Genomic DNA, 288,358 nt, shown 5'->3' on the forward strand with positions numbered 1-288,358 from the left:
GTTCACATGAATTTTTAGACTTCAGCAGAATTCCTAGAACAATGGAAGAGTTCCGAAGCATTTTTAAACTTCAGCAGAATTCCGAGAACAATGGAAGAGTTTCGAAGCATTTTTAAACTTCAGCGGAATTCCGAGAACAATGGAAGAGTTCCGAAGCATTTTTAAACGTCAGCAGAATTCCGAGAACAATGGAAGAGTTCCGAAGCATTTTTAAACTTCAGCGGAATTCCGAAAACAATGAAAGAGTTGCGAAGCATTATTAAACGCCAGCGGAATTCCGAGAACAATGGAAGAGTTCTGAAGCATTTTTAAGCGTCAGCGGAATTTTGAAAACAATGGAAGATTTCCGAAGCATTTTTAAACGTCAGCAGAATTCTGAGAACAATGGAAGAGTTCTGAAGCATTTTTAAACTTCAGCAGAATTCCGAGAACAATGGAAGGGTTCCGAAGCATTTTTACACTTCAGCGGAATTTGGAGAACAATGGAAGAGTTCCGAAGCATTTTTAAAAGTCAGAGGAATTCCGAGAACAATGGAAGAGTTGTGAAGCATTTTTAAATGTCAGCGGAATTCCGAGAACAATGGAAGAGTTCCGAAGCATTTTTAAACGTCAGCAGAATTCGGAGAACAATGGAAAAGTTCTGAAGCATTTTTAAACGTCAGCGGAATTTTGAAAACAATGGAAGATTTCCGAAGCATTTTTAAACGTCAGCGGAATTCTGAGAACAATGGAAGAGTTCTGAAGCATTTTTAAACTTCAGCAGAATTCCGAGAACAATGGAAGAGTTCCGAAGCATTTTTAAACTTCAGCGGAATTCCGAGAACAATGTAAGAGATTTTAAGCATTTTTAAATTTCAGCGGAATTCCGAGAACAATAGAAGAGTTCCGAAGCATTTTTAAAATTCACACGAATTCCGAGAATAATGTAAGAGTTCACATGAATTTTTAGACTTCAGCAGAATTCCTAGAACAATGGAAGAGTTCCGAAGCATTTTTAAACTTCAGCAGAATTCCGATAACAATGGAGGAGTTCCGAAGCATTTTTAAACGTCAGCAGAATTCGGAGAACAATGGAAAAGTTCTGAAGCATTTTTAAACGTCAGCGGAATTTTGAAAACAATGGAAGATTTCCGAAGCATTTTTAAACGTCAGCGGAATTCTGAGAACAATGGAAGAGTTCTGAAGCATTTTTAAACTTCAGCAGAATTCCGACAACAATGGAAGAGTTCCGAAGCATTTTTAAACTTCAGCGGAATTCCGAGAACAATGTAAGAGATTTTAAGCATTTTTAAATTTCAGCGGAATTCTGAGAACAATAGAAGAGTTCCGAAGCATTTTTAAAATTCACACGAATTCCGAGAATAATGGAAGAGTTCACATGAATTTTTAGACTTCAGCAGAATTCTTAGAACAATGGAAGAGTTCCGAAGCATTTTTAAACTTCAGCAGAATTCCGATAACAATGGAGGAGTTCCGAAGCATTTTTAAACGTCAGCGGAATTCCGAGAACAATGGAAGAGTACCGAAGCATTTTAAAACGTCATCGGAATTCCGAGAACAATGGAAGAGTTCCGAACCATTTTTAAACTTCAGCGGAATTACGAGAACAATGGAAGAGTTCCGAAGCATTTTTAAACATGAGCAGAATTACGAGAACAATGGAAGAGATTTTAAGCATTTTTAAACTTCAGCGGAATTCCGAGAACAATAGAAGATTTCCGAAGCATTTTTAAACTTCACCCGAATTCCGAGAGCAATGGAAGAGTTTCGAAGCATTTTTAAACTTCAACGGAATTCCGAGAACAATGGAAGAGTTCTGAAGCATTTTTAAGCATCAGCGGAATTTTGAAAACAATGGAAGATTTCCGAAGCATTTTTAAACGTCAGCGGAATTCTGAGAACAATGGAAGAGTTCTGAAGCATTTTAAAACTTCAGCAGAATTCCGAGAACAATGGAAGGGTTCCGAAGCATTTTTAAACTTCAGCGGAATTTGGAGAACAATGGAAGAGTTCCGAAGCATTTTTAAAAGTCAGCGGAATTCCGAGAACAATGGAAGAGTTGTGAAGCATTTTTAAACGTTAGCGGAATTCCGAGAACAATGGAAGAGTTCCGAAGCTTTTTTAAACTTCAGCGGAATTACGAGAACAATGGAAGAGTTCCGAAGCATTTTTAAACATGAGCAGAATTACGAGAACAATGGAAGAGATTTTAAGCATTTTTAAACTTCAGCGGAATTCCGAGAACAATAGAAGAGTTCCGAAGCATTTTTAAACTTCACCCGAATTCCGAGAGCAATGGAAGTGTTCCAAAGCATTTTAAAAGTTCAGCAGAATTCCGAGAACAATTGAAGAGTTCCGAAGCATTTTTAAACGTCAGCGGAATGCCGAGAACAATGCAAGATTTCCGAAGCATTTTTATATGTCAGCGGAATTCCGAGAACAATGGAAGAGTACCGAAGCATTTTTAAACGTCAGCGGTATTCCGAGAACAATGGAAGAGTACCGAAGCATTTTTAAACATCAGCGGAATTCTGAGAACAATGGAAGAGTTCTGAAGCATTTTTAAACTTCAGCAGAATTCCGAGAACAATGGAAGAGTTCCGAAGCATTTTTAAACTTCAGCGGAATTCCGAGAACAATGTAAGAGATTTTAAGCATTTTTAAACTTCAGCGGAATTCCGAGAACAATAGAAGAGTTACGAAGCATTTTTAAAATTCACACGGATTCCGAGAATAATGGAAGAGTTCAGATGAATTTTTAGACTTCAGCAGAATTCCTAGAACAATGGAAGAGTTCCGAAGCATTTTTAAACTTCAGCGGAATTCCGATAACAATGGAAGAGTTCCGAAGCATTTTTAAACGTCAGCGGAATTCCGAGAACAATGGAAGAGTACCGAAGCATTTTAAAACGTCATCGGAATTCCGATAACAATGGAAGAGTTCCGAAGCATTTTTAAACGTCAGCGGAATTCCGAGAACAATGAAAGAGTTGCGAAGCATTATTAAACGTCAGCGGAATTCCGAGAACAATGGAAGAGTTCTGAAGCATTTTTAAACGTCAGCAGAATTCCGAGAACAATGGAAGAGTTCCGAAGCATTTTTAAACTTCAGCGGAATTCCGAAAACAATGAAAGAGTTGCGAAGCATTATTAAACGCCAGCGGAATTCCGAGTACAATGGAAGAGTTCTGAAGCATTTTTAAGCGTCAGCGGAATTTTGAAAACAATGGAAGATTTCCGAAGCATTTTTAAACGTCAGCAGAATTCTGAGAACAATGGAAGAGTTCCGAAGCATTTCTAAACTTCAGCAGAATTCTGAGAACAATGGAAGGGTTCCGAAGCATTTTTACACTTCAGCGGAATTTGGAGAACAATGCAAGATTTCCGAAGCATTTTTATATGTCAGCGGAATTCCGAGAACAATGGAAGAGTTGCGAAGCATTATTAAACGTCAGCGGAATTCCGAGAGCAATGGAAGAGTTCTGAAGCATTTTTAAACTTCAGCAGAATTCCGAGAACAATGAAAGAGTTTCGAAGCATTTTTAAACTTCAGCAGAATTCCGAGAACAATTGAAGAGTTCCGAAGCATTTTTAAACGTCAGCGGAATGCCTAGAACAATGCAAGATTTCAGAAGCATTTTTATATGTCAGCGGAATTCCGAGAACAATGGAAGAGTACCGAAGCATTTTTAAACGTCAGCGGAATTCCGAGAACAAAGGAAGAGTACCGAAGCATTTTTAAACGTCAGCGGAATTCTGAGAACAATGGAAGAGTTCTGAAGCATTTTTAAACTTCAGCAGAATTCCGAGAACAATGGAAGAGTTCCGAAGCATTTTTAAACTTCAGCGGAATTCCGAGAACAATGGAAGGGTTCCGAAGCATTTTTACACTTCAGCGGAATTTGGAGAACAATGGAAGAGTTGTGAAGCATTTTTAAATGTCAGCGGAATTCCGAGAACAATGGAAGAGTTCCGAAGCATTTTTAAACGTCAGCAGAATTCGGAGAACAATGGAAAAGTTCTGAAGCATTTTTAAACGTCAGCGGAATTTTGAAAACAATGGAAGATTTCCGAAGCATTTTTAAACGTCAGCGGAATTCTGAGAACAATGGAAGAGTTCTGAAGCATTTTTAAACTTCAGCAGAATTCCGAGAACAATGGAAGAGTTCCGAAGCATTTTTAAACTTCAGCGGAATTCCGAGAACAATGTAAGAGATTTTAAGCATTTTTAAATTTCAGCGGAATTCCGAGAACAATAGAAGAGTTCCGAAGCATTTTTAAACTTCAGCGGAATTTGGAGAACAATGGAAGAGTTCCGAAGCATTTTTAAAAGTCAGAGGAATTCCGAGAACAATGGAAGAGTTGTGAAGCATTTTTAAATGTCAGCGGAATTCCGAGAACAATGGAAGAGTTCCGAAGCATTTTTAAACGTCAGCAGAATTCGGAGAACAATGGAAAAGTTCTGAAGCATTTTTAAACGTCAGCGGAATTTTGAAAACAATGGAAGATTTCCGAAGCATTTTTAAACGTCAGCGGAATTCTGAGAACAATGGAAGAGTTCTGAAGCATTTTTAAACTTCAGCAGAATTCCGAGAACAATGGAAGAGTTCCGAAGCATTTTTAAACTTCAGCGGAATTCCGAGAACAATGTAAGAGATTTTAAGCATTTTTAAATTTCAGCGGAATTCCGAGAACAATAGAAGAGTTCCGAAGCATTTTTAAAATTCACACGAATTCCGAGAATAATGTAAGAGTTCACATGAATTTTTAGACTTCAGCAGAATTCCTAGAACAATGGAAGAGTTCCGAAGCATTTTTAAACTTCAGCAGAATTCCGATAACAATGGAGGAGTTCCGAAGCATTTTTAAACGTCAGCAGAATTCGGAGAACAATGGAAAAGTTCTGAAGCATTTTTAAACGTCAGCGGAATTTTGAAAACAATGGAAGATTTCCGAAGCATTTTTAAACGTCAGCGGACTTCTGAGAACAATGGAAGAGTTCTGAAGCATTTTTAAACTTCAGCAGAATTCCGAGAACAATGGAAGAGTTCCGAAGCATTTTTAAACTTCAGCGGAATTCCGAGAACAGTGTAAGAGATTTTAAGCATTTTTAAATTTCAGCGGAATTCCGAGAACAATAGAAGAGTTCCGAAGCATTTTTAAAATTCACACGAATTCCGAGAATAATGGAAGAGTTCACATGAATTTTTAGACATCAGCAGAATTCTTAGAACAATGGAAGAGTTCCGAAGCATTTTTAAACTTCAGCAGAATTCCGATAACAATGGAGGAGTTCCGAAGCATTTTTAAACGTCAGCGGAATTCCGAGAACAATGGAAGAGTACCGAAGCATTTTAAAACGTCATCGGAATTCCGAGAACAATGGAAGAGTTCCGAACCATTTTTAAACTTCAGCGGAATTACGAGAACAATGGAAGAGTTCCGAAGCATTTTTAAACATGAGCAGAATTACGAGAACAATGGAAGAGATTTTAAGCATTTTTAAACTTCAGCGGAATTCCGAGAACAATAGAAGATTTCCGAAGCATTTTTAAACTTCACCCGAATTCCGAGAGCAATGGAAGAGTTTCGAAGCATTTTTAAACTTCAACGGAATTCCGAGAACAATGGAAGAGTTCCGAAGCATTTTTAAACGTCAGCGGAATTCCAAGAACAATGAAAGAGTTGCAAAGCATTATTAAATGTCAGCGGAATTCCGAGAACAATGGAAGAGTTCTGAAGCATTTTTAAGCGTCAGCGGAATTTTGAAAACAATGGAAGATTTCCGAAGCATTTTTAAACGTCAGCGGAATTCTGAGAACAATGGAAGAGTTCTGAAGCATTTTAAAACTTCAGCAGAATTCCGAGAACAATGGAAGGATTCCGAAGCATTTTTAAACTTCAGCGGAATTTGGAGAACAATGGAAGAGTTCCGAAGCATTTTTAAAAGTCAGCGGAATTCCGAGAACAATGGAAGAGTTGTGAAGCATTTTTAAACGTCAGCGGAATTCCGAGAACAATGGAAGAGTTCCGAAGCTTTTTTAAACTTCAGCGGAATTACGAGAACAATGGAAGAGTTCCGAAGCTTTTTTAAACTTCAACGGAATTCCGAGAACAATGGAAGAGTTGCGAAGCATTATTAAACGTCAGCGGAATTCCGAGAGCAATGGAAGAGTTCTGAAGCATTTTTAAACTTCAGCAGAATTCCGAGAACAATGAAAGAGTTTCAAAGCATTTTTAAACTTCAGCAGAATTCCGAGAACAATGGAAGAGTTTCGAAGCATTTTTAAACTTCAACAGAATTCCGAGAACAATGGAAGAGTTCCGAAGCATTTTTAAACGTCAGCGGAATTCCGAGAACAATGAAAGAGTTGCGAAGCATTAATAAACGTCAGCGGAATTCCGAGAACAATGGAAGAGTTCTGAAGCATTTTTAAACTTCAGCAGAATTCCGAGAACAATGGAAGAGTTTCGAAGCATTTTTAAACTTCAGCGGAATTCCGAGAACAATGGAAGAGTTCCGAAGCATTTTTAAACGTCAGCAGAATTCCGAGAACAATGGAAGAGTTCCGAAGCATTTTTAAACTTCAGCGGAATTCCGAAAACAATGAAAGAGTTGCGAAGCATTATTAAACGCCAGCGGAATTCCGAGAACAATGGAAGAGTTCTGAAGCATTTTTAAGCGTCAGCGGAATTTTGAAAACAATGGAAGATTTCCGAAGCATTTTTAAACGTCAGCAGAATTCTGAGAACAATGGAAGAGTTCCGAAGCATTTTTAAACTTCAGCAGAATTCCGAGAACAATGGAAGGGTTCCGAAGCATTTTTACACTTCAGCGGAATTTGGAGAACAATGGAAGAGTTCCGAAGCATTTTTAAAAGTCAGAGGAATTACGAGAACAATGGAAGAGTTGTGAAGCATTTTTAAATGTCAGCGGAATTCCGAGAACAATGGAAGAGTTCCGAAGCATTTTTAAACGTCAGCAGAATTCGGAGAACAATGGAAAAGTTCTGAAGCATTTTTAAACGTCAGCGGAATTTTGAAAACAATGGAAGATTTCCGAAGCATTTTTAAACGTCAGCGGAATTCTGAGAACAATGGAAGAGTTCTGAAGCATTTTTAAACTTCAGCAGAATTCCGAGAACAATGGAAGAGTTCCGAAGCATTTTTAAACTTCAGCGGAATTCCGAGAACAATGTAAGAGATTTTAAGCATTTTTAAATTTCAGCGGAATTCCGAGAACAATAGAAGAGTTCCGAAGCATTTTTAAAATTCACACGAATTCCGAGAATAATGTAAGAGTTCACATGAATTTTTAGACTTCAGCAGAATTCCTAGAACAATGGAAGAGTACCGAAGCATTTTTAAACTTCAGCAGAATTCCGAGAACAATGGAAGAGTTTCGAAGCATTTTTAAACTTCAGCGGAATTCCGAGAACAATGGAAGAGTTCCGAAGCATTTTTAAACGTCAGCAGAATTCCGAGAACAATGGAAGAGTTCCGAAGCATTTTTAAACTTCAGCGGAATTCCGAAAACAATGAAAGAGTTGCGAAGCATTATTAAACGCCAGCGGAATTCCGAGAACAATGGAAGAGTTCTGAAGCATTTTTAAGCGTCAGCGGAATTTTGAAAACAATGGAAGATTTCCGAAGCATTTTTAAACGTCAGCAGAATTCTGAGAACAATGGAAGAGTTCTGAAGCATTTTTAAACTTCAGCAGAATTCCGAGAACAATGGAAGGGTTCCGAAGCATTTTTACACTTCAGCGGAATTTGGAGAACAATGGAAGAGTTCCGAAGCATTTTTAAAAGTCAGAGGAATTCCGAGAACAATGGAAGAGTTGTGAAGCATTTTTAAATGTCAGCGGAATTCCGAGAACAATGGAAGAGTTCCGAAGCATTTTTAAACGTCAGCAGAATTCGGAGAACAATGGAAAAGTTCTGAAGCATTTTTAAACGTCAGCGGAATTTTGAAAACAATGGAAGATTTCCGAAGCATTTTTAAACGTCAGCGGAATTCTGAGAACAATGGAAGAGTTCTGAAGCATTTTTAAACTTCAGCAGAATTCCGAGAACAATGGAAGAGTTCCGAAGCATTTTTAAACTTCAGCGGAATTCCGAGAACAATGTAAGAGATTTTAAGCATTTTTAAATTTCAGCGGAATTCCGAGAACAATAGAAGAGTTCCGAAGCATTTTTAAAATTCACACGAATTCCGAGAATAATGTAAGAGTTCACATGAATTTTTAGACTTCAGCAGAATTCCTAGAACAATGGAAGAGTTCCGAAGCATTTTTAAACTTCAGCAGAATTCCGATAACAATGGAGGAGTTCCGAAGCATTTTTAAACGTCAGCAGAATTCGGAGAACAATGGAAAAGTTCTGAAGCATTTTTAAACGTCAGCGGAATTTTGAAAACAATGGAAGATTTCCGAAGCATTTTTAAACGTCAGCGGAATTCTGAGAACAATGGAAGAGTTCTGAAGCATTTTTAAACTTCAGCAGAATTCCGACAACAATGGAAGAGTTCCGAAGCATTTTTAAACTTCAGCGGAATTCCGAGAACAATGTAAGAGATTTTAAGCATTTTTAAATTTCAGCGGAATTCCGAGAACAATAGAAGAGTTCCGAAGCATTTTTAAAATTCACACGAATTCCGAGAATAATGGAAGAGTTCACATGAATTTTTAGACTTCAGCAGAATTCTTAGAACAATGGAAGAGTTCCGAAGCATTTTTAAACTTCAGCAGAATTCCGATAACAATGGAGGAGTTCCGAAGCATTTTTAAACGTCAGCGGAATTCCGAGAACAATGGAAGAGTACCGAAGCATTTTAAAACGTCATCGGAATTCCGAGAACAATGGAAGAGTTCCGAACCATTTTTAAACTTCAGCGGAATTACGAGAACAATGGAAGAGTTCCGAAGCATTTTTAAACATGAGCAGAATTACGAGAACAATGGAAGAGATTTTAAGCATTTTTAAACTTCAGCGGAATTCCGAGAACAATAGAAGATTTCCGAAGCATTTTTAAACTTCACCCGAATTCCGAGAGCAATGGAAGAGTTTCGAAGCATTTTTAAACTTCAACGGAATTCCGAGAACAATGGAAGAGTTCCGAAGCATTTTTAAACGTCAGCGGAATTCCAAGAACAATGAAAGAGTTGAAAAGCATTATTAAACGTCAGCGGAATTCCGAGAACAATGGAAGAGTTCTGAAGCATTTTTAAGCATCAGCGGAATTTTGAAAACAATGGAAGATTTCCGAAGCATTTTTAAACGTCAGCGGAATTCTGAGAACAATGGAAGAGTTCTGAAGCATTTTAAAACTTCAGCAGAATTCCGAGAACAATGGAAGGGTTCCGAAGCATTTTTAAACTTCAGCGGAATTTGGAGAACAATGGAAGAGTTCCGAAGCATTTTTAAAAGTCAGCGGAATTCCGAGAACAATGGAAGAGTTGTGAAGCATTTTTAAACATGAGCAGAATTACGAGAACAATGGAAGAGATTTTAAGCATTTTTAAACTTCAGCGGAATTCCGAGAACAATAGAAGAGTTCCGAAGCATTTTTAAACTTCACCCGAATTCCGAGAGCAATGGAAGTGTTCCAAAGCATTTTAAAAGTTCAGCAGAATTCCGAGAACAATTGAAGAGTTCCGAAGCATTTTTAAACGTCAGCGGAATGCCGAGAACAATGCAAGATTTCCGAAGCATTTTTATATGTCAGCGGAATTCCGAGAACAATGGAAGAGTTGCGAAGCATTATTAAACGTCAGCGGAATTCCGAGAGCAATGGAAGAGTTCTGAAGCATTTTTAAACTTCAGCAGAATTCCGAGAACAATGAAAGAGTTTCGAAGCATTTTTAAACTTCAGCAGAATTCCGAGAACAATGGAAGAGTTTCGAAGCATTTTTAAACTTCAACGGAATTCTGAGAACAATGGAAGAGTTCCGAAGCATTTTTAAACGTCAGCGGAATTCCGAGAACAATTGAAGAGTTCCGAAGCATTTTTAAACGTCAGCGGAATGCCGAGAACAATGCAAGATTTCAGAAGCATTTTTATATGTCAGCGGAATTCCGAGAACAATGGAAGAGTACCGAAGCATTTTTAAACGTCAGCGGAATTCCGAGAACAATGGAAGAGTTCTGAAGCATTTTTAAACTTCAGCAGAATTCCGAGAAAAATGGAAGAGTTCCGAAGCATTTTTAAACTTCAGCGGAATTCCGAGAACAATGTAAGAGATTTTAAGCATTTTTAAACTTCAGCGGAATTCCGAGAACAATAGAAGAGTTCCGAAGCATTTTTGAAATTCACACGAATTCCGAGAATAATGAAAGAGTTCAGATGAATTTTTAGACTTCAGCAGCATTCCTAGAACAATGGAAGAGTTCCGAAGCATTTTTAAACTTCAGCGGAATTCCGATAACAATGGAAGAGTTCCGAAGCATTTTTAAACGTCAGCGGAATTCCGAGAACAATGGAAGAGTACCGAAGCATTTTAAAACGTCATCGGAATTCCGAGAACAATGGAAGAGTTCCGAACCATTTTTAAACTTCAGCGGAATTATGAGAACAATGGAAGAGTTCCGAAGCATTTTTAAACATGAGCAGAATTACGAGAACAATGGAAGAGATTTTAAGCATTTTTAAACTTCAGCGGAATTCCGAGAACAATAGAAGATTTCCGAAGCATTTTTAAACTTCACCCGAATTCCGAGAGCAATGGAAGAGTTCCAAAGCATTTTAAAAGTTCAGCAGAATTCCGAGAACAATTGAAGAGTTCCGAAGCATTTTTAAATGTCAGCGGAATGCCGAGAACAATGCAAGATTTCCGAAGCATTTTTATATGTCAGCGGAATTCCGAGAACAATGGAAGAGTTGCGAAGCATTATTAAACGTCAGCGGAATTCCGAGAGCAATGGAAGAGTTCTGAAGCATTTTTAAACTTCAGCAGAATTCCGAGAACAATGAAAGAGTTTCGAAGCATTTTTAAACTTCAGCAGAATTCCGAGAACAATGGAAGAGTTTCGAAGCATTTTTAAACTTCAACGGAATTCTGAGAACAATGGAAGAGTTCCGAAGCATTTTTAAACGTCAGCGGAATTCCGAGAACAATTGAAGAGTTCCGAAGCATTTTTAAACGTCAGCGGAATGCCGAGAACAATGCAAGATTTCAGAAGCATTTTTATATGTCAGCGGAATTCCGAGAACAATGGAAGAGTACCGAAGCATTTTTAAACGTCAGCGGAATTCCGAGAACAATGGAAGAGTACCGAAGCATTTTTAAACGTCAGCGGAATTCTGCGAACAATGGAAGAGTTCTGAAGCATTTTTAAACATGAGCAGAATTACGAGAACAATGGAAGAGATTTTAAGCATTTTTAAACTTTAGCGGAATTCCGAGAACAATAGAAGAGTTCCGAAGCATTATTAAACGCCAGCGGAATTCCGAGTACAATGGAAGAGTTCTGAAGCATTTTTAAGCGTCAGCGGAATTTTGAAAACAATGGAAGATTTCCGAAGCATTTTTAAACGTCAGCAGAATTCTGAGAACAATGGAAGAGTTCCGAAGCATTTCTAAACTTCAGCAGAATTCTGAGAACAATGGAAGGGTTCCGAAGCATTTTTACACTTCAGCGGAATTTGGAGAACAATGCAAGATTTCCGAAGCATTTTTATATGTCAGCGGAATTCCGAGAACAATGGAAGAGTTGCGAAGCATTATTAAACGTCAGCGGAATTCCGAGAGCAATGGAAGAGTTCTGAAGCATTTTTAAACTTCAGCAGAATTCCGAGAACAATGAAAGAGTTTCGAAGCATTTTTAAACTTCAGCAGAATTCCGAGAACAATTGAAGAGTTCCGAAGCATTTTTAAACGTCAGCGGAATGCCTAGAACAATGCAAGATTTCAGAAGCATTTTTATATGTCAGCGGAATTCCGAGAACAATGGAAGAGTACCGAAGCATTTTTAAACGTCAGCGGAATTCCGAGAACAAAGGAAGAGTACCGAAGCATTTTTAAACGTCAGCGGAATTCTGAGAACAATGGAAGAGTTCTGAAGCATTTTTAAACTTCAGCAGAATTCCGAGAACAATGGAAGAGTTCCGAAGCATTTTTAAACTTCAGCGGAATTCCGAGAACAATGGAAGGGTTCCGAAGCATTTTTACACTTCAGCGGAATTTGGAGAACAATGGAAGAGTTGTGAAGCATTTTTAAATGTCAGCGGAATTCCGAGAACAATGGAAGAGTTCCGAAGCATTTTTAAACGTCAGCAGAATTCGGAGAACAATGGAAAAGTTCTGAAGCATTTTTAAACGTCAGCGGAATTTTGAAAACAATGGAAGATTTCCGAAGCATTTTTAAACGTCAGCGGAATTCTGAGAACAATGGAAGAGTTCTGAAGCATTTTTAAACTTCAGCAGAATTCCGAGAACAATGGAAGAGTTCCGAAGCATTTTTAAACTTCAGCGGAATTCCGAGAACAATGTAAGAGATTTTAAGCATTTTTAAATTTCAGCGGAATTCCGAGAACAATAGAAGAGTTCCGAAGCATTTTTAAACTTCAGCGGAATTTGGAGAACAATGGAAGAGTTCCGAAGCATTTTTAAAAGTCAGAGGAATTCCGAGAACAATGGAAGAGTTGTGAAGCATTTTTAAATGTCAGCGGAATTCCGAGAACAATGGAAGAGTTCCGAAGCATTTTTAAACGTCAGCAGAATTCGGAGAACAATGGAAAAGTTCTGAAGCATTTTTAAACGTCAGCGGAATTTTGAAAACAATGGAAGATTTCCGAAGCATTTTTAAACGTCAGCGGAATTCTGAGAACAATGGAAGAGTTCTGAAGCATTTTTAAACTTCAGCAGAATTCCGAGAACAATGGAAGAGTTCCGAAGCATTTTTAAACTTCAGCGGAATTCCGAGAACAATGTAAGAGATTTTAAGCATTTTTAAATTTCAGCGGAATTCCGAGAACAATAGAAGAGTTCCGAAGCATTTTTAAAATTCACACGAATTCCGAGAATAATGTAAGAGTTCACATGAATTTTTAGACTTCAGCAGAATTCCTAGAACAATGGAAGAGTTCCGAAGCATTTTTAAACTTCAGCAGAATTCCGATAACAATGGAGGAGTTCCGAAGCATTTTTAAACGTCAGCAGAATTCGGAGAACAATGGAAAAGTTCTGAAGCATTTTTAAACGTCAGCGGAATTTTGAAAACAATGGAAGATTTCCGAAGCATTTTTAAACGTCAGCGGACTTCTGAGAACAATGGAAGAGTTCTGAAGCATTTTTAAACTTCAGCAGAATTCCGAGAACAATGGAAGAGTTCCGAAGCATTTTTAAACTTCAGCGGAATTCCGAGAACAATGTAAGAGATTTTAAGCATTTTTAAATTTCAGCGGAATTCCGAGAACAATAGAAGAGTTCCGAAGCATTTTTAAAATTCACACGAATTCCGAGAATAATGGAAGAGTTCACATGAATTTTTAGACATCAGCAGAATTCTTAGAACAATGGAAGAGTTCCGAAGCATTTTTAAACTTCAGCAGAATTCCGATAACAATGGAGGAGTTCCGAAGCATTTTTAAACGTCAGCGGAATTCCGAGAACAATGGAAGAGTACCGAAGCATTTTAAAACGTCATCGGAATTCCGAGAACAATGGAAGAGTTCCGAACCATTTTTAAACTTCAGCGGAATTACGAGAACAATGGAAGAGTTCCGAAGCATTTTTAAACATGAGCAGAATTACGAGAACAATGGAAGAGATTTTAAGCATTTTTAAACTTCAGCGGAATTCCGAGAACAATAGAAGATTTCCGAAGCATTTTTAAACTTCACCCGAATTCCGAGAGCAATGGAAGAGTTTCGAAGCATTTTTAAACTTCAACGGAATTCCGAGAACAATGGAAGAGTTCCGAAGCATTTTTAAACGTCAGCGGAATTCCAAGAACAATGAAAGAGTTGCAAAGCATTATTAAATGTCAGCGGAATTCCGAGAACAATGGAAGAGTTCTGAAGCATTTTTAAGCGTCAGCGGAATTTTGAAAACAATGGAAGATTTCCGAAGCATTTTTAAACGTCAGCGGAATTCTGAGAACAATGGAAGAGTTCTGAAGCATTTTAAAACTTCAGCAGAATTCCGAGAACAATGGAAGGATTCCGAAGCATTTTTAAACTTCAGCGGAATTTGGAGAACAATGGAAGAGTTCCGAAGCATTTTTAAAAGTCAGCGGAATTCCGAGAACAATGGAAGAGTTGTGAAGCATTTTTAAACGTCAGCGGAATTCCGAGAACAATGGAAGAGTTCCGAAGCTTTTTTAAACTTCAGCGGAATTACGAGAACAATGGAAGAGTTCCGAAGCTTTTTTAAACTTCAACGGAATTCCGAGAACAATGGAAGAGTTGCGAAGCATTATTAAACGTCAGCGGAATTCCGAGAGCAATGGAAGAGTTCTGAAGCATTTTTAAACTTCAGCAGAATTCCGAGAACAATGAAAGAGTTTCAAAGCATTTTTAAACTTCAGCAGAATTCCGAGAACAATGGAAGAGTTTCGAAGCATTTTTAAACTTCAACAGAATTCCGAGAACAATGGAAGAGTTCCGAAGCATTTTTAAACGTCAGCGGAATTCCGAGAACAATGAAAGAGTTGCGAAGCATTAATAAACGTCAGCGGAATTCCGAGAACAATGGAAGAGTTCTGAAGCATTTTTAAACTTCAGCAGAATTCCGAGAACAATGGAAGAGTTTCGAAGCATTTTTAAACTTCAGCGGAATTCCGAGAACAATGGAAGAGTTCCGAAGCATTTTTAAACGTCAGCAGAATTCCGAGAACAATGGAAGAGTTCCGAAGCATTTTTAAACTTCAGCGGAATTCCGAAAACAATGAAAGAGTTGCGAAGCATTATTAAACGCCAGCGGAATTCCGAGAACAATGGAAGAGTTCTGAAGCATTTTTAAGCGTCAGCGGAATTTTGAAAACAATGGAAGATTTCCGAAGCATTTTTAAACGTCAGCAGAATTCTGAGAACAATGGAAGAGTTCCGAAGCATTTTTAAACTTCAGCAGAATTCCGAGAACAATGGAAGGGTTCCGAAGCATTTTTACACTTCAGCGGAATTTGGAGAACAATGGAAGAGTTCCGAAGCATTTTTAAAAGTCAGAGGAATTACGAGAACAATGGAAGAGTTGTGAAGCATTTTTAAATGTCAGCGGAATTCCGAGAACAATGGAAGAGTTCCGAAGCATTTTTAAACGTCAGCAGAATTCGGAGAACAATGGAAAAGTTCTGAAGCATTTTTAAACGTCAGCGGAATTTTGAAAACAATGGAAGATTTCCGAAGCATTTTTAAACGTCAGCGGAATTCTGAGAACAATGGAAGAGTTCTGAAGCATTTTTAAACTTCAGCAGAATTCCGAGAACAATGGAAGAGTTCCGAAGCATTTTTAAACTTCAGCGGAATTCCGAGAACAATGTAAGAGATTTTAAGCATTTTTAAATTTCAGCGGAATTCCGAGAACAATAGAAGAGTTCCGAAGCATTTTTAAAATTCACACGAATTCCGAGAATAATGTAAGAGTTCACATGAATTTTTAGACTTCAGCAGAATTCCTAGAACAATGGAAGAGTTCCGAAGCATTTTTAAACTTCAGCAGAATTCCGAGAACAATGGAAGAGTTTCGAAGCATTTTTAAACTTCAGCGGAATTCCGAGAACAATGGAAGAGTTCCGAAGCATTTTTAAACGTCAGCAGAATTCCGAGAACAATGGAAGAGTTCCGAAGCATTTTTAAACTTCAGCGGAATTCCGAAAACAATGAAAGAGTTGCGAAGCATTATTAAACGCCAGCGGAATTCCGAGAACAATGGAAGAGTTCTGAAGCATTTTTAAGCGTCAGCGGAATTTTGAAAACAATGGAAGATTTCCGAAGCATTTTTAAACGTCAGCAGAATTCTGAGAACAATGGAAGAGTTCTGAAGCATTTTTAAACTTCAGCAGAATTCCGAGAACAATGGAAGGGTTCCGAAGCATTTTTACACTTCAGCGGAATTTGGAGAACAATGGAAGAGTTCCGAAGCATTTTTAAAAGTCAGAGGAATTCCGAGAACAATGGAAGAGTTGTGAAGCATTTTTAAATGTCAGCGGAATTCCGAGAACAATGGAAGAGTTCCGAAGCATTTTTAAACGTCAGCAGAATTCGGAGAACAATGGAAAAGTTCTGAAGCATTTTTAAACGTCAGCGGAATTTTGAAAACAATGGAAGATTTCCGAAGCATTTTTAAACGTCAGCGGAATTCTGAGAACAATGGAAGAGTTCTGAAGCATTTTTAAACTTCAGCAGAATTCCGAGAACAATGGAAGAGTTCCGAAGCATTTTTAAACTTCAGCGGAATTCCGAGAACAATGTAAGAGATTTTAAGCATTTTTAAATTTCAGCGGAATTCCGAGAACAATAGAAGAGTTCCGAAGCATTTTTAAAATTCACACGAATTCCGAGAATAATGTAAGAGTTCACATGAATTTTTAGACTTCAGCAGAATTCCTAGAACAATGGAAGAGTTCCGAAGCATTTTTAAACTTCAGCAGAATTCCGATAACAATGGAGGAGTTCCGAAGCATTTTTAAACGTCAGCAGAATTCGGAGAACAATGGAAAAGTTCTGAAGCATTTTTAAACGTCAGCGGAATTTTGAAAACAATGGAAGATTTCCGAAGCATTTTTAAACGTCAGCGGAATTCTGAGAACAATGGAAGAGTTCTGAAGCATTTTTAAACTTCAGCAGAATTCCGACAACAATGGAAGAGTTCCGAAGCATTTTTAAACTTCAGCGGAATTCCGAGAACAATGTAAGAGATTTTAAGCATTTTTAAATTTCAGCGGAATTCCGAGAACAATAGAAGAGTTCCGAAGCATTTTTAAAATTCACACGAATTCCGAGAATAATGGAAGAGTTCACATGAATTTTTAGACTTCAGCAGAATTCTTAGAACAATGGAAGAGTTCCGAAGCATTTTTAAACTTCAGCAGAATTCCGATAACAATGGAGGAGTTCCGAAGCATTTTTAAACGTCAGCGGAATTCCGAGAACAATGGAAGAGTACCGAAGCATTTTAAAACGTCATCGGAATTCCGAGAACAATGGAAGAGTTCCGAACCATTTTTAAACTTCAGCGGAATTACGAGAACAATGGAAGAGTTCCGAAGCATTTTTAAACATGAGCAGAATTACGAGAACAATGGAAGAGATTTTAAGCATTTTTAAACTTCAGCGGAATTCCGAGAACAATAGAAGATTTCCGAAGCATTTTTAAACTTCACCCGAATTCCGAGAGCAATGGAAGAGTTTCGAAGCATTTTTAAACTTCAACGGAATTCCGAGAACAATGGAAGAGTTCCGAAGCATTTTTAAACGTCAGCGGAATTCCAAGAACAATGAAAGAGTTGAAAAGCATTATTAAACGTCAGCGGAATTCCGAGAACAATGGAAGAGTTCTGAAGCATTTTTAAGCATCAGCGGAATTTTGAAAACAATGGAAGATTTCCGAAGCATTTTTAAACGTCAGCGGAATTCTGAGAACAATGGAAGAGTTCTGAAGCATTTTAAAACTTCAGCAGAATTCCGAGAACAATGGAAGGGTTCCGAAGCATTTTTAAACTTCAGCGGAATTTGGAGAACAATGGAAGAGTTCCGAAGCATTTTTAAAAGTCAGCGGAATTCCGAGAACAATGGAAGAGTTGTGAAGCATTTTTAAACATGAGCAGAATTACGAGAACAATGGAAGAGATTTTAAGCATTTTTAAACTTCAGCGGAATTCCGAGAACAATAGAAGAGTTCCGAAGCATTTTTAAACTTCACCCGAATTCCGAGAGCAATGGAAGTGTTCCAAAGCATTTTAAAAGTTCAGCAGAATTCCGAGAACAATTGAAGAGTTCCGAAGCATTTTTAAACGTCAGCGGAATGCCGAGAACAATGCAAGATTTCCGAAGCATTTTTATATGTCAGCGGAATTCCGAGAACAATGGAAGAGTTGCGAAGCATTATTAAACGTCAGCGGAATTCCAAGAGCAATGGAAGAGTTCTGAAGCATTTTTAAACTTCAGCAGAATTCCGAGAACAATGAAAGAGTTTCGAAGCATTTTTAAACTTCAGCAGAATTCCGAGAACAATGGAAGAGTTTCGAAGCATTTTTAAACTTCAACGGAATTCTGAGAACAATGGAAGAGTTCCGAAGCATTTTTAAACGTCAGCGGAATTCCGAGAACAATTGAAGAGTTCCGAAGCATTTTTAAACGTCAGCGGAATGCCGAGAACAATGCAAGATTTCAGAAGCATTTTTATATGTCAGCGGAATTCCGAGAACAATGGAAGAGTACCGAAGCATTTTTAAACGTCAGCGGAATTCCGAGAACAATGGAAGAGTTCTGAAGCATTTTTAAACTTCAGCAGAATTCCGAGAAAAATGGAAGAGTTCCGAAGCATTTTTAAACTTCAGCGGAATTCCGAGAACAATGTAAGAGATTTTAAGCATTTTTAAACTTCAGCGGAATTCCGAGAACAATAGAAGAGTTCCGAAGCATTTTTGAAATTCACACGAATTCCGAGAATAATGAAAGAGTTCAGATGAATTTTTAGACTTCAGCAGCATTCCTAGAACAATGGAAGAGTTCCGAAGCATTTTTAAACTTCAGCGGAATTCCGATAACAATGGAAGAGTTCCGAAGCATTTTTAAACGTCAGCGGAATTCCGAGAACAATGGAAGAGTACCGAAGCATTTTAAAACGTCATCGGAATTCCGAGAACAATGGAAGAGTTCCGAACCATTTTTAAACTTCAGCGGAATTATGAGAACAATGGAAGAGTTCCGAAGCATTTTTAAACATGAGCAGAATTACGAGAACAATGGAAGAGATTTTAAGCATTTTTAAACTTCAGCGGAATTCCGAGAACAATAGAAGATTTCCGAAGCATTTTTAAACTTCACCCGAATTCCGAGAGCAATGGAAGAGTTCCAAAGCATTTTAAAAGTTCAGCAGAATTCCGAGAACAATTGAAGAGTTCCGAAGCATTTTTAAATGTCAGCGGAATGCCGAGAACAATGCAAGATTTCCGAAGCATTTTTATATGTCAGCGGAATTCCGAGAACAATGGAAGAGTTGCGAAGCATTATTAAACGTCAGCGGAATTCCGAGAGCAATGGAAGAGTTCTGAAGCATTTTTAAACTTCAGCAGAATTCCGAGAACAATGAAAGAGTTTCGAAGCATTTTTAAACTTCAGCAGAATTCCGAGAACAATGGAAGAGTTTCGAAGCATTTTTAAACTTCAACGGAATTCTGAGAACAATGGAAGAGTTCCGAAGCATTTTTAAACGTCAGCGGAATTCCGAGAACAATTGAAGAGTTCCGAAGCATTTTTAAACGTCAGCGGAATGCCGAGAACAATGCAAGATTTCAGAAGCATTTTTATATGTCAGCGGAATTCCGAGAACAATGGAAGAGTACCGAAGCATTTTTAAACGTCAGCGGAATTCCGAGAACAATGGAAGAGTACCGAAGCATTTTTAAACGTCAGCGGAATTCTGCGAACAATGGAAGAGTTCTGAAGCATTTTTAAACATGAGCAGAATTACGAGAACAATGGAAGAGATTTTAAGCATTTTTAAACTTTAGCGGAATTCCGAGAACAATAGAAGAGTTCCGAAGCATTTTTAAACTTCACCCGAATTCCGAGAGCAATGGAAGAGTTCCAAAGCATTTTAAAAGTTCAGCAGAATTCCGAGAACAATTGAAGAGTTCCGAAGCATTTTTAAATGTCAGCGGAAAGCCGAGAACAATGCAAGATTTCCGAAGCATTTTTATATGTCAGCGGAATTCCGAGAACAATGGAAGAGTACCGAAGCTTTTTTAAACTTCAGCAGAATTCCCAGAACAATGGAAGAGTACCGAAGCATTTTTAAACGTCAGCAGAATTCTGAGAAAAATGGAAGAGTTCTGAAGCATTTTTAAACTTCAGCAGAATTCCGAGAAAAATGGAAGAGTTCCGAAGATTTTTAAACTTCAGCGGAATTACGAGAACAATGGAAGAGTTCCGAAGCTTTTTTAAACTTCAACGGAATTCCGAGAACAATGGAAGAGTTGCGAAGCATTATTAAACGTCAGCGGAATTCCGAGAGCAATGGAAGAGTTCTGAAGCATTTTTAAACTTCAGCAGAATTCCGAGAACAATGAAAGAGTTTCAAAGCATTTTTAAACTTCAGCAGAATTCCGAGAACAATGGAAGAGTTTCGAAGCATTTTTAAACTTCAACAGAATTCCGAGAACAATGGAAGAGTTCCGAAGCATTTTTAAACGTCAGCGGAATTCCGAGAACAATGAAAGAGTTGCGAAGCATTAATAAACGTCAGCGGAATTCCGAGAACAATGGAAGAGTTCTGAAGCATTTTTAAACTTCAGCAGAATTCCGAGAACAATGGAAGAGTTTCGAAGCATTTTTAAACTTCAGCGGAATTCCGAGAACAATGGAAGAGTTCCGAAGCATTTTTAAACGTCAGCAGAATTCCGAGAACAATGGAAGAGTTCCGAAGCATTTTTAAACTTCAGCGGAATTCCGAAAACAATGAAAGAGTTGCGAAGCATTATTAAACGCCAGCGGAATTCCGAGAACAATGGAAGAGTTCTGAAGCATTTTTAAGCGTCAGCGGAATTTTGAAAACAATGGAAGATTTCCGAAGCATTTTTAAACGTCAGCAGAATTCTGAGAACAATGGAAGAGTTCCGAAGCATTTTTAAACTTCAGCAGAATTCCGAGAACAATGGAAGGGTTCCGAAGCATTTTTACACTTCAGCGGAATTTGGAGAACAATGGAAGAGTTCCGAAGCATTTTTAAAAGTCAGAGGAATTACGAGAACAATGGAAGAGTTGTGAAGCATTTTTAAATGTCAGCGGAATTCCGAGAACAATGGAAGAGTTCCGAAGCATTTTTAAACGTCAGCAGAATTCGGAGAACAATGGAAAAGTTCTGAAGCATTTTTAAACGTCAGCGGAATTTTGAAAACAATGGAAGATTTCCGAAGCATTTTTAAACGTCAGCGGAATTCTGAGAACAATGGAAGAGTTCTGAAGCATTTTTAAACTTCAGCAGAATTCCGAGAACAATGGAAGAGTTCCGAAGCATTTTTAAACTTCAGCGGAATTCCGAGAAAAATGTAAGAGATTTTAAGCATTTTTAAATTTCAGCGGAATTCCGAGAACAATAGAAGAGTTCCGAAGCATTTTTAAAATTCACACGAATTCCGAGAATAATGTAAGAGTTCACATGAATTTTTAGACTTCAGCAGAATTCCTAGAACAATGGAAGAGTTCCGAAGCATTTTTAAACTTCAGCAGAATTCCGAGAACAATGGAAGAGTTTCGAAGCATTTTTAAACTTCAGCGGAATTCCGAGAACAATGGAAGAGTTCCGAAGCATTTTTAAACGTCAGCAGAATTCCGAGAACAATGGAAGAGTTCCGAAGCATTTTTAAACTTCAGCGGAATTCCGAAAACAATGAAAGAGTTGCGAAGCATTATTAAACGCCAGCGGAATTCCGAGAACAATGGAAGAGTTCTGAAGCATTTTTAAGCGTCAGCGGAATTTTGAAAACAATGGAAGATTTCCGAAGCATTTTTAAACGTCAGCAGAATTCTGAGAACAATGGAAGAGTTCTGAAGCATTTTTAAACTTCAGCAGAATTCCGAGAACAATGGAAGGGTTCCGAAGCATTTTTACACTTCAGCGGAATTTGGAGAACAATGGAAGAGTTCCGAAGCATTTTTAAAAGTCAGAGGAATTCCGAGAACAATGGAAGAGTTGTGAAGCATTTTTAAATGTCAGCGGAATTCCGAGAACAATGGAAGAGTTCCGAAGCATTTTTAAACGTCAGCAGAATTCGGAGAACAATGGAAAAGTTCTGAAGCATTTTTAAACGTCAGCGGAATTTTGAAAACAATGGAAGATTTCCGAAGCATTTTTAAACGTCAGCGGAATTCTGAGAACAATGGAAGAGTTCTGAAGCATTTTTAAACTTCAGCAGAATTCCGAGAACAATGGAAGAGTTCCGAAGCATTTTTAAACTTCAGCGGAATTCCGAGAACAATGTAAGAGATTTTAAGCATTTTTAAATTTCAGCGGAATTCCGAGAACAATAGAAGAGTTCCGAAGCATTTTTAAAATTCACACGAATTCCGAGAATAATGTAAGAGTTCACATGAATTTTTAGACTTCAGCAGAATTCCTAGAACAATGGAAGAGTTCCGAAGCATTTTTAAACTTCAGCAGAATTCCGATAACAATGGAGGAGTTCCGAAGCATTTTTAAACGTCAGCAGAATTCGGAGAACAATGGAAAAGTTCTGAAGCATTTTTAAACGTCAGCGGAATTTTGAAAACAATGGAAGATTTCCGAAGCATTTTTAAACGTCAGCGGAATTCTGAGAACAATGGAAGAGTTCTGAAGCATTTTTAAACTTCAGCAGAATTCCGACAACAATGGAAGAGTTCCGAAGCATTTTTAAACTTCAGCGGAATTCCGAGAACAATGTAAGAGATTTTAAGCATTTTTAAATTTCAGCGGAATTCCGAGAACAATAGAAGAGTTCCGAAGCATTTTTAAAATTCACACGAATTCCGAGAATAATGGAAGAGTTCACTTGAATTTTTAGACTTCAGCAGAATTCTTAGAACAATGGAAGAGTTCCGAAGCATTTTTAAACTTCAGCAGAATTCCGATAACAATGGAGGAGTTCCGAAGCATTTTTAAACGTCAGCGGAATTCCGAGAACAATGGAAGAGTACCGAAGCATTTTAAAACGTCATCGGAATTCCGAGAACAATGGAAGAGTTCCGAACCATTTTTAAACTTCAGCGGAATTACGAGAACAATGGAAGAGTTCCGAAGCATTTTTAAACATGAGCAGAATTACGAGAACAATGGAAGAGATTTTAAGCATTTTTAAACTTCAGCGGAATTCCGAGAACAATAGAAGATTTCCGAAGCATTTTTAAACTTCACCCGAATTCCGAGAGCAATGGAAGAGTTTCGAAGCATTTTTAAACTTCAACGGAATTCCGAGAACAATGGAAGAGTTCCGAAGCATTTTTAAACGTCAGCGGAATTCCAAGAACAATGAAAGAGTTGAAAAGCATTATTAAACGTCAGCGGAATTCCGAGAACAATGGAAGAGTTCTGAAGCATTTTTAAGCATCAGCGGAATTTTGAAAACAATGGAAGATTTCCGAAGCATTTTTAAACGTCAGCGGAATTCTGAGAACAATGGAAGAGTTCTGAAGCATTTTAAAACTTCAGCAGAATTCCGAGAACAATGGAACGGTTCCGAAGCATTTTTAAACTTCAGCGGAATTTGGAGAACAATGGAAGAGTTCCGAAGCATTTTTAAAAGTCAGCGGAATTCCGAGAACAATGGAAGAGTTGTGAAGCATTTTTAAACATGAGCAGAATTACGAGAACAATGGAAGAGATTTTAAGCATTTTTAAACTTCAGCGGAATTCCGAGAACAATAGAAGAGTTCCGAAGCATTTTTAAACTTCACCCGAATTCCGAGAGCAATGGAAGTGTTCCAAAGCATTTTAAAAGTTCAGCAGAATTCCGAGAACAATTGAAGAGTTCCGAAGCATTTTTAAACGTCAGCGGAATGCCGAGAACAATGCAAGATTTCCGAAGCATTTTTATATGTCAGCGGAATTCCGAGAACAATGGAAGAGTTGCGAAGCATTATTAAACGTCAGCGGAATTCCGAGAGCAATGGAAGAGTTCTGAAGCATTTTTAAACTTCAGCAGAATTCCGAGAACAATGAAAGAGTTTCGAAGCATTTTTAAACTTCAGCAGAATTCCGAGAACAATGGAAGAGTTTCGAAGCATTTTTAAACTTCAACGGAATTCTGAGAACAATGGAAGAGTTCCGAAGCATTTTTAAACGTCAGCGGAATTCCGAGAACAATTGAAGAGTTCCGAAGCATTTTTAAACGTCAGCGGAATGCCGAGAACAATGCAAGATTTCAGAAGCATTTTTATATGTCAGCGGAATTCCGAGAACAATGGAAGAGTACCGAAGCATTTTTAAACGTCAGCGGAATTCCGAGAACAATGGAAGAGTTCTGAAGCATTTTTAAACTTCAGCAGAATTCCGAGAAAAATGGAAGAGTTCCGAAGCATTTTTAAACTTCAGCGGAATTCCGAGAACAATGTAAGAGATTTTAAGCATTTTTAAACTTCAGCGGAATTCCGAGAACAATAGAAGAGTTCCGAAGCATTTTTGAAATTCACACGAATTCCGAGAATAATGAAAGAGTTCAGATGAATTTTTAGACTTCAGCAGCATTCCTAGAACAATGGAAGAGTTCCGAAGCATTTTTAAACTTCAGCGGAATTCCGATAACAATGGAAGAGTTCCGAAGCATTTTTAAACGTCAGCGGAATTCCGAGAACAATGGAAGAGTACCGAAGCATTTTAAAACGTCATCGGAATTCCGAGAACAATGGAAGAGTTCCGAACCATTTTTAAACTTCAGCGGAATTACGAGAACAATGGAAGAGTTCCGAAGCATTTTTAAACATGAGCAGAATTACGAGAACAATGGAAAAGATTTTAAGCATTTTTAAACTTCAGCGGAATTCCGAGAACAATAGAAGAGTTCCGAAGCATTTTTAAACTTCACCCGAATTCCGAGAGCAATGGAAGAGTTCCAAAGCATTTTAAAAGTTCAGCAGAATTCCGAGAACAATTGAAGAGTTCCGAAGCATTTTTAAATGTCAGCGGAATGCCGAGAACAATGCAAGATTTCCGAAGCATTTTTATATGTCAGCGGAATTCCGAGAACAATGGAAGAGTACCGAAGCATTTTTAAACTTCAGCAGAATTCCCAGAACAATGGAAGAGTACCGAAGCATTTTTAAACGTCAGCAGAATTCTGAGAACAATGGAAGAGTTCTGAAGCATTTTTAAACTTCAGCAGAATTCCGAGAAAAATGGAAGAGTTCCGAAGCATTTTTAAACTTCAGCGGAATTCCGAGAACAATGTAAGAGATTTTAAGCATTTTTAAACTTCAGCGGAATTCCGAGAACAATAGAAGAGTTCCGAAGCATTTTTAAAATTCACACGAATTCCGAGAATAATGAAAGAGTTCAGATGAATTTTTAGACTTCAGCAGCATTCCTAGAACAATGGAAGAGTTCCGAAGCATTTTTAAACTTCAGCGGAATTCCGATAACAATGGAAGAGTTCCGAAGCATTTTTAAACGTCAGCGGAATTCCGAGAACAATGGAAGAGTACCGAAGCATTTTAAAACGTCATCGGAATTCCGAGAACAATGGAAGAGTTCCGAACCATTTTTAAACTTCAGCGGAATTACGAGAACAATGGAAGAGTTCCGAAGCATTTTTAAACATGAGCAGAATTACGAGAACAATGGAAGAGATTTTAAGCATTTTTAAACTTCAGCGGAATTCCGAGAACAATAGAAGATTTCCGAAGCATTTTTAAACTTCACCCGAATTCCGAGAGCAATGGAAGAGTTCCAAAGCATTTTAAAAGTTCAGCAGAATTCCGAGAACAATTGAAGAGTTCCGAAGCATTTTTAAATGTCAGCGGAATGCCGAGAACAATGCTAGATTTCCGAAGCATTTTTATATGTCAGCGGAATTCCGAGAACAATGGAAGAGTTGCGAAGCATTATTAAACGTCAGCGGAATTCCGAGAGCAATGGAAGAGTTCTGAAGCATTTTTAAACTTCAGCAGAATTCCGAGAACAATGAAAGAGTTTCGAAGCATTTTTAAACTTCAGCAGAATTCCGAGAACAATGGAAGAGTTTCGAAGCATTTTTAAACTTCAACGGAATTCTGAGAACAATGGAAGAGTTCCGAAGCATTTTTAAACGTCAGCGGAATTCCGAGAACAATTGAAGAGTTCCGAAGCATTTTTAAACGTCAGCGGAATGCCGAGAACAATGCAAGATTTCAGAAGCATTTTTATATGTCAGCGGAATTCCGAGAACAATGGAAGAGTACCGAAGCATTTTTAAACGTCAGCAGAATTCTGAGAAAAATGGAAGAGTTCTGAAGCATTTTTAAACTTCAGCAGAATTCCGAGAAAAATGGAAGAGTTCCGAAGCATTTTTAAACTTCAGCGGAATTCCGAGAACAATGTAAGAGATTTTAAGCATTTTTAAACTTCAGCGGAATTCCGAGAACAATGAAAGAGTTGCGAAGCATTATTAAACGCCAGCGGAATTCCGAGAACAATGGAAGAGTTCTGAAGCATTTTTAAGCGTCAGCGGAATTTTGAAAACAATGGAAGATTTCCGAAGCATTTTTAAACGTCAGCAGAATTCTGAGAACAATGGAAGAGTTCCGAAGCATTTTTAAACTTCAGCAGAATTCCGAGAACAATGGAAGGGTTCCGAAGCATTTTTAAACTTCAGCGGAATTTGGAGAACAATGGAAGAGTTCCGAAGCATTTTTAAAAGTCAGAGGAATTCCGAGAACAATGGAAGAGTTGTGAAGCATTTTTAAATGTCAGCGGAATTCCTAGAACAATGGAAGAGTTCCGAAGCATTTTTAAACGTCAGCGGAATTCTGAGAACAATGGAAGAGATTTTAAGCATTTTTAAATTTCAGCGGAATTCCGAGAACAATAGAAGAGTTCCGAAGCATTTTTAAAATTCACACGAATTCCGAGAATAATGTAAGAGTTCACATGAATTTTTAGACTTCAGCAGAATTCCTAGAACAATGGAAGAGTTCCGAAGCATTTTTAAACTTCAGCAGAATTCCGATAACAATGGAGGAGTTCCGAAGCATTTTTAAACGTCAGCAGAATTCGGAGAACAATGGAAAAGTTCTGAAGCATTTTTAAACGTCAGCGGAATTTTGAAAACAATGGAAGATTTCCGAAGCATTTTTAAACGTCAGCGGAATTCTGAGAACAATGGAAGAGTTCTGAAGCATTTTTAAACTTCAGCAGAATTCCGAGAACAATGGAAGAGTTCCGAAGCATTTTTAAACTTCAGCGGAATTCCGAGAACAATGTAAGAGATTTTAAGCATTTTTAAATTTCAGCGGAATTCCGAGAACAATAGAAGAGTTCCGAAGCATTTTTAAAATTCACACGAATTCCGAGAATAATGGAAGAGTTCACATGAATTTTTAGACTTCAGCAGAATTCTTAGAACAATGGAAGAGTTCCGAAGCATTTTTAAACTTCAGCAGAATTCCGATAACAATGGAGGAGTTCCGAAGCATTTTTAAACATGAGCAGAATTACGAGAACAATGGAAAAGATTTTAAGCATTTTTAAACTTCAGCGGAATTCCGAGAACAATAGAAGATTTCCGAAGCATTTTTAAACTTCACCCGAATTCCGAGAGCAATGGAAGAGTTCCAAAGCATTTTAAAAGTTCAGCAGAATTCCGAGAACAATTGAAGAGTTCGAAGCATTTTTAAATGTCAGCGGAATGCCGAGAACAATGCTAGATTTCCGAAGCATTTTTATATGTCAGCGGAATTCCGAGAACAATGGAAGAGTTGCGAAGCATTATTAAATGTCAGCGGAATTCCGAGAGCAATGGAAGAGTTCTGAAGCATTTTTAAACTTCAGCAGAATTCCGAGAAAAATGGAAGAGTTCCGAAGCATTTTTAAACTTCAGCGGAATTCCGAGAACAATGTAAGAGATTTTAAGCATTTTTAAACTTCAGCGGAATTCCGAGAACAATAGAAGAGTTCCGAAGCATTTTTAAAATTCACACGAATTCCGAGAATAATGAAAGAGTTCAGATGAATTTTTAGACTTCAGCAGCATTCCTAGAACAATGGAAGAGTTCCGAAGCATTTTTATATGTCAGCGGAATTCCGATAACAATGGAAGAGTTCCGAAGCATTTTTAAACGTCAGCGGAATTCCGAGAACAATGGAAGAGTACCGAAGCATTTTAAAACGTCATCGGAATTCCGAGAACAATGGAAGAGTTCCGAACCATTTTTAAACTTCAGCGGAATTACGAGAACAATGGAAGAGTTCCGAAGCATTTTTAAACATGAGCAGAATTACGAGAACAATGGAAAAGATTTTAAGCATTTTTAAACTTCAGCGGAATTCCGAGAACAATAGAAGAGTTCCGAAGCATTTTTAAACTTCACCCGAATTCCGAGAGCAATGGAAGAGTTCCAAAGCATTTTAAAAGTTCAGCAGAATTCCGAGAACAATTGAAGAGTTCCGAAGCATTTTTAAATGTCAGCGGAATGCCGAGAACAATGCAAGATTTCCGAAGCATTTTTATATGTCAGCGGAATTCCGAGAACAATGGAAGAGTACCGAAGCATTTTTAAACTTCAGCAGAATTCCCAGAACAATGGAAGAGTACCGAAGCATTTTTAAACGTCAGCAGAATTCTGAGAACAATGGAAGAGTTCTGAAGCATTTTTAAACTTCAGCAGAATTCCGAGAAAAATGGAAGAGTTCCGAAGCATTTTTAAACTTCAGCGGAATTCCGAGAACAATGTAAGAGATTTTAAGCATTTTTAAACTTCAGCGGAATTCCGAGAACAATAGAAGAGTTCCGAAGCATTTTTGAAATTCACACGAATTCCGAGAATAATGAAAGAGTTCAGATGAATTTTTAGACTTCAGCAGCATTCCTAGAACAATGGAAGAGTTCCGAAGCATTTTTAAACTTCAGCGGAATTCCGATAACAATGGAAGAGTTCCGAAGCATTTTTAAACGTCAGCGGAATTCCGAGAACAATGGAAGAGTACCGAAGCATTTTAAAACGTCATCGGAATTCCGAGAACAATGGAAGAGTTCCGAACCATTTTTAAACTTCAGCGGAATTATGAGAACAATGGAAGAGTTCCGAAGCATTTTTAAACATGAGCAGAATTACGAGAACAATGGAAGAGATTTTAAGCATTTTTAAACTTCAGCGGAATTCCGAGAACAATAGAAGATTTCCGAAGCATTTTTAAACTTCACCCGAATTCCGAGAGCAATGGAAGAGTTCCAAAGCATTTTAAAAGTTCAGCAGAATTCCGAGAACAATTGAAGAGTTCCGAAGCATTTTTAAATGTCAGCGGAATGCCGAGAACAATGCAAGATTTCCGAAGCATTTTTATATGTCAGCGGAATTCCGAGAACAATGGAAGAGTTGCGAAGCATTATTAAACGTCAGCGGAATTCCGAGAGCAATGGAAGAGTTCTGAAGCATTTTTAAACTTCAGCAGAATTCCGAGAACAATGAAAGAGTTTCGAAGCATTTTTAAACTTCAGCAGAATTCCGAGAACAATGGAAGAGTTTCGAAGCATTTTTAAACTTCAACGGAATTCTGAGAACAATGGAAGAGTTCCGAAGCATTTTTAAACGTCAGCGGAATTCCGAGAACAATTGAAGAGTTCCGAAGCATTTTTAAACGTCAGCGGAATGCCGAGAACAATGCAAGATTTCAGAAGCATTTTTATATGTCAGCGGAATTCCGAGAACAATGGAAGAGTACCGAAGCATTTTTAAACGTCAGCGGAATTCCGAGAACAATGGAAGAGTACCGAAGCATTTTTAAACGTCAGCGGAATTCTGCGAACAATGGAAGAGTTCTGAAGCATTTTTAAACATGAGCAGAATTACGAGAACAATGGAAGAGATTTTAAGCATTTTTAAACTTTAGCGGAATTCCGAGAACAATAGAAGAGTTCCGAAGCATTTTTAAACTTCACCCGAATTCCGAGAGCAATGGAAGAGTTCCAAAGCATTTTAAAAGTTCAGCAGAATTCCGAGAACAATTGAAGAGTTCCGAAGCATTTTTAAATGTCAGCGGAAAGCCGAGAACAATGCAAGATTTCCGAAGCATTTTTATATGTCAGCGGAATTCCGAGAACAATGGAAGAGTACCGAAGCTTTTTTAAACTTCAGCAGAATTCCCAGAACAATGGAAGAGTACCGAAGCATTTTTAAACGTCAGCAGAATTCTGAGAAAAATGGAAGAGTTCTGAAGCATTTTTAAACTTCAGCAGAATTCCGAGAAAAATGGAAGAGTTCCGAAGCATTTTTAAACTTCAGCGGAATTCCGAGAACAATGTAAGAGATTTTAAGCATTTTTAAACTTCAGCGGAATTCCGAGAACAATAGAAGAGTTAAGAAGCATTTTTAAAATTCACACGAATTCCGAGAATAATGAAAGAGTTCAGATGAATTTTTAGACTTCAGCAGAATTCCTAGAACAATGGAAGAGTTCCGAAGCATTTTTAAACTTCAGCGGAATTCCGATAACAATGGAAGAGTTCCGAAGCATTTTTAAACGTCAGCGGAATTCCGAGAACAATGGAAGAGTACCGAAGCATTTTTAAACTTCAGAAGAATTCCCAGAACAATTGAAGAGTACCGAAGCATTTTTAAACGTCAGCAGAATTCTGAGAACAATGGAAGAGTTCTGAAACATTTTTAAACTTCAGCGGAATTCCGAGAACAATGTAAGAGATTTTAAACATTTTTAAACTTCAGCGGAATTCCGAGAACAATAGAAGAGTTCCGAAGCATTTTTAAAATTCACACGAATTCCGAGAATAATGAAAGAGTTCAGATGAATTTTTAGACTTCAGCAGCATTCCTAGAACAATGGAAGAGTTCCGAAGCATTTTTAAACTTCAGCGGAATTCCGATAACAATGGAAGAGTTCCGAAGCATTTTTAAACGTCAGCGGAATTCCGAGAACAATGGAAGAGTTCCGAACCATTTTTAAACTTCAGCGGAATTACGAGAACAATGGAAGAGTTCCGAAGCATTTTTAAACATGAGCAGAATTACGAGAACAATGGAAGAGATTTTAAGCATTTTTAAACTTCAGCGGAATTCCGAGAACAATAGGAGATTTCCGAAGCATTTTTAAACTTCACCCGAATTCCGAGAGCAATGGAAGAGTTCCAAAGCATTTTAAAAGTTCAGCAGAATTCCGAGAACAATTGAAGAGTTCCGAAGCATTTTTAAATGTCAGCGGAATGCCGAGAACAATGCTAGATTTCCGAAGCATTTTTATATGTCAGCGGAATTCCGAGAACAATGGAAGAGTTGCGAAGCATTATTAAACGTCAGCGGAATTCCGAGAACAATGGAAGAGTTCTGAAGCATTTTTAAACTTCAGCAGAATTCCGAGAACAATGGAAGAGTTTCGAAGCATTTTTAAACTTCAACGGAATTCCGAGAACAATGGAAGAGTTACGAAGCATTTTTAAACGTCAGCAGAATTCCGAGAACAATGGAAGAGTTCCGAAGCATTTTTAAACTTCAGCGGAATTCCGAGAACAATGAAAGAGTTGCGAAGCATTATTAAACGCCAGCGGAATTCCGAGAACAATGGAAGAGTTCTGAAGCATTTTTAAGCGTCAGCGGAATTTTGAAAACAATGGAAGATTTCCGAAGCATTTTTAAACGTCAGCAGAATTCTGAGAACAATGGAAGAGTTCCGAAGCATTTTTAAACGTCAGCGGAATTCCGAGAACAATGGAAGAGTTCCGAACCATTTTTAAACTTCAGCGGAATTACGAGAACAATGGAAGAGTTCCGAAGCATTTTTAAACATGAGCAGAATTACGAGAACAATGGAAGAGATTTTAAGCATTTTTAAACTTCAGCGGAATTCCGAGAACAATAGAAGATTTCCGAAGCATTTTTAAACTTCACCCGAATTCCGAGAGCAATGGAAGAGTTCCAAAGCATTTTAAAAGTTCAGCAGAATTCCGAGAACAATTGAAGAGTTCGAAGCATTTTTAAATGTCAGCGGAATGCCGAGAACAATGCTAGATTTCCGAAGCATTTTTATATGTCAGCGGAATTCCGAGAACAATGGAAGAGTTGCGAAGCATTATTAAATGTCAGCGGAATTCCGAGAGCAATGGAAGAGTTCTGAAGCATTTTTAAACTTCAGCAGAATTCCGAGAAAAATGGAAGAGTTCCGAAGCATTTTTAAACTTCAGCGGAATTCCGAGAACAATGTAAGAGATTTTAAGCATTTTTAAACTTCAGCGGAATTCCGAGAACAATAGAAGAGTTCCGAAGCATTTTTAAAATTCACACGAATTCCGAGAATAATGAAAGAGTTCAGATGAATTTTTAGACTTCAGCAGCATTCCTAGAACAATGGAAGAGTTCCGAAGCATTTTTATATGTCAGCGGAATTCCGATAACAATGGAAGAGTTCCGAAGCATTTTTAAACGTCAGCGGAATTCCGAGAACAATGGAAGAGTACCGAAGCATTTTAAAACGTCATCGGAATTCCGAGAACAATGGAAGAGTTCCGAACCATTTTTAAACTTCAGCGGAATTACGAGAACAATGGAAGAGTTCCGAAGCATTTTTAAACATGAGCAGAATTACGAGAACAATGGAAAAGATTTTAAGCATTTTTAAACTTCAGCGGAATTCCGAGAACAATAGAAGAGTTCCGAAGCATTTTTAAACTTCACCCGAATTCCGAGAGCAATGGAAGAGTTCCAAAGCATTTTAAAAGTTCAGCAGAATTCCGAGAACAATTGAAGAGTTCCGAAGCATTTTTAAATGTCAGCGGAATGCCGAGAACAATGCAAGATTTCCGAAGCATTTTTATATGTCAGCGGAATTCCGAGAACAATGGAAGAGTACCGAAGCATTTTTAAACTTCAGCAGAATTCCCAGAACAATGGAAGAGTACCGAAGCATTTTTAAACGTCAGCAGAATTCTGAGAACAATGGAAGAGTTCTGAAGCATTTTTAAACTTCAGCAGAATTCCGAGAAAAATGGAAGAGTTCCGAAGCATTTTTAAACTTCAGCGGAATTCCGAGAACAATGTAAGAGATTTTAAGCATTTTTAAACTTCAGCGGAATTCCGAGAACAATAGAAGAGTTCCGAAGCATTTTTGAAATTCACACGAATTCCGAGAATAATGAAAGAGTTCAGATGAATTTTTAGACTTCAGCAGCATTCCTAGAACAATGGAAGAGTTCCGAAGCATTTTTAAACTTCAGCGGAATTCCGATAACAATGGAAGAGTTCCGAAGCATTTTTAAACGTCAGCGGAATTCCGAGAACAATGGAAGAGTACCGAAGCATTTTAAAACGTCATCGGAATTCCGAGAACAATGGAAGAGTTCCGAACCATTTTTAAACTTCAGCGGAATTATGAGAACAATGGAAGAGTTCCGAAGCATTTTTAAACATGAGCAGAATTACGAGAACAATGGAAGAGATTTTAAGCATTTTTAAACTTCAGCGGAATTCCGAGAACAATAGAAGATTTCCGAAGCATTTTTAAACTTCACCCGAATTCCGAGAGCAATGGAAGAGTTCCAAAGCATTTTAAAAGTTCAGCAGAATTCCGAGAACAATTGAAGAGTTCCGAAGCATTTTTAAATGTCAGCGGAATGCCGAGAACAATGCAAGATTTCCGAAGCATTTTTATATGTCAGCGGAATTCCGAGAACAATGGAAGAGTTCCGAAGCATTTTTAAACGTCAGCGGAATTCCGAGAACAATGGAAGAGTACCGAAGCATTTTAAAACGTCATCGGAATTCCGAGAACAATAGAAGATTTCCGAAGCATTTTTAAACTTCACCCGAATTCCGAGAGCAATGGAAGAGTTCCAAAGCATTTTAAAAGTTCAGCAGAATTCCGAGAACAATTGAAGAGTTCCGAAGCATTTTTAAATGTCAGCGGAATGCCGAGAACAATGCAAGATTTCCGAAGCATTTTTATATGTCAGCGGAATTCCGAGAACAATGGAAGAGTTGCGAAGCATTATTAAACGTCAGCGGAATTCCGAGAGCAATGGAAGAGTTCTGAAGCATTTTTAAACTTCAGCAGAATTCCGAGAACAATGAAAGAGTTTCGAAGCATTTTTAAACTTCAGCAGAATTCCGAGAACAATGGAAGAGTTTCGAAGCATTTTTAAACTTCAACGGAATTCTGAGAACAATGGAAGAGTTCCGAAGCATTTTTAAACGTCAGCGGAATTCCGAGAACAATTGAAGAGTTCCGAAGCATTTTTAAACGTCAGCGGAATGCCGAGAACAATGCAAGATTTCAGAAGCATTTTTATATGTCAGCGGAATTCCGAGAACAATGGAAGAGTACCGAAGCATTTTTAAACGTCAGCGGAATTCCGAGAACAATGGAAGAGTACCGAAGCATTTTTAAACGTCAGCGGAATTCTGCGAACAATGGAAGAGTTCTGAAGCATTTTTAAACATGAGCAGAATTACGAGAACAATGGAAGAGATTTTAAGCATTTTTAAACTTTAGCGGAATTCCGAGAACAATAGAAGAGTTCCGAAGCATTTTTAAACTTCACCCGAATTCCGAGAGCAATGGAAGAGTTCCAAAGCATTTTAAAAGTTCAGCAGAATTCCGAGAACAATTGAAGAGTTCCGAAGCATTTTTAAATGTCAGCGGAAAGCCGAGAACAATGCAAGATTTCCGAAGCATTTTTATATGTCAGCGGAATTCCGAGAACAATGGAAGAGTACCGAAGCTTTTTTAAACTTCAGCAGAATTCCCAGAACAATGGAAGAGTACCGAAGCATTTTTAAACGTCAGCAGAATTCTGAGAAAAATGGAAGAGTTCTGAAGCATTTTTAAACTTCAGCAGAATTCCGAGAAAAATGGAAGAGTTCCGAAGCATTTTTAAACTTCAGCGGAATTCCGAGAACAATGTAAGAGATTTTAAGCATTTTTAAACTTCAGCGGAATTCCGAGAACAATAGAAGAGTTAAGAAGCATTTTTAAAATTCACACGAATTCCGAGAATAATGAAAGAGTTCAGATGAATTTTTAGACTTCAGCAGAATTCCTAGAACAATGGAAGAGTTCCGAAGCATTTTTAAACTTCAGCGGAATTCCGATAACAATGGAAGAGTTCCGAAGCATTTTTAAACGTCAGCGGAATTCCGAGAACAATGGAAGAGTACCGAAGCATTTTTAAACTTCAGAAGAATTCCCAGAACAATTGAAGAGTACCGAAGCATTTTTAAACGTCAGCAGAATTCTGAGAACAATGGAAGAGTTCTGAAACATTTTTAAACTTCAGCGGAATTCCGAGAACAATGTAAGAGATTTTAAACATTTTTAAACTTCAGCGGAATTCCGAGAACAATAGAAGAGTTCCGAAGCATTTTTAAAATTCACACGAATTCCGAGAATAATGAAAGAGTTCAGATGAATTTTTAGACTTCAGCAGCATTCCTAGAACAATGGAAGAGTTCCGAAGCATTTTTAAACTTCAGCGGAATTCCGATAACAATGGAAGAGTTCCGAAGCATTTTTAAACGTCAGCGGAATTCCGAGAACAATGGAAGAGTTCCGAACCATTTTTAAACTTCAGCGGAATTACGAGAACAATGGAAGAGTTCCGAAGCATTTTTAAACATGAGCAGAATTACGAGAACAATGGAAGAGATTTTAAGCATTTTTAAACTTCAGCGGAATTCCGAGAACAATAGGAGATTTCCGAAGCATTTTTAAACTTCACCCGAATTCCGAGAGCAATGGAAGAGTTCCAAAGCATTTTAAAAGTTCAGCAGAATTCCGAGAACAATTGAAGAGTTCCGAAGCATTTTTAAATGTCAGCGGAATGCCGAGAACAATGCTAGATTTCCGAAGCATTTTTATATGTCAGCGGAATTCCGAGAACAATGGAAGAGTTGCGAAGCATTATTAAACGTCAGCGGAATTCCGAGAACAATGGAAGAGTTCTGAAGCATTTTTAAACTTCAGCAGAATTCCGAGAACAATGGAAGAGTTTCGAAGCATTTTTAAACTTCAACGGAATTCCGAGAACAATGGAAGAGTTACGAAGCATTTTTAAACGTCAGCAGAATTCCGAGAACAATGGAAGAGTTCCGAAGCATTTTTAAACTTCAGCGGAATTCCGAGAACAATGAAAGAGTTGCGAAGCATTATTAAACGCCAGCGGAATTCCGAGAACAATGGAAGAGTTCTGAAGCATTTTTAAGCGTCAGCGGAATTTTGAAAACAATGGAAGATTTCCGAAGCATTTTTAAACGTCAGCAGAATTCTGAGAACAATGGAAGAGTTCCGAAGCATTTTTAAACGTCAGCGGAATTCCGAGAACAATGGAAGAGTTCCGAACCATTTTTAAACTTCAGCGGAATTACGAGAACAATGGAAGAGTTCCGAAGCATTTTTAAACATGAGCAGAATTACGAGAACAATGGAAGAGATTTTAAGCATTTTTAAACTTCAGCGGAATTCCGAGAACAATAGAAGATTTCCGAAGCATTTTTAAACTTCACCCGAATTCCGAGAGCAATGGAAGAGTTCCAAAGCATTTTAAAAGTTCAGCAGAATTCCGAGAACAATTGAAGAGTTCGAAGCATTTTTAAATGTCAGCGGAATGCCGAGAACAATGCTAGATTTCCGAAGCATTTTTATATGTCAGCGGAATTCCGAGAACAATGGAAGAGTTGCGAAGCATTATTAAATGTCAGCGGAATTCCGAGAGCAATGGAAGAGTTCTGAAGCATTTTTAAACTTCAGCAGAATTCCGAGAAAAATGGAAGAGTTCCGAAGCATTTTTAAACTTCAGCGGAATTCCGAGAACAATGTAAGAGATTTTAAGCATTTTTAAACTTCAGCGGAATTCCGAGAACAATAGAAGAGTTCCGAAGCATTTTTAAAATTCACACGAATTCCGAGAATAATGAAAGAGTTCAGATGAATTTTTAGACTTCAGCAGCATTCCTAGAACAATGGAAGAGTTCCGAAGCATTTTTATATGTCAGCGGAATTCCGATAACAATGGAAGAGTTCCGAAGCATTTTTAAACGTCAGCGGAATTCCGAGAACAATGGAAGAGTACCGAAGCATTTTAAAACGTCATCGGAATTCCGAGAACAATGGAAGAGTTCCGAACCATTTTTAAACTTCAGCGGAATTACGAGAACAATGGAAGAGTTCCGAAGCATTTTTAAACATGAGCAGAATTACGAGAACAATGGAAAAGATTTTAAGCATTTTTAAACTTCAGCGGAATTCCGAGAACAATAGAAGAGTTCCGAAGCATTTTTAAACTTCACCCGAATTCCGAGAGCAATGGAAGAGTTCCAAAGCATTTTAAAAGTTCAGCAGAATTCCGAGAACAATTGAAGAGTTCCGAAGCATTTTTAAATGTCAGCGGAATGCCGAGAACAATGCAAGATTTCCGAAGCATTTTTATATGTCAGCGGAATTCCGAGAACAATGGAAGAGTACCGAAGCATTTTTAAACTTCAGCAGAATTCCCAGAACAATGGAAGAGTACCGAAGCATTTTTAAACGTCAGCAGAATTCTGAGAACAATGGAAGAGTTCTGAAGCATTTTTAAACTTCAGCAGAATTCCGAGAAAAATGGAAGAGTTCCGAAGCATTTTTAAACTTCAGCGGAATTCCGAGAACAATGTAAGAGATTTTAAGCATTTTTAAACTTCAGCGGAATTCCGAGAACAATAGAAGAGTTCCGAAGCATTTTTAAAATTCACACGAATTCCGAGAATAATGAAAGAGTTCAGATGAATTTTTAGACTTCAGCAGCATTCCTAGAACAATGGAAGAGTTCCGAAGCATTTTTAAACTTCAGCGGAATTCCGATAACAATGGAAGAGTTCCGAAGCATTTTTAAACGTCAGCGGAATTCCGAGAACAATGGAAGAGTACCGAAGAATTTTAAAACGTCATCGGAATTCCGAGAACAATGGAAGAGTTCCGAACCATTTTTAAACTTCAGCGGAATTACGAGAACAATGGAAGAGTTCCGAAGCATTTTTAAACATGAGCAGAATTACGAGAACAATGGAAGAGATTTTAAGCATTTTTAAACTTCAGCGGAATTCCGAGAACAATAGAAGATTTCCGAAGCATTTTTAAACTTCACCCGAATTCCGAGAGCAATGGAAGAGTTCCAAAGCATTTTAAAAGTTCAGCAGAATTCCGAGAACAATTGAAGAGTTCCGAAGCATTTTTAAATGTCAGCGGAATGCCGAGAACAATGCTAGATTTCCGAAGCATTTTTATATGTCAGCGGAATTCCGAGAACAATGGAAGAGTTGCGAAGCATTATTAAACGTCAGCGGAATTCCGAGAGCAATGGAAGAGTTCTGAAGCATTTTTAAACTTCAGCAGAATTCCGAGAACAATGAAAGAGTTTCGAAGCATTTTTAAACTTCAGCAGAATTCCGAGAACAATGGAAGAGTTTCGAAGCATTTTTAAACTTCAACGGAATTCTGAGAACAATGGAAGAGTTCCGAAGCATTTTTAAACGTCAGCGGAATTCCGAGAACAATTGAAGAGTTCCGAAGCATTTTTAAACGTCAGCGGAATGCCGAGAACAATGCAAGATTTCAGAAGCATTTTTATATGTCAGCGGAATTCCGAGAACAATGGAAGAGTACCGAAGCATTTTTAAACGTCAGCAGAATTCTGAGAAAAATGGAAGAGTTCTGAAGCATTTTTAAACTTCAGCAGAATTCCGAGAAAAATGGAAGAGTTCCGAAGCATTTTTAAACTTCAGCGGAATTCCGAGAACAATGTAAGAGATTTTAAGCATTTTTAAACTTCAGCGGAATTCCGAGAACAATAGAAGAGTTCCGAAGCATTTTTAAAATTCACACGAATTCCGAGAATAATGAAAGAGTTCAGATGAATTTTTAGACTTCAGCAGAATTCCTAGAACAATGGAAGAGTTCCGAAGCATTTTTAAACTTCAGCGGAATTCCGATAACAATGGAAGAGTTCCGAAGCATTTTTAAACGTCAGCGGAATTCCGAGAACAATGGAAGAGTACCGAAGCATTTTAAAACGTCATCGGAATTCCGAGAACAATGGAAGAGTTCCGAACCATTTTTAAACTTCAGCGGAATTATGAGAACAATGGAAGAGTTCCGAAGCATTTTTAAACATGAGCAGAATTACGAGAACAATGGAAGAGATTTTAAGCATTTTTAAACTTCAGCGGAATTCCGAGAACAATAGAAGATTTCCGAAGCATTTTTAAACTTCACCCGAATTCCGAGAGCAATGGAAGAGTTCCAAAGCATTTTAAAAGTTCAGCAGAATTCCGAGAACAATTGAAGAGTTCCGAAGCATTTTTAAATGTCAGCGGAATGCCGAGAACAATGCAAGATTTCCGAAGCATTTTTATATGTCAGCGGAATTCCGAGAACAATGGAAGAGTTGCGAAGCATTATTAAACGTCAGCGGAATTCCGAGAGCAATGGAAGAGTTCTGAAGAATTTTTAAACTTCAGCAGAATTCCGAGAACAATGAAAGAGTTTCGAAGCATTTTTAAACTTCAGCAGAATTCCGAGAACAATGGAAGAGTTTCGAAGCATTTTTAAACTTCAACGGAATTCTGAGAACAATGGAAGAGTTCCGAAGCATTTTTAAACGTCAGCGGAATTCCGAGAACAATTGAAGAGTTCCGAAGCATTTTTAAACGTCAGCGGAATGCCGAGAACAATGTAAGATTTCAGAAGCATTTTTATATGTCAGCGGAATTCCGAGAACAATGGAAGAGTACCGAAGCATTTTTAAACGTCAGCGGAATTCCGAGAACAATGGAAGAGTACCGAAGCATTTTTAAACGTCAGCGGAATTCTGAGAACAATGGAAGAGTTCTGAAGCATTTTTAAATGTCAGCGGAATGCCGAGAACAATGCAAGATTTCCGAAGCATTTTTATATGTCAGCGGAATACCGAGAACAATGGAAGAGTACCGAAGCATTTTTAAACATCAGCGGAATTCTGAGAACAATGGAAGAGTTCTGAAGCATTTTTAAACTTCAGCAGAATTCCGAGAACAATGGAAGAGTTCCGAAGCATTTTTAAACTTCAGCGGAATTCCGAGAACAATGTAAGAGATTTTAAGCATTTTTAAACTTCAGCGGAATTCCGAGAACAAAAGAAGAGTTACGAAGCATTTTTAAAATTCACACGAATTCCGAGAATAATGGAAGAGTTCAGATGAATTTTTAGACTTCAGCAGAATTCCTAGAACAATGGAAGAGTTCCGAAGCATTTTTAAACTTCAGCGGAATTCCGATAACAATGGAAGAGTTCCGAAGCATTTTTAAACGTCAGCGGAATTCCGAGAACAATGGAAGAGTACCGAAGCATTTTAAAACGTCATCGGAATTCCGAGAACAATGGAAGAGTTCCGAACCATTTTTAAACTTCAGCGGAATTACGAGAACAATGGAAGAGTTCCGAAGCATTTTTAAACATGAGCAGAATTACGAGAACAATGGAAGAGATTTTAAGCATTTTTAAACTTCAGCGGAATTCCGAGAACAATAGAAGAGTTCCGAAGCATTTTTAAACTTCACCCGAATTCCGAGAGCAATGGAAGAGTTCCAAAGCATTTTAAAAGTTCAGCAGAATTCCGAGAACAATTGAAGAGTTCCGAAGCATTTTTAAATGTCAGCGGAATGCCGAGAACAATGCAAGATTTCCGAAGCATTTTTATATGTCAGCAGAATTCCGAGAACAATGGAAGAGTACCGAAGCTTTTTTAAACTTCAGCAGAATTCCCAGAACAATGGAAGAGTACCGAAGCATTTTTAAACGTCAGCAGAATTCTGAGAAAAATGGAAGAGTTCTGAAGCATTTTTAAACTTCAGCAGAATTCCGAGAAAAATGGAAGAGTTCCGAAGCATTTTTAAACTTCAGCGGAATTCCGATAACAATGGAAGAGTACCGAAGCATTTTAAACGTCAGCGGAATGCCGAGAACAATGCAAGATTTCAGAAGCATTTTTATATGTCAGCGGAATTCCGAGAACAATGGAAGAGTACTGAAGCATTTTTAAACGTCAGCGGAATTCCGAGAACAATGGAAGAGTACCGAAGCATTTTTAAACGTCAGCAGAATTCTGAGAACAATGGAAGAGTTCTGAAGCATTTTTAAACTTCAGCAGAATTCCGAGAACAATGGAAGAGTTCCGAAGCATTTTTAAACTTCAGCGGAATTCCGAGAACAATGTAAGAGATTTTAAGCATTTTTAAACTTCAGCGGAATTCCGAGAACAATAGAAGAGTACCGAAGCATTTTTAAACTTCAACGGAATTCCGAGAACAATGGAAGAGTTGCGAAGCATTATTAAACGTCAGCGGAATTCCGAGAGCAATGGAAGAGTTCTGAAGCATTTTTAAACTTCAGCAGAATTCCGAGAACAATGAAAGAGTTTCAAAGCATTTTTAAACTTCAGCAGAATTCCGAGAACAATGGAAGAGTTTCGAAGCATTTTTAAACTTCAACGGAATTCCGAGAACAATGGAAGAGTTCCGAAGCATTTTTAAACGTCAGCGGAATTCCGAGAACAATGAAAGAGTTGCGAAGCATTATTAAACGTCAGCGGAATTCCGAGAACAATGGAAGAGTTCTGAAGCATTTTAAAACTTCAGCAGAATTCCGAGAACAATGGAAGAGTTTCGAAGCATTTTTAAACTTCAACGGAATTCCGAGAACAATGGAAGAGTTCCGAAGCATTTTTAAACGTCAGCAGAATTCCGAGAACAATGGAAGAGTTCCGAAGCATTTTTAAACTTCAGCGGAATTCCGAGAACAATGAAAGAGTTGCGAAGCATTATTAAACGCCAGCGGAATTCCGAGAACAATGGAAGAGTTCTGAAGCATTTTTAAGCGTCAGCGGAATTTTGAAAACAATGGAAGATTTCCGAAGCATTTTTAAACGTCAGCAGAATTCTGAGAACAATGGAAGAGTTCCGAAGCATTTTTAAACTTCAGCAGAATTCCGAGAACAATGGAAGGGTTCCGAAGCATTTTTAAACTTCAGCGGAATTTGGAGAACAATGGAAGAGTTCCGAAGCATTTTTAAAAGTCAGAGGAATTCCGAGAACAATGGAAGAGTTGTGAAGCATTTTTAAATGTCAGCGGAATTCCTAGAACAATGGAAGAGTTCCGAAGCATTTTTAAACGTCAGCGGAATTCTGAGAACAATGTAAGAGATTTTAAGCATTTTTAAACTTCAGCGGAATTCCGAGAACAATAGAAGAGTTAAGAAGCATTTTTAAAATTCACACGAATTCCGAGAATAATGAAAGAGTTCAGATGAATTTTTAGACTTCAGCAGAATTCCTAGAACAATGGAAGAGTTCCGAAGCATTTTTAAACTTCAGCGGAATTCCGATAACAATGGAAGAGTTCCGAAGCATTTTTAAACGTCAGCGGAATTCCGAGAACAATGGAAGAGTACCGAAGCATTTTTAAACTTCAGAAGAATTCCCAGAACAATTGAAGAGTACCGAAGCATTTTTAAACGTCAGCAGAATTCTGAGAACAATGGAAGAGTTCTGAAACATTTTTAAACTTCAGCGGAATTCCGAGAACAATGTAAGAGATTTTAAACATTTTTAAACTTCAGCGGAATTCCGAGAACAATAGAAGAGTTCCGAAGCATTTTTAAAATTCACACGAATTCCGAGAATAATGAAAGAGTTCAGATGAATTTTTAGACTTCAGCAGCATTCCTAGAACAATGGAAGAGTTCCGAAGCATTTTTAAACTTCAGCGGAATTCCGATAACAATGGAAGAGTTCCGAAGCATTTTTAAACGTCAGCGGAATTCCGAGAACAATGGAAGAGTTCCGAACCATTTTTAAACTTCAGCGGAATTACGAGAACAATGGAAGAGTTCCGAAGCATTTTTAAACATGAGCAGAATTACGAGAACAATGGAAGAGATTTTAAGCATTTTTAAACTTCAGCGGAATTCCGAGAACAATAGGAGATTTCCGAAGCATTTTTAAACTTCACCCGAATTCCGAGAGCAATGGAAGAGTTCCAAAGCATTTTAAAAGTTCAGCAGAATTCCGAGAACAATGGAAGAGTTTCGAAGCATTTTTAAAACTTCAACGGAATTCCGAGAACAATGGAAGAGTTACGAAGCATTTTTAAACGTCAGCAGAATTCCGAGAACAATGGAAGAGTTCCGAAGCATTTTTAAACTTCAGCGGAATTCCGAGAACAATGAAAGAGTTGCGAAGCATTATTAAACGCCAGCGGAATTCCGAGAACAATGGAAGAGTTCTGAAGCATTTTTAAGCGTCAGCGGAATTTTGAAAACAATGGAAGATTTCCGAAGCATTTTTAAACGTCAGCAGAATTCTGAGAACAATGGAAGAGTTCCGAAGCATTTTTAAACGTCAGCGGAATTCCGAGAACAATGGAAGAGTTCCGAACCATTTTTAAACTTCAGCGGAATTACGAGAACAATGGAAGAGTTCCGAAGCATTTTTAAACATGAGCAGAATTACGAGAACAATGGAAGAGATTTTAAGCATTTTTAAACTTCAGCGGAATTCCGAGAACAATAGAAGATTTCCGAAGCATTTTTAAACTTCACCCGAATTCCGAGAGCAATGGAAGAGTTCCAAAGCATTTTAAAAGTTCAGCAGAATTCCGAGAACAATTGAAGAGTTCGAAGCATTTTTAAATGTCAGCGGAATGCCGAGAACAATGCTAGATTTCCGAAGCATTTTTATATGTCAGCGGAATTCCGAGAACAATGGAAGAGTTGCGAAGCATTATTAAATGTCAGCGGAATTCCGAGAGCAATGGAAGAGTTCTGAAGCATTTTTAAACTTCAGCAGAATTCCGAGAAAAATGGAAGAGTTCCGAAGCATTTTTAAACTTCAGCGGAATTCCGAGAACAATGTAAGAGATTTTAAGCATTTTTAAACTTCAGCGGAATTCCGAGAACAATAGAAGAGTTCCGAAGCATTTTTAAAATTCACACGAATTCCGAGAATAATGAAAGAGTTCAGATGAATTTTTAGACTTCAGCAGCATTCCTAGAACAATGGAAGAGTTCCGAAGCATTTTTATATGTCAGCGGAATTCCGATAACAATGGAAGAGTTCCGAAGCATTTTTAAACGTCAGCGGAATTCCGAGAACAATGGAAGAGTACCGAAGCATTTTAAAACGTCATCGGAATTCCGAGAACAATGGAAGAGTTCCGAACCATTTTTAAACTTCAGCGGAATTACGAGAACAATGGAAGAGTTCCGAAGCATTTTTAAACATGAGCAGAATTACGAGAACAATGGAAAAGATTTTAAGCATTTTTAAACTTCAGCGGAATTCCGAGAACAATAGAAGAGTTCCGAAGCATTTTTAAACTTCACCCGAATTCCGAGAGCAATGGAAGAGTTCCAAAGCATTTTAAAAGTTCAGCAGAATTCCGAGAACAATTGAAGAGTTCCGAAGCATTTTTAAATGTCAGCGGAATGCCGAGAACAATGCAAGATTTCCGAAGCATTTTTATATGTCAGCGGAATTCCGAGAACAATGGAAGAGTACCGAAGCATTTTTAAACTTCAGCAGAATTCCCAGAACAATGGAAGAGTACCGAAGCATTTTTAAACGTCAGCAGAATTCTGAGAACAATGGAAGAGTTCTGAAGCATTTTTAAACTTCAGCAGAATTCCGAGAAAAATGGAAGAGTTCCGAAGCATTTTTAAACTTCAGCGGAATTCCGAGAACAATGTAAGAGATTTTAAGCATTTTTAAACTTCAGCGGAATTCCGAGAACAATAGAAGAGTTCCGAAGCATTTTTAAAATTCACACGAATTCCGAGAATAATGAAAGAGTTCAGATGAATTTTTAGACTTCAGCAGCATTCCTAGAACAATGGAAGAGTTCCGAAGCATTTTTAAACTTCAGCGGAATTCCGATAACAATGGAAGAGTTCCGAAGCATTTTTAAACGTCAGCGGAATTCCGAGAACAATGGAAGAGTACCGAAGCATTTTAAAACGTCATCGGAATTCCGAGAACAATGGAAGAGTTCCGAACCATTTTTAAACTTCAGCGGAATTACGAGAACAATGGAAGAGTTCCGAAGCATTTTTAAACATGAGCAGAATTACGAGAACAATGGAAGAGATTTTAAGCATTTTTAAACTTCAGCGGAATTCCGAGAACAATAGAAGATTTCCGAAGCATTTTTAAACTTCACCCGAATTCCGAGAGCAATGGAAGAGTTCCAAAGCATTTTAAAAGTTCAGCAGAATTCCGAGAACAATTGAAGAGTTCCGAAGCATTTTTAAATGTCAGCGGAATGCCGAGAACAATGCTAGATTTCCGAAGCATTTTTATATGTCAGCGGAATTCCGAGAACAATGGAAGAGTTGCGAAGCATTATTAAACGTCAGCGGAATTCCGAGAGCAATGGAAGAGTTCTGAAGCATTTTTAAACTTCAGCAGAATTCCGAGAACAATGAAAGAGTTTCGAAGCATTTTTAAACTTCAGCAGAATTCCGAGAACAATGGAAGAGTTTCGAAGCATTTTTAAACTTCAACGGAATTCTGAGAACAATGGAAGAGTTCCGAAGCATTTTTAAACGTCAGCGGAATTCCGAGAACAATTGAAGAGTTCCGAAGCATTTTTAAACGTCAGCGGAATGCCGAGAACAATGCAAGATTTCAGAAGCATTTTTATATGTCAGCGGAATTCCGAGAACAATGGAAGAGTACCGAAGCATTTTTAAACGTCAGCAGAATTCTGAGAAAAATGGAAGAGTTCTGAAGCATTTTTAAACTTCAGCAGAATTCCGAGAAAAATGGAAGAGTTCCGAAGCATTTTTAAACTTCAGCGGAATTCCGAGAACAATGTAAGAGATTTTAAGCATTTTTAAACTTCAGCGGAATTCCGAGAACAATAGAAGAGTTCCGAAGCATTTTTAAAATTCACACGAATTCCGAGAATAATGAAAGAGTTCAGATGAATTTTTAGACTTCAGCAGAATTCCTAGAACAATGGAAGAGTTCCGAAGCATTTTTAAACTTCAGCGGAATTCCGATAACAATGGAAGAGTTCCGAAGCATTTTTAAACGTCAGCGGAATTCCGAGAACAATGGAAGAGTACCGAAGCATTTTAAAACGTCATCGGAATTCCGAGAACAATGGAAGAGTTCCGAACCATTTTTAAACTTCAGCGGAATTATGAGAACAATGGAAGAGTTCCGAAGCATTTTTAAACATGAGCAGAATTACGAGAACAATGGAAGAGATTTTAAGCATTTTTAAACTTCAGCGGAATTCCGAGAACAATAGAAGATTTCCGAAGCATTTTTAAACTTCACCCGAATTCCGAGAGCAATGGAAGAGTTCCAAAGCATTTTAAAAGTTCAGCAGAATTCCGAGAACAATTGAAGAGTTCCGAAGCATTTTTAAATGTCAGCGGAATGCCGAGAACAATGCAAGATTTCCGAAGCATTTTTATATGTCAGCGGAATTCCGAGAACAATGGAAGAGTTGCGAAGCATTATTAAACGTCAGCGGAATTCCGAGAGCAATGGAAGAGTTCTGAAGAATTTTTAAACTTCAGCAGAATTCCGAGAACAATGAAAGAGTTTCGAAGCATTTTTAAACTTCAGCAGAATTCCGAGAACAATGGAAGAGTTTCGAAGCATTTTTAAACTTCAACGGAATTCTGAGAACAATGGAAGAGTTCCGAAGCATTTTTAAACGTCAGCGGAATTCCGAGAACAATTGAAGAGTTCCGAAGCATTTTTAAACGTCAGCGGAATGCCGAGAACAATGTAAGATTTCAGAAGCATTTTTATATGTCAGCGGAATTCCGAGAACAATGGAAGAGTACCGAAGCATTTTTAAACGTCAGCGGAATTCCGAGAACAATGGAAGAGTACCGAAGCATTTTTAAACGTCAGCGGAATTCTGAGAACAATGGAAGAGTTCTGAAGCATTTTTAAATGTCAGCGGAATGCCGAGAACAATGCAAGATTTCCGAAGCATTTTTATATGTCAGCGGAATACCGAGAACAATGGAAGAGTACCGAAGCATTTTTAAACATCAGCGGAATTCTGAGAACAATGGAAGAGTTCTGAAGCATTTTTAAACTTCAGCAGAATACCGAGAACAATGGAAGAGTTCCGAAGCATTTTTAAACTTCAGCGGAATTCCGAGAACAATGTAAGAGATTTTAAGCATTTTTAAACTTCAGCGGAATTCCGAGAACAAAAGAAGAGTTACGAAGCATTTTTAAAATTCACACGAATTCCGAGAATAATGGAAGAGTTCAGATGAATTTTTAGACTTCAGCAGAATTCCTAGAACAATGGAAGAGTTCCGAAGCATTTTTAAACTTCAGCGGAATTCCGATAACAATGGAAGAGTTCCGAAGCATTTTTAAACGTCAGCGGAATTCCGAGAACAATGGAAGAGTACCGAAGCATTTTAAAACGTCATCGGAATTCCGAGAACAATGGAAGAGTTCCGAACCATTTTTAAACTTCAGCGGAATTACGAGAACAATGGAAGAGTTCCGAAGCATTTTTAAACATGAGCAGAATTACGAGAACAATGGAAGAGATTTTAAGCATTTTTAAACTTCAGCGGAATTCCGAGAACAATAGAAGAGTTCCGAAGCATTTTTAAACTTCACCCGAATTCCGAGAGCAATGGAAGAGTTCCAAAGCATTTTAAAAGTTCAGCAGAATTCCGAGAACAATTGAAGAGTTCCGAAGCATTTTTAAATGTCAGCGGAATGCCGAGAACAATGCAAGATTTCCGAAGCATTTTTATATGTCAGCAGAATTCCGAGAACAATGGAAGAGTACCGAAGCTTTTTTAAACTTCAGCAGAATTCCCAGAACAATGGAAGAGTACCGAAGCATTTTTAAACGTCAGCAGAATTCTGAGAAAAATGGAAGAGTTCTGAAGCATTTTTAAACTTCAGCAGAATTCCGAGAAAAATGGAAGAGTTCCGAAGCATTTTTAAACTTCAGCGGAATTCCGATAACAATGGAAGAGTACCGAAGCATTTTAAACGTCAGCGGAATGCCGAGAACAATGCAAGATTTCAGAAGCATTTTTATATGTCAGCGGAATTCCGAGAACAATGGAAGAGTACTGAAGCATTTTTAAACGTCAGCGGAATTCCGAGAACAATGGAAGAGTACCGAAGCATTTTTAAACGTCAGCAGAATTCTGAGAACAATGGAAGAGTTCTGAAGCATTTTTAAACTTCAGCAGAATTCCGAGAACAATGGAAGAGTTCCGAAGCATTTTTAAACTTCAGCGGAATTCCGAGAACAATGTAAGAGATTTTAAGCATTTTTAAACTTCAGCGGAATTCCGAGAACAATAGAAGAGTACCGAAGCATTTTTAAACTTCAACGGAATTCCGAGAACAATGGAAGAGTTGCGAAGCATTATTAAACGTCAGCGGAATTCCGAGAGCAATGGAAGAGTTCTGAAGCATTTTTAAACTTCAGCAGAATTCCGAGAACAATGAAAGAGTTTCAAAGCATTTTTAAACTTCAGCAGAATTCCGAGAACAATGGAAGAGTTTCGAAGCATTTTTAAACTTCAACGGAATTCCGAGAACAATGGAAGAGTTCCGAAGCATTTTTAAACGTCAGCGGAATTCCGAGAACAATGAAAGAGTTGCGAAGCATTATTAAACGTCAGCGGAATTCCGAGAACAATGGAAGAGTTCTGAAGCATTTTAAAACTTCAGCAGAATTCCGAGAACAATGGAAGAGTTTCGAAGCATTTTTAAACTTCAACGGAATTCCGAGAACAATGGAAGAGTTCCGAAGCATTTTTAAACGTCAGCAGAATTCCGAGAACAATGGAAGAGTTCCGAAGCATTTTTAAACTTCAGCGGAATTCCGAGAACAATGAAAGAGTTGCGAAGCATTATTAAACGCCAGCGGAATTCCGAGAACAATGGAAGAGTTCTGAAGCATTTTTAAGCGTCAGCGGAATTTTGAAAACAATGGAAGATTTCCGAAGCATTTTTAAACGTCAGCAGAATTCTGAGAACAATGGAAGAGTTCCGAAGCATTTTTAAACTTCAGCAGAATTCCGAGAACAATGGAAGGGTTCCGAAGCATTTTTAAACTTCAGCGGAATTTGGAGAACAATGGAAGAGTTCCGAAGCATTTTTAAAAGTCAGAGGAATTCCGAGAACAATGGAAGAGTTGTGAAGCATTTTTAAATGTCAGCGGAATTCCTAGAACAATGGAAGAGTTCCGAAGCATTTTTAAACGTCAGCGGAATTCTGAGAACAATGGAAGAGATTTTAAGCATTTTTAAATTTCAGCGGAATTCCGAGAACAATAGAAGAGTTCCGAAGCATTTTTAAAATTCACACGAATTCCGAGAATAATGTAAGAGTTCACATGAATTTTTAGACTTCAGCAGAATTCCTAGAACAATGGAAGAGTTCCGAAGCATTTTTAAACTTCAGCAGAATTCCGATAACAATGGAGGAGTTCCGAAGCATTTTTAAACGTCAGCAGAATTCGGAGAACAATGGAAAAGTTCTGAAGCATTTTTAAACGTCAGCGGAATTTTGAAAACAATGGAAGATTTCCGAAGCATTTTTAAACGTCAGCGGAATTCTGAGAACAATGGAAGAGTTCTGAAGCATTTTTAAACTTCAGCAGAATTCCGAGAACAATGGAAGAGTTCCGAAGCATTTTTAAACTTCAGCGGAATTCCGAGAACAATGTAAGAGATTTTAAGCATTTTTAAATTTCAGCGGAATTCCGAGAACAATAGAAGAGTTCCGAAGCATTTTTAAAATTCACACGAATTCCGAGAATAATGGAAGAGTTCACATGAATTTTTAGACTTCAGCAGAATTCTTAGAACAATGGAAGAGTTCCGAAGCATTTTTAAACTTCAGCAGAATTCCGATAACAATGGAGGAGTTCCGAAGCATTTTTAAACATGAGCAGAATTACGAGAACAATGGAAAAGATTTTAAGCATTTTTAAACTTCAGCGGAATTCCGAGAACAATAGAAGATTTCCGAAGCATTTTTAAACTTCACCCGAATTCCGAGAGCAATGGAAGAGTTCCAAAGCATTTTAAAAGTTCAGCAGAATTCCGAGAACAATTGAAGAGTTCGAAGCATTTTTAAATGTCAGCGGAATGCCGAGAACAATGCTAGATTTCCGAAGCATTTTTATATGTCAGCGGAATTCCGAGAACAATGGAAGAGTTGCGAAGCATTATTAAATGTCAGCGGAATTCCGAGAGCAATGGAAGAGTTCTGAAGCATTTTTAAACTTCAGCAGAATTCCGAGAAAAATGGAAGAGTTCCGAAGCATTTTTAAACTTCAGCGGAATTCCGAGAACAATGTAAGAGATTTTAAGCATTTTTAAACTTCAGCGGAATTCCGAGAACAATAGAAGAGTTCCGAAGCATTTTTAAAATTCACACGAATTCCGAGAATAATGAAAGAGTTCAGATGAATTTTTAGACTTCAGCAGCATTCCTAGAACAATGGAAGAGTTCCGAAGCATTTTTATATGTCAGCGGAATTCCGATAACAATGGAAGAGTTCCGAAGCATTTTTAAACGTCAGCGGAATTCCGAGAACAATGGAAGAGTACCGAAGCATTTTAAAACGTCATCGGAATTCCGAGAACAATGGAAGAGTTCCGAACCATTTTTAAACTTCAGCGGAATTACGAGAACAATGGAAGAGTTCCGAAGCATTTTTAAACATGAGCAGAATTACGAGAACAATGGAAAAGATTTTAAGCATTTTTAAACTTCAGCGGAATTCCGAGAACAATAGAAGAGTTCCGAAGCATTTTTAAACTTCACCCGAATTCCGAGAGCAATGGAAGAGTTCCAAAGCATTTTAAAAGTTCAGCAGAATTCCGAGAACAATTGAAGAGTTCCGAAGCATTTTTAAATGTCAGCGGAATGCCGAGAACAATGCAAGATTTCCGAAGCATTTTTATATGTCAGCGGAATTCCGAGAACAATGGAAGAGTACCGAAGCATTTTTAAACTTCAGCAGAATTCCCAGAACAATGGAAGAGTACCGAAGCATTTTTAAACGTCAGCAGAATTCTGAGAACAATGGAAGAGTTCTGAAGCATTTTTAAACTTCAGCAGAATTCCGAGAAAAATGGAAGAGTTCCGAAGCATTTTTAAACTTCAGCGGAATTCCGAGAACAATGTAAGAGATTTTAAGCATTTTTAAACTTCAGCGGAATTCCGAGAACAATAGAAGAGTTCCGAAGCATTTTTAAAATTCACACGAATTCCGAGAATAATGAAAGAGTTCAGATGAATTTTTAGACTTCAGCAGCATTCCTAGAACAATGGAAGAGTTCCGAAGCATTTTTAAACTTCAGCGGAATTCCGATAACAATGGAAGAGTTCCGAAGCATTTTTAAACGTCAGCGGAATTCCGAGAACAATGGAAGAGTACCGAAGCATTTTAAAACGTCATCGGAATTCCGAGAACAATGGAAGAGTTCCGAACCATTTTTAAACTTCAGCGGAATTACGAGAACAATGGAAGAGTTCCGAAGCATTTTTAAACATGAGCAGAATTACGAGAACAATGGAAGAGATTTTAAGCATTTTTAAACTTCAGCGGAATTCCGAGAACAATAGAAGATTTCCGAAGCATTTTTAAACTTCACCCGAATTCCGAGAGCAATGGAAGAGTTCCAAAGCATTTTAAAAGTTCAGCAGAATTCCGAGAACAATTGAAGAGTTCCGAAGCATTTTTAAATGTCAGCGGAATGCCGAGAACAATGCTAGATTTCCGAAGCATTTTTATATGTCAGCGGAATTCCGAGAACAATGGAAGAGTTGCGAAGCATTATTAAACGTCAGCGGAATTCCGAGAGCAATGGAAGAGTTCTGAAGCATTTTTAAACTTCAGCAGAATTCCGAGAACAATGAAAGAGTTTCGAAGCATTTTTAAACTTCAGCAGAATTCCGAGAACAATGGAAGAGTTTCGAAGCATTTTTAAACTTCAACGGAATTCTGAGAACAATGGAAGAGTTCCGAAGCATTTTTAAACGTCAGCGGAATTCCGAGAACAATTGAAGAGTTCCGAAGCATTTTTAAACGTCAGCGGAATGCCGAGAACAATGCAAGATTTCAGAAGCATTTTTATATGTCAGCGGAATTCCGAGAACAATGGAAGAGTACCGAAGCATTTTTAAACGTCAGCAGAATTCTGAGAAAAATGGAAGAGTTCTGAAGCATTTTTAAACTTCAGCAGAATTCCGAGAAAAATGGAAGAGTTCCGAAGCATTTTTAAACTTCAGCGGAATTCCGAGAACAATGTAAGAGATTTTAAGCATTTTTAAACTTCAGCGGAATTCCGAGAACAATAGAAGAGTTCCGAAGCATTTTTAAAATTCACACGAATTCCGAGAATAATGAAAGAGTTCAGATGAATTTTTAGACTTCAGCAGAATTCCTAGAACAATGGAAGAGTTCCGAAGCATTTTTAAACTTCAGCGGAATTCCGATAACAATGGAAGAGTTCCGAAGCATTTTTAAACGTCAGCGGAATTCCGAGAACAATGGAAGAGTACCGAAGCATTTTAAAACGTCATCGGAATTCCGAGAACAATGGAAGAGTTCCGAACCATTTTTAAACTTCAGCGGAATTATGAGAACAATGGAAGAGTTCCGAAGCATTTTTAAACATGAGCAGAATTACGAGAACAATGGAAGAGATTTTAAGCATTTTTAAACTTCAGCGGAATTCCGAGAACAATAGAAGATTTCCGAAGCATTTTTAAACTTCACCCGAATTCCGAGAGCAATGGAAGAGTTCCAAAGCATTTTAAAAGTTCAGCAGAATTCCGAGAACAATTGAAGAGTTCCGAAGCATTTTTAAATGTCAGCGGAATGCCGAGAACAATGCAAGATTTCCGAAGCATTTTTATATGTCAGCGGAATTCCGAGAACAATGGAAGAGTTGCGAAGCATTATTAAACGTCAGCGGAATTCCGAGAGCAATGGAAGAGTTCTGAAGAATTTTTAAACTTCAGCAGAATTCCGAGAACAATGAAAGAGTTTCGAAGCATTTTTAAACTTCAGCAGAATTCCGAGAACAATGGAAGAGTTTCGAAGCATTTTTAAACTTCAACGGAATTCTGAGAACAATGGAAGAGTTCCGAAGCATTTTTAAACGTCAGCGGAATTCCGAGAACAATTGAAGAGTTCCGAAGCATTTTTAAACGTCAGCGGAATGCCGAGAACAATGTAAGATTTCAGAAGCATTTTTATATGTCAGCGGAATTCCGAGAACAATGGAAGAGTACCGAAGCATTTTTAAACGTCAGCGGAATTCCGAGAACAATGGAAGAGTACCGAAGCATTTTTAAACGTCAGCGGAATTCTGAGAACAATGGAAGAGTTCTGAAGCATTTTTAAATGTCAGCGGAATGCCGAGAACAATGCAAGATTTCCGAAGCATTTTTATATGTCAGCGGAATACCGAGAACAATGGAAGAGTACCGAAGCATTTTTAAACATCAGCGGAATTCTGAGAACAATGGAAGAGTTCTGAAGCATTTTTAAACTTCAGCAGAATTCCGAGAACAATGGAAGAGTTCCGAAGCATTTTTAAACTTCAGCGGAATTCCGAGAACAATGTAAGAGATTTTAAGCATTTTTAAACTTCAGCGGAATTCCGAGAACAAAAGAAGAGTTACGAAGCATTTTTAAAATTCACACGAATTCCGAGAATAATGGAAGAGTTCAGATGAATTTTTAGACTTCAGCAGAATTCCTAGAACAATGGAAGAGTTCCGAAGCATTTTTAAACTTCAGCGGAATTCCGATAACAATGGAAGAGTTCCGAAGCATTTTTAAACGTCAGCGGAATTCCGAGAACAATGGAAGAGTACCGAAGCATTTTAAAACGTCATCGGAATTCCGAGAACAATGGAAGAGTTCCGAACCATTTTTAAACTTCAGCGGAATTACGAGAACAATGGAAGAGTTCCGAAGCATTTTTAAACATGAGCAGAATTACGAGAACAATGGAAGAGATTTTAAGCATTTTTAAACTTCAGCGGAATTCCGAGAACAATAGAAGAGTTCCGAAGCATTTTTAAACTTCACCCGAATTCCGAGAGCAATGGAAGAGTTCCAAAGCATTTTAAAAGTTCAGCAGAATTCCGAGAACAATTGAAGAGTTCCGAAGCATTTTTAAATGTCAGCGGAATGCCGAGAACAATGCAAGATTTCCGAAGCATTTTTATATGTCAGCAGAATTCCGAGAACAATGGAAGAGTACCGAAGCTTTTTTAAACTTCAGCAGAATTCCCAGAACAATGGAAGAGTACCGAAGCATTTTTAAACGTCAGCAGAATTCTGAGAAAAATGGAAGAGTTCTGAAGCATTTTTAAACTTCAGCAGAATTCCGAGAAAAATGGAAGAGTTCCGAAGCATTTTTAAACTTCAGCGGAATTCCGATAACAATGGAAGAGTACCGAAGCATTTTAAACGTCAGCGGAATGCCGAGAACAATGCAAGATTTCAGAAGCATTTTTATATGTCAGCGGAATTCCGAGAACAATGGAAGAGTACTGAAGCATTTTTAAACGTCAGCGGAATTCCGAGAACAATGGAAGAGTACCGAAGCATTTTTAAACGTCAGCAGAATTCTGAGAACAATGGAAGAGTTCTGAAGCATTTTTAAACTTCAGCAGAATTCCGAGAACAATGGAAGAGTTCCGAAGCATTTTTAAACTTCAGCGGAATTCCGAGAACAATGTAAGAGATTTTAAGCATTTTTAAACTTCAGCGGAATTCCGAGAACAATAGAAGAGTACCGAAGCATTTTTAAACTTCAACGGAATTCCGAGAACAATGGAAGAGTTGCGAAGCATTATTAAACGTCAGCGGAATTCCGAGAGCAATGGAAGAGTTCTGAAGCATTTTTAAACTTCAGCAGAATTCCGAGAACAATGAAAGAGTTTCAAAGCATTTTTAAACTTCAGCAGAATTCCGAGAACAATGGAAGAGTTTCGAAGCATTTTTAAACTTCAACGGAATTCCGAGAACAATGGAAGAGTTCCGAAGCATTTTTAAACGTCAGCGGAATTCCGAGAACAATGAAAGAGTTGCGAAGCATTATTAAACGTCAGCGGAATTCCGAGAACAATGGAAGAGTTCTGAAGCATTTTAAAACTTCAGCAGAATTCCGAGAACAATGGAAGAGTTTCGAAGCATTTTTAAACTTCAACGGAATTCCGAGAACAATGGAAGAGTTCCGAAGCATTTTTAAACGTCAGCAGAATTCCGAGAACAATGGAAGAGTTCCGAAGCATTTTTAAACTTCAGCGGAATTCCGAGAACAATGAAAGAGTTGCGAAGCATTATTAAACGCCAGCGGAATTCCGAGAACAATGGAAGAGTTCTGAAGCATTTTTAAGCGTCAGCGGAATTTTGAAAACAATGGAAGATTTCCGAAGCATTTTTAAACGTCAGCAGAATTCTGAGAACAATGGAAGAGTTCCGAAGCATTTTTAAACTTCAGCAGAATTCCGAGAACAATGGAAGGGTTCCGAAGCATTTTTAAACTTCAGCGGAATTTGGAGAACAATGGAAGAGTTCCGAAGCATTTTTAAAAGTCAGAGGAATTCCGAGAACAATGGAAGAGTTGTGAAGCATTTTTAAATGTCAGCGGAATTCCTAGAACAATGGAAGAGTTCCGAAGCATTTTTAAACGTCAGCGGAATTCTGAGAACAATGGAAGAGATTTTAAGCATTTTTAAATTTCAGCGGAATTCCGAGAACAATAGAAGAGTTCCGAAGCATTTTTAAAATTCACACGAATTCCGAGAATAATGTAAGAGTTCACATGAATTTTTAGACTTCAGCAGAATTCCTAGAACAATGGAAGAGTTCCGAAGCATTTTTAAACTTCAGCAGAATTCCGATAACAATGGAGGAGTTCCGAAGCATTTTTAAACGTCAGCAGAATTCGGAGAACAATGGAAAAGTTCTGAAGCATTTTTAAACGTCAGCGGAATTTTGAAAACAATGGAAGATTTCCGAAGCATTTTTAAACGTCAGCGGAATTCTGAGAACAATGGAAGAGTTCTGAAGCATTTTTAAACTTCAGCAGAATTCCGAGAACAATGGAAGAGTTCCGAAGCATTTTTAAACTTCAGCGGAATTCCGAGAACAATGTAAGAGATTTTAAGCATTTTTAAATTTCAGCGGAATTCCGAGAACAATAGAAGAGTTCCGAAGCATTTTTAAAATTCACACGAATTCCGAGAATAATGGAAGAGTTCACATGAATTTTTAGACTTCAGCAGAATTCTTAGAACAATGGAAGAGTTCCGAAGCATTTTTAAACTTCAGCAGAATTCCGATAACAATGGAGGAGTTCCGAAGCATTTTTAAACATGAGCAGAATTACGAGAACAATGGAAAAGATTTTAAGCATTTTTAAACTTCAGCGGAATTCCGAGAACAATAGAAGAGTTCCGAAGCATTTTTAAACTTCACCCGAATTCCGAGAGCAATGGAAGAGTTCCAAAGCATTTTAAAAGTTCAGCAGAATTCCGAGAACAATTGAAGAGTTCCGAAGCATTTTTAAATGTCAGCGGAATGCCGAGAACAATGCAAGATTTCCGAAGCATTTTTATATGTCAGCGGAATTCCGAGAACAATGGAAGAGTACCGAAGCATTTTTAAACTTCAGCAGAATTCCCAGAACAATGGAAGAGTACCGAAGCATTTTTAAACGTCAGCAGAATTCTGAGAACAATGGAAGAGTTCTGAAGCATTTTTAAACTTCAGCAGAATTCCGAGAAAAATGGAAGAGTTCCGAAGCATTTTTAAACTTCAGCGGAATTCCGAGAACAATGTAAGAGATTTTAAGCATTTTTAAACTTCAGCGGAATTCCGAGAACAATAGAAGAGTTCCGAAGCATTTTTAAAATTCACACGAATTCCGAGAATAATGAAAGAGTTCAGATGAATTTTTAGACTTCAGCAGCATTCCTAGAACAATGGAAGAGTTCCGAAGCATTTTTAAACTTCAGCGGAATTCCGATAACAATGGAAGAGTTCCGAAGCATTTTTAAACGTCAGCGGAATTCCGAGAACAATGGAAGAGTACCGAAGCATTTTAAAACGTCATCGGAATTCCGAGAACAATGGAAGAGTTCCGAACCATTTTTAAACTTCAGCGGAATTACGAGAACAATGGAAGAGTTCCGAAGCATTTTTAAACATGAGCAGAATTACGAGAACAATGGAAGAGATTTTAAGCATTTTTAAACTTCAGCGGAATTCCGAGAACAATAGAAGATTTCCGAAGCATTTTTAAACTTCACCCGAATTCCGAGAGCAATGGAAGAGTTCCAAAGCATTTTAAAAGTTCAGCAGAATTCCGAGAACAATTGAAGAGTTCCGAAGCATTTTTAAATGTCAGCGGAAAGCCGAGAACAATGCAAGATTTCCGAAGCATTTTTATATGTCAGCGGAATTCCGAGAACAATGGAAGAGTACCGAAGCTTTTTTAAACTTCAGCAGAATTCCCAGAACAATGGAAGAGTACCGAAGCATTTTTAAACGTCAGCAGAATTCTGAGAAAAATGGAAGAGTTCTGAAGCATTTTTAAACTTCAGCAGAATTCCGAGAAAAATGGAAGAGTTCCGAAGCATTTTTAAACTTCAGCGGAATTCCGAGAACAATGTAAGAGATTTTAAGCATTTTTAAACTTCAGCGGAATTCCGAGAACAATAGAAGAGTTCCGAAGCATTTTTAAAAGTCAGAGGAATTCCGAGAACAATGGAAGAGTTGTGAAGCATTTTTAAATGTCAGCGGAATTCCTAGAACAATGGAAGAGTTCCGAAGCATTTTTAAACGTCAGCAGAATTCGGAGAACAATGGAAAAGTTCTGAAGCATTTTTAAACGTCAGCGGAATTTTGAAAACAATGGAAGATTTCCGAAGCATTTTTAAACGTCAGCGGAATTCTGAGAACAATGGAAGAGTTCTGAAGCATTTTTAAACTTCAGCAGAATTCCGAGAACAATGGAAGAGTTCCGAAGCATTTTTAAACTTCAGCGGAATTCCGAGAACAATGTAAGAGATTTTAAGCATTTTTAAATTTCAGCGGAATTCCGAGAACAATAGAAGAGTTCCGAAGCATTTTTAAAATTCACACGAATTCCGAGAATAATGTAAGAGTTCACATGAATTTTTAGACTTCAGCAGAATTCCTAGAACAATGGAAGAGTTCCGAAGCATTTTTAAACTTCAGCAGAATTCCGATAACAATGGAGGAGTTCCGAAGCATTTTTAAACGTCAGCAGAATTCGGAGAACAATGGAAAAGTTCTGAAGCATTTTTAAACGTCAGCGGAATTTTGAAAACAATGGAAGATTTCCGAAGCATTTTTAAACGTCAGCGGAATTCTGAGAACAATGGAAGAGTTCTGAAGCATTTTTAAACTTCAGCAGAATTCCGAGAACAATGGAAGAGTTCCGAAGCATTTTTAAACTTCAGCGGAATTCCGAGAACAATGTAAGAGATTTTAAGCATTTTTAAATTTCAGCGGAATTCCGAGAACAATAGAAGAGTTCCGAAGCATTTTTAAAATTCACACGAATTCCGAGAATAATGGAAGAGTTCACATGAATTTTTAGACTTCAGCAGAATTCTTAGAACAATGGAAGAGTTCCGAAGCATTTTTAAACTTCAGCAGAATTCCGATAACAATGGAGGAGTTCCGAAGCATTTTTAAACATGAGCAGAATTACGAGAACAATGGAAAAGATTTTAAGCATTTTTAAACTTCAGCGGAATTCCGAGAACAATAGAAGAGTTCCGAAGCATTTTTAAACTTCACCCGAATTCCGAGAGCAATGGAAGAGTTCCAAAGCATTTTAAAAGTTCAGCAGAATTCCGAGAACAATTGAAGAGTTCCGAAGCATTTTTAAATGTCAGCGGAATGCCGAGAACAATGCAAGATTTCCGAAGCATTTTTATATGTCAGCGGAATTCCGAGAACAATGGAAGAGTACCGAAGCATTTTTAAACTTCAGCAGAATTCCCAGAACAATGGAAGAGTACCGAAGCATTTTTAAACGTCAGCAGAATTCTGAGAACAATGGAAGAGTTCTGAAGCATTTTTAAACTTCAGCAGAATTCCGAGAAAAATGGAAGAGTTCCGAAGCATTTTTAAACTTCAGCGGAATTCCGAGAACAATGTAAGAGATTTTAAGCATTTTTAAACTTCAGCGGAATTCCGAGAACAATAGAAGAGTTACGAAGCATTTTTAAAATTCACACGAATTCCGAGAATAATGAAAGAGTTCAGATGAATTTTTAGACTTCAGCAGCATTCCTAGAACAATGGAAGAGTTCCGAAGCATTTTTAAACTTCAGCGGAATTCCGATAACAATGGAAGAGTTCCGAAGCATTTTTAAACGTCAGCGGAATTCCGAGAACAATGGAAGAGTACCGAAGCATTTTAAAACGTCATCGGAATTCCGAGAACAATGGAAGAGTTCCGAACCATTTTTAAACTTCAGCGGAATTACGAGAACAATGGAAGAGTTCCGAAGCATTTTTAAACATGAGCAGAATTACGAGAACAATGGAAGAGATTTTAAGCATTTTTAAACTTCAGCGGAATTCCGAGAACAATAGAAGATTTCCGAAGCATTTTTAAACTTCACCCGAATTCCGAGAGCAATGGAAGAGTTCCAAAGCATTTTAAAAGTTCAGCAGAATTCCGAGAACAATTGAAGAGTTCCGAAGCATTTTTAAATGTCAGCGGAATGCCGAGAACAATGCTAGATTTCCGAAGCATTTTTATATGTCAGCGGAATTCCGAGAACAATGGAAGAGTTGCGAAGCATTATTAAACGTCAGCGGAATTCCGAGAGCAATGGAAGAGTTCTGAAGCATTTTTAAACTTCAGCAGAATTCCGAGAAAAATGGAAGAGTTCCGAAGCATTTTTAAACGTCAGCGGAATTCTGAGAACAATGGAAGAGTTCTGAAGCATTTTTAAACATGAGCAGAATTACGAGAACAATGGAAGAGATTTTAAGCATTTTTAAACTTTAGCGGAATTCCGAGAACAATAGAAGAGTTCCGAAGCATTTTTAAACTTCACCCGAATTCCGAGAGCAATGGAAGAGTTCCAAAGCATTTTAAAAGTTCAGCAGAATTCCGAGAACAATTGAAGAGTTCCGAAGCATTTTTAAATGTCAGCGGAAAGCCGAGAACAATGCAAGATTTCCGAAGCATTTTTATATGTCAGCGGAATTCCGAGAACAATGGAAGAGTACCGAAGCTTTTTTAAACTTCAGCAGAATTCCCAGAACAATGGAAGAGTACCGAAGCATTTTTAAACGTCAGCAGAATTCTGAGAAAAATGGAAGAGTTCTGAAGCATTTTTAAACTTCAGCAGAATTCCGAGAAAAATGGAAGAGTTCCGAAGCATTTTTAAACTTCAGCGGAATTCCGAGAACAATGTAAGAGATTTTAAGCATTTTTAAACTTCAGCGGAATTCCGAGAACAATAGAAGAGTTCCGAAGCATTTTTAAAAGTCAGAGGAATTCCGAGAACAATGGAAGAGTTGTGAAGCATTTTTAAATGTCAGCGGAATTCCTAGAACAATGGAAGAGTTCCGAAGCATTTTTAAACGTCAGCAGAATTCGGAGAACAATGGAAAAGTTCTGAAGCATTTTTAAACGTCAGCGGAATTTTGAAAACAATGGAAGATTTCCGAAGCATTTTTAAACGTCAGCGGAATTCTGAGAACAATGGAAGAGTTCTGAAGCATTTTTAAACTTCAGCAGAATTCCGAGAACAATGGAAGAGTTCCGAAGCATTTTTAAACTTCAGCGGAATTCCGAGAACAATGTAAGAGATTTTAAGCATTTTTAAATTTCAGCGGAATTCCGAGAACAATAGAAGAGTTCCGAAGCATTTTTAAAATTCACACGAATTCCGAGAATAATGTAAGAGTTCACATGAATTTTTAGACTTCAGCAGAATTCCTAGAACAATGGAAGAGTTCCGAAGCATTTTTAAACTTCAGCAGAATTCCGATAACAATGGAGGAGTTCCGAAGCATTTTTAAACGTCAGCAGAATTCGGAGAACAATGGAAAAGTTCTGAAGCATTTTTAAACGTCAGCGGAATTTTGAAAACAATGGAAGATTTCCGAAGCATTTTTAAACGTCAGCGGAATTCTGAGAACAATGGAAGAGTTCTGAAGCATTTTTAAACTTCAGCAGAATTCCGAGAACAATGGAAGAGTTCCGAAGCATTTTTAAACTTCAGCGGAATTCCGAGAACAATGTAAGAGATTTTAAGCATTTTTAAATTTCAGCGGAATTCTGAGAACAATAGAAGAGTTCCGAAGCATTTTTAAAATTCACACGAATTCCGAGAATAATGGAAGAGTTCACATGAATTTTTAGACTTCAGCAGAATTCTTAGAACAATGGAAGAGTTCCGAAGCATTTTTAAACTTCAGCAGAATTCCGATAACAATGGAGGAGTTCCGAAGCATTTTTAAACATGAGCAGAATTACGCGAACAATGGAAAAGATTTTAAGCATTTTTAAACTTCAGCGGAATTCCGAGAACAATAGAAGAGTTCCGAAGCATTTTTAAACTTCACCCGAATTCCGAGAGCAATGGAAGAGTTCCAAAGCATTTTAAAAGTTCAGCAGAATTCCGAGAACAATTGAAGAGTTCCGAAGCATTTTTAAATGTCAGCGGAATGCCGAGAACAATGCAAGATTTCCGAAGCATTTTTATATGTCAGCGGAATTCCGAGAACAATGGAAGAGTACCGAAGCATTTTTAAACTTCAGCAGAATTCCCAGAACAATGGAAGAGTACCGAAGCATTTTTAAACGTCAGCAGAATTCTGAGAACAATGGAAGAGTTCTGAAGCATTTTTAAACTTCAGCAGAATTCCGAGAAAAATGGAAGAGTTCCGAAGCATTTTTAAACTTCAGCGGAATTCCGAGAACAATGTAAGAGATTTTAAGCATTTTTAAACTTCAGCGGAATTCCGAGAACAATAGAAGAGTTCCGAAGCATTTTTAAAATTCACACGAATTCCGAGAATAATGAAAGAGTTCAGATGAATTTTTAGACTTCAGCAGCATTCCTAGAACAATGGAAGAGTTCCGAAGCATTTTTAAACTTCAGCGGAATTCCGATAACAATGGAAGAGTTCCGAAGCATTTTTAAACGTCAGCGGAATTCCGAGAACAATGGAAGAGTACCGAAGCATTTTAAAACGTCATCGGAATTCCGAGAACAATGGAAGAGTTCCGAACCATTTTTAAACTTCAGCGGAATTACGAGAACAATGGAAGAGTTCCGAAGCATTTTTAAACATGAGCAGAATTACGAGAACAATGGAAGAGATTTTAAGCATTTTTAAACTTCAGCGGAATTCCGAGAACAATAGAAGATTTCCGAAGCATTTTTAAACTTCACCCGAATTCCGAGAGCAATGGAAGAGTTCCAAAGCATTTTAAAAGTTCAGCAGAATTCCGAGAACAATTGAAGAGTTCCGAAGCATTTTTAAATGTCAGCGGAATGCCGAGAACAATGCTAGATTTCCGAAGCATTTTTATATGTCAGCGGAATTCCGAGAACAATGGAAGAGTTGCGAAGCATTATTAAACGTCAGCGGAATTCCGAGAGCAATGGAAGAGTTCTGAAGCATTTTTAAACTTCAGCAGAATTCCGAGAAAAATGGAAGAGTTCCGAAGCATTTTTAAACGTCAGCGGAATTCTGAGAACAATGGAAGAGTTCTGAAGCATTTTTAAACATGAGCAGAATTACGAGAACAATGGAAGAGATTTTAAGCATTTTTAAACTTTAGCGGAATTCCGAGAACAATAGAAGAGTTCCGAAGCATTTTTAAACTTCACCCGAATTCCGAGAGCAATGGAAGAGTTCCAAAGCATTTTAAAAGTTCAGCAGAATTCCGAGAACAATTGAAGAGTTCCGAAGCATTTTTAAATGTCAGCGGAATGCCGAGAACAATGCAAGATTTCCGAAGCATTTTTATATGTCAGCGGAATTCCAAGAACAATGGAAGAGTACCGAAGCATTTTTAAACTTCAGCAGAATTCCCAGAACAATGGAAGAGTACCGAAGCATTTTTAAACGTCAGCAGAATTCTGAGAACAATGGAAGAGTTCTGAAACATTTTTAAACTTCAGCGGAATTCCGAGAACAATGTAAGAGATTTTAAGCATTTTTAAACTTCAGCGGAATTCCGAGAACAATAGAAGAGTTCCGAAGCATTTTTAAAATTCACACGAATTCCGAGAATAATGAAAGAGTTCAGATGAATTTTTAGACTTCAGCAGCATTCCTAGAACAATGGAAGAGTTCCGAAGCATTTTTAAACTTCAGCGGAATTCCGATAACAATGGAAGAGTTCCGAAGCATTTTTAAACGTCAGCGGAATTCCGAGAACAATGGAAGAGTTCCGAACCATTTTTAAACTTCAGCGGAATTACGAGAACAATGGAAGAGTTCCGAAGCATTTTTAAACATGAGCAGAATTACGAGAACAATGGAAGAGATTTTAAGCATTTTTAAACTTCAGCGGAATTCCGAGAACAATAGAAGATTTCCGAAGCATTTTTAAACTTCACCCGAATTCCGAGAGCAATGGAAGAGTTCCAAAGCATTTTAAAAGTTCAGCAGAATTCCGAGAACAATTGAAGAGTTCCGAAGCATTTTTAAATGTCAGCGGAATGCCGAGAACAATGCTAGATTTCCGAAGCATTTTTATATGTCAGCGGAATTCCGAGAACAATGGAAGAGTTGCGAAGCATTATTAAACGTCAGCGGAATTCCGAGAACAATGGAAGAGTTCTGAAGCATTTTTAAACTTCAGCAGAATTCCGAGAACAATGGAAGAGTTTCGAAGCATTTTTAAACTTCAACGGAATTCCGAGAACAATGGAAGAGTTACGAAGCATTTTTAAACGTCAGCAGAATTCCGAGAACAATGGAAGAGTTCCGAAGCATTTTTAAACTTCAGCGGAATTCCGAGAACAATGAAAGAGTTGCGAAGCATTATTAAACGCCAGCGGAATTCCGAGAACAATGGAAGAGTTCCGAAGCATTTTTAAACGTCAGCGGAATTCCGAGAACAATGGAAGAGTTCCGAACCATTTTTAAACTTCAGCAGAATTCCGAGAACAATGGAAGAGTTTCGAAGCATTTTTGAACTTCAACGGAATTCCGAGAACAATGGAAGAGTTACGAAGCATTTTTAAACGTCAGCAGAATTCCGAGAACAATGGAAGAGTTCCGAAGCATTTTTAAGCGTCAGCGGAATTTTGAAAACAATGGAAGATTTCCGAAGCATTTTTAAACGTCAGCGGAATTCTGAGAACAATGGAAGAGTTCCGAAGCATTTTTAAACGTCAGCGGAATTCCGAGAACAATGGAAGAGTTCCGAACCATTTTTAAACTTCAGCGGAATTACGAGAACAATGGAAGAGTTCCGAAGCATTTTTAAACATGAGCAGAATTACGAGAACAATGGAAGAGATTTTAAGCATTTTTAAACTTCAGCGGAATTCCGAGAACAATAGAAGATTTCCGAAGCATTTTTAAACTTCACCCGAATTCCGAGAGCAATGGAAGAGTTCCAAAGCATTTTAAAAGTTCAGCAGAATTACGAGAACAATTGAAGAGTTCGAAGCATTTTTAAATGTCAGCGGAATGCCGAGAACAATGCTAGATTTCCGAAGCATTTTTATATGTCAGCGGAATTCCGAGAACAATGGAAGAGTTGCGAAGCATTATTAAATGTCAGCGGAATTCCGAGAGCAATGGAAGAGTTCTGAAGCATTTTTAAACTTCAGCAGAATTCCGAGAAAAATGGAAGAGTTCCGAAGCATTTTTAAACTTCAGCGGAATTCCGAGAACAATGTAAGAGATTTTAAGCATTTTTAAACTTCAGCGGAATTCCGAGAACAATAGAAGAGTTCCGAAGCATTTTTAAAATTCACACGAATTCCGAGAATAATGAAAGAGTTCAGATGAATTTTTAGACTTCAGCAGCATTCCTAGAACAATGGAAGAGTTCCGAAGCATTTTTAAACTTCAGCGGAATTCCGAGAACAATGGAAGGGTTCCGAAGCATTTTTAAACTTCAGCAGAATTCCGAGAACAATGGAAGGGTTCCGAAGCATTTTTAAACTTCAGCGGAATTTGGAGAACAATGGAAGAGTTCCGAAGCATTTTTAAAAGTCAGAGGAATTCCGAGAACAATGGAAAAGTTCTGAAGCATTTTTAAACGTCAGCGGAATTTTGAAAACAATGGAAGATTTCCGAAGCATTTTTAAACGTCAGCGGAATTCTGAGAACAATGGAAGAGTTCTGAAGCATTTTTAAACTTCAGCAGAATTCCGAGAACAATGGAAGAGTTCCGAAGCATTTTTAAACTTCAGCGGAATTCCGAGAACAATGTAAGAGATTTTAAGCATTTTTAAATTTCAGCGGAATTCCGAGAACAATAGAAGAGTTCCGAAGCATTTTTAAAATTCACACGAATTCCGAGAATAATGTAAGAGTTCACATGAATTTTTAGACTTCAGCAGAATTCCTAGAACAATGGAAGAGTTCCGAAGCATTTTTAAACTTCAGCAGAATTCCGATAACAATGGAGGAGTTCCGAAGCATTTTTAAACGTCAGCAGAATTCGGAGAACAATGGAAAAGTTCTGAAGCATTTTTAAACGTCAGCGGAATTTTGAAAACAATGGAAGATTTCCGAAGCATTTTTAAACGTCAGCGGAATTCTGAGAACAATGGAAGAGTTCTGAAGCATTTTTAAACTTCAGCAGAATTCCGAGAACAATGGAAGAGTTCCGAAGCATTTTTAAACTTCAGCGGAATTCCGAGAACAATGTAAGAGATTTTAAGCATTTTTAAATTTCAGCGGAATTCCGAGAACAATAGAAGAGTTCCGAAGCATTTTTAAAATTCACACGAATTCCGAGAATAATGGAAGAGTTCACATGAATTTTTAGACTTCAGCAGAATTCTTAGAACAATGGAAGAGTTCCGAAGCATTTTTAAACTTCAGCAGAATTCCGATAACAATGGAGGAGTTCCGAAGCATTTTTAAACATGAGCAGAATTACGAGAACAATGGAAAAGATTTTAAGCATTTTTAAACTTCAGCGGAATTCCGAGAACAATAGAAGAGTTCCGAAGCATTTTTAAACTTCACCCGAATTCCGAGAGCAATGGAAGAGTTCCAAAGCATTTTAAAAGTTCAGCAGAATTCCGAGAACAATTGAAGAGTTCCGAAGCATTTTTAAATGTCAGCGGAATGCCGAGAACAATGCAAGATTTCCGAAGCATTTTTATATGTCAGCGGAATTCCGAGAACAATGGAAGAGTACCGAAGCATTTTTAAACTTCAGCAGAATTCCCAGAACAATGGAAGAGTACCGAAGCATTTTTAAACGTCAGCAGAATTCTGAGAACAATGGAAGAGTTCTGAAGCATTTTTAAACTTCAGCAGAATTCCGAGAAAAATGGAAGAGTTCCGAAGCATTTTTAAACTTCAGCGGAATTCCGAGAACAATGTAAGAGATTTTAAGCATTTTTAAACTTCAGCGGAATTCCGAGAACAATGGAAGAGTTCCGAAGCATTTTTAAACGTCAGCGGAATTCCGAGAACAATGGAAGAGTACCAAAGCATTTTAAAACGTCATCGGAATTCCGAGAACAATGGAAGAGTACCGAAGCATTTTTAAACTTCAGCAGAATTCCCAGAACAATGGAAGAGTACCGAAGCATTTTTAAACGTCAGCAGAATTCTGAGAACAATGGAAGAGTTCTGAAGCATTTTTAAACTTCAGCAGAATTCCGAGAAAAATGGAAGAGTTCCGAAGCATTTTTAAACTTCAGCGGAATTCCGAGAACAATGTAAGAGATTTTAAGCATTTTTAAACTTCAGCGGAATTCCGAGAACAATAGAAGAGTTCCGAAGCATTTTTAAAATTCACACGAATTCCGAGAATAATGAAAGAGTTCAGATGAATTTTTAGACTTCAGCAGCATTCCTAGAACAATGGAAGAGTTCCGAAGCATTTTTAAACTTCAGCGGAATTCCGATAACAATGGAAGAGTTCCGAAGCATTTTTAAACATGAGCAGAATTACGAGAACAATGGAAGAGATTTTAAGCATTTTTAAACTTCAGCGGAATTCCGAGAACAATAGAAGATTTCCGAAGCATTTTTAAACTTCACCCGAATTCCGAGAGCAATGGAAGAGTTCCAAAGCATTTTAAAAGTTCAGCAGAATTCCGAGAACAATTGAAGAGTTCCGAAGCATTTTTAAATGTCAGCGGAATGCCGAGAACAATGCTAGATTTCCGAAGCATTTTTATATGTCAGCGGAATTCCGAGAACAATGGAAGAGTTGCGAAGCATTATTAAACGTCAGCGGAATTCCGAGAGCAATGGAAGAGTTCTGAAGCATTTTTAAACTTCAGCAGAATTCCGAGAAAAATGGAAGAGTTCCGAAGCATTTTTAAACGTCAGCGGAATTCTGAGAACAATGGAAGAGTTCTGAAGCATTTTTAAACATGAGCAGAATTACGAGAACAATGGAAGAGATTTTAAGCATTTTTAAACTTTAGCGGAATTCCGAGAACAATAGAAGAGTTCCGAAGCATTTTTAAACTTCACCCGAATTCCGAGAGCAATGGAAGAGTTCCAAAGCATTTTAAAAGTTCAGCAGAATTCCGAGAACAATTGAAGAGTTCCGAAGCATTTTTAAATGTCAGCGGAAAGCCGAGAACAATGCAAGATTTCCGAAGCATTTTTATATGTCAGCGGAATTCCGAGAACAATGGAAGAGTACCGAAGCTTTTTTAAACTTCAGCAGAATTCCCAGAACAATGGAAGAGTACCGAAGCATTTTTAAACGTCAGCAGAATTCTGAGAAAAATGGAAGAGTTCTGAAGCATTTTTAAACTTCAGCAGAATTCCGAGAAAAATGGAAGAGTTCCGAAGCATTTTTAAACTTCAGCGGAATTCCGAGAACAATGTAAGAGATTTTAAGCATTTTTAAACTTCAGCGGAATTCCGAGAACAATAGAAGAGTTCCGAAGCATTTTTAAAATTCACACGAATTCCGAGAATAATGAAAGAGTTCAGATGAATTTTTAGACTTCAGCAGAATTCCTAGAACAATGGAAGAGTTCCGAAGCATTTTTAAACTTCAGCGGAATTCCGATAACAATGGAAGAGTTCCGAAGCATTTTTAAACGTCAGCGGAATTCCGAGAACAATGGAAGAGTACCGAAGCATTTTAAAACGTCATCGGAATTCCGATAACAATGGAAGAGTTCCGAACCATTTTTAAACTTCAGCGGAATTACGAGAACAATGGAAGAGTTCCGAAGCATTTTTAAACATGAGCAGAATTACGAGAACAATGGAAAAGATTTTAAGCATTTTTAAACTTCAGCGGAATTCCGAGAACAATAGAAGAGTTCCGAAGCATTTTTAAACTTCACCCGAATTCCGAGAGCAATGGAAGAGTTCCAAAGCATTTTAAAAGTTCAGCAGAATTCCGAGAACAATTGAAGAGTTCCGAAGCATTTTTAAATGTCAGCGGAATGCCGAGAACAATGCAAGATTTCCGAAGCATTTTTATATGTCAGCGGAATTCCGAGAACAATGGAAGAGTACCGAAGCATTTTTAAACTTCAGCAGAATTCCCAGAACAATGGAAGAGTACCGAAGCATTTTTAAACGTCAGCAGAATTCTGAGAACAATGGAAGAGTTCTGAAACATTTTTAAACTTCAGCGGAATTCCGAGAACAATGTAAGAGATTTTAAGCATTTTTAAACTTCAGCGGAATTCCGAGAACAATAGAAGAGTTCCGAAGCATTTTTAAAATTCACACGAATTCCGAGAATAATGTAAGAGTTCACATGAATTTTTAGACTTCAGCAGAATTCCTAGAACAATGGAAGAGTTCCGAAGCATTTTTAAACTTCAGCAGAATTCCGATAACAATGGAGGAGTTCCGAAGCATTTTTAAACGTCAGCAGAATTCGGAGAACAATGGAAAAGTTCTGAAGCATTTTTAAACGTCAGCGGAATTTTGAAAACAATGGAAGATTTCCGAAGCATTTTTAAACGTCAGCGGAATTCTGAGAACAATGGAAGAGTTCTGAAGCATTTTTAAACTTCAGCGGAATTCCGAGAACAATGTAAGAGATTTTAAGCATTTTTAAATTTCAGCGGAATTCCGAGAACAATAGAAGAGTTCCGAAGCATTTTTAAAATTCACACGAATTCCGAGAATAATGGAAGAGTTCACATGAATTTTTAGACTTCAGCAGAATTCTTAGAACAATGGAAGAGTTCCGAAGCATTTTTAAACTTCAGCAGAATTCCGATAACAATGGAGGAGTTCCGAAGCATTTTTAAACATGAGCAGAATTACGAGAACAATGGAAAAGATTTTAAGCATTTTTAAACTTCAGCGGAATTCCGAGAACAATAGAAGAGTTCCGAAGCATTTTTAAACTTCACCCGAATTCCGAGAGCAATGGAAGAGTTCCAAAGCATTTTAAAAGTTCAGCAGAATTCCGAGAACAATTGAAGAGTTCCGAAGCATTTTTAAATGTCAGCGGAATGCCGAGAACCATGCAAGATTTCCGAAGCATTTTTATATGTCAGCGGAATTCCGAGAACAATGGAAGAGTACCGAAGCATTTTTAAACTTCAGCAGAATTCCCAGAACAATGGAAGAGTACCGAAGCATTTTTAAACGTCAGCAGAATTCTGAGAACAATGGAAGAGTTCTGAAGCATTTTTAAACTTCAGCAGAATTCCGAGAAAAATGGAAGAGTTCCGAAGCATTTTTAAACTTCAGCGGAATTCCGAGAACAATGTAAGAGATTTTAAGCATTTTTAAACTTCAGCGGAATTCCGAGAACAATAGAAGAGTTCCGAAGCATTTTTAAAATTCACACGAATTCCGAGAATAATGAAAGAGTTCAGATGAATTTTTAGACTTCAGCAGCATTCCTAGAACAATGGAAGAGTTCCGAAGCATTTTTAAACTTCAGCGGAATTCCGATAACAATGGAAGAGTTCCGAAGCATTTTTAAACATGAGCAGAATTACGAGAACAATGGAAGAGATTTTAAGCATTTTTAAACTTCAGCGGAATTCCGAGAACAATAGAAGATTTCCGAAGCATTTTTAAACTTCACCCGAATTCCGAGAGCAATGGAAGAGTTCCAAAGCATTTTAAAAGTTCAGCAGAATTCCGAGAACAATTGAAGAGTTCCGAAGCATTTTTAAATGTCAGCGGAATGCCGAGAACAATGCTAGATTTCCGAAGCATTTTTATATGTCAGCGGAATTCCGAGAACAATGGAAGAGTTGCGAAGCATTATTAAACGTCAGCGGAATTCCGAGAGCAATGGAAGAGTTCTGAAGCATTTTTAAACTTCAGCAGAATTCCGAGAAAAATGGAAGAGTTCCGAAGCATTTTTAAACGTCAGCGGAATTCTGAGAACAATGGAAGAGTTCTGAAGCATTTTTAAACATGAGCAGAATTACGAGAACAATGGAAGAGATTTTAAGCATTTTTAAACTTTAGCGGAATTCCGAGAACAATAGAAGAGTTCCGAAGCATTTTTAAACTTCACCCGAATTCCGAGAGCAATGGAAGAGTTCCAAAGCATTTTAAAAGTTCAGCAGAATTCCGAGAACAATTGAAGAGTTCCGAAGCATTTTTAAATGTCAGCGGAAAGCCGAGAACAATGCAAGATTTCCGAAGCATTTTTATATGTCAGCGGAATTCCGAGAACAATGGAAGAGTACCGAAGCTTTTTTAAACTTCAGCAGAATTCCCAGAACAATGGAAGAGTACCGAAGCATTTTTAAACGTCAGCAGAATTCTGAGAAAAATGGAAGAGTTCTGAAGCATTTTTAAACTTCAGCAGAATTCCGAGAAAAATGGAAGAGTTCCGAAGCATTTTTAAACTTCAGCGGAATTCCGAGAACAATGTAAGAGATTTTAAGCATTTTTAAACTTCAGCGGAATTCCGAGAACAATAGAAGAGTTCCGAAGCATTTTTAAAATTCACACGAATTCCGAGAATAATGAAAGAGTTCAGATGAATTTTTAGACTTCAGCAGAATTCCTAGAACAATGGAAGAGTTCCGAAGCATTTTTAAACTTCAGCGGAATTCCGATAACAATGGAAGAGTTCCGAAGCATTTTTAAACGTCAGCGGAATTCCGAGAACAATGGAAGAGTACCGAAGCATTTTAAAACGTCATCGGAATTCCGATAACAATGGAAGAGTTCCGAACCATTTTTAAACTTCAGCGGAATTACGAGAACAATGGAAGAGTTCCGAAGCATTTTTAAACATGAGCAGAATTACGAGAACAATGGAAAAGATTTTAAGCATTTTTAAACTTCAGCGGAATTCCGAGAACAATAGAAGAGTTCCGAAGCATTTTTAAACTTCACCCGAATTCCGAGAGCAATGGAAGAGTTCCAAAGCATTTTAAAAGTTCAGCAGAATTCCGAGAACAATTGAAGAGTTCCGAAGCATTTTTAAATGTCAGCGGAATGCCGAGAACAATGCAAGATTTCCGAAGCATTTTTATATGTCAGCGGAATTCCGAGAACAATGGAAGAGTACCGAAGCATTTTTAAACTTCAGCAGAATTCCCAGAACAATGGAAGAGTACCGAAGCATTTTTAAACGTCAGCAGAATTCTGAGAACAATGGAAGAGTTCTGAAACATTTTTAAACTTCAGCGGAATTCCGAGAACAATGTAAGAGATTTTAAGCATTTTTAAACTTCAGCGGAATTCCGAGAACAATAGAAGAGTTCCGAAGCATTTTTAAAATTCACACGAATTCCGAGAATAATGAAAGAGTTCAGATGAATTTTTAGACTTCAGCAGCATTCCTAGAACAATGGAAGAGTTCCGAAGCATTTTTAAACTTCAGCGGAATTCCGATAACAATGGAAGAGTTCCGAAGCATTTTTAAACGTCAGCGGAATTCCGAGAACAATGGAAGAGTTCCGAACCATTTTTAAACTTCAGCGGAATTACGAGAACAATGGAAGAGTTCCAAAGCATTTTTAAACATGAGCAGAATTACGAGAACAATGGAAGAGATTTTAAGCATTTTTAAACTTCAGCGGAATTCCGAGAACAATAGAAGATTTCCGAAGCATTTTTAAACTTCACCCGAATTCCGAGAGCAATGGAAGAGTTCCAAAGCATTTTAAAAGTTCAGCAGAATTCCGAGAACAATTGAAGAGTTCCGAAGCATTTTTAAATGTCAGCGGAATGCCAAGAACAATGCTAGATTTCCGAAGCATTTTTATATGTCAGCGGAATTCTGAGAACAATGGAAGAGTTGCGAAGCATTATTAAACGTCAGCGGAATTCCGAGAACAATGGAAGAGTTCTGAAGCATTTTTAAACTTCAGCAGAATTCCGAGAACAATGGAAGAGTTTCGAAGCATTTTTAAACTTCAACGGAATTCCGAGAACAATGGAAGAGTTACGAAGCATTTTTAAACGTCAGCAGAATTCCGAGAACAATGGAAGAGTTCCGAAGCATTTTTAAACTTCAGCGGAATTCCGAGAACAATGAAAGAGTTGCGAAGCATTATTAAACGCCAGCGGAATTCCGAGAACAATGGAAGAGTTCTGAAGCATTTTTAAGCGTCAGCGGAATTTTGAAAACAATGGAAGATTTCCGAAGCATTTTTAAACGTCAGCAGAATTCTGAGAACAATGGAAGAGTTCCGAAGCATTTTTAAACGTCAGCGGAATTCCGAGAACAATGGAAGAGTTCCGAACCATTTTTAAACTTCAGCGGAATTACGAGAACAATGGAAGAGTTCCGAAGCATTTTTAAACATGAGCAGAATTACGAGAACAATGGAAGAGATTTTAAGCATTTTTAAACTTCAGCGGAATTCCGAGAACAATAGAAGATTTCCGAAGCATTTTTAAACTTCACCCGAATTCCGAGAGCAATGGAAGAGTTCCAAAGCATTTTAAAAGTTCAGCAGAATTCCGAGAACAATTGAAGAGTTCGAAGCATTTTTAAATGTCAGCGGAATGCCGAGAACAATGCTAGATTTCCGAAGCATTTTTATATGTCAGCGGAATTCCGAGAATAATGGAAGAGTTGCGAAGCATTATTAAATGTCAGCGGAATTCCGAGAGCAATGGAAGAGTTCTGAAGCATTTTTAAACTTCAGCAGAATTCCGAGAAAAATGGAAGAGTTCCGAAGCATTTTTAAACTTCAGCGGAATTCCGAGAACAATGTAAGAGATTTTAAGCATTTTTAAACTTCAGCGGAATTCCGAGAACAATAGAAGAGTTCCGAAGCATTTTTAAAATTCACACGAATTCCGAGAATAATGAAAGAGTTCAGATGAATTTTTAGACTTCAGCAGCATTCCTAGAACAATGGAAGAGTTCCGAAGCATTTTTATATGTCAGCGGAATTCCGATAACAATGGAAGAGTTCCGAAGCATTTTTAAACGTCAGCGGAATTCCGAGAACAATGGAAGAGTACCAAAGCATTTTAAAACGTCATCGGAATTCCGAGAACAATGGAAGAGTTCCGAACCATTTTTAAACTTCAGCGGAATTACGAGAACAATGGAAGAGTTCCGAAGCATTTTTAAACATGAGCAGAATTACGAGAACAATGGAAAAGATTTTAAGCATTTTTAAACTTCAGCGGAATTCCGAGAACAATAGAAGAGTTCCGAAGCATTTTTAAACTTCACCCGAATTCCGAGAGCAATGGAAGAGTTCCAAAGCATTTTAAAAGTTCAGCAGAATTCCGAGAACAATTGAAGAGTTCCGAAGCATTTTTAAATGTCAGCGGAATGCCGAGAACAATGCTAGATTTCCGAAGCATTTTTATATGTCAGCGGAATTCCGAGAACAATGGAAGAGTTGCGAAGCATTATTAAACGTCAGCGGAATTCCGAGAGCAATGGAAGAGTTCTGAAGCATTTTTAAACTTCAGCAGAATTCCGAGAACAATGAAAGAGTTTCGAAGCATTTTTAAACTTCAGCAGAATTCCGAGAACAATGGAAGAGTTTCGAAGCATTTTTAAACTTCAACGGAATTCTGAGAACAATGGAAGAGTTCCGAAGCATTTTTAAACGTCAGCGGAATTCCGAGAACAATTGAAGAGTTCCGAAGCATTTTTAAACGTCAGCGGAATGCCGAGAACAATGCAAGATTTCAGAAGCATTTTTATATGTCAGCGGAATTCCGAGAACAATGGAAGAGTACCGAAGCATTTTTAAACGTCAGCAGAATTCTGAGAAAAATGGAAGAGTTCTGAAGCATTTTTAAACTTCAGCAGAATTCCGAGAAAAATGGAAGAGTTCCGAAGCATTTTTAAACTTCAGCGGAATTCCGAGAACAATGTAAGAGATTTTAAGCATTTTTAAACTTCAGCGGAATTCCGAGAACAATAGAAGAGTTCCGAAGCATTTTTAAAATTCACACGAATTCCGAGAATAATGAAAGAGTTCAGATGAATTTTTAGACTTCAGCAGAATTCCTAGAACAATGGAAGAGTTCCGAAGCATTTTTAAACTTCAGCGGAATTCCGATAACAATGGAAGAGTTCCGAAGCATTTTTAAACGTCAGCGGAATTCCGAGAACAATGGAAGAGTACCGAAGCATTTTAAAACGTCATCGGAATTCCGAGAACAATGGAAGAGTTCCGAACCATTTTTAAACTTCAGCGGAATTATGAGAACAATGGAAGAGTTCCGAAGCATTTTTAAACATCAGCAGAATTACGAGAACAATGGAAGAGATTTTAAGCATTTTTAAACTTCAGCGGAATTCCGAGAACAATAGAAGATTTCCGAAGCATTATTAAACTTCACCCAAATTCCGAGAGCAATGGAAGAGTTCCAAAGCATTTTAAAAGTTCAGCAGAATTCCGAGAACAATTGAAGAGTTCCGAAGCATTTTTAAATGTCAGCGGAATGCCGAGAACAATGCAAGATTTCCGAAGCATTTTTATATGTCAGCGGAATTCCGAGAACAATGGAAGAGTTGCGAAGCATTATTAAACGTCAGCGGAATTCCGAGAGCAATGGAAGAGTTCTGAAGCATTTTTAAACTTCAGCAGAATTCCGAGAACAATGAAAGAGTTTCGAAGCATTTTTAAACTTCAGCAGAATTCCGAGAACAATGGAAGAGTTTCGAAGCATTTTTAAACTTCAACGGAATTCTGAGAACAATGGAAGAGTTCCGAAGCATTTTTAAACGTCAGCGGAATTCCGAGAACAATTGAAGAGTTCCGAAGCATTTTTAAACGTCAGCGGAATGCCGAGAACAATGTAAGATTTCAGAAGCATTTTTATATGTCAGCGGAATTCCGAGAACAATGGAAGAGTACCGAAGCATTTTTAAACGTCAGCGGAATTCCGAGAACAATGGAAGAGTACCGAAGCATTTTTAAACGTCAGCGGAATTCTGAGAACAATGGAAGAGTTCTGAAGCATTTTTAAACTTCAGCAGAATTCCGAGAACAATGGAAGAGTTCCGAAGCATTTTTAAACTTCAGCGGAATTCCGAGAACAATGTAAGAGATTTTAAGCATTTTTAAACTTCAGCGGAATTCCGAGAACAATAGAAGAGTTACGAAGCATTTTTAAAATTCACAAGAATTCCGAGAATAATGGAAGAGTTCAGATGAATTTTTAGACTTCAGCAGAATTCCTAGAACAATGGAAGAGTTCCGAAGCATTTTTAAACTTCAGCGGAATTCCGAGAACAATGAAAGAGTTTCAAAGCATTTTTAAATGTCAGCGGAATGCCGAGAACAATGCAAGATTTCCGAAGCATTTTTATATGTCAGCGGAATTCCGAGAACAATGGAAGAGTACCGAAGCATTTTTAAACATCAGCGGAATTCTGAGAACAATGGAAGAGTTCTGAAGCATTTTTAAACTTCAGCAGAATTCCGAGAACAATGGAAGAGTTCCGAAGCATTTTTAAACTTCAGCGGAATTCCGAGAACAATGTAAGAGATTTTAAGCATTTTTAAACTTCAGCGGAATTCCGAGAACAATAGAAGAGTTACGAAGCATTTTTAAAATTCACACGAATTCCGAGAATAATGGAAGAGTTCAGATGAATTTTTAGACTTCAGCAGAATTCCTAGAACAATGGAAGAGTTCCGAAGCATTTTTAAACTTCAGCGGAATTCCGATAACAATGGAAGAGTTCCGAAGCATTTTTAAACGTCAGCGGAATTCCGAGAACAATGGAAGAGTACCGAAGCATTTTAAAACGTCATCGGAATTCCGAGAACAATGGAAGAGTTCCGAACCATTTTTAAACTTCAGCGGAATTACGAGAACAATGGAAGAGTTCCGAAGCATTTTTAAACATGAGCAGAATTACGAGAACAATGGAAGAGATTTTAAGCATTTTTAAACTTCAGCGGAATTCCGAGAACAATAGAAGAGTTCCGAAGCATTTTTAAACTTCACCCGAATTCCGAGAGCAATGGAAGAGTTCCAAAGCATTTTAAAAGTTCAGCAGAATTCCGAGAACAATTGAAGAGTTCCGAAGCATTTTTAAATGTCAGCGGAATGCCGAGAACAATGCAAGATTTCCGAAGCATTTTTATATGTCAGCGGAATTCCGAGAACAATGGAAGAGTACCGAAGCTTTTTTAAACTTCAGCAGAATTCCCAGAACGATGGAAGAGTACCGAAGCATTTTTAAACGTCAGCAGAATTCTGAGAAAAATGGAAGAGTTCTGAAGCATTTTTAAACTTCAGCAGAATTCCGAGAAAAATGGAAGAGTTCCGAAGCATTTTTAAACTTCAGCGGAATTCCGATAACAATGGAAGAGTACCGAAGCATTTTTAAACGTCAGCGGAATGCCGAGAACAATGCAAGATTTCAGAAGCATTTTTATATGTCAGCGGAATTCCGAGAACAATGGAAGAGTACCGAAGCATTTTTAAACGTCAGCGGAATTCCGAGAACAATGGAAGAGTACCGAAGCATTTTTAAACGTCAGCAGAATTCTGAGAACAATGGAAGAGTTCTGAAGCATTTTTAAACTTCAGCAGAATTCCGAGAACAATGGAAGAGTTCCGAAGCATTTTTAAACTTCAGCGGAATTCCGAGAACAATAGAAGAGTACCGAAGCATTTTTAAACTTCAACGGAATTCCGAGAACAATGGAAGAGTTGCGAAGCATTATTAAACGTCAGCGGAATTCCGAGAGCAATGGAAGAGTTCTGAAGCATTTTTAAACTTCAGCAGAATTCCGAGAACAATGAAAGAGTTTCAAAGCATTTTTAAACTTCAGCAGAATTCCGAGAACAATGGAAGAGTTTCGAAGCATTTTTAAACTTCAACGGAATTCCGAGAACAATGGAAGAGTTCCGAAGCATTTTTAAACGTCAGCGGAATTCCGAGAACAATGAAAGAGTTGCGAAGCATTATTAAACGTCAGCGGAATTCCGAGAACAATGGAAGAGTTCTGAAGCATTTTTAAACTTCAGCAGAATTCCGAGAGCAATGGAAGAGTTTCGAAGCATTTTTAAACTTCAACGGAATTCTGAGAACAATGGAAGAGTTCCGAAGCATTTTTAAACGTCAGCGGAATTCCGAGAACAATTGAAGAGTTCCGAAGCATTTTTAAACGTCAGCGGAATGCCGAGAACAATGCAAGATTTCAGAAGCATTTTTATATGTCAGCGGAATTCCGAGAACAATGGAAGAGTACCGAAGCATTTTTAAACGTCAGCAGAATTCTGAGAAAAATGGAAGAGTTCTGAAGCATTTTTAAACTTCAGCAGAATTCCGAGAAAAATGGAAGAGTTCCGAAGCATTTTTAAACTTCAGCGGAATTCCGAGAACAATGTAAGAGATTTTAAGCATTTTTAAACTTCAGCGGAATTCCGAGAACAATAGAAGAGTTCCGAAGCATTTTTAAAATTCACACGAATTCCGAGAATAATGAAAGAGTTCAGATGAATTTTTAGACTTCAGCAGAATTCCTAGAACAATGGAAGAGTTCCGAAGCATTTTTAAACTTCAGCGGAATTTCGATAACAATGGAAGAGTTCCGAAGCATTTTTAAACGTCAGCGGAATTCCGAGAACAATGGAAGAGTACCGAAGCATTTTAAAACGTCATCGGAATTCCGAGAACAATGGAAGAGTTCCGAACCATTTTTAAACTTCAGCGGAATTATGAGAACAATGGAAGAGTTCCGAAGCATTTTTAAACATGAGCAGAATTACGAGAACAATGGAAGAGATTTTAAGCATTTTTAAACTTCAGCGGAATTCCGAGAACAATAGAAGATTTCCGAAGCATTTTTAAACTTCACCCGAATTCCGAGAGCAATGGAAGAGTTCCAAAGCATTTTAAAAGTTCAGCAGAATTCCGAGAACAATTGAAGAGTTCCGAAGCATTTTTAAATGTCAGCGGAATGCCGAGAACAATGCAAGATTTCCGAAGCATTTTTATATGTCAGCGGAATTCCGAGAACAATGGAAGAGTTGCGAAGCATTATTAAACGTCAGCGGAATTCCGAGAGCAATGGAAGAGTTCTGAAGCATTTTTAAACTTCAGCAGAATTCCGAGAACAATGAAAGAGTTTCGAAGCATTTTTAAACTTCAGCAGAATTCCGAGAACAATGGAAGAGTTTCGAAGCATTTTTAAACTTCAACGGAATTCTGAGAACAATGGAAGAGTTCCGAAGCATTTTTAAACGTCAGCGGAATTCCGAGAACAATTGAAGAGTTCCGAAGCATTTTTAAACGTCAGCGGAATGCCGAGAACAATGTAAGATTTCAGAAGCATTTTTATATGTCAGCGGAATTCCGAGAACAATGGAAGAGTACCGAAGCATTTTTAAACGTCAGCGGAATTCCGAGAACAATGGAAGAGTACCGAAGCATTTTTAAACGTCAGCGGAATTCTGAGAACAATGGAAGAGTTCTGAAGCATTTTTAAACTTCAGCAGAATTCCGAGAACAATGGAAGAGTTCCGAAGCATTTTTAAACTTCAGCGGAATTCCGAGAACAATGTAAGAGATTTTAAGCATTTTTAAACTTCAGCGGAATTCCGAGAACAATAGAAGAGTTACGAAGCATTTTTAAAATTCACAAGAATTCCGAGAATAATGGAAGAGTTCAGATGAATTTTTAGACTTCAGCAGAATTCCTAGAACAATGGAAGAGTTCCGAAGCATTTTTAAACTTCAGCGGAATTCCGAGAACAATGAAAGAGTTTCAAAGCATTTTTAAATGTCAGCGGAATGCCGAGAACAATGCAAGATTTCCGAAGCATTTTTATATGTCAGCGGAATTCCGAGAACAATGGAAGAGTTTCGAAGCATTTTTAAACTTCAACGGAATTCCGAGAACAATGGAAGAGTTCCGAAGCATTTTTAAACGTCAGCGGAATTCCGAGAACAATGAAAGAGTTGCGAAGCATTATTAAACGTCAGCGGAATTCCGAGAACAATGGAAGAGTTCTGAAGCATTTTTAAACTTCAGCAGAATTCCGAGAACAATGGAAGAGTTTCGAAGCATTTTTAAACTTCAACGGAATTCTGAGAACAATGGAAGAGTTCCGAAGCATTTTTAAACGTCAGCGGAATTCCGAGAACAATTGAAGAGTTCCGAAGCATTTTTAAACGTCAGCGGAATGCCGAGAACAATGCAAGATTTCAGAAGCATTTTTATATGTCAGCGGAATTCCGAGAACAATGGAAGAGTACCGAAGCATTTTTAAACGTCAGCAGAATTCTGAGAAAAATGGAAGAGTTCTGAAGCATTTTTAAACTTCAGCAGAATTCCGAGAAAAATGGAAGAGTTCCGAAGCATTTTTAAACTTCAGCGGAATTCCGAGAACAATGTAAGAGATTTTAAGCATTTTTAAACTTCAGCGGAATTCCGAGAACAATAGAAGAGTTCCGAAGCATTTTTAAAATTCACACGAATTCTGAGAATAATGAAAGAGTTCAGATGAATTTTTAGACTTCAGCAGAATTCCTAGAACAATGGAAGAGTTCCGAAGCATTTTTAAACTTCAGCGGAATTCCGAGAACAATAGAAGAGTTACGAAGCATTTTTAAAATTCACAAGAATTCCGAGAATAATGGAAGAGTTCAGATGAATTTTTAGACTTCAGCAGAATTCCTAGAACAATGGAAGAGTTCCGAAGCATTTTTAAACTTCAGCGGAATTCCGAGAACAATGAAAGAGTTTCAAAGCATTTTTAAATGTCAGCGGAATGCCGAGAACAATGCAAGATTTCCGAAGCATTTTTATATGTCAGCGGAATTCCGAGAACAATGGAAGAGTACCGAAGCATTTTTAAACATCAGCGGAATTCTGAGAACAATGGAAGAGTTCTGAAGCATTTTTAAACTTCAGCAGAATTCCGAGAACAATGGAAGAGTTCCGAAGCATTTTTAAACTTCAGCGGAATTCCGAGAACAATGTAAGAGATTTTAAGCATTTTTAAACTTCAGCGGAATTCCGAGAACAATAGAAGAGTTACGAAGCATTTTTAAAATTCACACGAATTCCGAGAATAATGGAAGAGTTCAGATGAATTTTTAGACTTCAGCAGAATTCCTAGAACAATGGAAGAGTTCCGAAGCATTTTTAAACTTCAGCGGAATTCCGATAACAATGGAAGAGTTCCGAAGCATTTTTAAACGTCAGCGGAATTCCGAGAACAATGGAAGAGTACCGAAGCATTTTAAAACGTCATCGGAATTCCGAGAACAATGGAAGAGTTCCGAACCATTTTTAAACTTCAGCGGAATTACGAGAACAATGGAAGAGTTCCGAAGCATTTTTAAACATGAGCAGAATTACGAGAACATTGGAAGAGATTTTAAGCATTTTTAAACTTCAGCGGAATTCCGAGAACAATAGAAGAGTTCCGAAGCATTTTTAAACTTCACCCGAATTCCGAGAGCAATGGAAGAGTTTCGAAGCATTTTTAAATGTCAGCGGAATGCCGAGAACAATGCAAGATTTCCGAAGCATTTTTATATGTCAGCGGAATTCCGAGAACAATGGAAGAGTACCGAAGCTTTTTTAAACTTCAGCAGAATTCCCAGAACAATGGAAGAGTACCGAAGCATTTTTAAACGTCAGCAGAATTCTGAGAAAAATGGAAGAGTTCTGAAGCATTTTTAAACTTCAGCAGAATTCCGAGAAAAATGGAAGAGTTCCGAAGCATTTTTAAACTTCAGCGGAATTCCGATAACAATGGAAGAGTACCGAAGCATTTTTAAACGTCAGCGGAATGCCGAGAACAATGCAAGATTTCAGAAGCATTTTTATATGTCAGCGGAATTCCGAGAACAATGGAAGAGTACCGAAGCATTTTTAAACGTCAGCGGAATTCCGAGAACAATGGAAGAGTACCGAAGCATTTTTAAACGTCAGCAGAATTCTGAGAACAATGGAAGAGTTCTGAAGCATTTTTAAACTTCAGCAGAATTCCGAGAACAATGGAAGAGTTCCGAAGCATTTTTAAACTTCAGCGGAATTCCGAGAACAATGTAAGAGATTTTAAGCATTTTTAAACTTCAGCGGAATTCCGAGAACAATAGAAGAGTACCGAAGCATTATTAAACGTCAGCGGAATTCCGAGAGCAATGGAAGAGTTCCGAAGCATTTTTAAACGTCAGCGGAATTCCGAGAACAATGAAAGAGTTGCGAAGCATTATTAAACGTCAGCGGAATTCCGAGAACAATGGAAGAGTTCTGAAGCATTTTTAAACTTCAGCAGAATTCCGAGAACAATGGAAGAGTTTCGAAGCATTTTTAAACTTCAACGGAATTCCGAGAACAATGGAAGAGTTCCGAAGCATTTTTAAACGTCAGCAGAATTCCGAGAACAATGGAAGAGTTCCGAAGCATTTTTAAACTTCAGCGGAATTCCGAGAACAATGAAAGAGTTGCGAAGCATTATTAAACGCCAGCGGAATTCCGAGAACAATGGAAGAGTTCTGAAGCATTTTTAAGCGTCAGCGGAATTTTGAATACAATGGAAGATTTCCGAAGCATTTTTAAACGTCAGCAGAATTCTGAGAACAATGGAAGAGTTCCGAAGCATTTTTAAACTTCAGCAGAATTCCGAGAACAATGGAAGGGTTCCGAAGCATTTTTAAACTTCAGCGGAATTTGGAGAACAATGGAAGAGTTCCAAAGCATTTTTAAAAGTCAGAGGAATTCCGAGAACAATGGAAGAGTTGTGAAGCATTTTTAAATGTCAGCGGAATTCCTAGAACAATGGAAGAGTTCCGAAGCATTTTTAAACGTCAGCAGAATTCGGAGAACAATGGAAAAGTTCTGAAGCATTTTTAAACGTCAGCGGAATTTTGAAAACAATGGAAGATTTCCGAAGCATTTTTAAACGTCAGCGGAATTCTGAGAACAATGGAAGAGTTCTGAAGCATTTTTAAACTTCAGCAGAATTCCGAGAACAATGGAAGAGTTCCGAAGCATTTTTAAACTTCAGCGGAATTCCGAGAACAATGTAAGAGATTTTAAGCATTTTTAAATTTCAGCGGAATTCCGAGAACAATAGAAGAGTTCCGAAGCATTTTTAAAATTCACACGAATTCCGAGAATAATGTAAGAGTTCACATGAATTTTTAGACTTCAGAAGAATTCCTAGAACAATGGAAGAGTTCCGAAGCATTTTTAAAATTCACACGAATTCCGAGAATAATGGAAGAGTTCACATGAATTTTTAGACTTCAGCAGAATTCTTAGAACAATGGAAGAGTTCCGAAGCATTTTTAAACTTCAGCAGAATTCCGATAACAATGGAGGAGTTCCGAAGCATTTTTAAACATGAGCAGAATTACGAGAACAATGGAAAAGATTTTAAGCATTTTTAAACTTCAGCGGAATTCCGAGAACAATAGAAGAGTTCCGAAGCATTTTTAAACTTCACCCGAATTCCGAGAGCAATGGAAGAGTTCCAAAGCATTTTAAAAGTTCTGCAGAATTCCGAGAACAATTGAAGAGTTCCGAAGCATTTTTAAATGTCAGCGGAATGCCGAGAACAATGCAAGATTTCCGAAGCATTTTTATATGTCAGCGGAATTCCGAGAACAATGGAAGAGTACCGAAGCATTTTTAAACTTCAGCAGAATTCCCAGAACAATGGAAGAGTACCGAAGCATTTTTAAACGTCAGCAGAATTCTGAGAACAATGGAAGAGTTCTGAAGCATTTTTAAACTTCAGCAGAATTCCGAGAAAAATGGAAGAGTTCCGAAGCATTTTTAAACTTCAGCGGAATTCCGAGAACAATGTAAGAGATTTTAAGCATTTTTAAACTTCAGCGGAATTCCGAGAACAATAGAAGAGTTCCGAAGCATTTTTAAAATTCACACGAATTCCGAGAATAATGAAAGAGTTCAGATGAATTTTTAGACTTCAGCAGCATTCCTAGAACAATGGAAGAGTTCCGAAGCATTTTTAAACTTCAGCGGAATTCCGATAACAATGGAAGAGTTCCGAAGCATTTTTAAACGTCAGCGGAATTCCGAGAACAATGGAAGAGTACCGAAGCATTTTAAAACGTCATCGGAATTCCGAGAACAATGGAAGAGTTCCGAACCATTTTTAAACTTCAGCGGAATTACGAGAACAATGGAAGAGTTCCGAAGCATTTTTAAACATGAGCAGAATTACGAGAACAATGGAAGAGATTTTAAGCATTTTTAAACTTCAGCAGAATTCCGAGAACAATGGAAGAGTTCCGAAGCATTTTTAAACTTCAGCGGAATTCCGAGAACAATGTAAGAGATTTTAAGCATTTTTAAACTTCAGCGGAATTCCGAGAACAATAGAAGAGTTACGAAGCATTTTTAAAATTCACAAGAATTCCGAGAATAATGGAAGAGTTCAGATGAATTTTTAGACTTCAGCAGAATTCCTAGAACAATGGAAGAGTTCCGAAGCATTTTTAAACTTCAGCGGAATTCCGAGAACAATGAAAGAGTTTCAAAGCATTTTTAAATGTCAGCGGAATGCCGAGAACAATGCAAGATTTCCGAAGCATTTTTATATGTCAGCGGAATTCCGAGAACAATGGAAGAGTACCGAAGCATTTTTAAACATCAGCGGAATTCCGAGAACAATGGAAGAGTTGCGAAGCATTATTAAACGTCAGCGGAATTCCGAGAGCAATGGAAGAGTTCTGAAGCATTTTTAAACTTCAGCAGAATTCCGAGAACAATGAAAGAGTTTCGAAGCATTTTTAAACTTCAGCAGAATTCCGAGAACAATGGAAGAGTTTCGAAGCATTTTTAAACTTCAACGGAATTCTGAGAACAATGGAAGAGTTCCGAAGCATTTTTAAACGTCAGCGGAATTCCGAGTACAATTGAAGAGTTCCGAAGCATTTTTAAACGTCAGCGGAATGCCGAGAACAATGTAAGATTTCAGAAGCATTTTTATATGTCAGCGGAATTCCGAGAACAATGGAAGAGTACCGAAGCATTTTTAAACGTCAGCGGAATTCCGAGAACAATGGAAGAGTACCGAAGCATTTTTAAACGTCAGCGGAATTCTGAGAACAATGGAAGAGTTCTGAAGCATTTTTAAACTTCAGCAGAATTCCGAGAACAATGGAAGAGTTCCGAAGCATTTTTAAACTTCAGCGGAATTCCGAGAACAATGTAAGAGATTTTAAGCATTTTTAAACTTCAGCGGAATTCCGAGAACAATAGAAGAGTTACGAAGCATTTTTAAAATTCACAAGAATTCCGAGAATAATGGAAGAGTTCAGATGAATTTTTAGACTTCAGCAGAATTCCTAGAACAATGGAAGAGTTCCGAAGCATTTTTAAACTTCAGCGGAATTCCGAGAACAATGAAAGAGTTTCAAAGCATTTTTAAATGTCAGCGGAATGCCGAGAACAATGCAAGATTTCCGAAGCATTTTTATATGTCAGCGGAATTCCGAGAACAATGGAAGAGTACCGAAGCATTTTTAAACATCAGCGGAATTCTGAGAACAATGGAAGAGTTCTGAAGCATTTTTAAACTTCAGCAGAATTCCGAGAACAATGGAAGAGTTCCGAAGCATTTTTAAACTTCAGCGGAATTCCGAGAACAATGTAAGAGATTTTAAGCATTTTTAAACTTCAGCGGAATTCCGAGAACAATAGAAGAGTTACGAAGCATTTTTAAAATTCACACGAATTCCGAGAATAATGGAAGAGTTCAGATGAATTTTTAGACTTCAGCAGAATTCCTAGAACAATGGAAGAGTTCCGAAGCATTTTTAAACTTCAGCGGAATTCCGATAACAATGGAAGAGTTCCGAAGCATTTTTAAACGTCAGCGGAATTCCGAGAACAATGGAAGAGTACCGAAGCATTTTAAAACGTCATCGGAATTACGAGAACAATGGAAGAGTTCCGAACCATTTTTAAACTTCAGCGGAATTACGAGAACAATGGAAGAGTTCCGAAGCATTTTTAAACATGAGCAGAATTACGAGAACAATGGAAGAGATTTTAAGCATTTTTAAACTTCAGCGGAATTCCGAGAACAATAGAAGAGTTCCGAAGCATTTTTAAACTTCACCCGAATTCCGAGAGCAATGGAAGAGTTCCAAAGCATTTTAAAAGTTCAGCAGAATTCCGAGAACAATTGAAGAGTTCCGAAGCATTTTTAAATGTCAGCGGAATGCCGAGAACAATGCAAGATTTCCGAAGCATTTTTATATGTCAGCGGAATTCCGAGAACAATGGAAGAGTACCGAAGCTTTTTTAAACTTCAGCAGAATTCCCAGAACAATGGAAGAGTACCGAAGCATTTTTAAACGTCAGCAGAATTCTGAGAAAAATGGAAGAGTTCTGAAGCATTTTTAAACTTCAGCAGAATTCCGAGAAAAATGGAAGAGTTCCGAAGCATTTTTAAACTTCAGCGGAATTCCGATAACAATGGAAGAGTACCGAAGCATTTTTAAACGTCAGCGGAATGCCGAGAACAATGCAAGATTTCAGAAGCATTTTTATATGTCAGCGGAATTCCGAGAACAATGGAAGAGTACCGAAGCATTTTTAAACGTCAGCGGAATTCCGAGAACAATGGAAGAGTACCGAAGCATTTTTAAACGTCAGCAGAATTCTGAGAACAATGGAAGAGTTCTGAAGCATTTTTAAACTTCAGCAGAATTCCGAGAACAATGGAAGAGTTCCGAAGCATTTTTAAACTTCAGCGGAATTCCGAGAACAATGTAAGAGATTTTAAGCATTTTTAAACTTCAGCGGAATTCCGAGAACAATAGAAGAGTACCGAAGCATTTTTAAACTTCAACGGAATTCCGAGAACAATGGAAGAGTTGCGAAGCATTATTAAACGTCAGCGGAATTCCGAGAGCAATGGAAGAGTTCTGAAGCATTTTTAAACTTCAGCAGAATTCCGAGAACAATGAAAGAGTTTCAAAGCATTTTTAAACTTCAGCAGAATTCCGAGAACAATGGAAGAGTTTCGAAGCATTTTTAAACTTCAACGGAATTCCGAGAACAATGGAAGAGTTCCGAAGCATTTTTAAACGTCAGCGGAATTCCGAGAACAATGAAAGAGTTGCGAAGCATTATTAAACGTCAGCGGAATTCCGAGAACAATGGAAGAGTTCTGAAGCATTTTTAAACTTCAGCAGAATTCCGAGAACAATGGAAGAGTTTCGAAGCATTTTTAAACTTCAACGGAATTCCGAGAACAATGGAAGAGTTCCGAAGCATTTTTAAACGTCAGCAGAATTCCGAGAACAATGGAAGAGTTCCGAAGCATTTTTAAACTTCAGCGGAATTCCGAGAACAATGAAAGAGTTGCGAAGCATTATTAAACGCCAGCGGAATTCCGAGAACAATGGAAGAGTTCTGAAGCATTTTTAAGCGTCAGCGGAATTTTGAAAACAATGGAAGATTTCCGAAGCATTTTTAAACGTCAGCAGAATTCTGAGAACAATGGAAGAGTTCCGAAGCATTTTTAAACTTCAGCAGAATTCCGAGAACAATGGAAGGGTTCCGAAGCATTTTTAAACTTCAGCGGAATTTGGAGAACAATGGAAGAGTTCCAAAGCATTTTTAAAAGTCAGAGGAATTCCGAGAACAATGGAAGAGTTGTGAAGAATTTTTAAATGTCAGCGGAATTCCTAGAACAATGGAAGAGTTCCGAAGCATTTTTAAACGTCAGCAGAATTCGGAGAACAATGGAAAAGTTCTGAAGCATTTTTAAACGTCAGCGGAATTTTGAAAACAATGGAAGATTTCCGAAGCATTTTTAAACGTCAGCGGAATTCTGAGAACAATGGAAGAGTTCTGAAGCATTTTTAAACTTCAGCAGAATTCCGAGAACAATGGAAGAGTTCCGAAGCATTTTTAAACTTCAGCGGAATTCCGAGAACAATGTAAGAGATTTTAAGCATTTTTAAATTTCAGCGGAATTCCGAGAACAATAGAAGAGTTCCGAAGCATTTTTAAAATTCACACGAATTCCGAGAATAATGTAAGAGTTCACATGAATTTTTAGACTTCAGCAGAATTCCTAGAACAATGGAAGAGTTCCGAAGCATTTTTAAAATTCACACGAATTCCGAGAATAATGGAAGAGTTCACATGAATTTTTAGACTTCAGCAGAATTCTTAGAACAATGGAAGAGTTCCGAAGCATTTTTAAACTTCAGCAGAATTCCGATAACAATGGAGGAGTTCCGAAGCATTTTTAAACATGAGCAGAATTACGAGAACAATGGAAAAGATTTTAAGCATTTTTAAACTTCAGCGGAATTCCGAGAACAATAGAAGAGTTCCGAAGCATTTTTAAACTTCACCCGAATTCCGAGAGCAATGGAAGAGTTCCAAAGCATTTTAAAAGTTCTGCAGAATTCCGAGAACAATTGAAGAGTTCCGAAGCATTTTTAAATGTCAGCGGAATGCCGAGAACAATGCAAGATTTCCGAAGCATTTTTATATGTCAGCGGAATTCCGAGAACAATGGAAGAGTACCGAAGCATTTTTAAACTTCAGCAGAATTCCCAGAACAATGGAAGAGTACCGAAGCATTTTTAAACGTCAGCAGAATTCTGAGAACAATGGAAGAGTTCTGAAGCATTTTTAAACTTCAGCAGAATTCCGAGAAAAATGGAAGAGTTCCGAAGCATTTTTAAACTTCAGCGGAATTCCGAGAACAATGTAAGAGATTTTAAGCATTTTTAAACTTCAGCGGAATTCCGAGAACAATAGAAGAGTTCCGAAGCATTTTTAAAATTCACACGAATTCCGAGAATAATGAAAGAGTTCAGATGAATTTTTAGACTTCAGCAGCATTCCTAGAACAATGGAAGAGTTCCGAAGCATTTTTAAACTTCAGCGGAATTCCGATAACAATGGAAGAGTTCCGAAGCATTTTTAAACGTCAGCGGAATTCCGAGAACAATGGAAGAGTACCGAAGCATTTTAAAACGTCATCGGAATTCCGAGAACAATGGAAGAGTTCCGAACCATTTTTAAACTTCAGCGGAATTACGAGAACAATGGAAGAGTTCCGAAGCATTTTTAAACATGAGCAGAATTACGAGAACAATGGAAGAGATTTTAAGCATTTTTAAACTTCAGCAGAATTCCGAGAACAATGGAAGAGTTCCGAAGCATTTTTAAACTTCAGCGGAATTCCGAGAACAATAGAAGAGTTACGAAGCATTTTTAAAATTCACAAGAATTCCGAGAATAATGGAAGAGTTCAGATGAATTTTTAGACTTCAGCAGAATTCCTAGAACAATGGAAGAGTTCCGAAGCATTTTTAAACTTCAGCGGAATTCCGAGAACAATGAAAGAGTTTCAAAGCATTTTTAAATGTCAGCGGAATGCCGAGAACAATGCAAGATTTCCGAAGCATTTTTATATGTCAGCGGAATTCCGAGAACAATGGAAGAGTACCGAAGCATTTTTAAACATCAGCGGAATTCTGAGAACAATGGAAGAGTTCTGAAGCATTTTTAAACTTCAGCAGAATTCCGAGAACAATGGAAGAGTTCCGAAGCATTTTTAAACTTCAGCGGAATTCCGAGAACAATGTAAGAGATTTTAAGCATTTTTAAACTTCAGCGGAATTCCGAGAACAATAGAAGAGTTACGAAGCATTTTTAAAATTCACACGAATTCCGAGAATAATGGAAGAGTTCAGATGAATTTTTAGACTTCAGCAGAATTCCTAGAACAATGGAAGAGTTCCGAAGCATTTTTAAACTTCAGCGGAATTCCGATAACAATGGAAGAGTTCCGAAGCATTTTTAAACATCAGCGGAATTCCGAGAACAATGGAAGAGTACCGAAGCATTTTAAAACGTCATCGGAATTCCGAGAACAATGGAAGAGTTCCGAACCATTTTTAAACTTCAGCGGAATTACGAGAACAATGGAAGAGTTCCGAAGCATTTTTAAACATGAGCAGAATTACGAGAACAATGGAAGAGATTTTAAGCATTTTTAAACTTCAGCGGAATTCCGAGAACAATAGAAGAGTTCCGAAGCATTTTTAAACTTCACCCGAATTCCGAGAGCAATGGAAGAGTTCCAAAGCATTTTAAAAGTTCAGCAGAATTCCGAGAACAATTGAAGAGTTCCGAAGCATTTTTAAATGTCAGCGGAATGCCGAGAACAATGCAAGATTTCCGAAGCATTTTTATATGTCAGCGGAATTCCGAGAACAATGGAAGAGTACCGAAGCTTTTTTAAACTTCAGCAGAATTCCCAGAACAATGGAAGAGTACCGAAGCATTTTTAAACGTCAGCAGAATTCTGAGAAAAATGGAAGAGTTCTGAAGCATTTTTAAACTTCAGCAGAATTCCGAGAAAAATGGAAGAGTTCCGAAGCATTTTTAAACTTCAGCGGAATTCCGATAACAATGGAAGAGTACCGAAGCATTTTTAAACGTCAGCGGAATGCCGAGAACAATGCAAGATTTCAGAAGCATTTTTATATGTCAGCGGAATTCCGAGAACAATGGAAGAGTACCGAAGCATTTTTAAACGTCAGCGGAATTCCGAGAACAATGGAAGAGTACCGAAGCATTTTTAAACGTCAGCAGAATTCTGAGAACAATGGAAGAGTTCTGAAGCATTTTTAAACTTCAGCAGAATTCCGAGAACAATGGAAGAGTTCCGAAGCATTTTTAAACTTCAGCGGAATTCCGAGAACAATGTAAGAGATTTTAAGCATTTTTAAACTTCAGCGGAATTCCGAGAACAATAGAAGAGTACCGAAGCATTTTTAAACTTCAACGGAATTCCGAGAACAATGGAAGAGTTGCGAAGCATTATTAAACGTCAGCGGAATTCCGAGAGCAATGGAAGAGTTCTGAAGCATTTTTAAACTTCAGCAGAATTCCGAGAACAATGAAAGAGTTTCAAAGCATTTTTAAACTTCAGCAGAATTCCGAGAACAATGGAAGAGTTTCGAAGCATTTTTAAACTTCAACGGAATTCCGAGAACAATGGAAGAGTTCCGAAGCATTTTTAAACGTCAGCGGAATTCCGAGAACAATGAAAGAGTTGCGAAGCATTATTAAACGTCAGCGGAATTCCGAGAACAATGGAAGAGTTCTGAAGCATTTTTAAACTTCAGCAGAATTCCGAGAACAATGGAAGAGTTTCGAAGCATTTTTAAACTTCAACGGAATTCCGAGAACAATGGAAGAGTTCCGAAGCATTTTTAAACGTCAGCAGAATTCCGAGAACAATGGAAGAGTTCCGAAGCATTTTTAAACTTCAGCGGAATTCCGAGAACAATGAAAGAGTTGCGAAGCATTATTAAACGCCAGCGGAATTCCGAGAACAATGGAAGAGTTCTGAAGCATTTTTAAGCGTCAGCGGAATTTTGAAAACAATGGAAGATTTCCGAAGCATTTTTAAACGTCAGCAGAATTCTGAGAACAATGGAAGAGTTCCGAAGCATTTTTAAACTTCAGCAGAATTCCGAGAACAATGGAAGGGTTCCGAAGCATTTTTAAACTTCAGCGGAATTTGGAGAACAATGGAAGAGTTCCAAAGCATTTTTAAAAGTCAGAGGAATTCCGAGAACAATGGAAGAGTTGTGAAGCATTTTTAAATGTCAGCGGAATTCCTAGAACAATGGAAGAGTTCCGAAGCATTTTTAAACGTCAGCAGAATTCGGAGAACAATGGAAAAGTTCTGAAGCATTTTTAAACGTCAGCGGAATTTTGAAAACAATGGAAGATTTCCGAAGCATTTTTAAACGTCAGCGGAATTCTGAGAACAATGGAAGAGTTCTGAAGCATTTTTAAACTTCAGCAGAATTCCGAGAACAATGGAAGAGTTCCGAAGCATTTTTAAACTTCAGCGGAATTCCGAGAACAATGTAAGAGATTTTAAGCATTTTTAAATTTCAGCGGAATTCCGAGAACAATAGAAGAGTTCCGAAGCATTTTTAAAATTCACACGAATTCCGAGAATAATGTAAGAGTTCACATGAATTTTTAGACTTCAGCAGAATTCCTAGAACAATGGAAGAGTTCCGAAGCATTTTTAAAATTCACACGAATTCCGAGAATAATGGAAGAGTTCACATGAATTTTTAGACTTCAGCAGAATTCTTAGAACAATGGAAGAGTTCCGAAGCATTTTTAAACTTCAGCAGAATTCCGATAACAATGGAGGAGTTCCGAAGCATTTTTAAACATGAGCAGAATTACGAGAACAATGGAAAAGATTTTAAGCATTTTTAAACTTCAGCGGAATTCCGAGAACAATAGAAGAGTTCCGAAGCATTTTTAAACTTCACCCGAATTCCGAGAGCAATGGAAGAGTTCCAAAGCATTTTAAAAGTTCTGCAGAATTCCGAGAACAATTGAAGAGTTCCGAAGCATTTTTAAATGTCAGCGGAATGCCGAGAACAATGCAAGATTTCCGAAGCATTTTTATATGTCAGCGGAATTCCGAGAACAATGGAAGAGTACCGAAGCATTTTTAAACTTCAGCAGAATTCCCAGAACAATGGAAGAGTACCGAAGCATTTTTAAACGTCAGCAGAATTCTGAGAACAATGGAAGAGTTCTGAAGCATTTTTAAACTTCAGCAGAATTCCGAGAAAAATGGAAGAGTTCCGAAGCATTTTTAAACTTCAGCGGAATTCCGAGAACAATGTAAGAGATTTTAAGCATTTTTAAACTTCAGCGGAATTCCGAGAACAATAGAAGAGTTACGAAGCATTTTTAAAATTCACAAGAATTCCGAGAATAATGGAAGAGTTCAGATGAATTTTTAGACTTCAGCAGAATTCCTAGAACAATGGAAGAGTTCCGAAGCATTTTTAAACTTCAGCGGAATTCCGAGAACAATGAAAGAGTTTCAAAGCATTTTTAAATGTCAGCGGAATGCCGAGAACAATGCAAGATTTCCGAAGCATTTTTATATGTCAGCGGAATTCCGAGAACAATGGAAGAGTACCGAAGCATTTTTAAACATCAGCGGAATTCTGAGAACAATGGAAGAGTTCTGAAGCATTTTTAAACTTCAGCAGAATTCCGAGAACAATGGAAGAGTTCCGAAGCATTTTTAAACTTCAGCGGAATTCCGAGAACAATGTAAGAGATTTTAAGCATTTTTAAACTTCAGCGGAATTCCGAGAACAATAGAAGAGTTACGAAGCATTTTTAAAATTCACACGAATTCCGAGAATAATGGAAGAGTTCAGATGAATTTTTAGACTTCAGCAGAATTCCTAGAACAATGGAAGAGTTCCGAAGCATTTTTAAACTTCAGCGGAATTCCGATAACAATGGAAGAGTTCCGAAGCATTTTTAAACGTCAGCGGAATTCCGAGAACAATGGAAGAGTACCGAAGCATTTTAAAACGTCATCGGAATTCCGAGAACAATGGAAGAGTTCCGAACCATTTTTAAACTTCAGCGGAATTACGAGAACAATGGAAGAGTTCCGAAGCATTTTTAAACATGAGCAGAATTACGAGAACAATGGAAGAGATTTTAAGCATTTTTAAACTTCAGCGGAATTCCGAGAACAATAGAAGAGTTCCGAAGCATTTTTAAACTTCACCCGAATTCCGAGAGCAATGGAAGAGTTCCAAAGCATTTTAAAAGTTCAGCAGAATTCCGAGAACAATTGAAGAGTTCCGAAGCATTTTTAAATGTCAGCGGAATGCCGAGAACAATGCAAGATTTCCGAAGCATTTTTATATGTCAGCGGAATTCCGAGAACAATGGAAGAGTACCGAAGCTTTTTTAAACTTCAGCAGAATTCCCAGAACAATGGAAGAGTACCGAAGCATTTTTAAACGTCAGCAGAATTCTGAGAAAAATGGAAGAGTTCTGAAGCATTTTTAAACTTCAGCAGAATTCCGAGAAAAATGGAAGAGTTCCGAAGCATTTTTAAACTTCAGCAGAATTCCGAGAACAATGGAAGAGTTCCGAAGCATTTTTAAACTTCAGCGGAATTCCGAGAACAATGTAAGAGATTTTAAGCATTTTTAAATTTCAGCGGAATTCCGAGAACAATAGAAGAGTTCCGAAGCATTTTTAAAATTCACACGAATTCCGAGAATAATGTAAGAGTTCACATGAATTTTTAGACTTCAGCAGAATTCCTAGAACAATGGAAGAGTTCCGAAGCATTTTTAAAATTCACACGAATTCCGAGAATAATGGAAGAGTTCACATGAATTTTTAGACTTCAGCAGAATTCTTAGAACAATGGAAGAGTTCCGAAGCATTTTTAAACTTCAGCAGAATTCCGATAACAATGGAGGAGTTCCGAAGCATTTTTAAACATGAGCAGAATTACGAGAACAATGGAAAAGATTTTAAGCATTTTTAAACTTCAGCGGAATTCCGAGAACAATAGAAGAGTTCCGAAGCATTTTTAAACTTCACCCGAATTCCGAGAGCAATGGAAGAGTTCCAAAGCATTTTAAAAGTTCTGCAGAATTCCGAGAACAATTGAAGAGTTCCGAAGCATTTTTAAATGTCAGCGGAATGCCGAGAACAATGCAAGATTTCCGAAGCATTTTTATATGTCAGCGGAATTCCGAGAACAATGGAAGAGTACCGAAGCATTTTTAAACTTCAGCAGAATTCCCAGAACAATGGAAGAGTACCGAAGCATTTTTAAACGTCAGCAGAATTCTGAGAACAATGGAAGAGTTCTGAAGCATTTTTAAACTTCAGCAGAATTCCGAGAAAAATGGAAGAGTTCCGAAGCATTTTTAAACTTCAGCGGAATTCCGAGAACAATGTAAGAGATTTTAAGCATTTTTAAACTTCAGCGGAATTCCGAGAACAATAGAAGAGTTACGAAGCATTTTTAAAATTCACAAGAATTCCGAGAATAATGGAAGAGTTCAGATGAATTTTTAGACTTCAGCAGAATTCCTAGAACAATGGAAGAGTTCCGAAGCATTTTTAAACTTCAGCGGAATTCCGAGAACAATGAAAGAGTTTCAAAGCATTTTTAAATGTCAGCGGAATGCCGAGAACAATGCAAGATTTCCGAAGCATTTTTATATGTCAGCGGAATTCCGAGAACAATGGAAGAGTACCGAAGCATTTTTAAACATCAGCGGAATTCTGAGAACAATGGAAGAGTTCTGAAGCATTTTTAAACTTCAGCAGAATTCCGAGAACAATGGAAGAGTTCCGAAGCATTTTTAAACTTCAGCGGAATTCCGAGAACAATGTAAGAGATTTTAAGCATTTTTAAACTTCAGCGGAATTCCGAGAACAATAGAAGAGTTACGAAGCATTTTTAAAATTCACACGAATTCCGAGAATAATGGAAGAGTTCAGATGAATTTTTAGACTTCAGCAGAATTCCTAGAACAATGGAAGAGTTCCGAAGCATTTTTAAACTTCAGCGGAATTCCGATAACAATGGAAGAGTTCCGAAGCATTTTTAAACGTCAGCGGAATTCCGAGAACAATGGAAGAGTACCGAAGCATTTTAAAACGTCATCGGAATTCCGAGAACAATGGAAGAGTTCCGAACCATTTTTAAACTTCAGCGGAATTACGAGAACAATGGAAGAGTTCCGAAGCATTTTTAAACATGAGCAGAATTACGAGAACAATGGAAGAGATTTTAAGCATTTTTAAACTTCAGCGGAATTCCGAGAACAATAGAAGAGTTCCGAAGCATTTTTAAACTTCACCCGAATTCCGAGAGCAATGGAAGAGTTCCAAAGCATTTTAAAAGTTCAGCAGAATTCCGAGAACAATTGAAGAGTTCCGAAGCATTTTTAAATGTCAGCGGAATGCCGAGAACAATGCAAGATTTCCGAAGCATTTTTATATGTCAGCGGAATTCCGAGAACAATGGAAGAGTACCGAAGCTTTTTTAAACTTCAGCAGAATTCCCAGAACAATGGAAGAGTACCGAAGCATTTTTAAACGTCAGCAGAATTCTGAGAAAAATGGAAGAGTTCTGAAGCATTTTTAAACTTCAGCAGAATTCCGAGAAAAATGGAAGAGTTCCGAAGCATTTTTAAACTTCAGCGGAATTCCGATAACAATGGAAGAGTACCGAAGCATTTTTAAACGTCAGCGGAATGCCGAGAACAATGCAAGATTTCAGAAGCATTTTTATATGTCAGCGGAATTCCGAGAACAATGGAAGAGTACCGAAGCATTTTTAAACGTCAGCGGAATTCCGAGAACAATGGAAGAGTACCGAAGCATTTTTAAACGTCAGCAGAATTCTGAGAACAATGGAAGAGTTCTGAAGCATTTTTAAACTTCAGCAGAATTCCGAGAACAATGGAAGAGTTCCGAAGCATTTTTAAACTTCAGCGGAATTCCGAGAACAATGTAAGAGATTTTAAGCATTTTTAAACTTCAGCGGAATTCCGAGAACAATAGAAGAGTACCGAAGCATTTTTAAACTTCAACGGAATTCCGAGAACAATGGAAGAGTTGCGAAGCATTATTAAACGTCAGCGGAATTCCGAGAGCAATGGAAGAGTTCTGAAGCATTTTTAAACTTCAGCAGAATTCCGAGAACAATGAAAGAGTTTCAAAGCATTTTTAAACTTCAGCAGAATTCCGAGAACAATGGAAGAGTTTCGAAGCATTTTTAAACTTCAACGGAATTCCGAGAACAATGGAAGAGTTCCGAAGCATTTTTAAACGTCAGCGGAATTCCGAGAACAATGAAAGAGTTGCGAAGCATTATTAAACGTCAGCGGAATTCCGAGAACAATGGAAGAGTTCTGAAGCATTTTTAAACTTCAGCAGAATTCCGAGAACAATGGAAGAGTTTCGAAGCATTTTTAAACTTCAACGGAATTCCGAGAACAATGGAAGAGTTCCGAAGCATTTTTAAACGTCAGCAGAATTCCGAGAACAATGGAAGAGTTCCGAAGCATTTTTAAACTTCAGCGGAATTCCGAGAACAATGAAAGAGTTGCGAAGCATTATTAAACGCCAGCGGAATTCCGAGAACAATGGAAGAGTTCTGAAGCATTTTTAAGCGTCAGCGGAATTTTGAAAACAATGGAAGATTTCCGAAGCATTTTTAAACGTCAGCAGAATTCTGAGAACAATGGAAGAGTTCCGAAGCATTTTTAAACTTCAGCAGAATTCCGAGAACAATGGAAGGGTTCCGAAGCATTTTTAAACTTCAGCGGAATTTGGAGAACAATGGAAGAGTTCCAAAGCATTTTTAAAAGTCAGAGGAATTCCGAGAACAATGGAAGAGTTGTGAAGCATTTTTAAATGTCAGCGGAATTCCTAGAACAATGGAAGAGTTCCGAAGCATTTTTAAACGTCAGCAGAATTCGGAGAACAATGGAAAAGTTCTGAAGCATTTTTAAACGTCAGCGGAATTTTGAAAACAATGGAAGATTTCCGAAGCATTTTTAAACGTCAGCGGAATTCTGAGAACAATGGAAGAGTTCTGAAGCATTTTTAAACTTCAGCAGAATTCCGAGAACAATGGAAGAGTTCCGAAGCATTTTTAAACTTCAGCGGAATTCCGAGAACAATGTAAGAGATTTTAAGCATTTTTAAATTTCAGCGGAATTCCGAGAACAATAGAAGAGTTCCGAAGCATTTTTAAAATTCACACGAATTCCGAGAATAATGTAAGAGTTCACATGAATTTTTAGACTTCAGCAGAATTCCTAGAACAATGGAAGAGTTCCGAAGCATTTTTAAAATTCACACGAATTCCGAGAATAATGGAAGAGTTCACATGAATTTTTAGACTTCAGCAGAATTCTTAGAACAATGGAAGAGTTCCGAAGCATTTTTAAACTTCAGCAGAATTCCGATAACAATGGAGGAGTTCCGAAGCATTTTTAAACATGAGCAGAATTACGAGAACAATGGAAAAGATTTTAAGCATTTTTAAACTTCAGCGGAATTCCGAGAACAATAGAAGAGTTCCGAAGCATTTTTAAACTTCACCCGAATTCCGAGAGCAATGGAAGAGTTCCAAAGCATTTTAAAAGTTCTGCAGAATTCCGAGAACAATTGAAGAGTTCCGAAGCATTTTTAAATGTCAGCGGAATGCCGAGAACAATGCAAGATTTCCGAAGCATTTTTATATGTCAGCGGAATTCCGAGAACAATGGAAGAGTACCGAAGCATTTTTAAACTTCAGCAGAATTCCCAGAACAATGGAAGAGTACCGAAGCATTTTTAAACGTCAGCAGAATTCTGAGAACAATGGAAGAGTTCTGAAGCATTTTTAAACTTCAGCAGAATTCCGAGAAAAATGGAAGAGTTCCGAAGCATTTTTAAACTTCAGCGGAATTCCGAGAACAATGTAAGAGATTTTAAGCATTTTTAAACTTCAGCGGAATTCCGAGAACAATAGAAGAGTTCCGAAGCATTTTTAAAATTCACACGAATTCCGAGAATAATGAAAGAGTTCAGATGAATTTTTAGACTTCAGCAGCATTCCTAGAACAATGGAAGAGTTCCGAAGCATTTTTAAACTTCAGCGGAATTCCGATAACAATGGAAGAGTTCCGAAGCATTTTTAAACGTCAGCGGAATTCCGAGAACAATGGAAGAGTACCGAAGCATTTTAAAACGTCATCGGAATTCCGAGAACAATGGAAGAGTTCCGAACCATTTTTAAACTTCAGCGGAATTACGAGAACAATGGAAGAGTTCCGAAGCATTTTTAAACATGAGCAGAATTACGAGAACAATGGAAGAGATTTTAAGCATTTTTAAACTTCAGCAGAATTCCGAGAACAATGGAAGAGTTCCGAAGCATTTTTAAACTTCAGCGGAATTCCGAGAACAATGTAAGAGATTTTAAGCATTTTTAAACTTCAGCGGAATTCCGAGAACAATAGAAGAGTTACGAAGCATTTTTAAAATTCACAAGAATTCCGAGAATAATGGAAGAGTTCAGATGAATTTTTAGACTTCAGCAGAATTCCTAGAACAATGGAAGAGTTCCGAAGCATTTTTAAACTTCAGCGGAATTCCGAGAACAATGAAAGAGTTTCAAAGCATTTTTAAATGTCAGCGGAATGCCGAGAACAATGCAAGATTTCCGAAGCATTTTTATATGTCAGCGGAATTCCGAGAACAATGGAAGAGTACCGAAGCATTTTTAAACATCAGCGGAATTCTGAGAACAATGGAAGAGTTCTGAAGCATTTTTAAACTTCAGCAGAATTCCGAGAACAATGGAAGAGTTCCGAAGCATTTTTAAACTTCAGCGGAATTCCGAGAACAATGTAAGAGATTTTAAGCATTTTTAAACTTCAGCGGAATTCCGAGAACAATAGAAGAGTTACGAAGCATTTTTAAAATTCACACGAATTCCGAGAATAATGGAAGAGTTCAGATGAATTTTTAGACTTCAGCAGAATTCCTAGAACAATGGAAGAGTTCCGAAGCATTTTTAAACTTCAGCGGAATTCCGATAACAATGGAAGAGTTCCGAAGCATTTTTAAACGTCAGCGGAATTCCGAGAACAATGGAAGAGTACCGAAGCATTTTAAAACGTCATCGGAATTCCGAGAACAATGGAAGAGTTCCGAACCATTTTTAAACTTCAGCGGAATTACGAGAACAATGGAAGAGTTCCGAAGCATTTTTAAACATGAGCAGAATTACGAGAACAATGGAAGAGATTTTAAGCATTTTTAAACTTCAGCGGAATTCCGAGAACAATAGAAGAGTTCCGAAGCATTTTTAAACTTCACCCGAATTCCGAGAGCAATGGAAGAGTTCCAAAGCATTTTAAAAGTTCAGCAGAATTCCGAGAACAATTGAAGAGTTCCGAAGCATTTTTAAATGTCAGCGGAATGCCGAGAACAATGCAAGATTTCCGAAGCATTTTTATATGTCAGCGGAATTCCGAGAACAATGGAAGAGTACCGAAGCTTTTTTAAACTATAGCAGAATTCCCAGAACAATGGAAGAGTACCGAAGCATTTTTAAACGTCAGCAGAATTCTGAGAAAAATGGAAGAGTTCTGAAGCATTTTTAAACTTCAGCAGAATTCCGAGAAAAATGGAAGAGTTCCGAAGCATTTTTAAACTTCAGCGGAATTCCGATAACAATGGAAGAGTACCGAAGCATTTTTAAACGTCAGCGGAATGCCGAGAACAATGCAAGATTTCAGAAGCATTTTTATATGTCAGCGGAATTCCGAGAACAATGGAAGAGTACCGAAGCATTTTTAAACGTCAGCGGAATTCCGAGAACAATGGAAGAGTACCGAAGCATTTTTAAACGTCAGCAGAATTCTGAGAACAATGGAAGAGTTCTGAAGCATTTTTAAACTTCAGCAGAATTCCGAGAACAATGGAAGAGTTCCGAAGCATTTTTAAACTTCAGCGGAATTCCGAGAACAATGTAAGAGATTTTAAGCATTTTTAAACTTCAGCGGAATTCCGAGAACAATAGAAGAGTACCGAAGCATTTTTAAACTTCAACGGAATTCCGAGAACAATGGAAGAGTTGCGAAGCATTATTAAACGTCAGCGGAATTCCGAGAGCAATGGAAGAGTTCTGAAGCATTTTTAAACTTCAGCAGAATTCCGAGAACAATGAAAGAGTTTCAAAGCATTTTTAAACTTCAGCAGAATTCCGAGAACAATGGAAGAGTTTCGAAGCATTTTTAAACTTCAACGGAATTCCGAGAACAATGGAAGAGTTCCGAAGCATTTTTAAATGTCAGCGGAATTCCGAGAACAATGAAAGAGTTGCGAAGCATTATTAAACGTCAGCGGAATTCCGAGAACAATGGAAGAGTTCTGAAGCATTTTTAAACTTCAGCAGAATTCCGAGAACAATGGAAGAGTTTCGAAGCATTTTTAAACTTCAACGGAATTCCGAGAACAATGGAAGAGTTCCGAAGCATTTTTAAACGTCAGCAGAATTCCGAGAACAATGGAAGAGTTCCGAAGCATTTTTAAACTTCAGCGGAATTCCGAGAACAATGAAAGAGTTGCGAAGCATTATTAAACGCCAGTGGAATTCCGAGAACAATGGAAGAGTTCTGAAGCATTTTTAAGCGTCAGCGGAATTTTGAAAACAATGGAAGATTTCCGAAGCATTTTTAAACGTCAGCAGAATTCTGAGAACAATGGAAGAGTTCCGAAGCATTTTTAAACTTCAGCAGAATTCCGAGAACAATGGAAGGGTTCCGAAGCATTTTTAAACTTCAGCGGAATTTGGAGAACAATGGAAGAGTTCCAAAGCATTTTTAAAAGTCAGAGGAATTCCGAGAACAATGGAAGAGTTGTGAAGCATTTTTAAATGTCAGCGGAATTCCTAGAACAATGGAAGAGTTCCGAAGCATTTTTAAACGTCAGCAGAATTCGGAGAACAATGGAAAAGTTCTGAAGCATTTTTAAACGTCAGCGGAATTTTGAAAACAATGGAAGATTTCCGAAGCATTTTTAAACGTCAGCGGAATTCTGAGAACAATGGAAGAGTTCTGAAGCATTTTTAAACTTCAGCAGAATTCCGAGAACAATGGAAGAGTTCCGAAGCATTTTTAAACTTCAGCGGAATTCCGAGAACAATGTAAGAGATTTTAAGCATTTTTAAATTTCAGCGGAATTCCGAGAACAATAGAAGAGTTCCGAAGCATTTTTAAAATTCACACGAATTCCGAGAATAATGTAAGAGTTCACATGAATTTTTAGACTTCAGCAGAATTCCTAGAACAATGGAAGAGTTCCGAAGCATTTTTAAAATTCACACGAATTCCGAGAATAATGGAAGAGTTCACATGAATTTTTAGACTTCAGCAGAATTCTTAGAACAATGGAAGAGTTCCGAAGCATTTTTAAACTTGAGCAGAATTCCGATAACAATGGAGGAGTTCCGAAGCATTTTTAAACATGAGCAGAATTACAAGAACAATGGAAAAGATTTTAAGCATTTTTAAACTTCAGCGGAATTCCGAGAACAATAGAAGAGTTCCGAAGCATTTTTAAACTTCACCCGAATTCCGAGAGCAATGGAAGAGTTCCAAAGCATTTTAAAAGTTCTGCAGAATTCCGAGAACAATTGAAGAGTTCCGAAGCATTTTTAAATGTCAGCGGAATGCCGAGAACAATGCAAGATTTCCGAAGCATTTTTATATGTCAGCGGAATTCCGAGAACAATGGAAGAGTACCGAAGCATTTTTAAACTTCAGCAGAATTCCCAGAACAATGGAAGAGTACCGAAGCATTTTTAAACGTCAGCAGAATTCTGAGAACAATGGAAGAGTTCTGAAGCATTTTTAAACTTCAGCAGAATTCCGAGAAAAATGGAAGAGTTCCGAAGCATTTTTAAACTTCAGCGGAATTCCGAGAACAATGTAAGAGATTTTAAGCATTTTTAAACTTCAGCGGAATTCCGAGAACAATAGAAGAGTTCCGAAGCATTTTTAAAATTCACACGAATTCCGAGAATAATGAAAGAGTTCAGATGAATTTTTAGACTTCAGCAGCATTCCTAGAACAATGGAAGAGTTCCGAAGCATTTTTAAACTTCAGCGGAATTCCGATAACAATGGAAGAGTTCCGAAGCATTTTTAAACGTCAGCGGAATTCCGAGAACAATGGAAGAGTACCGAAGCATTTTAAAACGTCATCGGAATTCCGAGAACAATGGAAGAGTTCCGAACCATTTTTAAACTTCAGCGGAATTACGAGAACAATGGAAGAGTTCCGAAGCATTTTTAAACATGAGCAGAATTACGAGAACAATGGAAGAGATTTTAAGCATTTTTAAACTTCAGCAGAATTCCGAGAACAATGGAAGAGTTCCGAAGCATTTTTAAACTTCAGCGGAATTCCGAGAACAATGTAAGAGATTTTAAGCATTTTTAAACTTCAGCGGAATTCCGAGAACAATAGAAGAGTTACGAAGCATTTTTAAAATTCACAAGAATTCCGAGAATAATGGAAGAGTTCAGATGAATTTTTAGACTTCAGCAGAATTCCTAGAACAATGGAAGAGTTCCGAAGCATTTTTAAACTTCAGCGGAATTCCGAGAACAATGAAAGAGTTTCAAAGCATTTTTAAATGTCAGCGGAATGCCGAGAACAATGCAAGATTTCCGAAGCATTTTTATATGTCAGCGGAATTCCGAGAACAATGGAAGAGTACCGAAGCATTTTTAAACATCAGCGGAATTCTGAGAACAATGGAAGAGTTCTGAAGCATTTTTAAACTTCAGCAGAATTCCGAGAACAATGGAAGAGTTCCGAAGCATTTTTAAACTTCAGCGGAATTCCGAGAACAATGTAAGAGATTTTAAGCATTTTTAAAATTCACAAGAATTCCGAGAATAATGGAAGAGTTCAGATGAATTTTTAGACTTCAGCAGAATTCCTAGAACAATGGAAGAGTTCCGAAGCATTTTTAAACTTCAGCGGAATTCCGAGAACAATGAAAGAGTTTCAAAGCATTTTTAAATGTCAGCGGAATGCCGAGAACAATGCAAGATTTCCGAAGCATTTTTATATGTCAGCGGAATTCCGAGAACAATGGAAGAGTACCGAAGCATTTTAAAACGTCATCGGAATTCCGAGAACAATGGAAGAGTTCCGAACCATTTTTAAACTTCAGCGGAATTACGAGAACAATGGAAGAGTTCCGAAGCATTTTTAAACATGAGCAGAATTACGAGAACAATGGAAGAGATTTTAAGCATTTTTAAACTTCAGCGGAATTCCGAGAACAATAGAAGAGTTCCGAAGCATTTTTAAACTTCACCCGAATTCCGAGAGCAATGGAAGAGTTCCAAAGCATTTTAAAAGTTCAGCAGAATTCCTAGAACAATGGAAGAGTTCCGAAGCATTTTTAAACTTCAGCGGAATTCCGATAACAATGGAAGAGTTCCGAAGCATTTTTAAACGTCAGCGGAATTCCGAGAACAATGGAAGAGTACCGAAGCATTTTAAAACGTCATCGGAATTCCGAGAACAATGGAAGAGTTCCGAACCATTTTTAAACTTCAGCGGAATTCTGAGAAAAATGGAAGAGTTCTGAAGCATTTTTAAACTTCAGCAGAATTCCGAGAAAAATGGAAGAGTTCCGAAGCATTTTTAAACTTCAGCGGAATTCCGATAACAATGGAAGAGTACCGAAGCATTTTTAAACGTCAGCGGAATGCCGAGAACAATGCAAGATTTCAGAAGCATTTTTATATGTCAGCGGAATTCCGAGAACAATGGAAGAGTACCGAAGCATTTTTAAACGTCAGCGGAATTCCGAGAACAATGGAAGAGTACCGAAGCATTTTTAAACGTCAGCAGAATTCTGAGAACAATGGAAGAGTTCTGAAGCATTTTTAAACTTCAGCAGAATTCCGAGAACAATGGAAGAGTTCCGAAGCATTTTTAAACTTCAGCGGAATTCCGAGAACAATGTAAGAGATTTTAAGCATTTTTAAACTTCAGCGGAATTCCGAGAACAATAGAAGAGTACCGAAGCATTTTTAAACTTCAACGGAATTCCGAGAACAATGGAAGAGTTGCGAAGCATTATTAAACGTCAGCGGAATTCCGAGAGCAATGGAAGAGTTCTGAAGCATTTTTAAACTTCAGCAGAATTCCGAGAACAATGAAAGAGTTTCAAAGCATTTTTAAACTTCAGCAGAATTCCGAGAACAATGGAAGAGTTTCGAAGCATTTTTAAACTTCAACGGAATTCCGAGAACAATGGAAGAGTTCCGAAGCATTTTTAAATGTCAGCGGAATTCCGAGAACAATGAAAGAGTTGCGAAGCATTATTAAACGTCAGCGGAATTCCGAGAACAATGGAAGAGTTCTGAAGCATTTTTAAACTTCAGCAGAATTCCGAGAACAATGGAAGAGTTTCGAAGCATTTTTAAACTTCAACGGAATTCCGAGAACAATGGAAGAGTTCCGAAGCATTTTTAAACGTCAGCAGAATTCCGAGAACAATGGAAGAGTTCCGAAGCATTTTTAAACTTCAGCGGAATTCCGAGAACAATGAAAGAGTTGCGAAGCATTATTAAACGCCAGTGGAATTCCGAGAACAATGGAAGAGTTCTGAAGCATTTTTAAGCGTCAGCGGAATTTTGAAAACAATGGAAGATTTCCGAAGCATTTTTAAACGTCAGCAGAATTCTGAGAACAATGGAAGAGTTCCGAAGCATTTTTAAACTTCAGCAGAATTCCGAGAACAATGGAAGGGTTCCGAAGCATTTTTAAACTTCAGCGGAATTTGGAGAACAATGGAAGAGTTCCAAAGCATTTTTAAAAGTCAGAGGAATTCCGAGAACAATGGAAGAGTTGTGAAGCATTTTTAAATGTCAGCGGAATTCCTAGAACAATGGAAGAGTTCCGAAGCATTTTTAAACGTCAGCAGAATTCGGAGAACAATGGAAAAGTTCTGAAGCATTTTTAAACGTCAGCGGAATTTTGAAAACAATGGAAGATTTCCGAAGCATTTTTAAACGTCAGCGGAATTCTGAGAACAATGGAAGAGTTCTGAAGCATTTTTAAACTTCAGCAGAATTCCGAGAACAATGGAAGAGTTCCGAAGCATTTTTAAACTTCAGCGGAATTCCGAGAACAATGTAAGAGATTTTAAGCATTTTTAAATTTCAGCGGAATTCCGAGAACAATAGAAGAGTTCCGAAGCATTTTTAAAATTCACACGAATTCCGAGAATAATGTAAGAGTTCACATGAATTTTTAGACTTCAGCAGAATTCCTAGAACAATGGAAGAGTTCCGAAGCATTTTTAAAATTCACACGAATTCCGAGAATAATGGAAGAGTTCACATGAATTTTTAGACTTCAGCAGAATTCTTAGAACAATGGAAGAGTTCCGAAGCATTTTTAAACTTCAGCAGAATTCCGATAACAATGGAGGAGTTCCGAAGCATTTTTAAACATGAGCAGAATTACGAGAACAATGGAAAAGATTTTAAGCATTTTTAAACTTCAGCGGAATTCCGAGAACAATAGAAGAGTTCCGAAGCATTTTTAAACTTCACCCGAATTCCGAGAGCAATGGAAGAGTTCCAAAGCATTTTAAAAGTTCTGCAGAATTCCGAGAACAATTGAAGAGTTCCGAAGCATTTTTAAATGTCAGCGGAATGCCGAGAACAATGCAAGATTTCCGAAGCATTTTTATATGTCAGCGGAATTCCGAGAACAATGGAAGAGTACCGAAGCATTTTTAAACTTCAGCAGAATTCCCAGAACAATGGAAGAGTACCGAAGCATTTTTAAACGTCAGCAGAATTCTGAGAACAATGGAAGAGTTCTGAAGCATTTTTAAACTTCAGCAGAATTCCGAGAAAAATGGAAGAGTTCCGAAGCATTTTTAAACTTCAGCGGAATTCCGAGAACAATGTAAGAGATTTTAAGCATTTTTAAACTTCAGCGGAATTCCGAGAACAATAGAAGAGTTCCGAAGCATTTTTAAAATTCACACGAATTCCGAGAATAATGAAAGAGTTCAGATGAATTTTTAGACTTCAGCAGCATTCCTAGAACAATGGAAGAGTTCCGAAGCATTTTTAAACTTCAGCGGAATTCCGATAACAATGGAAGAGTTCCGAAGCATTTTTAAACGTCAGCGGAATTCCGAGAACAATGGAAGAGTACCGAAGCATTTTAAAACGTCATCGGAATTCCGAGAACAATGGAAGAGTTCCGAACCATTTTTAAACTTCAGCGGAATTACGAGAACAATGGAAGAGTTCCGAAGCATTTTTAAACATGAGCAGAATTACGAGAACAATGGAAGAGATTTTAAGCATTTTTAAACTTCAGCAGAATTCCGAGAACAATGGAAGAGTTCCGAAGCATTTTTAAACTTCAGCGGAATTCCGAGAACAATGTAAGAGATTTTAAGCATTTTTAAACTTCAGCGGAATTCCGAGAACAATAGAAGAGTTACGAAGCATTTTTAAAATTCACAAGAATTCCGAGAATAATGGAAGAGTTCAGATGAATTTTTAGACTTCAGCAGAATTCCTAGAACAATGGAAGAGTTCCGAAGCATTTTTAAACTTCAGCGGAATTCCGAGAACAATGAAAGAGTTTCAAAGCATTTTTAAATGTCAGCGGAATGCCGAGAACAATGCAAGATTTCCGAAGCATTTTTATATGTCAGCGGAATTCCGAGAACAATGGAAGAGTACCGAAGCATTTTTAAACATCAGCGGAATTCTGAGAACAATGGAAGAGTTCTGAAGCATTTTTAAACTTCAGCAGAATTCCGAGAACAATGGAAGAGTTCCGAAGCATTTTTAAACTTCAGCGGAATTCCGAGAACAATGTAAGAGATTTTAAGCATTTTTAAACTTCAGCGGAATTCCGAGAACAATAGAAGAGTTACGAAGCATTTTTAAAATTCACACGAATTCCGAGAATAATGGAAGAGTTCAGATGAATTTTTAGACTTCAGCAGAATTCCTAGAACAATGGAAGAGTTCCGAAGCATTTTTAAACTTCAGCGGAATTCCGATAACAATGGAAGAGTTCCGAAGCATTTTTAAACGTCAGCGGAATTCCGAGAACAATGGAAGAGTACCGAAGCATTTTAAAACGTCATCGGAATTCCGAGAACAATGGAAGAGTTCCGAACCATTTTTAAACTTCAGCGGAATTACGAGAACAATGGAAGAGTTCCGAAGCATTTTTAAACATGAGCAGAATTACGAGAACAATGGAAGAGATTTTAAGCATTTTTAAACTTCAGCGGAATTCCGAGAACAATAGAAGAGTTCCGAAGCATTTTTAAACTTCACCCGAATTCCGAGAGCAATGGAAGAGTTCCAAAGCATTTTAAAAGTTCAGCAGAATTCCGAGAACAATTGAAGAGTTCCGAAGCATTTTTAAATGTCAGCGGAATGCCGAGAACAATGCAAGATTTCCGAAGCATTTTTATATGTCAGCGGAATTCCGAGAACAATGGAAGAGTACCGAAGCTTTTTTAAACTATAGCAGAATTCCCAGAACAATGGAAGAGTACCGAAGCATTTTTAAACGTCAGCAGAATTCTGAGAAAAATGGAAGAGTTCTGAAGCATTTTTAAACTTCAGCAGAATTCCGAGAAAAATGGAAGAGTTCCGAAGCATTTTTAAACTTCAGCGGAATTCCGATAACAATGGAAGAGTACCGAAGCATTTTTAAACGTCAGCGGAATGCCGAGAACAATGCAAGATTTCAGAAGCATTTTTATATGTCAGCGGAATTCCGAGAACAATGGAAGAGTACCGAAGCATTTTTAAACGTCAGCGGAATTCCGAGAACAATGGAAGAGTACCGAAGCATTTTTAAACGTCAGCAGAATTCTGAGAACAATGGAAGAGCTCTGAAGCATTTTTAAACTTCAGCAGAATTCCGAGAACAATGGAAGAGTTCCGAAGCATTTTTAAACTTCAGCGGAATTCCGAGAACAATGTAAGAGATTTTAAGCATTTTTAAACTTCAGCGGAATTCCGAGAACAATAGAAGAGTACCGAAGCATTTTTAAACTTCAACGGAATTCCGAGAACAATGGAAGAGTTCTGAAGCATTTTTAAACTTCAGCAGAATTCCGAGAACAATGGAAGAGTTTCGAAGCATTTTTAAACTTCAACGGAATTCCGAGAACAATGGAAGAGTTCCGAAGCATTTTTAAACGTCAGCAGAATTCCGAGAACAATGGAAGAGTTCCGAAGCATTTTTAAACTTCAGCGGAATTCCGAGAACAATGAAAGAGTTGCGAAGCATTATTAAACGCCAGTGGAATTCCGAGAACAATGGAAGAGTTCTGAAGCATTTTTAAGCGTCAGCGGAATTTTGAAAACAATGGAAGATTTCCGAAGCATTTTTAAACGTCAGCAGAATTCTGAGAACAATGGAAGAGTTCCGAAGCATTTTTAAACTTCAGCAGAATTCCGAGAACAATGGAAGGGTTCCGAAGCATTTTTAAACTTCAGCGGAATTTGGAGAACAATGGAAGAGTTCCAAAGCATTTTTAAAAGTCAGAGGAATTCCGAGAACAATGGAAGAGTTGTGAAGCATTTTTAAATGTCAGCGGAATTCCTAGAACAATGGAAGAGTTCCGAAGCATTTTTAAACGTCAGCAGAATTCGGAGAACAATGGAAAAGTTCTGAAGCATTTTTAAACGTCAGCGGAATTTTGAAAACAATGGAAGATTTCCGAAGCATTTTTAAACGTCAGCGGAATTCTGAGAACAATGGAAGAGTTCTGAAGCATTTTTAAACTTCAGCAGAATTCCGAGAACAATGGAAGAGTTCCGAAGCATTTTTAAACTTCAGCGGAATTCCGAGAACAATGTAAGAGATTTTAAGCATTTTTAAATTTCAGCGGAATTCCGAGAACAATAGAAGAGTTCCGAAGCATTTTTAAAATTCACACGAATTCCGAGAATAATGTAAGAGTTCACATGAATTTTTAGACTTCAGCAGAATTCCTAGAACAATGGAAGAGTTCCGAAGCATTTTTAAAATTCACACGAATTCCGAGAATAATGGAAGAGTTCACATGAATTTTTAGACTTCAGCAGAATTCTTAGAACAATGGAAGAGTTCCGAAGCATTTTTAAACTTCAGCAGAATTCCGATAACAATGGAGGAGTTCCGAAGCATTTTTAAACATGAGCAGAATTACGAGAACAATGGAAAAGATTTTAAGCATTTTTAAACTTCAGCGGAATTCCGAGAACAATAGAAGAGTTCCGAAGCATTTTTAAACTTCACCCGAATTCCGAGAGCAATGGAAGAGTTCCAAAGCATTTTAAAAGTTCTGCAGAATTCCGAGAACAATTGAAGAGTTCCGAAGCATTTTTAAATGTCAGCGGAATGCCGAGAACAATGCAAGATTTCCGAAGCATTTTTATATGTCAGCGGAATTCCGAGAACAATGGAAGAGTACCGAAGCATTTTTAAACTTCAGCAGAATTCCCAGAACAATGGAAGAGTACCGAAGCATTTTTAAACGTCAGCAGAATTCTGAGAACAATGGAAGAGTTCTGAAGCATTTTTAAACTTCAGCAGAATTCCGAGAAAAATGGAAGAGTTCCGAAGCATTTTTAAACTTCAGCGGAATTCCGAGAACAATGTAAGAGATTTTAAGCATTTTTAAACTTCAGCGGAATTCCGAGAACAATAGAAGAGTTCCGAAGCATTTTTAAAATTCACACGAATTCCGAGAATAATGAAAGAGTTCAGATGAATTTTTAGACTTCAGCAGCATTCCTAGAACAATGGAAGAGTTCCGAAGCATTTTTAAACTTCAGCGGAATTCCGATAACAATGGAAGAGTTCCGAAGCATTTTTAAACGTCAGCGGAATTCCGAGAACAATGGAAGAGTACCGAAGCATTTTAAAACGTCATCGGAATTCCGAGAACAATGGAAGAGTTCCGAACCATTTTTAAACTTCAGCGGAATTACGAGAACAATGGAAGAGTTCCGAAGCATTTTTAAACATGAGCAGAATTACGAGAACAATGGAAGAGATTTTAAGCATTTTTAAACTTCAGCAGAATTCCGAGAACAATGGAAGAGTTCCGAAGCATTTTTAAACTTCAGCGGAATTCCGAGAACAATGTAAGAGATTTTAAGCATTTTTAAACTTCAGCGGAATTCCGAGAACAATAGAAGAGTTACGAAGCATTTTTAAAATTCACAAGAATTCCGAGAATAATGGAAGAGTTCAGATGAATTTTTAGACTTCAGCAGAATTCCTAGAACAATGGAAGAGTTCCGAAGCATTTTTAAACTTCAGCGGAATTCCGAGAACAATGAAAGAGTTTCAAAGCATTTTTAAATGTCAGCGGAATGCCGAGAACAATGCAAGATTTCCGAAGCATTTTTATATGTCAGCGGAATTCCGAGAACAATGGAAGAGTACCGAAGCATTTTTAAACATCAGCGGAATTCTGAGAACAATGGAAGAGTTCTGAAGCATTTTTAAACTTCAGCAGAATTCCGAGAACAATGGAAGAGTTCCGAAGCATTTTTAAACTTCAGCGGAATTCCGAGAACAATGTAAGAGATTTTAAGCATTTTTAAACTTCAGCGGAATTCCGAGAACAATAGAAGAGTTACGAAGCATTTTTAAAATTCACACGAATTCCGAGAATAATGGAAGAGTTCAGATGAATTTTTAGACTTCAGCAGAATTCCTAGAACAATGGAAGAGTTCCGAAGCATTTTTAAACTTCAGCGGAATTCCGATAACAATGGAAGAGTTCCGAAGCATTTTTAAACGTCAGCGGAATTCCGAGAACAATGGAAGAGTACCGAAGCATTTTAAAACGTCATCGGAATTCCGAGAACAATGGAAGAGTTCCGAACCATTTTTAAACTTCAGCGGAATTACGAGAACAATGGAAGAGTTCCGAAGCATTTTTAAACATGAGCAGAATTACGAGAACAATGGAAGAGATTTTAAGCATTTTTAAACTTCAGCAGAATTCCGAGAACAATGGAAGAGTTCCGAAGCATTTTTAAACTTCAGCGGAATTCCGAGAACAATGTAAGAGATTTTAAGCATTTTTAAACTTCAGCGGAATTCCGAGAACAATAGAAGAGTTACGAAGCATTTTTAAAATTCACAAGAATTCCGAGAATAATGGAAGAGTTCAGATGAATTTTTAGACTTCAGCAGAATTCCTAGAACAATGGAAGAGTTCCGAAGCATTTTTAAACTTCAGCGGAATTCCGAGAACAATGAAAGAGTTTCAAAGCATTTTTAAATGTCAGCGGAATGCCGAGAACAATGCAAGATTTCCGAAGCATTTTTATATGTCAGCGGAATTCCGAGAACAATGGAAGAGTACCGAAGCATTTTTAAACATCAGCGGAATTCTGAGAACAATGGAAGAGTTCTGAAGCATTTTTAAACTTCAGCAGAATTCCGAGAACAATGGAAGAGTTCCGAAGCATTTTTAAACTTCAGCGGAATTCCGAGAACAATGTAAGAGATTTTAAGCATTTTTAAACTTCAGCGGAATTCCGAGAACAATAGAAGAGTTACGAAGCATTTTTAAAATTCACACGAATTCCGAGAATAATGGAAGAGTTCAGATGAATTTTTAGACTTCAGCAGAATTCCTAGAACAATGGAAGAGTTCCGAAGCATTTTTAAACTTCAGCGGAATTCCGATAACAATGGAAGAGTTCCGAAGCATTTTTAAACGTCAGCGGAATTCCGAGAACAATGGAAGAGTACCGAAGCATTTTAAAACGTCATCGGAATTCCGAGAACAATGGAAGAGTTCCGAACCATTTTTAAACTTCAGCGGAATTACGAGAACAATGGAAGAGTTCCGAAGCATTTTTAAACATGAGCAGAATTACGAGAACAATGGAAGAGATTTTAAGCATTTTTAAACTTCAGCGGAATTCCGAGAACAATAGAAGAGTTCCGAAGCATTTTTAAACTTCACCCGAATTCCGAGAGCAATGGAAGAGTTCCAAAGCATTTTAAAAGTTCAGCAGAATTCCGAGAACAATTGAAGAGTTCCGAAGCATTTTTAAATGTCAGCGGAATGCCGAGAACAATGCAAGATTTCCGAAGCATTTTTATATGTCAGCGGAATTCCGAGAACAATGGAAGAGTACCGAAGCTTTTTTAAACTATAGCAGAATTCCCAGAACAATGGAAGAGTACCGAAGCATTTTTAAACGTCAGCAGAATTCTGAGAAAAATGGAAGAGTTCTGAAGCATTTTTAAACTTCAGCAGAATTCCGAGAAAAATGGAAGAGTTCCGAAGCATTTTTAAACTTCAGCGGAATTCCGATAACAATGGAAGAGTACCGAAGCATTTTTAAACGTCAGCGGAATGCCGAGAACAATGCAAGATTTCAGAAGCATTTTTATATGTCAGCGGAATTCCGAGAACAATGGAAGAGTACCGAAGCATTTTTAAACGTCAGCGGAATTCCGAGAACAATGGAAGAGTACCGAAGCATTTTTAAACGTCAGCAGAATTCTGAGAACAATGGAAGAGTTCTGAAGCATTTTTAAACTTCAGCAGAATTCCGAGAACAATGGAAGAGTTCCGAAGCATTTTTAAACTTCAGCGGAATTCCGAGAACAATGTAAGAGATTTTAAGCATTTTTAAACTTCAGCGGAATTCCGAGAACAATAGAAGAGTACCGAAGCATTTTTAAACTTCAACGGAATTCCGAGAACAATGGAAGAGTTCTGAAGCATTTTTAAACTTCAGCAGAATTCCGAGAACAATGGAAGAGTTTCGAAGCATTTTTAAACTTCAACGGAATTCCGAGAACAATGGAAGAGTTCCGAAGCATTTTTAAACGTCAGCAGAATTCCGAGAACAATGGAAGAGTTCCGAAGCATTTTTAAACTTCAGCGGAATTCCGAGAACAATGAAAGAGTTGCGAAGCATTATTAAACGCCAGTGGAATTCCGAGAACAATGGAAGAGTTCTGAAGCATTTTTAAGCGTCAGCGGAATTTTGAAAACAATGGAAGATTTCCGAAGCATTTTTAAACGTCAGCAGAATTCTGAGAACAATGGAAGAGTTCCGAAGCATTTTTAAACTTCAGCAGAATTCCGAGAACAATGGAAGGGTTCCGAAGCATTTTTAAACTTCAGCGGAATTTGGAGAACAATGGAAGAGTTCCAAAGCATTTTTAAAAGTCAGAGGAATTCCGAGAACAATGGAAGAGTTGTGAAGCATTTTTAAATGTCAGCGGAATTCCTAGAACAATGGAAGAGTTCCGAAGCATTTTTAAACGTCAGCAGAATTCGGAGAACAATGGAAAAGTTCTGAAGCATTTTTAAACGTCAGCGGAATTTTGAAAACAATGGAAGATTTCCGAAGCATTTTTAAACGTCAGCGGAATTCTGAGAACAATGGAAGAGTTCTGAAGCATTTTTAAACTTCAGCAGAATTCCGAGAACAATGGAAGAGTTCCGAAGCATTTTTAAACTTCAGCGGAATTCCGAGAACAATGTAAGAGATTTTAAGCATTTTTAAATTTCAGCGGAATTCCGAGAACAATAGAAGAGTTCCGAAGCATTTTTAAAATTCACACGAATTCCGAGAATAATGTAAGAGTTCACATGAATTTTTAGACTTCAGCAGAATTCCTAGAACAATGGAAGAGTTCCGAAGCATTTTTAAAATTCACACGAATTCCGAGAATAATGGAAGAGTTCACATGAATTTTTAGACTTCAGCAGAATTCTTAGAACAATGGAAGAGTTCCGAAGCATTTTTAAACTTCAGCAGAATTCCGATAACAATGGAGGAGTTCCGAAGCATTTTTAAACATGAGCAGAATTACGAGAACAATGGAAAAGATTTTAAGCATTTTTAAACTTCAGCGGAATTCCGAGAACAATAGAAGAGTTCCGAAGCATTTTTAAACTTCACCCGAATTCCGAGAGCAATGGAAGAGTTCCAAAGCATTTTAAAAGTTCTGCAGAATTCCGAGAACAATTGAAGAGTTCCGAAGCATTTTTAAATGTCAGCGGAATGCCGAGAACAATGCAAGATTTCCGAAGCATTTTTATATGTCAGCGGAATTCCGAGAACAATGGAAGAGTACCGAAGCATTTTTAAACTTCAGCAGAATTCCCAGAACAATGGAAGAGTACCGAAGCATTTTTAAACGTCAGCAGAATTCTGAGAACAATGGAAGAGTTCTGAAGCATTTTTAAACTTCAGCAGAATTCCGAGAAAAATGGAAGAGTTCCGAAGCATTTTTAAACTTCAGCGGAATTCCGAGAACAATGTAAGAGATTTTAAGCATTTTTAAACTTCAGCGGAATTCCGAGAACAATAGAAGAGTTCCGAAGCATTTTTAAAATTCACACGAATTCCGAGAATAATGAAAGAGTTCAGATGAATTTTTAGACTTCAGCAGCATTCCTAGAACAATGGAAGAGTTCCGAAGCATTTTTAAACTTCAGCGGAATTCCGATAACAATGGAAGAGTTCCGAAGCATTTTTAAACGTCAGCGGAATTCCGAGAACAATGGAAGAGTACCGAAGCATTTTAAAACGTCATCGGAATTCCGAGAACAATGGAAGAGTTCCGAACCATTTTTAAACTTCAGCGGAATTACGAGAACAATGGAAGAGTTCCGAAGCATTTTTAAACATGAGCAGAATTACGAGAACAATGGAAGAGATTTTAAGCATTTTTAAACTTCAGCAGAATTCCGAGAACAATGGAAGAGTTCCGAAGCATTTTTAAACTTCAGCGGAATTCCGAGAACAATGTAAGAGATTTTAAGCATTTTTAAACTTCAGCGGAATTCCGAGAACAATAGAAGAGTTACGAAGCATTTTTAAAATTCACAAGAATTCCGAGAATAATGGAAGAGTTCAGATGAATTTTTAGACTTCAGCAGAATTCCTAGAACAATGGAAGAGTTCCGAAGCATTTTTAAACTTCAGCGGAATTCCGAGAACAATGAAAGAGTTTCAAAGCATTTTTAAATGTCAGCGGAATGCCGAGAACAATGCAAGATTTCCGAAGCATTTTTATATGTCAGCGGAATTCCGAGAACAATGGAAGAGTACCGAAGCATTTTTAAACATCAGCGGAATTCTGAGAACAATGGAAGAGTTCTGAAGCATTTTTAAACTTCAGCAGAATTCCGAGAACAATGGAAGAGTTCCGAAGCATTTTTAAACTTCAGCGGAATTCCGAGAACAATGTAAGAGATTTTAAGCATTTTTAAACTTCAGCGGAATTCCGAGAACAATAGAAGAGTTACGAAGCATTTTTAAAATTCACACGAATTCCGAGAATAATGGAAGAGTTCAGATGAATTTTTAGACTTCAGCAGAATTCCTAGAACAATGGAAGAGTTCCGAAGCATTTTTAAACTTCAGCGGAATTCCGATAACAATGGAAGAGTTCCGAAGCATTTTTAAACGTCAGCGGAATTCCGAGAACAATGGAAGAGTACCGAAGCATTTTAAAACGTCATCGGAATTCCGAGAACAATGGAAGAGTTCCGAACCATTTTTAAACTTCAGCGGAATTACGAGAACAATGGAAGAGTTCCGAAGCATTTTTAAACATGAGCAGAATTACGAGAACAATGGAAGAGATTTTAAGCATTTTTAAACTTCAGCGGAATTCCGAGAACAATAGAAGAGTTCCGAAGCATTTTTAAACTTCACCCGAATTCCGAGAGCAATGGAAGAGTTCCAAAGCATTTTAAAAGTTCAGCAGAATTCCGAGAACAATTGAAGAGTTCCGAAGCATTTTTAAATGTCAGCGGAATGCCGAGAACAATGCAAGATTTCCGAAGCATTTTTATATGTCAGCGGAATTCCGAGAACAATGGAAGAGTACCGAAGCATTTTTAAACGTCAGCGGAATGCCGAGAACAATGCAAGATTTCAGAAGCATTTTTATATGTCAGCGGAATTCCGAGAACAATGGAAGAGTACCGAAGCATTTTTAAACGTCAGCGGAATTCCGAGAACAATGGAAGAGTACCGAAGCATTTTTAAACGTCAGCAGAATTCTGAGAACAATGGAAGAGTTCTGAAGCATTTTTAAACTTCAGCAGAATTCCGAGAACAATGGAAGAGTTCCGAAGCATTTTTAAACTTCAGCGGAATTCCGAGAACAATGTAAGAGATTTTAAGCATTTTTAAACTTCAGCGGAATTCCGAGAACAATAGAAGAGTACCGAAGCATTTTTAAACTTCAACGGAATTCCGAGAACAATGGAAGAGTTGCGAAGCATTATTAAACGTCAGCGGAATTCCGAGAGCAATGGAAGAGTTCTGAAGCATTTTTAAACTTCAGCAGAATTCCGAGAACAATGAAAGAGTTTCAAAGCATTTTTAAACTTCAGCAGAATTCCGAGAACAATGGAAGAGTTTCGAAGCATTTTTAAACTTCAACGGAATTCCGAGAACAATGGAAGAGTTCCGAAGCATTTTTAAACGTCAGCGGAATTCCGAGAACAATGAAAGAGTTGCGAAGCATTATTAAACGTCAGCGGAATTCCGAGAACAATGGAAGAGTTCTGAAGCATTTTTAAACTTCAGCAGAATTCCGAGAACAATGGAAGAGTTTCGAAGCATTTTTAAACTTCAACGGAATTCCGAGAACAATGGAAGAGTTCCGAAGCATTTTTAAACGTCAGCAGAATTCCGAGAACAATGGAAGAGTTCCGAAGCATTTTTAAACTTCAGCGGAATTCCGAGAACAATGAAAGAGTTGCGAAGCATTATTAAACGCCAGCGGAATTCCGAGAACAATGGAAGAGTTCTGAAGCATTTTTAAGCGTCAGCGGAATTTTGAAAACAATGGAAGATTTCCGAAGCATTTTTAAACGTCAGCAGAATTCTGAGAACAATGGAAGAGTTCCGAAGCATTTTTAAACTTCAGCAGAATTCCGAGAACAATGGAAGGGTTCCGAAGCATTTTTAAACTTCAGCGGAATTTGGAGAACAATGGAAGAGTTCCGAAGCATTTTTAAAAGTCAGAGGAATTCCGAGAACAATGGAAGAGTTGTGAAGCATTTTTAAATGTCAGCGGAATTCCTAGAACAATGGAAGAGTTCCGAAGCATTTTTAAACGTCAGCAGAATTCGGAGAACAATGGAAAAGTTCTGAAGCATTTTTAAACGTCAGCGGAATTTTGAAAACAATGGAAGATTTCCGAAGCATTTTTAAACGTCAGCGGAATTCTGAGAACAATGGAAGAGTTCTGAAGCATTTTTAAACTTCAGCAGAATTCCGAGAACAATGGAAGAGTTCCGAAGCATTTTTAAACTTCAGCGGAATTCCGAGAACAATGTAAGAGATTTTAAGCATTTTTAAATTTCAGCGGAATTCCGAGAACAATAGAAGAGTTCCGAAGCATTTTTAAAATTCACACGAATTCCGAGAATAATGTAAGAGTTCACATGAATTTTTAGACTTCAGCAGAATTCCTAGAACAATGGAAGAGTTCCGAAGCATTTTTAAACTTCAGCAGAATTCCGATAACAATGGAGGAGTTCCGAAGCATTTTTAAACGTCAGCGGAATTCCGAGAACAATGGAAGAGTACCGAAGCATTTTAAAACGTCATCGGAATTCCGAGAACAATGGAAGAGTTCCGAACCATTTTTAAACTTCAGCGGAATTACGAGAACAATGGAAGAGTTCCGAAGCATTTTTAAACATGAGCAGAATTACGAGAACAATGGAAGAGATTTTAAGCATTTTTAAACTTCAGCGGAATTCCGAGAACAATAGAAGAGTTCCGAAGCATTTTTAAACTTCACCCGAATTCCGAGAGCAATGGAAGAGTTCCAAAGCATTTTAAAAGTTCAGCAGAATTCCGAGAACAATTGAAGAGTTCCGAAGCATTTTTAAATGTCAGCGGAATGCCGAGAACAATGCAAGATTTCCGAAGCATTTTTATATGTCAGCGGAATTCCGAGAACAATGGAAGAGTACCGAAGCTTTTTTAAACTATAGCAGAATTCCCAGAACAATGGAAGAGTACCGAAGCATTTTTAAACGTCAGCAGAATTCTGAGAAAAATGGAAGAGTTCTGAAGCATTTTTAAACTTCAGCAGAATTCCGAGAAAAATGGAAGAGTTCCGAAGCATTTTTAAACTTCAGCGGAATTCCGATAACAATGGAAGAGTACCGAAGCATTTTTAAACGTCAGCGGAATGCCGAGAACAATGCAAGATTTCAGAAGCATTTTTATATGTCAGCGGAATTCCGAGAACAATGGAAGAGTACCGAAGCATTTTTAAACGTCAGCGGAATTCCGAGAACAATGGAAGAGTACCGAAGCATTTTTAAACGTCAGCAGAATTCTGAGAACAATGGAAGAGTTCTGAAGCATTTTTAAACTTCAGCAGAATTCCGAGAACAATGGAAGAGTTCCGAAGCATTTTTAAACTTCAGCGGAATTCCGAGAACAATGTAAGAGATTTTAAGCATTTTTAAACTTCAGCGGAATTCCGAGAACAATAGAAGAGTACCGAAGCATTTTTAAACTTCAACGGAATTCCGAGAACAATGGAAGAGTTCTGAAGCATTTTTAAACTTCAGCAGAATTCCGAGAACAATGGAAGAGTTTCGAAGCATTTTTAAACTTCAACGGAATTCCGAGAACAATGGAAGAGTTCCGAAGCATTTTTAAACGTCAGCAGAATTCCGAGAACAATGGAAGAGTTCCGAAGCATTTTTAAACTTCAGCGGAATTCCGAGAACAATGAAAGAGTTGCGAAGCATTATTAAACGCCAGTGGAATTCCGAGAACAATGGAAGAGTTCTGAAGCATTTTTAAGCGTCAGCGGAATTTTGAAAACAATGGAAGATTTCCGAAGCATTTTTAAACGTCAGCAGAATTCTGAGAACAATGGAAGAGTTCCGAAGCATTTTTAAACTTCAGCAGAATTCCGAGAACAATGGAAGGGTTCCGAAGCATTTTTAAACTTCAGCGGAATTTGGAGAACAATGGAAGAGTTCCAAAGCATTTTTAAAAGTCAGAGGAATTCCGAGAACAATGGAAGAGTTGTGAAGCATTTTTAAATGTCAGCGGAATTCCTAGAACAATGGAAGAGTTCCGAAGCATTTTTAAACGTCAGCAGAATTCGGAGAACAATGGAAAAGTTCTGAAGCATTTTTAAACGTCAGCGGAATTTTGAAAACAATGGAAGATTTCCGAAGCATTTTTAAACGTCAGCGGAATTCTGAGAACAATGGAAGAGTTCTGAAGCATTTTTAAACTTCAGCAGAATTCCGAGAACAATGGAAGAGTTCCGAAGCATTTTTAAACTTCAGCGGAATTCCGAGAACAATGTAAGAGATTTTAAGCATTTTTAAATTTCAGCGGAATTCCGAGAACAATAGAAGAGTTCCGAAGCATTTTTAAAATTCACACGAATTCCGAGAATAATGTAAGAGTTCACATGAATTTTTAGACTTCAGCAGAATTCCTAGAACAATGGAAGAGTTCCGAAGCATTTTTAAAATTCACACGAATTCCGAGAATAATGGAAGAGTTCACATGAATTTTTAGACTTCAGCAGAATTCTTAGAACAATGGAAGAGTTCCGAAGCATTTTTAAACTTCAGCAGAATTCCGATAACAATGGAGGAGTTCCGAAGCATTTTTAAACATGAGCAGAATTACGAGAACAATGGAAAAGATTTTAAGCATTTTTAAACTTCAGCGGAATTCCGAGAACAATAGAAGAGTTCCGAAGCATTTTTAAACTTCACCCGAATTCCGAGAGCAATGGAAGAGTTCCAAAGCATTTTAAAAGTTCTGCAGAATTCCGAGAACAATTGAAGAGTTCCGAAGCATTTTTAAATGTCAGCGGAATGCCGAGAACAATGCAAGATTTCCGAAGCATTTTTATATGTCAGCGGAATTCCGAGAACAATGGAAGAGTACCGAAGCATTTTTAAACTTCAGCAGAATTCCCAGAACAATGGAAGAGTACCGAAGCATTTTTAAACGTCAGCAGAATTCTGAGAACAATGGAAGAGTTCTGAAGCATTTTTAAACTTCAGCAGAATTCCGAGAAAAATGGAAGAGTTCCGAAGCATTTTTAAACTTCAGCGGAATTCCGAGAACAATGTAAGAGATTTTAAGCATTTTTAAACTTCAGCGGAATTCCGAGAACAATAGAAGAGTTCCGAAGCATTTTTAAAATTCACACGAATTCCGAGAATAATGAAAGAGTTCAGATGAATTTTTAGACTTCAGCAGCATTCCTAGAACAATGGAAGAGTTCCGAAGCATTTTTAAACTTCAGCGGAATTCCGATAACAATGGAAGAGTTCCGAAGCATTTTTAAACGTCAGCGGAATTCCGAGAACAATGGAAGAGTACCGAAGCATTTTAAAACGTCATCGGAATTCCGAGAACAATGGAAGAGTTCCGAACCATTTTTAAACTTCAGCGGAATTACGAGAACAATGGAAGAGTTCCGAAGCATTTTTAAACATGAGCAGAATTACGAGAACAATGGAAGAGATTTTAAGCATTTTTAAACTTCAGCAGAATTCCGAGAACAATGGAAGAGTTCCGAAGCATTTTTAAACTTCAGCGGAATTCCGAGAACAATGTAAGAGATTTTAAGCATTTTTAAACTTCAGCGGAATTCCGAGAACAATAGAAGAGTTACGAAGCATTTTTAAAATTCACAAGAATTCCGAGAATAATGGAAGAGTTCAGATGAATTTTTAGACTTCAGCAGAATTCCTAGAACAATGGAAGAGTTCCGAAGCATTTTTAAACTTCAGCGGAATTCCGAGAACAATGAAAGAGTTTCAAAGCATTTTTAAATGTCAGCGGAATGCCGAGAACAATGCAAGATTTCCGAAGCATTTTTATATGTCAGCGGAATTCCGAGAACAATGGAAGAGTACCGAAGCATTTTTAAACATCAGCGGAATTCTGAGAACAATGGAAGAGTTCTGAAGCATTTTTAAACTTCAGCAGAATTCCGAGAACAATGGAAGAGTTCCGAAGCATTTTTAAACTTCAGCGGAATTCCGAGAACAATGTAAGAGATTTTAAGCATTTTTAAACTTCAGCGGAATTCCGAGAACAATAGAAGAGTTACGAAGCATTTTTAAAATTCACACGAATTCCGAGAATAATGGAAGAGTTCAGATGAATTTTTAGACTTCAGCAGAATTCCTAGAACAATGGAAGAGTTCCGAAGCATTTTTAAACTTCAGCGGAATTCCGATAACAATGGAAGAGTTCCGAAGCATTTTTAAACGTCAGCGGAATTCCGAGAACAATGGAAGAGTACCGAAGCATTTTAAAACGTCATCGGAATTCCGAGAACAATGGAAGAGTTCCGAACCATTTTTAAACTTCAGCGGAATTACGAGAACAATGGAAGAGTTCCGAAGCATTTTTAAACATGAGCAGAATTACGAGAACAATGGAAGAGATTTTAAGCATTTTTAAACTTCAGCGGAATTCCGAGAACAATAGAAGAGTTCCGAAGCATTTTTAAACTTCACCCGAATTCCGAGAGCAATGGAAGAGTTCCAAAGCATTTTAAAAGTTCAGCAGAATTCCGAGAACAATTGAAGAGTTCCGAAGCATTTTTAAATGTCAGCGGAATGCCGAGAACAATGCAAGATTTCCGAAGCATTTTTATATGTCAGCGGAATTCCGAGAACAATGGAAGAGTACCGAAGCATTTTTAAACGTCAGCGGAATGCCGAGAACAATGCAAGATTTCAGAAGCATTTTTATATGTCAGCGGAATTCCGAGAACAATGGAAGAGTACCGAAGCATTTTTAAACGTCAGCGGAATTCCGAGAACAATGGAAGAGTACCGAAGCATTTTTAAACGTCAGCAGAATTCTGAGAACAATGGAAGAGTTCTGAAGCATTTTTAAACTTCAGCAGAATTCCGAGAACAATGGAAGAGTTCCGAAGCATTTTTAAACTTCAGCGGAATTCCGAGAACAATGTAAGAGATTTTAAGCATTTTTAAACTTCAGCGGAATTCCGAGAACAATAGAAGAGTACCGAAGCATTTTTAAACTTCAACGGAATTCCGAGAACAATGGAAGAGTTGCGAAGCATTATTAAACGTCAGCGGAATTCCGAGAGCAATGGAAGAGTTCTGAAGCATTTTTAAACTTCAGCAGAATTCCGAGAACAATGAAAGAGTTTCAAAGCATTTTTAAACTTCAGCAGAATTCCGAGAACAATGGAAGAGTTTCGAAGCATTTTTAAACTTCAACGGAATTCCGAGAACAATGGAAGAGTTCCGAAGCATTTTTAAACGTCAGCGGAATTCCGAGAACAATGAAAGAGTTGCGAAGCATTATTAAACGTCAGCGGAATTCCGAGAACAATGGAAGAGTTCTGAAGCATTTTTAAACTTCAGCAGAATTCCGAGAACAATGGAAGAGTTTCGAAGCATTTTTAAACTTCAACGGAATTCCGAGAACAATGGAAGAGTTCCGAAGCATTTTTAAACGTCAGCAGAATTCCGAGAACAATGGAAGAGTTCCGAAGCATTTTTAAACTTCAGCGGAATTCCGAGAACAATGAAAGAGTTGCGAAGCATTATTAAACGCCAGCGGAATTCCGAGAACAATGGAAGAGTTCTGAAGCATTTTTAAGCGTCAGCGGAATTTTGAAAACAATGGAAGATTTCCGAAGCATTTTTAAACGTCAGCAGAATTCTGAGAACAATGGAAGAGTTCCGAAGCATTTTTAAACTTCAGCAGAATTCCGAGAACAATGGAAGGGTTCCGAAGCATTTTTAAACTTCAGCGGAATTTGGAGAACAATGGAAGAGTTCCGAAGCATTTTTAAAAGTCAGAGGAATTCCGAGAACAATGGAAGAGTTGTGAAGCATTTTTAAATGTCAGCGGAATTCCTAGAACAATGGAAGAGTTCCGAAGCATTTTTAAATGTCAGCAGAATTCGGAGAACAATGGAAAAGTTCTGAAGCATTTTTAAACGTCAGCGGAATTTTGAAAACAATGGAAGATTTCCGAAGCATTTTTAAACGTCAGCGGAATTCTGAGAACAATGGAAGAGTTCTGAAGCATTTTTAAACTTCAGCAGAATTCCGAGAACAATGGAAGAGTTCCGAAGCATTTTTAAACTTCAGCGGAATTCCGAGAACAATGTAAGAGATTTTAAGCATTTTTAAATTTCAGCGGAATTCCGAGAACAATAGAAGAGTTCCGAAGCATTTTTAAAATTCACACGAATTCCGAGAATAATGTAAGAGTTCACATGAATTTTTAGACTTCAGCAGAATTCCTAGAACAATGGAAGAGTTCCGAAGCATTTTTAAACTTCAGCAGAATTCCGATAACAATGGAGGAGTTCCGAAGCATTTTTAAACGTCAGCAGAATTCGGAGAACAATGGAAAAGTTCTGAAGCATTTTTAAACGTCAGCGGAATTTTGAAAACAATGGAAGATTTCCGAAGCATTTTTAAACGTCAGCGGAATTCTGAGAACAATGGAAGAGTTCTGAAGCATTTTTAAACTTCAGCAGAATTCCGAGAACAATGGAAGAGTTCCGAAGCATTTTTAAACGTCAGCAGAATTCCGAGAACAATGGAAGAGTTCCGAAGCATTTTTAAACTTCAGCGGAATTCCGAGAACAATGAAAGAGTTGCGAAGCATTATTAAACGCCAGCGGAATTCCGAGAACAATGGAAGAGTTCTGAAGCATTTTTAAGCGTCAGCGGAATTTTGAAAACAATGGAAGATTTCCGAAGCATTTTTAAACGTCAGCAGAATTCTGAGAACAATGGAAGAGTTCCGAAGCATTTTTAAACGTCAGCGGAATTCCGAGAACAATGGAAGAGTTCCGAACCATTTTTAAACTTCAGCGGAATTACGAGAACAATGGAAGAGTTCCGAAGCATTTTTAAACATGAGCAGAATTACGAGAACAATGGAAGAGATTTTAAGCATTTTTAAACTTCAGCGGAATTCCGAGAACAATAGAAGATTTCCGAAGCATTTTTAAACTTCACCCGAATTCCGAGAGCAATGGAAGAGTTCCAAAGCATTTTAAAAGTTCAGCAGAATTCCGAGAACAATTGAAGAGTTCGAAGCATTTTTAAATGTCAGCGGAATGCCGAGAACAATGCTAGATTTCCGAAGCATTTTTATATGTCAGCGGAATTCCGAGAACAATGGAAGAGTTGCGAAGCATTATTAAATGTCAGCGGAATTCCGAGAGCAATGGAAGAGTTCTGAAGCATTTTTAAACTTCAGCAGAATTCCGAGAAAAATGGAAGAGTTCCGAAGCAATTTTAAACTTCAGCGGAATTCCGAGAACAATGTAAGAGATTTTAAGCATTTTTAAACTTCAGCGGAATTCCGAGAACAATAGAAGAGTTCCGAAGCATTTTTAAAATTCACACGAATTCCGAGAATAATGAAAGAGTTCAGATGAATTTTTAGACTTCAGCAGCATTCCTAGAACAATGGAAGAGTTCCGAAGCATTTTTATATGTCAGCGGAATTCCGATAACAATGGAAGAGTTCCGAAGCATTTTTAAACGTCAGCGGAATTCCGAGAACAATGGAAGAGTACCGAAGCATTTTAAAACGTCATCGGAATTCCGAGAACAATGGAAGAGTTCCGAACCATTTTTAAACTTCAGCGGAATTACGAGAACAATGGAAGAGTTCCGAAGCATTTTTAAACATGAGCAGAATTACGAGAACAATGGAAAAGATTTTAAGCATTTTTAAACTTCAGCGGAATTCCGAGAACAATAGAAGAGTTCCGAAGCATTTTTAAACTTCACCCGAATTCCGAGAGCAATGGAAGAGTTCCAAAGCATTTTAAAAGTTCAGCAGAATTCCGAGAACAATTGAAGAGTTCCGAAGCATTTTTAAATGTCAGCGGAATGCCGAGAACAATGCTAGATTTCCGAAGCATTTTTATATGTCAGCGGAATTCCGAGAACAATGGAAGAGTTGCGAAGCATTATTAAACGTCAGCGGAATTCCGAGAGCAATGGAAGAGTTCTGAAGCATTTTTAAACTTCAGCAGAATTCCGAGAACAATGAAAGAGTTTCGAAGCATTTTTAAACTTCAGCAGAATTCCGAGAACAATGGAAGAGTTTCGAAGCATTTTTAAACTTCAACGGAATTCTGAGAACAATGGAAGAGTTCCGAAGCATTTTTAAACGTCAGCGGAATTCCGAGAACAATTGAGGAGTTCCGAAGCATTTTTAAACGTCAGCGGAATGCCGAGAACAATGCAAGATTTCAGAAGCATTTTTATATGTCAGCGGAATTCCGAGAACAATGGAAGAGTACCGAAGCATTTTTAAACGTCAGCAGAATTCTGAGAAAAATGGAAGAGTTCTGAAGCATTTTTAAACTTCAGCAGAATTCCGAGAAAAATGGAAGAGTTCCGAAGCATTTTTAAACTTCAGCGGAATTCCGAGAACAATGTAAGAGATTTTAAGCATTTTTAAACTTCAGCGGAATTCCGAGAACAATAGAAGAGTTCCGAAGCATTTTTAAAATTCACACGAATTCCGAGAATAATGAAAGAGTTCAGATGAATTTTTAGACTTCAGCAGAATTCCTAGAACAATGGAAGAGTTCCGAAGCATTTTTAAACTTCAGCGGAATTCCGATAACAATGGAAGAGTTCCGAAGCATTTTTAAACGTCAGCGGAATTCCGAGAACAATGGAAGAGTACCGAAGCATTTTTAAACGTCATCGGAATTCCGAGAACAATGGAAGAGTTCCGAACCATTTTTAAACTTCAGCGGAATTATGAGAACAATGGAAGAGTTCCGAAGCATTTTTAAACATGAGCAGAATTACGAGAACAATGGAAGAGATTTTAAGCATTTTTAAACTTCAGCGGAATTCCGAGAACAATAGAAGATTTCCGAAGCATTTTTAAACTTCACCCGAATTCCGAGAGCAATGGAAGAGTTCCAAAGCATTTTAAAAGTTCAGCAGAATTTCGAGAACAATTGAAGAGTTCCGAAGCATTTTTAAATGTCAGCGGAATGCCGAGAACAATGCAAGATTTCCGAAGCATTTTTATATGTCAGCGGAATTCCGAGAACAATGGAAGAGTTGCGAAGCATTATTAAACGTCAGCGGAATTCCGAGAGCAATGGAAGAGTTCTGAAGCATTTTTAAACTTCAGCAGAATTCCGAGAACAATGAAAGAGTTTCGAAGCATTTTTAAACTTCAGCAGAATTCCGAGAACAATGGAAGAGTTTCGAAGCATTTTTAAACTTCAACGGAATTCTGAGAACAATGGAAGAGTTCCGAAGCATTTTTAAACGTCAGCGGAATTCCGAGAACAATTGAAGAGTTCCGAAGCATTTTTAAACGTCAGCGGAATGCCGAGAACAATGTAAGATTTCAGAAGCATTTTTATATGTCAGCGGAATTCCGAGAACAATGGAAGAGTACCGAAGCATTTTTAAACGTCAGCGGAATTCCGAGAACAATGGAAGAGTACCGAAGCATTTTTAAACGTCAGCGGAATTCTGAGAACAATGGAAGAGTTCTGAAGCATTTTTAAACTTCAGCAGAATTCCGAGAACAATGGAAGAGTTCCGAAGCATTTTTAAACTTCAGCGGAATTCCGAGAACAATGTAAGAGATTTTAAGCATTTTTAAACTTCAGCGGAATTCCGAGAACAATAGAAGAGTTACGAAGCATTTTTAAAATTCACAAGAATTCCGAGAATAATGGAAGAGTTCAGATGAATTTTTAGAATTCAGCAGAATTCCTAGAACAATGGAAGAGTTCCGAAGCATTTTTAAACTTCAGCGGAATTCCGAGAACAATGAAAGAGTTTCAAAGCATTTTTAAATGTCAGCGGAATGCCGAGAACAATGCAAGATTTCCGAAGCATTTTTATATGTCAGCGGAATTCCGAGAACAATGGAAGAGTACCGAAGCATTTTTAAACATCAGCGGAATTCTGAGAACAATGGAAGAGTTCTGAAGCATTTTTAAACTTCAGCAGAATTCCGAGAACAATGGAAGAGTTCCGAAGCATTTTTAAACTTCAGCGGAATTCCGAGAACAATGTAAGAGATTTTAAGCATTTTTAAACTTCAGCGGAATTCCGAGAACAATAGAAGAGTTACGAAGCATTTTTAAAATTCACACGAATTCCGAGAATAATGGAAGAGTTCAGATGAATTTTTAGACTTCAGCAGAATTCCTAGAACAATGGAAGAGTTCCGAAGCATTTTTAAACTTCAGCGGAATTCCGATAACAATGGAAGAGTTCCGAAGCATTTTTAAACGTCAGCGGAATTCCGAGAACAATGGAAGAGTACCGAAGCATTTTAAAACGTCATCGGAATTCCGAGAACAATGGAAGAGTTCCGAACCATTTTTAAACTTCAGCGGAATTACGAGAACAATGGAAGAGTTCCGAAGCATTTTTAAACATGAGCAGAATTACGAGAACAATGGAAGAGATTTTAAGCATTTTTAAACTTCAGCGGAATTCCGAGAACAATAGAAGAGTTCCGAAGCATTTTTAAACTTCACCCGAATTCCGAGAGCAATGGAAGAGTTCCAAAGCATTTTAAAAGTTCAGCAGAATTCCGAGAACAATTGAAGAGTTCCGAAGCATTTTTAAATGTCAGCGGAATGCCGAGAACAATGCAAGATTTCCAAAGCATTTTTATATGTCAGCGGAATTCCGAGAACAATGGAAGAGTACCGAAGCTTTTTTAAACTTCAGCAGAATTCCCAGAACAATGGAAGAGTACCGAAGCAATTTTAAACGTCAGCAGAATTCTGAGAAAAATGGAAGAGTTCTGAAGCATTTTTAAACTTCAGCAGAATTCCGAGAAAAATGGAAGAGTTCCGAAGCATTTTTAAACTTCAGCGGAATTCCGATAACAATGGAAGAGTACCGAAGCATTTTTAAACGTCAGCGGAATGCCGAGAACAATGCAAGATTTCAGAAGCATTTTTATATGTCAGCGGAATTCCGAGAACAATGGAAGAGTACCGAAGCATTTTTAAACGTCAGCGGAATTCCGAGAACAATGGAAGAGTACCGAAGCATTTTTAAACGTCAGCAGAATTCTGAGAACAATGGAAGAGTTCTGAAGCATTTTTAAACTTCAGCAGAATTCCGAGAACAATGGAAGAGTTCCGAAGCATTTTTAAACTTCAGCGGAATTCCGAGAACAATGTAAGAGATTTTAAGCATTTTTAAACTTCAGCGGAATTCCGAGAACAATAGAAGAGTACCGAAGCATTTTTAAACTTCAACGGAATTCCGAGAACAATGGAAGAGTTGCGAAGCATTATTAAACGTCAGCGGAATTCCGAGAGCAATGGAAGAGTTCTGAAGCATTTTTAAACTTCAGCAGAATTCCGAGAACAATGAAAGAGTTTCAAAGCATTTTTAAACTTCAGCAGAATTCCGAGAACAATGGAAGAGTTTCGAAGCATTTTTAAACTTCAACGGAATTCCGAGAACAATGGAAGAGTTCCGAAGCATTTTTAAACGTCAGCGGAATTCCGAGAACAATGAAAGAGTTGCGAAGCATTATTAAACGTCAGCGGAATTCCGAGAACAATGGAAGAGTTCTGAAGCATTTTTAAACTTCAGCAGAATTCCGAGAACAATGGAAGAGTTTCGAAGCATTTTTAAACTTCAACGGAATTCTGAGAACAATGGAAGAGTTCCGAAGCATTTTTAAACGTCAGCGGAATTCCGAGAACAATTGAAGAGTTCCGAAGCATTTTTAAACGTCAGCGGAATGCCGAGAACAATGCAAGATTTCAGAAGCATTTTTATATGTCAGCGGAATTCCGAGAACAATGGAAGAGTACCGAAGCATTTTTAAACGTCAGCAGAATTCTGAGAAAAATGGAAGAGTTCCGAAGCATTTTTAAACTTCAGCGGAATTCCGAGAACAATGTAAGAGATTTTAAGCATTTTTAAACTTCAGCGGAATTCCGAGAACAATAGAAGAGTTCCGAAGCATTTTTAAAATTCACACGAATTCCGAGAATAATGAAAGAGTTCAGATGAATTTTTAGACTTCACCCGAATTCCGAGAGCAATGGAAGAGTTCCAAAGCATTTTAAAAGTTCAGCAGAATTCCGAGAACAATTGAAGAGTTCCGAAGCATTTTTAAATGTCAGCGGAATGCCGAGAACAATGCAAGATTTCCGAAGCATTTTTATATGTCAGCGGAATTCCGAGAACAATGGAAGAGTTGCGAAGCATTATTAAACGTCAGCGGAATTCCGAGAGCAATGGAAGAGTTCTGAAGCATTTTTAAACTTCAGCAGAATTCCGAGAACAATGAAAGAGTTTCGAAGCATTTTTAAACTTCAGCAGAATTCCGAGAACAATGGAAGAGTTTCGAAGCATTTTTAAACTTCAACGGAATTCTGAGAACAATGGAAGAGTTCCGAAGCATTTTTAAACGTCAGCGGAATTCCGAGAAGAATTGAAGAGTTCCGAAGCATTTTTAAACGTCAGCGGAATGCCGAGAACAATGTAAGATTTCAGAAGCATTTTTATATGTCAGCGGAATTCCGAGAACAATGGAAGAGTACCGAAGCATTTTTAAACGTCAGCGGAATTCCGAGAACAATGGAAGAGTACCGAAGCATTTTTAAACGTCAGCGGAATTCTGAGAACAATGGAAGAGTTCTGAAGCATTTTTAAACTTCAGCAGAATTCCGAGAACAATGGAAGAGTTCCGAAGCATTTTTAAACTTCAGCGGAATTCCGAGAACAATGTAAGAGATTTTAAGCATTTTTAAACTTCAGCGGAATTCCGAGAACAATAGAAGAGTTACGAAGCATTTTTAAAATTCACAAGAATTCCGAGAATAATGGAAGAGTTCAGATGAATTTTTAGACTTCAGCAGAATTCCTAGAACAATGGAAGAGTTCCGAAGCATTTTTAAACTTCAGCGGAATTCCGAGAACAATGAAAGAGTTTCAAAGCATTTTTAAATGTCAGCGGAATGCCGAGAACAATGCAAGATTTCCGAAGCATTTTTATATGTCAGCGGAATTCCGAGAACAATGGAAGAGTTCTGAAGCATTTTTAAACTTCAGCAGAATTCCGAGAACAATGGAAGAGTTCCGAAGCATTTTTAAACTTCAGCGGAATTCCGAGAACAATGTAAGAGATTTTAAGCATTTTTAAACTTCAGCGGAATTCCGAGAACAATAGAAGAGTTACGAAGCATTTTTAAAATTCACACGAATTCCGAGAATAATGGAAGAGTTCAGATGAATTTTTAGACTTCAGCAGAATTCCTAGAACAATGGAAGAGTTCCGAAGCATTTTTAAACTTCAGCGGAATTCCGATAACAATGGAAGAGTTCCGAAGCATTTTTAAACGTCAGCGGAATTCCGAGAACAATGGAAGAGTACCGAAGCATTTTAAAACGTCATCGGAATTCCGAGAACAATGGAAGAGTTCCGAACCATTTTTAAACTTCAGCGGAATTACGAGAACAATGGAAGAGTTCCGAAGCATTTTTAAACATGAGCAGAATTACGAGAACAATGGAAGAGATTTTAAGCATTTTTAAACTTCAGCGGAATTCCGAGAACAATAGAAGAGTTCCGAAGCATTTTTAAACTTCACCCGAATTCCGAGAGCAATGGAAGAGTTCCAAAGCATTTTAAAAGTTCAGCAGAATTCCGAGAACAATTGAAGAGTTCCGAAGCATTTTTAAATGTCAGCGGAATGCCGAGAACAATGCAAGATTTCCGAAGCATTTCTATATGTCAGCGGAATTCCGAGAACAATGGAAGAGTACCGAAGCTTTTTTAAACTTCAGCAGAATTCCCAGAACAATGGAAGAGTACCGAAGCATTTTTAAACGTCAGCAGAATTCTGAGAAAAATGGAAGAGTTCTGAAGCATTTTTAAACTTCAGCAGAATTCCGAGAAAAATGGAAGAGTTCCGAAGCATTTTTAAACTTCAGCGGATTTCCGATAACAATGGAAGAGTACCGAAGCATTTTTAAACGTCAGCGGAATGCCGAGAACAATGCAAGATTTCAGAAGCATTTTTATATGTCAGCGGAATTCCGAGAACAATGGAAGAGTACCGAAGCATTTTTAAACGTCAGCAGAATTCTGAGAACAATGGAAGAGTTCTGAAGCATTTTTAAACTTCAGCAGAATTCCGAGAACAATGGAAGAGTTCCGAAGCATTTTTAAACTTCAGCGGAATTCCGAGAACAATGTAAGAGATTTTAAGCATTTTTAAACTTCAGCGGAATTCCGAGAACAATAGAAGAGTACCGAAGCATTTTTAAACTTCAACGGAATTCCGAGAACAATGGAAGAGTTGCGAAGCATTATTAAACGTCAGCGGAATTCCGAGAGCAATGGAAGAGTTCTGAAGCATTTTTAAACTTCAGCAGAATTCCGAGAACAATGAAAGAGTTTCAAAGCATTTTTAAACTTCAGCAGAATTCCGAGAACAATGGAAGAGTTTCGAAGCATTTTTAAACTTCAACGGAATTCCGAGAACAATGGAAGAGTTCCGAAGCATTTTTAAACGTCAGCGGAATTCCGAGAACAATGAAAGAGTTGCGAAGCATTATTAAACGTCAGCGGAATTCCGAGAACAATGGAAGAGTTCTGAAGCATTTTTAAACTTCAGCAGAATTCCGAGAACAATGGAAGAGTTTCGAAGCATTTTTAAACTTCAACGGAATTCCGAGAACAATGGAAGAGTTCCGAAGCATTTTTAAACGTCAGCAGAATTCCGAGAACAATGGAAGAGTTCCGAAGCATTTTTAAACTTCAGCGGAATTCCGAGAACAATGAAAGAGTTGCGAAGCATTATTAAACGCCAGCGGAATTCCGAGAACAATGGAAGAGTTCTGAAGCATTTTTAAGCGTCAGCGGAATTTTGAAAACAATGTAAGATTTCCGAAGCATTTTTAAACGTCAGCAGAATTCTGAGAACAATGGAAGAGTTCCGAAGCATTTTTAAACTTCAGCAGAATTCCGAGAACAATGGAAGGGTTCCGAAGCATTTTTAAACTTCAGCGGAATTTGGAGAACAATGGAAGAGTTCCAAAGCATTTTTAAAAGTCAGAGGAATTCCGAGAACAATGGAAGAGTTGTGAAGCATTTTTAAATGTCAGCGGAATTCCTAGAACAATGGAAGAGTTCCGAAGCATTTTTAAACGTCAGCAGAATTCGGAGAACAATGGAAAAGTTCTGAAGCATTTTTAAACGTCAGCGGAATTTTGAAAACAATGGAAGATTTCCGAAGCATTTTTAAACGTCAGCGGAATTCTGAGAACAATGGAAGAGTTCTGAAGCATTTTTAAACTTCAGCAGAATTCCGAGAACAATGGAAGAGTTCCGAAGCATTTTTAAACTTCAGCGGAATTCCGAGAACAATGTAAGAGATTTTAAGCATTTTTAAATTTCAGCGGAATTCCGAGAACAATAGAAGAGTTCCGAAGCATTTTTAAAATTCACACGAATTCCGAGAATAATGTAAGAGTTCACATGAATTTTTAGACTTCAGCAGAATTCCTAGAACAATGGAAGAGTTCCGAAGCATTTTTAAAATTCACACGAATTCCGAGAATAATGGAAGAGTTCACATGAATTTTTAGACTTCAGCAGAATTCTTAGAACAATGGAAGAGTTCCGAAGCATTTTTAAACTTCAGCAGAATTCCGATAACAATGGAGGAGTTCCGAAGCATTTTTAAACATGAGCAGAATTACGAGAACAATGGAAAAGATTTTAAGCATTTTTAAACTTCAGCGGAATTCCGAGAACAATAGAAGAGTTCCGAAGCATTTTTAAACTTCACCCGAATTCCGAGAGCAATGGAAGAGTTCCAAAGCATTTTAAAAGTTCTGCAGAATTCCGAGAACAATTGAAGAGTTCCGAAGCATTTTTAAATGTCAGCGGAATGCCGAGAACAATGCAAGATTTCCGAAGCATTTTTATATGTCAGCGGAATTCCGAGAACAATGGAAGAGTACCGAAGCATTTTTAAACTTCAGCAGAATTCCCAGAACAATGGAAGAGTACCGAAGCATTTTTAAACGTCAGCAGAATTCTGAGAACAATGGAAGAGTTCTGAAGCATTTTTAAACTTCAGCAGAATTCCGAGAAAAATGGAAGAGTTCCGAAGCATTTTTAAACTTCAGCGGAATTCCGAGAACAATGTAAGAGATTTTAAGCATTTTTAAACTTCAGCGGAATTCCGAGAACAATAGAAGAGTTCCGAAGCATTTTTAAAATTCACACGAATTCCGAGAATAATGAAAGAGTTCAGATGAATTTTTAGACTTCAGCAGCATTCCTAGAACAATGGAAGAGTTCCGAAGCATTTTTAAACTTCAGCGGAATTCCGATAACAATGGAAGAGTTCCGAAGCATTTTTAAACGTCAGCGGAATTCCGAGAACAATGGAAGAGTACCGAAGCATTTTAAAACGTCATCGGAATTCCGAGAACAATGGAAGAGTTCCGAACCATTTTTAAACTTCAGCGGAATTACGAGAACAATGGAAGAGTTCCGAAGCATTTTTAAACATGAGCAGAATTACGAGAACAATGGAAGAGATTTTAAGCATTTTTAAACTTCAGCAGAATTCCGAGAACAATGAAAGAGTTCCGAAGCATTTTTAAACTTCAGCGGAATTCCGAGAACAATGTAAGAGATTTTAAGCATTTTTAAACTTCAGCGGAATTCCGAGAACAATAGAAGAGTTACGAAGCATTTTTAAAATTCACAAGAATTCCGAGAATAATGGAAGAGTTCAGATGAATTTTTAGACTTCAGCAGAATTCCTAGAACAATGGAAGAGTTCCGAAGCATTTTTAAACTTCAGCGGAATTCCGAGAACAATGAAAGAGTTTCAAAGCATTTTTAAATGTCAGCGGAATGCCGAGAACAATGCAAGATTTCCGAAGCATTTTTATATGTCAGCGGAATTCCGAGAACAATGGAAGAGTACCGAAGCATTTTTAAACATCAGCGGAATTCTGAGAACAATGGAAGAGTTCTGAAGCATTTTTAAACTTCAGCAGAATTCCGAGAACAATGGAAGAGTTCCGAAGCATTTTTAAACTTCAGCGGAATTCCGAGAACAATGTAAGAGATTTTAAGCATTTTTAAACTTCAGCGGAATTCCGAGAACAATAGAAGAGTTACGAAGCATTTTTAAAATTCACACGAATTCCGAGAATAATGGAAGAGTTCAGATGAATTTTTATACTTCAGCAGAATTCCTAGAACAATGGAAGAGTTCCGAAGCATTTTTAAACTTCAGCGGAATTCCGATAACAATGGAAGAGTTCCGAAGCATTTTTAAACGTCAGCGGAATTCCGAGAACAATGGAAGAGTACCGAAGCATTTTAAAACGTCATCGGAATTCCGAGAACAATGGAAGAGTTCCGAACCATTTTTAAACTTCAGCGGAATTACGAGAACAATGGAAGAGTTCCGAAGCATTTTTAAACATGAGCAGAATTACGAGAACAATGGAAGAGATTTTAAGCATTTTTAAACTTCAGCGGAATTCCGAGAACAATAGAAGAGTTCCGAAGCATTTTTAAACTTCACCCGAATTCCGAGAGCAATGGAAGAGTTCCAAAGCATTTTAAAAGTTCAGCAGAATTCCGAGAACAATTGAAGAGTTCCGAAGCATTTTTAAATGTCAGCGGAATGCCGAGAACAATGCAAGATTTCCGAAGCATTTTTATATGTCAGCGGAATTCCGAGAACAATGGAAGAGTACCGAAGCATTTTTAAACGTCAGCGGAATGCCGAGAACAATGCAAGATTTCAGAAGCATTTTTATATGTCAGCGGAATTCCGAGAACAATGGAAGAGTACCGAAGCATTTTTAAACGTCAGCGGAATTCCGAGAACAATGGAAGAGTACCGAAGCATTTTTAAACGTCAGCAGAATTCTGAGAACAATGGAAGAGTTCTGAAGCATTTTTAAACTTCAGCAGAATTCCGAGAACAATGGAAGAGTTCCGAAGCATTTTTAAACTTCAGCGGAATTCCGAGAACAATGTAAGAGATTTTAAGCATTTTTAAACTTCAGCGGAATTCCGAGAACAATAGAAGAGTACCGAAGCATTTTTAAACTTCAACGGAATTCCGAGAACAATGGAAGAGTTGCGAAGCATTATTAAACGTCAGCGGAATTCCGAGAGCAATGGAAGAGTTTCAAAGCATTTTTAAACTTCAGCAGAATTCCGAGAACAATGGAAGAGTTTCGAAGCATTTTTAAACTTCAACGGAATTCCGAGAACAATGGAAGAGTTCCGAAGCATTTTTAAACGTCAGCGGAATTCCGAGAACAATGAAAGAGTTGCGAAGCATTATTAAACGTCAGCGGAATTCCGAGAACAATGGAAGAGTTCTGAAGCATTTTTAAACTTCAGCAGAATTCCGAGAACAATGGAAGAGTTTCGAAGCATTTTTAAACTTCAACGGAATTCCGAGAACAATGGAAGAGTTCCGAAGCATTTTTAAACGTCAGCAGAATTCCGAGAACAATGGAAGAGTTCCGAAGCATTTTTAAACTTCAGCGGAATTCCGAGAACAATGAAAGAGTTGCGAAGCATTATTAAACGCCAGCGGAATTCCGAGAACAATGGAAGAGTTATGAAGCATTTTTAAGCGTCAGCGGAATTTTGAAAACAATGGAAGATTTCCGAAGCATTTTTAAACGTCAGCAGAATTCTGAGAACAATGGAAGAGTTCCGAAGCATTTTTAAACTTCAGCAGAATTCCGAGAACAATGGAAGGGTTCCGAAGCATTTTTAAACTTCAGCGGAATTTGGAGAACAATGGAAGAGTTCCGAAGCATTTTTAAAAGTCAGAGGAATTCCGAGAACAATGGAAGAGTTGTGAAGCATTTTTAAATGTCAGCGGAATTCCTAGAACAATGGAAGAGTTCCGAAGCATTTTTAAACGTCAGCAGAATTCGGAGAACAATGGAAAAGTTCTGAAGCATTTTTAAACGTCAGCGGAATTTTGAAAACAATGGAAGATTTCCGAAGCATTTTTAAACGTCAGCGGAATTCTGAGAACAATGGAAGAGTTCTGAAGCATTTTTAAACTTCAGCAGAATTCCGAGAACAATGGAAGAGTTCCGAAGCATTTTTAAACTTCAGCGGAATTCCGAGAACAATGTAAGAGATTTTAAGCATTTTTAAATTTCAGCGGAATTCCGAGAACAATAGAAGAGTTCCGAAGCATTTTTAAAATTCACACGAATTCCGAGAATAATGTAAGAGTTCACATGAATTTTTAGACTTCAGCAGAATTCCTAGAACAATGGAAGAGTTCCGAAGCATTTTTAAACTTCAGCAGAATTCCGATAACAATGGAGGAGTTCCGAAGCATTTTTAAACGTCAGCAGAATTCGGAGAACAATGGAAAAGTTCTGAAGCATTTTTAAACGTCAGCGGAATTTTGAAAACAATGGAAGATTTCCGAAGCATTTTTAAACGTCAGCGGAATTCTGAGAACAATGGAAGAGTTCTGAAGCATTTTTAAACTTCAGCAGAATTCCGAGAACAATGGAAGAGTTCCGAAGCATTTTTAAACTTCAGCGGAATTCCGAGAACAATGTAAGAGATTTTAAGCATTTTTAAATTTCAGCGGAATTCCGAGAACAATAGAAGAGTTCCGAAGCATTTTTAAAATTCACACGAATTCCGAGAATAATGTAAGAGTTCACATGAATTTTTAGACTTCAGCAGAATTCCTAGAACAATGGAAGAGTTCCGAAGCATTTTTAAACTTCAGCAGAATTCCGAGAACAATGGAGGAGTTCCGAAGCATTTTTAAACATGAGCAGAATTACGAGAACAATGGAAAAGATTTTAAGCATTTTTAAACTTCAGCGGAATTCCGAGAACAATAGAAGAGTTCTGAAGCATTTTTAAACTTCACCCGAATTCCGAGAGCAATGGAAGAGTTCCAAAGCATTTTAAAAGTTCAGCAGAATTCCGAGAACAATTGAAGAGTTCCGAAGCATTTTTAAATGTCAGCGGAATGCCGAGAACAATGCAAGATTTCCGAAGCATTTTTATATGTCAGCGGAATTCCGAGAACAATGGAAGAGTACCGAAGCATTTTTAAACTTCAGCAGAATTCCCAGAACAATGGAAGAGTACCGAAGCATTTTTAAACGTCAGCAGAATTCTGAGAACAATGGAAGAGTTCTGAAGCATTTTTAAACTTCAGCAGAATTCCGAGAAAAATGGAAGAGTTCCGAAGCATTTTTAAACTTCAGCGGAATTCCGAGAACAATGTAAGAGATTTTAAGCATTTTTAAACTTCAGCGGAATTCCGAGAACAATAGAAGAGTTCCGAAGCATTTTTAAAATTCACACGAATTCCGAGAATAATGAAAGAGTTCAGATGAATTTTTAGACTTCAGCAGCATTCCTAGAACAATGGAAGAGTTCCGAAGCATTTTTAAACTTCAGCGGAATTCCGATAACAATGGAAGAGTTCCGAAGCATTTTTAAACGTCAGCGGAATTCCGAGAACAATGGAAGAGTACCGAAGCATTTTAAAACGTCATCAGAATTCCGAGAACAATGGAAGAGTTCCGAACCATTTTTAAACTTCAGCGGAATTCCGAGAACAATGTAAGAGATTTTAAGCATTTTTAAATTTCAGCGGAATTCCGAGAACAATGCAAGATTTCCGAAGCATTTTTAAATGTCAGCGGAATGCCGAGAACAATGCAAGATTTCCGAAGCATTTTTATATGTCAGCGGAATTCCGAGAACAATGGAAGAGTACCGAAGCATTTTTAAACGTCAGCGGAATGCCGAGAACAATGCAAGATTTCAGAAGCATTTTTATATGTCAGCGGAATTCCGAGAACAATGGAAGAGTACCGAAGCATTTTTAAACGTCAGCGGAATTCCGAGAACAATGGAAGAGTACCGAAGCATTTTTAAACGTCAGCAGAATTCTGAGAACAATGGAAGAGTTCTGAAGCATTTTTAAACTTCAGCAGAATTCCGAGAACAATGGAAGAGTTCCGAAGCATTTTTAAACTTCAGCGGAATTCCGAGAACAATGTAAGAGATTTTAAGCATTTTTAAACTTCAGCGGAATTCCGAGAACAATAGAAGAGTACCGAAGCATTTTTAAACTTCAACGGAATTCCGAGAACAATGGAAGAGTTGCGAAGCATTATTAAACGTCAGCGGAATTCCGAGAGCAATGGAAGAGTTTCAAAGCATTTTTAAACTTCAGCAGAATTCCGAGAACAATGGAAGAGTTTCGAAGCATTTTTAAACTTCAACGGAATTCCGAGAACAATGGAAGAGTTCCGAAGCATTTTTAAACGTCAGCGGAATTCCGAGAACAATGAAAGAGTTGCGAAGCATTATTAAACGTCAGCGGAATTCCGAGAACAATGGAAGAGTTCTGAAGCATTTTTAAACTTCAGCAGAATTCCGAGAACAATGGAAGAGTTTCGAAGCATTTTTAAACTTCAACGGAATTCCGAGAACAATGGAAGAGTTCCGAAGCATTTTTAAACGTCAGCAGAATTCCGAGAACAATGGAAGAGTTCCGAAGCATTTTTAAACTTCAGCGGAATTCCGAGAACAATGAAAGAGTTGCGAAGCATTATTAAACGCCAGCGGAATTCCGAGAACAATGGAAGAGTTATGAAGCATTTTTAAGCGTCAGCGGAATTTTGAAAACAATGGAAGATTTCCGAAGCATTTTTAAACGTCAGCAGAATTCTGAGAACAATGGAAGAGTTCCGAAGCATTTTTAAACTTCAGCAGAATTCCGAGAACAATGGAAGGGTTCCGAAGCATTTTTAAACTTCAGCGGAATTTGGAGAACAATGGAAGAGTTCCGAAGCATTTTTAAAAGTCAGAGGAATTCCGAGAACAATGGAAGAGTTGTGAAGCATTTTTAAATGTCAGCGGAATTCCTAGAACAATGGAAGAGTTCCGAAGCATTTTTAAACGTCAGCAGAATTCGGAGAACAATGGAAAAGTTCTGAAGCATTTTTAAACGTCAGCGGAATTTTGAAAACAATGGAAGATTTCCGAAGCATTTTTAAACGTCAGCGGAATTCTGAGAACAATGGAAGAGTTCTGAAGCATTTTTAAACTTCAGCAGAATTCCGAGAACAATGGAAGAGTTCCGAAGCATTTTTAAACTTCAGCGGAATTCCGAGAACAATGTAAGAGATTTTAAGCATTTTTAAATTTCAGCGGAATTCCGAGAACAATAGAAGAGTTCCGAAGCATTTTTAAAATTCACACGAATTCCGAGAATAATGTAAGAGTTCACATGAATTTTTAGACTTCAGCAGAATTCCTAGAACAATGGAAGAGTTCCGAAGCATTTTTAAACTTCAGCAGAATTCCGATAACAATGGAGGAGTTCCGAAGCATTTTTAAACGTCAGCAGAATTCGGAGAACAATGGAAAAGTTCTGAAGCATTTTTAAACGTCAGCGGAATTTTGAAAACAATGGAAGATTTCCGAAGCATTTTTAAACGTCAGCGGAATTCTGAGAACAATGGAAGAGTTCTGAAGCATTTTTAAACTTCAGCAGAATTCCGAGAACAATGGAAGAGTTCCGAAGCATTTTTAAACTTCAGCGGAATTCCGAGAACAATGTAAGAGATTTTAAGCATTTTTAAATTTCAGCGGAATTCCGAGAACAATAGAAGAGTTCCGAAGCATTTTTAAAATTCACACGAATTCCGAGAATAATGGAAGAGTTCACATGAATTTTTAGACTTCAGCAGAATTCTTAGAACAATGGAAGAGTTCCGAAGCATTTTTAAACTTCAGCAGAATTCCGATAACAATGGAGGAGTTCCGAAGCATTTTTAAACATGAGCAGAATTACGAGAACAATGGAAAAGATTTTAAGCATTTTTAAACTTCAGCGGAATTCCGAGAACAATAGAAGAGTTCTGAAGCATTTTTAAACTTCACCCGAATTCCGAGAGCAATGGAAGAGTTCCAAAGCATTTTAAAAGTTCAGCAGAATTCCGAGAACAATTGAAGAGTTCCGAAGCATTTTTAAATGTCAGCGGAATGCCGAGAACAATGCAAGATTTCCGAAGCATTTTTATATGTCAGCGGAATTCCGAGAACAATGGAAGAGTACCGAAGCATTTTTAAACTTCAGCAGAATTCCCAGAACAATGGAAGAGTACCGAAGCATTTTTAAACGTCAGCAGAATTCTGAGAACAATGGAAGAGTTCTGAAGCATTTTTAAACTTCAGCAGAATTCCGAGAAAAATGGAAGAGTTCCGAAGCATTTTTAAACTTCAGCGGAATTCCGAGAACAATGTAAGAGATTTTAAGCATTTTTAAACTTCAGCGGAATTCCGAGAACAATAGAAGAGTTCCGAAGCATTTTTAAAATTCACACGAATTCCGAGAATAATGAAAGAGTTCAGATGAATTTTTAGACTTCAGCAGCATTCCTAGAACAATGGAAGAGTTCCGAAGCATTTTTAAACTTCAGCGGAATTCCGATAACAATGGAAGAGTTCCGAAGCATTTTTAAACGTCAGCGGAATTCCGAGAACAATGGAAGAGTACCGAAGCATTTTAAAACGTCATCAGAATTCCGAGAACAATGGAAGAGTTCCGAACCATTTTTAAACTTCAGCGGAATTCCGAGAACAATGTAAGAGATTTTAAGCATTTTTAAATTTCAGCGGAATTCCGAGAACAATAGAAGAGTTCCGAAGCATTTTTAAAATTCACACGAATTCCGAGAATAATGTAAGAGTTCACATGAATTTTTAGACTTCAGCAGAATTCCTAGAACAATGGAAGAGTTCCGAAGCATTTTTAAACTTCAGCAGAATTCCGATAACAATGGAGGAGTTCCGAAGCATTTTTAAACGTCAGCAGAATTCGGAGAACAATGGAAAAGTTCTGAAGCATTTTTAAACGTCAGCGGAATTTTGAAAACAATGGAAGATTTCCGAAGCATTTTTAAACGTCAGCGGAATTCTGAGAACAATGGAAGAGTTCTGAAGCATTTTTAAACTTCAGCAGAATTCCGAGAACAATGGAAGAGTTCCGATGCATTTTTAAACTTCAGCGGAATTCCGAGAACAATGTAAGAGATTTTAAGCATTTTTAAATTTCAGCGGAATTCCGAGAACAATAGAAGAGTTCCGAAGCATTTTTAAAATTCACACGAATTCCGAGAATAATGGAAGAGTTCACATGAATTTTTAGACTTCAGCAGAATTCTTAGAACAATGGAAGAGTTCCGAAGCATTTTTAAACTTCAGCAGAATTCCGATAACAATGGAGGAGTTCCGAAGCATTTTTAAACATGAGCAGAATTACGAGAACAATGGAAAAGATTTTAAGCATTTTTAAACTTCAGCGGAATTCCGAGAACAATAGAAGAGTTCTGAAGCATTTTTAAACTTCACCCGAATTCCGAGAGCAATGGAAGAGTTCCAAAGCATTTTAAAAGTTCAGCAGAATTCCGAGAACAATTGAAGAGTTCCGAAGCATTTTTAAATGTCAGCGGAATGCCGAGAACAATGCAAGATTTCCGAAGCATTTTTATATGTCAGCGGAATTCCGAGAACAATGGAAGAGTACCGAAGCATTTTTAAACTTCAGCAGAATTCCCAGAACAATGGAAGAGTACCGAAGCATTTTTAAACGTCAGCAGAATTCTGAGAACAATGGAAGAGTTCCGAAGCATTTTTAAACTTCAGCGGAATTCCGAGAACAATGTAAGAGATTTTAAGCATTTTTAAACTTCAGCGGAATTCCGAGAACAATAGAAGAGTTCCGAAGCATTTTTAAAATTCACACGAATTCCGAGAATAATGAAAGAGTTCAGATGAATTTTTAGACTTCAGCAGCATTCCTAGAACAATGGAAGAGTTCCGAAGCATTTTTAAACTTCAGCGGAATTCCGATAACAATGGAAGAGTTCCGAAGCATTTTTAAACGTCAGCGGAATTCCGAGAACAATGGAAGAGTACCGAAGCATTTTAAAACGTCATCAGAATTCCGAGAACAATGGAAGAGTTCCGAACCATTTTTAAACTTCAGCGGAATTACGAGAACAATGGAAGAGTTCCGAAGCATTTTTAAACATGAGCAGAATTACGAGAACAATGGAAGAGATTTTAAGCATTTTTAAACTTCAGCGGAATTCCGAGAACAATAGAAGATTTCCGAAGCATTTTTAAACTTCACCCGAATTCCGAGAGCAATGGAAGAGTTCCAAAGCATTTTAAAAGTTCAGCAGAATTCCGAGAACAATTGAAGAGTTCCGAAGCATTTTTAAATGTCAGCGGAATGCCGAGAACAATGCTAGATTTCCGAAGCATTTTTATATGTCAGCGGAATTCCGAGAACAATGGAAGAGTTGCGAAGCATTATTAAACGTCAGCGGAATTCCGAGAGCAATGGAAGAGTTCTGAAGCATTTTTAAACTTCAGCAGAATTCCGAGAAAAATGGAAGAGTTCCGAAGCATTTTTAAACTTCAGCGGAATTCCGAGAACAATGTAAGAGATTTTAAGCATTTTTAAACTTCAGCGGAATTCCGAGAACAATAGAAGAGTTCCGAAGCATTTTTAAAATTCACACGAATTCCGAGAATAATGAAAGAGTTCAGATGAATTTTTAGACTTCAGCAGCATTCCTAGAACAATGGAAGAGTTCCGAAGCATTTTTAAACTTCAGCGGAATTCCGATAACAATGGAAGAGTTCCGAAGCATTTTTAAACGTCAGCGGAATTCCGAGAACAATGGAAGAGTACCGAAGCATTTTAAAATGTCATCGGAATTCCGAGAACAATGGAAGAGTTCCGAACCATTTTTAAACTTCAGCGGAATTACGAGAACAATGGAAGAGTTCCGAAGCATTTTTAAACATGAGCAGAATTACGAGAACAATGGAAGAGATTTTAAGCATTTTTAAACTTCAGCGGAATTCCGAGAACAATGGAAGAGTTACGAAGCATTTTTAAAATTCACAAGAATTCCGAGAATAATGGAAGAGTTCAGATGAATTTTTAGACTTCAGCAGAATTCCTAGAACAATGGAAGAGTTCCGAAGCATTTTTAAACTTCAGCGGAATTCCGAGAACAATGAAAGAGTTTCAAAGCATTTTTAAATGTCAGCGGAATGCCGAGAACAATGCAAGATTTCCGAAGCATTTTTATATGTCAGCGTAATTCCGAGAACAATGGAAGAGTACCGAAGCATTTTTAAACTTCAGCAGAATTCCGAGAACAATGGAAGAGTTTCGAACCATTTTTAAACTTCAACGGAATTCCGAGAACAATGGAAGAGTTGCGAAGCATTATTAAACGTCAGCGGAATTCCGAGAGCAATGGAAGAGTTCTGAAGCATTTTTAAACTTCAGCAGAATTCCGAGAACAATGAAAGAGTTTCAAAGCATTTTTAAACTTCAGCAGAATTCCGAGAACAATGGAAGAGTTTCGAAGAATTTTTAAACTTCAACGGAATTCCGAGAACAATGGAAGAGTTCCGAAGCATTTTTAAACGTCAGCGGAATTCCGAGAACAATGAAAGAGTTGCGAAGCATTATTAAACGTCAGCGGAATTCCGAGAACAATGGAAGAGTTCTGAAGCATTTTTAAACTTCAGCAGAATTCCGAGAACAATGGAAGAGTTTCGAAGCATTTTTAAACTTCAACGGAATTCCGAGAACAATGGAAGAGTTCCGAAGCATTTTTAAACGTCAGCAGAATTCCGAGAACAATGGAAGAGTTCCGAAGCATTTTTAAACTTCAGCGGAATTCCGAGAACAATGAAAGAGTTGCGAAGCATTATTAAACGCCAGCGGAATTCCGAGAACAATGGAAGAGTTCTGAAGCATTTTTAAGCGTCAGCGGAATTTTGAAAACAATGGAAGATTTCCGAAGCATTTTTAAACGTCAGCAGAATTCTGAGAACAATGGAAGAGTTCCGAAGCATTTTTAAACTTCAGCAGAATTCCGAGAACAATGGAAGGGTTCCGAAGCATTTTTAAACTTCAGCGGAATTTGGAGAACAATGGAAGAGTTCCGAAGCATTTTTAAAAGTCAGAGGAATTCCGAGAACAATGGAAGAGTTGTGAAGCATTTTTAAATGTCAGCGGAATTCCGAGAACAATGGAAGAGTTCCGAAGCATTTTTAAACTTCAGCAGAATTCGGAGAACAATGGAAAAGTTCTGAAGCATTTTTAAACGTCAGCGGAATTTTGAAAACAATGGAAGATTTCCGAAGCATTTTTAAACGTCAGCGGAATTCTGAGAACAATGGAAGAGTTCTGAAGCATTTTTAAACTTCAGCAGAATTCCGAGAACAATGGAAGAGTTCCGAAGCATTTTTAAACTTCAGCGGAATTCCGAGAACAATGTAAGAGTTCACATGAATTTTTAGACTTCAGCAGAATTCCTAGAACAATGGAAGAGTTCCGAAGCATTTTTAAACTTCAGCAGAATTCCGATAACAATGGAGGAGTTCCGAAGCATTTTTAAACGTCAGCAGAATTCGGAGAACAATGGAAAAGTTCTGAAGCATTTTTAAACGTCAGCGGAATTTTGAAAACAATGGAAGATTTCCGAAGCATTTTTAAACGTCAGCGGAATTCTGAGAACAATGGAAGAGTTCTGAAGCATTTTTAAACTTCAGCAGAATTCCGAGAACAATGTAAGAGATTTTAAGCATTTTTAAATTTCAGCGGAATTCCGAGAACAATAGAAGAGTTCCGAAGCATTTTTAAAATTCACACGAATTCCGAGAATAATGGAAGAGTTCACATGAATTTTTAGACTTCAGCAGAATTCTTAGAACAATGGAAGAGTTCCGAAGCATTTTTAAACTTCAGCAGAATTCCGATAACAATGGAGGAGTTCCGAAGCATTTTTAAACGTCAGCGGAATTCCGAGAACAATGGAAGAGTACCGAAGCATTTTAAAACGTCATCGGAATTCCGAGAACAATGGAAGAGTTCCGAACCATTTTTAAACTTCAGCGGAATTACGAGAACAATGGAAGAGTTCCGAAGCATTTTTAAACATGAGCAGAATTACGAGAACAATGGAAGAGATTTTAAGCATTTTTAAACTTCAGCGGAATTCCGAGAACAATACAAGAGTTCCAAAGCATTTTTAAACTTCACCCGAATTCCGAGAGCAATGGAAGAGTTCCAAAGCATTTTAAAAGTTCAGCAGAATTCCGAAAACAATTGAAGAGTTCCGAAGCATTTTTAAACGTCAGCGGAATGCCGAGAACAATGCAAGATTTCCGAAGCATTTTTATATGTCAGCGGAATTCCGAGAACAATGGAAGAGTACCGAAGCATTTTTAAACTTCAGCAGAATTCCGAGAACAATGGAAGAGTTTCGAAGCATTTTTAAACTTCAACGGAATTCCGAGAACAATGGAAGAGTTGCGAAGCATTATTAAACGTCAGTGGAATTCCGAGAGCAATGGAAGAGTTCTGAAGCATTTTTAAACTTCAGCAGAATTCCGAGAACAATGAAAGAGTTTCGAAGCATTTTTAAACTTCAGCAGAATTCCGAGAACAATGGAAGAGTTTCGAAGCATTTTTAAACTTCAACGGAATTCCGAAAACAATGGAAGAGTTCCGAAGCATTTTTAAACGTCAGCGGAATTCCGAGAACAATGAAAGAGTTGCGAAGCATTATTAAACGTCAGCGGAATTCCGAGAACAATGGAAGAGTTCTGAAGCATTTTTAAGCGTCAGCGGAATTTTGAAAACAATGGAAGATTTCCGAAGCATTTTTAAACGTCAGCGGAATTCTGAGAACAATGGAAGAGTTCTGAAGCATTTTTAAACTTCAGCAGAATTCCGAGAACAATGGAAGGGTTCCGAAGCATTTTTAAACTTCAGCGAAATTTGGAGAACAATGGAAGAGTTCCGAAGCATTTTTAAAAGTCAGCGGAATTCCGAGAACAATGGAAGAGTTGTGAAGCATTTTTAAACGTCAGCGGAATTCCGAGAACAATGGAAGAGTTCCGAAGCATTTTTAAACTTCAGCGGAATTACGAGAACAATGGAAGAGTTCCGAAGCATTTTTAAACATGAGCAGAATTACGAGAACAATGGAAGAGATTTTAAGCATTTTTAAACTTCAGCGGAATTCCGAGAACAATAGAAGAGTTCCGAAGCATTTTTAAACTTCACCCGAATTCCGAGAGCAATGGAAGAGTTCCAAAGCATTTTAAAAGTTCAGCAGAATTCCGAGAACAATTGAAGAGTTCCGAATCATTTTTAAATGTCAGCGGAATGCCGAGAACAATGCAAGATTTCCGAAGCATTTTTATATGTCAGCGGAATTCCGAGAACAATGGAAGAGTACCGAAGCATTTTTAAACGTCAGCGGAATTCCGAGAACAATGGAAGAGTACCGAAGCATTTTTAAACGTCAGCGGAATTCTGAGAACAGTGGAAGAGTTCTGAAGCATTTTTAAACTTCAGAAGAATTCCAAGAAAAATGGAAGAGTTCCGAAGCATTTTTAAACTTCAGCAGAATTCCGAGAACAATGTAAGAGATTTTAAGCATTTTTAAACTTCAGCGGAATTCCGAGAACGATAGAAGAGTTCCGAAGCATTTTTAAAATTCACACGAATTCCGAGAATAATGAAAGAGTTCAGATGAATTTTTAGACTTCAGCGGAATTCTTAGAACAATGGAAGAGTTCCGAAGCATTTTTAAACTTCAGCAGAATTCCGATAACAATGGAGGAGTTCCGAAGCATTTTTAAACATGAGCAGAATTACGAGAACAATGGAAAAGATTTTAAGCATTTTTAAACTTCAGCGGAATTCCGAGAACAATAGAAGAGTTCTGAAGCATTTTTAAACTTCACCCGAATTCCGAGAGCAATGGAAGAGTTCCAAAGCATTTTAAAAGTTCAGCAGAATTCCGAGAACAATTGAAGAGTTCCGAAGCATTTTTAAATGTCAGCGGAATGCCGAGAACAATGCAAGATTTCCGAAGCATTTTTATATGTCAGCGGAATTCCGAGAACAATGGAAGAGTACCGAAGCATTTTTAAACTTCAGCGGAATTCCGATAACAATAGAAGAGTTCCGAAGCATTTTTAAAATTCACACGAATTCCGAGAATAATGAAAGAGTTCAGATGAATTTTTAGACTTCAGCAGAATTCCTAGAACAATGGAAGAGTTCCGAAGCATTTTTAAACTTCAGCGGAATTCCGATAACAATGGAAGAGTTCCGAAGCATTTTTAAACGTCAGCGGAATTCCGAGAACAATAGAAGATTTCCGAAGCATTTTTAAACTTCACCCGAATTCCGAGAGCAATGGAAGAGTTCCAAAGCATTTTAAAAGTTCAGCAGAATTCCGAGAACAATTGAAGAGTTCCGAAGCATTTTTAAATGTCAGCGGAATGCCGAGAACAATGCAAGATTTCCGAAGCATTTTTATATGTCAGCGGAATTCCGAGAACAATGGAAGAGTTGCGAAGCATTATTAAACGTCAGCGGAATTCCGAGAGCAATGGAAGAGTTCTGAAGCATTTTTAAACTTCAGCAGAATTCCGAGAACAATGAAAGAGTTTCGAAGCATTTTTAAACTTCAGCAGAATTCCGAGAACAATGGAAGAGTTTCGAAGCATTTTTAAACTTCAACGGAATTCTGAGAACAATGGAAGAGTTCCGAAGCATTTTTAAACGTCAGCGGAATTCCGAGAAGAATTGAAGAGTTCCGAAGCATTTTTAAACGTCAGCGGAATGCCGAGAACAATGTAAGATTTCAGAAGCATTTTTATATGTCAGCGGAATTCCGAGAACAATGGAAGAGTACCGAAGCATTTTTAAACGTCAGCGGAATTCCGAGAACAATGGAAGAGTACCGAAGCATTTTTAAACGTCAGCGGAATTCTGAGAACAATGGAAGAGTTCTGAAGCATTTTTAAACTTCAGCAGAATTCCGAGAACAATGGAAGAGTTCCGAAGCATTTTTAAACTTCAGCGGAATTCCGAGAACAATGTAAGAGATTTTAAGCATTTTTAAACTTCAGCGGAATTCCGAGAACAATAGAAGAGTTACGAAGCATTTTTAAAATTCACAAGAATTCCGAGAATAATGGAAGAGTTCAGATGAATTTTTAGACTTCAGCAGAATTCCTAGAACAATGGAAGAGTTCCGAAGCATTTTTAAACTTCAGCGGAATTCCGAGAACAATGAAAGAGTTTCAAAGCATTTTTAAATGTCAGCGGAATGCCGAGAACAATGCAAGATTTCCGAAGCATTTTTATATGTCAGCGGAATTCCGAGAACAATGGAAGAGTTCTGAAGCATTTTTAAACTTCAGCAGAATTCCGAGAACAATGGAAGAGTTCCGAAGCATTTTTAAACTTCAGCGGAATTCCGAGAACAATGTAAGAGATTTTAAGCATTTTTAAACTTCAGCGGAATTCCGAGAACAATAGAAGAGTTACGAAGCATTTTTAAAATTCACACGAATTCCGAGAATAATGGAAGAGTTCAGATGAATTTTTAGACTTCAGCAGAATTCCTAGAACAATGGAAGAGTTCCGAAGCATTTTTAAACTTCAGCGGAATTCCGATAACAATGGAAGAGTTCCGAAGCATTTTTAAACGTCAGCGGAATTCCGAGAACAATGGAAGAGTACCGAAGCATTTTAAAACGTCATCGGAATTCCGAGAACAATGGAAGAGTTCCGAACCATTTTTAAACTTCAGCGGAATTACGAGAACAATGGAAGAGTTCCGAAGCATTTTTAAACATGAGCAGAATTACGAGAACAATGGAAGAGATTTTAAGCATTTTTAAACTTCAGCGGAATTCCGAGAACAATAGAAGAGTTCCGAAGCATTTTTAAACTTCACCCGAATTCCGAGAGCAATGGAAGAGTTCCAAAGCATTTTAAAAGTTCAGCAGAATTCCGAGAACAATTGAAGAGTTCCGAAGCATTTTTAAATGTCAGCGGAATGCCGAGAACAATGCAAGATTTCCGAAGCATTTTTATATGTCAGCGGAATTCCGAGAACAATGGAAGAGTACCGAAGCTTTTTTAAACTTCAGCAGAATTCCCAGAACAATGGAAGAGTACCGAAGCATTTTTAAACGTCAGCAGAATTCTGAGAAAAATGGAAGAGTTCTGAAGCATTTTTAAACTTCAGCAGAATTCCGAGAAAAATGGAAGAGTTCCGAAGCATTTTTAAACTTCAGCGGATTTCCGATAACAATGGAAGAGTACCGAAGCATTTTTAAACGTCAGCGGAATGCCGAGAACAATGCAAGATTTCAGAAGCATTTTTATATGTCAGCGGAATTCCGAGAACAATGGAAGAGTACCGAAGCATTTTTAAACGTCAGCAGAATTCTGAGAACAATGGAAGAGTTCTGAAGCATTTTTAAACTTCAGCAGAATTCCGAGAACAATGGAAGAGTTCCGAAGCATTTTTAAACTTCAGCGGAATTCCGAGAACAATGTAAGAGATTTTAAGCATTTTTAAACTTCAGCGGAATTCCGAGAACAATAGAAGAGTACCGAAGCATTTTTAAACTTCAACGGAATTCCGAGAACAATGGAAGAGTTGCGAAGCATTATTAAACGTCAGCGGAATTCCGAGAGCAATGGAAGAGTTCTGAAGCATTTTTAAACTTCAGCAGAATTCCGAGAACAATGAAAGAGTTTCAAAGCATTTTTAAACTTCAGCAGAATTCCGAGAACAATGGAAGAGTTTCGAAGCATTTTTAAACTTCAACGGAATTCCGAGAACAATGGAAGAGTTCCGAAGCATTTTTAAACGTCAGCGGAATTCCGAGAACAATGAAAGAGTTGCGAAGCATTATTAAACGTCAGCGGAATTCCGAGAACAATGGAAGAGTTCTGAAGCATTTTTAAACTTCAGCAGAATTCCGAGAACAATGGAAGAGTTTCGAAGCATTTTTAAACTTCAACGGAATTCCGAGAACAATGGAAGAGTTCCGAAGCATTTTTAAACGTCAGCAGAATTCCGAGAACAATGGAAGAGTTCCGAAGCATTTTTAAACTTCAGCGGAATTCCGAGAACAATGAAAGAGTTGCGAAGCATTATTAAACGCCAGCGGAATTCCGAGAACAATGGAAGAGTTCTGAAGCATTTTTAAGCGTCAGCGGAATTTTGAAAACAATGTAAGATTTCCGAAGCATTTTTAAACGTCAGCAGAATTCTGAGAACAATGGAAGAGTTCCGAAGCATTTTTAAACTTCAGCAGAATTCCGAGAACAATGGAAGGGTTCCGAAGCATTTTTAAACTTCAGCGGAATTTGGAGAACAATGGAAGAGTTCCAAAGCATTTTTAAAAGTCAGAGGAATTCCGAGAACAATGGAAGAGTTGTGAAGCATTTTTAAATGTCAGCGGAATTCCTAGAACAATGGAAGAGTTCCGAAGCATTTTTAAACGTCAGCAGAATTCGGAGAACAATGGAAAAGTTCTGAAGCATTTTTAAACGTCAGCGGAATTTTGAAAACAATGGAAGATTTCCGAAGCATTTTTAAACGTCAGCGGAATTCTGAGAACAATGGAAGAGTTCTGAAGCATTTTTAAACTTCAGCAGAATTCCGAGAACAATGGAAGAGTTCCGAAGCATTTTTAAACTTCAGCGGAATTCCGAGAACAATGTAAGAGATTTTAAGCATTTTTAAATTTCAGCGGAATTCCGAGAACAATAGAAGAGTTCCGAAGCATTTTTAAAATTCACACGAATTCCGAGAATAATGTAAGAGTTCACATGAATTTTTAGACTTCAGCAGAATTCCTAGAACAATGGAAGAGTTCCGAAGCATTTTTAAAATTCACACGAATTCCGAGAATAATGGAAGAGTTCACATGAATTTTTAGACTTCAGCAGAATTCTTAGAACAATGGAAGAGTTCCGAAGCATTTTTAAACTTCAGCAGAATTCCGATAACAATGGAGGAGTTCCGAAGCATTTTTAAACATGAGCAGAATTACGAGAACAATGGAAAAGATTTTAAGCATTTTTAAACTTCAGCGGAATTCCGAGAACAATAGAAGAGTTCCGAAGCATTTTTAAACTTCACCCGAATTCCGAGAGCAATGGAAGAGTTCCAAAGCATTTTAAAAGTTCTGCAGAATTCCGAGAACAATTGAAGAGTTCCGAAGCATTTTTAAATGTCAGCGGAATGCCGAGAACAATGCAAGATTTCCGAAGCATTTTTATATGTCAGCGGAATTCCGAGAACAATGGAAGAGTACCGAAGCATTTTTAAACTTCAGCAGAATTCCCAGAACAATGGAAGAGTACCGAAGCATTTTTAAACGTCAGCAGAATTCTGAGAACAATGGAAGAGTTCTGAAGCATTTTTAAACTTCAGCAGAATTCCGAGAAAAATGGAAGAGTTCCGAAGCATTTTTAAACTTCAGCGGAATTCCGAGAACAATGTAAGAGATTTTAAGCATTTTTAAACTTCAGCGGAATTCCGAGAACAATAGAAGAGTTCCGAAGCATTTTTAAAATTCACACGAATTCCGAGAATAATGAAAGAGTTCAGATGAATTTTTAGACTTCAGCAGCATTCCTAGAACAATGGAAGAGTTCCGAAGCATTTTTAAACTTCAGCGGAATTCCGATAACAATGGAAGAGTTCCGAAGCATTTTTAAACGTCAGCGGAATTCCGAGAACAATGGAAGAGTACCGAAGCATTTTAAAACGTCATCGGAATTCCGAGAACAATGGAAGAGTTCCGAACCATTTTTAAACTTCAGCGGAATTACGAGAACAATGGAAGAGTTCCGAAGCATTTTTAAACATGAGCAGAATTACGAGAACAATGGAAGAGATTTTAAGCATTTTTAAACTTCAGCAGAATTCCGAGAACAATGAAAGAGTTCCGAAGCATTTTTAAACTTCAGCGGAATTCCGAGAACAATGTAAGAGATTTTAAGCATTTTTAAACTTCAGCGGAATTCCGAGAACAATAGAAGAGTTACGAAGCATTTTTAAAATTCACAAGAATTCCGAGAATAATGGAAGAGTTCAGATGAATTTTTAGACTTCAGCAGAATTCCTAGAACAATGGAAGAGTTCCGAAGCATTTTTAAACTTCAGCGGAATTCCGAGAACAATGAAAGAGTTTCAAAGCATTTTTAAATGTCAGCGGAATGCCGAGAACAATGCAAGATTTCCGAAGCATTTTTATATGTCAGCGGAATTCCGAGAACAATGGAAGAGTACCGAAGCATTTTTAAACATCAGCGGAATTCTGAGAACAATGGAAGAGTTCTGAAGCATTTTTAAACTTCAGCAGAATTCCGAGAACAATGGAAGAGTTCCGAAGCATTTTTAAACTTCAGCGGAATTCCGAGAACAATGTAAGAGATTTTAAGCATTTTTAAACTTCAGCGGAATTCCGAGAACAATAGAAGAGTTACGAAGCATTTTTAAAATTCACACGAATTCCGAGAATAATGGAAGAGTTCAGATGAATTTTTATACTTCAGCAGAATTCCTAGAACAATGGAAGAGTTCCGAAGCATTTTTAAACTTCAGCGGAATTCCGATAACAATGGAAGAGTTCCGAAGCATTTTTAAACGTCAGCGGAATTCCGAGAACAATGGAAGAGTACCGAAGCATTTTAAAACGTCATCGGAATTCCGAGAACAATGGAAGAGTTCCGAACCATTTTTAAACTTCAGCGGAATTACGAGAACAATGGAAGAGTTCCGAAGCATTTTTAAACATGAGCAGAATTACGAGAACAATGGAAGAGATTTTAAGCATTTTTAAACTTCAGCGGAATTCCGAGAACAATAGAAGAGTTCCGAAGCATTTTTAAACTTCACCCGAATTCCGAGAGCAATGGAAGAGTTCCAAAGCATTTTAAAAGTTCAGCAGAATTCCGAGAACAATTGAAGAGTTCCGAAGCATTTTTAAATGTCAGCGGAATGCCGAGAACAATGCAAGATTTCCGAAGCATTTTTATATGTCAGCGGAATTCCGAGAACAATGGAAGAGTACCGAAGCATTTTTAAACGTCAGCGGAATGCCGAGAACAATGCAAGATTTCAGAAGCATTTTTATATGTCAGCGGAATTCCGAGAACAATGGAAGAGTACCGAAGCATTTTTAAACGTCAGCGGAATTCCGAGAACAATGGAAGAGTACCGAAGCATTTTTAAACGTCAGCAGAATTCTGAGAACAATGGAAGAGTTCTGAAGCATTTTTAAACTTCAGCAGAATTCCGAGAACAATGGAAGAGTTCCGAAGCATTTTTAAACTTCAGCGGAATTCCGAGAACAATGTAAGAGATTTTAAGCATTTTTAAACTTCAGCGGAATTCCGAGAACAATAGAAGAGTACCGAAGCATTTTTAAACTTCAACGGAATTCCGAGAACAATGGAAGAGTTGCGAAGCATTATTAAACGTCAGCGGAATTCCGAGAGCAATGGAAGAGTTTCAAAGCATTTTTAAACTTCAGCAGAATTCCGAGAACAATGGAAGAGTTTCGAAGCATTTTTAAACTTCAACGGAATTCCGAGAACAATGGAAGAGTTCCGAAGCATTTTTAAACGTCAGCGGAATTCCGAGAACAATGAAAGAGTTGCGAAGCATTATTAAACGTCAGCGGAATTCCGAGAACAATGGAAGAGTTCTGAAGCATTTTTAAACTTCAGCAGAATTCCGAGAACAATGGAAGAGTTTCGAAGCATTTTTAAACTTCAACGGAATTCCGAGAACAATGGAAGAGTTCCGAAGCATTTTTAAACGTCAGCAGAATTCCGAGAACAATGGAAGAGTTCCGAAGCATTTTTAAACTTCAGCGGAATTCCGAGAACAATGAAAGAGTTGCGAAGCATTATTAAACGCCAGCGGAATTCCGAGAACAATGGAAGAGTTATGAAGCATTTTTAAGCGTCAGCGGAATTTTGAAAACAATGGAAGATTTCCGAAGCATTTTTAAACGTCAGCAGAATTCTGAGAACAATGGAAGAGTTCCGAAGCATTTTTAAACTTCAGCAGAATTCCGAGAACAATGGAAGGGTTCCGAAGCATTTTTAAACTTCAGCGGAATTTGGAGAACAATGGAAGAGTTCCGAAGCATTTTTAAAAGTCAGAGGAATTCCGAGAACAATGGAAGAGTTGTGAAGCATTTTTAAATGTCAGCGGAATTCCTAGAACAATGGAAGAGTTCCGAAGCATTTCTAAACGTCAGCAGAATTCGGAGAACAATGGAAAAGTTCTGAAGCATTTTTAAACGTCAGCGGAATTTTGAAAACAATGGAAGATTTCCGAAGCATTTTTAAACGTCAGCGGAATTCTGAGAACAATGGAAGAGTTCTGAAGCATTTTTAAACTTCAGCAGAATTCCGAGAACAATGGAAGAGTTCCGAAGCATTTTTAAACTTCAGCGGAATTCCGAGAACAATGTAAGAGATTTTAAGCATTTTTAAATTTCAGCGGAATTCCGAGAACAATAGAAGAGTTCCGAAGCATTTTTAAAATTCACACGAATTCCGAGAATAATGTAAGAGTTCACATGAATTTTTAGACTTCAGCAGAATTCCTAGAACAATGGAAGAGTTCCGAAGCATTTTTAAACTTCAGCAGAATTCCGATAACAATGGAGGAGTTCCGAAGCATTTTTAAACGTCAGCAGAATTCGGAGAACAATGGAAAAGTTCTGAAGCATTTTTAAACGTCAGCGGAATTTTGAAAACAATGGAAGATTTCCGAAGCATTTTTAAACGTCAGCGGAATTCTGAGAACAATGGAAGAGTTCTGAAGCATTTTTAAACTTCAGCAGAATTCCGAGAACAATGGAAGAGTTCCGAAGCATTTTTAAACTTCAGCGGAATTCCGAGAACAATGTAAGAGATTTTATGCATTTTTAAATTTCAGCGGAATTCCGAGAACAATAGAAGAGTTCCGAAGCATTTTTAAAATTCACACGAATTCCGAGAATAATGGAAGAGTTCACATGAATTTTTAGACTTCAGCAGAATTCTTAGAACAATGGAAGAGTTCCGAAGCATTTTTAAACTTCAGCAGAATTCCGATAACAATGGAGGAGTTCCGAAGCATTTTTAAACATGAGCAGAATTACGAGAACAATGGAAAAGATTTTAAGCATTTTTAAACTTCAGCGGAATTCCGAGAACAATAGAAGAGTTCTGAAGCATTTTTAAACTTCACCCGAATTCCGAGAGCAATGGAAGAGTTCCAAAGCATTTTAAAAGTTCAGCAGAATTCCGAGAACAATTGAAGAGTTCCGAAGCATTTTTAAATGTCAGCGGAATGCCGAGAACAATGCAAGATTTCCGAAGCATTTTTATATGTCAGCGGAATTCCGAGAACAATGGAAGAGTACCGAAGCATTTTTAAACTTCAGCAGAATTCCCAGAACAATGGAAGAGTACCGAAGCATTTTTAAACGTCAGCAGAATTCTGAGAACAATGGAAGAGTTCTGAAGCATTTTTAAACTTCAGCAGAATTCCGAGAAAAATGGAAGAGTTCCGAAGCATTTTTAAACTTCAGCGGAATTCCGAGAACAATGTAAGAGATTTTAAGCATTTTTAAACTTCAGCGGAATTCCGAGAACAATAGAAGAGTTCCGAAGCATTTTTAAAATTCACACGAATTCCGAGAATAATGAAAGAGTTCAGATGAATTTTTAGACTTCAGCAGCATTCCTAGAACAATGGAAGAGTTCCGAAGCATTTTTAAACTTCAGCGGAATTCCGATAACAATGGAAGAGTTCCGAAGCATTTTTAAACGTCAGCGGAATTCCGAGAACAATGGAAGAGTACCGAAGCATTTTAAAACGTCATCAGAATTCCGAGAACAATGGAAGAGTTCCGAACCATTTTTAAACTTCAGCGGAATTACGAGAACAATGGAAGAGTTCCGAAGCATTTTTAAACATGAGCAGAATTACGAGAACAATGGAAGAGATTTTAAGCATTTTTAAACTTCAGCGGAATTCCGAGAACAATAGAAGATTTCCGAAGCATTTTTAAACTTCACCCGAATTCCGAGAGCAATGGAAGAGTTCCAAAGCATTTTAAAAGTTCAGCAGAATTCCGAGAACAATTGAAGAGTTCCGAAGCATTTTTAAATGTCAGCGGAATGCCGAGAACAATGCTAGATTTCCGAAGCATTTTTATATGTCAGCGGAATTCCGAGAACAATGGAAGAGTTGCGAAGCATTATTAAACGTCAGCGGAATTCCGAGAGCAATGGAAGAGTTCTGAAGCATTTTTAAACTTCAGCAGAATTCCGAGAACAATGGAAGAGTTCCGAAGCATTTTTAAACTTCAGCGGAATTCCGAGAACAATGTAAGAGATTTTAAGCATTTTTAAATTTCAGCGGAATTCCGAGAACAATAGAAGAGTTCCGAAGCATTTTTAAAATTCACACGAATTCCGAGAATAATGTAAGAGTTCACATGAATTTTTAGACTTCAGCAGAATTCCTAGAACAATGGAAGAGTTCCGAAGCATTTTTAAACTTCAGCAGAATTCCGATAACAATGGAGGAGTTCCGAAGCATTTTTAAACGTCAGCAGAATTCGGAGAACAATGGAAAAGTTCTGAAGCATTTTTAAACGTCAGCGGAATTTTGAAAACAATGGAAGATTTCCGAAGCATTTTTAAACGTCAGCGGAATTCTGAGAACAATGGAAGAGTTCTGAAGCATTTTTAAACTTCAGCAGAATTCCGAGAACAATGGAAGAGTTCCGATGCATTTTTAAACTTCAGCGGAATTCCGAGAACAATGTAAGAGATTTTAAGCATTTTTAAATTTCAGCGGAATTCCGAGAACAATAGAAGAGTTCCGAAGCATTTTTAAAATTCACACGAATTCCGAGAATAATGGAAGAGTTCACATGAATTTTTAGACTTCAGCAGAATTCTTAGAACAATGGAAGAGTTCCGAAGCATTTTTAAACTTCAGCAGAATTCCGATAACAATGGAGGAGTTCCGAAGCATTTTTAAACATGAGCAGAATTACGAGAACAATGGAAAAGATTTTAAGCATTTTTAAACTTCAGCGGAATTCCGAGAACAATAGAAGAGTTCTGAAGCATTTTTAAACTTCACCCGAATTCCGAGAGCAATGGAAGAGTTCCAAAGCATTTTAAAAGTTCAGCAGAATTCCGAGAACAATTGAAGAGTTCCGAAGCATTTTTAAATGTCAGCGGAATGCCGAGAACAATGCAAGATTTCCGAAGCATTTTTATATGTCAGCGGAATTCCGAGAACAATGGAAGAGTACCGAAGCATTTTTAAACTTCAGCAGAATTCCCAGAACAATGGAAGAGTACCGAAGCATTTTTAAACGTCAGCAGAATTCTGAGAACAATGGAAGAGTTCTGAAGCATTTTTAAACTTCAGCAGAATTCCGAGAAAAATGGAAGAGTTCCGAAGCATTTTTAAACTTCAGCGGAATTCCGAGAACAATGTAAGAGATTTTAAGCATTTTTAAACTTCAGCGGAATTCCGAGAACAATAGAAGAGTTCCGAAGCATTTTTAAAATTCACACGAATTCCGAGAATAATGAAAGAGTTCAGATGAATTTTTAGACTTCAGCAGCATTCCTAGAACAATGGAAGAGTTCCGAAGCATTTTTAAACTTCAGCGGAATTCCGATAACAATGGAAGAGTTCCGAAGCATTTTTAAACGTCAGCGGAATTCCGAGAACAATGGAAGAGTACCGAAGCATTTTAAAACGTCATCAGAATTCCGAGAACAATGGAAGAGTTCCGAACCATTTTTAAACTTCAGCGGAATTACGAGAACAATGGAAGAGTTCCGAAGCATTTTTAAACATGAGCAGAATTACGAGAACAATGGAAGAGATTTTAAGCATTTTTAAACTTCAGCGGAATTCCGAGAACAATAGAAGATTTCCGAAGCATTTTTAAACTTCACCCGAATTCCGAGAGCAATGGAAGAGTTCCAAAGCATTTTAAAAGTTCAGCAGAATTCCGAGAACAATTGAAGAGTTCCGAAGCATTTTTAAATGTCAGCGGAATGCCGAGAACAATGCTAGATTTCCGAAGCATTTTTATATGTCAGCGGAATTCCGAGAACAATGGAAGAGTTGCGAAGCATTATTAAACGTCAGCGGAATTCCGAGAGCAATGGAAGAGTTCTGAAGCATTTTTAAACTTCAGCAGAATTCCGAGAAAAATGGAAGAGTTCCGAAGCATTTTTAAACTTCAGCGGAATTCCGAGAACAATGTAAGAGATTTTAAGCATTTTTAAACTTCAGCGGAATTCCGAGAACAATAGAAGAGTTCCGAAGCATTTTTAAAATTCACACGAATTCCGAGAATAATGAAAGAGTTCAGATGAATTTTTAGACTTCAGCAGCATTCCTAGAACAATGGAAGAGTTCCGAAGCATTTTTAAACTTCAGCGGAATTCCGATAACAATGGAAGAGTTCCGAAGCATTTTTAAACGTCAGCGGAATTCCGAGAACAATGGAAGAGTACCGAAGCATTTTAAAACGTCATCGGAATTCCGAGAACAATGGAAGAGTTCCGAACCATTTTTAAACTTCAGCGGAATTACGAGAACAATGGAAGAGTTCCGAAGCATTTTTAAACATGAGCAGAATTACGAGAACAATGGAAGAGATTTTAAGCATTTTTAAACTTCAGCGGAATTCCGAGAACAATGGAAGAGTTACGAAGCATTTTTAAAATTCACAAGAATTCCGAGAATAATGGAAGAGTTCAGATGAATTTTTAGACTTCAGCAGAATTCCTAGAACAATGGAAGAGTTCCGAAGCATTTTTAAACTTCAGCGGAATTCCGAGAACAATGAAAGAGTTTCAAAGCATTTTTAAATGTCAGCGGAATGCCGAGAACAATGCAAGATTTCCGAAGCATTTTTATATGTCAGCGGAATTCCGAGAACAATGGAAGAGTACCGAAGCATTTTTAAACTTCAGCAGAATTCCGAGAACAATGGAAGAGTTTCGAACCATTTTTAAACTTCAACGGAATTCCGAGAACAATGGAAGAGTTGCGAAGCATTATTAAACGTCAGCGGAATTCCGAGAGCAATGGAAGAGTTCTGAAGCATTTTTAAACTTCAGCAGAATTCCGAGAACAATGAAAGAGTTTCAAAGCATTTTTAAACTTCAGCAGAATTCCGAGAACAATGGAAGAGTTTCGAAGAATTTTTAAACTTCAACGGAATTCCGAGAACAATGGAAGAGTTCCGAAGCATTTTTAAACGTCAGCGGAATTCCGAGAACAATGAAAGAGTTGCGAAGCATTATTAAACGTCAGCGGAATTCCGAGAACAATGGAAGAGTTCTGAAGCATTTTTAAACTTCAGCAGAATTCCGAGAACAATGGAAGAGTTTCGAAGCATTTTTAAACTTCAACGGAATTCCGAGAACAATGGAAGAGTTCCGAAGCATTTTTAAACGTCAGCAGAATTCCGAGAACAATGGAAGAGTTCCGAAGCATTTTTAAACTTCAGCGGAATTCCGAGAACAATGAAAGAGTTGCGAAGCATTATTAAACGCCAGCGGAATTCCGAGAACAATGGAAGAGTTCTGAAGCATTTTTAAGCGTCAGCGGAATTTTGAAAACAATGGAAGATTTCCGAAGCATTTTTAAACGTCAGCAGAATTCTGAGAACAATGGAAGAGTTCCGAAGCATTTTTAAACTTCAGCAGAATTCCGAGAACAATGGAAGGGTTCCGAAGCATTTTTAAACTTCAGCGGAATTTGGAGAACAATGGAAGAGTTCCGAAGCATTTTTAAAAGTCAGAGGAATTCCGAGAACAATGGAAGAGTTGTGAAGCATTTTTAAATGTCAGCGGAATTCCGAGAACAATGGAAGAGTTCCGAAGCATTTTTAAACTTCAGCAGAATTCGGAGAACAATGGAAAAGTTCTGAAGCATTTTTAAACGTCAGCGGAATTTTGAAAACAATGGAAGATTTCCGAAGCATTTTTAAACGTCAGCGGAATTCTGAGAACAATGGAAGAGTTCTGAAGCATTTTTAAACTTCAGCAGAATTCCGAGAACAATGGAAGAGTTCCGAAGCATTTTTAAACTTCAGCGGAATTCCGAGAACAATGTAAGAGATTTTAAGCATTTTTAAATTTCAGCGGAATTCCGAGAACAATAGAAGAGTTCCGAAGCATTTTTAAAATTCACACGAATTCCGAGAATAATGTAAGAGTTCACATGAATTTTTAGACTTCAGCAGAATTCCTAGAACAATGGAAGAGTTCCGAAGCATTTTTAAACTTCAGCAGAATTCCGATAACAATGGAGGAGTTCCGAAGCATTTTTAAACGTCAGCAGAATTCGGAGAACAATGGAAAAGTTCTGAAGCATTTTTAAACGTCAGCGGAATTTTGAAAACAATGGAAGATTTCCGAAGCATTTTTAAACGTCAGCGGAATTCTGAGAACAATGGAAGAGTTCTGAAGCATTTTTAAACTTCAGCAGAATTCCGAGAACAATGTAAGAGATTTTAAGCATTTTTAAATTTCAGCGGAATTCCGAGAACAATAGAAGAGTTCCGAAGCATTTTTAAAATTCACACGAATTCCGAGAATAATGGAAGAGTTCACATGAATTTTTAGACTTCAGCAGAATTCTTAGAACAATGGAAGAGTTCCGAAGCATTTTTAAACTTCAGCAGAATTCCGATAACAATGGAGGAGTTCCGAAGCATTTTTAAACGTCAGCGGAATTCCGAGAACAATGGAAGAGTACCGAAGCATTTTAAAACGTCATCGGAATTCCGAGAACAATGGAAGAGTTCCGAACCATTTTTAAACTTCAGCGGAATTACGAGAACAATGGAAGAGTTCCGAAGCATTTTTAAACATGAGCAGAATTACGAGAACAATGGAAGAGATTTTAAGCATTTTTAAACTTCAGCGGAATTCCGAGAACAATACAAGAGTTCCAAAGCATTTTTAAACTTCACCCGAATTCCGAGAGCAATGGAAGAGTTCCAAAGCATTTTAAAAGTTCAGCAGAATTCCGAAAACAATTGAAGAGTTCCGAAGCATTTTTAAACGTCAGCGGAATGCCGAGAACAATGCAAGATTTCCGAAGCATTTTTATATGTCAGCGGAATTCCGAGAACAATGGAAGAGTACCGAAGCATTTTTAAACTTCAGCAGAATTCCGAGAACAATGGAAGAGTTTCGAAGCATTTTTAAACTTCAACGGAATTCCGAGAACAATGGAAGAGTTGCGAAGCATTATTAAACGTCAGTGGAATTCCGAGAGCAATGGAAGAGTTCTGAAGCATTTTTAAACTTCAGCAGAATTCCGAGAACAATGAAAGAGTTTCGAAGCATTTTTAAACTTCAGCAGAATTCCGAGAACAATGGAAGAGTTTCGAAGCATTTTTAAACTTCAACGGAATTCCGAAAACAATGGAAGAGTTCCGAAGCATTTTTAAACGTCAGCGGAATTCCGAGAACAATGAAAGAGTTGCGAAGCATTATTAAACGTCAGCGGAATTCCGAGAACAATGGAAGAGTTCTGAAGCATTTTTAAGCGTCAGCGGAATTTTGAAAACAATGGAAGATTTCCGAAGCATTTTTAAACGTCAGCGGAATTCTGAGAACAATGGAAGAGTTCTGAAGCATTTTTAAACTTCAGCAGAATTCCGAGAACAATGGAAGGGTTCCGAAGCATTTTTAAACTTCAGCGAAATTTGGAGAACAATGGAAGAGTTCCGAAGCATTTTTAAAAGTCAGCGGAATTCCGAGAACAATGGAAGAGTTGTGAAGCATTTTTAAACGTCAGCGGAATTCCGAGAACAATGGAAGAGTTCCGAAGCATTTTTAAACTTCAGCGGAATTACGAGAACAATGGAAGAGTTCCGAAGCATTTTTAAACATGAGCAGAATTACGAGAACAATGGAAGAGATTTTAAGCATTTTTAAACTTCAGCGGAATTCCGAGAACAATAGAAGAGTTCCGAAGCATTTTTAAACTTCACCCGAATTCCGAGAGCAATGGAAGAGTTCCAAAGCATTTTAAAAGTTCAGCAGAATTCCGAGAACAATTGAAGAGTTCCGAATCATTTTTAAATGTCAGCGGAATGCCGAGAACAATGCAAGATTTCCGAAGCATTTTTATATGTCAGCGGAATTCCGAGAACAATGGAAGAGTACCGAAGCATTTTTAAACGTCAGCGGAATTCCGAGAACAATGGAAGAGTACCGAAGCATTTTTAAACGTCAGCGGAATTCTGAGAACAGTGGAAGAGTTCTGAAGCATTTTTAAACTTCAGAAGAATTCCAAGAAAAATGGAAGAGTTCCGAAGCATTTTTAAACTTCAGCAGAATTCCGAGAACAATGTAAGAGATTTTAAGCATTTTTAAACTTCAGCGGAATTCCGAGAACGATAGAAGAGTTCCGAAGCATTTTTAAAATTCACACGAATTCCGAGAATAATGAAAGAGTTCAGATGAATTTTTAGACTTCAGCGGAATTCTTAGAACAATGGAAGAGTTCCGAAGCATTTTTAAACTTCAGCAGAATTCCGATAACAATGGAGGAGTTCCGAAGCATTTTTAAACATGAGCAGAATTACGAGAACAATGGAAAAGATTTTAAGCATTTTTAAACTTCAGCGGAATTCCGAGAACAATAGAAGAGTTCTGAAGCATTTTTAAACTTCACCCGAATTCCGAGAGCAATGGAAGAGTTCCAAAGCATTTTAAAAGTTCAGCAGAATTCCGAGAACAATTGAAGAGTTCCGAAGCATTTTTAAATGTCAGCGGAATGCCGAGAACAATGCAAGATTTCCGAAGCATTTTTATATGTCAGCGGAATTCCGAGAACAATGGAAGAGTACCGAAGCATTTTTAAACTTCAGCAGAATTCCCAGAACAATGGAAGAGTACCGAAGCATTTTTAAACGTCAGCAGAATTCTGAGAACAATGGAAGAGTTCTGAAGCATTTTTAAACTTCAGCAGAATTCCGAGAAAAATGGAAGAGTTCCGAAGCATTTTTAAACTTCAGCGGAATTCCGAGAACAATGTAAGAGATTTTAAGCATTTTTAAACTTCAGCGGAATTCCGAGAACAATAGAAGAGTTCCGAAGCATTTTTAAAATTCACACGAATTCCGAGAATAATGAAAGAGTTCAGATGAATTTTTAGACTTCAGCAGCATTCCTAGAACAATGGAAGAGTTCCGAAGCATTTTTAAACTTCAGCGGAATTCCGATAACAATGGAAGAGTTCCGAAGCATTTTTAAACGTCAGCGGAATTCCGAGAATAATGGAAGAGTACCGAAGCATTTTAAAACGTCATCAGAATTCCGAGAACAATGGAAGAGTTCCGAACCATTTTTAAACTTCAGCGGAATTACGAGAACAATGGAAGAGTTCCGAAGCATTTTTAAACATGAGCAGAATTACGAGAACAATGGAAGAGATTTTAAGCATTTTTAAACTTCAGCGGAATTCCGAGAACAATAGAAGATTTCCGAAGCATTTTTAAACTTCACCCGAATTCCGAGAGCAATGGAAGAGTTCCAAAGCATTTTAAAAGTTCAGCAGAATTCCGAGAACAATTGAAGAGTTCCGAAGCATTTTTAAATGTCAGCGGAATGCCGAGAACAATGCTAGATTTCCGAAGCATTTTTATATGTCAGCGGAATTCCGAGAACAATGGAAGAGTTGCGAAGCATTATTAAACGTCAGCGGAATTCCGAGAGCAATGGAAGAGTTCTGAAGCATTTTTAAACTTCAGCAGAATTCCGAGAAAAATGGAAGAGTTCCGAAGCATTTTTAAACTTCAGCGGAATTCCGAGAACAATGTAAGAGATTTTAAGCATTTTTAAACTTCAGCGGAATTCCGAGAACAATAGAAGAGTTCCGAAGCATTTTTAAAATTCACACGAATTCCGAGAATAATGAAAGAGTTCAGATGAATTTTTAGACTTCAGCAGCATTCCTAGAACAATGGAAGAGTTCCGAAGCATTTTTAAACTTCAGCGGAATTCCGATAACAATGGAAGAGTTCCGAAGCATTTTTAAACGTCAGCGGAATTCCGAGAACAATGGAAGAGTACCGAAGCATTTTAAAACGTCATCGGAATTCCGAGAACAATGGAAGAGTTCCGAACCATTTTTAAACTTCAGCGGAATTACGAGAACAATGGAAGAGTTCCGAAGCATTTTTAAACATGAGCAGAATTACGAGAACAATGGAAGAGATTTTAAGCATTTTTAAACTTCAGCGGAATTCCGAGAACAATGGAAGAGTTACGAAGCATTTTTAAAATTCACAAGAATTCCGAGAATAATGGAAGAGTTCAGATGAATTTTTAGACTTCAGCAGAATTCCTAGAACAATGGAAGAGTTCCGAAGCATTTTTAAACTTCAGCGGAATTCCGAGAACAATGAAAGAGTTTCAAAGCATTTTTAAATGTCAGCGGAATGCCGAGAACAATGCAAGATTTCCGAAGCATTTTTATATGTCAGCGGAATTCCGAGAACAATGGAAGAGTACCGAAGCATTTTTAAACTTCAGCAGAATTCCGAGAACAATGGAAGAGTTTCGAACCATTTTTAAACTTCAACGGAATTCCGAGAACAATGGAAGAGTTGCGAAGCATTATTAAACGTCAGCGGAATTCCGAGAGCAATGGAAGAGTTCTGAAGCATTTTTAAACTTCAGCAGAATTCTGAGAACAATGAAAGAGTTTCAAAGCATTTTTAAACTTCAGCAGAATTCCGAGAACAATGGAAGAGTTTCGAAGAATTTTTAAACTTCAACGGAATTCCGAGAACAATGGAAGAGTTCCGAAGCATTTTTAAACGTCAGCGGAATTCCGAGAACAATGAAAGAGTTGCGAAGCATTATTAAACGTCAGCGGAATTCCGAGAACAATGGAAGAGTTCTGAAGCATTTTTAAACTTCAGCAGAATTCCGAGAACAATGGAAGAGTTTCGAAGCATTTTTAAACTTCAACGGAATTCCGAGAACAATGGAAGAGTTCCGAAGCATTTTTAAACGTCAGCAGAATTCCGAGAACAATGGAAGAGTTCCGAAGCATTTTTAAACTTCAGCGGAATTCCGAGAACAATGAAAGAGTTGCGAAGCATTATTAAACGCCAGCGGAATTCCGAGAACAATGGAAGAGTTCTGAAGCATTTTTAAGCGTCAGCGGAATTTTGAAAACAATGGAAGATTTCCGAAGCATTTTTAAACGTCAGCAGAATTCTGAGAACAATGGAAGAGTTCCGAAGCATTTTTAAACTTCAGCAGAATTCCGAGAACAATGGAAGGGTTTCGAAGCATTTTTAAACTTCAGCGGAATTTGGAGAACAATGGAAGAGTTCCGAAGCATTTTTAAAAGTCAGAGGAATTCCGAGAACAATGGAAGAGTTGTGAAGCATTTTTAAATGTCAGCGGAATTCCGAGAACAATGGAAGAGTTCCGAAGCATTTTTAAACTTCAGCAGAATTCGGAGAACAATGGAAAAGTTCTGAAGCATTTTTAAACGTCAGCGGAATTTTGAAAACAATGGAAGATTTCCGAAGCATTTTTAAACGTCAGCGGAATTCTGAGAACAATGGAAGAGTTCTGAAGCATTTTTAAACTTCAGCAGAATTCCGAGAACAATGGAAGAGTTCCGAAGCATTTTTAAACTTCAGCGGAATTCCGAGAACAATGTAAGAGATTTTAAGCATTTTTAAATTTCAGCGGAATTCCGAGAACAATAGAAGAGTTCCGAAGCATTTTTAAAATTCACACGAATTCCGAGAATAATGTAAGAGTTCACATGAATTTTAGACTTCAGCAGAATTCCTAGAACAATGGAAGAGTTCCGAAGCATTTTTAAACTTCAGCAGAATTCCGATAACAATGGAGGAGTTCCGAAGCATTTTTAAACGTCAGCAGAATTCGGAGAACAATGGAAAAGTTCTGAAGCATTTTTAAACGTCAGCGGAATTTTGAAAACAATGGAAGATTTCCGAAGCATTTTTAAACGTCAGCGGAATTCTGAGAACAATGGAAGAGTTCTGAAGCATTTTTAAACTTCAGCAGAATTCCGAGAACAATGTAAGAGATTTTAAGCATTTTTAAATTTCAGCGGAATTCCGAGAACAATAGAAGAGTTCCGAAGCATTTTTAAAATTCACACGAATTCCGAGAATAATGGAAGAGTTCACATGAATTTTTAGACTTCAGCAGAATTCTTAGAACAATGGAAGAGTTCCGAAGCATTTTTAAACTTCAGCAGAATTCCGATAACAATGGAGGAGTTCCGAAGCATTTTTAAACGTCAGCGGAATTCCGAGAACAATGGAAGAGTACCGAAGCATTTTAAAACGTCATCGGAATTCCGAGAACAATGGAAGAGTTCCGAACCATTTTTAAACTTCAGCGGAATTACGAGAACAATGGAAGAGTTCCGAAGCATTTTTAAACATGAGCAGAATTACGAGAACAATGGAAGAGATTTTAAGCATTTTTAAACTTCAGCGGAATTCCGAGAACAATACAAGAGTTCCAAAGCATTTTTAAACTTCACCCGAATTCCGAGAGCAATGGAAGAGTTCCAAAGCATTTTAAAAGTTCAGCAGAATTCCGAAAACAATTGAAGAGTTCCGAAGCATTTTTAAACGTCAGCGGAATGCCGAGAACAATGCAAGATTTCCGAAGCATTTTTATATGTCAGCGGAATTCCGAGAACAATGGAAGAGTACCGAAGCATTTTTAAACTTCAGCAGAATTCCGAGAACAATGGAAGAGTTTCGAAGCATTTTTAAACTTCAACGGAATTCCGAGAACAATGGAAGAGTTGCGAAGCATTATTAAACGTCAGTGGAATTCCGAGAGCAATGGAAGAGTTCTGAAGCATTTTTAAACTTCAGCAGAATTCCGAGAACAATGAAAGAGTTTCGAAGCATTTTTAAACTTCAGCAGAATTCCGAGAACAATGGAAGAGTTTCGAAGCATTTTTAAACTTCAACGGAATTCCGAAAACAATGGAAGAGTTCCGAAGCATTTTTAAACGTCAGCGGAATTCCGAGAACAATGAAAGAGTTGCGAAGCATTATTAAACGTCAGCGGAATTCCGAGAACAATGGAAGAGTTCTGAAGCATTTTTAAGCGTCAGCGGAATTTTGAAAACAATGGAAGATTTCCGAAGCATTTTTAAACGTCAGCGGAATTCTGAGAACAATGGAAGAGTTCTGAAGCATTTTTAAACTTCAGCAGAATTCCGAGAACAATGGAAGGGTTCCGAAGCATTTTTAAACTTCAGCGAAATTTGGAGAACAATGGAAGAGTTCCGAAGCATTTTTAAAAGTCAGCGGAATTCCGAGAACAATGGAAGAGTTGTGAAGCATTTTTAAACGTCAGCGGAATTCCGAGAACAATGGAAGAGTTCCGAAGCATTTTTAAACTTCAGCGGAATTACGAGAACAATGGAAGAGTTCCGAAGCATTTTTAAACATGAGCAGAATTACGAGAACAATGGAAGAGATTTTAAGCATTTTTAAACTTCAGCGGAATTCCGAGAACAATAGAAGAGTTCCGAAGCATTTTTAAACTTCACCCGAATTCCGAGAGCAATGGAAGAGTTCCAAAGCATTTTAAAAGTTCAGCAGAATTCCGAGAACAATTGAAGAGTTCCGAATCATTTTTAAATGTCAGCGGAATGCCGAGAACAATGCAAGATTTCCGAAGCATTTTTATATGTCAGCGGAATTCCGAGAACAATGGAAGAGTACCGAAGCATTTTTAAACGTCAGCGGAATTCCGAGAACAATGGAAGAGTACCGAAGCATTTTTAAACGTCAGCGGAATTCTGAGAACAGTGGAAGAGTTCTGAAGCATTTTTAAACTTCAGAAGAATTCCAAGAAAAATGGAAGAGTTCCGAAGCATTTTTAAACTTCAGCAGAATTCCGAGAACAATGTAAGAGATTTTAAGCATTTTTAAACTTCAGCGGAATTCCGAGAACGATAGAAGAGTTCCGAAGCATTTTTAAAATTCACACGAATTCCGAGAATAATGAAAGAGTTCAGATGAATTTTTAGACTTCAGCGGAATTCTTAGAACAATGGAAGAGTTCCGAAGCATTTTTAAACTTCAGCAGAATTCCGATAACAATGGAGGAGTTCCGAAGCATTTTTAAACATGAGCAGAATTACGAGAACAATGGAAAAGATTTTAAGCATTTTTAAACTTCAGCGGAATTCCGAGAACAATAGAAGAGTTCTGAAGCATTTTTAAACTTCACCCGAATTCCGAGAGCAATGGAAGAGTTCCAAAGCATTTTAAAAGTTCAGCAGAATTCCGAGAACAATTGAAGAGTTCCGAAGCATTTTTAAATGTCAGCGGAATGCCGAGAACAATGCAAGATTTCCGAAGCATTTTTATATGTCAGCGGAATTCCGAGAACAATGGAAGAGTACCGAAGCATTTTTAAACTTCAGCAGAATTCCCAGAACAATGGAAGAGTACCGAAGCATTTTTAAACGTCAGCAGAATTCTGAGAACAATGGAAGAGTTCTGAAGCATTTTTAAACTTCAGCAGAATTCCGAGAAAAATGGAAGAGTTCCGAAGCATTTTTAAACTTCAGCGGAATTCCGAGAACAATAGAAGAGTTCCGAAGCATTTTTAAAATTCACACGAATTCCGAGAATAATGAAAGAGTTCAGATGAATTTTTAGACTTCAGCAGCATTCCTAGAACAATGGAAGAGTTCCGAACCATTTTTAAACTTCAGCGGAATTACGAGAACAATGGAAGAGTTCCGAAGCATTTTTAAACGTCAGCGGAATTCCGAGAACAATGGAAGAGTACCGAAGCATTTTAAAACGTCATCAGAATTCCGAGAACAATGGAAGAGTTCCGAACCATTTTTAAACTTCAGCGGAATTACGAGAACAATGGAAGAGTTCCGAAGCATCTTTAAACATGAGCAGAATTACGAGAACAATGGAAGAGATTTTAAGCATTTTTAAACTTCAGCGGAATTCCGAGAACAATAGAAGATTTCCGAAGCATTTTTAAACTTCACCCGAATTCCGAGAGCAATGGAAGAGTTCCAAAGCATTTTAAAAGTTCAGCAGAATTCCGAGAACAATTGAAGAGTTCCGAAGCATTTTTAAATGTCAGCGGAATGCCGAGAACAATGCTAGATTTCCGAAGCATTTTTATATGTCAGCGGAATTCCGAGAACAATGGAAGAGTTGCGAAGCATTATTAAACGTCAGCGGAATTCCGAGAGCAATGGAAGAGTTCTGAAGCATTTTTAAACTTCAGCAGAATTCCGAGAAAAATGGAAGAGTTCCGAAGCATTTTTAAACTTCAGCGGAATTCCGAGAACAATGTAAGAGATTTTAAGCATTTTTAAACTTCAGCGGAATTCCGAGAACAATAGAAGAGTTCCGAAGCATTTTTAAAATTCACACGAATTCCGAGAATAATGAAAGAGTTCAGATGAATTTTTAGACTTCAGCAGCATTCCTAGAACAATGGAAGAGTTCCGAAGCATTTTTAAACTTCAGCGGAATTCCGATAACAATGGAAGAGTTCCGAAGCATTTTTAAACGTCAGCGGAATTCCGAGAACAATGGAAGAGTACCGAAGCATTTTAAAACGTCATCGGAATTCCGAGAACAATGGAAGAGTTCCGAACCATTTTTAAACTTCAGCGGAATTACGAGAACAATGGAAGAGTTCCGAAGCATTTTTAAACATGAGCAGAATTACGAGAACAATGGAAGAGATTTTAAGCATTTTTAAACTTCAGCGGAATTCCGAGAACAATGGAAGAGTTACGAAGCATTTTTAAAATTCACAAGAATTCCGAGAATAATGGAAGAGTTCAGATGAATTTTTAGACTTCAGCAGAATTCCTAGAACAATGGAAGAGTTCCGAAGCATTTTTAAACTTCAGCGGAATTCCGAGAACAATGAAAGAGTTTCAAAGCATTTTTAAATGTCAGCGGAATGCCGAGAACAATGCAAGATTTCCGAAGCATTTTTATATGTCAGCGGAATTCCGAGAACAATGGAAGAGTACCGAAGCATTTTTAAACTTCAGCAGAATTCCGAGAACAATGGAAGAGTTTCGAACCATTTTTAAACTTCAACGGAATTCCGAGAACAATGGAAGAGTTGCGAAGCATTATTAAACGTCAGCGGAATTCCGAGAGCAATGGAAGAGTTCTGAAGCATTTTTAAACTTCAGCAGAATTCTGAGAACAATGAAAGAGTTTCAAAGCATTTTTAAACTTCAGCAGAATTCCGAGAACAATGGAAGAGTTTCGAAGAATTTTTAAACTTCAACGGAATTCCGAGAACAATGGAAGAGTTCCGAAGCATTTTTAAACGTCAGCGGAATTCCGAGAACAATGAAAGAGTTGCGAAGCATTATTAAACGTCAGCGGAATTCCGAGAACAATGGAAGAGTTCTGAAGCATTTTTAAACTTCAGCAGAATTCCGAGAACAATGGAAGAGTTTCGAAGCATTTTTAAACTTCAACGGAATTCCGAGAACAATGGAAGAGTTCCGAAGCATTTTTAAACGTCAGCAGAATTCCGAGAACAATGGAAGAGTTCCGAAGCATTTTTAAACTTCAGCGGAATTCCGAGAACAATGAAAGAGTTGCGAAGCATTATTAAACGCCAGCGGAATTCCGAGAACAATGGAAGAGTTCTGAAGCATTTTTAAGCGTCAGCGGAATTTTGAAAACAATGGAAGATTTCCGAAGCATTTTTAAACGTCAGCAGAATTCTGAGAACAATGGAAGAGTTCCGAAGCATTTTTAAACTTCAGCAGAATTCGGAGAACAATGGAAAAGTTCTGAAGCATTTTTAAACGTCAGCGGAATTTTGAAAACAATGGAAGATTTCCGAAGCATTTTTAAACGTCAGCGGAATTCTGAGAACAATGGAAGAGTTCCGAAGCATTTTTAAACTTCAGCGGAATTCCGAGAACAATGTAAGAGATTTTAAGCATTTTTAAATTTCAGCGGAATTCCGAGAACAATAGAAGAGTTCCGAAGCATTTTTAAAATTCACACGAATTCCGAGAATAATGTAAGAGTTCACATGAATTTTTAGACTTCAGCAGAATTCCTAGAACAATGGAAGAGTTCCGAAGCATTTTTAAACTTCAGCAGAATTCCGATAACAATGGAGGAGTTCCGAAGCATTTTTAAACGTCAGCAGAATTCGGAGAACAATGGAAAAGTTCTGAAGCATTTTTAAACGTCAGCGGAATTTTGAAAACAATGGAAGATTTCCGAAGCATTTTTAAACGTCAGCGGAATTCTGAGAACAATGGAAGAGTTCTGAAGCATTTTTAAACTTCAGCAGAATTCCGAGAACAATGTAAGAGATTTTAAGCATTTTTAAATTTCAGCGGAATTCCGAGAACAATAGAAGAGTTCCGAAGCATTTTTAAAATTCACACGAATTCCGAGAATAATGGAAGAGTTCACATGAATTTTTAGACTTCAGCAGAATTCTTAGAACAATGGAAGAGTTCCGAAGCATTTTTAAACTTCAGCAGAATTCCGATAACAATGGAGGAGTTCCGAAGCATTTTTAAACGTCAGCGGAATTCCGAGAACAATGGAAGAGTACCGAAGCATTTTAAAACGTCATCGGAATTCCGAGAACAATGGAAGAGTTCCGAACCATTTTTAAACTTCAGCGGAATTACGAGAACAATGGAAGAGTTCCGAAGCATTTTTAAACATGAGCAGAATTACGAGAACAATGGAAGAGATTTTAAGCATTTTTAAACTTCAGCGGAATTCCGAGAACAATACAAGAGTTCCAAAGCATTTTTAAACTTCACCCGAATTCCGAGAGCAATGGAAGAGTTCCAAAGCATTTTAAAAGTTCAGCAGAATTCCGAAAACAATTGAAGAGTTCCGAAGCATTTTTAAACGTCAGCGGAATGCCGAGAACAATGCAAGATTTCCGAAGCATTTTTATATGTCAGCGGAATTCCGAGAACAATGGAAGAGTACCGAAGCATTTTTAAACTTCAGCAGAATTCCGAGAACAATGGAAGAGTTTCGAAGCATTTTTAAACTTCAACGGAATTCCGAGAACAATGGAAGAGTTGCGAAGCATTATTAAACGTCAGTGGAATTCCGAGAGCAATGAAAGAGTTCTGAAGCATTTTTAAACTTCAGCAGAATTCCGAGAACAATGAAAGAGTTTCGAAGCATTTTTAAACTTCAGCAGAATTCCGAGAACAATGGAAGAGTTTCGAAGCATTTTTAAACTTCAACGGAATTCCGAAAACAATGGAAGAGTTCCGAAGCATTTTTAAACGTCAGCGGAATTCCGAGAACAATGAAAGAGTTGCGAAGCATTATTAAACGTCAGCGGAATTCCGAGAACAATGGAAGAGTTCTGAAGCATTTTTAAGCGTCAGCGGAATTTTGAAAACAATGGAAGATTTCCGAAGCATTTTTAAACGTCAGCGGAATTCTGAGAACAATGGAAGAGTTCTGAAGCATTTTTAAACTTCAGCAGAATTCCGAGAACAATGGAAGGGTTCCGAAGCATTTTTAAACTTCAGCGAAATTTGGAGAACAATGGAAGAGTTCCGAAGCATTTTTAAAAGTCAGCGGAATTCCGAGAACAATGGAAGAGTTGTGAAGCATTTTTAAACGTCAGCGGAATTCCGAGAACAATGGAAGAGTTCCGAAGCATTTTTAAACTTCAGCGGAATTACGAGAACAATGGAAGAGTTCCGAAGCATTTTTAAACATGAGCAGAATTACGAGAACAATGGAAGAGATTTTAAGCATTTTTAAACTTCAGCGGAATTCCGAGAACAATAGAAGAGTTCCGAAGCATTTTTAAACTTCACCCGAATTCCGAGAGCAATGGAAGAGTTCCAAAGCATTTTAAAAGTTCAGCAGAATTCCGAGAACAATTGAAGAGTTCCGAATCATTTTTAAATGTCAGCGGAATGCCGAGAACAATGCAAGATTTCCGAAGCATTTTTATATGTCAGCGGAATTCCGAGAACAATGGAAGAGTACCGAAGCATTTTTAAACGTCAGCGGAATTCCGAGAACAATGGAAGAGTACCGAAGCATTTTTAAACGTCAGCGGAATTCTGAGAACAGTGGAAGAGTTCTGAAGCATTTTTAAACTTCAGAAGAATTCCAAGAAAAATGGAAGAGTTCCGAAGCATTTTTAAACTTCAGCAGAATTCCGAGAACAATGTAAGAGATTTTAAGCATTTTTAAACTTCAGCGGAATTCCGAGAACGATAGAAGAGTTCCGAAGCATTTTTAAAATTCACACGAATTCCGAGAATAATGAAAGAGTTCAGATGAATTTTTAGACTTCAGCAGAATTCCTAGAACAATGGAAGAGTTCCGAAGCATTTTTAAACTTCAGCGGAATTCCGATAACAATGGAAGAGTTCCGAAGCATTTTTAAACGTCAGCGGAATTCCGAGAACAATGGAAGAGTACCGAAGCATTTTAAAACGTCATCGGAATTCCGATAACAATGGAAGAGTTCCGAAGCATTTTTAAACTTCAGCGGAATTCCGATAACAATGGAAGAGTTCCGAAGCATTTTTAAACTTCAGCGGAATTACGAGAACAATGGAAGAGTTCCGAAGCATTTTTAAAAGTCAGCAGAATTACGAGAACAATTTAAGAGATTTTAAGCATTTTTAAACTTCAGCGGAATTCCGAGAACAATAGAAGAGTTCCGAAGCATTTTTAAACTTCACCCGAATTCCGAGAGCAATGGAAGAGTTCCAAAGCATTTTAAAAGTTCAGCAGAATTCCGAGAACAATTGAAGAGTTCCGAAGCATTTTTAAATGTCAGCGGAATGCCGAGAACAATGCTAGATTTCCGAAGCATTTTTATATGTCAGCGGAATTCCGAGAACAATGGAAGAGTTGCGAAGCATTATTAAACGTCAGCGGAATTCCGAGAGCAATGGAAGAGTTCTGAAGCATTTTTAAACTTCAGCAGAATTCCGAGAAAAATGGAAGAGTTCCGAAGCATTTTTAAACTTCAGCGGAATTCCGAGAACAATGTAAGAGATTTTAAGCATTTTTAAACTTCAGCGGAATTCCGAGAACAATAGAAGAGTTCCGAAGCATTTTTAAAATTCACACGAATTCCGAGAATAATGAAAGAGTTCAGATGAATTTTTAGACTTCAGCAGCATTCCTAGAACAATGGAAGAGTTCCGAAGCATTTTTAAACTTCAGCGGAATTCCGATAACAATGGAAGAGTTCCGAAGCATTTTTAAACGTCAGCGGAATTCCGAGAACAATGGAAGAGTACCGAAGCATTTTAAAACGTCATCGGAATTCCGAGAACAATGGAAGAGTTCCGAACCATTTTTAAACTTCAGCGGAATTACGAGAACAATGGAAGAGTTCCGAAGCATTTTTAAACATGAGCAGAATTACGAGAACAATGGAAGAGATTTTAAGCATTTTTAAACTTCAGCGGAATTCCGAGAACAATGGAAGAGTTACGAAGCATTTTTAAAATTCAGCGGAATTCCGAGAACAATGAAAGAGTTTCAAAGCATTTTTAAATGTCAGCGGAATGCCGAGAACAATGAAAGAGTTTCAAAGCATTTTTAAATGTCAGCGGAATGCCGAGAACAATGCAAGATTTCCGAAGCATTTTTATATGTCAGCGGAATTCCGAGAACAATGGAAGAGTACCGAAGCATTTTTAAACTTCAGCAGAATTCCGAGAACAATGGAAGAGTTTCGAACCATTTTTAAACTTCAACGGAATTCCGAGAACAATGGAAGAGTTGCGAAGCATTATTAAACGTCAGCGGAATTCCGAGAGCAATGGAAGAGTTCTGAAGCATTTTTAAACTTCAGCAGAATTCTGAGAACAATGAAAGAGTTTCAAAGCATTTTTAAACTTCAGCAGAATTCCGAGAACAATGGAAGAGTTTCGAAGAATTTTTAAACTTCAACGGAATTCCGAGAACAATGGAAGAGTTCCGAAGCATTTTTAAACGTCAGCGGAATTCCGAGAACAATGAAAGAGTTGCGAAGCATTATTAAACGTCAGCGGAATTCCGAGAACAATGGAAGAGTTCTGAAGCATTTTTAAACTTCAGCAGAATTCCGAGAACAATGGAAGAGTTTCGAAGCATTTTTAAACTTCAACGGAATTCCGAGAACAATGGAAGAGTTCCGAAGCATTTTTAAACATCAGCAGAATTCCGAGAACAATGGAAGAGTTCCGAAGCATTTTTAAACTTCAGCGGAATTCCGAGAACAATGAAAGAGTTGCGAAGCATTATTAAACGCCAGCGGAATTCCGAGAACAATGGAAGAGTTCTGAAGCATTTTTAAGCGTCAGCGGAATTTTGAAAACAATGGAAGATTTCCGAAGCATTTTTAAACGTCAGCAGAATTCTGAGAACAATGGAAGAGTTCCGAAGCATTTTTAAACTTCAGCAGAATTCCGAGAACAATGGAAGGGTTCCGAAGCATTTTTAAACTTCAGCGGAATTTGGAGAACAATGGAAGAGTTCCGAAGCATTTTTAAAAGTCAGAGGAATTCCGAGAACAATGGAAGAGTTGTGAAGCATTTTTAAATGTCAGCGGAATTCCGAGAACAATGGAAGAGTTCCGAAGCATTTTTAAACTTCAGAAGAATTCGGAGAACAATGGAAAAGTTCTGAAGCATTTTTAAACGTCAGCGGAATTTTGAAAACAATGGAAGATTTCCGAAGCATTTTTAAACGTCAGCGGAATTCTGAGAACAATGGAAGAGTTCTGAAGCATTTTTAAACTTCAGCAGAATTCCGAGAACAATGGAAGAGTTCCGAAGCATTTTTAAACTTCAGCGGAATTCCGAGAACAATGTAAGAGATTTTAAGCATTTTTAAATTTCAGCGGAATTCCGAGAACAATAGAAGAGTTCCGAAGCATTTTTAAAATTCACACGAATTCCGAGAATAATGTAAGAGTTCACATGAATTTTTAGACTTCAGCAGAATTCCTAGAACAATGGAAGAGTTCCGAAGCATTTTTAAACTTCAGCAGAATTCCGATAACAATGGAGGAGTTCCGAAGCATTTTTAAACGTCAGCAGAATTCGGAGAACAATGGAAAAGTTCTGAAGCATTTTTAAACGTCAGCGGAATTTTGAAAACAATGGAAGATTTCCGAAGCATTTTTAAACGTCAGCGGAATTCTGAGAACAATGGAAGAGTTCTGAAGCATTTTTAAACTTCAGCAGAATTCCGAGAACAATGTAAGAGATTTTAAGCATTTTTAAATTTCAGCGGAATTCCGAGAACAATAGAAGAGTTCCGAAGCATTTTTAAAATTCACACGAATTCCGAGAATAATGGAAGAGTTCACATGAATTTTTAGACTTCAGCAGAATTCTTAGAACAATGGAAGAGTTCCGAAGCATTTTTAAACTTCAGCAGAATTCCGATAACAATGGAGGAGTTCCGAAGCATTTTTAAACGTCAGCGGAATTCCGAGAACAATGGAAGAGTACCGAAGCATTTTAAAACGTCATCGGAATTCCGAGAACAATGGAAGAGTTCCGAACCATTTTTAAACTTCAGCGGAATTACGAGAACAATGGAAGAGTTCCGAAGCATTTTTAAACATGAGCAGAATTACGAGAACAATGGAAGAGATTTTAAGCATTTTTAAACTTCAGCGGAATTCCGAGAACAATACAAGAGTTCCAAAGCATTTTTAAACTTCACCCGAATTCCGAGAGCAATGGAAGAGTTCCAAAGCATTTTAAAAGTTCAGCAGAATTCCGAAAACAATTGAAGAGTTCCGAAGCATTTTTAAACGTCAGCGGAATGCCGAGAACAATGCAAGATTTCCGAAGCATTTTTATATGTCAGCGGAATTCCGAGAACAATGGAAGAGTACCGAAGCATTTTCAAACTTCAGCAGAATTCCGAGAACAATGGAAGAGTTTCGAAGCATTTTTAAACTTCAACGGAATTCCGAGAACAATGGAAGAGTTGCGAAGCATTATTAAACGTCAGTGGAATTCCGAGAGCAATGGAAGAGTTCTGAAGCATTTTTAAACTTCAGCAGAATTCCGAGAACAATGAAAGAGTTTCGAAGCATTTTTAAACTTCAGCAGAATTCCGAGAACAATGGAAGAGTTTCGAAGCATTTTTAAACTTCAACGGAATTCCGAAAACAATGGAAGAGTTCCGAAGCATTTTTAAACGTCAGCGGAATTCCGAGAACAATGAAAGAGTTGCGAAGCATTATTAAACGTCAGCGGAATTCCGAGAACAATGGAAGAGTTCTGAAGCATTTTTAAGCGTCAGCGGAATTTTGAAAACAATGGAAGATTTCCGAAGCATTTTTAAACGTCAGCGGAATTCTGAGAACAATGGAAGAGTTCTGAAGCATTTTTAAACTTCAGCAGAATTCCGAGAACAATGGAAGGGTTCCGAAGCATTTTTAAACTTCAGCGAAATTTGGAGAACAATGGAAGAGTTCCGAAGCATTTTTAAAAGTCAGCGGAATTCCGAGAACAATGGAAGAGTTGTGAAGCATTTTTAAACGTCAGCGGAATTCCGAGAACAATGGAAGAGTTCCGAAGCATTTTTAAACTTCAGCGGAATTACGAGAACAATGGAAGAGTTCCGAAGCATTTTTAAACATGAGCAGAATTACGAGAACAATGGAAGAGATTTTAAGCATTTTTAAACTTCAGCGGAATTCCGAGAACAATAGAAGAGTTCCGAAGCATTTTTAAACTTCACCCGAATTCCGAGAGCAATGGAAGAGTTCCAAAGCATTTTAAAAGTTCAGCAGAATTCCGAGAACAATTGAAGAGTTCCGAATCATTTTTAAATGTCAGCGGAATGCCGAGAACAATGCAAGATTTCCGAAGCATTTTTATATGTCAGCGGAATTCCGAGAACAATGGAAGAGTACCGAAGCATTTTTAAACGTCAGCGGAATTCCGAGAACAATGGAAGAGTACCGAAGCATTTTTAAACGTCAGCGGAATTCTGAGAACAGTGGAAGAGTTCTGAAGCATTTTTAAACTTCAGAAGAATTCCAAGAAAAATGGAAGAGTTCCGAAGCATTTTTAAACTTCAGCAGAATTCCGAGAACAATGTAAGAGATTTTAAGCATTTTTAAACTTCAGCGGAATTCCGAGAACGATAGAAGAGTTCCGAAGCATTTTTAAAATTCACACGAATTCCGAGAATAATGAAAGAGTTCAGATGAATTTTTAGACTTCAGCAGAATTCCTAGAACAATGGAAGAGTTCCGAAGCATTTTTAAACTTCAGCGGAATTCCGATAACAATGGAAGAGTTCCGAAGCATTTTTAAACGTCAGCGGAATTCCGAGAACAATGGAAGAGTACCGAAGCATTTTAAAACGTCATCGGAATTCCGATAACAATGGAAGAGTTCCGAAGCATTTTTAAACTTCAGCGGAATTCCGATAACAATGGAAGAGATTTTAAGCATTTTTAAACTTCAGCGGAATTCCGAGAACAATAGAAGAGTTCCGAAGCATTTTTAAACTTCACCCGAATTCCGAGAGCAATGGAAGAGTTCCAAAGCATTTTTAAACGTCAGCGGAATTCCGAGAACAATGGAAGAGTACCGAAGCATTTTAAAACGTCATCGGAATTCCGATAACAATGGAAGAGTTCCGAAGCATTTTTAAACATGAGCAGAATTACGAGAACAATGGAAGAGATTTTAAGCATTTTTAAACTTCAGCGGAATTCCGAGAACAATAGAAGAGTTCCGAAGCATTTTTAAACTTCACCCGAATTCCGAGAGCAATGGAAGAGTTCCAAAGCATTTTAAAAGTTCAGCAGAATTCCGAGAACAATTGAAGAGTTCCGAAGCATTTTTAAATGTCAGCGGAATGCCGAGAACAATGCAAGATTTCCGAAGCATTTTTATATGTCAGCGGAATTCCGAGAACAATGGAAGAGTACCGAAGCATTTTTAAACTTCAGCAGAATTCCCAGAACAATGGAAGAGTACCGAAGCATTTTTAAACGTCAGCAGAATTCTGAGAACAATGGAAGAGTTCTGAAGCATTTTTAAACTTCAGCAGAATTCCGAGAAAAATGGAAGAGTTCCGAAGCATTTTTAAACTTCAGCGGAATTCCGAGAACAATGTAAGAGATTTTAAGAATTTTTAAACTTCAGCGGAATTCCGAGAACAATAGAAGAGTTCCGAAGCATTTTTAAAATTCACACGAATTCCGAGAATAATGAAAGAGTTCAGATGAATTTTTAGACTTCAGCAGCATTCCTAGAACAATGGAAGAGTTCCGAAGCATTTTTAAACTTCAGCGGAATTCCGATAACAATGGAAGAGTTCCGAAGCATTTTTAAACGTCAGCGGAATTCCGAGAACAATGGAAGAGTACCGAAGCATTTTAAAACGTCATCGGAATTCCGAGAACAATGGAAGAGTTCCGAACCATTTTTAAACTTCAGTGGAATTACGAGAACAATGGATGAGTTCCGAAGCATTTTTAAACATGAGCAGAATTACGAGAACAATGGAAGAGATTTTAAGCATTTTTAAACTTCAGCGGAATTCCGAGAACAATAGAAGAGTTCCGAAGCATTTTTAAACTTCACCCGAATTCCGAGTGCAATGGAAGAGTTCCAAAGCATTTTAAAAGTTCAGCAGAATTCCGAGAACAATTGAAGAGTTCCGAAGCATTTTTAAATGTCAGCGGAATGCCGAGAACAATGCAAGATTTCCGAAGCATTTTTATATGTCAGCGGAATTCCAAGAACAATGGAAGAGTACTGAAGCATTTTTAAACTTCAGCAGAATTCCCAGAACAATGGAAGAGTACCGAAGCATTTTTAAACGTCAGCAGAATTCTGAGAACAATGGAAGAGTTCTGAAGCATTTTTAAACTTCAGCAGAATTCCGAGAAAAATGGAAGAGTTCCGAAGCATTTTTAAACGTCAGCGGAATTCCGAGAACAATGGAAGAGTACCGAAGCATTTTAAAACGTCATCGGAATTCCGAGAACAATGGAAGAGTTCCGAACCATTTTTAAACTTCAGCGGAATTACGAGAACAATGGATGAGTTCCGAAGCATTTTTAAACATGAGCAGAATTACGAGAACAATGGAAGAGATTTTAAGCATTTTTAAACTTCAGCGGAATTCCGAGAACAATAGAAGATTTCCGAAGCATTTTTAAACTTCACCCGAATTCCGAGAGCAATGGAAGAGTTCCAAAGCATTTTAAAAGTTCAGCAGAATTCCGAGAACAATTGAAGAGTTCCGAAGCATTTTTAAATGTCAGCGGAATGCCGAGAACAATGCAAGATTTCCGAAGCATTTTTATATGTCAGCGGAATTCCGAGAACAATGGAAGAGTTGCGAAGCATTATTAAACGTCAGCGGAATTCCGAGAGCAATGGAAGAGTTCTGAAGCATTTTTAAACTTCAGCAGAGTTCCGAGAACAATGAAAGAGTTTCGAAGCATTTTTAAACTTCAGCAGAATTCCGAGAACAATGGAAGAGTTTCGAAGCATTTTTAAACTTCAACGGAATTCTGAGAACAATGGTAGAGTTCCGAAGCATTTTTAAACGTCAGCGGAATTCCGAGAACAATTGAAGAGTTCCGAAGCATTTTTAAACGTCAGCGGAATGCCGAGAACAATGCAAGATTTCAGAAGCATTTTTATATGTCAGCGGAATTCCGAGAACAATGGAAGAGTACCGAAGCATTTTTAAACGTCAGCGGAATTCTGAGAACAATGGAAGAGTTCTGAAGCATTTTTAAACTTCAGCAGAATTCCGAGAACAATGGAAGAGTTCCGAAGCATTTTTAAACTTCAGCGGAATTCCGAGAACAATGTAAGAGATTTTAAGCATTTTTAAACTTCAGCGGAATTCCGAGAACAATAGAAGAGTTACGAAGCATTTTTAAAATTCACAAGAATTCCGAGAATAATGGAAGAGTTCAGATGAATTTTTAGACTTCAGCAGAATTCCTAGAACAATGGAAGAGTTCCGAAGCATTTTTAAACTTCAGCGGAATTCCGAGAACAATGAAAGAGTTTCAAAGCATTTTTAAATGTCAGCGGAATGCCGAGAACAATGCAAGATTTCCGAAGCATTTTTATATGTCAGCGGAAGTCCGAGAACAATGGAAGAGTACCGAAGCATTTTTAAACTTCAGCAGAATTCCGAGAACAATGGAAGAGTTTCGAACCATTTTTAAACTTCAACGGAATTCCGAGAACAATGGAAGAGTTGCGAAGCATTATTAAACGTCAGCGGAATTCCGAGAGCAATGGAAAAGTTCTGAAGCATTTTTAAACTTCAGCAGAATTCCGAGAACAATGAAAGAGTTTCAAAGCATTTTTAAACTTCAGCAGAATTCCGAGAACAATGGAAGAGTTTCGAAGCATTTCTAAACTTCAACGGAATTCCGAGAACAATGAAAGAGTTGCGAAGCATTATTAAACGTCAGCGGAATTCCGAGAACAATGGAAGAGTTCTGAAGCATTTTTAAACTTCAGCAGAATTCCGAGAACAATGGAAGAGTTTCGAAGCATTTTTAAACTTCAGCAGAATTCCGAGAACAATGGAAGAGTTTCGAAGCATTTTTAAACTTCAACGGAATTCCGAGAACAATGGAAGAGTTCCGAAGCATTTTTAAACTTCAGCGGAATTCCGAGAACAATGAAAGAGTTGCGAAGCATTATTAAACGCCAGCGGAATTCCGAGAACAATGGAAGAGTTCTGAAGCATTTTTAAGCGTCAGCAGAATTCCGAGAACAATGGAAGGGTTCCGAAGCATTTTTAAACTTCAGCGGAATTTGGAGAACAATGGAAGAGTTCCGAAGCATTTTTAAAAGTCAGAGGAATTCCGAGAACAATGGAAGAGTTGTGAAGCATTTTTAAATGTCAGCGGAATTCCGAGAACAATGGAAGAGTTCCGAAGCATTTTTAAACGTCAGCAGAATTCGGAGAACAATGGAAAAGTTCTGAAGCATTTTTAAACGTCAGCGGAATTTTGAAAACAATGGAAGATTTCCGAAGCATTTTTAAACGTCAGCGGAATTCTGAGAACAATGGAAGAGTTCTGAAGCATTTTTAAACTTCAGCAGAATTCTGAGAACAATGGAAGAGTTCCGAAGCATTTTTAAACTTCAGCGGAATTCCGAGAACAATGTAAGAGATTTTAAGCATTTTTAAATTTCAGCGGAATTCCGAGAACAATAGAAGAGTTCCGAAGCATTTTTAAACTTCAGCAGAATTCCGAGAACAATGGAAGAGTTTCGAAGCATTTTTAAACTTCAACGGAATTCCGAGAACAATGGAAGAGTTGCGAAGCATTATTAAACGTCAGTGGAATTCCGAGAGCAATGGAAGAGTTCTGAAGCATTTTTAAACTTCAGCAGAATTCCGAGAACAATGAAAGAGTTTCGAAGCATTTTTAAACTTCAGCAGAATTCCGAGAACAATGGAAGAGTTTCGAAGCATTTTTAAACTTCAACGGAATTCCGAAAACAATGGAAGAGTTCCGAAGCATTTTTAAACGTCAGCGGAATTTGGAGAACAATGGAAGAGTTCTGAAGCATTTTTAAGCGTCAGCGGAATTCCGAGAACAATGGAAGATTTCCGAAGCATTTTTAAACGTCAGCGGAATTCTGAGAACAATGGAAGAGTTCTGAAGCATTTTTAAACTTCAGCAGAATTCCGAGAACAATGGAAGGGTTCCGAAGCATTTTTAAACTTCAGCGAAATTTGGAGAACAATGGAAGAGTTCCGAAGCATTTTTAAAAGTCAGCGGAATTCCGAGAACAATGGAAGAGTTGTGAAGCATTTTTAAACGTCAGCGGAATTCCGAGAACAATGGAAGAGTTCCGAAGCATTTTTAAACTTCAGCGGAATTACGAGAACAATGGAAGAGTTCCGAAGCATTTTTAAACATGAGCAGAATTACGAGAACAATGGAAGAGATTTTAAGCATTTTTAAACTTCAGCGGAATTCCGAGAACAATAGAAGAGTTCCGAAGCATTTTTAAACTTCACCCGAATTCCGAGAGCAATGGAAGAGTTCCAAAGCATTTTAAAAGTTCAGCAGAATTCCGAGAACAATTGAAGAGTTCCGAATCATTTTTAAATGTCAGCGGAATGCCGAGAACAATGCAAGATTTCCGAAGCATTTTTATATGTCAGCGGAATTCCGAGAACAATGGAAGAGTACCGAAGCATTTTTAAACGTCAGCGGAATTCCGAGAACAATGGAAGAGTACCGAAGCATTTTTAAACGTCAGCGGAATTCTGAGAACAGTGGAAGAGTTCTGAAGCATTTTTAAACTTCAGAAGAATTCCAAGAAAAATGGAAGAGTTCCGAAGCATTTTTAAACTTCAGCAGAATTCCGAGAACAATGTAAGAGATTTTAAGCATTTTTAAACTTCAGCGGAATTCCGAGAACGATAGAAGAGTTCCGAAGCATTTTTAAAATTCACACGAATTCCGAGAATAATGAAAGAGTTCAGATGAATTTTTAGACTTCAGCAGAATTCCTAGAACAATGGAAGAGTTCCGAAGCATTTTTAAACTTCAGCGGAATTCCGATAACAATGGAAGAGTTCCGAAGCATTTTTAAACGTCAGCGGAATTCCGAGAACAATGGAAGAGTACCGAAGCATTTTAAAACGTCATCGGAATTCCGATAACAATGGAAGAGTTCCGAAGCATTTTTAAACTTCAGCGGAATTCCGATAACAATGGAAGAGATTTTAAGCATTTTTAAACTTCAGCGGAATTCCGAGAACAATAGAAGAGTTCCGAAGCATTTTTAAACTTCACCCGAATTCCGAGAGCAATGGAAGAGTTCCAAAGCATTTTTAAACGTCAGCGGAATTCCGAGAACAATGGAAGAGTACCGAAGCATTTTAAAACGTCATCGGAATTCCGATAACAATGGAAGAGTTCCGAAGCATTTTTAAACATGAGCAGAATTACGAGAACAATGGAAGAGATTTTAAGCATTTTTAAACTTCAGCGGAATTCCGAGAACAATAGAAGAGTTCCGAAGCATTTTTAAACTTCACCCGAATTCCGAGAGCAATGGAAGAGTTCCAAAGCATTTTAAAAGTTCAGCAGAATTCCGAGAACAATTGAAGAGTTCCGAAGCATTTTTAAATGTCAGCGGAATGCCGAGAACAATGCAAGATTTCCGAAGCATTTTTATATGTCAGCGGAATTCCGAGAACAATGGAAGAGTACCGAAGCATTTTTAAACTTCAGCAGAATTCCCAGAACAATGGAAGAGTACCGAAGCATTTTTAAACGTCAGCAGAATTCTGAGAACAATGGAAGAGTTCTGAAGCATTTTTAAACTTCAGCAGAATTCCGAGAAAAATGGAAGAGTTCCGAAGCATTTTTAAACTTCAGCGGAATTCCGAGAACAATGTAAGAGATTTTAAGAATTTTTAAACTTCAGCGGAATTCCGAGAACAATAGAAGAGTTCCGAAGCATTTTTAAAATTCACACGAATTCCGAGAATAATGAAAGAGTTCAGATGAATTTTTAGACTTCAGCAGCATTCCTAGAACAATGGAAGAGTTCCGAAGCATTTTTAAACTTCAGCGGAATTCCGATAACAATGGAAGAGTTCCGAAGCATTTTTAAACGTCAGCGGAATTCCGAGAACAATGGAAGAGTACCGAAGCATTTTAAAACGTCATCGGAATTCCGAGAACAATGGAAGAGTTCCGAACCATTTTTAAACTTCAGTGGAATTACGAGAACAATGGATGAGTTCCGAAGCATTTTTAAACATGAGCAGAATTACGAGAACAATGGAAGAGATTTTAAGCATTTTTAAACTTCAGCGGAATTCCGAGAACAATAGAAGAGTTCCGAAGCATTTTTAAACTTCACCCGAATTCCGAGTGCAATGGAAGAGTTCCAAAGCATTTTAAAAGTTCAGCAGAATTCCGAGAACAATTGAAGAGTTCCGAAGCATTTTTAAATGTCAGCGGAATGCCGAGAACAATGCAAGATTTCCGAAGCATTTTTATATGTCAGCGGAATTCCAAGAACAATGGAAGAGTACTGAAGCATTTTTAAACTTCAGCAGAATTCCCAGAACAATGGAAGAGTACCGAAGCATTTTTAAACGTCAGCAGAATTCTGAGAACAATGGAAGAGTTCTGAAGCATTTTTAAACTTCAGCAGAATTCCGAGAAAAATGGAAGAGTTCCGAAGCATTTTTAAACGTCAGCGGAATTCCGAGAACAATGGAAGAGTACCGAAGCATTTTAAAACGTCATCGGAATTCCGAGAACAATGGAAGAGTTCCGAACCATTTTTAAACTTCAGCGGAATTACGAGAACAATGGATGAGTTCCGAAGCATTTTTAAACATGAGCAGAATTACGAGAACAATGGAAGAGATTTTAAGCATTTTTAAACTTCAGCGGAATTCCGAGAACAATAGAAGATTTCCGAAGCATTTTTAAACTTCACCCGAATTCCGAGAGCAATGGAAGAGTTCCAAAGCATTTTAAAAGTTCAGCAGAATTCCGAGAACAATTGAAGAGTTCCGAAGCATTTTTAAATGTCAGCGGAATGCCGAGAACAATGCAAGATTTCCGAAGCATTTTTATATGTCAGCGGAATTCCGAGAACAATGGAAGAGTTGCGAAGCATTATTAAACGTCAGCGGAATTCCGAGAGCAATGGAAGAGTTCTGAAGCATTTTTAAACTTCAGCAGAGTTCCGAGAACAATGAAAGAGTTTCGAAGCATTTTTAAACTTCAGCAGAATTCCGAGAACAATGGAAGAGTTTCGAAGCATTTTTAAACTTCAACGGAATTCTGAGAACAATGGTAGAGTTCCGAAGCATTTTTAAACGTCAGCGGAATTCCGAGAACAATTGAAGAGTTCCGAAGCATTTTTAAACGTCAGCGGAATGCCGAGAACAATGCAAGATTTCAGAAGCATTTTTATATGTCAGCGGAATTCCGAGAACAATGGAAGAGTACCGAAGCATTTTTAAACGTCAGCGGAATTCTGAGAACAATGGAAGAGTTCTGAAGCATTTTTAAACTTCAGCAGAATTCCGAGAACAATGGAAGAGTTCCGAAGCATTTTTAAACTTCAGCGGAATTCCGAGAACAATGTAAGAGATTTTAAGCATTTTTAAACTTCAGCGGAATTCCGAGAACAATAGAAGAGTTACGAAGCATTTTTAAAATTCACAAGAATTCCGAGAATAATGGAAGAGTTCAGATGAATTTTTAGACTTCAGCAGAATTCCTAGAACAATGGAAGAGTTCCGAAGCATTTTTAAACTTCAGCGGAATTCCGAGAACAATGAAAGAGTTTCAAAGCATTTTTAAATGTCAGCGGAATGCCGAGAACAATGCAAGATTTCCGAAGCATTTTTATATGTCAGCGGAAGTCCGAGAACAATGGAAGAGTACCGAAGCATTTTTAAACTTCAGCAGAATTCCGAGAACAATGGAAGAGTTTCGAACCATTTTTAAACTTCAACGGAATTCCGAGAACAATGGAAGAGTTGCGAAGCATTATTAAACGTCAGCGGAATTCCGAGAGCAATGGAAAAGTTCTGAAGCATTTTTAAACTTCAGCAGAATTCCGAGAACAATGAAAGAGTTTCAAAGCATTTTTAAACTTCAGCAGAATTCCGAGAACAATGGAAGAGTTTCGAAGCATTTCTAAACTTCAACGGAATTCCGAGAACAATGAAAGAGTTGCGAAGCATTATTAAACGCCAGCGGAATTCCGAGAACAATGGAAGAGTTCTGAAGCATTTTTAAGCGTCAGCAGAATTCCGAGAACAATGGAAGGGTTCCGAAGCATTTTTAAACTTCAGCGGAATTTGGAGAACAATGGAAGAGTTCCGAAGCATTTTTAAAAGTCAGAGGAATTCCGAGAACAATGGAAGAGTTGTGAAGCATTTTTAAATGTCAGCGGAATTCCGAGAACAATGGAAGAGTTCCGAAGCATTTTTAAACGTCAGCAGAATTCGGAGAACAATGGAAAAGTTCTGAAGCATTTTTAAACGTCAGCGGAATTTTGAAAACAATGGAAGATTTCCGAAGCATTTTTAAACGTCAGCGGAATTCTGAGAACAATGGAAGAGTTCTGAAGCATTTTTAAACTTCAGCAGAATTCTGAGAACAATGGAAGAGTTCCGAAGCATTTTTAAACTTCAGCGGAATTCCGAGAACAATGTAAGAGATTTTAAGCATTTTTAAATTTCAGCGGAATTCCGAGAACAATAGAAGAGTTCCGAAGCATTTTTAAAATTCACACGAATTCCGAGAATAATGGAAGAGTTCACATGAATTTTTAGACTTCAGCAGAATTCCGAGAACAATGGAAGAGTACCGAAGCATTTTTAAACGTCAGCGGAATTCTGAGAACAATGGAAGAGTTCTGAAGCATTTTTAAACTTCAGCAGAATTCCAAGAAAAATGGAAGAGTTCCGAAGCATTTTTAAACTTCAGCAGAATTCCGAGAACAATGTAAGAGATTTTAAGCATTTTTAAACGTCAGCGGAATTCCGAGAACAATGGAAGAGTTCCGAAGCATTTTTAAACTTCAGCGGAATTACGAGAACAATGGAAGAGTTCCGAAGCATTTTTAAACATGAGCAGAATTACGAGAACAATGGAAGACATTTTAAGCATTTTTAAACTTCAGCGGAATTCCGAGAACAATAGAAGAGTTCCGAAGCATTTTTAAACTTCACCCGAATTCCGAGAGCAATGGAAGAGTTCCAAAGCATTTTAAAAGTTCAGCAGAATTCCGAGAACAATTGAAGAGTTCCGAAGCATTTTTAAATGTCAGCGGAATGCCGAGAACAATGCAAGATTTCCGAAGCATTTTTATATGTCAGCGGAATTCCGAGAACAATGGAAGAGTACCGAAGCATTTTTAAACGTCAGCGGAATTCCGAGAACAATGGAAGAGTACCGAAGCATTTTTAAACGTCAGCGGAATTCTGAGAACAATGGAAGAGTTCTGAAGCATTTTTAAACTTCAGAAGAATTCCAAGAAAAATGGAAGAGTTCCGAAGCATTTTTAAACTTCAGCAGAATTCCGAGAACAATAGAAGAGTTCCGAAGCATTTTTAAAATTCACACGAATTCCGAGAATAATGAAAGAGTTCAGATGAATCTTTAGACTTCAGCAGAATTCCTAGAACAATGGAAGAGTTCCGAAGCATTTTTAAACTTCAGCGGAATTCCGATAACAATGGAAGAGTTCCGAAGCATTTTTAAACTTCAGCAGAATTCCGAGAACAATAGAAGAGTTCCGAAGCATTTTTAAAATTCACACGAATTCCGAGAATAATGAAAGAGTTCAGATGAATCTTTAGACTTCAGCAGAATTCCTAGAACAATGGAAGAGTTCCGAAGCATTTTTATATGTCAGCGGAATTCCGAGAACAATGGAAGAGTTGCGAAGCATTATTAAACGTCAGCGGAATTCCGAGAGCAATGGAAGAGTTCTGAAGCATTTTTAAACTTCAGCAGAATTCCGAGAACAATGAAAGAGTTTCGAAGCATTTTTAAACTTCAGCAGAATTCCGAGAACAATGGAAGAGTTTCGAAGCATTTTTAAACTTCAACGGAATTCTGAGAACAATGGAAGAGTTCCGAAGCATTTTTAAACGTTAGCGGAATTCCGAGAACAATTGAAGAGTTCCGAAGCATTTTTAAACGTCAGCGGAATGCCGAGAACAATGCAAGATTTCTGAAGCATTTTTATATGTCAGCGGAATTCCGAGAACAATGGAAGAGTACTGAAGCATTTTTAAACTTCAGCAGAATTCCCAGAACAATGGAAGAGTACCGAAGCATTTTTAAACGTCAGCAGAATTCTGAGAACAATGGAAGAGTTCTGAAGCATTTTTAAACTTCAGCAGAATTCCGAGAAAAATGGAAGAGTTCCGAAGCATTTTTAAACTTCAGCGGAATTCCGAGAACAATGTAAGAGATTTTAAGAATTTTTAAACTTCAGCGGAATTCCGAGAACAATAGAAGAGTTCCGAAGCATTTTTAAAATTCACACGAATTCCGAGAATAATGGAAGAGTTCAGATGAATTTTTAGACTTCAGCAGAATTCCTAGAACAATGGAAGAGTTCCGAAGCATTTTTAAACTTCAGCGGAATTCCGAGAACAATGAAAGAGTTTCAAAGCATTTTTAAATGTCAGCGGAATGCCGAGAACAATGCAAGATTTCCGAAGCATTTTTATATGTCAGCGGAAGTCCGAGAACAATGGAAGAGTACCGAAGCATTTTTAAACTTCAGCAGAATTCCGAGAACAATGGAAGAGTTTCGAACCATTTTTAAACTTCAACGGAATTCCGAGAACAATGGAAGAGTTGCGAAGCATTATTAAACGTCAGCGGAATTCCGAGAGCAATGGAAGAGTTCTGAAGCATTTTTAAACTTCAGCAGAATTCCGAGAACAATGAAAGAGTTTCAAAGCATTTTTAAACTTCAGCAGAATTCCGAGAACAATGGAAGAGTTTCGAAGCATTTTTAAACTTCAACGGAATTCCGAGAACAATGGAAGAGTTCCGAAGCATTTTTAAACGTCAGCGGAATTCCGAGAACAATGAAAGAGTTGCGAAGCATTATTAAACGTCAGCGGAATTCCGAGAACAATGGAAGAGTTCTGAAGCATTTTTAAACTTCAGCAGAATTCCGAGAACAATGGAAGAGTTTCGAAGCATTTTTAAACTTCAACGGAATTCCGAGAACAATGGAAGAGTTCCGAAGCATTTTTAAACGTCAGCGGAATTCCGAGAACAATGAAAGAGTTGCGAAGCATTATTAAACGTCAGCGGAATTCCGAGAACAATGGAAGAGTTCTGAAGCATTTTTAAACTTCAGCAGAATTCCGAGAACAATGGAAGAGTTTCGAAGCATTTTTAAACTTCAACGGAATTCCGAGAACAATGGAAGAGTTCCGAAGCATTTTTAAACGTCAGCAGAATTCCGAGAACAATGGAAGAGTTCCGAAGCATTTTTAAACGTCAGCGGAATTCCGAGAACAATGAAAGAGTTGCGAAGCATTATTAAACGTCAGCGGAATTCCGAGAACAATGGAAGAGTTCTGAAGCATTTTTAAACTTCAGCAGAATTCCGAGAACAATGGAAGAGTTTCGAAGCATTTTTAAACTTCAACGGAATTCCGAGAACAATGGAAGAGTTCCGAAGCATTTTTAAACGTCAGCAGAATTCCGAGAACAATGGAAGAGTTCCGAAGCATTTTTAAACTTCAGCGGAATTCCGAGAACAATGAAAGAGTTGCGAAGCATTATTAAACGCCAGCGGAATTCCGAGAACAATGGAAGAGTTCTGAAGCATTTTTAAGCGTCAGCGGAATTTTGAAAACAATGGAAGATTTCCGAAGAATTTTTAAACGTCAGCAGAATTCTGAGAACAATGGAAGAGTTCCGAAGCATTTTTAAACTTCAGCAGAATTCCGAGAACAATGGAAGGGTTCCGAAGCATTTTTAAACTTCAGCGGAATTTGGAGAACAATGGAAGAGTTCCGAAGCATTTTTAAAAGTCAGAGGAATTCCGAGAACAATGGAAGAGTTCCGAAGCATTTTTAAACGTCAGCAGAATTCGGAGAACAATGGAAAAGTTCTGAAGCATTTTTAAACGTCAGCGGAATTTTGAAAACAATGGAAGATTTCCGATGCATTTTTAAACGTCAGCGGAATTCTGAGAACAATGGAAGAGTTCTGAAGCATTTTTAAACTTCAGCAGAATTCCGAGAACAATGGAAGAGTTCCGAAGCATTTTTAAACTTCAGCGGAATTCCGAGAACAATGTAAGAGATTTTAAGCATTTTTAAATTTCAGCGGAATTCCGAGAACAATAGAAGAGTTCCGAAGCATTTTTAAAATTCACACGAATTCCGAGAATAATGGAAGAGTTCACATGAATTTTTAGACTTCAGCAGAATTCCGAGAACAATGGAAGAGTACCGAAGCATTTTTAAACGTCAGCGGAATTCTGAGAACAATGGAAGAGTTCTGAAGCATTTTTAAACTTCAGCAGAATTCCAAGAAAAATGGAAGAGTTCCGAAGCATTTTTAAACTTCAGCAGAATTCCGAGAACAATGTAAGAGATTTTAAGCATTTTTAAACTTCAGCGGAATTCCGAGAACAATAGAAGAGTTCCGAAGCATTTTTAAAATTCACACGAATTCCGAGAATAATGAAAGAGTTCAGATGAATTTTTAGACTTCAGCAGAATTCCTAGAACAATGGAAGAGTTCCGAAGCATTTTTAAACTTCAGCGGAATTCCGATAACAATGGAAGAGTTCCGAAGCATTTTTAAACGTCAGCGGAATTCCGAGAACAATGGAAGAGTACCGAAGCATTTTAAAACGTCATCGGAATTCCGATAACAATGGAAGAGTTCCGAACCATTTTTAAACTTCAGCGGAATTACGAGAACAATGGAAGAGTTCCGAAGCATTTTTAAACATGAGCAGAATTACGAGAACAATGGAAGAGATTTTAAGCATTTTTAAACTTCAGCGGAATTCCGAGAACAATAGAAGAGTTCCGAAGCATTTTTAAACTTCACCCGAATTCCGAGAGCAATGGAAGAGTTCCAAAGCATTTTAAAAGTTCAGCAGAATTCCGAGAACAATTGAAGAGTTCCGAAGCATTTTTAAATGTCAGCGGAATGCCGAGAACAATGCAAGATTTCCGAAGCATTTTTATATGTCAGCGGAATTCCGAGAACAATGGAAGAGTACCGAAGCATTTTTAAACTTCAGCAGAATTCCCAGATCAATGGAAGAGTACCGAAGCATTTTTAAACGTCAGCAGAATTCTGAGAACAATGGAAGAGTTCTGAAGCATTTTTAAACTTCAGCAGAATTCCGAGAAAAATGGAAGAGTTCCGAAGCATTTTTAAACTTCAGCGGAATTCCGAGAACAATGTAAGAGATTTTAAGAATTTTTAAACTTCAGCGGAATTCCGAGAACAATAGAAGAGTTCCGAAGCATTTTTAAAATTCACACGAATTCCGAGAATAATGGAAGAGTTCAGATGAATTTTTAGACTTCAGCAGAATTCCTAGAACAATGGAAGAGTTCCAAAGCATTTTTAAACTTCAGCGGAATTCCGAGAACAATGAAAGAGTTTCAAAGCATTTTTAAATGTCAGCGGAATGCCGAGAACAATGCAAGATTTCCGAAGCATTTTTATATGTCAGCGGAAGTCCGAGAACAATGGAAGAGTACCGAAGCATTTTTAAACTTCAGCAGAATTCCGAGAACAATGGAAGAGTTTCGAACCATTTTTAAACTTCAACGGAATTCCGAGAACAATGGAAGAGTTGCGAAGCATTATTAAACGTCAGCGGAATTCCGAGAGCAATGGAAGAGTTCTGAAGCATTTTTAAACTTCAGCAGAATTCCGAGAACAATGAAAGAGTTTCAAAGCATTTTTAAACTTCAGCAGAATTCCGAGAACAATGGAAGAGTTTCGAAGCATTTTTAAACTTCAACGGAATTCCGAGAACAATGGAAGAGTTCCGAAGCATTTTTAAACGTCAGCAGAATTCCGAGAACAATGGAAGAGTTCCGAAGCATTTTTAAACTTCAGCGGAATTCCGAGAGCAATGAAAGAGTTGCGAAGCATTATTAAACGCCAGCGGAATTCCGAGAACAATGGAAGAGTTCTGAAGCATTTTTAAGCGTCAGCGGAATTTTGAAAACAATGGAAGATTTCCGAAGCATTTTTAAACGTCAGCAGAATTCTGAGAACAATGGAAGAGTTCCGAAGCATTTTTAAACTTCAGCAGAATTCCGAGAACAATGGAAGGGTTCCGAAGCATTTTTAAACTTCAGCGGAATTTGGAGAACAATGGAAGAGTTCCGAAGCATTTTTAAAAGTCAGAGGAATTCCGAGAACAATGGAAGAGTTGTGAAGCATTTTTAAATGTCAGCGGAATTCCGAGAACAATGGAAGAGTTCCGAAGCATTTTTAAACGTCAGCAGAATTCAGAGAACAATGGAAAAGTTCTGAAGCATTTTTAAACGTCAGCGGAATTTTGAAAACAATGGAAGATTTCCGAAGCATTTTTAAACGTCAGCGGAATTCTGAGAACAATGGAAGAGTTCTGAAGCATTTTTAAACTTCAGCAGAATTCCGAGAACAATGGAAGAGTTCCGAAGCATTTTTAAACTTCAGCGGAATTCCGAGAACAATGTAAGAGATTTTAAGCATTTTTAAATTTCAGCGGAATTCCGAGAACAATAGAAGAGTTCCGAAGCATTTTTAAAATTCACACGAATTCCGAGAATAATGGAAGAGTTCACATGAATTTTTAGACTTCAGCAGAATTCCGAGAACAATGGAAGAGTACCGAAGCATTTTTAAACGTCAGCGGAATTCTGAGAACAATGGAAGAGTTCTGAAGCATTTTTAAACTTCAGCAGAATTCCAAGAAAAATGGAAGAGTTCCAAAGCATTTTTAAACTTCAGCAGAATTCCGAGAACAATGTAAGAGATTTTAAGCATTTTTAAACTTCAGCGGAATTCCGAGAACAATAGAAGAGTTCCGAAGCATTTTTAAAATTCACACGAATTCTGAGAATAATGAAAGAGTTCAGATGAATTTTTAGACTTCAGCAGAATTCCTAGAACAATGGAAGAGTTCCGAAGCATTTTTAAACTTCAGCGGAATTCCGATAACAATGGAAGAGTTCCGAAGCATTTTTAAACGTCAGCGGAATTCCGAGAACAATGGAAGAGTACCGAAGCATTTTAAAACGTCATCGGAATTCCGATAACAATGGAAGAGTTCCGAACCATTTTTAAACTTCAGCGGAATTACGAGAACAATGGAAGAGTTCCGAAGCATTTTTAAACATGAGCAGAATTACGAGAACAATGGAAGAGATTTTAAGCATTTTTAAACTTCAGCGGAATTCCGAGAACAATAGAAGAGTTCCGAAGCATTTTTAAACTTCACCCGAATTGCGAGAGCAATGGAAGAGTTCCAAAGCATTTTAAAAGTTCAGCAGAATTCCGAGAACAATTGAAGAGTTCCGAAGCATTTTTAAATGTCAGCGGAATGCCGAGAACAATGCAAGATTTCCGAAGCATTTTTATATGTCAGCGGAATTCCGAGAACAATGGAAGAGTACCGAAGCATTTTTAAACTTCAGCAGAATTCCCAGAACAATGGAAGAGTACCGAAGCATTTTTAAACGTCAGCAGAATTCTGAGAACAATGGAAGAGTTCTGAAGCATTTTTAAAGTTCAGCAGAATTCCGAGAAAAATGGAAGTGTTCCGAAGCATTTTTAAACTTCAGCGGAATTCCGAGAACAATGTAAGAGATTTTAAGCATTTTTAAACTTCAGCGGAATTCCGAGAACAATAGAAGAGTTCCGAAGCATTTTTAAAATTCACACGAATTCCGAGAATAATGAAAGAGTTCAGATGAATTTTTAGACTTCAGCAGCATTCCTAGAACAATGGAAGAGTTCCGAAGCATTTTTAAACTTCAGCGGAATTCCGATAACAATGGAAGAGTTCCGAAGCATTTTTAAACGTCAGCGGAATTCCGAGAACAATGGAAGAGTACCGAAGCATTTTAAAACGTCATCGGAATTCCGAGAACAATGGAAGAGTTCCGAACCATTTTTAAACTTCAGCGGAATTACGAGAACAATGGAAGAGTTCCGAAGCATTTTTAAACATGTGCAGAATTACGAGAACAATGGAAGAGATTTTAAGCATTTTTAAACTTCAGCGGAATTCCGAGAACAATAGAAGATTTCCGAAGCATTTTTAAACTTCACCCGAATTCCGAGAGCAATGGAAGAGTTCCAAAGCATTTTAAAAGTTCAGCAGAATTCCGAGAACAATTGAAGAGTTCCGAAGCATTTTTAAATGTCAGCGGAATGCCGAGAACAATGCAAGATTTCCGAAGCATTTTTATATGTCAGCGGAATTCCGAGAACAATGGAAGAGTACCGAAGCATTTTTAAACTTCAGCAGAATTCACAGAACAATGGAAGAGTACCGAAGCATTTTTAAACGTCAGCAGAATTCTGAGAACAATGGAAGAGTTCTGAAGCATTTTTAAACTTCAGCAGAATTCTGAGAACAATGGAAGAGTTCTGAAGCATTTTTAAACTTCAGCAGAATTCCGAGAACAATGGAAGAGTTTCGAAGCATTTTTAAACTTCAACGGAATTCCGAGAACAATGGAAGAGTTCCGAAGCATTTTTAAACGTCAGCAGACTTCCGAGAACAATGGAAGAGTTCCGAAGCATTTTTAAACTTCAGCGGAATTCCGAGAACAATGAAAGAGTTGCGAAGCATTATTAAACGCCAGCGGAATTCCGAGAACAATGGAAGAGTTCTGAAGCATTTTTAAGCGTCAGCGGAATTTTGAAAACAATGGAAGATTTCCGAAGCATTTTTAAACGTCAGCAGAATTCTGAGAACAATGGAAGAGTTCCGAAGCATTTTTAAACTTCAGCAGAATTCCGAGAACAATGGAAGGGTTCCGAAGCATTTTTAAACTTCAGCGGAATTCTGAGAACAATGGAAGAGTTACGAAGCATTTTTAAAAGTCAGAGGAATTCCGAGAACAATGGAAGAGTTGTGAAGCATTTTTAAATGTCAGCGGAATTCCGAGAACAATGGAAGAGTTCCGAAGCATTTTTAAACGTCAGCAGAATTCGGAGAACAATGGAAAAGTTCTGAAGCATTTTTAAACGTCAGCGGAATTTTGAAAACAATGGAAGATTTCCGAAGCATTTTTAAACGTCAGCGGAATTCTGAGAACAATGGAAGAGTTCTGAAGCATTTTTAAACTTCAGCAGAATTCCGAGAACAATGGAAGAGTTCCGAAGCATTTTTAAACTTCAGCGGAATTCCGAGAACAATGTAAGAGATGTTAAGCATTTTTAAATTTCAGCGGAATTCCGAGAACAATAGAAGAGTTCCAAAGCATTTTTAAAATTCACACGAATTCCGAGAATAATGGAAGAGTTCACATGAATTTTTAGACTTCCGCAGAATTCCTAGAACAATGGAAGAGTTCCGAAGCATTTTTAAACTTCAGCAGAATTCCGATAACAATGGAGGAGTTCCGAAGCATTTTTAAACGTCAGCAGAATTCGGAGAACAATGGAAAAGTTCTGAAGCATTTTTAAACGTCAGCGGAATTTTGAAAACAATGGAAGATTTCCGAAGCATTTTTAAACGTCAGCGGAATTCTGAGAACAATGGAAGAGTTCTGAAGCATTTTTAAACTTCAGCAGAATTCCGAGAACAATGGAAGAGTTCCGAAGCATTTTTAAACTTCAGCGGAATTCCGAGAACAATGTAAGAGATTTTAAGCATTTTTAAATTTCAGCGGAATTCTGAGAACAATAGAAGAGTTCCGAAGCATTTTTAAAATTCACACGAATTTCGAGAATAATGGAAGAGTTCACATGAATTTTTAGACTTCAGCAGAATTCTTAGAACAATGGAAGAGTTCCGAAGCATTTTTAAACTTCAGCAGAATTCCGATAACAATGGAGGAGTTCCGAAGCATTTTTAAACATGAGCAGAATTACGAGAACAATGGAAGAGATTTTAAGCATTTTTAAACTTCAGCGGAATTCCGAGAACAATAGAAGAGTTCCAAAGCATTTTTAAACTTCACCCGAATTCCGAGAGCAATGGAAGAGTTGCGAAGCATTATTAAACGTCAGTGGAATTCCGAGAGCAATGGAAGAGTTCTGAAGCATTTTTAAACTTCAGCAGAGTTCCGAGAACAATGAAAGAGTTTCGAAGCATTTTTAAACTTCAGCAGAATTCCGAGAACAATGGAAGAGTTTCGAAGCATTTTTAAACTTCAACGGAATTCCGAAAACAATGGAAGAGTTCCGAAGCATTTTTAAACGTCAGCGGAATTCCGAGAACAATGAAAGAGTTGCGAAGCATTATTAAACGTCAGCGGAATTCCGAGAACAATGGAAGAGTTCTGAAGCATTTTTAAGCGTCAGCGGAATTTTGAAAACAATGGAAGATTTCCGAAGCATTTTTTAACGTCAGCGGAATTCTGAGAACAATGGAAGAGTTCTGAAGCATTTTTAAACTTCAGCAGAATTCCGAGAACAATGGAAGGGTTCCGAAGCATTTTTAAACTTCAGCGGAATTTGGAGAACAATGGAAGAGTTCCGAAGCATTTTTAAAAGTCAGCGGAATTCCGAGAACAATGGAAGAGTTGTGAAGCATTTTTAAACCTCAGCGGAATTCCGAGAACAATGGAAGAGTTCCGAAGCATTTTTAAACTTCAGCGGAATTACGAGAACAATGGAAGAGTTCCGAAGCATTTTTAAACATGAGCAGAATTACGAGAACAATGGAAGAGATTTTAAGCATTTTTAAACTTCAGCGGAATTCCGAGAACAATAGAAGAGTTCCGAAGCATTTTTAAACTTCACCCGAATTCCGAGAGCAATGGAAGAGTTCCAAAGCATTTTAAAAGTTCAGCAGAATTCCGAGAACAATTGAAGAGTTCCGAAGCATTTTTAAATGTCAGCGGAATGCCGAGAACAATGCAAGATTTCCGAAGCATTTTTATATGTCAGCGGAATTCCGAGAACAATGGAAGAGTACCGAAGCATTTTTAAACGTCAGCGGAATTCCGAGAACAATGGAAGAGTACCGAAGCATTTTTAAACGTCAGCGGAATTCTGAGAACAATGGAAGAGTTCTGAAGCATTTTTAAACTTCAGCAGAATTCCAAGAAAAATGGAAGAGTTCCGAAGCATTTTTAAACTTCAGCAGAATTCCGAGAACAATGTAAGAGATTTTAAGCATTTTTAAACTTCAGCGGAATTCCGAGAACAATAGAAGAGTTACGAAGCATTTTTAAAATTCACACGAATTCCGAGAATAATGGAAGAGTTCAGATGAATTTTTAGACTTCAGCAGAATTCCTAGAACAATGGAAGAGTTCCGAAGCATTTTTAAACTTCAGCGGAATTCCGATAACAATGGAAGAGTTCCGAAGCATTTTTAAACGTCAGCGGAATTCCGAGAACAATGGAAGAGTACCGAAGCATTTTAAAACGTCATCGGAATTCCGAGAACAATGGAAGAGTTCCGAACCATTTTTAAACTTCAGCGGAATTACGAGAACAATGGAAGAGTTCCGAAGCATTTTTAAACATGAGCAGAATTACGAGAACAATGGAAGAGATTTTAAGCATTTTTAAACTTCAGCGGAATTCCGAGAACAATAGAAGAGTTCCGAAGCATTTTTAAACTTCACCCGAATTCCGAGAGCAATGGAAGAGTTCCAAAGCATTTTAAAAGTTCAGCAGAATTCCGAGAACAATTGAAGAGTTCCGAAGCATTTTTAAATGTCAGCGGAATGCCGAGAACAATGCAAGATTTCCGAAGCATTTTTATATGTCAGCGGAATTCCGAGAACAATGGAAGAGTACCGAAGCATTTTTAAACTTCAGCAGAATTCCCAGAACAATGGAAGAGTTTCGAACCATTTTTAAACTTCAACGGAATTCCGAGAACAATGGAAGAGTTGCGAAGCATTATTAAACGTCAGCGGAATTCCGAGAGCAATGGAAGAGTTCTGAAGCATTTTTAAACTTCAGCAGAATTCCGAGAACAATGAAAGAGTTTCAAAGCATTTTTAAACTTCAGCAGAATTCCGAGAACAATGGAAGAGTTTCGAAGCATTTTTAAACTTCAACGGAATTCCGAGAACAATGGAAGAGTTCCGAAGCATTTTTAAACGTCAGCGGAATTCCGAGAACAATGAAAGAGTTGCGAAGCATTATTAAACGTCAGCGGAATTCCGAGAACAATGGAAGAGTTCTGAAGCATTTTTAAACTTCAGCAGAATTCCGAGAACAATGGAAGAGTTTCGAAGCATTTTTAAACTTCAACGGAATTCCGAGAACAATGGAAGAGTTCCGAAGCATTTTTAAACGTCAGCAGAATTCCGAGAACAATGGAAGAGTTCCGAAGCATTTTTAAACTTCAGCGGAATTCCGAGAACAATGAAAGAGTTGCGAAGCATTATTAAACGCCAGCGGAATTCCGAGAACAATGGAAGAGTTCTGAAGCATTTTTAAGCGTCAGCGGAATTTTGAAAACAATGGAAGATTTCCGAAGCATTTTTAAACGTCAGCAGAATTCTGAGAACAATGGAAGAGTTCCGAAGCATTTTTAAACTTCAGCAGAATTCCGAGAACAATGGAAGGGTTCCGAAGCATTTTTAAACTTCAGCGGAATTTGGAGAACAATGGAAGAGTTCCGAAGCATTTTTAAAAGTCAGAGGAATTCCGAGAACAATGGAAGAGTTGTGAAGCATTTTTAAATGTCAGCGGAATTCCGAGAACAATGGAAGAGTTCCGAAGCATTTTTAAACGTCAGCAGAATTCAGAGAACAATGGAAAAGTTCTGAAGCATTTTTAAACGTCAGCGGAATTTTGAAAACAATGGAAGATTTCCGAAGCATTTTTAAACGTCAGCGGAATTCTGAGAACAATGGAAGAGTTCTGAAGCATTTTTAAACTTCAGCAGAATTCCGAGAACAATGGAAGAGTTCCGAAGCATTTTTAAACTTCAGCAGAATTACGAGAACAATGGAAGAGATTTTAAGCATTTTTAAACTTCAGCGGAATTCCGAGAACAATAGAAGAGTTCCGAAGCATTTTTAAACTTCACCCGAATTGCGAGAGCAATGGAAGAGTTCCAAAGCATTTTAAAAGTTCAGCAGAATTCCGAGAACAATTGAAGAGTTCCGAAGCATTTTTAAATGTCAGCGGAATGCCGAGAACAATGCAAGATTTCCGAAGCATTTTTATATGTCAGCGGAATTCCGAGAACAATGGAAGAGTACCGAAGCATTTTTAAACTTCAGCAGAATTCCCAGAACAATGGAAGAGTACCGAAGCATTTTTAAACGTCAGCAGAATTCTGAGAACAATGGAAGAGTTCTGAAGCATTTTTAAAGTTCAGCAGAATTCCGAGAAAAATGGAAGTGTTCCGAAGCATTTTTAAACTTCAGCGGAATTCCGAGAACAATGTAAGAGATTTTAAGCATTTTTAAACTTCAGCGGAATTCCGAGAACAATAGAAGAGTTCCGAAGCATTTTTAAAATTCACACGAATTCCGAGAATAATGAAAGAGTTCAGATGAATTTTTAGACTTCAGCAGCATTCCTAGAACAATGGAAGAGTTCCGAAGCATTTTTAAACTTCAGCGGAATTCCGATAACAATGGAAGAGTTCCGAAGCATTTTTAAACGTCAGCGGAATTCCGAGAACAATGGAAGAGTACCGAAGCATTTTAAAACGTCATCGGAATTCCGAGAACAATGGAAGAGTTCCGAACCATTTTTAAACTTCAGCGGAATTACGAGAACAATGGAAGAGTTCCGAAGCATTTTTAAACATGTGCAGAATTACGAGAACAATGGAAGAGATTTTAAGCATTTTTAAACTTCAGCGGAATTCCGAGAACAATAGAAGATTTCCGAAGCATTTTTAAACTTCACCCGAATTCCGAGAGCAATGGAAGAGTTCCAAAGCATTTTAAAAGTTCAGCAGAATTCCGAGAACAATTGAAGAGTTCCGAAGCATTTTTAAATGTCAGCGGAATGCCGAGAACAATGCAAGATTTCCGAAGCATTTTTATATGTCAGCGGAATTCAGAGAACAATGGAAGAGTACCGAAGCATTTTTAAACTTCAGCAGAATTCACAGAACAATGGAAGAGTACCGAAGCATTTTTAAACGTCAGCAGAATTCTGAGAACAATGGAAGAGTTCTGAAGCATTTTTAAACTTCAGCAGAATTCTGAGAACAATGGAAGAGTTCTGAAGCATTTTTAAACTTCAGCAGAATTCCGAGAACAATGGAAGAGTTTCGAAGCATTTTTAAACTTCAACGGAATTCCGAGAACAATGGAAGAGTTCCGAAGCATTTTTAAACGTCAGCAGACTTCCGAGAACAATGGAAGAGTTCCGAAGCATTTTTAAACTTCAGCGGAATTCCGAGAACAATGAAAGAGTTGCGAAGCATTATTAAACGCCAGCGGAATTCCGAGAACAATGGAAGAGTTCTGAAGCATTTTTAAGCGTCAGCGGAATTTTGAAAACAATGGAAGATTTCCGAAGCATTTTTAAACGTCAGCAGAATTCTGAGAACAATGGAAGAGTTCCGAAGCATTTTTAAACTTCAGCAGAATTCCGAGAACAATGGAAGGGTTCCGAAGCATTTTTAAACTTCAGCGGAATTCTGAGAACAATGGAAGAGTTACGAAGCATTTTTAAAAGTCAGAGGAATTCCGAGAACAATGGAAGAGTTGTGAAGCATTTTTAAATGTCAGCGGAATTCCGAGAACAATGGAAGAGTTCCGAAGCATTTTTAAACGTCAGCAGAATTCGGAGAACAATGGAAAAGTTCTGAAGCATTTTTAAACGTCAGCGGAATTTTGAAAACAATGGAAGATTTCCGAAGCATTTTTAAACGTCAGCGGAATTCTGAGAACAATGGAAGAGTTCTGAAGCATTTTTAAACTTCAGCAGAATTCCGAGAACAATGGAAGAGTTCCGAAGCATTTTTAAACTTCAGCGGAATTCCGAGAACAATGTAAGAGATTTTAAGCATTTTTAAATTTCAGCGGAATTCCGAGAACAATAGAAGAGTTCCGAAGCATTTTTAAAATTCACACGAATTTCGAGAATAATGGAAGAGTTCACATGAATTTTTAGACTTCAGCAGAATTCTTAGAACAATGGAAGAGTTCCGAAGCATTTTTAAACTTCAGCAGAATTCCGATAACAATGGAGGAGTTCCGAAGCATTTTTAAACATGAGCAGAATTACGAGAACAATGGAAAAGATTTTAAGCATTTTTAAACTTCAGCGGAATTCCGAGAACAATGGAAGAGTACCGAAGCATTTTAAAACGTCATCGGAATTCCGAGAACAATGGAAGAGTTCCGAACCATTTTTAAACTTCAGCGGAATTACGAGAACAATGGAAGAGTTCCGAAGCATTTTTAAACATGAGCAGAATTACGAGAACAATGGAAGAGATTTTAAGCATTTTTAAACTTCAGCGGAATTCCGAGAACAATAGAAGAGTTCCAAAGCATTTTTAAACTTCACCCGAATTCCGAGAGCAATGGAAGAGTTGCGAAGCATTATTAAACGTCAGTGGAATTCCGAGAGCAATGGAAGAGTTCTGAAGCATTTTTAAACTTCAGCAGAGTTCCGAGAACAATGAAAGAGTTTCGAAGCATTTTTAAACTTCAGCAGAATTCCGAGAACAATGGAAGAGTTTCGAAGCATTTTTAAACTTCAACGGAATTCCGAAAACAATGGAAGAGTTCCGAAGCATTTTTAAACGTCAGCGGAATTCCGAGAACAATGAAAGAGTTGCGAAGCATTATTAAACGTCAGCGGAATTCCGAGAACAATGGAAGAGTTCTGAAGCATTTTTAAGCGTCAGCGGAATTTTGAAAACAATGGAAGATTTCCGAAGCATTTTTTAACGTCAGCGGAATTCTGAGAACAATGGAAGAGTTCTGAAGCATTTTTAAACTTCAGCAGAATTCCGAGAACAATGGAAGGGTTCCGAAGCATTTTTAAACTTCAGCGGAATTTGGAGAACAATGGAAGAGTTCCGAAGCATTTTTAAAAGTCAGCGGAATTCCGAGAACAATGGAAGAGTTGTGAAGCATTTTTAAACCTCAGCGGAATTCCGAGAACAATGGAAGAGTTCCGAAGCATTTTTAAACTTCAGCGGAATTACGAGAACAATGGAAGAGTTCCGAAGCATTTTTAAACATGAGCAGAATTACGAGAACAATGGAAGAGATTTTAAGCATTTTTAAACTTCAGCGGAATTCCGAGAACAATAGAAGAGTTCCGAAGCATTTTTAAACTTCACCCGAATTCCGAGAGCAATGGAAGAGTTCCAAAGCATTTTAAAAGTTCAGCAGAATTCCGAGAACAATTGAAGAGTTCCGAAGCATTTTTAAATGTCAGCGGAATGCCGAGAACAATGCAAGATTTCCGAAGCATTTTTATATGTCAGCGGAATTCCGAGAACAATGGAAGAGTACCGAAGCATTTTTAAACGTCAGCGGAATTCCGAGAACAATGGAAGAGTACCGAAGCATTTTTAAACGTCAGCGGAATTCTGAGAACAATGGAAGAGTTCTGAATCATTTTTAAACTTCAGCAGAATTCCAAGAAAAATGGAAGAGTTCCGAAGCATTTTTAAACTTCAGCAGAATTCCGAGAACAATGTAAGAGATTTTAAGCATTTTTAAACTTCAGCGGAATTCCGAGAACAATAGAAGAGTTACGAAGCATTTTTAAAATTCACACGAATTCCGAGAATAATGGAAGAGTTCAGATGAATTTTTAGACTTCAGCAGAATTCCTAGAACAATGGAAGAGTTCCGAAGCATTTTTAAACTTCAGCGGAATTCCGATAACAATGGAAGAGTTCCGAAGCATTTTTAAACGTCAGCGGAATTCCGAGAACAATGGAAGAGTACCGAAGCATTTTAAAACGTCATCGGAATTCCGAGAACAATGGAAGAGTTCCGAACCATTTTTAAACTTCAGCGGAATTACGAGAACAATGGAAGAGTTCCGAAGCATTTTTAAACATGAGCAGAATTACGAGAACAATGGAAGAGATTTTAAGCATTTTTAAACTTCAGCGGAATTCCGAGAACAATAGAAGAGTTCCGAAGCATTTTTAAACTTCACCCGAATTCCGAGAGCAATGGAAGAGTTCCAAAGCATTTTAAAAGTTCAGCAGAATTCCGAGAACAATTGAAGAGTTCCGAAGCATTTTTAAATGTCAGCGGAATGCCGAGAACAATGCAAGATTTCCGAAGCATTTTTATATGTCAGCGGAATTCCGAGAACAATGGAAGAGTACCGAAGCATTTTTAAACTTCAGCAGAATTCCCAGAACAATGGAAGAGTACCGAAGCATTTTTAAACGTCAGCAGAATTCTGAGAACAATGGAAGAGTTCTGAAGCATTTTTAAACTTCAGCAGAATTCTGAGAACAATGGAAGAGTTCTGAAGCATTTTTAAACTTCAGCAGATTTCCGAGAAAAATGGAAGAGTTCCGAAGCATTTTTAAACTTCAGCGGAATTCCGAGAACAATGTAAGAGATTTTAAGCATTTTTAAACTTCAGCGGAATTCCGAGAACAATAGAAGAGTTCCGAAGCATTTTTAAAATTCACACGAATTCCGAGAATAATGAAAGAGTTCAGATGAATTTTTAGACTTCAGCAGAATTCCTAGAACAATGGAAGAGTTCCGAAGCATTTTTAAACTTCAGCGGAATTCCGATAACAATGGAAGAGTTCCGAAGCATTTTTAAACGTCAGCGGAATTCCGAGAACAATGGAAGAGTACCGAAGCATTTTAAAACGTCATCGGAATTCCGAGAACAATGGAAGAGTTCCGAACCATTTTTAAACTTCAGCGGAATTACGAGAACAATGGAAGAGTTCCGAAGCATTTTTAAACATGAGCAGAATTACGAGAACAATGGAAGAGATTTTAAGCATTTTTAAACTTCAGCGGAATTCCGAGAACAATAGAAGATTTCCGAAGCATTTTTAAACTTCACCCGAATTCCGAGAGCAATGGAAGAGTTCCAAAGCATTTTAAAAGTTCAGCAGAATTCCGAGAACAATTGAAGAGTTCCGAAGCATTTTTAAATGTCAGCGGAATGCCGAGTACAATGCAAGATTTCCGAAGCATTTTTATATGTCAGCGGAATTCCGAGAACAATGGAAAAGTACCGAAGCATTTTTAAACTTCAGCAGAATTCCGAGAACAATGGAAGAGTTTCGAAGCATTTTTAAACTTCAACGGAATTCCGAGAACACTGGAAGAGTTGCGAAGCATTATTAAACGTCAGCGGAATTCCGAGAGCAATGGAAGAGTTCTGAAGCATTTTTAAACTTCAGCAGAATTCCGATAACAATGAAAGAGTTTCGAAGCATTTTTAAACTTCAGCAGAATTCCGAGAACAATGGAAGAGTTTCGAAGCATTTTTAATCTTCAACGGAATTCCGAGAACAATGGAAGAGTTCCGAAGCATTTTTAAACGTCAGCGGAATTCCGAGAACAATGAAAGAGTTGCGAAGCATTATTAAACGTCAGCGGAATTCCGAGAACAATGGAAGAGTTCTGAAGCATTTTTAAGCGTCAGCGGAATTTTGAAAACAATGGAAGATTTCTGAAGCATTTTTAAACGTCAGCGGAATTCTGAGAACAATGGAAGAGTTCTGAAGCATTTTTAAACTTCAGCAGAATTCCGAGAACAATGGAAGGGTTCCGAAGCATTTTTAAACTTCAGCGGAATTTGGAGAACAATGGAAGAGTTCCAAAGCATTTTTAAAAGTCAGCGGAATTCCGAGAACAATGGAAGAGTTGTGAAGCATTTTTAAGCGTCAGCGGAATTCCGAGAACAATGGAAGAGTACCAAAGCATTTTTAAACGTCAGCGGAATTCCGAGAACAATGGAAGAGTACCGAAGCATTTTAAAACGTCATCGGAATTCCGAGAACAATGGAAGAGTTCCGAACCATTTTTAAACTTCAGCGGAATTACGAGAACAATGGAAGAGTTCCGAAGCATTTTTAAACATGTGCAGAATTACGAGAACAATGGAAGAGATTTTAAGCATTTTTAAACTTCAGCGGAATTCCGAGAACAATAGAAGATTTCCGAAGCATTTTTAAACTTCACCCGAATTCCGAGAGCAATGGAAGAGTTCCAAAGCATTTTAAAAGTTCAGCAGAATTCCGAGAACAATTGAAGAGTTCCGAAGCATTTTTAAATGTCAGCGGAATGCCGAGAACAATGCAAGATTTCCGAAGCATTTTTATATGTCAGCGGAATTCCGAGAACAATGGAAGAGTACCGAAGCATTTTTAAACTTCAGCAGAATTCACAGAACAATGGAAGAGTACCGAAGCATTTTTAAACGTCAGCAGAATTCTGAGAACAATGGAAGAGTTCTGAAGCATTTTTAAACTTCAGCAGAATTCTGAGAACAATGGAAGAGTTCTGAAGCATTTTTAAACTTCAGCAGATTTCCGAGAAAAATGGAAGAGTTCCGAAGCATTTTTAAACTTCAGCGGAATTCCGAGAACAATGTAAGAGATTTTAAGCATTTTTAAACTTCAGCAGAATTCCGAGAACAATGAAAGAGTTTCAAAGCATTTTTAAACTTCAGCAGAATTCCGAGAACAATGGAAGAGTTTCGAAGCATTTTTAAACTTCAACGGAATTCCGAGAACAATGGAAGCGTTCCGAAGCATTTTTAAACGTCAGCAGAATTCCGAGAACAATGGAAGAGTTCCGAAGCATTTTTAAACTTCAGCGGAATTCCGAGAACAATGAAAGAGTTGCGAAGCATTATTAAACGCCAGCGGAATTCCGAGAACAATGGAAGAGTTCTGAAGCATTTTTAAGCGTCAGCGGAATTTTGAAAACAATGGAAGATTTCCGAAGCATTTTTAAACGTCAGCAGAATTCTGAGAACAATGGAAGAGTTCCGAAGCATTTTTAAACTTCAGCAGAATTCCGAGAACAATGGAAGGGTTCCGAAGCATTTTTAAACTTCAGCGGAATTCTGAGAACAATGGAAGAGTTACGAAGCATTTTTAAAAGTCAGAGGAATTCCGAGAACAATGGAAGAGTTGTGAAGCATTTTTAAATGTCAGCGGAATTCCGAGAACAATGGAAGAGTTCCGAAGCATTTTTAAACGTCAGCAGAATTCGGAGAACAATGGAAAAGTTCTGAAGCATTTTTAAACGTCAGCGGAATTTTGAAAACAATGGAAGATTTCCGAAGCATTTTTAAACGTCAGCGGAATTCTGAGAACAATGGAAGAGTTCTGAAGCATTTTTAAACTTCAGCAGAATTCCGAGAACAATGGAAGAGTTCCGAAGCATTTTTAAACTTCAGCGGAATTCCGAGAACAATGTAAGAGATTTTAAGCATTTTTAAATTTCAGCGGAATTCCGAGAACAATAGAAGAGTTCCAAAGCATTTTTAAAATTCACACGAATTCCGAGAATAATGGAAGATTTCACATGAATTTTTAGACTTCAGCAGAATTCCTAGAACAATGGAAGAGTTCCGAAGCATTTTTAAACTTCAGCAGAATTCCGATAACAATGGAGGAGTTCCGAAGCATTTTTAAACGTCAGCAGAATTCGGAGAACAATGGAAAAGTTCTGAAGCATTTTTAAACGTCAGCGGAATTTTGAAAACAATGGAAGATTTCCGAAGCATTTTTAAACGTCAGCGGAATTCTCAGAACAATGGAAGAGTTCTGAAGCATTTTTAAACTTCAGCAGAATTCCGAGAACAATGGAAGAGTTCCGAAGCATTTTTAAACTTCAGCGGAATTCCGAGAACAATGTAAGAGATTTTAAGCATTTTTAAATTTCAGCGGAATTCCGAGAACAATAGAAGAGTTCCGAAGCATTTTTAAAATTCACACGAATTTCGAGAATAATGGAAGAGTTCACATGAATTTTTAGACTTCAGCAGAATTCTTAGAACAATGGAAGAGTTCCGAAGCATTTTTAAACTTCAGCAGAATTCCGATAACAATGGAGGAGTTCCGAAGCATTTTTAAACGTCAGCGGAATTCCGAGAACAATGGAAGAGTACCGAAGCATTTTAAAACGTCATCGGAATTCCGAGAACAATGGAAGAGTTCCGAACCATTTTTAAACTTCAGCGGAATTACGAGAACAATGGAAGAGTTCCGAAGCATTTTTAAACATGAGCAGAATTACGAGAACAATGGAAGAGATTTTAAGCATTTTTAAACTTCAGCGGAATTCCGAGAACAATAGAAGAGTTCCAAAGCATTTTTAAACTTCACCCGAATTCCGAGAGCAATGGAAGAGTACCGAAGCATTTTAAAACGTCATCGGAATTCCGAGAACAATGGAAGAGTTCCGAACCATTTTTAAACTTCAGCGGAATTACGAGAACAATGGAAGAGTTCCGAAGCATTTTTAAACATGAGCAGAATTACGAGAACAATGGAAGAGATTTTAAGCATTTTTAAACTTCAGCGGAATTCCGAGAACAATAGAAGAGTTCCAAAGCATTTTTAAACTTCACCCGAATTCCGAGAGCAATGGAAGAGTTCCAAAGCATTTTAAAAGTTCAGCAGAATTCCGAGAACAATTGAAGAGTTCCGAAGCATTTTTAAACGTCAGCGGAATGCCGAGAACAATGCAAGATTTCCGAAGCATTTTTATATGTCAGCGGAATTCCGAGAACAATGGAAGAGTACCGAAGCATTTTTAAACTTCAGCAGAATTCCGAGAACAATGGAAGAGTTTCGAAGCATTTTTAAACTTCAACGGAATTCCGAGAACAATGGAAGAGTTGCGAAGCATTATTAAACGTCAGTGGAATTCCGAGAGCAATGGAAGAGTTCTGAAGCATTTTTAAACTTCAGCAGAGTTCCGAGAACAATGAAAGCGTTTCGAAGCATTTTTAAACTTCAGCAGAATTCCGAGAACAATGGAAGAGTTTCGAAGCATTTTTAAACTTCAACGGAATTCCGAAAACAATGGAAGAGTTCCGAAGCATTTTTAAACGTCAGCGGAATTCCGAGAACAATGAAAGAGTTGCGAAGCATTATTAAACGTCAGCGGAATTCCGAGAACAATGGAAGAGTTCTGAAGCATTTTTAAGCGTCAGCGGAATTTTGAAAACAATGGAAGATTTCCGAAGCATTTTTAAACGTCAGCGGAATTCTGAGAACAATGGAAGAGTTCTGAAGCATTTTTAAACTTCAGCAGAATTCCGAGAACAATGGAAGGGTTCCGAAGCATTTTTAAACTTCAGCGGAATTTGGAGAACAATGGAAGAGTTCCGAAGCATTTTTAAAAGTCAGCGGAATTCCGAGAACAATGGAAGAGTTGTGAAGCATTTTTAAACCTCAGCGGAATTCCGAGAACAATGGAAGAGTTCCGAAGCATTTTTAAACTTCAGCGGAATTACGAGAACAATGGAAGAGTTCCGAAGCATTTTTAAACATGAGCAGAATTACGAGAACAATGGAAGAGATTTTAAGCATTTTTAAACTTCAGCGGAATTCCGAGAACAATAGAAGAGTTCCGAACCATTTTTAAACTTCACCCGAATTCCGAGAGCAATGGAAGAGTTCCAAAGCATTTTAAAAGTTCAGCAGAATTCCGAGAACAATTGAAGAGTTCCGAAGCATTTTTAAATGTCAGCGGAATGCCGAGAACAATGCAAGATTTCCGAAGCATTTTTATATGTCAGCGGAATTCCGAGAACAATGGAAGAGTACCGAAGCATTTTTAAACGTCAGCGGAATTCCGAGAACAATGGAAGAGTACCGAAGCATTTTTAAACGTCAGCGGAATTCTGAGAACAATGGAAGAGTTCTGAAGCATTTTTAAACTTCAGCAGAATTCCAAGAAAAATGGAAGAGTTCCGAAGCATTTTTAAACTTCAGCAGAATTCCGAGAACAATGTAAGAGATTTTAAGCATTTTTAAACTTCAGCGGAATTCCGAGAACAATAGAAGAGTTACGAAGCATTTTTAAAATTCACACGAATTCCGAGAATAATGGAAGAGTTCAGATGAATTTTTAGACTTCAGCAGAATTCCTAGAACAATGGAAGAGTTCCGAAGCATTTTTAAACTTCAGCGGAATTCCGATAACAATGGAAGAGTTCCGAAGCATTTTTAAACGTCAGCGGAATTCCGAGAACAATGGAAGAGTACCGAAGCATTTTAAAACGTCATCGGAATTCCGAGAACAATGGAAGAGTTCCGAACCATTTTTAAACTTCAGCGGAATTACGAGAACAATGGAAGAGTTCCGAAGCATTTTTAAACATGAGCAGAATTACGAGAACAATGGAAGAGATTTTAAGCATTTTTAAACTTCAGCGGAATTCCGAGAACAATAGAAGAGTTCCGAAGCATTTTTAAACTTCACCCGAATTCCGAGAGCAATGGAAGAGTTCCAAAGCATTTTAAAAGTTCAGCAGAATTCCGAGAACAATTGAAGAGTTCCGAAGCATTTTTAAATGTCAGCGGAATGCCGAGAACAATGCAAGATTTCCGAAGCATTTTTATATGTCAGCGGAATTCCGAGAACAATGGAAAAGTACCGAAGCATTTTTAAACTTCAGCAGAATTCTGAGAACAATGGAAGAGTTTCGAAGCATTTTTAAACTTCAACGGAATTCCGAGAACACTGGAAGAGTTGCGAAGCATTATTAAACGTCAGCGGAATTCCGAGAGCAATGGAAGAGTTCTGAAGCATTTTTAAACTTCAGCAGAATTCCGATAACAATGAAAGAGTTTCGAAGCATTTTTAAACTTCAGCAGAATTCCGAGAACAATGGAAGAGTTTCGAAGCATTTTTAATCTTCAACGGAATTCCGAGAACAATGGAAGAGTTCCGAAGCATTTTTAAACGTCAGCGGAATTCCGAGAACAATGAAAGAGTTGCGAAGCATTATTAAACGTCAGCGGAATTCCGAGAACAATGGAAGAGTTCTGAAGCATTTTTAAGCGTCAGCGGAATTCTGAGAACAATGGAAGAGTTCTGAAGCATTTTTAAACTTCAGCAGAATTCCGAGAACAATGGAAGGGTTCCGAAGCATTTTTAAACTTCAGCGGAATTTGGAGAACAATGGAAGAGTTCCAAAGCATTTTTAAAAGTCAGCGGAATTCCGAGAACAATGGAAGAGTTGTGAAGCATTTTTAAGCGTCAGCGGAATTCCGAGAACAATGGAAGAGTTCCGAAGCATTTTTAAACGTCAGCGGAATTCCGAGAACAATGGAAGAGTACCGAAGCATTTTAAAACGTCATCGGAATTCCGAGAACAATGGAAGAGTTCCGAACCATTTTTAAACTTCAGCGGAATTACGAGAACAATGGAAGAGTTCCGAAGCATTTTTAAACATGTGCAGAATTACGAGAACAATGGAAGAGATTTTAAGCATTTTTAAACTTCAGCGGAATTCCGAGAACAATAGAAGATTTCCGAAGCATTTTTAAACTTCACCCGAATTCCGAGAGCAATGGAAGAGTTCCAAAGCATTTTAAAAGTTCAGCAGAATTCCGAGAACAATTGAAGAGTTCCGAAGCATTTTTAAATGTCAGCGGAATGCCGAGAACAATGCAAGATTTCCGAAGCATTTTTATATGTCAGCGGAATTCCGAGAACAAAGGAAGAGTACCGAAGCATTTTTAAACTTCAGCAGAATTCACAGAACAATGGAAGAGTACCAAAGCATTTTTAAACGTCAGCAGAATTCTGAGAACAATGGAAGAGTTCTGAAGCATTTTTAAACTTCAGCAGAATTCTGAGAACAATGGAAGAGTTCTGAAGCATTTTTAAACTTCAGCAGATTTCCGAGAAAAATGGAAGAGTTCCGAAGCATTTTTAAACTTCAGCGGAATTCCGAGAACAATGTAAGAGATTTTAAGCATTTTTAAACTTCAGCAGAATTCCGAGAACAATGAAAGAGTTTCAAAGCATTTTTAAACTTCAGCAGAATTCCGAGAACAATGGAAGAGTTTCGAAGCATTTTTAAACTTCAACGGAATTCCGAGAACAATGGAAGCGTTCCGAAGCATTTTTAAACGTCAGCAGAATTCCGAGAACAATGGAAGAGTTCCGAAGCATTTTTAAACTTCAGCGGAATTCCGAGAACAATGAAAGAGTTGCGAAGTATTATTAAACGCCAGCGGAATTCCGAGAACAATGGAAGAGTTCTGAAGCATTTTTAAGCGTCAGCGGAATTTTGAAAACAATGGAAGATTTCCGAAGCATTTTTAAACGTCAGCAGAATTCTGAGAACAATGGAAGAGTTCCGAAGCATTTTTAAACTTCAGCAGAATTCCGAGAACAATGGAAGGGTTCCGAAGCATTTTTAAACTTCAGCGGAATTCTGAGAACAATGGAAGAGTTACGAAGCATTTTTAAAAGTCAGAGGAATTCCGAGAACAATGGAAGAGTTGTGAAGCATTTTTAAATGTCAGCGGAATTCCGAGAACAATGGAAGAGTTCCGAAGCATTTTTAAACGTCAGCAGAATTCGGAGAACAATGGAAAAGTTCTGAAGCATTTTTAAACGTCAGCGGAATTTTGAAAACAATGGAAGATTTCCGAAGCATTTTTAAACGTCAGCGGAATTCTGAGAACAATGGAAGAGTTCTGAAGCATTTTTAAACTTCAGCAGAATTCCGAGAACAATGGAAGAGTTCCGAAGCATTTTTAAACTTCAGCGGAATTCCGAGAACAATGTAAGAGATTTTAAGCATTTTTAAATTTCAGCGGAATTCCGAGAACAATAGAAGAGTTCCAAAGCATTTTTAAAATTCACACGAATTCCGAGAATAATGGAAGATTTCACATGAATTTTTAGACTTCAGCAGAATTCCTAGAACAATGGAAGAGTTCCGAAGCATTTTTAAACTTCAGCAGAATTCCGATAACAATGGAGGAGTTCCGAAGCATTTTTAAATGTCAGCAGAATTCGGAGAACAATGGAAAAGTTCTGAAGCATTTTTAAACGTCAGCGGAATTTTGAAAACAATGGAAGATTTCCGAAGCATTTTTAAACGTCAGCGGAATTCTGAGAACAATGGAAGAGTTCTGAAGCATTTTTAAACTTCAGCAGAATTCCGAGAACAATGGAAGAGTTCCGAAGCATTTTTAAACTTCAGCGGAATTCCGAGAACAATGTAAGAGATTTTAAGCATTTTTAAATTTCAGCGGAATTCCGAGAACAATAGAAGAGTTCCGAAGCATTTTTAAAATTCACACGAATTTCGAGAATAATGGAAGAGTTCACATGAATTTTTAGACTTCAGCAGAATTCTTAGAACAATGGAAGAGTTCCGAAGCATTTTTAAACTTCAGCAGAATTCCGATAACAATGGAGGAGTTCCGAAGCATTTTTAAACGTCAGCGGAATTCCGAGAACAATGGAAGAGTACCGAAGCATTTTAAAACGTCATCGGAATTCTGAGAACAATGGAAGAGTTCCGAACCATTTTTAAACTTCAGCGGAATTACGAGAACAATGGAAGAGTTCCGAAGCATTTTTAAACATGAGCAGAATTACGAGAACAATGGAAGAGATTTTAAGCATTTTTAAACTTCAGCGGAATTCCGAGAACAATAGAAGAGTTCCAAAGCATTTTTAAACTTCACCCGAATTCCGAGAGCAATGGAAGAGTTCCAAAGCATTTTAAAAGTTCAGCAGAATTCCGAGAACAATTGAAGAGTTCCGAAGCATTTTTATATGTCAGCGGAATTCCGAGAACAATGGAAGAGTACCGAAGCATTTTTAAACTTCAGCAGAATTCCGAGAACAATGGAAGAGTTTCGAAGCATTTTTAAACTTCAACGGAATTCCGAGAACAATGGAAGAGTTGCGAAGCATTATTAAACGTCAGTGGAATTCCGAGAGCAATGGAAGAGTTCTGAAGCATTTTTAAACTTCAGCAGAGTTCCGAGAACAATGAAAGAGTTTCGAAGCATTTTTAAACTTCAGCAGAATTCCGAGAACAATGGAAGAGTTTCGAAGCATTTTTAAACTTCAACGGAATTCCGAAAACAATGGAAGAGTTCCGAAGCATTTTTAAACGTCAGCGGAATTCCGAGAACAATGAAAGAGTTGCGAAGCATTATTAAACGTCAGCGGAATTCCGAGAACAATGGAAGAGTTCTGAAGCATTTTTAAGCGTCAGCGGAATTTTGAAAACAATGGAAGATTTCCGAAGCATTTTTAAACGTCAGCGGAATTCTGAGAACAATGGAAGAGTTCTGAAGCATTTTTAAACTTCAGCAGAATTCCGAGAACAATGGAAGGGTTCCGAAGCATTTTTAAACTTCAGCGGAATTTGGAGAACAATGGAAGAGTTCCGAAGCATTTTTAAAAGTCAGCGGAATTCCGAGAACAATGGAAGAGTTGTGAAGCATTTTTAAACCTCAGCGGAATTCCGAGAACAATGGAAGAGTTCCGAAGCATTTTTAAACTTCAGCGGAATTACGAGAACAATGGAAGAGTTCCGAAGCATTTTTAAACATGAGCAGAATTACGAGAACAATGGAAGAGATTTTAAGCATTTTTAAACTTCAGCGGAATTCCGAGAACAATAGAAGAGTTCCGAACCATTTTTAAACTTCACCCGAATTCCGAGAGCAATGGAAGAGTTCCAAAGCATTTTAAAAGTTCAGCAGAATTCCGAGAACAATTGAAGAGTTCCGAAGCATTTTTAAATGTCAGCGGAATGCCGAGAACAATGCAAGATTTCCGAAGCATTTTTATATGTCAGCGGAATTCCGAGAACAATGGAAGAGTACCGAAGCATTTTTAAACGTCAGCGGAATTCCGAGAACAATGGAAGAGTACCGAAGCATTTTTAAACGTCAGCGGAATTCTGAGAACAATGGAAGAGTTCTGAAGCATTTTTAAACTTCAGCAGAATTCCAAGAAAAATGGAAGAGTTCCGAAGCATTTTTAAACTTCAGCAGAATTCCGAGAACAATGTAAGAGATTTTAAGCATTTTTAAACTTCAGCGGAATTCCGAGAACAATAGAAGAGTTACGAAGCATTTTTAAAATTCACACGAATTCCGAGAATAATGGAAGAGTTCAGATGAATTTTTAGACTTCAGCAGAATTCCTAGAACAATGGAAGAGTTCCGAAGCATTTTTAAACTTCAGCGGAATTCCGATAACAATGGAAGAGTTCCGAAGCATTTTTAAACGTCAGCGGAATTCCGAGAACAATGGAAGAGTACCGAAGCATTTTAAAACGTCATCGGAATTCCGAGAACAATGGAAGAGTTCCGAACCATTTTTAAACTTCAGCGGAATTACGAGAACAATGGAAGAGTTCCGAAGCATTTTTAAACATGAGCAGAATTACGAGAACAATGGAAGAGATTTTAAGCATTTTTAAACTTCAGCGGAATTCCGAGAACAATAGAAGAGTTCCGAAGCTATTTTAAACTTCACCCGAATTCCGAGAGCAATGGAAGAGTTCCAAAGCATTTTAAAAGTTCAGCAGAATTCCGAGAACAATTGAAGAGTTCCGAAGCATTTTTAAATGTCAGCAGAATGCCGAGAACAATGCAAGATTTCCGAAGCATTTTTATATGTCAGCGGAATTCCGAGAACAATGAAAGAGTACCGAAGCATTTTTAAACGTCAGCAGAATTCTGAGAACAATGGAAGAGTTCTGAAGCATTTTTAAACTTCAGCAGAATTCTGAGAACAATGGAAGAGTTCTGAAGCATTTTTAAACTTCAGCAGATTTCCGAGAAAAATGGAAGAGTTCCGAAGCATTTTTAAACTTCAGCGGAATTCCGAGAACAATGTAAGAGATTTTAAGCATTTTTAAACTTCAGCGGAATTCCGAGAACAATAGAAGAGTTCCGAAGCATTTTTAAAATTCACACGAATTCCGAGAATAATGAAAGAGTTCAGATGAATTTTTAGACTTCAGCAGAATTCCTAGAACAATGGAAGAGTTCCGAAGCATTTTTAAACTTCAGCGGAATTCCGATAACAATGGAGGAGTTCCGAAGCATTTTTAAACGTCAGCGGAATTCCGAGAACAATGGAAGAGTACCGAAGCATTTTAAAACGTCATCGGAATTCCGAGAACAATGGAAGAGTTCCGAACCATTTTTAAACTTCAGCGGAATTACGAGAACAATGGAAGAGTTCCGAAGCATTTTTAAACATGAGCAGAATTACGAGAACAATGGAAGAGATTTTAAGCATTTTTAAACTTCAGCGGAATTCCGAGAACAATAGAAGAGTTCCAAAGCATTTTTAAACTTCACCCGAATTCCGAGAGCAATGGAAGAGTTCCAAAGCATTTTAAAAGTTCAGCAGAATTCCGAGAACAATTGAAGAGTTCCGAAGCATTTTTAAACGTCAGCGGAATGCCGAGAACAATGCAAGATTTCCGAAGCATTTTTATATGTCAGCGGAATTCCGAGAACAATGGAAGAGTACCGAAGCATTTTTAAACTTCAGCAGAATTCCGAGAACAATGGAAGAGTTTCGAAGCATTTTTAAACTTCAACGGAATTCCGAGAACAATGGAAGAGTTGCGAAGCATTATTAAACGTCAGTGGAATTCCGAGAGCAATGGAAGAGTTCTGAAGCATTTTTAAACTTCAGCAGAGTTCCGAGAACAATGAAAGAGTTTCGAAGCATTTTTAAACTTCAGCAGAATTCCGAGAACAATGGAAGAGTTTCGAAGCATTTTTAAACTTCAACGGAATTCCGAAAACAATGGAAGAGTTCCGAAGCATTTTTAAACGTCAGCGGAATTCCGAGAACAATGAAAGAGTTGCGAAGCATTATTAAACGTCAGCGGAATTCCGAGAACAATGGAAGAGTTCTGAAGCATTTTTAAGCGTCAGCGGAATTTTGAAAACAATGGAAGATTTCCGAAGCATTTTTAAACGTCAGCGGAATTCTGAGAACAATGGAAGAGTTCTGAAGCATTTTTAAACTTCAGCAGAATTCCGAGAACAATGGAAGGGTTCCGAAGCATTTTTAAACTTCAGCGGAATTTGGAGAACAATGGAAGAGTTCCGAAGCATTTTTAAAAGTCAGCGGAATTCCGAGAACAATGGAAGAGTTGTGAAGCATTTTTAAACCTCAGCGGAATTCCGAGAACAATGGAAGAGTTCCGAAGCATTTTTAAACGTCAGCGGAATTCCGAGAACAATGGAAGAGTACCGAAGCATTTTAAAACGTCATCGGAATTCTGAGAACAATGGAAGAGTTCCGAACCATTTTTAAACTTCAGCGGAATTACGAGAACAATGGAAGAGTTCCGAAGCATTTTTAAACATGAGCAGAATTACGAGAACAATGGAAGAGATTTTAAGCATTTTTAAACTTCAGCGGAATTCCGAGAACAATAGAAGAGTTCCAAAGCATTTTTAAACTTCACCCGAATTCCGAGAGCAATGGAAGAGTTCCAAAGCATTTTAAAAGTTCAGCAGAATTCCGAGAACAATTGAAGAGTTCCGAAGCATTTTTATATGTCAGCGGAATTCCGAGAACAATGGAAGAGTACCGAAGCATTTTTAAACTTCAGCAGAATTCCGAGAACAATGGAAGAGTTTCGAAGCATTTTTAAACTTCAACGGAATTCCGAGAACAATGGAAGAGTTGCGAAGCATTATTAAACGTCAGTGGAATTCCGAGAGCAATGGAAGAGTTCTGAAGCATTTTTAAACTTCAGCAGAGTTCCGAGAACAATGAAAGAGTTTCGAAGCATTTTTAAACTTCAGCAGAATTCCGAGAACAATGGAAGAGTTTCGAAGCATTTTTAAACTTCAACGGAATTCCGAAAACAATGGAAGAGTTCCGAAGCATTTTTAAACGTCAGCGGAATTCCGAGAACAATGAAAGAGTTGCGAAGCATTATTAAACGTCAGCGGAATTCCGAGAACAATGGAAGAGTTCTGAAGCATTTTTAAGCGTCAGCGGAATTTTGAAAACAATGGAAGATTTCCGAAGCATTTTTAAACGTCAGCGGAATTCTGAGAACAATGGAAGAGTTCTGAAGCATTTTTAAACTTCAGCAGAATTCCGAGAACAATGGAAGGGTTCCGAAGCATTTTTAAACTTCAGCGGAATTTGGAGAACAATGGAAGAGTTCCGAAGCATTTTTAAAAGTCAGCGGAATTCCGAGAACAATGGAAGAGTTGTGAAGCATTTTTAAACCTCAGCGGAATTCCGAGAACAATGGAAGAGTTCCGAAGCATTTTTAAACTTCAGCGGAATTACGAGAACAATGGAAGAGTTCCGAAGCATTTTTAAACATGAGCAGAATTACGAGAACAATGGAAGAGATTTTAAGCATTTTTAAACTTCAGCGGAATTCCGAGAACAATAGAAGAGTTCCGAACCATTTTTAAACTTCACCCGAATTCCGAGAGCAATGGAAGAGTTCCAAAGCATTTTAAAAGTTCAGCAGAATTCCGAGAACAATTGAAGAGTTCCGAAGCATTTTTAAATGTCAGCGGAATGCCGAGAACAATGCAAGATTTCCGAAGCATTTTTATATGTCAGCGGAATTCCGAGAACAATGGAAGAGTACCGAAGCATTTTTAAACGTCAGCGGAATTCCGAGAACAATGGAAGAGTACCGAAGCATTTTTAAACGTCAGCGGAATTCTGAGAACAATGGAAGAGTTCTGAAGCATTTTTAAACTTCAGCAGAATTCCAAGAAAAATGGAAGAGTTCCGAAGCATTTTTAAACTTCAGCAGAATTCCGAGAACAATGTAAGAGATTTTAAGCATTTTTAAACTTCAGCGGAATTCCGAGAACAATAGAAGAGTTACGAAGCATTTTTAAAATTCACACGAATTCCGAGAATAATGGAAGAGTTCAGATGAATTTTTAGACTTCAGCAGAATTCCTAGAACAATGGAAGAGTTCCGAAGCATTTTTAAACTTCAGCGGAATTCCGATAACAATGGAAGAGTTCCGAAGCATTTTTAAACGTCAGCGGAATTCCGAGAACAATGGAAGAGTACCGAAGCATTTTAAAACGTCATCGGAATTCCGAGAACAATGGAAGAGTTCCGAACCATTTTTAAACTTCAGCGGAATTACGAGAACAATGGAAGAGTTCCGAAGCATTTTTAAACATGAGCAGAATTACGAGAACAATGGAAGAGATTTTAAGCATTTTTAAACTTCAGCGGAATTCCGAGAACAATAGAAGAGTTCCGAAGCTATTTTAAACTTCACCCGAATTCCGAGAGCAATGGAAGAGTTCCAAAGCATTTTAAAAGTTCAGCAGAATTCCGAGAACAATTGAAGAGTTCCGAAGCATTTTTAAATGTCAGCAGAATGCCGAGAACAATGCAAGATTTCCGAAGCATTTTTATATGTCAGCGGAATTCCGAGAACAATGGAAGAGTACCGAAGCATTTTTAAACTTCAGCAGAATTCCCAGAACAATGGAAGAGTACCGAAGCATTTTTAAACGTCAGCAGAATTCTGAGAACAATGGAAGAGTTCTGAAGCATTTTTAAACTTCAGCAGAATTCTGAGAACAATGGAAGAGTTCTGAAGCATTTTTAAACTTCAGCAGATTTCCGAGAAAAATGGAAGAGTTCCGAAGCATTTTTAAACTTCAGCGGAATTCCGAGAACAATGTAAGAGATTTTAAGCATTTTTAAACTTCAGCGGAATTCCGAGAACAATAGAAGAGTTCCGAAGCATTTTTAAAATTCACACGAATTCCGAGAATAATGAAAGAGTTCAGATGAATTTTTAGACTTCAGCAGAATTCCTAGAACAATGGAAGAGTTCCGAAGCATTTTTAAACTTCAGCGGAATTCCGATAACAATGGAGGAGTTCCGAAGCATTTTTAAACGTCAGCGGAATTCCGAGAACAATGGAAGAGTACCGAAGCATTTTAAAACGTCATCGGAATTCCGAGAACAATGGAAGAGTTCCGAACCATTTTTAAACTTCAGCGGAATTACGAGAACAATGGAAGAGTTCCGAAGCATTTTTAAACATGAGCAGAATTACGAGAACAATGGAAGAGATTTTAAGCATTTTTAAACTTCAGCGGAATTCCGAGAACAATAGAAGAGTTCCAAAGCATTTTTAAACTTCACCCGAATTCCGAGAGCAATGGAAGAGTTCCAAAGCATTTTAAAAGTTCAGCAGAATTCCGAGAACAATTGAAGAGTTCCGAAGCATTTTTAAACGTCAGCGGAATGCCGAGAACAATGCAAGATTTCCGAAGCATTTTTATATGTCAGCGGAATTCCGAGAACAATGGAAGAGTACCGAAGCATTTTTAAACTTCAGCAGAATTCCGAGAACAATGGAAGAGTTTCGAAGCATTTTTAAACTTCAACGGAATTCCGAGAACAATGGAAGAGTTGCGAAGCATTATTAAACGTCAGTGGAATTCCGAGAGCAATGGAAGAGTTCTGAAGCATTTTTAAACTTCAGCAGAGTTCCGAGAACAATGAAAGAGTTTCGAAGCATTTTTAAACTTCAGCAGAATTCCGAGAACAATGGAAGAGTTTCGAAGCATTTTTAAACTTCAACGGAATTCCGAAAACAATGGAAGAGTTCCGAAGCATTTTTAAACGTCAGCGGAATTCCGAGAACAATGAAAGAGTTGCGAAGCATTATTAAACGTCAGCGGAATTCCGAGAACAATGGAAGAGTTCTGAAGCATTTTTAAGCGTCAGCGGAATTTTGAAAACAATGGAAGATTTCCGAAGCATTTTTAAACGTCAGCGGAATTCTGAGAACAATGGAAGAGTTCTGAAGCATTTTTAAACTTCAGCAGAATTCCGAGAACAATGGAAGGGTTCCGAAGCATTTTTAAACTTCAGCGGAATTTGGAGAACAATGGAAGAGTTCCGAAGCATTTTTAAAAGTCAGCGGAATTCCGAGAACAATGGAAGAGTTGTGAAGCATTTTTAAACCTCAGCGGAATTCCGAGAACAATGGAAGAGTTCCGAAGCATTTTTAAACTTCAGCGGAATTACGAGAACAATGGAAGAGTTCCGAAGCATTTTTAAACATGAGCAGAATTACGAGAACAATGGAAGAGATTTTAAGCATTTTTAAACTTCAGCGGAATTCCGAGAATAATAGAAGAGTTCCGAAGCATTTTTAAACTTCACCCGAATTCCGAGAGCAATGGAAGAGTTCCAAAGCATTTTAAAAGTTCAGCAGAATTCCGAGAACAATTGAAGAGTTCCGAAGCATTTTTAAATGTCAGCGGAATGCCGAGAACAATGCAAGATTTCCGAAGCATTTTTATATGTCAGCGGAATTCCGAGAACAATGGAAGAGTACCGAAGCATTTTTAAACGTCAGCGGAATTCCGAGAACAATGGAAGAGTACCGAAGCATTTTTAAACGTCAGCGGAATTCTGAGAACAATGGAAGAGTTCTGAAGCATTTTTAAACTTCAGCAGAATTCCAAGAAAAATGGAAGAGTTCCGAAGCATTTTTAAACTTCAGCAGAATTCCGAGAACAATGTAAGAGATTTTAAGCATTTTTAAACTTCAGCGGAATTCCGAGAACAATAGAAGAGTTACGAAGCATTTTTAAAATTCACACGAATTCCGAGAATAATGGAAGAGTTCAGATGAATTTTTAGACTTCAGCAGAATTCCTAGAACAATGGAAGAGTTCCGAAGCATTTTTAAACTTCAGCGGAATTCCGATAACAATGGAAGAGTTCCGAAGCATTTTTAAACGTCAGCGGAATTCCGAGAACAATGGAAGAGTACCGAAGCATTTTAAAACGTCATCGGAATTCCGAGAACAATGGAAGAGTTCCGAACCATTTTTAAACTTCAGCGGAATTACGAGAACAATGGAAGAGTTCCGAAGCATTTTTAAACATGAGCAGAATTACGAGAACAATGGAAGAGATTTTAAGCATTTTTAAACTTCAGCGGAATTCCGAGAACAATAGAAGAGTTCCAAAGCATTTTTAAACTTCACCCGAATTCCGAGAGCAATGGAAGAGTTCCAAAGCATTTTAAAAGTTCAGCAGAATTCCAAGAAAAATGGAAGAGTTCCGAAGCATTTTTAAACTTCAGCAGAATTCCGAGAACAATGTAAGAGATTTTAAGCATTTTTAAACTTCAGCGGAATTCCGAGAACAATAGAAGAGTTACGAAGCATTTTTAAAATTCACACGAATTCCGAGAATAATGGAAGAGTTCAGATGAATTTTTAGACTTCAGCAGAATTCCTAGAACAATGGAAGAGTTCCGAAGCATTTTTAAACTTCAGCGGAATTCCGATAACAATGGAAGAGTTCCAAAGCATTTTTAAACGTCAGCGGAATTCCGAGAACAATGGAAGAGTACCGAAGCATTTTAAAACGTCATCGGAATTCCGAGAACAATGGAAGAGTTCCGAACCATTTTTAAACTTCAGCGGAATTACGAGAACAATGGAAGAGTTCCGAAGCATTTTTAAACATGAGCAGAATTACGAGAACAATGGAAGAGATTTTAAGCATTTTTAAACTTCAGCGGAATTCCGAGAACAATAGAAGAGTTCCAAAGCATTTTTAAACTTCACCCGAATTCCGAGAGCAATGGAAGAGTTCCAAAGCATTTTAAAAGTTCAGCAGAATTCCGAGAACAATTGAAGAGTTCCGAAGCATTTTTAAACGTCAGCGGAATGCCGAGAACAATGCAAGATTTCCGAAGCATTTTTATATGTCAGCGGAATTCCGAGAACAATGGAAGAGTACCGAAGCATTTTTAAACTTCAGCAGAATTCCGAGAACAATGGAAGAGTTTCGAAGCATTTTTAAACTTCAACGGAATTCCGAGAACAATGGAAGAGTTGCGAAGCATTATTAAACGTCAGTGGAATTCCGAGAGCAATGGAAGAGTTCTGAAGCATTTTTAAACTTCAGCAGAGTTCCGAGAACAATGAAAGAGTTTCGAAGCATTTTTAAACTTCAGCAGAATTCCGAGAACAATGGAAGAGTTTCGAAGCATTTTTAAACTTCAACGGAATTCCGAAAACAATGGAAGAGTTCCGAAGCATTTTTAAACGTCAGCGGAATTCCGAGAACAATGAAAGAGTTCCGAAGCATTTTTAAACGTCAGCGGAATTCTGAGAACAATGGAAGAGTTCTGAAGCATTTTTAAACTTCAGCAGAATTCCGAGAACAATGGAAGGGTTCCGAAGCATTTTTAAACTTCAGCGGAATTTGGAGAACAATGGAAGAGTTCCGAAGCATTTTTAAAAGTCAGCGGAATTCCGAGAACAATGGAAGAGTTGTGAAGCATTTTTAAACCTCAGCGGAATTCCAAGAACAATGGAAGAGTTCCGAAGCATTTTTAAACTTCAGCGGAATTACGAGAACAATGGAAGAGTTCCGAAGCATTTTTAAACATGAGCAGAATTACGAGAACAATGGAAGAGATTTTAAGCATTTTTAAACTTCAGCGGAATTCCGAGAACAATAGAAGAGTTCCGAAGCATTTTTAAACTTCACCCGAATTCCGAGAGCAATGGAAGAGTTCCAAAGCATTTTAAAAGTTCAGCAGAATTCCGAGAACAATTGAAGAGTTCCGAAGCATTTTTAAATGTCAGCGGAATGCCGAGAACAATGCAAGATTTCCGAAGCATTTTTATATGTCAGCGGAATTCCGAGAACAATGGAAGAGTACCGAAGCATTTTTAAACGTCAGCGGAATTCCGAGAACAATGGAAGAGTACCGAAGCATTTTTAAACGTCAGCGGAATTCTGAGAACAATGGAAGAGTTCTGAAGCATTTTTAAACTTCAGCAGAATTCCAAGAAAAATGGAAGAGTTCCGAAGCATTTTTAAACTTCAGCAGAATTCCGAGAACAATGTAAGAGATTTTAAGCATTTTTAAACTTCAGCGGAATTCCGAGAACAATAGAAGAGTTACGAAGCATTTTTAAAATTCACACGAATTCCGAGAATAATGGAAGAGTTCAGATGAATTTTTAGACTTCAGCAGAATTCCTAGAACAATGGAAGAGTTCCGAAGCATTTTTAAACTTCAGCGGAATTCCGATAACAATGGAAGAGTTCCGAAGCATTTTTAAACGTCAGCGGAATTCCGAGAACAATGGAAGAGTACCGAAGCATTTTAAAACGTCATCGGAATTCCGAGAACAATGGAAGAGTTCCGAACCATTTTTAAACTTCAGCGGAATTACGAGAACAATGGAAGAGTTCCGAAGCATTTTTAAACATGAGCAGAATTACGAGAACAATGGAAGAGATTTTAAGCATTTTTAAACTTCAGCGGAATTCCGAGAACAATAGAAGATTTCCGAAGCATTTTTAAACTTCACCCGAATTCCGAGAGCAATGGAAGAGTTCCAAAGCATTTTAAAAGTTCAGCAGAATTCCGAGAACAATTGAAGAGTTCCGAAGCATTTTTAAATGTCAGCGGAATGCCGAGAACAATGCAAGATTTCCGAAGCATTTTTATATGTCAGCGGAATTCCGAGAACAATGGAAAAGTACCGAAGCATTTTTAAACTTCAGCAGAATTCTGAGAACAATGGAAGAGTTTCGAAGCATTTTTAAACTTCAACGGAATTCCGAGAACACTGGAAGAGTTGCGAAGCATTATTAAACGTCAGCGGAATTCCGAGAGCAATGGAAGAGTTCTGAAGCATTTTTAAACTTCAGCAGAATTCCGATAACAATGAAAGAGTTTCGAAGCATTTTTAAACTTCAGCAGAATTCCGAGAACAATGGAAGAGTTTCGAAGCATTTTTAATCTTCAACGGAATTCCGAGAACAATGGAAGAGTTGCGAAGCATTATTAAACGTCAGCGGAATTCCGAGAACAATGGAAGAGTTCTGAAGCATTTTTAAGCGTCAGCGGAATTTTGAAAACAATGGAAGATTTCTGAAGCATTTTTAAACGTCAGCGGAATTCTGAGAACAATGGAAGAGTTCTGAAGCATTTTTAAACTTCAGCAGAATTCCGAGAACAATGGAAGGGTTCCGAAGCATTTTTAAACTTCAGCGGAATTTGGAGAACAATGGAAGAGTTCCAAAGCATTTTTAAAAGTCAGCGGAATTCCGAGAACAATGGAAGAGTTGTGAAGCATTTTTAAGCGTCAGCGGAATTCCGAGAACAATGGAAGAGTTCCGAAGCATTTTTAAACGTCAGCGGAATTCCGAGAACAATGGAAGAGTACCGAAGCATTTTAAAACGTCATCGGAATTCCGAGAACAATGGAAGAGTTCCGAACCATTTTTAAACTTCAGCGGAATTACGAGAACAATGGAAGAGTTCCGAAGCATTTTTAAACATGTGCAGAATTACGAGAACAATGGAAGAGATTTTAAGCATTTTTAAACTTCAGCGGAATTCCGAGAACAATAGAAGATTTCCGAAGCATTTTTAAACTTCACCCGAATTCCGAGAGCAATGGAAGAGTTCCAAAGCATTTTAAAAGTTCAGCAGAATTCCGAGAACAATTGAAGAGTTCCAAAGCATTTTTAAATGTCAGCGGAATGCCGAGAACAATGCAAGATTTCCGAAGCATTTTTATATGTCAGCGGAATTCCGAGAACAATGGAAGAGTACCGAAGCATTTTTAAACTTCAGCAGAATTCACAGAACAATGGAAGAGTACCGAAGCATTTTTAAACGTCAGCAGAATTCTGAGAACAATGGAAGAGTTCTGAAGCATTTTTAAACTTCAGCAGAATTCTGAGAACAATGGAAGAGTTCTGAAGCATTTTTAAACTTCAGCAGATTTCCGAGAAAAATGGAAGAGTTCCGAAGCATTTTTAAACTTCAGCGGAATTCCGAGAACAATGTAAGAGATTTTAAGCATTTTTAAACTTCAGCAGAATTCCGAGAACAATGAAAGAGTTTCAAAGCATTTTTAAACTTCAGCAGAATTCCGAGAACAATGGAAGAGTTTCGAAGCATTTTTAAACTTCAACGGAATTCCGAGAACAATGGAAGCGTTCCGAAGCATTTTTAAACGTCAGCAGAATTCCGAGAACAATGGAAGAGTTCCGAAGCATTTTTAAACTTCAGCGGAATTCCGAGAACAATGAAAGAGTTGCGAAGCATTATTAAACGCCAGCGGAATTCCGAGAACAATGGAAGAGTTCTGAAGCATTTTTAAGCGTCAGCGGAATTTTGAAAACAATGGAAGATTTCCGAAGCATTTTTAAACGTCAGCAGAATTCTGAGAACAATGGAAGAGTTCCGAAGCATTTTTAAACTTCAGCAGAATTCCGAGAACAATGGAAGGGTTCCGAAGCATTTTTAAACTTCAGCGGAATTCTGAGAACAATGGAAGAGTTACGAAGCATTTTTAAAAGTCAGAGGAATTCCGAGAACAATGGAAGAGTTGTGAAGCATTTTTAAATGTCAGCGGAATTCCGAGAACAATGGAAGAGTTCCGAAGCATTTTTAAACGTCAGCAGAATTCGGAGAACAATGGAAAAGTTCTGAAGCATTTTTAAACGTCAGCGGAATTTTGAAAACAATGGAAGATTTCCGAAGCATTTTTAAACGTCAGCGGAATTCTGAGAACAATGGAAGAGTTCTGAAGCATTTTTAAACTTCAGCAGAATTCCGAGAACAATGGAAGAGTTCCGAAGCATTTTTAAACTTCAGCGGAATTCCGAGAACAATGTAAGAGATTTTAAGCATTTTTAAATTTCAGCGGAATTCCGAGAACAATAGAAGAGTTCCAAAGCATTTTTAAAATTCACACGAATTCCGAGAATAATGGAAGATTTCACATGAATTTTTAGACTTCAGCAGAATTCCTAGAACAATGGAAGAGTTCCGAAGCATTTTTAAACTTCAGCAGAATTCCGATAACAATGGAGGAGTTCCGAACCATTTTTAAACTTCAGCGGAATTACGAGAACAATGGAAGAGTTCCGAAGCATTTTTAAACATGAGCAGAATTACGAGAACAATGGAAGAGATTTTAAGCATTTTTAAACTTCAGCGGAATTCCGAGAACAATAGAAGAGTTCCAAAGCATTTTTAAACTTCACCCGAATTCCGAGAGCAATGGAAGAGTGCCAAAGCATTTTAAAAGTTCAGCAGAATTCCGAGAACAATTGAAGAGTTCCGAAGCATTTTTATATGTCAGCGGAATTCCGAGAACAATGGAAGAGTACCGAAGCATTTTTAAACTTCAGCAGAATTCCGAGAACAATGGAAGAGTTTCGAAGCATTTTTAAACTTCAACGGAATTCCGAGAACAATGGAAGAGTTGCGAAGCATTATTAAACGTCAGTGGAATTCCGAGAGCAATGGAAGAGTTCTGAAGCATTTTTAAACTTCAGCAGAGTTCCGAGAACAATGAAAGAGTTTCGAAGCATTATTAAACGTCAGCGGAATTCCGAGAACAATGAAAGAGTTGCGAAGCATTATTAAACGTCAGCGGAATTCCGAGAACAATGAAAGAGTTGCGAAGCATTATTAAACGTCAGCGGAATTCCGAGAACAATGGAAGAGTTCTGAAGCATTTTTAAGCGTCAGCGGAATTTTGAAAACAATGGAAGATTTCCGAAGCATTTTTAAACGTCAGCGGAATTCTGAGAACAATGGAAGAGTTCTGAAGCATTTTTAAACTTCAGCAGAATTCCGAGAACAATGGAAGGGTTCCGAAGCATTTTTAAACTTCAGCGGAATTTGGAGAACAATGGAAGAGTTCCGAAGCATTTTTAAAAGTCAGCGGAATTCCGAGAACAATGGAAGAGTTGTGAAGCATTTTTAAACCTCAGCGGAATTCCGAGAACAATGGAAGAGTTCCGAAGCATTTTTAAACTTCAGCGGAATTACGAGAACAATGGAAGAGTTCCGAAGCATTTTTAAACATGAGCAGAATTACGAGAACAATGGAAGAGATTTTAAGCATTTTTAAACTTCAGCGGAATTCCGAGAACAATAGAAGAGTTCCGAAGCATTTTTAAACTTCACCCGAATTCCGAGAGCAATGGAAGAGTTCCAAAGCATTTTAAAAGTTCAGCAGAATTCCGAGAACAATTGAAGAGTTCCGAAGCATTTTTAAATGTCAGCGGAATGCCGAGAACAATGCAAGATTTCCGAAGCATTTTTATATGTCAGCGGAATTCCGAGAACAATGGAAGAGTACCGAAGCATTTTTAAACGTCAGCGGAATTCCGAGAACAATGGAAGAGTACCGAAGCATTTTTAAACGTCAGCGGAATTCTGAGAACAATGGAAGAGTTCTGAAGCATTTTTAAACTTCAGCAGAATTCCAAGAAAAATGGAAGAGTTCCGAAGCATTTTTAAACTTCAGCAGAATTCCGAGAACAATGTAAGAGATTTTAAGCATTTTTAAACTTCAGCGGAATTCCGAGAACAATAGAAGAGTTACGAAGCATTTTTAAAATTCACACGAATTCCGAGAATAATGGAAGAGTTCAGATGAATTTTTAGACTTCAGCAGAATTCCTAGAACAATGGAAGAGTTCCGAAGCATTTTTAAACTTCAGCGGAATTCCGATAACAATGGAAGAGTTCCGAAGCATTTTTAAACGTCAGCGGAATTCCGAGAACAATGGAAGAGTACCGAAGCATTTTAAAACGTCATCGGAATTCCGAGAACAATGGAAGAGTTCCGAACCATTTTTAAACTTCAGCGGAATTACGAGAACAATGGAAGAGTTCCGAAGCATTTTTAAACATGAGCAGAATTACGAGAACAATGGAAGAGATTTTAAGCATTTTTAAACTTCAGCGGAATTCCGAGAACAATAGAAGAGTTCCGAAGCATTTTTAAACTTCACCCGAATTCCGAGAGCAATGGAAGAGTTCCAAAGCATTTTAAAAGTTCAGCAGAATTCCGAGAACAATTGAAGAGTTCCGAAGCATTTTTAAATGTCAGCAGAATGCCGAGAACAATGCAAGATTTCCGAAGCATTTTTATATGTCAGCGGAATTCCGAGAACAATGGAAGAGTACCGAAGCATTTTTAAACTTCAGCAGAATTCCCAGAACAATGGAAGAGTACCGAAGCATTTTTAAACGTCAGCAGAATTCTGAGAACAATGGAAGAGTTCTGAAGCATTTTTAAACTTCAGCAGAATTCTGAGAACAATGGAAGAGTTCTGAAGCATTTTTAAACTTCAGCAGATTTCCGAGAAAAATGGAAGAGTTCCGAAGCATTTTTAAACTTCAGCGGAATTCCGAGAACAATGTAAGAGATTTTAAGCATTTTTAAACTTCAGCGGAATTCCGAGAACAATAGAAGAGTTCCGAAGCATTTTTAAAATTCACACGAATTCCGAGAATAATGAAAGAGTTCAGATGAATTTTTAGACTTCAGCAGAATTCCTAGAACAATGGAAGAGTTCCGAAGCATTTTTAAACTTCAGCGGAATTCCGATAACAATGGAAGAGTTCCGAAGCATTTTTAAACGTCAGCGGAATTCCGAGAACAATGGAAGAGTACCGAAGCATTTTAAAACGTCATCGGAATTCCGAGAACAATGGAAGAGTTCCGAACCATTTTTAAACTTCAGCGGAATTACGAGAACAATGGAAGAGTTCCGAAGCATTTTTAAACATGAGCAGAATTACGAGAACAATGGAAGAGATTTTAAGCATTTTTAAACTTCAGCGGAATTCCGAGAACAATAGAAGATTTCCGAAGCATTTTTAAACTTCACCCGAATTCCGAGAGCAATGGAAGAGTTCCAAAGCATTTTAAAAGTTCAGCAGAATTCCGAGAACAATTGAAGAGTTCCGAAGCATTTTTAAATGTCAGCGGAATGCCGAGAACAATGCAAGATTTCCGAAGCATTTTTATATGTCAGCGGAATTCCGAGAACAATGGAAAAGTACCGAAGCATTTTTAAACTTCAGCAGAATTCCGAGAACAATGGAAGAGTTTCGAAGCATTTTTAAACTTCAACGGAATTCCGAGAACACTGGAAGAGTTGCGAAGCATTATTAAACGTCAGCGGAATTCCGAGAGCAATGGAAGAGTTCTGAAGCATTTTTAAACTTCAGCAGAATTCCGATAACAATGAAAGAGTTTCGAAGCATTTTTAAACTTCAGCAGAATTCCGAGAACAATGGAAGAGTTTCGAAGCATTTTTAATCTTCAACGGAATTCCGAGAACAATGGAAGAGTTCCGAAGCATTTTTAAACGTCAGCGGAATTCCGAGAACAATGAAAGAGTTGCGAAGCATTATTAAACGTCAGCGGAATTCCGAGAACAATGGAAGAGTTCTGAAGCATTTTTAAGCGTCAGCGGAATTTTGAAAACAATGGAAGAGTTCTGAAGCATTTTTAAACTTCAGCAGAATTCCGAGAACAATGGAAGGGTTCCGAAGCATTTTTAAACTTCAGCGGAATTTGGAGAACAATGGAAGAGTTCCAAAGCATTTTTAAAAGTCAGCGGAATTCCGAGAACAATGGAAGAGTTGTGAAGCATTTTTAAGCGTCAGCGGAATTCCGAGAACAATGGAAGAGTTCCGAAGCATTTTTAAACGTCAGCGGAATTCCGAGAACAATGGAAGAGTACCGAAGCATTTTAAAACGTCATCGGAATTCCGAGAACAATGGAAGAGTTCCGAACCATTTTTAAACTTCAGCGGAATTACGAGAACAATGGAAGAGTTCCGAAGCATTTTTAAACATGTGCAGAATTACGAGAACAATGGAAGAGATTTTAAGCATTTTTAAACTTCAGCGGAATTCCGAGAACAATAGAAGATTTCCGAAGCATTTTTAAACTTCACCCGAATTCCGAGAGCAATGGAAGAGTTCCAAAGCATTTTAAAAGTTCAGCAGAATTCCGAGAACAATTGAAGAGTTCCGAAGCATTTTTAAATGTCAGCGGAATGCCGAGAACAATGCAAGATTTCCGAAGCATTTTTATATGTCAGCGGAATTCCGAGAACAATGGAAGAGTACCGAAGCATTTTTAAACTTCAGCAGAATTCACAGAACAATGGAAGAGTACCGAAGCATTTTTAAACGTCAGCAGAATTCTGAGAACAATGGAAGAGTTCTGAAGCATTTTTAAACTTCAGCAGAATTCTGAGAACAATGGAAGAGTTCTGAAGCATTTTTAAACTTCAGCAGATTTCCGAGAAAAATGGAAGAGTTCCGAAGCATTTTTAAACTTCAGCGGAATTCCGAGAACAATGTAAGAGATTTTAAGCATTTTTAAACTTCAGCAGAATTCCGAGAACAATGAAAGAGTTTCAAAGCATTTTTAAACTTCAGCAGAATTCCGAGAACAATGGAAGAGTTTCGAAGCATTTTTAAACTTCAACGGAATTCCGAGAACAATGGAAGCGTTCCGAAGCATTTTTAAACGTCAGCAGAATTCCGAGAACAATGGAAGAGTTCCGAAGCATTTTTAAACTTCAGCGGAATTCCGAGAACAATGAAAGAGTTGCGAAGCATTATTAAACGCCAGCGGAATTCCGAGAACAATGGAAGAGTTCTGAAGCATTTTAAAAGTTCAGCAGAATTCCGAGAACAATTGAAGAGTTCCGAAGCATTTTTATATGTCAGCGGAATTCCGAGAACAATGTAAGAGTACCGAAGCATTTTTAAACTTCAGCAGAATTCCGAGAACAATGGAAGAGTTTCGAAGCATTTTTAAACTTCAACGGAATTCCGAGAACAATGGAAGAGTTGCGAAGCATTATTAAACGTCAGTGGAATTCCGAGAGCAATGGAAGAGTTCTGAAGCATTTTTAAACTTCAGCAGAGTTCCGAGAACAATGAAAGAGTTTCGAAGCATTTTTAAACTTCAGCAGAATTCCGAGAACAATGGAAGAGTTTCGAAGCATTTTTAAACTTCAACGGAATTCCGAAAACAATGGAAGAGTTCCGAATCATTTTTAAACGTCAGCGGAATTCCGAGAACAATGAAAGAGTTGCGAAGCATTATTAAACGTCAGCGGAATTCCGAGAACAATGGAAGAGTTCTGAAGCATTTTTAAGCGTCTGCGGAATTTTGAAAACAATGGAAGATTTCCGAAGCATTTTTAAACGTCAGCGGAATTCTGAGAACAATGGAAGAGTTCTGAAGCATTTTTAAACTTCAGCAGAATTCCGAGAACAATGGAAGGGTTCCGAAGCATTTTTAAACTTCAGCGGAATTTGGAGAACAATGGAAGAGTTCCGAAGCATTTTTAAAAGTCAGCGGAATTCCGAGAACAATGGAAGAGTTGTGAAGCATTTTTAAACCTCAGCGGAATTCCGAGAACAATGGAAGAGTTCCGAAGCATTTTTAAACTTCAGCGGAATTACGAGAACAATGGAAGAGTTCCGAAGCATTTTTAAACATGAGCAGAATTACGAGAACAATGGAAGAGATTTTAAGCATTTTTAAACTTCAGCGGAATTCCGAGAACAATAGAAGAGTTCCGAAGCATTTTTAAACTTCACCCGAATTCCGAGAGCAATGGAAGAGTTCCAAAGCATTTTAAAAGTTCAGCAGAATTCCGAGAACAATTGAAGAGTTCCGAAGCATTTTTAAATGTCAGCGGAATGCCGAGAACAATGCAAGATTTCCGAAGCATTTTTATATGTCAGCGGAATTCCGAGAACAATGGAAGAGTACCGAAGCATTTTTAAACGTCAGCGGAATTCCGAGAACAATGGAAGAGTACCGAAGCATTTTTAAACGTCAGCGGAATTCTGAGAACAATGGAAGAGTTCTGAAGCATTTTTAAACTTCAGCAGAATTCCAAGAAAAATGGAAGAGTTCCGAAGCATTTTTAAACTTCAGCAGAATTCCGAGAACAATGTAAGAGATTTTAAGCATTTTTAAACTTCAGCGGAATTCCGAGAACAATAGAAGAGTTACGAAGCATTTTTAAAATTCACACGAATTCCGAGAATAATGGAAGAGTTCAGATGAATTTTTAGACTTCAGCAGAATTCCTAGAACAATGGAAGAGTTCCGAAGCATTTTTAAACTTCAGCGGAATTCCGATAACAATGGAAGAGTTCCGAAGCATTTTTAAACGTCAGCGGAATTCCGAGAACAATGGAAGAGTACCGAAGCATTTTAAAACGTCATCGGAATTCCGAGAACAATGGAAGAGTTCCGAACCATTTTTAAACTTCAGCGGAATTACGAGAACAATGGAAGAGTTCCGAAGCATTTTTAAACATGAGCAGAATTACGAGAACAATGGAAGAGATTTTAAGCATTTTTAAACTTCAGCGGAATTCCGAGAACAATAGAAGAGTTCCGAAGCATTTTTAAACTTCACCCGAATTCCGAGAGCAATGGAAGAGTTCCAAAGCATTTTAAAAGTTCAGCAGAATTCCGAGAACAATTGAAGAGTTCCGAAGCATTTTTAAATGTCAGCAGAATGCCGAGAACAATGCAAGATTTCCGAAGCATTTTTATATGTCAGCGGAATTCCGAGAACAATGGAAGAGTACCGAAGCATTTTTAAACTTCAGCAGAATTCCCAGAACAATGGAAGAGTACCGAAGCATTTTTAAACGTCAGCAGAATTCTGAGAACAATGGAAGAGTTCTGAAGCATTTTTAAACTTCAGCAGAATTCTGAGAACAATGGAAGAGTTCTGAAGCATTTTTAAACTTCAGCAGATTTCCGAGAAAAATGGAAGAGTTCCGAAGCATTTTTAAACTTCAGCGGAATTCCGAGAACAATGTAAGAGATTTTAAGCATTTTTAAACTTCAGCGGAATTCCGAGAACAATAGAAGAGTTCCGAAGCATTTTTAAAATTCACACGAATTCCGAGAATAATGAAAGAGTTCAGATGAATTTTTAGACTTCAGCAGAATTCCTAGAACAATGGAAGAGTTCCGAAGCATTTTTAAACTTCAGCGGAATTCCGATAACAATGGAAGAGTTCCGAAGCATTTTTAAACGTCAGCGGAATTCCGAGAACAATGGAAGAGTACCGAAGCATTTTAAAACGTCATCGGAATTCCGAGAACAATGGAAGAGTTCCGAACCATTTTTAAACTTCAGCGGAATTACGAGAACAATGGAAGAGTTCCGAAGCATTTTTAAACATGAGCAGAATTACGAGAACAATGGAAGAGATTTTAAGCATTTTTAAACTTCAGCGGAATTCCGAGAACAATAGAAGATTTCCGAAGCATTTTTAAACTTCACCCGAATTCCGAGAGCAATGGAAGAGTTCCAAAGCATTTTAAAAGTTCAGCAGAATTCCGAGAACAATTGAAGAGTTCCGAAGCATTTTTAAATGTCAGCGGAATGCCGAGAACAATGCAAGATTTCCGAAGCATTTTTATATGTCAGCGGAATTCCGAGAACAATGGAAAAGTACCGAAGCATTTTTAAACTTCAGCAGAATTCCGAGAACAATGGAAGAGTTTCGAAGCATTTTTAAACTTCAACGGAATTCCGAGAACACTGGAAGAGTTGCGAAGCATTATTAAACGTCAGCGGAATTCCGAGAGCAATGGAAGAGTTCTGAAGCATTTTTAAACTTCAGCAGAATTCCGATAACAATGAAAGAGTTTCGAAGCATTTTTAAACTTCAGCAGAATTCCGAGAACAATGGAAGAGTTTCGAAGCATTTTTAATCTTCAACGGAATTCCGAGAACAATGGAAGAGTTCCGAAGCATTTTTAAACGTCAGCGGAATTCCGAGAACAATGAAAGAGTTGCGAAGCATTATTAAACGTCAGCGGAATTCCGAGAACAATGGAAGAGTTCTGAAGCATTTTTAAGCGTCAGCGGAATTTTGAAAACAATGGAAGAGTTCTGAAGCATTTTTAAACTTCAGCAGAATTCCGAGAACAATGGAAGGGTTCCGAAGCATTTTTAAACTTCTGCGGAATTTGGAGAACAATGGAAGAGTTCCAAAGCATTTTTAAAAGTCAGCGGAATTCCGAGAACAATGGAAGAGTTGTGAAGCATTTTTAAGCGTCAGCGGAATTCCGAGAACAATGGAAGAGTTCCGAAGCATTTTTAAACGTCAGCGGAATTCCGAGAACAATGGAAGAGTACCGAAGCATTTTAAAACGTCATCGGAATTCCGAGAACAATGGAAGAGTTCCGAACCATTTTTAAACTTCAGCGGAATTACGAGAACAATGGAAGAGTTCCGAAGCATTTTTAAACATGTGCAGAATTACGAGAACAATGGAAGAGATTTTAAGCATTTTTAAACTTCAGCGGAATTCCGAGAACAATAGAAGATTTCCGAAGCATTTTTAAACTTCACCCGAATTCCGAGAGCAATGGAAGAGTTCCAAAGCATTTTAAAAGTTCAGCAGAATTCCGAGAACAATTGAAGAGTTCCGAAGCATTTTTAAATGTCAGCGGAATGCCGAGAACAATGCAAGATTTCCGAAGCATTTTTATATGTCAGCGGAATTCCGAGAACAATGGAAGAGTACCGAAGCATTTTTAAACTTCAGCAGAATTCACAGAACAATGGAAGAGTACCGAAGCATTTTTAAACGTCAGCAGAATTCTGAGAACAATGGAAGAGTTCTGAAGCATTTTTAAACTTCAGCAGAATTCTGAGAACAATGGAAGAGTTCTGAAGCATTTTTAAACTTCAGCAGATTTCCGAGAAAAATGGAAGAGTTCCGAAGCATTTTTAAACTTCAGCGGAATTCCGAGAACAATGTAAGAGATTTTAAGCATTTTTAAACTTCAGCAGAATTCCGAGAACAATGAAAGAGTTTCAAAGCATTTTTAAACTTCAGCAGAATTCCGAGAACAATGGAAGAGTTTCGAAGCATTTTTAAACTTCAACGGAATTCCGAGAACAATGGAAGCGTTCCGAAGCATTTTTAAACGTCAGCAGAATTCCGAGAACAATGGAAGAGTTCCGAAGCATTTTTAAACTTCAGCGGAATTCCGAGAACAATGAAAGAGTTGCGAAGCATTATTAAACGCCAGCGGAATTCCGAGAACAATGGAAGAGTTCTGAAGCATTTTTAAGCGTCAGCGGAATTTTGAGAACAATGGAAGAGTTCTGAAGCATTTTTAAACTTCAGCAGAATTCCGAGAACAATGGAAGAGTTCCGAAGCATTTTTAAACTTCAGCGGAATTCCGAGAACAATGTAAGAGATTTTAAGCATTTTTAAATTTCAGCGGAATTCCGAGAACAATAGAAGAGTTCCAAAGCATTTTTAAAATTCACACGAATTCCGAGAATAATGGAAGATTTCACATGAATTTTTAGACTTCAGCAGAATTCCTAGAACAATGGAAGAGTTCCGAAGCATTTTTAAACTTCAGCAGAATTCCGATAACAATGGAGGAGTTCCGAAGCATTTTTAAACGTCAGCAGAATTCGGAGAACAATGGAAAAGTTCTGAAGCATTTTTAAACGTCAGCGGAATTTTGAAAACAATGGAAGATTTCCGAAGCATTTTTAAACGTCAGCGGAATTCTGAGAACAATGGAAGAGTTCTGAAGCATTTTTAAACTTCAGCAGAATTCCGAGAACAATGGAAGAGTTCCGAAGCATTTTTAAACTTCAGCGGAATTCCGAGAACAATGTAAGAGATTTTAAGCATTTTTAAATTTCAGCGGAATTCCGAGAACAATAGAAGAGTTCCGAAGCATTTTTAAAATTCACACGAATTTCGAGAATAATGGAAGAGTTCACATGAATTTTTAGACTTCAGCAGAATTCTTAGAACAATGGAAGAGTTCCGAAGCATTTTTAAACTTCAGCGGAATTCCGATAACAATGGAAGAGTTCCGAAGCATTTTTAAACGTCAGCGGAATTCCGAGAACAATGGAAGAGTACCGAAGCATTTTAAAACGTCATCGGAATTCCGAGAACAATGGAAGAGTTCCGAACCATTTTTAAACTTCAGCGGAATTACGAGAACAATGGAAGAGTTCCGAAGCATTTTTAAACATGAGCAGAATTACGAGAACAATGGAAGAGATTTTAAGCATTTTTAAACTTCAGCGGAATTCCGAGAACAATAGAAGAGTTCCAAAGCATTTTTAAACTTCACCCGAATTCCGAGAGCAATGGAAGAGTTCCAAAGCATTTTAAAAGTTCAGCAGAATTCCGAGAACAATTGAAGAGTTCCGAAGCATTTTTAAACGTCAGCGGAATGCCGAGAACAATGCAAGATTTCCGAAGCATTTTTATATGTCAGCGGAATTCCGAGAACAATGGAAGAGTACCGAAGCATTTTTAAACTTCAGCAGAATTCCGAGAACAATGGAAGAGTTTCGAAGCATTTTTAAACTTCAACGGAATTCCGAGAACAATGGAAGAGTTGCGAAGCATTATTAAACGTCAGTGGAATTCCGAGAGCAATGGAAGAGTTCTGAAGCATTTTTAAACTTCAGCAGAGTTCCGAGAACAATGAAAGAGTTTCGAAGCATTTTTAAACTTCAGCAGAATTCCGAGAACAATGGAAGAGTTTCGAAGCATTTTTAAACTTCAACGGAATTCCGAAAACAATGGAAGAGTTCCGAAGCATTTTTAAACGTCAGCGGAATTCCGAGAACAATGAAAGAGTTGCGAAGCATTATTAAACGTCAGCGGAATTCCGAGAACAATGGAAGAGTTCTGAAGCATTTTTAAGCGTCAGCGGAATTTTGAAAACAATGGAAGATTTCCGAAGCATTTTTAAACGTCAGCGGAATTCTGAGAACAATGGAAGAGTTCTGAAGCATTTTTAAACTTCAGCAGAATTCCGAGAACAATGGAAGGGTTCCGAAGCATTTTTAAACTTCAGCGGAATTTGGAGAACAATGGAAGAGTTCCGAAGCATTTTTAAAAGTCAGCGGAATTCCGAGAACAATGGAAGAGTTGTGAAGCATTTTTAAACCTCAGCGGAATTCCGAGAACAATGGAAGAGTTCCGAAGCATTTTTAAACTTCAGCGGAATTACGAGAACAATGGAAGAGTTCCGAAGCATTTTTAAACATGAGCAGAATTACGAGAACAATGGAAGAGATTTTAAGCATTTTTAAACTTCAGCGGAATTCCGAGAACAATAGAAGAGTTCCGAAGCATTTTTAAACTTCACCCGAATTCCGAGAGCAATGGAAGAGTTCCAAAGCATTTTAAAAGTTCAGCAGAATTCCGAGAACAATTGAAGAGTTCCGAAGCATTTTTAAATGTCAGCGGAATGCCGAGAACAATGCAAGATTTCCGAAGCATTTTTATATGTCAGCGGAATTCCGAGAACAATGGAAGAGTACCGAAGCATTTTTAAACGTCAGCGGAATTCCGAGAACAATGGAAGAGTACCGAAGCATTTTTAAACGTCAGCGGAATTCTGAGAACAATGGAAGAGTTCTGAAGCATTTTTAAACTTCAGCAGAATTCCGAGAACAATGTAAGAGATTTTAAGCATTTTTAAACTTCAGCGGAATTCCGAGAACAATAGAAGAGTTACGAAGCATTTTTAAAATTCACACGAATTCCGAGAATAATGGAAGAGTTCAGATGAATTTTTAGACTTCAGCAGAATTCCTAGAACAATGGAAGAGTTCCGAAGCATTTTTAAACTTCAGCGGAATTCCGATAACAATGGAAGAGTTCCGAAGCATTTTTAAACGTCAGCGGAATTCCGAGAACAATGGAAGAGTACCGAAGCATTTTAAAACGTCATCGGAATTCCGAGAACAATGGAAGAGTTCCGAACCATTTTTAAACTTCAGCGGAATTACGAGAACAATGGAAGAGTTCCGAAGCATTTTTAAACATGAGCAGAATTACGAGAACAATGGAAGAGATTTTAAGCATTTTTAAACTTCAGCGGAATTCCGAGAACAATAGAAGAGTTCCGAAGCATTTTTAAACTTCACCCGAATTCCGAGAGCAATGGAAGAGTTCCAAAGCATTTTAAAAGTTCAGCAGAATTCCGAGAACAATTGAAGAGTTCCGAAGCATTTTTAAATGTCAGCGGAATGCCGAGAACAATGCAAGATTTCCGAAGCATTTTATATGTCAGCGGAATTCCGAGAACAATGGAAGAGTACCGAAGCATTTTTAAACTTCAGCAGAATTCCCAGAACAATGGAAGAGTACCGAAGCATTTTTAAACGTCAGCAGATTTCCGAGAAAAATGGAAGAGTTCCGAAGCATTTTTAAACTTCAGCGGAATTCCGAGAACAATGTAAGAGATTTTAAGCATTTTTAAACTTCAGCGGAATTCCGAGAACAATAGAAGAGTTCCGAAGCATTTTTAAAATTCACACGAATTCCGAGAATAATGAAAGAGTTCAGATGAATTTTTAGACTTCAGCAGAATTCCTAGAACAATGGAAGAGTTCCGAAGCATTTTTAAACTTCAGCGGAATTCCGATAACAATGGAAGAGTTCCGAAGCATTTTTAAACGTCAGCGGAATTCCGAGAACAATGGAAGAGTACCGAAGCATTTTAAAACGTCATCGGAATTCCGAGAACAATGGAAGAGTTCCGAACCATTTTTAAACTTCAGCGGAATTACGAGAACAATGGAAGAGTTCCGAAGCATTTTTAAACATGAGCAGAATTACGAGAACAATGGAAGAGATTTTAAGCATTTTTAAACTTCACCCGAATTCCGAGAGCAATGGAAGAGTTCCAAAGCATTTTAAAAGTTCAGCAGAATTCCGAGAACAATTGAAGAGTTCCGAAGCATTTTTAAATGTCAGCGGAATGCCGAGAACAATGCAAGATTTCCGAAGCATTTTTATATGTCAGCGGAATTCCGAGAACAATGGAAGAGTACCGAAGCATTTTTAAACTTCAGCAGAATTCCGAGAACAATGGAAGAGTTTCGAAGCATTTTTAAACTTCAACGGAATTCCGAGAACAATGGAAGAGTTCCGAAGCATTTTTAAACGTCAGCGGAATTCCGAGAACAATGAAAGAGTTGCGAAGCATTATTAAACGTCAGCGGAATTCCGAGAACAATGGAAGAGTTCTGAAGCATTTTTAAGCGTCAGCGGAATTTTGAAAACAATGGAAGATTTCTGAAGCATTTTTAAACGTCAGCGGAATTCTGAGAACAATGGAAGAGTTCTGAAGCATTTTTAAACTTCAGCAGAATTCCAAGAACAATTGAAGAGTTCCGAAGCATTTTTAAATGTCAGCGGAATGCCGAGAACAATGCAAGATTTCCGAAGCATTTTTATATGTCAGCGGAATTCCGAGAACAATGGAAAAGTACCGAAGCATTTTTAAACTTCAGCAGAATTCCGAGAACAATGGAAGAGTTTCGAAGCATTTTTAAACTTCAACGGAATTCCGAGAACACTGGAAGAGTTGCGAAGCATTATTAAACGTCAGCGGAATTCCGAGAGCAATGGAAGAGTTCTGAAGCATTTTTAAACTTCAGCAGAATTCCGATAACAATGAAAGAGTTTCGAAGCATTTTTAAACTTCAGCAGAATTCCGAGAACAATGGAAGAGTTTCGAAGCATTTTTAATCTTCAACGGAATTCCGAGAACAATGGAAGAGTTCCGAAGCATTTTTAAACGTCAGCGGAATTCCGAGAACAATGAAAGAGTTGCGAAGCATTATTAAACGTCAGCGGGATTCCGAGAACAATGGAAGAGTTCTGAAGCATTTTTAAGCTTTAGCGGAATTTTGAAAACAATGGAAGATTTCTGAAGCATTTTTAAACGTCAGCGGAATTCTGAGAACAATGGAAGAGTTCTGAAGCATTTTTAAACTTCAGCAGAATTCCGAGAACAATGGAAGGGTTCCGAAGCATTTTTAAACTTCAGCGGAATTTGGAGAACAATGGAAGAGTTCCAAAGCATTTTTAAAAGTCAGCGGAATTCCGAGAACAATGGAAGAGTTGTGAAGCATTTTTAAGCGTCAGCGGAATTCCGAGAACAATGGAAGAGTTCCGAAGCATTTTTAAACGTCAGCGGAATTCCGAGAACAATGGAAGAGTACCGAAGCATTTTAAAACGTCATCGGAATTCCGAGAACAATGGAAGAGTTCCGAACCATTTTTAAACTTCAGCGGAATTACGAGAACAATGGAAGAGTTCCGAAGCATTTTTAAACATGTGCAGAATTACGAGAACAATGGAAGAGATTTTAAGCATTTTTAAACTTCAGCGGAATTCCGAGAACAATAGAAGATTTCCGAAGCATTTTTAAACTTCACCCGAATTCCGAGAACAATGGAAGAGTTCCAAAGCATTTTAAAAGTTCAGCAGAATTCCGAGAACAATTGAAGAGTTCCGAAGCATTTTTAAATGTCAGCGGAATGCCGAGAACAATGCAAGATTTCCGAAGCATTTTTATATGTCAGCGGAATTCCGAGAACAATGGAAGAGTACCGAAGCATTTTTAAACTTCAGCAGAATTCACAGAACAATGGAAGAGTACCGAAGCATTTTTAAACGTCAGCAGAATTCTGAGAACAATGGAAGAGTTCTGAAGCATTTTTAAACTTCAGCAGAATTCTGAGAACAATGGAAGAGTTCTGAAGCATTTTTAAACTTCAGCAGATTTCCGAGAAAAATGGAAGAGTTCCGAAGCATTTTTAAACTTCAGCGGAATTCCGAGAACAATGTAAGAGATTTTAAGCATTTTTAAACTTCAGCAGAATTCCGAGAACAAAGAAAGAGTTTCAAAGCATTTTTAAACTTCAGCAGAATTCCGAGAACAATGGAAGAGTTTCGAAGCATTTTTAAACTTCAACGGAATTCCGAGAACAATGGAAGCGTTCCGAAGCATTTTTAAACGTCAGCAGAATTCCGAGAACAATGGAAGAGTTCCGAAGCATTTTTAAACTTCAGCGGAATTCCGAGAACAATGAAAGAGTTGCGAAGCATTATTAAACGCCAGCGGAATTCCGAGAACAATGGAAGAGTTCTGAAGCATTTTTAAGCGTCAGCGGAATTTTGAAAACAATGGAAGATTTCCGAAGCATTTTTAAACGTCAGCAGAATTCTGAGAACAATGGAAGAGTTCCGAAGCATTTTTAAACTTCAGCAGAATTCCGAGAACAATGGAAGGGTTCCGAAGCATTTTTAAACTTCAGCGGAATTCTGAGAACAATGGAAGAGTTACGAAGCATTTTTAAAAGTCAGAGGAATTCCGAGAACAATGGAAGAGTTGTGAAGCATTTTTAAATGTCAGCGGAATTCCGAGAACAATGGAAGAGTTCCGAAGCATTTTTAAACTTCAGCGGAATTCCGAGAACAATGTAAGAGATTTTAAGCATTTTTAAATTTCAGCGGAATTCCGAGAACAATAGAAGAGTTCCAAAGCATTTTTAAAATTCACACGAATTCCGAGAATAATGGAAGATTTCACATGAATTTTTAGACTTCAGCAGAATTCCTAGAACAATGGAAGAGTTCCGAAGCATTTTTAAACTTCAGCAGAATTCCGATAACAATGGAGGAGTTCCGAAGCATTTTTAAACGTCAGCAGAATTCGGAGAACAATGGAAAAGTTCTGAAGCATTTTTAAACGTCAGCGGAATTTTGAAAACAATGGAAGATTTCCGAAGCATTTTTAAACGTCAGCGGAATTCTGAGAACAATGGAAGAGTTCTGAAGCATTTTTAAACTTCAGCAGAATTCCGAGAACAATGGAAGAGTTCCGAAGCATTTTTAAACTTCAGCGGAATTCCGAGAACAATGTAAGAGATTTTAAGCATTTTTAAATTTCAGCGGAATTCCGAGAACAATAGAAGAGTTCCGAAGCATTTTTAAAATTCACACGAATTCCGAGAATAATGGAAGAGTTCACATGAATTTTTAGACTTCAGCAGAATTCTTAGAACAATGGAAGAGTTCCGAAGCATTTTTAAACTTCAGCAGAATTCCGATAACAATGGAGGAGTTCCGAAGCATTTTTAAACGTCAGCGGAATTCCGAGAACAATGGAAGAGTACCGAAGCATTTTAAAACGTCATCGGAATTCCGAGAACAATGGAAGAGTTCCGAACCATTTTTAAACTTCAGCGGAATTACGAGAACAATGGAAGAGTTCCGAAGCATTTTTAAACATGAGCAGAATTACGAGAACAATGGAAGAGATTTTAAGCATTTTTAAACTTCAGCGGAATTCCGAGAACAATAGAAGAGTTCCAAAGCATTTTTAAACTTCACCCGAATTCCGAGAGCAATGGAAGAGTTCCAAAGCATTTTAAAAGTTCAGCAGAATTCCGAGAACAATTGAAGAGTTCCGAAGCATTTTTAAACGTCAGCGGAATGCCGAGAACAATGCAAGATTTCCGAAGCATTTTTATATGTCAGCGGAATTCCGAGAACAATGGAAGAGTACCGAAGCATTTTTAAACTTCAGCAGAATTCCGAGAACAATGGAAGAGTTTCGAAGCATTTTTAAACTTCAACGGAATTCCGAGAACAATGGAAGAGTTGCGAAGCATTATTAAACGTCAGTGTAATTCCGAGAGCAATGGAAGAGTTCTGAAGCATTTTTAAACTTCAGCAGAGTTCCGAGAACAATGAAAGAGTTTCGAAGCATTTTTAAACTTCAGCAGAATTCCGAGAACAATGGAAGAGTTTCGAAGCATTTTTAAACTTCAACGGAATTCCGAAAACAATGGAAGAGTTCCGAAGCATTTTTAAACGTCAGCGGAATTCCGAGAACAATGAAAGAGTTGCGAAGCATTATTAAACGTCAGCGGAATTCCGAGAACAATGGAAGAGTTCTGAAGCATTTTTAAGCGTCAGCGGAATTTTGAAAACAATGGAAGATTTCCGAAGCATTTTTAAACGTCAGCGGAATTCTGAGAACAATGGAAGAGTTCTGAAGCATTTTTAAACTTCAGCAGAATTCCGAGAACAATGGAAGGGTTCCGAAGCATTTTTAAACTTCAGCGGAATTTGGAGAACAATGGAAGAGTTCCGAAGCATTTTTAAAAGTCAGCGGAATTCCGAGAACAATGGAAGAGTTGTGAAGCATTTTTAAACCTCAGCGGAATTCCGAGAACAATGGAAGAGTTCCGAAGCATTTTTAAACTTCAGCGGAATTAAGAGAACAATGGAAGAGTTCCGAAGCATTTTTAAACATGAGCAGAATTACGAGAACAATGGAAGAGATTTTAAGCATTTTTAAACTTCAGCGGAATTCCGAGAACAATAGAAGAGTTCCGAAGCATTTTTAAACTTCACCCGAATTCCGAGAGCAATGGAAGAGTTCCAAAGCATTTTAAAAGTTCAGCAGAATTCCGAGAACAATTGAAGAGTTCCGAAGCATTTTTAAATGTCAGCGGAATGCCGAGAACAATGCAAGATTTCCGAAGCATTTTTATATGTCAGCGGAATTCCGAGAACAATGGAAGAGTACCGAAGCATTTTTAAACGTCAGCGGAATTCTGAGAACAATGGAAGAGTTCTGAAGTATTTTTAAACTTCAGCAGAATTCCAAGAAAAATGGAAGAGTTCCGAAGCATTTTTAAACTTCAGCAGAATTCCGAGAACAATGTAAGAGATTTTAAGCATTTTTAAACTTCAGCGGAATTCCGAGAACAATAGAAGAGTTACGAAGCATTTTTAAAATTCACACGAATTCCGAGAATAATGGAAGAGTTCAGATGAATTTTTAGACTTCAGCAGAATTCCTAGAACAATGGAAGAGTTCCGAAGCATTTTTAAACTTCAGCGGAATTCCGATAACAATGGAAGAGTTCCGAAGCATTTTTAAACGTCAGCGGAATTCCGAGAACAATGGAAGAGTACCGAAGCATTTTAAAACGTCATCGGAATTCCGAGAACAATGGAAGAGTTCCGAACCATTTTTAAACTTCAGCGGAATTACGAGAACAATGGAAGAGTTCCGAAGCATTTTTAAACATGAGCAGAATTACGAGAACAATGGAAGAGATTTTAAGCATTTTTAAACTTCAGCGGAATTCCGAGAACAATAGAAGAGTTCCGAAGCATTTTTAAACTTCACCCGAATTCCGAGAGCAATGGAAGAGTTCCAAAGCATTTTAAAAGTTCAGCAGAATTCCGAGAACAATTGAAGAGTTCCGAAGCATTTTTAAATGTCAGCGGAATGCCGAGAACAATGCAAGATTTCCGAAGCATTTTTATATGTCAGCGGAATTCCGAGAACAATGGAAGAGTACCGAAGCATTTTTAAACTTCAGCAGAATTCCCAGAACAATGGAAGAGTACCGAAGCATTTTTAAACGTCAGCAGAATTCTGAGAACAATGGAAGAGTTCTGAAGCATTTTTAAACTTCAGCAGAATTCTGAGAACAATGGAAGAGTTCTGAAGCATTTTTAAACTTCAGCAGATTTCCGAGAAAAATGGAAGAGTTCCGAAGCATTTTTAAACTTCAGCGGAATTCCGAGAACAATGTAAGAGATTTTAAGCATTTTTAAACTTCAGCGGAATTCCGAGAACAATAGAAGAGTTCCGAAGCATTTTTAAAATTCACACGAATTCCGAGAATAATGAAAGAGTTCAGATGAATTTTTAGACTTCAGCAGAATTCCTAGAACAATGGAAGAGTTCCGAAGCATTTTTAAACTTCAGCGGAATTCCGATAACAATGGAAGAGTTCCGAAGCATTTTTAAACGTCAGCGGAATTCCGAGAACAATGGAAGAGTACCGAAGCATTTTAAAACGTCATCGGAATTCCGAGAACAATGGAAGAGTTCCGAACCATTTTTAAACTTCAGCGGAATTACGAGAACAATGGAAGAGTTCCGAAGCATTTTTAAACATGAGCAGAATTACGAGAACAATGGAAGAGATTTTAAGCATTTTTAAACTTCAGCGGAATTCCGAGAACAATAGAAGAGTTCCGAAGCATTTTTAAACTTCACCCGAATTCCGAGAGCAATGGAAGAGTTCCAAAGCATTTTAAAAGTTCAGCAGAATTCCGAGAACAATTGAAGAGTTCCGAAGCATTTTTAAATGTCAGCGGAATGCCGAGTACAATGCAAGATTTCCGAAGCATTTTTATATGTCAGCGGAATTCCGAGAACAATGGAAGAGTACCGAAGCATTTTTAAACTTCAGCAGAATTCCGAGAACAATGGAAGAGTTTCGAAGCATTTTTAAACTTCAACGGAATTCCGAGAACACTGGAAGAGTTGCGAAGCATTATTAAACGTCAGCGGAATTCCGAGAGCAATGGAAGAGTTCTGAAGCATTTTTAAACTTCAGCAGAATTCCGAGAACAATGAAAGAGTTTCGAAGCATTTTTAAACTTCAGCAGAATTCCGAGAACAATGGAAGAGTTTCGAAGCATTTTTAATCTTCAACGGAATTCCGAGAACAATGGAAGAGTTCCGAAGCATTTTTAAACGTCAGCGGAATTCCGAGAACAATGAAAGAGTTGCGAAGCATTATTAAACGTCAGCGGAATTCCGAGAACAATGGAAGAGTTCTGAAGCATTTTTAAGCGTCAGCGGAATTTTGAAAACAATGGAAGATTTCTGAAGCATTTTTAAACGTCAGCGGAATTCTGAGAACAATGGAAGAGTTCTGAAGCATTTTTAAACTTCAGCAGAATTCCGAGAACAATTGAAGAGTTCCGAAGCATTTTTAAATGTCAGCGGAATGCCGAGAACAATGCAAGATTTCCGAAGCATTTTTATATGTCAGCGGAATTCCGAGAACAATGGAAAAGTACCGAAGCATTTTTAAACTTCAGCAGAATTCCGAGAACAATGGAAGAGTTTCGAAGCATTTTTAAACTTCAACGGAATTCCGAGAACACTGGAAGAGTTGCGAAGCATTATTAAACGTCAGCGGAATTCCGAGAGCAATGGAAGAGTTCTGAAGCATTTTTAAACTTCAGCAGAATTCCGATAACAATGAAAGAGTTTCGAAGCATTTTTAAACTTCAGCAGAATTCCGAGAACAATGGAAGAGTTTCGAAGCATTTTTAATCTTCAACGGAATTCCGAGAACAATGGAAGAGTTCCGAAGCATTTTTAAACGTCAGCGGAATTCCGAGAACAATGAAAGAGTTGCGAAGCATTATTAAACGTCAGCGGAATTCCGAGAACAATGGAAGAGTTCTGAAGCATTTTTAAGCGTCAGCGGAATTTTGAAAACAATGGAAGATTTCTGAAGCATTTTTAAACGTCAGCGGAATTCTGAGAACAATGGAAGAGTTCTGAAGCATTTTTAAACTTCAGCAGAATTCCGAGAACAATGGAAGGGTTCCGAAGCATTTTTAAACTTCAGCGGAATTTGGAGAACAATGGAAGAGTTCCAAAGCATTTTTAAAAGTCAGCGGAATTCCGAGAACAATGGAAGAGTTGTGAAGCATTTTTAAGCGTCAGCGGAATTCCGAGAACAATGGAAGAGTTCCGAAGCATTTTTAAACGTCAGCGGAATTCCGAGAACAATGGAAGAGTACCGAAGCATTTTAAAACGTCATCGGAATTCCGAGAACAATGGAAGAGTTCCGAACCATTTTTAAACTTCAGCGGAATTACGAGAACAATGGAAGAGTTCCGAAGCATTTTTAAACATGTGCAGAATTACGAGAACAATGGAAGAGATTTTAAGCATTTTTAATCTTCAGCGGAATTCCGAGAACAATAGAAGATTTCCGAAGCATTTTTAAACTTCACCCGAATTCCGAGAGCAATGGAAGAGTTCCAAAGCATTTTAAAAGTTCAGCAGAATTCCGAGAACAATTGAAGAGTTCCGAAGCATTTTTAAATGTCAGCGGAATGCCGAGAACAATGCAAGATTTCCGAAGCATTTTTATATGTCAGCGGAATTCCGAGAACAATGGAAGAGTACCGAAGCATTTTTAAACTTCAGCAGAATTCACAGAACAATGGAAGAGTACCGAAGCATTTTTAAACGTCAGCAGAATTCTGAGAACAATGGAAGAGTTCTGAAGCATTTTTAAACTTCAGCAGAATTCTGAGAACAATGGAAGAGTTCTGAAGCATTTTTAAACTTCAGCAGATTTCCGAGAAAAATGGAAGAGTTCCGAAGCATTTTTAAACTTCAGCGGAATTCCGAGAACAATGTAAGAGATTTTAAGCATTTTTAAACTTCAGCAGAATTCCGAGAACAATGAAAGAGTTTCAAAGCATTTTTAAACTTCAGCAGAATTCCGAGAACAATGGAAGAGTTTCGAAGCATTTTTAAACTTCAACGGAATTCCGAGAACAATGGAAGCGTTCCGAAGCATTTTTAAACGTCAGCAGAATTCCGAGAACAATGGAAGAGTTCCGAAGCATTTTTAAACTTCAGCGGAATTCCGAGAACAATGAAAGAGTTGCGAAGCATTATTAAACGCCAGCGGAATTCCGAGAACAATGGAAGAGTTCTGAAGCATTTTTAAGCGTCAGCGGAATTTTGAAAACAATGGAAGATTTCCGAAGCATTTTTAAACGTCAGCAGAATTCTGAGAACAATGGAAGAGTTCCGAAGCATTTTTAAACTTCAGCAGAATTCCGAGAACAATGGAAGGGTTCCGAAGCATTTTTAAACTTCAGCGGAATTCTGAGAACAATGGAATAGTTACGAAGCATTTTTAAAAGTCAGAGGAATTCCGAGAACAATGGAAGAGTTGTGAAGCATTTTTAAATGTCAGCGGAATTCCGAGAACAATGGAAGAGTTCCGAAGCATTTTTAAACTTCAGCGGAATTCCGAGAACAATGTAAGAGATTTTAAGCATTTTTAAATTTCAGCGGAATTCCGAGAACAATAGAAGAGTTCCAAAGCATTTTTAAAATTCACACGAATTCCGAGAATAATGGAAGATTTCACATGAATTTTTAGACTTCAGCAGAATTCCTAGAACAATGGAAGAGTTCCGAAGCATTTTTAAACTTCAGCAGAATTCCGATAACAATGGAGGAGTTCCGAAGCATTTTTAAACGTCAGCAGAATTCGGAGAACAATGGAAAAGTTCTGAAGCATTTTTAAACGTCAGCGGAATTTTGAAAACAATGGAAGATTTCCGAAGCATTTTTAAACGTCAGCGGAATTCTGAGAACAATGGAAGAGTTCTGAAGCATTTTTAAACTTCAGCAGAATTCCGAGAACAATGGAAGAGTTCCGAAGCATTTTTAAACTTCAGCGGAATTCCGAGAACAATGTAAGAGATTTTAAGCATTTTTAAATTTCAGCGGAATTCCGAGAACAATAGAAGAGTTCCGAAGCATTTTTAAAATTCACACGAATTTCGAGAATAATGGAAGAGTTCACATGAATTTTTAGACTTCAGCAGAATTCTTAGAACAATGGAAGAGTTCCGAAGCATTTTTAAACTTCAGCAGAATTCCGATAACAATGGAGGAGTTCCGAAGCATTTTTAAACGTCAGCGGAATTCCGAGAACAATGGAAGAGTACCGAAGCATTTTAAAACGTCATCGGAATTCCGAGAACAATGGAAGAGTTCCGAACCATTTTTAAACTTCAGCGGAATTACGAGAACAATGGAAGAGTTCCGAAGCATTTTTAAACATGAGCAGAATTACGAGAACAATGGAAGAGTTTCGAAGCATTTTTAAACTTCAACGGAATTCCGAAAACAATGGAAGAGTTCCGAAGCATTTTTAAACGTCAGCGGAATTCCGAGAACAATGAAAGAGTTGCGAAGCATTATTAAACGTCAGCGGAATTCCGAGAACAATGAAAGAGTTGCGAAGCATTATTAAACGTCAGCGGAATTCCGAGAACAATGGAAGAGTTCTGAAGCATTTTTAAGCGTCAGCGGAATTTTGAAAACAATGGAAGATTTCCGAAGCATTTTTAAACGTCAGCGGAATTCTGAGAACAATGGAAGAGTTCTGAAGCATTTTTAAACTTCAGCAGAATTCCGAGAACAATGGAAGGGTTCCGAAGCATTTTTAAACTTCAGCGGAATTTGGAGAACAATGGAAGAGTTCCGAAGCATTTTTAAAAGTCAGCGGAATTCCGAGAACAATGGAAGAGTTGTGAAGCATTTTTAAACCTCAGCGGAATTCCGAGAACAATGGAAGAGTTCCGAAGCATTTTTAAACTTCAGCGGAATTACGAGAACAATGGAAGAGTTCCGAAGCATTTTTAAACATGAGCAGAATTACGAGAACAATGGAAGAGATTTTAAGCATTTTTAAACTTCAGCGGAATTCCGAGAACAATAGAAGAGTTCCGAAGCATTTTTAAACTTCACCCGAATTCCGAGAGCAATGGAAGAGTTCCAAAGCATTTTAAAAGTTCAGCAGAATTCCGAGAACAATTGAAGAGTTCCGAAGCATTTTTAAATGTCAGCGGAATGCCGAGAACAATGCAAGATTTCCGAAGCATTTTTATATGTCAGCGGAATTCCGAGAACAATGGAAGAGTACCGAAGCATTTTTAAACGTCAGCGGAATTCCGAGAACAATGGAAGAGTACCGAAGCATTTTTAAACGTCAGCGGAATTCTGAGAACAATGGAAGAGTTCTGAAGCATTTTTAAACTTCAGCAGAATTCCAAGAAAAATGGAAGAGTTCCGAAGCATTTTTAAACTTCAGCAGAATTCCGAGAACAATGTAAGAGATTTTAAGCATTTTTAAACTTCAGCGGAATTCCGAGAACAATAGAAGAGTTACGAAGCATTTTTAAAATTCACACGAATTCCGAGAATAATGGAAGAGTTCAGATGAATTTTTAGACTTCAGCAGAATTCCTAGAACAATGGAAGAGTTCCGAAGCATTTTTAAACTTCAGCGGAATTCCGATAACAATGGAAGAGTTCCGAAGCATTTTTAAACGTCAGCGGAATTCCGAGAACAATGGAAGAGTACCGAAGCATTTTAAAACGTCATCGGAATTCCGAGAACAATGGAAGAGTTCCGAACCATTTTTAAACTTCAGCGGAATTACGAGAACAATGGAAGAGTTCCGAAGCATTTTTAAACATGAGCAGAATTACGAGAACAATGGAAGAGATTTTAAGCATTTTTAAACTTCAGCGGAATTCCGAGAACAATAGAAGAGTTCCGAAGCATTTTTAAACTTCACCCGAATTCCGAGAGCAATGGAAGAGTTCCAAAGCATTTTAAAAGTTCAGCAGAATTCCGAGAACAATTGAAGAGTTCCGAAGCATTTTTAAATGTCAGCGGAATGCCGAGAACAATGCAAGATTTCCGAAGCATTTTTATATGTCAGCGGAATTCCGAGAACAATGGAAGAGTACCGAAGCATTTTTAAACTTCAGCAGAATTCCGAGAACAATGGAAGAGTTTCGAAGCATTTTTAAACTTCAACGGAATTCCGAGAACACTGGAAGAGTTGCGAAGCATTATTAAACGTCAGCGGAATTCCGAGAGCAATGGAAGAGTTCTGAAGCATTTTTAAACTTCAGCAGAATTCCGATAACAATGAAAGAGTTTCGAAGCATTTTTAAACTTCAGCAGAATTCCGAGAACAATGGAAGAGTTTCGAAGCATTTTTAATCTTCAACGGAATTCCGAGAACAATGGAAGAGTTCCGAAGCATTTTTAAACGTCAGCGGAATTCCGAGAACAATGAAAGAGTTGCGAAGCATTATTAAACGTCAGCGGAATTCCGAGAACAATGGAAGAGTTCTGAAGCATTTTTAAGCGTCAGCGGAATTTTGAAAACAATGGAAGATTTCTGAAGCATTTTTAAACGTCAGCGGAATTCTGAGAACAATGGAAGAGTTCTGAAGCATTTTTAAACTTCAGCAGAATTCCGAGAACAATGGAAGGGTTCCGAAGCATTTTTAAACTTCAGCGGAATTTGGAGAACAATGGAAGAGTTCCAAAGCATTTTTAAAAGTCAGCGGAATTCCGAGAACAATGGAAGAGTTGTGAAGCATTTTTAAGCGTCAGCGGAATTCCGAGAACAATGGAAGAGTTCCGAAGCATTTTTAAACGTCAGCGGAATTCCGAGAACAATGGAAGAGTACCGAAGCATTTTAAAACGTCATCGGAATTCCGAGAACAATGGAAGAGTTCCGAACCATTTTTAAACTTCAGCGGAATTACGAGAACAATGGAAGAGTTCCGAAGCATTTTTAAACATGTGCAGAATTACGAGAACAATGGAAGAGATTTTAAGCATTTTTAATCTTCAGCGGAATTCCGAGAACAATAGAAGATTTCCAAAGCATTTTTAAACTTCACCCGAATTCCGAGAGCAATGGAAGAGTTCCAAAGCATTTTAAAAGTTCAGCAGAATTCCGAGAACAATTGAAGAGTTCCGAAGCATTTTTAAATGTCAGCGGAATGCCGAGAACAATGCAAGATTTCCGAAGCATTTTTATATGTCAGCGGAATTCCGAGAACAATGGAAGAGTACCGAAGCATTTTTAAACTTCAGCAGAATTCACAGAACAATGGAAGAGTACCGAAGCATTTTTAAACGTCAGCAGAATTCTGAGAACAATGGAAGAGTTCTGAAGCATTTTTAAACTTCAGCAGAATTCTGAGAACAATGGAAGAGTTCTGAAGCATTTTTAAACTTCAGCAGATTTCCGAGAAAAATGGAAGAGTTCCGAAGCATTTTTAAACTTCAGCGGAATTCCGAGAACAATGTAAGAGATTTTAAGCATTTTTAAACTTCAGCAGAATTCCGAGAACAATGAAAGAGTTTCAAAGCATTTTTAAACTTCAGCAGAATTCCGAGAACAATGGAAGAGTTTCGAAGCATTTTTAAACTTCAACGGAATTCCGAGAACAATGGAAGCGTTCCGAAGCATTTTTAAACGTCAGCAGAATTCCGAGAACAATGGAAGAGTTCCGAAGCATTTTTAAACTTCAGCGGAATTCCGAGAACAATGAAAGAGTTGCGAAGCATTATTAAACGCCAGCGGAATTCCGAGAACAATGGAAGAGTTCTGAAGCATTTTTAAGCGTCAGCGGAATTTTGAAAACAATGGAAGATTTCCGAAGCATTTTTAAACGTCAGCAGAATTCTGAGAACAATGGAAGAGTTCCGAAGCATTTTTAAACTTCAGCAGAATTCCGAGAACAATGGAAGGGTTCCGAAGCATTTTTAAACTTCAGCGGAATTCTGAGAACAATGGAATAGTTACGAAGCATTTTTAAAAGTCAGAGGAATTCCGAGAACAATGGAAGAGTTGTGAAGCATTTTTAAATGTCAGCGGAATTCCGAGAACAATGGAAGAGTTCCGAAGCATTTTTAAACTTCAGCGGAATTCCGAGAACAATGTAAGAGATTTTAAGCATTTTTAAATTTCAGCGGAATTCCGAGAACAATAGAAGAGTTCCAAAGCATTTTTAAAATTCACACGAATTCCGAGAATAATGGAAGATTTCACATGAATTTTTAGACTTCAGCAGAATTCCTAGAACAATGGAAGAGTTCCGAAGCATTTTTAAACTTCAGCAGAATTCCGATAACAATGGAGGAGTTCCGAAGCATTTTTAAACGTCAGCAGAATTCGGAGAACAATGGAAATGTTCTGAAGCATTTTTAAACGTCAGCGGAATTTTGAAAACAATGGAAGATTTCCGAAGCATTTTTAAACGTCAGCGGAATTCTGAGAACAATGGAAGAGTTCTGAAGCATTTTTAAACTTCAGCAGAATTCCGAGAACAATGGAAGAGTTCCGAAGCATTTTTAAACTTCAGCGGAATTCCGAGAACAATGTAAGAGATTTTAAGCATTTTTAAATTTCAGCGGAATTCCGAGAACAATAGAAGAGTTCCGAAGCATTTTTAAAATTCACACGAATTTCGAGAATAATGGAAGAGTTCACATGAATTTTTAGACTTCAGCAGAATTCTTAGAACAATGGAAGAGTTCCGAAGCATTTTTAAACTTCAGCAGAATTCCGATAACAATGGAGGAGTTCCGAAGCATTTTTAAACGTCAGCGGAATTCCGAGAACAATGGAAGAGTACCGAAGCATTTTAAAACGTCATCGGAATTCCGAGAACAATGGAAGAGTTCCGAACCATTTTTAAACTTCAGCGGAATTACGAGAACAATGGAAGAGTTCCGAAGCATTTTTAAACATGAGCAGAATTACGAGAACAATGGAAGAGTTTCGAAGCATTTTTAAACTTCAACGGAATTCCGAAAACAATGGAAGAGTTCCGAAGCATTTTTAAACGTCAGCGGAATTCCGAGAACAATGAAAGAGTTGCGAAGCATTATTAAACGTCAGCGGAATTCCGAGAACAATGAAAGAGTTGCGAAGCATTATTAAACGTCAGCGGAATTCCGAGAACAATGGAAGAGTTCTGAAGCATTTTTAAGCGTCAGCGGAATTTTGAAAACAATGGAAGATTTCCGAAGCATTTTTAAACGTCAGCGGAATTCTGAGAACAATGGAAGAGTTCTGAAGCATTTTTAAACTTCAGCAGAATTCCGAGAACAATGGAAGGGTTCCGAAGCATTTTTAAACTTCAGCGGAATTTGGAGAACAATGGAAGAGTTCCGAAGCATTTTTAAAAGTCAGCGGAATTCCGAGAACAATGGAAGAGTTGTGAAGCATTTTTAAACCTCAGCGGAATTCCGAGAACAATGGAAGAGTTCCGAAGCATTTTTAAACTTCAGCGGAATTACGAGAACAATGGAAGAGTTCCGAAGCATTTTTAAACATGAGCAGAATTACGAGAACAATGGAAGAGATTTTAAGCATTTTTAAACTTCAGCGGAATTCCGAGAACAATAGAAGAGTTCCGAAGCATTTTTAAACTTCACCCGAATTCCGAGAGCAATGGAAGAGTTCCAAAGCATTTTAAAAGTTCAGCAGAATTCCGAGAACAATTGAAGAGTTCCGAAGCATTTTTAAATGTCAGCGGAATGCCGAGAACAATGCAAGATTTCCGAAGCATTTTTATATGTCAGCGGAATTCCGAGAACAATGGAAGAGTACCGAAGCATTTTTAAACGTCAGCGGAATTCCGAGAACAATGGAAGAGTACCGAAGCATTTTTAAACGTCAGCGGAATTCTGAGAACAATGGAAGAGTTCTGAAGCATTTTTAAACTTCAGCAGAATTCCAAGAAAAATGGAAGAGTTCCGAAGCATTTTTAAACTTCAGCAGAATTCCGAGAACAATGTAAGAGATTTTAAGCATTTTTAAACTTCAGCGGAATTCCGAGAACAATAGAAGAGTTACGAAGCATTTTTAAAATTCACACGAATTCCGAGAATAATGGAAGAGTTCAGATGAATTTTTAGACTTCAGCAGAATTCCTAGAACAATGGAAGAGTTCCGAAGCATTTTTAAACTTCAGCGGAATTCCGATAACAATGGAAGAGTTCCGAAGCATTTTTAAACGTCAGCGGAATTCCGAGAACAATGGAAGAGTACCGAAGCATTTTAAAACGTCATCGGAATTCCGAGAACAATGGAAGAGTTCCGAACCATTTTTAAACTTCAGCGGAATTACGAGAACAATGGAAGAGTTCCGAAGCATTTTTAAACATGAGCAGAATTACGAGAACAATGGAAGAGATTTTAAGCATTTTTAAACTTCAGCGGAATTCCGAGAACAATAGAAGAGTTCCGAAGCATTTTTAAACTTCACCCGAATTCCGAGAGCAATGGAAGAGTTCCAAAGCATTTTAAAAGTTCAGCAGAATTCCGAGAACAATTGAAGAGTTCCGAAGCATTTTTAAATGTCAGCGGAATGCCGAGAACAATGCAAGATTTCCGAAGCATTTTTATATGTCAGCGGTATTCCGAGAACAATGGAAGAGTACCGAAGCATTTTTAAACTTCAGCAGAATTCCGAGAACAATGGAAGAGTTTCGAAGCATTTTTAAACTTCAACGGAATTCCGAGAACACTGGAAGAGTTGCGAAGCATTATTAAACGTCAGCGGAATTCCGAGAGCAATGGAAGAGTTCTGAAGCATTTTTAAACTTCAGCAGAATTCCGATAACAATGAAAGAGTTTCGAAGCATTTTTAAACTTCAGCAGAATTCCGAGAACAATGGAAGAGTTTCGAAGCATTTTTAATCTTCAACGGAATTCCGAGAACAATGGAAGAGTTCCGAAGCATTTTTAAACGTCAGCGGAATTCCGAGAACAATGAAAGAGTTGCGAAGCATTATTAAACGTCAGCGGAATTCCGAGAACAATGGAAGAGTTCTGAAGCATTTTTAAGCGTCAGCGGAATTTTGAAAACAATGGAAGATTTCTGAAGCATTTTTAAACGTCAGCGGAATTCTGAGAACAATGGAAGAGTTCTGAAGCATTTTTAAACTTCAGCAGAATTCCGAGAACAATGGAAGGGTTCCGAAGCATTTTTAAACTTCAGCGGAATTTGGAGAACAATGGAAGAGTTCCAAAGCATTTTTAAAAGTCAGCGGAATTCCGAGAACAATGGAAGAGTTGTGAAGCATTTTTAAGCGTCAGCGGAATTCCGAGAACAATGGAAGAGTTCCGAAGCATTTTTAAACGTCAGCGGAATTCCGAGAACAATGGAAGAGTACCGAAGCATTTTAAAACGTCATCGGAATTCCGAGAACAATGGAAGAGTTCCGAACCATTTTTAAACTTCAGCGGAATTACGAGAACAATGGAAGAGTTCCGAAGCATTTTTAAACATGTGCAGAATTACGAGAACAATGGAAGAGATTTTAAGCATTTTTAATCTTCAGCGGAATTCCGAGAACAATAGAAGATTTCCGAAGCATTTTTAAACTTCACCCGAATTCCGAGAGCAATGGAAGAGTTCCAAAGCATTTTAAAAGTTCAGCAGAATTCCGAGAACAATTGAAGAGTTCCGAAGCATTTTTAAATGTCAGCGGAATGCCGAGAACAATGCAAGATTTCCGAAGCATTTTTATATGTCAGCGGAATTCCGAGAACAATGGAAGAGTACCGAAGCATTTTTAAACTTCAGCAGAATTCACAGAACAATGGAAGAGTACCGAAGCATTTTTAAACGTCAGCAGAATTCTGAGAACAATGGAAGAGTTCTGAAGCATTTTTAAACTTCAGCAGAATTCTGAGAACAATGGAAGAGTTCTGAAGCATTTTTAAACTTCAGCAGATTTCCGAGAAAAATGGAAGAGTTCCGAAGCATTTTTAAACTTCAGCGGAATTCCGAGAACAATGTAAGAGATTTTAAGCATTTTTAAACTTCAGCAGAATTCCGAGAACAATGAAAGAGTTTCAAAGCATTTTTAAACTTCAGCAGAATTCCGAGAACAATGGAAGAGTTTCGAAGCATTTTTAAACTTCAACGGAATTCCGAGAACAATGGAAGCGTTCCGAAGCATTTTTAAACGTCAGCAGAATTCCGAGAACAATGGAAGAGTTCCGAAGCATTTTTAAACTTCAGCGGAATTCCGAGAACAATGAAAGAGTTGCGAAGCATTATTAAACGCCAGCGGAATTCCGAGAACAATGGAAGAGTTCTGAAGCATTTTTAAGCGTCAGCGGAATTTTGAAAACAATGGAAGATTTCCGAAGCATTTTTAAACGTCAGCAGAATTCTGAGAACAATGGAAGAGTTCCGAAGCATTTTTAAACTTCAGCAGAATTCCGAGAACAATGGAAGGGTTCCGAAGCATTTTTAAACTTCAGCGGAATTCTGAGAACAATGGAATAGTTACGAAGCATTTTTAAAAGTCAGAGGAATTCCGAGAACAATGGAAGAGTTGTGAAGCATTTTTAAATGTCAGCGGAATTCCGAGAACAATGGAAGAGTTCCGAAGCATTTTTAAACTTCAGCGGAATTCCGAGAACAATGTAAGAGATTTTAAGCATTTTTAAATTTCAGCGGAATTCCGAGAACAATAGAAGAGTTCCAAAGCATTTTTAAAATTCACACGAATTCCGAGAATAATGGAAGATTTCACATGAATTTTTAGACTTCAGCAGAATTCCTAGAACAATGGAAGAGTTCCGAAGCATTTTTAAACTTCAGCAGAATTCCGATAACAATGGAGGAGTTCCGAAGCATTTTTAAACGTCAGCAGAATTCGGAGAACAATGGAAAAGTTCTGAAGCATTTTTAAACGTCAGCGGAATTTTGAAAACAATGGAAGATTTCCGAAGCATTTTTAAACGTCAGCGGAATTCTGAGAACAATGGAAGAGTTCTGAAGCATTTTTAAACTTCAGCAGAATTCCGAGAACAATGGAAGAGTTCCGAAGCATTTTTAAACTTCAGCGGAATTCCGAGAACAATGTAAGAGATTTTAAGCATTTTTAAATTTCAGCGGAATTCCGAGAACAATAGAAGAGTTCCGAAGCATTTTTAAAATTCACACGAATTTCGAGAATAATGGAAGAGTTCACATGAATTTTTAGACTTCAGCAGAATTCTTAGAACAATGGAAGAGTTCCGAAGCATTTTTAAACTTCAGCAGAATTCCGATAACAATGGAGGAGTTCCGAAGCATTTTTAAACGTCAGCGGAATTCCGAGAACAATGGAAGAGTACCGAAGCATTTTAAAACGTCATCGGAATTCCGAGAACAATGGAAGAGTTCCGAACCATTTTTAAACTTCAGCGGAATTACGAGAACAATGGAAGAGTTCCGAAGCATTTTTAAACATGAGCAGAATTACGAGAACAATGGAAGAGTTTCGAAGCATTTTTAAACTTCAACGGAATTCCGAAAACAATGGAAGAGTTCCGAAGCATTTTTAAACGTCAGCGGAATTCCGAGAACAATGAAAGAGTTGCGAAGCATTATTAAACGTCAGCGGAATTCCGAGAACAATGAAAGAGTTGCGAAGCATTATTAAACGTCAGCGGAATTCCGAGAACAATGGAAGAGTTCTGAAGCATTTTTAAGCGTCAGCGGAATTTTGAAAACAATGGAAGATTTCCGAAGCATTTTTAAACGTCAGCGGAATTCTGAGAACAATGGAAGAGTTCTGAAGCATTTTTAAACTTCAGCAGAATTCCGAGAACAATGGAAGGGTTCCGAAGCATTTTTAAACTTCAGCGGAATTTGGAGAACAATGGAAGAGTTCCGAAGCATTTTTAAAAGTCAGCGGAATTCCGAGAACAATGGAAGAGTTGTGAAGCATTTTTAAACCTCAGCGGAATTCCGAGAACAATGGAAGAGTTCCGAAGCATTTTTAAACTTCAGCGGAATTACGAGAACAATGGAAGAGTTCCGAAGCATTTTTAAACATGAGCAGAATTACGAGAACAATGGAAGAGATTTTAAGCATTTTTAAACTTCAGCGGAATTCCGAGAACAATAGAAGAGTTCCGAAGCATTTTTAAACTTCACCCGAATTCCGAGAGCAATGGAAGAGTTCCAAAGCATTTTAAAAGTTCAGCAGAATTCCGAGAACAATTGAAGAGTTCCGAAGCATTTTTAAATGTCAGCGGAATGCCGAGAACAATGCAAGATTTCCGAAGCATTTTTATATGTCAGCGGAATTCCGAGAACAATGGAAGAGTACCGAAGCATTTTTAAACGTCAGCGGAATTCCGAGAACAATGGAAGAGTACCGAAGCATTTTTAAACGTCAGCGGAATTCTGAGAACAATGGAAGAGTTCTGAAGCATTTTTAAACTTCAGCAGAATTCCAAGAAAAATGGAAGAGTTCCGAAGCATTTTTAAACTTCAGCAGAATTCCGAGAACAATGTAAGAGATTTTAAGCATTTTTAAACTTCAGCGGAATTCCGAGAACAATAGAAGAGTTACGAAGCATTTTTAAAATTCACACGAATTCCGAGAATAATGGAAGAGTTCAGATGAATTTTTAGACTTCAGCAGAATTCCTAGAACAATGGAAGAGTTCCGAAGCATTTTTAAACTTCAGCGGAATTCCGATAACAATGGAAGAGTTCCGAAGCATTTTTAAACGTCAGCGGAATTCCGAGAACAATGGAAGAGTACCGAAGCATTTTAAAACGTCATCGGAATTCCGAGAACAATGGAAGAGTTCCGAACCATTTTTAAACTTCAGCGGAATTACGAGAACAATGGAAGAGTTCCGAAGCATTTTTAAACATGAGCAGAATTACGAGAACAATGGAAGAGATTTTAAGCATTTTTAAACTTCAGCGGAATTCCGAGAACAATAGAAGAGTTCCGAAGCATTTTTAAACTTCACCCGAATTCCGAGAGCAATGGAAGAGTTCCAAAGCATTTTAAAAGTTCAGCAGAATTCCGAGAACAATTGAAGAGTTCCGAAGCATTTTTAAATGTCAGCGGAATGCCGAGAACAATGCAAGATTTCCGAAGCATTTTTATATGTCAGCGGAATTCCGAGAACAATGGAAGAGTACCGAAGCATTTTTAAACTTCAGCAGAATTCCGAGAACAATGGAAGAGTTTCGAAGCATTTTTAAACTTCAACGGAATTCCGAGAACACTGGAAGAGTTGCGAAGCATTATTAAACGTCAGCGGAATTCCGAGAGCAATGGAAGAGTTCTGAAGCATTTTTAAACTTCAGCAGAATTCCGAGAACAATGAAAGAGTTTCGAAGCATTTTTAAACTTCAGCAGAATTCCGAGAACAATGGAAGAGTTTCGAAGCATTTTTAATCTTCAACGGAATTCCGAGAACAATGGAAGAGTTCCGAAGCATTTTTAAACGTCAGCGGAATTCCGAGAACAATGAAAGAGTTGCGAAGCATTATTAAACGTCAGCGGAATTCCGAGAACAATGGAAGAGTTCTGAAGCATTTTTAAGCGTCAGCGGAATTTTGAAAACAATGGAAGATTTCTGAAGCATTTTTAAACGTCAGCGGAATTCTGAGAACAATGGAAGAGTTCTGAAGCATTTTTAAACTTCAGCAGAATTCCGAGAACAATGGAAGGGTTCCGAAGCATTTTTAAACTTCAGCGGAATTTGGAGAACAATGGAAGAGTTCCAAAGCATTTTTAAAAGTCAGCGGAATTCCGAGAACAATGGAAGAGTTGTGAAGCATTTTTAAGCGTCAGCGGAATTCCGAGAACAATGGAAGAGTTCCGAAGCATTTTTAAACTTCAGCGGAATTACGAGAACAATGGAAGAGTTCCGAAGCATTTTTAAACATGAGCAGAATTACGAGAACAATGGTAGAGATTTTAAGCATTTTTAAACTTCAGCGGAATTCCGAGAACAATAGAATAGTTCCGAAGCATTTTTAAACTTCACCCGAATTCCGAGAGCAATGGAAGAGTTCCAAAGCATTTTAAAAGTTCAGCAGAATTCCGAGAACAATTGAAGAGTTCCGAAGCATTTTTAAACGTCAGCGGAATGCCGAGAACAATGCAAGATTTCCGAAGCATTTTTATATGTCAGCGGAATTCCGAGAACAATGGAAGAGTACCGAAGCATTTTTAAACGTCAGCGGTATTCCGAGAACAATGGAAGAGTACCGAAGCATTTTTAAACATCAGCGGAATTCTGAGAACAATGGAAGAGTTCTGAAGCATTTTTAAACTTCAGCAGAATTCCGAGAACAATGGAAGAGTTCCGAAGCATTTTTAAACTTCAGCGGAATTCCGAGAACAATGTAAGAGATTTTAAGCATTTTTAAACTTCAGCGGAATTCCGAGAACAATAGAAGAGTTACAAAGCATTTTTAAAATTCACACGAATTCCGAGAATAATGGAAGAGTTCAGATGAATTTTTAGACTTCAGCAGAATTCCTAGAACAATGGAAGAGTTCCGAAGCATTTTTAAACTTCAGCGGAATTCCGATAACAATGGAAGAGTTCCGAAGCATTTTTAAACGTCAGCGGAATTCCGAGAACAATGGAAGAGTACCGAAGCATTTTAAAACGTCATCGGAATTCCGAGAACAATGGAAGAGTTCCGAACCATTTTTAAACTTCAGCGGAATTACGAGAACAATGGAAGAGTTCCGAAGCATTTTTAAACATGAGCAGAATTACGAGAAAAATGGAAGAGATTTTAAGCATTTTTAAACTTCAGCGGAATTCCGAGAACAATAGAAGAGTTCCGAAGCATTTTTAAACTTCACCCGAATTCCGAGAGCAATGGAAGAGTTCCAAAGCATTTTAAAAGTTCAGCAGAATTCCGAGAACAATTGAAGAGTTCCGAAGCATTTTTAAATGTCAGCGGAATGCCGAGAACAATGCAAGATTTCCGAAGCATTTTTATATGTCAGCGGAATTCCGAGAACAATGGAAGAGTACCGAAGCATTTTTAAACTTCAGCAGAATTCACAGAACAATGGAAGAGTACCGAAGCATTTTTAAACGTCAGCAGAATTCTGAGAACAATGGAAGAGTTCTTAAGCATTTTTAAACTTCAGCAGAATTCTGAGAACAATGGAAGAGTTCTGAAGCATTTTTAAACTTCAGCAGATTTCCGAGAAAAATGGAAGAGTTCCGAAGCATTTTTAAACTTCAGCGGAATTCCGAGAACAATGTAAGAGATTTTAAGCATTTTTAAACTTCAGCGGAATTCCGAGAACAATAGAAGAGTTCCGAAGCATTATTAAACGTCAGCGGAATTCCGAGAGCAATGGAAGAGTTCTGAAGCATTTTTAAACTTCAGCAGAATTCCGATAACAATGAAAGAGTTTCGAAGCATTTTTAAACTTCAGCAGAATTCCGAGAACAATGGAAGAGTTTCGAAGCATTTTTAATCTTCAACGGAATTCCGAGAACAATGGAAGAGTTCCGAAGCATTTTTAAACGTCAGCGGAATTCCGAGAACAATGAAAGAGTTGCGAAGCATTATTAAACGTCAGCGGAATTCCGAGAACAATGGAAGAGTTCTGAAGCATTTTTAAGCGTCAGCGGAATTTTGAAAACAATGGAAGATTTCTGAAGCATTTTTAAACGTCAGCGGAATTCTGAGAACAATGGAAGAGTTCTGAAGCATTTTTAAACTTCAGCAGAATTCCGAGAACAATGGAAGGGTTCCGAAGCATTTTTAAACTTCAGCGGAATTTGGAGAACAATGGAAGAGTTCCAAAGCATTTTTAAAAGTCAGCGGAATTCCGAGAACAATGGAAGAGTTGTGAAGCATTTTTAAGCGTCAGCGGAATTCCGAGAACAATGGAAGAGTTCCGAAGCATTTTTAAACGTCAGCGGAATTCCGAGAACAATGGAAGAGTACCGAAGCATTTTAAAACGTCATCGGAATTCCGAGAACAATGGAAGAGTTCCGAAGCATTTTAAAACGTCATCGGAATTCCGAGAACAATGGAAGAGTACCGAAGCATTTTAAAACGTCATCGGAATTCCGAGAACAATGGAAGAGTTCCGAACCATTTTTAAACTTCAGCGGAATTACGAGAACAATGGAAGAGTTCCGAAGCATTTTTAAACATGAGCAGAATTACGAGAACAATGGAAGAGATTTTAAGCATTTTTAAACTTCAGCGGAATTCCGAGAACAATAGAAGAGTTCCGAAGCATTTTTAAACTTCACCCGAATTCCGAGAGCAATGGAAGAGTTCCAAAGCATTTTAAAAGTTCAGCAGAATTCCGAGAACAATTGAAGAGTTCCGAAGCATTTTTAAATGTCAGCGGAATGCCGAGAACAATGCAAGATTTCCGAAGCATTTTTATATGTCAGCGGAATTCCGAGAACAATGGAAGAGTACCGAAGCATTTTTAAACTTCAGCAGAATTCACAGAACAATGGAAGAGTACCGAAGCATTTTTAAACGTCAGCAGAATTCTGAGAACAATGGAAGAGTTCTGAAGCATTTTTAAACTTCAGCAGAATTCTGAGAACAATGGAAGAGTTCTGAAGCATTTTTAAACTTCAGCAGATTTCCGAGAAAAATGGAAGAGTTCCGAAGCATTTTTAAACTTCAGCGGAATTCCGAGAACAATGTAAGAGATTTTAAGCATTTTTAAACTTCAGCGGAATTCCGAGAACAATAGAAGAGTTCCGAAGCATTATTAAACGTCAGCGGAATTCCGAGAGCAATGGAAGAGTTCTGAAGCATTTTTAAACTTCAGCAGAATTCCGATAACAATGAAAGAGTTTCGAAGCATTTTTAAACTTCAGCAGAATTCCGAGAACAATGGAAGAGTTTCGAAGCATTTTTAATCTTCAACGGAATTCCGAGAACAATGGAAGAGTTCCGAAGCATTTTTAAACGTCAGCGGAATTCCGAGAACAATGAAAGAGTTGCGAAGCATTATTAAACGTCAGCGGAATTCCGAGAACAATGGAAGAGTTCTGAAGCATTTTTAAGCGTCAGCGGAATTTTGAAAACAATGGAAGATTTCTGAAGCATTTTTAAACGTCAGCGGAATTCTGAGAACAATGGAAGAGTTCTGAAGCATTTTTAAACTTCAGCAGAATTCCGAGAACAATGGAAGGGTTCCGAAGCATTTTTAAACTTCAGCGGAATTTGGAGAACAATGGAAGAGTTCCAAAGCATTTTTAAAAGTCAGCGGAATTCCGAGAACAATGGAAGAGTTGTGAAGCATTTTTAAGCGTCAGCGGAATTCCGAGAACAATGGAAGAGTTCCGAAGCATTTTTAAACGTCAGCGGAATTCCGAGAACAATGGAAGAGTACCGAAGCATTTTAAAACGTCATCGGAATTCCGAGAACAATGGAAGAGTTCCGAACCATTTTTAAACTTCAGCGGAATTACGAGAACAATGGAAGAGTTCCGAAGCATTTTTAAACATGTGCAGAATTACGAGAACAATGGAAGAGATTTTAAGCATTTTTAATCTTCAGCGGAATTCCGAGAACAATAGAAGATTTCCGAAGCATTTTTAAACTTCACCCGAATTCCGAGAGCAATGGAAGAGTTCCAAAGCATTTTAAAAGTTCAGCAGAATTCCGAGAACAATTGAAGAGTTCCGAAGCATTTTTAAATGTCAGCGGAATGCCGAGAACAATGCAAGATTTCCGAAGCATTTTTATATGTCAGCGGAATTCCGAGAACAATGGAAGAGTACCGAAGCATTTTTAAACTTCAGCAGAATTCACAGAACAATGGAAGAGTACCGAAGCATTTTTAAACGTCAGCAGAATTCTGAGAACAATGGAAGAGTTCTGAAGCATTTTTAAACTTCAGCAGAATTCTGAGAACAATGGAAGAGTTCTGAAGCATTTTTAAACTTCAGCAGATTTCCGAGAAAAATGGAAGAGTTCCGAAGCATTTTTAAACTTCAGCGGAATTCCGAGAACAATGTAAGAGATTTTAAGCATTTTTAAACTTCAGCAGAATTCCGAGAACAATGAAAGAGTTTCAAAGCATTTTTAAACTTCAGCAGAATTCCGAGAACAATGGAAGAGTTTCGAAGCATTTTTAAACTTCAACGGAATTCCGAGAACAATGGAAGCGTTCCGAAGCATTTTTAAACGTCAGCAGAATTCCGAGAACAATGGAAGAGTTCCGAAGCATTTTTAAACTTCAGCGGAATTCCGAGAACAATGAAAGAGTTGCGAAGCATTATTAAACGCCAGCGGAATTCCGAGAACAATGGAAGAGTTCTGAAGCATTTTTAAGCGTCAGCGGAATTTTGAAAACAATGGAAGATTTCCGAAGCATTTTTAAACGTCAGCAGAATTCTGAGAACAATGGAAGAGTTCCGAAGCATTTTTAAACTTCAGCAGAATTCCGAGAACAATGGAAGGGTTCCGAAGCATTTTTAAACTTCAGCGGAATTCTGAGAACAATGGAAGAGTTACGAAGCATTTTTAAAAGTCAGAGGAATTCCGAGAACAATGGAAGAGTTGTGAAGCATTTTTAAATGTCAGCGGAATTCCGAGAACAATGGAAGAGTTCCGAAGCATTTTTAAACTTCAGCGGAATTCCGAGAACAATGTAAGAGATTTTAAGCATTTTTAAATTTCAGCGGAATTCCGAGAACAATAGAAGAGTTCCAAAGCATTTTTAAAATTCACACGAATTCCGAGAATAATGGAAGATTTCACATGAATTTTTAGACTTCAGCAGAATTCCTAGAACAATGGAAGAGTTCCGAAGCATTTTTAAACTTCAGCAGAATTCCGATAACAATGGAGGAGTTCCGAAGCATTTTTAAACGTCAGCAGAATTCGGAGAACAATGGAAAAGTTCTGAAGCATTTTTAAACGTCAGCGGAATTTTGAAAACAATGGAAGATTTCCGAAGCATTTTTAAACGTCAGCGGAATTCTGAGAACAATGGAAGAGTTCTGAAGCATTTTTAAACTTCAGCAGAATTCCGAGAACAATGGAAGAGTTCCGAAGCATTTTTAAACTTCAGCGGAATTCCGATAACAATGGAAGAGTTCCGAAGCATTTTTAAACGTCAGCGGAATTCCGAGAACAATGGAAGAGTACCGAAGCATTTTAAAACGTCATCGGAATTCCGAGAACAATGGAAGAGTTCCGAACCATTTTTAAACTTCAGCGGAATTACGAGAACAATGGAAGAGTTCCGAAGCATTTTTAAACATGAGCAGAATTACGAGAACAATGGAAGAGATTTTAAGCATTTTTAAACTTCAGCGGAATTCCGAGAACAATAGAAGAGTTCCGAAGCATTTTTAAACTTCACCCGAATTCCGAGAGCAATGGAAGAGTTCCAAAGCATTTTAAAAGTTCAGCAGAATTCCGAGAACAATTGAAGAGTTCCGAAGCATTTTTAAATGTCAGCGGAATGCCGAGAACAATGCAAGATTTCCGAAGCATTTTTATATGTCAGCGGAATTCCGAGAACAATGGAAGAGTACCGAAGCATTTTTAAACTTCAGCAGAATTCACAGAACAATGGAAGAGTACCGAAGCATTTTTAAACGTCAGCAGAATTCTGAGAACAATGGAAGAGTTCTGAAGCATTTTTAAACTTCAGCAGAATTCTGAGAACAATGGAAGAGTTCTGAAGCATTTTTAAACTTCAGTAGATTTCCGAGAAAAATGGAAGAGTTCCGAAGCATTTTTAAACTTCAGCGGAATTCCGAGAACAATGTAAGAGATTTTAAGCATTTTTAAACTTCAGCGGAATTCCGAGAACAATAGAAGAGTTCCGAAGCATTATTAAACGTCAGCGGAATTCCGAGAGCAATGGAAGAGTTCTGAAGCATTTTTAAACTTCAGCAGAATTCCGATAACAATGAAAGAGTTTCGAAGCATTTTTAAACTTCAGCAGAATTCCGAGAACAATGGAAGAGTTTCGAAGCATTTTTAATCTTCAACGGAATTCCGAGAACAATGGAAGAGTTCCGAAGCATTTTTAAACGTCAGCGGAATTCCGAGAACAATGAAAGAGTTGCGAAGCATTATTAAACGTCAGCGGAATTCCGAGAACAATGGAAGAGTTCTGAAGCATTTTTAAGCGTCAGCGGAATTTTGAAAACAATGGAAGATTTCTGAAGCATTTTTAAACGTCAGCGGAATTCTGAGAACAATGGAAGAGTTCTGAAGCATTTTTAAACTTCAGCAGAATTCCGAGAACAATGGAAGGGTTCCGAAGCATTTTTAAACTTCAGCGGAATTTGGAGAACAATGGAAGAGTTCCAAAGCATTTTTAAAAGTCAGCGGAATTCCGAGAACAATGGAAGAGTTGTGAAGCATTTTTAAGCGTCAGCGGAATTCCGAGAACAATGGAAGAGTTCCGAAGCATTTTTAAACGTCAGCGGAATTCCGAGAACAATGGAAGAGTACCGAAGCATTTTAAAACGTCATCGGAATTCCGAGAACAATGGAAGAGTTCCGAAGCATTTTAAAACGTCATCGGAATTCCGAGAACAATGGAAGAGTACCGAAGCATTTTAAAACGTCATCGGAATTCCGAGAACAATGGAAGAGTTCCGAACCATTTTTAAACTTCAGCGGAATTACGAGAACAATGGAAGAGTTCCGAAGCATTTTTAAACATGAGCAGAATTACGAGAACAATGGAAGAGATTTTAAGCATTTTTAAACTTCAGCGGAATTCCGAGAACAATAGAAGAGTTCCGAAGCATTTTTAAACTTCACCCGAATTCCGAGAGCAATGGAAGAGTTCCAAAGCATTTTAAAAGTTCAGCAGAATTCCAAGAACAATTGAAGAGTTCCGAAGCATTTTTAAATGTCAGCGGAATGCCGAGAACAATGCAAGATTTCCGAAGCATTTTTATATGTCAGCGGAATTCCGAGAACAATGGAAGAGTACCGAAGCATTTTTAAACTTCAGCAGAATTCACAGAACAATGGAAGAGTACCGAAGCATTTTTAAACGTCAGCAGAATTCTGAGAACAATGGAAGAGTTCTGAAGCATTTTTAAACTTCAGCAGAATTCTGAGAACAATGGAAGAGTTCTGAAGCATTTTTAAACTTCAGCAGATTTCCGAGAAAAATGGAAGAGTTCCGAAGCATTTTTAAACTTCAGCGGAATTCCGAGAACAATGTAAGAGATTTTAAGCATTTTTAAACTTCAGCGGAATTCCGAGAACAATAGAAGAGTTCCGAAGCATTATTAAACGTCAGCGGAATTCCGAGAGCAATGGAAGAGTTCTGAAGCATTTTTAAACTTCAGCAGAATTCCGATAACAATGAAAGAGTTTCGAAGCATTTTTAAACTTCAGCAGAATTCCGAGAACAATGGAAGAGTTTCGAAGCATTTTTAATCTTCAACGGAATTCCGAGAACAATGGAAGAGTTCCGAAGCATTTTTAAACGTCAGCGGAATTCCGAGAACAATGAAAGAGTTGCGAAGCATTATTAAACGTCAGCGGAATTCCGAGAACAATGGAAGAGTTCTGAAGCATTTTTAAGCGTCAGCGGAATTTTGAAAACAATGGAAGATTTCTGAAGCATTTTTAAACGTCAGCGGAATTCTGAGAACAATGGAAGAGTTCTGAAGCATTTTTAAACTTCAGCAGAATTCCGAGAACAATGGAAGGGTTCCGAAGCATTTTTAAACTTCAGCGGAATTTGGAGAACAATGGAAGAGTTCCAAAGCATTTTTAAAAGTCAGCGGAATTCCGAGAACAATGGAAGAGTTGTGAAGCATTTTTAAGCGTCAGCGGAATTCCGAGAACAATGGAAGAGTTCCGAAGCATTTTTAAACGTCAGCGGAATTCCGAGAACAATGGAAGAGTACCGAAGCATTTTAAAACGTCATCGGAATTCCGAGAACAATGGAAGAGTTCCGAACCATTTTTAAACTTCAGCGGAATTACGAGAACAATGGAAGAGTTCCGAAGCATTTTTAAACATGTGCAGAATTACGAGAACAATGGAAGAGATTTTAAGCATTTTTAATCTTCAGCGGAATTCCGAGAACAATAGAAGATTTCCGAAGCATTTTTAAACTTCACCCGAATTCCGAGAGCAATGGAAGAGTTCCAAAGCATTTTAAAAGTTCAGCAGAATTCCGAGAACAATTGAAGAGTTCCGAAGCATTTTTAAATGTCAGCGGAATGCCGAGAACAATGCAAGATTTCCGAAGCATTTTTATATGTCAGCGGAATTCCGAGAACAATGGAAGAGTACCGAAGCATTTTTAAACTTCAGCAGAATTCACAGAACAATGGAAGAGTACCGAAGCATTTTTAAACGTCAGCAGAATTCTGAGAACAATGGAAGAGTTCTGAAGCATTTTTAAACTTCAGCAGAATTCTGAGAACAATGGAAGAGTTCTGAAGCATTTTTAAACTTCAGCAGATTTCCGAGAAAAATGGAAGAGTTCCGAAGCATTTTTAAACTTCAGCGGAATTCCGAGAACAATGTAAGAGATTTTAAGCATTTTTAAACTTCAGCAGAATTCCGAGAACAATGAAAGAGTTTCAAAGCATTTTTAAACTTCAGCAGAATTCCGAGAACAATGGAAGAGTTTCGAAGCATTTTTAAACTTCAACGGAATTCCGAGAACAATGGAAGCGTTCCGAAGCATTTTTAAACGTCAGCAGAATTCCGAGAACAATGGAAGAGTTCCGAAGCATTTTTAAACTTCAGCGGAATTCCGAGAACAATGAAAGAGTTGCGAAGCATTATTAAACGCCAGCGGAATTCCGAGAACAATGGAAGAGTTCTGAAGCATTTTTAAGCGTCAGCGGAATTTTGAAAACAATGGAAGATTTCCGAAGCATTTTTAAACGTCAGCAGAATTCTGAGAACAATGGAAGAGTTCCGAAGCATTTTTAAACTTCAGCAGAATTCCGAGAACAATGGAAGGGTTCCGAAGCATTTTTAAACTTCAGCGGAATTCTGAGAACAATGGAAGAGTTACGAAGCATTTTTAAAAGTCAGAGGAATTCCGAGAACAATGGAAGAGTTGTGAAGCATTTTTAAATGTCAGCGGAATTCCGAGAACAATGGAAGAGTTCCGAAGCATTTTTAAACTTCAGCGGAATTCCGAGAACAATGTAAGAGATTTTAAGCATTTTTAAATTTCAGCGGAATTCCGAGAACAATAGAAGAGTTCCAAAGCATTTTTAAAATTCACACGAATTCCGAGAATAATGGAAGATTTCACATGAATTTTTAGACTTCAGCAGAATTCCTAGAACAATGGAAGAGTTCCGAAGCATTTTTAAACTTCAGCAGAATTCCGATAACAATGGAGGAGTTCCGAAGAATTTTTAAACGTCAGCAGAATTCGGAGAACAATGGAAAAGTTCTGAAGCATTTTTAAACGTCAGCGGAATTTTGAAAACAATGGAAGATTTCCGAAGCATTTTTAAACGTCAGCGGAATTCTGAGAACAATGGAAGAGTTCTGAAGCATTTTTAAACTTCAGCAGAATTCCGAGAACAATGGAAGAGTTCCGAAGCATTTTTAAACTTCAGCGGAATTCCGAGAACAATGTAAGAGATTTTAAGCATTTTTAAATTTCAGCGGAATTCCGAGAACAATAGAAGAGTTCCGAAGCATTTTTAAAATTCACACGAATTTCGAGAATAATGGAAGAGTTCACATGAATTTTTAGACTTCAGCAGAATTCTTAGAACAATGGAAGAGTTCCGAAGCATTTTTAAACTTCAGCAGAATTCCGATAACAATGGAGGAGTTCCGAAGCATTTTTAAACGTCAGCGGAATTCCGAGAACAATGGAAGAGTACCGAAGCATTTTAAAACGTCATCGGAATTCCGAGAACAATGGAAGAGTTCCGAACCATTTTTAAACTTCAGCGGAATTACGAGAACAATGGAAGAGTTCCGAAGCATTTTTAAACATGAGCAGAATTACGAGAACAATGGAAGAGTTTCGAAGCATTTTTAAACTTCAACGGAATTCCGAAAACAATGGAAGAGTTCCGAAGCATTTTTAAACGTCAGCGGAATTCCGAGAACAATGAAAGAGTTGCGAAGCATTATTAAACGTCAGCGGAATTCCGAGAACAATGAAAGAGTTGCGAAGCATTATTAAACGTCAGCGGAATTCCGAGAACAATGGAAGAGTTGTGAAGCATTTTTAAACCTCAGCGGAATTCCGAGAACAATGGAAGATTTCCGAAGCATTTTTAAACGTCAGCGGCATTCTGAGAACAATGGAAGAGTTCTGAAGCATTTTTAAACTTCAGCAGAATTCCGAGAACAATGGAAGGGTTCCGAAGCATTTTTAAACTTCAGCGGAATTTGGAGAACAATGGAAGAGTTCCGAAGCATTTTTAAAAGTCAGCGGAATTCCGAGAACAATGGAAGAGTTGTGAAGCATTTTTAAACCTCAGCGGAATTCCGAGAACAATGGAAGAGTTCCGAAGCATTTTTAAACTTCAGCGGAATTACGAGAACAATGGAAGAGTTCCGAAGCATTTTTAAACATGAGCAGAATTACGAGAACAATGGAAGAGATTTTAAGCATTTTTAAACTTCAGCGGAATTCCGAGAACAATAGAAGAGTTCCGAAGCATTTTTAAACTTCACCCGAATTCCGAGAGCAATGGAAGAGTTCCAAAGCATTTTAAAAGTTCAGCAGAATTCCGAGAACAATTGAAGAGTTCCGAAGCATTTTTAAATGTCAGCGGAATGCCGAGAACAATGCAAGATTTCCGAAGCATTTTTATATGTCAGCGGAATTCCGAGAACAATGGAAGAGTACCGAAGCATTTTTAAACGTCAGCGGAATTCCGAGAACAATGGAAGAGTACCGAAGCATTTTTAAACGTCAGCGGAATTCTGAGAACAATGGAAGAGTTCTGAAGCATTTTTAAACTTCAGCAGAATTCCAAGAAAAATGGAAGAGTTCCGAAGCATTTTTAAACTTCAGCAGAATTCCGAGAACAATGTAAGAGATTTTAAGCATTTTTAAACTTCAGCGGAATTCCGAGAACAATAGAAGAGTTACGAAGCATTTTTAAAATTCACACGAATTCCGAGAATAATGGAAGAGTTCAGATGAATTTTTAGACTTCAGCAGAATTCCTAGAACAATGGAAGAGTTCCGAAGCATTTTTAAACTTCAGCGGAATTCCGATAACAATGGAAGAGTTCCGAAGCATTTTTAAACGTCAGCGGAATTCCGAGAACAATGGAAGAGTACCGAAGCATTTTAAAACGTCATCGGAATTCCGAGAACAATGGAAGAGTTCCGAACCATTTTTAAACTTCAGCGGAATTACGAGAACAATGGAAGAGTTCCGAAGCATTTTTAAACATGAGCAGAATTACGAGAACAATGGAAGAGATTTTAAGCATTTTTAAACTTCAGCGGAATTCCGAGAACAATAGAAGAGTTCCGAAGCATTTTTAAACTTCACCCGAATTCCGAGAGCAATGGAAGAGTTCCAAAGCATTTTAAAAGTTCAGCAGAATTCCGAGAACAATTGAAGAGTTCCGAAGCATTTTTAAATGTCAGCGGAATGCCGAGAACAATGCAAGATTTCCGAAGCATTTTTATATGTCAGCGGAATTCCGAGAACAATGGAAGAGTACCGAAGCATTTTTAAACTTCAGCAGAATTCCCAGAACAATGGAAGAGTACCGAAGCATTTTTAAACGTCAGCAGAATTCTGAGAACAATGGAAGAGTTCTGAAGCATTTTTAAACTTCAGCAGAATTCTGAGAACAATGGAAGAGTTCTGAAGCATTTTTAAACTTCAGCAGATTTCCGAGAAAAATGGAAGAGTTCCGAAGCATTTTTAAACTTCAGCGGAATTCCGAGAACAATGTAAGAGATTTTAAGCATTTTTAAACTTCAGCGGAATTCCGAGAACAATAGAAGAGTTCCGAAGCATTTTTAAAATTCACACGAATTCCGAGAATAATGAAAGAGTTCAGATGAATTTTTAGACTTCAGCAGAATTCCTAGAACAATGGAAGAGTTCCGAAGCATTTTTAAACTTCAGCGGAATTCCGATAACAATGGAAGAGTTCCGAAGCATTTTTAAACGTCAGCGGAATTCCGAGAACAATGGAAGAGTACCGAAGCATTTTAAAACGTCATCGGAATTCCGAGAACAATGGAAGAGTTCCGAACCATTTTTAAACTTCAGCGGAATTACGAGAACAATGGAAGAGTTCCGAAGCATTTTTAAACATGAGCAGAATTACGAGAACAATGGAAGAGATTTTAAGCATTTTTAAACTTCAGCGGAATTCCGAGAACAATAGAAGATTTCCGAAGCATTTTTAAACTTCACCCGAATTCCGAGAGCAATGGAAGAGTTCCAAAGCATTTTAAAAGTTCAGCAGAATTCCGAGAACAATTGAAGAGTTCCGAAGCATTTTTAAATGTCAGCGGAATGCCGAGAACAATGCAAGATTTCCGAAGCATTTTTATATGTCAGCGGAATTCCGAGAACAATGGAAGAGTACCGAAGCATTTTTAAACTTCAGCAGAATTCCGAGAACAATGGAAGAGTTTCGAAGCATTTTTAAACTTCAACGGAATTCCGAGAACACTGGAAGAGTTGCGAAGCATTATTAAACGTCAGCGGAATTCCGAGAGCAATGGAAGAGTTCTGAAGCATTTTTAAACTTCAGCAGAATTCCGAGAACAATGAAAGAGTTTCGAAGCATTTTTAAACTTCAGCAGAATTCCGAGAACAATGGAAGAGTTTCGAAGCATTTTTAATCTTCAACGGAATTCCGAGAACAATGGAAGAGTTCCGAAGCATTTTTAAACGTCAGCGGAATTCCGAGAACAATGAAAGAGTTGCGAAGCATTATTAAACGTCAGCGGAATTCCGAGAACAATGGAAGAGTTCTGAAGCATTTTTAAGCGTCAGCGGAATTTTGAAAACAATGGAAGATTTCTGAAGCATTTTTAAACGTCAGCGGAATTCTGAGAACAATTAAAGAGTTCTGAAGCATTTTTAAACTTCAGCAGAATTCCGAGAACAATGGAAGGGTTCCGAAGCATTTTTAAACTTCAGCGGAATTTGGAGAACAATGGAAGAGTTCCAAAGCATTTTTAAAAGTCAGCGGAATTCCGAGAACAATGGAAGAGTTGTGAAGCATTTTTAAGCGTCAGCGGAATTCCGAGAACAATGGAAGAGTTCCGAAGCATTTTTAAACTTCAGCGGAATTACGAGAACAATGGAAGAGTTCCGAAGCATTTTTAAACATGAGCAGAATTACGAGAACAATGGTAGAGATTTTAAGCATTTTTAAACTTCAGCGGAATTCCGAGAACAATAGAATAGTTCCGAAGCATTTTTAAACTTCACCCGAATTCCGAGAGCAATGGAAGAGTTCCAAAGCATTTTAAAAGTTCAGCAGAATTCCGAGAACAATTGAAGAGTTCCGAAGCATTTTTAAACGTCAGCGGAATGCCGAGAACAATGCAAGATTTCCGAAGCATTTTTATATGTCAGCGGAATTCCGAGAACAATGGAAGAGTACCGAAGCATTTTTAAACGTCAGCGGTATTCCGAGAACAATGGAAGAGTACCGAAGCATTTTTAAACATCAGCGGAATTCTGAGAACAATGGAAGAGTTCTGAAGCATTTTTAAACTTCAGCAGAATTCCGAGAACAATGGAAGAGTTCCGAAGCATTTTTAAACTTCAGCGGAATTCCGAGAACAATGTAAGAGATTTTAAGCATTTTTAAACTTCAGCGGAATTCCGAGAACAATAGAAGAGTTACAAAGCATTTTTAAAATTCACACGAATTCCGAGAATAATGGAAGAGTTCAGATGAATTTTTAGACTTCAGCAGAATTCCTAGAACAATGGAAGAGTTCCGAAGCATTTTTAAACTTCAGCGGAATTCCGATAACAATGGAAGAGTTCCGAAGCATTTTTAAACGTCAGCGGAATTCCGAGAACAATGGAAGAGTACCGAAGCATTTTAAAACGTCATCGGAATTCCGAGAACAATGGAAGAGTTCCGAACCATTTTTAAACTTCAGCGGAATTACGAGAACAATGGAAGAGTTCCGAAGCATTTTTAAACATGAGCAGAATTACGAGAACAATGGAAGAGATTTTAAGCATTTTTAAACTTCAGCGGAATTCCGAGAACAATAGAAGAGTTCCGAAGCATTTTTAAACTTCACCCGAATTCCGAGAGCAATGGAAGAGTTCCAAAGCATTTTAAAAGTTCAGCAGAATTCCGAGAACAATTGAAGAGTTCCGAAGCATTTTTAAATGTCAGCGGAATGCCGAGAACAATGCAAGATTTCCGAAGCATTTTTAAAAGTCAGCGGAATTCCGAGAACAATGGAAGAGTTGTGAAGCATTTTTAAACCTCAGCGGAATTCCGAGAACAATGGAAGAGTTCCGAAGCATTTTTAAACTTCAGCGGAATTACGAGAACAATGGAAGAGTTCCGAAGCATTTTTAAACATGAGCAGAATTACGAGAACAATGGAAGAGATTTTAAGCATTTTTAAACTTCAGCGGAATTCCGAGAACAATAGAAGAGTTCCGAAGCATTTTTAAACTTCACCCGAATTCCGAGAGCAATGGAAGAGTTCCAAAGCATTTTAAAAGTTCAGCAGAATTCCGAGAACAATTGAAGAGTTCCGAAGCATTTTTAAATGTCAGCGGAATGCCGAGAACAATGCAAGATTTCCGAAGCATTTTTATATGTCAGCGGAATTCCGAGAACAATGGAAGAGTACCGAAGCATTTTTAAACGTCAGCGGAATTCCGAGAACAATGGAAGAGTACCGAAGCATTTTTAAACGTCAGCGGAATTCTGAGAACAATGGAAGAGTTCTGAAGCATTTTTAAACTTCAGCAGAATTCCAAGAAAAATGGAAGAGTTCCGAAGCATTTTTAAACTTCAGCAGAATTCCGAGAACAATGTAAGAGATTTTAAGCATTTTTAAACTTCAGCGGAATTCCGAGAACAATAGAAGAGTTACGAAGCATTTTTAAAATTCACACGAATTCCGAGAATAATGGAAGAGTTCAGATGAATTTTTAGACTTCAGCAGAATTCCTAGAACAATGGAAGAGTTCCGAAGCATTTTTAAACTTCAGCGGAATTCCGATAACAATGGAAGAGTTCCGAAGCATTTTTAAACGTCAGCGGAATTCCGAGAACAATGGAAGAGTACCGAAGCATTTTAAAACGTCATCGGAATTCCGAGAACAATGGAAGAGTTCCGAACCATTTTTAAACTTCAGCGGAATTACGAGAACAATGGAAGAGTTCCGAAGCATTTTTAAACATGAGCAGAATTACGAGAACAATGGAAGAGATTTTAAGCATTTTTAAACTTCAGCGGAATTCCGAGAACAATAGAAGAGTTCCGAAGCATTTTTAAACTTCACCCGAATTCCGAGAGCAATGGAAGAGTTCCAAAGCATTTTAAAAGTTCAGCAGAATTCCGAGAACAATTGAAGAGTTCCGAAGCATTTTTAAATGTCAGCGGAATGCCGAGAACAATGCAAGATTTCCGAAGCATTTTTATATGTCAGCGGAATTCCGAGAACAATGGAAGAGTACCGAAGCATTTTTAAACTTCAGCAGAATTCCCAGAACAATGGAAGAGTACCGAAGCATTTTTAAACGTCAGCAGAATTCTGAGAACAATGGAACAGTTCTGAAGCATTTTTAAACTTCAGCAGAATTCTGAGAACAATGGAAGAGTTCTGAAGCATTTTTAAACTTCAGCAGATTTCCGAGAAAAATGGAAGAGTTCCGAAGCATTTTTAAACTTCAGCGGAATTCCGAGAACAATGTAAGAGATTTTAAGCATTTTTAAACTTCAGCGGAATTCCGAGAACAATAGAAGAGTTCCGAAGCATTTTTAAAATTCACACGAATTCCGAGAATAATGAAAGAGTTCAGATGAATTTTTAGACTTCAGCAGAATTCCTAGAACAATGGAAGAGTTCCGAAGCATTTTTAAACTTCAGCGGAATTCCGATAACAATGGAAGAGTTCCGAAGCATTTTTAAACGTCAGCGGAATTCCGAGAACAATGGAAGAGTACCGAAGCATTTTAAAACGTCATCGGAATTCCGAGAACAATGGAAGAGTTCCGAACCATTTTTAAACTTCAGCGGAATTACGAGAACAATGGAAGAGTTCCGAAGCATTTTTAAACATGAGCAGAATTACGAGAACAATGGAAGAGATTTTAAGCATTTTTAAACTTCAGCGGAATTCCGAGAACAATAGAAGATTTCCGAAGCATTTTTAAACTTCACCCGAATTCCGAGAGCAATGGAAGAGTTCCAAAGCATTTTAAAAGTTCAGCAGAATTCCGAGAACAATTGAAGAGTTCCGAAGCATTTTTAAATGTCAGCGGAATGCCGAGAACAATGCAAGATTTCCGAAGCATTTTTATATGTCAGCGGAATTCCGAGAACAATGGAAGAGTACCGAAGCATTTTTAAACTTCAGCAGAATTCCGAGAACAATGGAAGAGTTTCGAAGCATTTTTAAACTTCAACGGAATTCCGAGAACACTGGAAGAGTTGCGAAGCATTATTAAACGTCAGCGGAATTCCGAGAGCAATGGAAGAGTTCTGAAGCATTTTTAAACTTCAGCAGAATTCCGAGAACAATGAAAGAGTTTCGAAGCATTTTTAAACTTCAGCAGAATTCCGAGAACAATGGAAGAGTTTCGAAGCATTTTTAATCTTCAACGGAATTCCGAGAACAATGGAAGAGTTCCGAAGCATTTTTAAACGTCAGCGGAATTCCGAGAACAATGAAAGAGTTGCGAAGCATTATTAAACGTCAGCGGAATTCCGAGAACAATGGAAGAGTTCTGAAGCATTTTTAAGCGTCAGCGGAATTTTGAAAACAATGGAAGATTTCTGAAGCATTTTTAAACGTCAGCGGAATTCTGAGAACAATTAAAGAGTTCTGAAGCATTTTTAAACTTCAGCAGAATTCCGAGAACAATGGAAGGGTTCCGAAGCATTTTTAAACTTCAGCGGAATTTGGAGAACAATGGAAGAGTTCCAAAGCATTTTTAAAAGTCAGCGGAATTCCGAGAACAATGGAAGAGTTGTGAAGCATTTTTAAGCGTCAGCGGAATTCCGAGAACAATGGAAGAGTTCCGAAGCATTTTTAAACTTCAGCGGAATTACGAGAACAATGGAAGAGTTCCGAAGCATTTTTAAACATGAGCAGAATTACGAGAACAATGGTAGAGATTTTAAGCATTTTTAAACTTCAGCGGAATTCCGAGAACAATAGAATAGTTCCGAAGCATTTTTAAACTTCACCCGAATTCCGAGAGCAATGGAAGAGTTCCAAAGCATTTTAAAAGTTCAGCAGAATTCCGAGAACAATTGAAGAGTTCCGAAGCATTTTTAAACGTCAGCGGAATGCCGAGAACAATGCAAGATTTCCGAAGCATTTTTATATGTCAGCGGAATTCCGAGAACAATGGAAGAGTACCGAAGCATTTTTAAACGTCAGCGGTATTCCGAGAACAATGGAAGAGTACCGAAGCATTTTTAAACATCAGCGGAATTCTGAGAACAATGGAAGAGTTCTGAAGCATTTTTAAACTTCAGCAGAATTCCGAGAACAATGGAAGAGTTCCGAAGCATTTTTAAACTTCAGCGGAATTCCGAGAACAATGTAAGAGATTTTAAGCATTTTTAAACTTCAGCGGAATTCCGAGAACAATAGAAGAGTTACAAAGCATTTTTAAAATTCACACGAATTCCGAGAATAATGGAAGAGTTCAGATGAATTTTTAGACTTCAGCAGAATTCCTAGAACAATGGAAGAGTTCCGAAGCATTTTTAAACTTCAGCGGAATTCCGATAACAATGGAAGAGTTCCGAAGCATTTTTAAACGTCAGCGGAATTCCGAGAACAATGGAAGAGTACCGAAGCATTTTAAAACGTCATCGGAATTCCGAGAACAATGGAAGAGTTCCGAACCATTTTTAAACTTCAGCGGAATCACGAGAACAATGGAAGAGTTCCGAAGCATTTTTAAACATGAGCAGAATTACGAGAACAATGGAAGAGATTTTAAGCATTTTTAAACTTCAGCGGAATTCCGAGAACAATAGAAGAGTTCCGAAGCATTTTTAAACTTCACCCGAATTCCGAGAGCAATGGAAGAGTTCCAAAGCATTTTAAAAGTTCAGCAGAATTCCGAGAACAATTGAAGAGTTCCGAAGCATTTTTAAATGTCAGCGGAATGCCGAGAACAATGCAAGATTTCCGAAGCATTTTTATATGTCAGCGGAATTCCGAGAACAATGGAAGAGTACCGAAGCATTTTTAAACTTCAGCAGAATTCACAGAACAATGGAAGAGTACCGAAGCATTTTTAAACGTCAGCAGAATTCTGAGAACAATGGAAGAGTTCTGAAGCATTTTTAAACTTCAGCAGAATTCTGAGAACAATGGAAGAGTTCTGAAGCATTTTTAAACTTCAGCAGATTTCCGAGAAAAATGGAAGAGTTCCGAAGCATTTTTAAACTTCAGCGGAATTCCGAGAACAATGTAAGAGATTTTAAGCATTTTTAAACTTCAGCGGAATTCCGAGAACAATAGAAGAGTTCCGAAGCATTATTAAACGTCAGCGGAATTCCGAGAGCAATGGAAGAGTTCTGAAGCATTTTTAAACTTCAGCAGAATTCCGAGAACAATGAAAGAGTTTCAAAGCATTTTTAAACTTCAGCAGAATTCCGAGAACAATGGAAGAGTTTCGAAGCATTTTTAAACTTCAACGGAATTCCGAGAACAATGGAAGAGTTCCGAAGCATTTTTAAACGTCAGCAGAATTCCGAGAACAATGGAAGAGTTCCGAAGCATTTTTAAACTTCAGCGGAATTCCGAGAACAATGAAAGAGTTGCGAAGCATTATTAAACGCCAGCGGAATTCCGAGAACAATGGAAGAGTTCTGAAGCATTTTTAAGCGTCAGCGGAATTTTGAAAACAATGGAAGATTTCCGAAGCATTTTTAAACGTCAGCAGAATTCTGAGAACAATGGAAGAGTTCCGAAGCATTTTTAAACTTCAGCAGAATTCCGAGAACAATGGAAGGGTTCCGAAGCATTTTTAAACTTCAGCGGAATTCTGAGAACAATGGAAGAGTTACGAAGCATTTTTAAAAGTCAGAGGAATTCCGAGAACAATGGAAGAGTTGTGAAGCATTTTTAAATGTCAGCGGAATTCCGAGAACAATGGAAGAGTTCCGAAGCATTTTTAAACCTCAGCAGAATTCGGAGAACAATGGAAAAGTTCTGAAGCATTTTTAAACGTCAGCGGAATTTTGAAAACAATGGAAGATTTCCGAAGCATTTTTAAACGTCAGCGGAATTCTGAGAACAATGGAAGAGTTCTGAAGCATTTTTAAACTTCAGCAGAATTCCGAGAACAATGGAAGAGTTCCGAAGCATTTTTAAACTTCAGCGGAATTCCGAGAACAATGTAAGAGATTTTAAGCATTTTTAAATTTCAGCGGAATTCCGAGAACAATAGAAGAGTTCCAAAGCATTTTTAAAATTCACACGAATTCCGAGAATAATGGAAGAGTTCACATGAATTTTTAGACTTCAGCAGAATTCCTAGAACAATGGAAGAGTTCCGAAGCATTTTTAAACTTCAGCAGAATTCCGATAACAATGGAGGAGTTCCGAAGCATTTTTAAACGTCAGCAGAATTCGGAGAACAATGGAAAAGTTCTGAAGCATTTTTAAACTTCAGCGGAATTCCGATAACAATGGAAGAGTTCCGAAGCATTTTTAAACGTCAGCGGAATTCCGAGAACAATGGAAGAGTACCGAAGCATTTTAAAACGTCATCGGAATTCCGAGAACAATGGAAGAGTTCCGAACCATTTTTAAACTTCAGCGGAATTACGAGAACAATGGAAGAGTTCCGAAGCATTTTTAAACATGAGCAGAATTACGAGAACAATGGAAGAGATTTTAAGCATTTTTAAACTTCAGCGGAATTCCGAGAACAATAGAAGAGTTCCGAAGCATTTTTAAACTTCACCCGAATTCCGAGAGCAATGGAAGAGTTCCAAAGCATTTTAAAAGTTCAGCAGAATTCCGAGAACAATTGAAGAGTTCCGAAGCATTTTTAAATGTCAGCGGAATGCCGAGAACAATGCAAGATTTCCGAAGCATTTTTATATGTCAGCGGAATTCCGAGAACAATGGAAGAGTACCGAAGCATTTTTAAACTTCAGCAGAATTCCCAGAACAATGGAAGAGTACCGAAGCATTTTTAAACGTCAGCAGAATTCTGAGAACAATGGAACAGTTCTGAAGCATTTTTAAACTTCAGCAGAATTCTGAGAACAATGGAAGAGTTCTGAAGCATTTTTAAACTTCAGCAGATTTCCGAGAAAAATGGAAGAGTTCCGAAGCATTTTTAAACTTCAGCGGAATTCCGAGAACAATGTAAGAGATTTTAAGCATTTTTAAACTTCAGCGGAATTCCGAGAACAATAGAAGAGTTCCGAAGCATTTTTAAAATTCACACGAATTCCGAGAATAATGAAAGAGTTCAGATGAATTTTTAGACTTCAGCAGAATTCCTAGAACAATGGAAGAGTTCCGAAGCATTTTTAAACTTCAGCGGAATTCCGATAACAATGGAAGAGTTCCGAAGCATTTTTAAACGTCAGCGGAATTCCGAGAACAATGGAAGAGTACCGAAGCATTTTAAAACGTCATCGGAATTCCGAGAACAATGGAAGAGTTCCGAACCATTTTTAAACTTCAGCGGAATTACGAGAACAATGGAAGAGTTCCGAAGCATTTTTAAACATGAGCAGAATTACGAGAACAATGGAAGAGATTTTAAGCATTTTTAAACTTCAGCGGAATTCCGAGAACAATAGAAGATTTCCGAAGCATTTTTAAACTTCACCCGAATTCCGAGAGCAATGGAAGAGTTCCAAAGCATTTTAAAAGTTCAGCAGAATTCCGAGAACAATTGAAGAGTTCCGAAGCATTTTTAAATGTCAGCGGAATGCCGAGAACAATGCAAGATTTCCGAAGCATTTTTATATGTCAGCGGAATTCCGAGAACAATGGAAGAGTACCGAAGCATTTTTAAACTTCAGCAGAATTCCGAGAACAATGGAAGAGTTTCGAAGCATTTTTAAACTTCAACGGAATTCCGAGAACACTGGAAGAGTTGCGAAGCATTATTAAACGTCAGCGGAATTCCGAGAGCAATGGAAGAGTTCTGAAGCATTTTTAAACTTCAGCAGAATTCCGAGAACAATGAAAGAGTTTCGAAGCATTTTTAAACTTCAGCAGAATTCCGAGAACAATGGAAGAGTTTCGAAGCATTTTTAATCTTCAACGGAATTCCGAGAACAATGGAAGAGTTCCGAAGCATTTTTAAACGTCAGCGGAATTCCGAGAACAATGAAAGAGTTGCGAAGCATTATTAAACGTCAGCGGAATTCCGAGAACAATGGAAGAGTTCTGAAGCATTTTTAAGCGTCAGCGGAATTTTGAAAACAATGGAAGATTTCTGAAGCATTTTTAAACGTCAGCGGAATTCTGAGAACAATGGAAGAGTTCTGAAGCATTTTTAAACTTCAGCAGAATTCCGAGAACAATGGAAGGGTTCCGAAGCATTTTTAAACTTCAGCGGAATTTGGAGAACAATGGAAGAGTTCCAAAGCATTTTTAAAAGTCAGCGGAATTCCGAGAACAATGGAAGAGTTGTGAAGCATTTTTAAGCGTCAGCGGAATTCCGAGAACAATGGAAGAGTTCCGAAGCATTTTTAAACTTCAGCGGAATTACGAGAACAATGGAAGAGTTCCGAAGCATTTTTAAACATGAGCAGAATTACGAGAACAATGGTAGAGATTTTAAGCATTTTTAAACTTCAGCGGAATTCCGAGAACAATAGAATAGTTCCGAAGCATTTTTAAACTTCACCCGAATTCCGAGAGCAATGGAAGAGTTCCAAAGCATTTTAAAAGTTCAGCAGAATTCCGAGAACAATTGAAGAGTTCCGAAGCATTTTTAAACGTCAGCGGAATGCCGAGAACAATGCAAGATTTCCGAAGCATTTTTATATGTCAGCGGAATTCCGAGAACAATGGAAGAGTACCGAAGCATTTTTAAACGTCAGCAGTATTCCGAGAACAATGGAAGAGTACCGAAGCATTTTTAAACATCAGCGGAATTCTGAGAACAATGGAAGAGTTCTGAAGCATTTTTAAACTTCAGCAGAATTCCGAGAACAATGGAAGAGTTCCGAAGCATTTTTAAACTTCAGCGGAATTCCGAGAACAATGTAAGAGATTTTAAGCATTTTTAAACTTCAGCGGAATTCCGAGAACAATAGAAGAGTTACAAAGCATTTTTAAAATTCACACGAATTCCGAGAATAATGGAAGAGTTCAGATGAATTTTTAGACTTCAGCAGAATTCCTAGAACAATGGAAGAGTTCCGAAGCATTTTTAAACTTCAGCGGAATTCCGATAACAATGGAAGAGTTCCGAAGCATTTTTAAACGTCAGCGGAATTCCGAGAACAATGGAAGAGTACCGAAGCATTTTAAAACGTCATCGGAATTCCGAGAACAATGGAAGAGTTCCGAACCATTTTTAAACTTCAGCGGAATTACGAGAACAATGGAAGAGTTCCGAAGCATTTTTAAACATGAGCAGAATTACGAGAACAATGGAAGAGATTTTAAGCATTTTTAAACTTCAGCGGAATTCCGAGAACAATAGAAGAGTTCCGAAGCATTTTTAAACTTCACCCGAATTCCGAGAGCAATGGAAGAGTTCCAAAGCATTTTAAAAGTTCAGCAGAATTCCGAGAACAATTGAAGAGTTCCGAAGCATTTTTAAATGTCAGCGGAATGCCGAGAACAATGCAAGATTTCCGAAGCATTTTTATATGTCAGCGGAATTCCGAGAACAATGGAAGAGTACCGAAGCATTTTTAAACTTCAGCAGAATTCACAGAACAATGGAAGAGTACCGAAGCATTTTTAAACGTCAGCAGAATTCTGAGAACAATGGAAGAGTTCTGAAGCATTTTTAAACTTCAGCAGAATTCTGAGAACAATGGAAGAGTTCTGAAGCATTTTTAAACTTCAGCAGATTTCCGAGAAAAATGGAAGAGTTCCGAAGCATTTTTAAACTTCAGCGGAATTCCGAGAACAATGTAAGAGATTTTAAGCATTTTTAAACTTCAGCGGAATTCCGAGAACAATAGAAGAGTTCCGAAGCATTATTAAACGTCAGCGGAATTCCGAGAGCAATGGAAGAGTTCTGAAGCATTTTTAAACTTCAGCAGAATTCCGAGAACAATGAAAGAGTTTCAAAGCATTTTTAAACTTCAGCAGAATTCCGAGAACAATGGAAGAGTTTCGAAGCATTTTTAAACTTCAACGGAATTCCGAGAACAATGGAAGAGTTCCGAAGCATTTTTAAACGTCAGCAGAATTCCGAGAACAATGGAAGAGTTCCGAAGCATTTTTAAACTTCAGCGGAATTCCGAGAACAATGAAAGAGTTGCGAAGCATTATTAAACGCCAGCGGAATTCCGAGAACAATGGAAGAGTTCTGAAGCATTTTTAAGCGTCAGCGGAATTTTGAAAACAATGGAAGATTTCCGAAGCATTTTTAAACGTCAGCAGAATTCTGAGAACAATGGAAGAGTTCCGAAGCATTTTTAAACTTCAGCAGAATTCCGAGAACAATGGAAGGGTTCCGAAGCATTTTTAAACTTCAGCGGAATTCTGAGAACAATGGAAGAGTTACGAAGCATTTTTAAAAGTCAGAGGAATTCCGAGAACAATGGAAGAGTTGTGAAGCATTTTTAAATGTCAGCGGAATTCCGAGAACAATGGAAGAGTTCCGAAGCATTTTTAAACCTCAGCAGAATTCGGAGAACAATGGAAAAGTTCTGAAGCATTTTTAAACGTCAGCGGAATTTTGAAAACAATGGAAGATTTCCGAAGCATTTTTAAACGTCAGCGGAATTCTGAGAACAATGGAAGAGTTCTGAAGCATTTTTAAACTTCAGCAGAATTCCGAGAACAATGGAAGAGTTCCGAAGCATTTTTAAACTTCAGCGGAATTCCGAGAACAATGTAAGAGATTTTAAGCATTTTTAAATTTCAGCGGAATTCCGAGAACAATAGAAGAGTTCCAAAGCATTTTTAAAATTCACACGAATTCCGAGAATAATGGAAGAGTTCACATGAATTTTTAGACTTCAGCAGAATTCCTAGAACAATGGAAGAGTTCCGAAGCATTTTTAAACTTCAGCAGAATTCCGATAACAATGGAGGAGTTCCGAAGCATTTTTAAACGTCAGCAGAATTCGGAGAACAATGGAAAAGTTCTGAAGCATTTTTAAACTTCAGCGGAATTCCGATAACAATGGAAGAGTTCCGAAAGATTTTTAAACTTCAGCGGAATTCCGATAACAATGGAAGAGTTCCGAAGCATTTTTAAACGTCAGCGGAATTCCGAGAACAATGGAAGAGTACCGAAGCATTTTAAAACGTCATCGGAATTCCGAGAACAATGGAAGAGTTCCGAACCATTTTTAAACTTCAGCGGAATTACGAGAACAATGGAAGAGTTCCGAAGCATTTTTAAACATGAGCAGAATTACGAGAACAATGGAAGAGATTTTAAGCATTTTTAAACTTCAGCGGAATTCCGAGAACAATAGAAGAGTTCCGAAGCATTTTTAAACTTCACCCGAATTCCGAGAGCAATGGAAGAGTTCCAAAGCATTTTAAAAGTTCAGCAGAATTCCGAGAACAATTGAAGAGTTCCGAAGCATTTTTAAATGTCAGCGGAATGCCGAGAACAATGCAAGATTTCCGAAGCATTTTTATATGTCAGCGGAATTCCGAGAACAATGGAAGAGTACCGAAGCATTTTTAAACTTCAGCAGAATTCCCAGAACAATGGAAGAGTACCGAAGCATTTTTAAACGTCAGCAGAATTCTGAGAACAATGGAACAGTTCTGAAGCATTTTTAAACTTCAGCAGAATTCTGAGAACAATGGAAGAGTTCTGAAGCATTTTTAAACTTCAGCAGATTTCCGAGAAAAATGGAAGAGTTCCGAAGCATTTTTAAACTTCAGCGGAATTCCGAGAACAATGTAAGAGATTTTAAGCATTTTTAAACTTCAGCGGAATTCCGAGAACAATAGAAGAGTTCCGAAGCATTTTTAAAATTCACACGAATTCCGAGAATAATGAAAGAGTTCAGATGAATTTTTAGACTTCAGCAGAATTCCTAGAACAATGGAAGAGTTCCGAAGCATTTTTAAACTTCAGCGGAATTCCGATAACAATGGAAGAGTTCCGAAGCATTTTTAAACGTCAGCGGAATTCCGAGAACAATGGAAGAGTACCGAAGCATTTTAAAACGTCATCGGAATTCCGAGAACAATGGAAGAGTTCCGAACCATTTTTAAACTTCAGCGGAATTACGAGAACAATGGAAGAGATTTTAAGCATTTTTAAACTTCAGCGGAATTCCGAGAACAATAGAAGATTTCCGAAGCATTTTTAAACTTCACCCGAATTCCGAGAGCAATGGAAGAGTTCCAAAGCATTTTAAAAGTTCAGCAGAATTCCGAGAACAATTGAAGAGTTCCGAAGCATTTTTAAATGTCAGCGGAATGCCGAGAACAATGGAAGAGTACCGAAGCATTTTTAAACTTCAGCAGAATTCCGAGAACAATGGAAGAGTTTCGAAGCATTTTTAAACTTCAACGGAATTCCGAGAACACTGGAAGAGTTGCGAAGCATTATTAAACGTCAGCGGAATTCCGAGAGCAATGGAAGAGTTCTGAAGCATTTTTAAACTTCAGCAGAATTCCGAGAACATTGAAAGAGTTTCGAAGCATTTTTAAACTTCAGCAGAATTCCGAGAACAATGGAAGAGTTTCGAAGCATTTTTAATCTTCAACGGAATTCCGAGAACAATGGAAGAGTTCCGAAGCATTTTTAAACGTCAGCGGAATTCCGAGAACAATGAAAGAGTTGCGAAGCATTATTAAACGTCAGCGGAATTCCGAGAACAATGGAAGAGTTCTGAAGCATTTTTAAGCGTCAGCGGAATTTTGAAAACAATGGAAGATTTCTGAAGCATTTTTAAACGTCAGCGGAATTCTGAGAACAATGGAAGAGTTCTGAAGCATTTTTAAACTTCAGCAGAATTCCGAGAACAATGGAAGGGTTCCGAAGCATTTTTAAACTTCAGCGGAATTTGGAGAACAATGGAAGAGTTCCAAAGCATTTTTAAAAGTCAGCGGAATTCCGAGAACAATGGAAGAGTTGTGAAGCATTTTTAAGCGTCAGCGGAATTCCGAGAACAATGGAAGAGTTCCGAAGCATTTTTAAACTTCAGCGGAATTACGAGAACAATGGAAGAGTTCCGAAGCATTTTTAAACATGAGCAGAATTACGAGAACAATGGTAGAGATTTTAAGCATTTTTAAACTTCAGCGGAATTCCGAGAACAATAGAATAGTTCCGAAGCATTTTTAAACTTCACCCGAATTCCGAGAGCAATGGAAGAGTTCCAAAGCATTTTAAAAGTTCAGCAGAATTCCGAGAACAATTGAAGAGTTCCGAAGCATTTTTAAACGTCAGCGGAATGCCGAGAACAATGCAAGATTTCCGAAGCATTTTTATATGTCAGCGGAATTCCGAGAACAATGGAAGAGTACCGAAGCATTTTTAAACTTCAGCAGAATTCCGAGAACAATGGAAGAGTTCCGAAGCATTTTTAAACTTCAGCGGAATTCCGAGAACAATGTAAGAGATTTTAAGCATTTTTAAACTTCAGCGGAATTCCGAGAACAATAGAAGAGTTACAAAGCATTTTTAAAATTCACACGAATTCCGAGAATAATGGAAGAGTTGAGATGAATTTTTAGACTTCAGCAGAATTCCTAGAACAATGGAAGAGTTCCGAAGCATTTTTAAACTTCAGCGGAATTCCGATAACAATGGAAGAGTTCCGAAGCATTTTTAAACGTCAGCGGAATTCCGAGAACAATGGAAGAGTACCGAAGCATTTTAAAACGTCATCGGAATTCCGAGAACAATGGAAGAGTTCCGAACCATTTTTAAACTTCAGCGGAATTACGAGAACAATGGAAGAGTTCCGAAGCATTTTTAAACATGAGCAGAATTACGAGAACAATGGAAGAGATTTTAAGCATTTTTAAACTTCAGCGGAATTCCGAGAACAATAGAAGAGTTCCGAAGCATTTTTAAACTTCACTCGAATTCCGAGAGCAATGGAAGAGTTCCAAAGCATTTTAAAAGTTCAGCAGAATTCCGAGAACAATTGAAGAGTTCCGAAGCATTTTTAAATGTCAGCGGAATGCCGAGAACAATGCAAGATTTCCGAAGCATTTTTATATGTCAGCGGAATTCCGAGAACAATGGAAGAGTACCGAAGCATTTTTAAACTTCAGCAGAATTCACAGAACAATGGAAGAGTACCGAAGCATTTTTAAACGTCAGCAGAATTCTGAGAACAATGGAAGAGTTCTGAAGCATTTTTAAACTTCAGCAGAATTCTGAGAACAATGGAAGAGTTCTGAAGCATTTTTAAACTTCAGCAGATTTCCGAGAAAAATGGAAGAGTTCCGAAGCATCTTTAAACTTCAGCGGAATTCCGAGAACAATGTAAGAGATTTT

This window comes from Phyllobates terribilis, unplaced genomic scaffold (assembly GCF_046119375.1).
Source record: "Phyllobates terribilis strain yellow unplaced genomic scaffold, ASM4611937v1 Scaffold_1__5_contigs__length_1240528914, whole genome shotgun sequence".
NCBI lineage: Eukaryota > Metazoa > Chordata > Amphibia > Anura > Dendrobatidae > Phyllobates > Phyllobates terribilis.